At 46.9% G+C, this 252,925-nt stretch overlaps 2 protein-coding genes across 4 annotated transcripts; one reads left to right on the plus strand and one right to left on the minus strand.

Annotated features, from left to right (window-relative positions):
- Positions 1 to 43,852: 43,852 nt before the first annotated feature.
- Positions 43,853 to 142,059, minus strand: LOC133345579 (uncharacterized). Of its 2 annotated transcripts, XM_061556483.1 has the most exons (25): positions 141,992 to 142,059; positions 140,917 to 140,962; positions 131,151 to 131,267; positions 128,248 to 128,394; positions 127,527 to 127,631; positions 119,434 to 119,536; positions 117,482 to 117,532; positions 112,216 to 112,350; positions 105,374 to 105,531; positions 104,018 to 104,106; positions 102,430 to 102,508; positions 98,744 to 98,862; positions 94,509 to 94,634; positions 92,320 to 92,380; positions 90,036 to 90,205; positions 81,824 to 81,942; positions 77,110 to 77,257; positions 74,323 to 74,403; positions 68,167 to 68,259; positions 64,331 to 64,435; positions 62,867 to 63,019; positions 58,466 to 58,591; positions 51,973 to 52,150; positions 48,198 to 48,393; positions 43,853 to 44,060 (listed from the first exon to the last, which is right to left on the minus strand). In XM_061556483.1, the coding sequence occupies exons 3-25, from the start codon at positions 131,218 to 131,220 to the stop codon at positions 44,036 to 44,038; spliced, it is 2,637 nt and encodes an 878-aa protein (XP_061412467.1). In that variant the 5' UTR covers positions 131,221 to 131,267; positions 140,917 to 140,962; positions 141,992 to 142,059; the 3' UTR covers positions 43,853 to 44,035. The 2 variants fall into 2 exon arrangements, with proteins under 2 accessions (XP_061412467.1, XP_061412468.1); XM_061556484.1 differs by lacking the exons at positions 127,527 to 127,631; positions 141,992 to 142,059 and having other exon boundaries at positions 140,917 to 140,964.
- Positions 142,060 to 143,500: 1,441 nt separating this feature from the next.
- Positions 143,501 to 175,409, plus strand: LOC133345580 (rab11 family-interacting protein 1-like). Of its 2 annotated transcripts, XM_061556486.1 has the most exons (7): positions 143,501 to 144,912; positions 156,475 to 156,783; positions 158,013 to 158,200; positions 161,698 to 162,015; positions 164,834 to 165,155; positions 170,298 to 170,442; positions 172,232 to 175,409. In XM_061556486.1, exons 1-7 carry the CDS (start codon positions 144,566 to 144,568, stop codon positions 172,475 to 172,477), a joined length of 1,875 nt encoding a protein of 624 aa, XP_061412470.1. In that variant the 5' UTR covers positions 143,501 to 144,565; the 3' UTR covers positions 172,478 to 175,409. The 2 variants fall into 2 exon arrangements, with proteins under 2 accessions (XP_061412470.1, XP_061412469.1); XM_061556485.1 differs by lacking the exons at positions 170,298 to 170,442; positions 172,232 to 175,409 and adding an exon at positions 165,851 to 167,914.
- The last annotated feature ends 77,516 nt before the right edge of the window (positions 175,410 to 252,925 follow it).

The raw sequence follows: 252,925 nt of genomic DNA on the forward strand, positions 1-252,925 counted from the left end.
TGCATTATGCAGGACTAGCAGCATCAACACGACCATGCCAAGGGCACACCAGTCCTGTCACGTGTGAGTAGAGCAGCACGCCACTAGAGGGCGAACGAGACCAAGTAATGAGCAATGGCGTAGCAGGCGCAAGGCGTTTGCTGTTACTCATCGTTTCGTAGTTCCAGTGCTCTGGAAGTAAACGCATAGACAGGTATTTTGTCAGTCCACTGCTGGATGAGGGCTTCCCGACGCCTTACGGATTTGTGGGGGTTATTTGACAGTACTTCACCACTTTGGACAATGCGGATCTTTGCTGTCGGCAAGAAATGTTTTTTTTTTATGTGAATGACCCATGCTCCCAACCTCAAACTAACATTGTGTGATGTGTATCTCCAGTGCGAGTGTAAGTCTTGAATTAGTGGTGGAAATTCCATATTTCTATGGCAAAGCATACTCTACCCTGAGCAGAACCGGCAATGTCACCATCATGCTTGTGCCAGGCTAGGTGCACTTTGAAGCCTTAAGGAATTTTGAAGTCTTGCTTGGCACAACAACTGACTGCCTTTCGCCAATAATTTGTGGTATTCTCACCACGGCGTTGTGCCAGGCTAGGTGCACTTTGAGACCACGTCACATTCTGAAGGTTCACTGACAGGGTGCCATGGGAGAGGCCCATGTGTTGTGGGATAACTGACTTAATGTATTGACAGATGCTGGCACACACGCCAACAATTACATAACATGGTAATATGAATTAATGTTAATAGTGCCAGTCAATTGAAGCCAGAATAAGTTCAGCAATGTTACAATGCAACCAATTAGAGACTTTAAAACCATTCACAAATAAGCACGTGGTCAATTCGATGGTAAAGGAAGGACAGCATGAGACAACTCACGTGATAATCACGTTATTAAATGTAATCGTGATTTCGGCTTTAAGGAGACTCTAAATGTTTTGAGACAGCAAGATGGTGCTGCACATACAACAAACCCCATTACATGGCTCTGCCTGATAGTTCAACATTGTTCTTGTCATTCCGTTACCGTGGAACAGACCATATATGTACAATATACTACAGCACTGTATGTATATATATGGTTCAACTTCACCAGGGTTTGAGCGGGCGAATCTAAAAAAATTCCAGAACAAAATCTTGAATTCATTGAAAACCCATTAGAAAATTATATCTTGCTGTAAAAGGCCTCTGTATTACAGACAACTATCTATGCATCATAGTGCCCCCACGTAATCATTCCCAGGTCTCCGAAAAATCAATGCCTGATTAAGTGAAATGATCCTGCGGTGAAGTCACGAGTGTGACTCGGGCGAGGGAACGTGCTCAATTAACTGCAAGAGAATTCCAGCATCTTTCTTCTCCACACAGCGAGCTGCCTTGACGTGCGACACGTGCGACACTGACTTCGCGTGGCATTGATCTGCATGGGGAGGCCCCCCATCCAGCAGTGGATTCGTAAAAAGGGCTTACATTGCAGCTCACACCAGGTCACCTCTGTGCAAGGCTGTGTTCATGTTTGGCCGCCACGGTGGCTATATGACACCTCGGCTTGGTGTACAGGAAGTTGTGGGTTCGATCCCAACTCTGACGCCTGCTGTGTGTATTTGGAGTTTGCATGTCTCTCTCCCCGTGGTTGCGTCGATTTTTCTCTGGCTCCTCCGGTTTTTTTCCTCCACATTGAGCATCATGCGTTGACAGTATTTGGCTGCTATGAATGTCCACTTGATAAGCCGATTTTGTTGGGCCATTATTTGTGGCCAGGTCGATTCTGGGAAAGAGCTGTATAGCTCAGCGGACCTTACCTGGTAAAATAAACTGAAACATTTTTTATCCCAGGTAAGGCCCACTGAGCTACATAGCTCTTTTTCCATAACGTGGTGTTCTTCAGGAACGCAACTACCGCTGTTCTTCACCACGCTGGTCAGTGCTGGTTGGAGGAGGGCAGTTGAGGGAGGATTGGTTCGGATATCACTTACCGCTGATACTAGCTGTGGCCGAGGAAACGATTGCATTACTTGCAACATGAATGGAGGACATACGCAGACCATGTGTTCACACCAATGAATTAACAAACATTTTGTAATCCTACTAGTTATCATATTTGCGGGTGATTTGAGAGGGCTCGCTGCCATAGAACGACGGATTACAATCTGCCTGCACGGCATTGCAGGATTGTGCGGTCCTAAATTAAAATCCACATTTATCTTTGAGGCGCTCAGCAATTAAAGATATAAGCAAATCAGTGAAGATATGCTCAGTGTGAGTGCAACCACGTCATGGGGTGAGTGGTCATCCTCTGAAGAGACTGGACTCAGGTTACCAGGTTTATAGCACACTCCTCCCCATCCTCGCTCGTCGTCGCTTGGGTCAATTAAGAATCGGCACCTCTTTTGGATATTTGAAGAGGCGAGGATTATTGCCCTGGTTATGGTGAATGTGTCACAATCTGCCAGATTACCAAATTGTGACAATGGACACGTACGGTGTAAAAGGAAACGGGGATGGACGTTGAACTTCTTTCGCACCGTACATAGTCAACCGTGCTAATCAGCGTTGCGGGGGGGAAGGATAACAAACTAAACACACAAAGCAGTTCTAGAGAAATGAGTCTGTCAATCTAGATGATGATTACAACGTGCACAGCTCCAGCGGCTTCCTAATATCGGAAGGAAGAGTGCGTTCCAGACGGCCGCAGAAGCGCAATCTGAAAGCGCTCGATGGCCCACAGCCAGAAGCCACCGCTGCGAGGACGACCGGGGATGTGCCCGGCGGTGGTCGATTTGGACCGACGAGGGCTTAGCCCCGTCCGATAATTTACACGAGCCCCCCCCCCCCCCCCCCCCGCTGCTCAAACCCGGCCCACGCTGGAGCACCCTCCCCCCCCACTCTACGCCAGACTTCGGCGTGAAGGCGCAAGGCCACCGCCAGCAGAGCGTGTTGCCCGAGACGACCGGTGGAAATCCCGTGCCCTTGGGTGCCTTCAGTCGATGGCGCGCTCTTCGAACGGTGACCTGGCACTCCTGCCTAGAGATTAGACGGCCACCGACTGCGATGTTGCGCCGCTCGCTCTGCTTGCCAGGGGCGCGTTGTGCTGCCTCGCCAGGACACTTTTGAAGGTGATGACAATAGTGGCGAGATGTTAACTACCTCGCCTGGTATACAGGAGGTTGTGGGTTCGATCCCAACCCTGACGCCTGCTGCTGTATATTCAGAGTTTGCGCGTTCTCCCCGTGATCGCGTGGCTGTTTCTCCGGATCCTCTGGTCTCTTCCCTCCACATTTAGAAGCATGCCTTTCGAGTATTTGGCTGCTATGAATTGTTTCAAAACAAATCATGAATTAAAACATTTATCGTTTAAATTCAATAGAATTTTTCCATCAGCCGCTTGGTCAAAACACACATTCAGGGACGTTGAGGGCACGAAGCACGATAGGGAAAGAGAGAGAGCTGGTGATCGCGGGTGGGCTAACAGCATCCCGTATTAATTACCAGTAAACTTCCCCCCCTATTGGCTGCATGAGTGTCATGTAATTAAGTCAATCTCACCTGATCAATGCCATGAGAAGTCCCAAAACAGTTTCTCTGAACGAAGTCATTAAGACAACCTATCAACCCTCCGGCACGCCAGCAAATGTAATATTCACAATGAGCATTGGCGTGCTTTTTTATTTTAATTATACACACAGAACTGCATTCTTGTGATGCCAAATGTATCTTTGTCACCTGATTTGTTTGGCAATGATGCACTATTTGGGGGTGGAACGACTATGCATCGCTTCGCTCAACGCAAGATAAACCCAGTGCCCTGAGTTCGATTTCCCAGACGTGAAGAGGCCTTCATCCAGAAGTGGATGAAACATGGCTGATGATGATGATGATAAGGAAAACGAGAAAATACAATTAGATATATGTGTTGTTGCTTGACTAAGGGTAGTTAAATCGTGTTCAAGTCAGAGTGTGTGTCCGCATCAAACGAGCAATATGGCAATGTTAGTCTCTGTTGGCAGCCCTGAACCAGTATTGAAAGACCTTTGCGATTGTACTACTTATTGATTTATTGACAGATGCTTGTTTGTCATTCCGTTTATAACTCGACAACCAAAATAACTACGAGGATGAGCATTACAATTCACCAAAAAAACATAATCTGAAATTAAATTCCCTTTCCAGATTACCACGGTTGGCTACGTACGGTGCGAAAGAAGTTCAACATCCATGCTAACGTAAGGGGAGCGAGCAAAAATAATGTAATGGGGCGATTGTTTGGCAGTGGTTGCTGCTGTTCGCTAGAGACACATCGAGACGGATGGCAGAATTACAGGATTTTGAAAGTCCTCAATATACTTCCTGTCCGATTTCACGGCGTGCGTCCACAAACACAATTCTCTTTCAACACACGAAGCTCCCACGTGCTCTGTCTGGCGCACCGCACTTCAACTGCACAACAACAACAACTAAACAGCGACACAAAACTTGAACAAAACGCGACTGAAGGCCCTTGAGCTAAAACCACACGTGCATCACGTGCAAGCCATTACAGCCGACCAAAAAAGCCCCCCCACCCCCCGCCCACAATTCTTTTAAAAAACAATTTCGAACCTTAAACAAACAAGCATGAGAGACAACTAAATTTAAAAAGCCGTGTCCGGAATGCCCCACTGTTATTTGCACTCGCGTTAAAGGTTATTTGTTTGAAAAGTGTCTTAAACGCCATGAGATTATTGCTCGCCGCTGTTGCGCCTGTCTGCAGACGACGGATTAAATATAAAAAAGCTGACTTATGCGTCTGCGTGTGTCCTGGAAACAGCTTTAGGTCGATAAATAGGTGCCCCATAGACGCACTTGGCAGCGATGGATAGAGCACTGTGCGTTTTTGCATCTTATTTTAATGTAGCTACATGGTGCAAGTGACACAAGAGAGCAATTGTAGCTGATAGGCAGGAAGCCTTGGATGTCGTAGGTAGGCTTGGGGGGGGAGGGGGGTAGAGTGCCATGGTGGCGAGATGTTAACTACCTCGCCTGGTATACATGAGGTCGTGGGTTCGAACCCGACCACTGACGCCTGTTGCATATTTGGAGTTTGCATGTTCTCCCCGTGGTCACGTGGATATTTCTCCGGGTCCCTCCGTTTTTTTTCAGAAATATGCGTTTAGAGCATTTACCTGCTATGAAACTGGTGAAGCGTACCACGGCCGAACATCGGTGCTGATGTGTAAACTGGAGCAGACCAGCGTGGTGAAGTATGGTCAAACAACACGCATGAGCGACGCAGTAGGGGAAGGCCTTCATCGGTCGTGGATTGGGAAATGGGCTGTGCGTGAGGCATTATTATAATCAATGTGGGCAGGAATGCCGACGAGCAGACAGACTGCGATGTGGAGGTGAATTGGTTGATATACGTGTTGGTGTGCCGAGACATCGCCTCCAGGTATACATTACTTACGACAGGGTTAGAGGCTGACAGCCTAATGAGATGGGTCTATTTTGACGAATTTGGGAAATATAGCATAAATATATATTTAAAAAAAACCTGTTTTCCGCGTTCACTCCCTGATGAAGCTCAAGGCGGTTTGAGTAAAACGTCGCCGTGTGTTGACGTTCACTTCAGCCGTGAAGAGTCTTTATGCCTCCAGTGAGCGGCAGCTTTATTGGTCAGAACTTGATCGATACATTGGTGTGTGTGTGTGTGCATATAAACACATTCCTGCGGAGGGAGCTGGTAGGAACGTTGGGTTGCTCGGTCAATGGGCAGGGTCAACGGCGGCGTGGTGTATTCCGCAAATATGCCCAACTGTGAGGGCAGGCACAAGCCGGCGTGAGTAGGTGAAACGTTGAGTTTTATAAGGGCACCACGGGGTGACCAGCCCCTCCCCACCCAGCCCCACCCCTCCCACTCCCCACCCAGCCCCACCCTCCCCATCCAGCCCCTCCCCACCCTCCCTCCCTTCCCCACCCACCCCCACCCTACCCACCCAGCCCCTCTCCACCCTCCCCTCCCCACCCAGCCCCTCCCTCCCCACCCAGCCCCTCCCTGCACGACGGACGGACACAATAATCCCCTGTGGGCTGGTGTAACCAGGAGGTTCCTATCAGTATAAATATCTCTGTTAACGATATCATCTTGTCGGGTGGTGGCGTAAATCTGTGGCCCAAGAATACCGTGCGGTGAATAGAAACACGCGCTGTGGGCGATGGTAGAGAAACATTCCCTTCACTTCGTCTTGCTCGTGAGATTGGTTGTCCTCTAATGTTGTTGTTGTTGTTGTTATTCTATCTTCAATAATAATGTTGTTGTTGTTATTCTGTCCTCTTTGATCTTCACGAACAGCCTCTAACCTTGTGATTGGAGCTGAACAGAAATACAGAGTGCTTTTGAAAAACGTTAACACTTTTATGGGACTAACGTTTTTAATAGAAAAATAACGGATACTACACTGTAACATGAGCATAAATGTATGTTAATAGCTGAAAAGAGTCTCCACTTGTTCGCCATCCTCGTCAACGCATGCCTGGAATCTTCTCCAGGTGGTCTCCAGAGCCCAAAGGCACATTTCTCGTGTTATTGTTGCAAATTCTCCGAAGTGTTCACATCTTTTTGAAGCACCCTGTATTGGCAGGTGCTTACTTTATGGGCGCCACACTGGCGAGATGTTAACTACCTCACATCGTATACAGGGTCGTGGGTTCGATCCCGACGCTATTTGGACTTTGCATGTTCTCCCCGTGGTCGCTTGGATTTTTCTCCAGTTCCTCCGGGTTTTCCCTCCACATTTAAAATCAACGTGTGTTTAGAGTACGTGGCTGCCGTACATTTTTCCACATGATAAGCCACTTCATTGAGCTCGCATTTGACACCAAGTTGCCTTCTGACAAAAAAGTTAATAGCTCAGTTGGCCTTACCTGGTAAAATAAAAAAAAAACATACTTGAGTTTAGTTTGGGAATGACACCGAGAGACGGAGTGACACGCGGATTAGAAAACAGGCAGAAATTAGAGACGTCGTGAAAAGTAAGTGAAGTCTGACAGGACACGTTGCGAGAAGGGATTATGGCTATGGTTGAGACTAATGATGGAGTGGCAGCCAGACGCGGTAACACTTCTAAGATAGCGTTGACCGTGGAGATGACTTCGATGTCAGCTTGTGTGCAGGCGCTAGAAGGATTATTCCATCACGTGACCGTGATAAAAATGGAGTGGCAGCCTCGGCATGGAACGGATACGAGGTTACGTGTGCTAAAGAGATGGAGCAATTAAATATGTACATGTACAGGTGTTCCGTGGTCTATGACATCGAATGATTGTGACAGGCGGTGGCGACTTGGGGAGGACTTCATCCAGCAGTGGATTGACCATGGCAGAGGATGATGAAAAAAGCAGTGACAATATATTTGTATTAAAAAACTAACATTGAAAAAAGTGCAAATCAACCAATTAGGAATACTTTGAGTTTTGCCACACTTTATCAGTGCTGTAAGATGCCACGGTATACTTATCAACAGTATCATATACAAATTAATAGGTCTTCACCTGTTGGTTCAGGCTCTCACCTGGTCCAGTCTCTCACCTGGTTCAGGCCCTCACCTGGTTCAGGCTCTCATCTGGTTCAGTCTCTCACCTGGTTCAGGCTCTCACCTGTTTCAGGCTCTCACCTGGTTCAGGCCGTCACTTGGTTCAGTCTCTCACCTGGTTCAGGCTCTCACCTGGTTCAGGCTGTTACCTGGTTCAGGCTCTCACCTGGTTCAGGCTCTCACCTGGTTCAGGCTCACATGCTGGCTAACGAGGCACTTCGATCTTTGGCTGGACGCCTCCAAGTTCTTCATCAAATTGTGTTCATCATAATCATCATCCTCATCACTGCATACTTTGTTTTAATGAACCAAAGTGGGGATTCAGAGACTTTGTCCTCTGATAAGAGTCGAGCCAAATTGCTGTGACCCAATTAACGGGTTGTGTTGTCGCCAAAGTGAACTAAACCCCGCCAATGGGCTAATGCGGTGTCGAATGACCCACTTTTCTTTTCTCTCTCTCTCTCTTTCTCTCTCACCTTATTTAACGCTTTAACTTCGACGAGGCGAAAATGGACAAAAGGCGGCTATGGTATATACACGGGGCTTGCGCAAGCCAATTACGACGGTATGAATGCGCGCCGTCGAATTAGGCAGCTATAAATAGACATTCGAGTTTGTGCGGCAGCCAGCCCCATCTTAATCAGTGTGAGACTTTTATTTGTACATGTAAATATATAAAGTGCTCGGTGTAAAAAAAAATAAAAAAAGACGCCTCGCCAACGTCACAACAAACGAACACAGGTGTTTAATTACGCGCACGCCGAAATACACCATCGCCACGTGTTAATTTCCATTTTACACCAGCCCCCACATGGATATACAAACACGTCCTCAACTGCAAAACGCGAAAACAACAGCATCACAAAGTTGGGAAAAGTCACCTTCGGCCGCGAACAGACGATAATAATAGCGACTGAACCCTCCTCCCTCCACGCAAATTTGCCACGAGCTGACGGAGACGATCAGAATCGGAATTGTTAATTTATACCGGAGAAATCCGGTAATCTATTAAGCGTTTTTCTCACATGTCAAGCAGTTAGGAGATACGGTACATTTGGGGGGGGAGGGGGGGGTTGGGTTAGATCGCGTAAATATAAATCTGTCGTTAAACCCGCCACCACCCGACAATTAGTAATGTTTGTCACGTAAACAAAACGTGTGAATTCGTTACTAGCACAGTCGCGAAAGCCTACCTGTTGAGCAGTAAATTTGTATTGTTTTCGAAAACCAGCGATGGTTTTACGGCCCCCTTTTGTTAAAAACGCCGATCCCTCCCAACAATGATTTGCCGTGGTTCATTGACCCGTGATGTACGTCACTTATTGTCAGGCTCACGTTTATATGTATCTCGGGCCCAACGTTGCAAACCTGTATCATTCATATATAAAAAGGGGTTACGCTTCATGGCATAAATACAGGAGGTGTTAAGACGTTCAAACACCAATAAGACACCAATTACAAGGCATAAATGTTGCATTAACTACACGGACTCGTGGTGAAACACGCGAACGAAATATATGCACTGATGCGCTTTGCATTGTTCTGGAAACTGATTGTGCCTAACCCGAGCTTTTCATGATTTGAGCGTTTGCATCGCCCGTCCACTGTTCGCCCTTTGGTGGCCTTTGACCAATTAGTTTCAAATACAATGCACACATATTGCCGTAGCATTTTTTTTCTTGCATATTTGTTATAGTGTGTCACTCATTTCCTGTACATTAGTCAATTTACGCTGGAGTGTAATAATGAATGGATGTTTGAGAGGTAATTATAATCATTATTTAAGCCCTCTGTCAGGCATAACTGGAATTGTTTGGTTACATAATTAGAGGCGCTAAAATGTAAACACTATTAGTGTCAATTTTGAATACATTTATGTACATAAGGTGCTTTCGAAGATGCCAATCTAAAACTTTTAACTATTGTGCATTTATCTCATACCTGTCAACCCACACCTTTTACCCGTATTCTTGTGCAGGGAAATTGAGTTTTCAGGTCCATACGGCGTACGTCCGTTTCAATACGGGCAAAACTTAGTTTTTGTCTATTTGTTTGTGTTTTTCCCTTGTGATGGGACTTTGTAGGATTAACGTTGAGATTTATAAGGGCACGGGGTGACCAATAAGGTCTGAATTTGTCTGTAATAAGGTAGGGCACTGATAAGGGGTTGACAGGTTTGATATATAAGTTAAAAATGTTAGTTTGATTTACACGTGTGAATACAATGCAATGCATTGTGCGGTAAAACATACTAGTTTGAAATACCATTGTTTAAGTGCGGATTGTTTTTTTTTAGATACATTTCACACCTTTGTAATTATCTCACATTATCGTGCCGTGATTAGCACACTTGTGATTCAAGGTGCGTGTTGGCTACACTTGCTAATGGTGACCGCGAGCCGTTCTTGGCACGCATGCGGCGAAAAGTTTTTTTTGTTTAACCAAATGAGCAAAAGTTTACCTGGGGTAAAACAGACTTCTGTTCGAGCGGTGGCGCAGTGATTAGCGCGTTGCGCGATCGTGAGCCCGGCAACCCGGGTTCAATTGAATGCGACGGCGAACATCAGCGGCGAGTGACATCTGAACTTCTCCGATGCAGTCCGCACTGACCAGCGCAGGTGAACGACCCCGATTACTGACCAGCACGCCGCGTACGGGGAGGCCTTCATCCGGCAGTGGATTGACTTTAAACAATTATACGAGGAACGAAACGGGTGGACTTCTCCGCAAATTTGGCTGTCGCCTGATGAAGCTGGTTGTAATTACTGGCGGAACGTCGTACTCGGATTGTAAATGTTGTGGCTTGGCTCTCCAACACACCGGTGTGCTGTACTAGTGAAGAATTGGCACGTTCTGTTTACGTGACAACCCTTACTAGTTGGCTGTGTCGGGTGGTGACGGGTTTAACGACACACTTATATACTTATGCGATCTAACCCAAAAACAAAACCTCTATTATGAATTAAATGTACTTGAAAACAGACTTGGAGGACAATCAACGATGACCTAACCCGAGCCCAATGGTCAAAACAAATGAAATATACAATTGTTCGACATTCGAACCGACCACATAATTTAAGCGGATTGCTTGCAGGTGATGAAACACAGACTTGTGTTGGACGATTTACTTAGACCCATCCAGCGGTAAAATCAACAACCACATAGGCCATCAACTTAACATCAGCATCTACTGTACCCGAGTCCCCCAGTGATCCAACACTCGGCAGTGAGAACCAGGCATGTTTTTTTTTACTTACCCTGCCACGTAGGGTAAATGTTACAGCCCATTTTTTGTTGTTGTAAAATCCACTGCTGGATGAGGGCCTTCCCCCCACACACCCTGCAGTTCGTGCGGCTGATTGGACCCACGCTACCCCACGCTCGACATCGCGAGTTGGTCAAGGCGGGGAGCAAAGATGCGCGGCACATGTGATGGCTGTTGCTGCCCCACCACTCAAGTGACACGTCAGCATCATACGCCGCACGTGCGTTATGCGTGGCGGTTCTCCCCATAAGAGCCACTATCCAGGCTCAACCCCGCTTATCTTCCGAGATCTAACGAGATCGGCAGCATTGTGGGTGAATTGGTCATAGGCCTATGGGCGTGCAATCACTGCCAAGAGGCCTGCTCGATAAGTGGGTTATGTTTTCAGTAAATATCTGTTTATTTTCCATTTCCGTGCACACCTGCATTACTGGCAAAGTGGAACCCTAACCTCCCCGCCTCGTTCCCTCCCTCTCTCCGTCTGTCCAGTCTGTGTCTGTCTGTCTGTCTGTTCCAACTTGTCGCACTTCGCATGAAAGGCTAAACCTACCAAACAAGGAAACCCTATACAAGAGGTCACTGGGCAGGTGAAACGAGGTTGAGCTCTTAAACCTCGCCCAAGGATGGACAAGGTAAGAGAATCCTTCGCAGATTTGCGACCGACACGGAAGTGAGATGAACGAAGATTACGTCGGATTCAGCACCGGGCTGTCAGCACGTACAACAAAACGGCAAGCACAATACACACGCACGCAGAAAAGGCAAAGACCCCCCCCCCCCATCCCCAATTGGCTATAAACACTTTTGGGGCTAGTGCTGTTAGCGAGCACCTATTAAGGGCAACACGTCGCATGGTGAGTCAGCACCACGTCCGGCCACCTTTGTTTCCCCAAGTCCTCGTTTAAGGGACTCATATGAGGCTGAGTCGACGTAGGGGAGACCCAGGGACCAGCTCAGACAATCGCCACTAATTTTAGTTGTGGCGAGGAATCCAAGTCGGGTTTGCTGGAAATGTGTAGAGGAGTGCACTGACCCACTGCGTGACGTGCATGCAATGGTATCATCCGCTCAAATGAACAAAGTATCCCATCAGGAAAATATCCCATCGTTTTACACCGTTTCGCACTCACATAATCGTGTCATCATAACGCTTCTTCTTGGTTCTTTCGGTAAAGTCACGTAGAAGGGAAATAATAAAATAATGAAAGTAAAAGATAATAAAATAATTCTCACGACGTTTCGGCCACAACGCAAGCAGCCGTCCTCAGGTGAAAAACAGGTCTGTCGGAAAGACAGCGTCTACGTGACTTTACCGAAAGAACCAAGAAGAAGAATCCCTGCAGTCACGAAAGCTTTGAATCGAACTCATAACGCTTGTTTACGCAGGGTCCTGCTAGGTTGCCACACAAGGGGGCGATGTTGCCATGTGTAATTCGCATTCGAGAAATTTTCAGGTGCTGTAATTATTCAGCAACATTCTGGCATTACCACCCACAATGTTTATATTTTATTTAGGGATTGGACGACAAGGGGGAAATCCACAAGGAAACCTGCTGGGAGAACATCAAGTTCAAGTTCAAGTTCATTTATTAGGTATAGCCCTGTGAGCCGTTCGGCTTTTGAATCGGGTGCAACCGCAACAAACAAAAAACATGAACAAAAAACATCTTAAAGTGAATATGTAACTGAGTGCAAACAGAAAATCCAAGAAAAGACAGCAAAATATTGCAGAAAAAAACACCGTACACCAACGCTGTGTGCAAAAATCCCAGTGTGATGCAAGTCAAACAACCAACAACAATCACAAACCAACTTAGATTAAGGCCATCAGTCTAACTCTGTACTACAACAAACAAACATGGCTAAACCAATACACTTTTCGAAATCACCAAAAGAAAGCCATGAAACCAATGAAACAGTGAACATAAAATACAAAGTCCACGCAGAAATACGCCCGAGTCGGGAATCCAACCGAGGCTCCTTGTTGGTGTGAGGCATGAGTGTTAGTACCACTGCGCCATGCACCCTGTCTCATTAGCGAATGCGAAAGCTGCGCTGCCTTCAAGGGTTCACACTGCCACGCGCGCGGTATCAAACTGCACGTTTGGTTAATTGTTACGATTCGTGTTGCGCTGGCATGCAAGTATTCCAGGCTTTAGTCAGACCTGCATGAGAAGAGATCTCTGCCCGACAGACCTGGTCTTCACCTGAGGACGGCTGCTTGCGTTGTGGCCGAAACGTCGTGAGAATTATTTTATTATGTTTTATTTTTATTATTTTATTACTTCCCTTCTACGTGACTTTACCGAAAGAACCAAGAAGATGAATCCCTGCAGTCACGAAAGCTTTAAATCGAAAGATGTCCCTTGCTTTACCGACGTGCAAAGGAGTGGGAACTTCAGCAGTGAGAAGCCGCATATGACAAAGAGTTTTGAAAGCGTTACAATAATAATAAAAATGTGACAATAATACTTTTATTATTAATATTCAAAGGGGAATATCGGTCTCATCTCTGTGCCAGCTCGAGAGAAATGAAGTTGCGGCAGTTCACATCTCCGAGTAACACCGCCGTCAACAGACTATCGCTATCGGGACACTATTAGGCCTTCTAGATTTGAAGCTTTCGTGACTGCAAGGATTCATACTCTTAGTTCTTTCGGTAAAGTCACGTAGGTAAAAAATGAAATTAAAATTAATAAAAAAAAATAAAAAAAATCACGACGTTTCGGAGGCAACACAAGTCTCCGTCATCAGGTGGGACCGTCACAGCCAGATTTGCTGCATCAAGTTTTTATTTTGTTTTATTTTTTATTAATTTTAATTTCATTTTTTACTTACGTTACTTTACCGAAATAACTACGAGTATTACTAGGCACGAGTGAAACGACAGGCGAACGACACCCAACCATACCGCTCTGCTTCTTTGTGTCTCTTCCACCTTGTAGACAACTATACTCAGAAACCATACTGGCTCCTGCGTCAGCAGTTCTCCTGCTGTGTTTGTCTCACCCGATGACGGTTGCTTGTGTTGCGATAGAAACGTCGTGATCTATGAATTTTCTATCTACGTGACTTTACCGAAAGAACCAAAGAGTATGGATTCCTGCAGTCACGAAAGCTTCCAATCAAGATGAAACTCAGAATTCTTAGGTTTTATTCGGTAAAGTCACATAGGTAAAAAAAATTAAATTAATAAAAAAAATCACGACGTTTCGGAGGCAACACAAGCTTCCGTCTTCAGGTGGAACCGTCACAGCACGATAGCTGTATCAAGTGAGATAAATTCCAAGAAACAGTATTTGTATAAAAAAATCAGTATTTGTATTTAAAAAAAACCCTAAGAATATGAATCATTGCAGTCACTAAAGCTTCAAATCAAGATGAAACTCAGAACTTAAACTAATTGTTTGTTTTACCAGGTAAGGTCCACCCAGCGATTATCTCTTTTTCAGAAGTGACCTGGCCACAAATGATAGCTCAATGAAGTGGCTTATCACGTGGGAAAATGTATAGCAGCCAAATACTCGAAACGAGTGATGTTGATTCTGAATGTGGAGGGAAAACCCAGAAGACCCTGAGAAAAATCCACGCGACCACGGGGAGAGCATGCAAACTTCAAATATACAGCAGGCGTCAGGGTTGGGTTCGAACCCACGACCTCCTGTACACCAGTCGAGGGAGTTAACATCTTGCCACCGCGGCGCCAAGAAGTTACAGTGGCGTGGCTCTTTACCCACCTCGCGTTCTTCCCAAGAACCACCTCCCTTCACAAACGTGGCAACAGAAACTCAAAAAATGAAATTAATAAAAAATAAAATAATAAAATAAATTTATTATATATATTTTTTACATTAATTTTTATTTTTTATAAATTTTCATTTCATTTTTTACCTACGTGACTTTACCGAAAAAACTAAGAGTATGAATCCTTGCAGTCACGAAAGCTTCAAATCTAGAAAAAACTCTAAAGTTGCCTCTGCATAGTCCTGCCGAATCCACTTCCGACGTTCAAGTTCGGTCAAATCCTCTCGCCAGACGTTATTTAAACCGCTTGTTCGCAGCCAGGATGAGTGATGACACAATATGCTTTGCATCGTGCATGCTGCTCCAGCTCGCATCCCCTGTGTATACGAGGAAAGGCAGAAATGCCCATTGCCTAATTGTATTCAGTTACGCACCATTTGTTTTCCTTCTTGGCAAGAAGTATTTCAAGGAGGCTAAGCCTCTTCCAGCGAGGACTTATTCATGGGAATAAGATGATCTCACAATACCTGAATAGACGATAACTACATGTAAGGGTGTCGCGGTGGCGAAATGTTAACTACCTCGCCTGGTACACAGGAGGTCGTGGGTTCGAACCCGACCCTGACGCCTGTATAATTGGAGTGTTCATGTCTCTCTCTCCCCGTGGTCGTGTGGGTTTTTCCTCCGGGTCCTCCGGTTTTTCCCTCCACATTTAGAATGAACGTGCGATTAGAGAATTTGGCTGCTGTACATTTCCAACACGATGAACCACTTCGTTGAGCTATAATTTGTGGTCAGGTAGCTTCTGAAAAAGAGCCTCATAGCTCAGTGGGCCTTAACTGGTAACAAAAAGAAAAATGGTTAAGTTTAAAATGCATTGCCACGAGTGGTGCAAAAATTACACAACTGACATTAGGCAACCATACTTACGGTAGGCCCAATCTCTGAATAATGAGCGTCCGTCAGACGTGAGCCTGTTCGTCTGTGAATGCCGCTCACAGAAACGAAGTAGCAACCCCAATCTGACCCCGCGGTGTGACCTTGTTTGAAGTGGGCGTGGGGGTGGGGGATAGACAACTCACGGGGGCACAACACAGCAATGGTCAACAAACGTTAAACAAATGTTAACCGCTACATTGAATGAGTAATGACACAATCGGCGTTTGTCTATCGTGTAAGTCTGCCCTAGCTCACGCTCACTCCCTGTGCATATGATGAAAGACAGCGACGCCCGTGGGTTTAATTGCACAAATTTTTGTACCAATGCTATTTGATTTGTCTATAAGTCTATATATATATTTAATGGGGGGGGGGGGGGCCTGAACCTTTGACAGCCAATACCCCACCCCACCCTCGATCAGTGGAAGAATTAGAAAAGCCCTGAAACCATACCCGGAGAACCTTGGCATAGTTCAACGAGGGAAGAGCAGAGGTTAACATTGCTTCCACTCACCTCGCGGAAAAATGGGGTGAAGGGCCCTCTTGGCTCGCTTAAGCCAGGGACTCAGGAAGGTATTAAACCAAAGCAAAGCTTAGAGAAAGGAGGCCTGGAGAAGAAGAAGAGAAAAAAAAGAAGAGAGAAAAACAAAACATAAAAACATGCCGCTCCTTTTTTTTTCTGTTTTTCGCAGGTGCGTGAAACTGTAGAAGCTCTCGCTTTAACTGCCGCTGGGAATTTGTGGAATTTTTTTTATTCTTCTTCTTCCCTCCTTTCCTTTCGAGCAGGACAAAAAAATACAGCTGCGTGTGGGGGGGGGGGGAGGGTGATGAAGACCAGCAAATGAACTTTCCATGCCGAATTACCTAGAGAGTGCTTTAATTTATATTTCCTTCTTAATTCGTACCATCTGATCATAATTGCGTCACATCTGAGATGCGTTAGGCTGGCTATTCAGTTTTGACAGCAGATGCCGTTATTTTTTTAATGATTTTGCACCGCGTCCCACCGAGCGAGCTGAAGAAAATATGAACAGAATAACAACACCGTGACAGCACAGTCGCAGGAAAGATTGCAATGATACAAATGCTGCCACGATATGAGAGCTGGGTGCCAGCTCTAACAACTGGGCAGGGTGCGGATGGTTTCGTGTTGTATTTTGTATGCCTCTGGGTGATTTTTTTACCTTTCTTGTACTTTGCACGACTATCATGGCGTTGCACTGTTTGTTGTTGTAACGTTCTTACCCGCCCCGAGTGAACATCTGTGAAGAAGAGCTTTGTTGCTCATCGGATTCCTCCGGTATAAATGCAAATCGTGATTCTGAACAGTGCCACCGCTGTCATCTATGAAATCAAGTGGTTCCTCTGGACGTTCATAAATCAGTGGCGTGCCCTCTTGTCCTTTTGTTTGGCATGAAGCTCCGTTGCAGATGTGATAGAAGAGAACGCGTTGGTGTGTGTGTGTGTGTGCTGCCGTGCCGCTCTCCCTGGCAGCATTCCTTTGTCTTCGTGACGTCGCTGGGTCTGAACTCTCTCCAGCTAAAGGGGGAGCTGCGGGGATGTTCGCAGGTGCGCTTCGCTTTAGGATTCTTCAGCGTTCGCTGGAAATGCCCCCCCCCCCCGCGCCCCCGAGGCTTAAGGAGAATCAAACGAAGGCATCTTTGACAGCGACGACGAGTGATAAGGCTTCGGCTTGAAGGAACACGACTGATTATTTATAATAATAAAAAAACGAGCCTTAAAAGGGTCTCCCCCCCCCCTACCCCGTGCTCACTCGAACGTCCCTTTGTCCTGCTTGCAAAAGGTGGAGTTTTACAACGGGGGACAGGTGTTAACCCGTAAAAACAAAGTTTTTCACTATAAATCCTTTATATGCGTGGCATCGGTTTTATTTTATTATTAATTTCTGTTTTTCTTGAGTAAGAGTTTCATTTTTATCACATTGGTATTTTTAATTAAATATGAAAAAAAAATTTTCCTAAAAAGTGGAAAATTTTGGAATTTTTTTTCACGAAAACAAATTGTCACGCACAACGAGTCTGTGTGCAAAATGTCAGCTCGATTGGATCACGGGAAGTGGGTTAAAAAACGACCGAAAGATTTGCAAGCAAGTGAACTTAATATAAAGGATTTAAATAAAAAAATGGGTCCTTTTTTTGGGCCAGTATCAAAGTATGGCAATAAAACTTTTGTTGGAGCGTGATGATTGCACGTTCACCACAAGCACCGCCTGTGTGGTTAACGCAGGGAATATTTATTGGCAAAAGGTTTCTCTTTGGTGTTTGAACATCTTAACGCCTGTTTTATTCACCAGCAAGGGCAAAATCTATTCTTATTTTGTCAGGCGTGTTCTTAGATTATCCAGAAAATCGTGTAATAACCCAACGTTCGTTTTGCTTCGTTTAATAGTAATCTTGAACTTGTCTGTGTCACCGTGCGATGCTTTATAACTTGTTTGTTTACGTAACTCGCCACAAACATTAATGCCCCATTGTCAGCGGACGGCACGGGCTAATGCAAGGCGCGCTGCGGAAATTTATTGCCTAATCGGGAGGGCGAATCGGAGATTTAAATTCATCTTCACGGGGGCTGGCGGGGGGGGGGCAGCAGCAAAAGCAAGGCTCGAGGATGGGCGAGGCGAGCCAGGTTTGGGTGTTCTCCATCAAGATTACCATCGGATGGCATTTTTACACCAAGCGTTTTAAACGCTGTTTCTTTTTCTTCTCCTTCCAAGGGTAGAAAATAATTGCTCGGGGGGTGATGAGGGGCGTGGGGCTGGGGGAGGTTAGCGGCAGGACAACGGCGGTTGAATGGGCCTCGTGATTTGAGGTGTCGCTGACCGGGAAGCCCCATCTTGACGCGGCCGTTGTCAAAACTAAAGCCAAATCTGCTCCGCTTCTCTTCCTGCCTTCTCTCGGTCAGTTGCTTCTGCGATTTGGTGGATGGTCGCGGAGAGAGCGGAAAGAGTCGCCTATAGTTTAAATGCTCACAATGGCCATGTTTGCCCCTAGCGACTCGCTCGCTTTGCCGTCTGTACGAGCGGCGCGCTGACAGCACTGAGTAAGAGCCGCCCCCCCCCCCTCCTTTGTAACCATAAACGTCAAGACCATTTTGCAGCTAAGTGCCCAGGAGGGCACACAGGTGTTTGGGTGAGCTGGGGTGCAGGGCGAGGGGGGGAACGGTGAGGCTGAGTGGCCTGTAGGCTTGTTGGGGGTAGATCTGGTTTGTTGCACTGAAGATGGCTGTGATGGTGGTGTCTGCAGGAGGGGGGGGGGGTTGATGGGATTTAACGGAGGGATGGCTTTCTCTTGTGCATATGTGACACGCTTAATGAGGGATGCGTGACTCACCCAAGGCAGCTTATCTTAGCGAAGGTATTCAACCGAACCCAGCTCGCTTCCAGTCATGAATCTTTCCAAGAAATAGATTCCCGCGACTTACACCGTCAAGCTGTGAATTTTTCTTCGTGACATTTATTTGCTGGCCTTTCGGGAGGTGGGGTGGGGGGGGCTGCGGGGGTAGAGATAATGTGTGTAGCAGCTTGACAGATTGATGAAATTAGTTTCAATGTTGCAAAGGGGGTACTCTTTTTTCGTTAAAAGGTCTCGCTGGAGTTGTAGAGAAGCACACGGATGCAGATATGCGGGCGTGTACAGACACACAGATACACAGGCGTGCACACGCGTACACACACACAGGCGTGCACACGCGTACACACACACAGGCGTGCACACGCGTACACACACACAGGCATGCACACGCGTACACACACACAGGCGTGCACACGCGTACACACACACAGGCGTGCACACGCGTACACACACACAGGCGTGCACACGCGTACACACACACAGGCATGCACATGCGGGAGGATGTCGCTTTGTGGGAAAAGCTGCGCTCATTCGGCGGCGATTTCCTCTCTGCGACTGGATGTTTGCTCATTAAGAGTACAACGTTTCCTAATTGTCGGGCTCTACCCCTGTCGACAGCAAAACCTACGAAATGGATTTAGACGGACAACACCGTGGAGGTGATGAAACTGCAGTACGCACCGATGGTTATCATTGTTATTATTCTAAGAGTTATAGTTCCCCCCAACATAAATATATTTCGTGAAAATTATCTCGTTTCAAGGCACCCTCCCTGAATATGATTACAGAAGAAGAAAAAAAAAGTCGTACTTATATCTCACGTTCATATCAACGTTGAAATGTTCATAATGCAGCATTAAAACAATGGGGGGGGGGGGGGGGGGTGGTCACGACACATCTGGACCACCCTTTGTCGTAAACGCGTTGCACTCTGCACCTTCTTGCTGCGTGAGTTCGAGTGAAGAGCGTTATCCGAACCACTCCAATCTGCCCCCTACTTCAAACAAACGCACGCTCACCGACGCGGTGAAGTATAGTCAAACAACCCCCATTTACTGACGCGGCATGGAGGGAGAAGCCTTCATCCGGGCAATAGCTCAACAAAGAGCTGCATGGAATGATTACGAATTGCATATAAAACACATTCAAGGAATTTAAAAGGCTGGAGAACTAACATACGGACTACCCTCATATATTCTACAAAGTCGGTGAGATATGCATTCATATTCTGTCTGATTTGCAGAAGATTGACAATCTAAGTAAAACAATGGGCTTTGAAAGTGATCAAAAAGGCAATTTACAGTTCTGCAGATAAAGCCTTTCGCCTTGAGCCCTTTCGGTCGCATTTACATTTGAAATCCCTCAGTGGCACTTACAGCTCCATAAAATGTCCCTGAAACAACCCAACCCCCTGGTAAGGGTCGGATTGGGTCAATAAAAAAACCCCTCTTAATTAAAGGAGCACGCGGCTGATGATCTGTTTGTGACAATTCCTGCATTTTATGCCGCTGCTTTGGTTGCGCTCCAAATCTCACGATCTCCAAGTTGTTTCTTAATTTTGGAGCTTTCGTGACTACAGGAATTATTCTTTGTTTCTTTCGGTTAAGTCACGTCTAAAGATAAAATAATAAATTAAAATAATAGCATATTACGACGTTTCGATTGCAACACAAGCAATCATCATCAGGCATAAAAGAAATAGCAACAAAAATCTAACTATAAAACTATAGACAGACATACAAGTAGACAGACATCACAACGGCATATAGAGAGAGGACACATATCGGCACAAAGAGAGGGGTATGTGTCCTCTCTCTGTGTGCCGTTGTGATGTCTGTCTACTTGTATGTCTGTCTATAGTTTTATAGTTAGATTTTTGTTGCTATTTCTTTTATGCCTGATGATGATTGCTTGTGTTGCAATCGAAACGTCGTAATATGCTATTATTTTAATTTATTATTTTATCTTTAGACGTGACTTAACCGAAAGAAACAAAGAATAATGATCTCCAAGTTGTTTCATCGCGATTGCAAAAAGGAGCGTGTGTGCACGCGTGTGCGTCCATTCTTATAGCGAGCGGGCACAGGTGGTGTCATTGTTGATAGGCTAATTGATGTTTACATTTCAGATTTATTTTTTACTCGTCAATTAATGTTGATTATAGTTACCAACACAGGTTTTCAATATATAAAAATGCATATATAAATACATTTATATATTTAAGCGATCTAAACCAAAAAAAACCTGTATTATGGATGATATTGCTCGCTAAAGCCTACGTGTTCAATTGATTATAGTTGTTTGCTGTCCACTACGTTTGGGAAGGAATACACTCAATTTTATTCTAGATTTACACTGGAGCAGCGAAGCATGTTTGTATAATGAAAACCACCGCTCTTAAAATAAAAGCACATCCCAGTTGATGTCGCACACCTGCCTTAAAGCCGACATTATTACTAGACCATCACATAGTCTTGACAATGCATTCATCATCTTCTTCAGGCATGAGCTATCCACTGCTGGATTAAGACCTCCGCAGGTCGCCACCTCTCCACGGTCTTGTGATGCGACAATCCATCGAGCTCCTGCGCATGTGTTGACGTTGTTGCTCGAGCCCCCGAGGTTGATGTCCTCTCAGATGTTTTAGTACAAAGTTTGGCCGTACATTTTATGTATATCATATTCTTGGTTCTTTCGGTAAAGTCACGTAGAAGGGAAATAATAAAATAATAAAAATAAAACATTATATAATAAAATGTTTTATTTTTATTATTTCCCTTCTACGTGACTTTATCGAAATAACCAAGAATATGAATCCCTGCAGTCACGAAAGCTTTAAATCGAAAAATGTTACGAATATCGTTTATTGTTCAATTTGAATCACAGTTCCTATGATCACTGTTACATTGTTTTTATAGCTTTATTGTTGGTGATTTCTAAAACGTTTTGGTTTAGCCATGTGTGTTTGTTGTAGTACAGAGTTAGACTGATAACTTTAATCTAAATTGTCTCATGGTTGTTATTGTTTGAGTTCCATCCCGCTGGGATTTTTGCACACAGCGTTGATATACGGTGCTTTTTCTGGAAGATGTTGCTGTTTTTTTCCTGGATTTTTCTGTCTGCGTGTAGTCACTTTAAGATGTTCCTTGTTCGTGTTTTTGTTTGTTGCGGTTGCACCCGATTCAAGAGCCGAATGGCTCACAGGGATGTGCCTAATACATGAAACTGAAACCTTCCTTTTGGCTGCTACGGCATCGTCAGTCTCGACCACTGGCCCAGCGACCTGCCTGAGCTCACTCACTTTTCTTAACGGCGAATATGGTGTCTATAGAATTGGCATATGCTCTCTGATATGTGTGTTTTGTTTCTGTAATTCCAAGCCTGCACCTTTCTATCAACATGCTTCCTGTATTTAAGGAAGTATTTGTTGTTTATTTATTTATTTACCAGGTAAGGTCCACTGAGCTATACAGCTCTTTTTCAGAAGCGACTTGGCCACAAATGATAGCTCAACGAAGTGGCTTATCACGTGGCAATGTATAGCAGCCAAGTCCTCTAACCGCACCTTTCTAGATGTGGAGGGAAGACCCGGATGATTCGGAGAAAAATCCACGCGACCACGAGGAGAACACGCAAACTCCAAATACACAGCAGGCGTCAGGGTCGGGATCGAGCCCACGACCTCCTGTATACGAGGCGAGGTAGTGAACATCTCACCACCGCAACGCCACAGAGGCGATGTATTCTCTATCGCTTCCCATCCCACCAACAAAGCAACTCAGTTTAATTGTAGAATTGATTAATATACATTGTATTGCTGCTAATTGGCCAAACTCCGATAAACATCAACGTTCGCGCTGCACGGCTTGCGGAGTGAACACTAGGAGGTGCTTTGGCTCCACGGCTGACGCGCGGCAGGTCTCGGTGGCATTTCCCACCAGACAGAGTCAGCCGGAGCCCGTCCCCGCCTCGGCCAGGAATGCCCGCTGCCTTGCCGCAATGTGCATCGCGACCACAGACGTGCAACGCAAGAGCTCGCCCGTCCAATGCGACCTCTCGACGCGGCAGCTTAAACGATGGCCAAGTAGAAATCCGAGCCCCCGGCCTCCGTCCACGCAGCAATATGAATGGTGCGTTGTGGGTGAGATCGCGTAAATATATAAATGCGTCGTTAAACCCGCCACCGCTCGACGCAGCCAATCTTGTAAGGTTTGTCACCCAAACAAAACGTGGCAATTCGTACTAGTAGAGCACTCTGTCGGGTGGTGGCGGGTTTAAAGACAGATTCATATTTACGCGATCTAACCCAACAAAACCTCAATTTTCTAGGTTCTTTCTACGTGACTTTACCGAAAGAACCAAGAAGGTGAATCCCTGCAGTCACGAAAGCTTTAAATCGAAATAAAACCTCCATTACGAAGAATATTGGTCGCGAAAGCCGACTGCTTGTTAAACTGGGCACACCACAGTTAGTCGACCGGTAGGTCGTGTGCAATCGGGAGAAGTGTGGTTCACGCACAAGCGTGGAAGAGCAGGCCAAATACCGTTCAGAGGGGTTCTTCAGAGCCCCCTCGAACGGAGACGCGCTTCAAGCAGTGGCGTATAGGAGGAGAGACACTGCAGAGGCTGCATCTTTAAAAAAAGTGTTACCACCACCTTGCGAAACAACGCCATATTTGCCGTCGCGCCTGAGTCGGAGCTACGAGATTGTGCAGAACCCACCATGGTGCCGTTCTAGCCAAAGCGTCCCGGTCAAACAACATCGGCACCGCGCTCAATGTATCGCTTTTCAAAACAGGTCACCTGCCTGTCATGCCGCGTGCGAAGAGGCAGGCGCGCGGGGCCTTCCATTCGCACGGAATCCCACCGCGCGCGCTCTTTTTGTGCGTGGACAGAAGCCGCCGCTCGCAAAATGTTTTCTTTCAAGGTACTGTTTTGTTGTTGTTGTTGCTGCAGCGATTGGATTATTTACGCCGCAGAATTGTTAGCGGTGGCGGGGTCTGGCTTTGGGGAGGCCCGCGCTCAGCAGCGGATTAACCATGGCTGATGAGGATGATCATAATGATGATGCAAATCTATTAGGGGGATGGGGGGCAGTGGTGTAGCAGTGGACTTGCAACGTCAGCTGATCTTGTCGCTCCGGGTACGAATCCCTGGATTGGCTGCCGTTCCGTCCCTTAGTCTCGATCACCGGCCCAATGTCCCTTCTAGCAACGCGCCTTGCTACCCGAGCCCCCCTTGCTTTGACGTTAAAACGACGCCTCGTTTCTTTAGAACCTCTGTGTTTATTTTTGTCGGTTGGCTACGTAGGGTGCAAAATAAGTTTAACATACGCACGCACATCTCTAGTTTGCATTTGTTCTCCCATCTCTGCGTTCCACTTCCTGCCAGTGCAGTTCCCAGCGTGCCCCTCTCACGAGTTTCTTGTTCACCTTCCTCGTTAGCGTCCGTGCTTCTCATCCGTGTGTCACGAGTAAATGTGTAGTCCAGTGCATTAGGGCTTTTTTGTTGTGTGCCAGCCTTTTGGCGTCCTCTGGTCTAGCACCGTTTGAGACGAGGCTCAAAAGGAAGCTGTCTCTGGTGTGGACTAATCAGTGTCAAGGACAAAGCATATATTATCAGTGTGTTTTTTGTTTGCATTCTGACCACAAGCATTGTGGTTAATGCAGACATAATTCATTGTAAAAAGGTTTCAGTTTTGTTGCCAGAACAAAGGGGAAACCCCTATTCGTATAGCTTTATCAATGTTTGTTAAATTTTTCTTGTGATTTTTCTTTTAACGTCAACGCTTCTTTGTTGATGTTTACAAAACAACAAAATTACTGAGCTTTCCGCCACAGCAAGTTCCCAGCTTACACCTCGGATCTCCCTGGCAACAAAGGAGTCGCGTTAATGGGCAGTCTCCCCATTGCACGCACAGTTATTTGAGTATTCATTCAAAGCGCAGGGTGAGAATATCTCGTGTCGTACAACGTCGCCTGCCCGATATGCTGGGCACCGAGATCGAGGCGTTTTCGTGGAAAAGGTCGGATATGAGAACATTTTTTTAATAGAAAATTACAGCTACACCACGCACTGTCGCGGTACCGATCAACAAAACAAAATATAAAGTTGTTAATTGTTTTTTTTACCCTTCTATCTGGCAACAAAACTGACACCCAGATGACGCCAAAAGGCGTTTTGGCGCATCTAGTCCAACCCATGTGAGACTAGGCTCTAAGGAAAGCTGTCTCGGGTGTGTGCAAATCAACTTCAAGGACAGTGCATAAATTATCAGAGTTATGTTTTTGTTTGCATCATGACTGCAGGTATTGTGGTTGTTGCAAACGTGACTCCTTGTAAAAAGGTGTCAGTTTTATTGCCAGATAGAAGGGCTAAAAAAAAACAATTATCATATTTTTACTGGAAAATGAGGTTCCAATGGTGTAAAATATAAAGTTGCTAAATTTCCTTCGACCGCGGGCGAACAATCATCGCCGTGCTCGAGACGCGAGCGCGTTGTACGACGCCAGATTTCGGAAGAGCGCATTGGCCTGCGCGTGAACATTTTTGTTGTTGTTCGGACATGAGAACGCTTGAAGCGGACGGCGGTCATCAACATTCGCGAAACAAACACGTTTGCTGTAACGACTGCGCAACTGCATCGCTCTTCACCCCCCGCACACACAACCCCCCCAACGGCTCACCTTCCTCCCATACGAAAACCCCCCCAAAAAATGTTGCGCGTTAAATAAACGAGCGGACAAGCAGTGCCAGGAATGCACGCTCCATCTGTTTTCGCGCTGCGGTTTCAATGGCACGAAAAATGTCCGTCACCACCTCACTGCAGGCACTCTTCCTCGCTGTCACCTGTGGCTCTGTGCTCCCTAAACTGTTATTAAATGGCTGTTTTATTGCAGCAGCAGCAGAGGGAGAGGCTGGGTGTGGAGCGGAGCCGGGGGGAATCGAGCATGCGAGAGGTTGAGATTTATGCCGAGGCGTTTCGGACAAAAAACTGACAAGGTGATTAATGGCAGATGTCTACTTAAAAAAAAAAGAAGACAAAAATGACCCGGTCTCGAAGAAACTTAAGATCGTTATCGCCCGTCGCAAACACAAAGGCCGGCATTGTTCCATCACCCGACCCCCCCTTCAAACCCCCACCGAGCCCTCTGCTAAAGCAGCCGCGTCGACGGCGGTGCACGAAACCACAGAGCGCATTAATCACTCAGAGCGGGGCCTTAAACCCTGCCCGATGCTTCAGCACCTTTGGAGTCCGCTAATGTGACAGCGCAGACAAATTATTGCAATTACGCCGCTCTTAAGGGCCACGTTCGGGCACGTGGACCCGAAAGTGCCGCGTGACAAGAGGACATGCTCCGTTGAAGGCGTGGTCGTCGAAGAGTTAGGGTCGAGATAGGTGGAGCGAGAGTTAGGAAGCGCGTGGGGGGGGGGGGTAGCGCCATCACTCCCATCATCCCTCATCATCCCACCAGGACCACCACCAGCCCAAATTCCCTGTCTCTAACACCATCACTGACCAGGAACCCGCACCGACGTTGCTCCTGCTGCCCAGCGCCCACCACGAGGAGCACGCGGAGTCGTGACGATGGCAAATGACTTCCGATTAGCACGGTTGACCACGTACGGTGCGAAAGAAGTTCAACACAATACACACAGAGACAAACGGACGCTCGCGCGAGGGGTTCAGCAACTGAGATCTGGTTTCGTGGGATCCTCCCTCTTGTGGAATGTACAGAGATATGTCGTTGTCCACCCGCCCCCACCGCCCTGCCCGCAAACACAGATGCGGTATTTAACTTTGCAATGCGCCTTGCAAAGGCCATGTTATGAGTCCAACTTCTAAGCTCAGACAAGTCCGTACGCCGGCCGCACAACTCAGCGTGCACAAGTACTGAGCTGCTACAAAGTCATATCGGTATGCACGTGTGTACGTGTGTACGTGTGCACGTGTGTACGTGTGCACGTGTGCACGTGTGCACGTGTGTACGTGTGTACGTGTGCACGTGTGTACGTGTGCACGTGTGTACGTGTGTACGTGTGCACGTGTGTACGTGTGCACGTGTGTATGTGTGTACGTGTGCACGTGTGTATGTGTGTACGTGTGCACGTGTGTACGTGTGCACGTGTGCACGTGTGTACGTGTGTACGTGTGTACGTGTGTACGTGTGCACGTGTGCACGTGTGTATGTGTGGACGTGTGCACGTGTGTATGCACGTACGGGTGGTGAACGTCTTTCGCTCCGTGCGTAGCCATCCGTGCTCATTGGAGGTGGACAAATGTGAATAGTTTCTTTCGAATAATGATTTAAATACGCTCCTTGATATTACCCAGGAAAGATTGGTGATTTTTTTCGATTTTAAGCTTTCGTGACTGCAGGGATTCATCTTCTTGGTTCTTTCGGTAAAGTCACGTAGAAGGGAAATAATAAAATAATAAAATAAAACATTAAAATAATTCTCCCGACGTTTCGGCCACAACGCAAGCAGCCGTCCTCAGGTGAAGAACAGGTCTGTCGGAAAGCGTCTGAAGACAGACCTGTTCTTCACCTGAGGACGGCTGCTTGCGTTGTGGCCGAAACGTCGGGAGAATTCTTTTATTATGTTTTATTTTTATTATTTTATTATTTCCCTTCTACGTGACTTTACCGAAAGAACCAAGAAGAAGATTTGTGATGTTCGTGCAAATTCCATTAATGAGTGGAATAAAAAGAAACTGTAAAAAAAACCAGAGAAAGCCCATGCACACGAGGGGATTAACATTCAAAGGTCCACCAACACAATATCAATTCACGAATAGACTGTATACATATAAAATCAGATGGAGAAGAACCCATTGTTTGTCGTTTGACCATACTTCACCATGCTGGTCATTGTGGGTTGCTGGAGGGTAGGGACCAGTGTCAGACGTCACACGCCTCTGATGTCTGCCGAGAATTGAACTCAGGTCCGCCAGCTTCAGAGCACCGAGCGTGAACCACTGCACCCCCCCCCCCCCCTTAACATCATCGCCAGCCATGACCTTAATGAATGAAGGCCTCCCCCAATATGTCCCCATCTCTCAATGGCCTCGCAATTCAACACTCGTTCCAGCGCCTGCACATTCGCCGAATTCACCGCTCCATCTCCACGCTCGCATGCCCTCCTCTCGAGCTCTCGAGTGTTTTTTACCCTCCTTTGGCTGCCACTCCGTTGTTAGTCTCGACCACTGGCCGTCACTCCTTTCTCGCTACGTGTCCTGGCCAAACTCCCGGAGCTTCATGAGCAGTCGACACGATGCCTCCAGCTTGCACATGTTCTCCGATCCGGAGTGTTTCCCCCTTTCGTCTCAACGAATCTCAATGCACTTGGCCGCAGTGTGGTTTTCTAAGTATAAATCACCGGCACTGTGGGTGAAGGCACTAAGTGAGGCTTTATTCTCAGCGGGGGGGGGGGGGGTGTGGAGGAAACCCCCATTCTCATGACAAATTGAGACCCATTGTTCCATGTAGTGTTCCTCGCAGCCACTCCTTTGTAGCTGCTGTTGCGGCAGTGACATGGCAAGACATGTTGTGCTTTGGACTGTTGGAAAAGTGACACGTGACCGTATAGATTTACACGTCAACATTGCTCTAAGGTGAGCTTTTTTTTAAACGGGCATTTATTTAAATTTGACACTTTGCCAAGGAGTATTTACAAAAGTGACACATGGGGAGGGTTTCAGACTAGGGGAGGATGGTGAATCGCCACTTATATGTGTAAATACGTTTTAGCCAACTGTGTATTTTTGCTGGAAACAAAAAAAAATACCAAAGTCAATGCAATGTGGGTCATTTACGTCTCATAGATAAGAAGGTTAACTGTTACGCGGACACGCATGTTCAACAATGAATCACTTCTGTCTTCAATGAATCTCAACGAGGTGATTAGTCTGAATTGCACAGATTGTCTGACTATATTCAAGATGATAGATTCCTACTTGGTTGGGGAAAAAAGGCACACAACATTTTACAACTTCTTCTGTTTCAGCCACACATTCCATTACTCCATGGGGTCAGCTGCTCCGAGTGTCTATCTTCATGTGCTCTGTTGACATTCACTGTGCTCATATCTGCTGGACATCTGTGAAAACTACTGGACATCTTTGAAAAAGAGCCGTATAGTTAATCGGATTCCTCCAGTATAAATACATATTCTGATTCTAATCTCATTTCACTGCATCTTTCAATTTCACCCTCGGTCTCCCTCTACCCTTTCTGCCCTGCACCAGTGGCATCTCTGTGTGAGTCTATGGGTTTCTCTGTGAGTCTATGGGTCGCTGTGTGGGTCTATGGGTTTTTCTGTGAGTCTATGGATCTCTCTGTGAGTCTATAGATCACTGTGTGAGTCTATGGGTTTATTTGTGAGTCTTTGGGTCGCTGTGTGGGTCTATGGGTTTCTCTGTGAGTCTATGGGTCTCTCCGTGAGTCTATAGATCACTGTGTAAGTCTATGGGTTTATCTGTGAGTCTTTGGGTCGCTGTGTGGGTCTATGGGTTTCTCTGTGAGTGTATGGGTCTCTCCGTGAGTCTATAAATCACTGTGTGGGTCTATGGGTTTCTCTCTGAGTCTGTGGATCAGTGTGTGGGTCCATATGTTTTTCTGTGGGTCTCTAATCTCCATTGCCCTTCTCATGCTATCTTCTTCATTGCTTCTCAACATGTGCCCAAACCATCCCAGTCTCGAGAATATCAAAGGCCCCCACAAAGGCACTAGTAGTAATGTCTTCATTCTACCTCTCCGCTCCCTCGGAGGAATTTCAAAACAAACGTGACTCTTTTTTTAAAATCCAGCGTTGTGTATTTCCCACATTTAATAACCATCACATTGTACGCAATGCCTTTGAAATGCTGCAGCAAATGCTCTAATGATATCATACAAAAAAGTAATTATCACACATCTGTCTTTTTTCGCGACTACTAATATGTTTATGAATGCACACTATTAATACACACAATGCCCACGATGACGTTTCACCCCCCCCACCCCCCGAGTGACTGGATTTGATTGGAACGATTCGGGGACACGATTGGTTTGAGCAAAATTATAATCGCTCGTTTTTTAAAAATCCTTTATATTAAGTTCGCTTGCTTGCGTGCTTGCGCGCTTACGACCGTGCAAATCTTTCGGTCGTGTTTTAACCCACTTCCCGTGATCCAATCGAGCTGACATTTTGCACACAGACTCGTTGTGCGTGACAATTTATTTTCGTGAAAAAAAAATTCCAAAATTTTCCACTTTTTAGGGAAAAAATAATTCATATTTAATTTAAAATACCAATGTGATAAAAATGAAACTCTTACTCAAAAAAACAGAAATGAATAATAAAATGAAACCGATGCCATGCATATAAAGGATTTATAGTGAAAAACTTAGTTTTTACGGGTTAATTTTTTACCCTCTCATTCGTATTGTTTCTCTAGCACATCATCTGCGTACGGTGTCACGAATTGATTGTCACGCGCGCGATTTGTGCGTGTATTGCGTGCATCACAGTTGATCGCATTGATGTGATTAATTGTGCTTCGTTGTGCCAATTAATCAACGCGAACTGCTTTTTCACTGAACATATCCAAAACTGGGTAACGAACAGAGAACCCCTCGAAATATCTGTGTACTTGCACACGACCAAACAGCAAACACCTTCCGTCACTTGGTTCAGTTTGAATAAACTCACGCAAATTAGCGAGTAACAAAACCTTAATGCATTGGATGTGACTTCTTTGGATATAATTAAGGAGTTTAAAAGGCCCCAGGGTGGAGCAGTTTATTTGAATTTTTAATTTTTTTTTTACAAAACACGTCAATCTTTCCTGTTTGTAACGAGAAACAGAAAACGGGTCGAGTCTTGACACGGGAAACCTTCGCTCACAGCAGACCACGAGGCATTAGCCTGGCAAGAGGACGTAATTACGTGCCATTACCAAAGGATGGGATTAATGCCTGACCTCTCGTTGATAGCTGAGCGGCGTGGCTCTCTTTTGTTTTGAAAGCACATTGTGGCATCAGTCGTATGAAATATGAAGAGCGATTACAATCTTCTTGGTTCTTTCGGTAAAGTCACGTAGAAGGGAAATAATAAAATAATAAAAATAAAACATAATAAAATAATTCTCACGACGTTTCGGCCACAACGCACGCAGCCGTCCGTTATTATTTCCCTTCTACGTGACTTTACCGAAAGAATCAAGAAGATGAACCCTGCAGTCACGAAAGCTTTAAATAGCAATAACAATCACGGATTCTCACACACTAAAAAAAAACTACGTATTTCTATGAAACGCCAACATGTGCACACATTATTGCACTTTTTCCCCCCTTATTCTTAAACCGTAAAAAGAACGCGTTTATAAGCAGCAGAGCGTTACGCGGGAGTCATAAAACAGTGGCAGAGCTGTCGAGCGTTGCGCAACGTTGCAAGCTGTACAGGGGCCCCACGGAGCTGGAGGGACTGCACATCCTGGGGCTACTCATGCCACCCACACGTCACCACTGGTATATACAAAGACAAAGATCCCCCATATAGCCTTAACGTAATGTAGGGGCAAGTGCTGTTAGCGCGCACCAATGAAGGCCGGAACGCTACACGAGGGGGTGGGTGGCCAGCACCACGCCCGGCCGCCTTTGTCTCCCCAGTGGCGATGTTTACATGCCGCACCAGGTACTCATTTGAGGCTGAGTCGACCTAGGGGAGGCTCAGGACCGGTTCAGATAATCGTCACCGGTGTTGGCCGTGAGCGGGAATCGAACTCGGGTCGCCGGGTTCGTAGTGCAGCGTGCTAACCGCTACACCACCGCTCCCCACACTTGTACACACACACACACACATGTTACATTAGACAACACAAAAGTTAAACAGCTCTTATGTTGTCGCCACACGCATCGAGTGTGTGTGTGTGTGCCCTGTCTGGACTGTCTGACGCGATGCTGAAGCTTAATAATTGAGGTGGGGGGGGGAATAATTTTAAGTTACATTGAAGTCCATAATACAGGTTTTTTGGGGTTAGATCGCGTAAGTATATAATTGTGACGTTAAACCCGCCACCACCTGACACAGCCAATTAGTAATGTGTGTCACGTCAACAGAACGTGCCAATTTGTCACTAGTACCGGTGTGCTCACCGGTGTGTTGAAGAGCCAAGCCACAACATTTACAATCTGAGTAACGACGTTCCACCAGTAAATCAGGCGACAGCCAGATTTGTGGAGAAGTCCTCCCGTTTCGTTCCTTAAATAGAAGAGGGCTAGATGCGATGACATCACTTGTGCGCTCTTCTCGCTCAAAGTGCAATGCCACGGCACCGCCGTGACGTGCCGACACGGACCTATTGTGACGTACGCGAGTGACGTCCCGATGGCACGGCGAGAGCGACGTTGTAATGACGGTGCGTCTGGGTGTAACGCGAGTGTGCCGGGTGGGGTAGACCGCATTCAAACATCTCCTAACTCGTGCCAGAGCGCGTGGAACACACCGCCCAGATGATCGGAGTGAAGAGACGCGAGACTGCCTGAGAGACACCGACGGATTTGAGGTGGCATCGTTCCAGCAGTGGACAGATCTCGGCGCGCGATTATTCGCTTGCAGATGTTGCGTTGCAATACGTTACGATCGATGCACAATTTGTCTCGGATCAGAGTCGGAGCGTCGTGGTTTACGCACCGCAGTATAAACCCGGAGCAGCCGAGTTCGAATCGCGGACACGGCTAACATCGGTGATGACAATTGTCTGGACCGGTCATGGGCAGTCCCGCTTTACCCACGCGCACGCGCTAACTTGGTGAAGTATGGTCAAACAACCCCCGTGACTGACGTAACACGGAGAGGCCCTTATCCAGCAGGTGGATTAACCTCGGCGAGATCACACCGTCTAAATATCGTACACCTTGATTTGAAGCGATGGATTTGGTTGGGATTCGGTATCAGGATGTGTTTCGAATACAATTCTCTTTAATACGTAGGCTTTCGAGACAAATATCACCCATAACAGAGGGTTTTTTGGGGGGGTTAGATCGAGTAAATATATAAATGTGTCGTTAAAACTCGCCAGAGTGTAAATGTTGTGGCTTGGCTCTCCAACACAGCGGTGTGCTGTACTAGTGACGAATTGGCCACGTTCTGTTACGTGACAACCCTTACTAGTTGGCTGTGTCGGGTGGTGGCGGGTTTTAACGACACAGTTGTATATTTACGCGATCTAACCCACAAAAAAACTCTTATGGACCATTCCCTTTGTTTACGCTGCTTCGCGAATGTAGCAAGTAAGGGGATGCAGTGATGAGGTGACACCAACGACAGCGCGTGCACCATAGACGAATCAAGAGGTCAACTCTCACACGCGCGCACGTTATTCCACGCGGGTATCACGAGATGAAGAATCGCTATTGATTTGACGCACTGTTACACCCCCTAGCATGGCCAAGAGCGGTTGTGATTTCGTGGTACGCAGATTTACCGAAGCAAACGTCATGGATTTGGTGGGGGGGGGGGGGTGTGACTTGAAAAGAATGAACACCGATTTGCAGCACTGTGAGACAATCTATGCAGATACCTCCAAATGAAACTCCGCGTCACTACTTTACCTAAACACAGTTCATTGAACCGCAAAAACATTTTAACCGATGATACGCATGGATATGTTTGTAAAAAAAAAACTACATTATTTTAATTCAACCTTCATTCGTGAAGGAAAAAAAAACCCGCAGCCATTAAAATAGATTTGCAAAACAGCATTTACCCAATTATCGTACTGCATCATTACTTGATTACATATAATGCGGTAATACATGGCCCTCCACCGCTGACTGAGTGCAATTGTGGCTAATCGTACATCACTTGCGTGGCGCTTGCATTCAATCCGCGGTGAAACATTTTTTTTCTCTTCGGATTACCAATCGGCGATTGTTGTTATTAGGCTCTCGGGTAATCTCTTCAGACGTATCTCTGTGTCCCGTGGAATGTTTTCAACGACTGTCTTTTAAAATCCTTTATATTAAGTTCGCTTGCTTGCTTGCTTGCGCGCTTACGACCGTGCAAATCTTTCGGTCGTTTTTTAACCCACTTCCCGTGATCCAATCGAGTTGACATTTTTCACACAGACTCGTTGTGCGTGACAATTTATTTTCGTGAAAACATTTTTTCCAAAATTTTCCACTTTTTAGGAAAAAAACATTTTCATATTTAATTTAAAATACCAATGTGATAAAAATGAAACTCTTACTCAAGAAAAACAGAAATGAATAATAAAATAAAACCGATGCCACGCATATAAAGGGTTTATAGTGAAAAACTTTGTTTTTACGGGTTAATTTTATAAATCCTTTATATTAAGTTCACTTGCTTGCTTGCGTGCTTACGACCATGCAAATCTTTCGGTCGTTTTTTAACCCACTTCCCGTGATCCAATCGAGCTGACATTTTGCACACAGACTCGTTGTGCCTGACAATTTATTTTTCTCCAAAATGTTACACTTTTTAGGAAAAAATAAATTATATTTAATTACCAATTGCTTAATGGTGGCAGGCAATCGTCTGACCCATAGGTGGCAGCCATCTCAAGCCAGAGGACGAGAGGACTCTAGCCGCCACGCATATAAAGGATTTATAGTGAAAAACATTGTTTTTACGGGTTAATTTTTTTTAATGGGGAGGTGGGGGGGACGGGGGTTGTTCCCTATGCCGCATGCCTCTGGCTTTGCGCGCGCGCGCCGTGGTGTACACACGCACGCGCGCGCGCGAGTGGACGGTCCCTCGTCGTGAGCACGTGGGCGTCCCCGGCTCTTTTTGGGTGTCGGCTCGTGCAGCGAGCGCCAAGCGCCGCGTGGGTTCGTCGCGAGCCAGCCAGCCGAGAGGCGCGGATGGACTTGAGGTGGCACATCCTTCCTTGGAGTGGACGGATCGTGGCGCGCGATTATTTGTTTAGCGCGTCGCGTTCGTGCGTGCACATGTTGCGTGCAATACGTTATGGTTGACGCATACCTTGTGTCGGAGCGTAGTGGTTTATGCACCGCAGTAGAAACCGGCGGGAGCCGAGTTCGATGCCCGGACACGGCTAACTTCGGTGACGAGAAATATCTGAACCGGGCATGGGCAGTCCCGCTTTTACCGACGCACACGAACTAGCTTGGTGAAGTATGGTCAAACAACCCCCACGACTGACATGACATGAAGAGGACGTTATCCAGCGGTGGATTAACCCTCAGCGAGACTACACCATGTACATCCAGCTCAACTGTCCGCAAGTTATGTATCTGTACTCGGAAAACTCTGTGTGCCCCGTACGTTTAATTCGTACCGTAATTTTGCGCAAACAAGTCCATTTCGCCACGGAAGTCATCATTATAATTCAGCAATGCTCCATCGACTGATGGATGAAGGCCTCCCCAAGATGCCCGCCAGCATTCAATGGTATCGCCAACCACCTCCGTGAACACATGCGCGCACACCCCTTGCGATGGGATGACGCGCGGCTCCGCTCCGGGAGTCCAGTTCATCTCCGTGGGCTCCACGTCCGGCTTTTGTGGCAGCACGCCGACACATTTTATTTGTCATGCACAAATTCATAACAGTCATTTTCACTCGCTTCCAAATTAGCACTATTTTTTTTCCTCTCTTCCCCCACCCACCCACCCACCCACCCCCCCCCCCCTATTAAAAAAACCCTAAGAGATAAGTGGCTTACCAGCTGTGTATATCAGCATGGGACAAGTGCGTGATAGAGGCCAGACAGCATTCTAACCGTTCTTTTGAGGCATGTTTATGGCTGTCAAAATGCGAGGGGCTATGAGGCGTTTCAATGCCAGAAAACTGTGGAGTTTTTTGTTTCTCCCACAGCACAATTTGAGGTGATTAATAAAGAATGGGCCACCAGGGTCCCTAAACTGTAATTAAACACCTTCTTAATTGATCTTAAACATAGCATATTGTTTAAAATGACACGGTTGTAACTTGTAATACATTTTTTACGTGTTTAATTGATAGATTACTGCAGCAGCGAGGATGACATCTCGGCAAATGCCGAGGCTGAAATTAAGTTTCATGCAACGAATGAATAAGTACGTTTAAAACGCTTAAGACATCGCGCCAAAACTGGATAGAGAGAAGAAAAAAGAATCCCTTCATGATTTGAACACAAACACACTCATCGTCAAGTAGCCAGCCGGCTACTGCGCACTGCCACTTGAACACACTCCCCCCACACCCAGCATTGCCTCGCAAGAATAGAAGCGAGGATGACCACTCAAGTGCGTGTGTCGGTGTGCTCGCACAAACGTTGTTGTCATATGGCTCACTTAACAAACGTCAAATCAACCTGAACTCGATCGCGATCATCTCCCCGTGCAGCGGTGGTCAATTCAGGCGACAGGCCAGAGTGACCGCGGTAGGATGTGCCGATTGGGATTGGGCGCACACGCCACCCGACTCGAGCACGATTATTCCTTTATACTGCCACCCACTGCCTCTCTCTCTCTCTCTCGAGAGAGAATTTAGAAATCCGCAGAAGCTCAAAAGTCCACTTTACCCAGGATTCTAATCTTACCGCGCGAGCCCCAACAGATCTGCCGCCCACATCCAAGACTTAAGCTTAACCGTGTTCCATGTTTCTTTTTTTAAATCATAAACTAGGTCATACATGGAGGCATCGCTGGGTGATTTGGTTTGTTTGTTTAGTTGGTTTGCTAGGCACATACACTTAAGTGTTGTAAATATCACGCCTGTTTTCGGGTCGCATTATTGCTCCCCAAGACGTGGGAAGAGACTGCAGGATTATTTACGAATATATTCCAACTCGAATTCCACAACTAAATCACAAAAGATACGTTGGTCCAGTAGAATTTCTGAAGGGAGAAAAAAATAGCAATAACTTAGCTTGTTAGATCTTATTTTTAACAAAACTCTTATTTTAACGTGGCAAGGAAATATTCATTTTAATTGGCTGCAATTATGGACATCGGGTGTTAGTGTTTAAAATGTAATAGACCGTCAGCAGATGTCAAAATATGCCAACAAATACGATTGCATAGATAAACAATGATATATTTTCAATAAGCACTGATCCTATTAAAGTGGGTTTCGGCTAAGGTTCCATATTATAATCATTAGTTTCAACCTCCACCATGGATTTTAATTCTTAGGTTGGGGGGGGGGGGCGGTGTTTTTTTGTAGTTGTTAATTGTTCGTTGAGGCCACGCTTTTGGGACAGATGCCTTCAGACGTGCAGACGTGGTGGGAAACGCGTAGTAATGTGAGAAGTGAGAAACAGATCGAGACGAATGTGGCGACTGATTAGGCAGGCAGGGGGGGTCGACCCAAGTATTTGCCCCACCGCGTTCGATCAGATTGATTGTGAATGGATGCGTCAATTAAACGTCGTGCCCTTTCTTGTTACTGTATTAGTGGGTGCCACATCACAGCGTTTAAAATCAATACGCAATACCGTGGTGGGTCGTGTTGGAGCGGTGTGGCGCAGTGGTTAGCGCTCTGCACTATGAACCCGGCGACCAGAGTTTGATTCACGACCGCGGCTAACATCAGTGGTGAGTGATATTTGAACCGGTCCAGAGCTTCCCACTTCACCAACTCAGACTGACCAGTGTGGTGAAGAATGGTAAAAAAAAAACTAAAAATTAAGGCAATGCAGGGAGGCCTTCATACAGCAGTTTTTTGTTTTGTTTTACAAAAGTCTGTGAATATTTGTAAGACCATAGCACTCTCATAGCAGAGCTTATCGTGAACGAGCACACCTTAACGTGCAGAGGATGGCAGGCCAATTTATGTACTTCCCTTGACATGATGACAGCACAGCATTTTGGAATTAAATGGAATTCCTACATGCTGTATGTAATTGGTTAACAAGACCGCTGCAGCCGTGAGCGCTGTCACCACAATGTCGACGAAAATTATAATCCGTTGCAAATTATGAGCCCATTATTTCATCAAATCCTGAGCCCATGATTTGTTTTTACGCTATCAAATCCAATCGAATTATTTTACACATCATATCCAATGCATTTATCAAACAGATAAATTGACCCAAAGAATATAAAAATTGGCAGTACCTTGCAAATTCTGTCCGATTCTCTCTTTGGAATAGAAAAAAGAAGTAATGGGATTTCACACGGTTTTCAACAAAGGACTCATCTATCATCTGGCAGTGGATGGAGCACAGATGCTGCTGATTGTGATGATGCTGATGACGAAACTCCTGTGGATTTCAGCAAAACTGCCGACCAACAGCATCGCAAAGCAGCCACATTCCGCTTCGCGTCCCCCGCCGTTCATAGCCCCGCGTCTCTCTCTCTCCATCGCTCTCTCTCCATCGCTCTCTCTCCACCGCTCTCTCTCCACCGCTCTCTCTCCATCGCTCTCTCTCCACCGCTCTTCTCTCCACCGCTCTCTCTCCACCGCTCTCTCTCCACCGCTCTCTCTCCACCACTCTCTCTCCACCTCTCTCTCCACCGCTCTCTCTCCACCGGGCTCTCTCTCCACCGCTCTCTCTCCACCCGCTCTCTCTCCACCACTCTCTCTCCACCCCTCTCTCTCTCACCACTCTCTCTCCACCGCTCTCTCTCCACCGCTCTCTCTCCCACCGCTCTCTCTCCACCGCTCTCTCTCCCACCGCTCTCTCTCCACGCTCTCTCTCCCCATCGCTCTCTCTCCCTCCGCTCTCTCTCCCCACCGCTCTCTCCTCCCCACCGCTCTTCTCCCACGTCTCTCTCCCCACCGCTCTCTCTCCCCACCGCTCTCTCTCCCCACCGCTCTCTCTCCCCACCGCTCTCTCTCCCCACCGCTCTCTCTCCCCACCGCTCTCTCTCCCCACCGCTCTCTCTCCCCACCGCTCTCTCTCCCCACCGCTCTCTCTCCCCACCGCTCTCTCTCCCCACCGCTCTCTCTCCCCACCGCTCTCTCTCCCCCACCGCTCTCTCTCCCCACCGCTCTCTCTCCCACCGCTCTCTCTCCCCACCGCTCTCTCCTCCCCACCGCTCTCTCTCCCCACCGCTCTCTCTCCCCACCGCTCTCTCTCCCCACCGCTCTCTCTCCCCACCGCTCTCTCTCCCCACCGCTCTCTCTCCCCACCGCTCTCTCTCCCCACCGCTCTCTCTCCCCACCGCTCTCTCTCCCCACCGCTCTCTCTCCCCACCGCTCTCTCTCCCCACCGCTCTCTCTCCCCACCGCTCTCTCTCCCCACCGCTCTCTCTCCCCACCGCTCTCTCTCCCACCGCTCTCTCTCCCCACCGCTCTCTCTCCCCACCGCTCTCTCTCCCCACCGCTCTCTCTCCCCACCGCTCTCTCTCCCCATCGCTCTATCTCCATCGCTCTATCTCCATCGCCCTCTCCCCATCGCCCTCTCCCCATCGCCCTCTCCTCCCCATCGCCCTCTCCTCCCCACCGCTCTCTCCCTCCACCGCTCTCTCTCCCCACCGCTCTCTCTCCACCGCTCTCTCTCGCGCGCGCGCAATAACATCCTCGTCGTACAACAAGGGATTAGGGAGCGCGCACATGCCGTTCACGGCACGCCGCGCGGATGCTTTCATTATGACAGCAGTAAATCCTCCACACCAAAGCATTGACAAATCAAACTTGAAACAACATCAAAGGATTCTGGCCAGATAAGGCAGCTCTTCCGTGGCAGCGGCCAACAAAGGAATGCATTGATAACGTAGTGAGAAAAATGGATGGAACAGATTAAAGACCGCTCGGTGCACGTTACCAAAAACATGGTATTTGCGGGAAACTGTGGGGAAAATGACAAACGCTGACGGTGCGTGGCGCATGAATCTGGCTCACGTCGAAGGATCAACATCGCATAGCTGATCCGACAACCCAAGGAAGACACCGCCGAATGGTAACAATGAGAATCGCTGTGGTGATTACCATCGGTCGATAATGATCGATTTTATGATTGATTATAATCATAATATACATTGATCATCAATCAAATAAATGTCAGAACGGAAGATTTGTTTGATTTCGCATTCAAGGGTGCTATGGATAATGACTCGTTCGCTCTGATCTGTAGTGTGTATTGTCTGTATTCTATTGTTTTTAAACGATAAAATGCATTGTGTTCGGTTTATCCGAAGTAATTATCTCGAGTGCGGTAACCTTTTTGTTCTGCCGCTTCAGGATGTGCTGCACGGGTGGTGCGGCGCACGTTAAATGACGATGGTGATATGGTTATCGCAAACAACACTCGAGAGTTTCGCTCAAACGATAATGATGACTAATGGGCATTCGCTCCTCCTGCACATGTTTTTGTTAAGTATCGTGCACGATTTAGTGTCGTGTGATTCATTTCGATAATCTATCATCTTTCGTCTTGCTTTGTACCATCTCGTTTGGAACCGTTTTGTTTAATTTCCATTTGCTCCGTTGGCATAAAGGTTAACGTTCGCAAATTATCTGCAGGAAAGTTGAATGAATTGCAAGAAATACATTTTCGCCTTGTACGCATTGATCTCAACGATCGATTTCTAACCGACGAATCGAAGCAATTGAATACTTGCCTCGTGGCTAGCGAGACACACAAAAAAGCAATCAGGTTCCACGCACCAAATCAAGCGCCTGGCGATGGTAAAATCAACGCAAGCGCAACACAGGCGTGTGCGTGCGTGCGTGCCACCATGATTCATACTTAATTTACACTACTTTTAAACAACAAGCGGGTGTTGATGGCATCTGGTGCCTGCAAGAATGGGGGTGGAGAAAGGAGTGGAGAGTGAGCGGACACGGGGAGGAGGGGGAGGAGGAGGAGGAGGGGGAGGGAGGTTCTGTAGTTCTCGCTGGGCGTTAGCACACGCAGCGGAAACACCTTGTACAAGACGAGACACCTCCACCCGTCAGTCAGGATTGCTGGAATTAACGTCCAAATGACATAATTAAAACCATTTTGACAAGAGACGGCTTCGGAACGCCCATTATGCCCCGTTCGGTCTCTGCTCAAATGAAGGGCGAATGTGTGCGTCACGTACATCTTGCTGCCAGCCAGACGGCCGGACTGCTTCCTCAAGAGGGCTTTTTTTTCAAACTGCCGGGTGATTAATACCCATTCCCTTCTGGTTTCAACACATAGCTTTAAGTGGCGATGTGTTTAATTAAAGTGCCAGCACTTTTTTTTCCCTTCTTCTGAACAGCATTTTGTTCTTAATTCCCTTCCTGAAATACGGATGCTTTGAAAAGTGGGGAGCGCGATTCGTAGAGATCTGAAGGTTCGTCGTGCCCTGTGGACACCGTTTTTCATATTCATTGAACTCCGTTTTTTTAAATGGCAAACATAACATAACATAAATTATCCCTGGAAATTAATAACGCTCTATATTGGCCCGCAATTTAAATCCTTAATTTTATCTTTTTTAAACTTTTTCCTCCCAATTTTTTTCCTTCCAATTGTGCTATTGTTGTCGGGTCGCGAGACAAAGTATCCGCGCGGAACTCTCACACTGAGCCGTCTAAGAGAGTGGCCCACGGAAGAATATATTACAGACTTACTTCTGAAATTCCATCAAGTGGCATTTTTTGTTGTATCCACAAGCTAGGGAGCACATGTCCCCACATGCACTGCTGCAGATATGTGTTTGTCATGTGACAGACAAAGCAATATTTTATTAATTCTCAGAGATGTAATTTTGCTCGTGTGAAAAATCTAATTTAATTTGATGGCGATATTTTTTTGAATGTGTGTGTGCAGTCACTTGGTAGCTGGGCTGAGATCATGCATTCACTGCATTGGTGGCTAAAACCTGGATTCCAACCCAGGGCTTTCGTGGTGCCAACTCAATGCCTCTGACCTTTGAAGCACCCAGCCACATTAATGCAAAATAATAATTTTAACATATGTTTACATAATCATTTCCCGAAGAGATTGCAAAATGTCCTGTTTTAATGTTAAATGTTCATGACAATGTTTGACTTTCATGTTTAATTCAGATCTTCTCGCAATATAAAACCGACATAACACACGCACAGAAATAACAGCGCACAATATTATTAGGGAATTCGGTGACTGCCACGGGTTTATTCTAAGACCCGTGGCAGGTTCCACTTGCCACTGATTTTAACCACGGCTGGCAAACTCGGGTGGCTGGGTTTACAACGCAGTGGATAATGTACTTATGCTTAACTTATTTCGCGCGAAGCCAATCGTGCTAAACCACTGTGCGACCGCTCGCCCATGCCAAGGTTAGGGACGAGAGGAATCGATGTAAAAGTCGTCGGTGCTGATTTACCAGGTACAGAAGAGACCCCCCCCCCCTACTCGTCCCCCTTCCCCAACTCCCCTCCCAAGAAAGAGTGAGTGGGAGAGTCGGCACAGGATTAAGACTGGACAAATCGCTCGCACCTGGGGTTCGTTTGTCAGCGAACCCACGAAGGCTTGTAAATGCCTCGTGGTGTTAATCACACGGACAACTCGGCCACAGGGGGCAAACGCTTGCTTCTTAAGCAAGAGAGGCGATTATTTTTGTATATTTGAAAAGACGAGATCAGCAGGTTTTCTCCACGTGTCTTTTTTGTGCGCGTTTATTAAAATGCATCCTTCAAAAGGCTGACAGTTTAATGTCCATAAACGTCCCCGGGCTGACTTGAATGTAAAGGTATCTACTCAGAGCGGTGACAGCCTGTGCCTGCAATCCTCTTCAGTCTTAGACGGCCCTGAAAACAGCAAATTAGACATCTACACACACACACAGCGTGTTTGTTTGGAAACAAAATAAAATTGTGTCCTTTTCATCGATGTTAATTAGTTTTCGTTCGGCAAAAACAACTGTTTGCATGCAGTCATGTAACGTGGCATTGTGATGTCGCCGTGGCCGCTTGTTTTGTGATAATATTCTGCTCGCCAACTGCAGTCATAAATCACGACCACGTTTACTGGCACGAACAAAATGCTACATATTTCGGCAGGGCTTTACAGAAAGAGCAAATAGGCCATTGTCATCCCATCCATTACTGCTTATCCGAATCGCTACTAAGTCAAAGGGGAACAGGGTCACGTTTGTCATCTCCGACCCTATTTTTAGCAAAACATCCTGAGAATGCTATAACGATGACACAGCAATGACACTCATCATACAAAGTACAAATTGGGCAACTCCACCACCACGTGCAAGGAGCGGCCATTAGCGTGGTTGGCACAGGCCCTGGTGCAAGGTATGAAATGGGCAGCCCCCCCTTCCCCCCAAATAAAATACTTTCCCCCTCTATCCATAGTCCCGTGCCTGGACCCCTCCAACCTGTGGACCTCCAGCGCAGTTGCACCGCCTGCACACTCGATGGCTGAGCCACCCGAACGTTAAATAGCTTGACCCGCGCGTACGCGTTTACGGTTACAACTCGGATAAGTTCACGAGGCTGAAGCGAAACGGGAGCACGTGGAGTTTGAGCGGGGTGGGTGGGTGGGTCGGGCTAACGAACTGTGTTCACCAAAAAAACTTTTGGGAGATAATTACAAAAGCGACTGTATACGTGAGCGCATGATTGTGCTCGTGCGTGCGTGTGCGTGCACTCGAGCAAGCTTGCGTGCGCGTGGCTGCAAGGACACACAAACACACAAAGATAAAGACAAAGATCCCCCGTATAGCCTTAACAGACTGTAGGGGCAAGTGCTGTTAGCGAGCACCTATGAAGGCCGGAACGGTACACGAGGGGGTGGGTGGCCAGCATCACGCCCTACCGCCTTTGTCTCCCCAGTGGCGATGTTTACACACCGCACCAGGTACTCATTTAAGGCTGAGTCGACCTAGGGGAGGCCCAGGACCGGTTCAGATAATCGTCACTGGTGTTGGCCGTGAGCGGGAATCGAACCCGAGTCGCCAGGTTCATAGCGCAGCGCGCTAACCGCTACACTACCGCTCCGCACAAACACACACACGCGCTCGCACACACACGGGCGAACAAAACGTCTTCAAATATCTTGAAATCTTTATTAATTAATCAAAATTATGTATTTTCCTCTGCACGGCAAATGTAAACATCCACCTCCCCAGATCCATCACTTGATAAAATGTGTGTTTACAGACAATCTTCCTGGCACGTTACAAGGCGAAAACACGATCGTTGTTTTTATTTGCATCTCCGTAATTTAGTTTTTTGTCTTGAACGTGTGTGTTCGGTGCAGCCATTCGTTCGGTAATCCTCCTACGTCTGGATAGCTTCCCTTTGCCTGATTAGGATTAGGGTGGGGAACCAAGGGAGGGGGTGAGGGGGGTAGGGACAGTGAATAAGAGAGAGATGCAAAAAACACAAAGACATCAATGCAGACATTTTTTATCAAAAATATAAAAGAAAATTGTGCAAATAAGCTTTCTCGCGTAAATAACGAAATATATATTTTTTTGTTTTATTAAATTTAAGCATTGGCAATCACACAATCATAATCAAACCCACTTCGTACGTGCAACGCCTTTTTTTAAATCACTTGCATCAAAAGTTCACACAGACGGCATGGTAAGACGCAGGGTTGGAATTAAACCGATACAAAAAAGAGGAACACGTGGATTAAGAGAATGGACGCAGGAGGGTTAGAGACATCATTTTCACTGTCAAAAAAAAAATACGTGGGCTTTGGCAAGGCGTGACAGGTGGTCGCGAGAGGGGACATGAGCCGGTGATCGAGACTAACGACGGAGTGTCAGCCAAGGGAGGAACAACGAGCCCCAAAGAGGACATCCATCGTGGAGATTGAGCGATGAAACCGGCGAGTGGGCAGGTGCTAAGCGGATTGCGGTGCTGGCTAAACCACCTCTTCGTGTGCCGTACCACCCTTAATAGGTGCTCGCTAACCGTCTGGTGGAGGGGGGGGGGGCATATTTGCCTTTGTTATATCGCTGAACGGTGACAAATGGCAATTGCTTTCAACCAGCAGTGGGTAGATCACGGCTTACGATAACGATGATCATCATGACGCATAAAAAAAAGAATCGAGCTTTTAACCAAGCAACAGGTGTGACCCGGCCTCACTGGGTTTTATTGCTTTGTTAGGCTGGAGATGGGCACTTAGCGAGATTCGCCCTCAGGGCCTCAATAAATCAGGCTAATGGCCCCGTTAATGGCTTGCCCGCACCCAGCACACAGGCGCATACTTGCACGGGAGAAGAAGGGGGGAAAAAAACTTAGAAGAAATGGGGGAGAGAGAAAAAAAAAGCCGCAGAGAAGTGTAATTTTCTTCCTAAAACGTCACCGTACACGATGAGATAATTGGCAGGCCTCATTAAGGTCAGATTATTGCAAGGTAATAATGGTCGAGGTTATGGCTTTGAAGCGCACAATGCAGCCCTCTCCATGTTTCCAACGGGTTTCGATGAATCTGGTCCGTTCCGTTTTGTTTTTTGCAGATGTGGAATGCGAAAGTCTATCTGTAACAGTAGTGCCCCCCCCTCGCCCCCCGGAGCCTGGAGGCTTGAGTTACACAAATGCCATCTGGGAAGTCGGTTATCAAAATTGGTGCGGTAATTACGGTATTTATAATGTCAACGTGATGGCCTGGCTGAGACCTCCCTGGTTAACTTCCAGCAATGCTGACGACTACAAACAGCAACAGGTAAAGCTTATTTATTGTACACGTAACATGCGCAGTCATATTTTGGCAATCCACTGCTGGATGATGCCCCCCTCCCCCAACTTGCTGATAGTAGGGGGGGGGTTTGTTTGACCATACTTCCCCCGCGCTGGTCATTTGCGGGTTTGTGGAGACAGGGAGTGAAGAGACGTGAGAGCATAGAAGTACAGCTGAACGATGGATTTTTTTCTGACACGGCCCAGCACATAGCCCTGCAAGCCCTACGATAACCTTTTCGGGTGCGTCGTGGTCGCACATCAAAGCACTATCCAGGCTCAATATCTGCTTAGCTTCCGAGATCGAATGTGATCGATCGGGTGCATACCAGGTGATTTGGTCATAGGCAGGGCCGGATCAACCCATAGGCTTACGAGCCTTAGGCGCTCGTATTTTATAGACCCTGCTATCGTGACTCCATTCCACAATGAGCGATGGTCGCGTGGCCATCGGAACATTCTTTGTCTTTGAATTACGGTGACAGCATTCATGACGTGTGCCACAGCTAAAGCTAAGAAAAAAATTAAGTAACTGCATTTGTTTTTTTTTCTTCTTGGTTCTTTCTGTAAACTCACGTAGAAGGGAAATAATAAAATATTAAAAATAAAACATAATAAAATAATTCTCACGACGTGTCAAGGCGCTCTTCCCCCCCTCCAACCCAGCTTAAATATACGCTCCAAGCCTGGTGGTGTTCATTCAGACGCTGTCTTTCCGACAGACCTGTTCTTCACCCGAGGACGGCTGCTTGCGTTGTGGCCGAAACGTCGTGAGAATTGTATTTTATTATGTTGTTTTTTTATTATTTTATTATTTCCCTTCTACGTGACTTTACCGAAAGAACCAAGAAGATGAATCCCTGCAGTCACGAAAGCTTTAAATCGAAAAAATGCATTTGTTTTAAGAAAAGAGTGCGGTGAGTGATTTACGTTCCATGAATGTACCTTGAGTCGAATGCATTTGTCAATTTTCCATAGGAAAGTAAATGCATATCTTTGATGACTTCATCATTTTTGATTGCAATATTTACTACAAACATATGCCTTTGCTTCCTATTAGCCTTTGGGCACTCGTAACCTTATGTTCTCTCAGTGGTCACGTGGATTTTTCTCCGGGTCCTCCAGTTTTTCCTTCCACATTTAGAAACGTGCGTTTACCGTATTTGGCTGCTATAAATTTGCACACGATAAGCCACTTCATTGAGCTATCATTTGTGGCCAGGTCACTTCTTAAAAAGAGCTACGTAGCTCAATGGGCTTTACCTGGAAAAAAAAATTCTAGTTTAGTTACATTTTTAATCCGGCCCTGGTCATACGTAAGACTTAATCATTTGATTCAAATTCCTCTCTAATGGAGCTACTTTAATGGATAGCAACAGACGTTACGTGAGCATACTGAACTCTTTGTCACCACGCCTTGCCCTCTTAGCTGCTGCCGAGGCATTTCCCCAAAAAGTTTGGAGGCTCACAAAAGGTGGCTCTGTTGACCGCGGCGCTGGCAACGACGAGGAGCCACTCTCGTGCACATCGGAGCCCCGATTACGAGAGGCTTGAGCAGTATCGCGTTACACGATTGGCCGACGGAGCAGACACAATTGTTTATTAACTCCTCGAGCATTCGCCATTGGTTTTTTTTGTAATCCCCCCCCCAATTATTCGCCATTTATTAAGTGACCAACCTGTCAAATGTTACGCGCTGGCGAAGTGGTGGACTTACGGACGGAATGAAATGCAATTTACCACTTATCCCAACACATTGCATGTAAACCTTGGTGTAAATCCCCAAAGGCAAGCCTGTGATGGCTTTTACGGTTACAAACTGCAACAACAACAGCAACTATATTTACATTGCCAAGGAAGGACGCATCGCAAGATGCAATGATGGCCGATTGGACAAGACTGGTGGCAGACTGGCAAGCCAAAGTATGGAGGTGGACACCACCGTGGAGATGGAGCGGTGAGATCAGTGCAGACGCGAGACGGATGGTCGGGCCGGAATGTGAGTTCCCGGCCACAGCTAATATCGGTGGAAAGTGATATCTGAAGCAGTCCGGCCGGGCCCACCTCCTCCCCCTTGACAAACTCGCATGAACCAGCATAGTAAAGTCTGGCTAAACCCTGATGAAACGGCATCAGGAGCAATGCCGGATTATCCGAGTAGCAAAAGTAGCTACATATGTGGCTACGGGCCCCGCACTTTCAAGGGCCCCGCACTAAATGCTTTCACGCTATCAATTCCGGTTCATTGATTCTGCACTTGCTCAATTACTATAGTACTATACCGCCTTCAACTTTTATGAACGACTGGGTGTTTAAGGTTATCGATTTGTCGTATTATCTGGCTGTATATGAAATGAAAAAAATACAATTACTTTACTATGCAAGTTACAAATTTGTGTTTTAATGTTTTATTTTATTTAGGGCCCCTTTATAACATATGCTACAGGCCCCGCACTAGCTTCATCCGGCACTGATTATGAGGCCTCCATCCAGCAGTGGACTGACAAAAGGGTTGTATTTATTGCATTAATCAGCAGCATAGCAAGGCTGGCGCGGGGTCCCTTGCCCAATTCTATTTTCCCTCCATCTGGCCCCTCCTCTGGCCCATGCCCCCTGCACATGCCCCCCTCCCCCCAGTGCAGTTGCACCGCCTGTACACTTTACGGCTGCGCCACCGACGCGGACAACACAGCTGTGACAGCACCCAGCCAAATGCAACTCGTGAGGTGTCATACGATGCGCTGACCTGGCCAGGTGAAGCCCGATACGCCGAAGGCGAGAATAGGTCATAGGACGACCCCTGTCTTGTTCCAAGGAAAACAGGGTCGCCTTTTCACCTTCCACCGTCCTCTCCGCCTCCACCCCGACACCAGGGTGTTGCTGCTTAAACCTCCCTCTCAGCGTCGGGATTTCTTGCAACAGGGAGAGATACGTCATGATTTCTGGCGAACGCTTGTCAAGGGAACGCCCTTGCCGAGGCCACGGAGCGAGACAGCAAAATAAAGTTCGCGACGGCGGCGCTGTCGAAGGTTCTCGGCGACAAGAATCGTCGGTGAACGAGAGGCCCATTCGCATCGAATCCGTGTCCTCGTAAAATAACAGGCCACCACGGTGGCGAGATGGTAACTACCTCTCCTGGTATACAAGAGGTTGTGGGTTCGATCCCGACTCTGACGCCTGCTGCTGTTTATTTGGAGTTTGCATGTCTCCCTGTGGTAGCAAGGATTTTTCTCCGGGTCTTCCGGTTTTTCCCTCCACATTTAGAATCAACATCACGCGTCCAGAGCAGTGGTTCTTAACCAGGGGTGCACGCGCCCCCTGGGGATGCGAAATGCCCTTTCTGAGAAGAGGTGCGTGCCGGTTGCAGTAAAGGTTAAGAAACATGCGTTTAAGAGTATTTGGCTGCTATACATTTCCACATGATAAGCCACTTCGTTGGCCAGGTCGCTTCTGAAAAAGAGCCATACAGCTCAGTGGGCCTTTCCTGGTAAAATAAAAATAGTTTAGTTTCGGTCGCACATTGTACTTGCAATGTCGACGGTTTAATGTCCCGGCGGAACAGTAGTGAGGTGAAGTGTGGGCATTCCCACCTCTTCCAAGACATCTGGCCAGTCGTGGAAGAGTAGGCCAAATACCCTTTCGAGGGGCTCTCTAAATCTCTCTCTGTAGCGGAGGCCATTCTGCTAGCCAAGTACTTTCAGGGCTGCACCCTTGTCATTTTGAGCCACTTACTGCGCACGCATGTAAATTGCTCAGGAAGATCATTCGGAACAAAATAATGGGCATATTTGGGTTAACCACCCACACGATTACGCTGGGTTTAGGAAAGGTTCATCTACCTTTGGACACACATCAATACTATAAACCGTATTCTGGAAAGGATAGTGAATTAAAATGCGATTACGGCGAGTCTTTGTAGACATTGAAGAGGCGTTTGATGTGGTGGAAAGTCTTCCCTGACCTCACAAAGCAAATTAATAGCCTGAATACAAAATTAAAAAATAATTATTTAAGTAACGACGCAGCACATTGGAAGGGGAGTCGGACCTGCAGATGCTCCGTTGCCAAGTGTTTTTCACAGCGACATCATAACATGATATTATAATATATGATTGGAGAGGGAAAAAAAGTATACAAACATAAAGAAATAAAATGTTAACCATCTCAGGTTTGAGGATGATATAGTCATTATGAAAACAAGCAGGCCACAATCATATATATATAGCTCAGTGGTCCTTACCTGGTAAAATAAAAAAAACAAGTTTAGTTTAGTAAATGCTAAATACTACCTCACTAGCACCAGTATGACGCTGAAAATATACGTGCCCACTAATTTTCTTACCTTTCATTATCATCAAAATAAGAAAACCAGAAAGCTGCTTGCCTCACTAGGCTGACGAGTTCTATTCTCAAAACTTTTCGACAGCTCCTCCCGATGTATACTGATTGTTCTACCGTTTACAAGAAAAAAGTTGACGCTTGGATGTTTTCATCGTCGTATCAATTGTTGTCTAAAATTAGTCTGGACGCGCTGTCTTATTCGCTTCACTGCGTGCTGCAGAACTTGAGTGAAAATACGCGCGCCGTTTAATTTGCCACGATAATGATGCGGTGCGTTTTCATGCCGGAGCCCCCCCTCTCTCTTTTGCTGTTTACTTCTGCCGGGATCGACGCAGCTCTTCACACCTTCTCCGGCAGACGGAGGGTTTTGTCACCACATTCGCACCTCCTCTCAGGCAGCGGCCTAACGATTACATCCGTGCGGATTCTACGGCCCGCTTTTGCAACTGGCGTGCAAAATATGTAAAAGCAATAACAAAAAAAACAATACACCGGCCGAGGCAATAAACCACAAAACAAAGTAGTCACAACAATTCTAGATTTGAAGCTTTCGTGACTGCAAGGATTCATACTCTTAAGTTTTTTCGGTAAAGTCACGTAGGTAAAAATGAAATTAAAGTTAATAAAAATAAAATAATAATTTATTATTTTATTTGTATTAATTTTTATTTCATGTTTTATAAAAATAAAACAATAATTTATTATTTTATTTGTATTAATTTTCATTTTATTTTTTACCTACATGACTTTACCGAAAAAACTAAGAGTATATAGCCACAACAAGCCGCGTTTGCTGTCTAACTTGCGCCGATCGGCGGTCAAAAAACATTCCGGGAAGGAAATTAAAGGTGTATGAAAGCTCGCACTTGTTATTTTTTTTTTCTTCAATACACTCACCGGTTAACATCAACGCGCGCGCGTTCGATTATATCATTACCACTATATTTGGGGCTTCAAAATAAAACAAACGTTACATTGGTGCCGGCCTGTTTATAGACCTCGCGCTAAAACCGTGTTCATTGCTCTGCCGTCAAACTCAACAGCGCCGCTCACGCAGTCCGACCATTCGCGAACTCTGCTGCGGAAAAACCTTTCAGAAACAAAAAGGCAGTTAAGTGTTGGTGGCATATTTATGAATTGTTTAGCAATTGGAATAAAGCTGGTAGAGAAACGTACACCAGCTTGTTTTGCTTTTGAGAAGCTGAATCTGATCACGAATTGTGGCGTAGCAATGTGCTCGAGGGAGAAAGGTTTCAATCAGTGCATATAGCCAACCTATTAAATATGGATCAGAGCACATGGTACAACTCGACATGAGAGAGGGAACAAAGCGTATGAATGTTGAACATCTTTTGCACCGTACATAGCCAACCGTGCTAATAAAAAAAGGCTCGTAGAGATACATACCGTGGGCGCCATGGTGGTGAGATGTTAACTACCTCACCCGGTATACATGAGGTTGCAGGTTTGATCCCAACCCTGACGCCTGTATATTTGGACTTTCCATGTTCTCCCCGTCATTGCGTGGCTTTTTTTCTGGGTCCTCCGGTTTTTCCCTCCACATTTAGAAACATGCGTTTAGAGAATTTGACTGCGATACATTTCCACGTGATAAGCCACTTTGTTGAGCTATCATTTGAAAGAAAACTATATAACTCAGTGGGCCTTACCTGGTAGCATATATATTTTTTATAGTTTAAATACACCGAGAGGCATGAAGAGGAACATGTGGGCTAGTTTGTTGTCCTTCCCCCGCACCTCCGATTAGCACCGTTGGCGTTGTACGGTGTGAAAGAAGTTGAACATACATCCATATATATATCGGAGATGGTAAGTGGGCTTGAGCAAGACACACGACGCGGACACAGGTGTCTCCCGAGCGCCAATGTCTGCACACCCTGACCCAGGCACTTTTCATTTTATCACCCCAGTGGGGATGAAGATGACGGTGACGATGGCGGTGATTACAATGATGGTTTTTATTCATTCCAATGACGGTGGCAATGGTGAAAATGACAGGGAAATAACGACGGTGTTTGTTGTAAAAACGATTCTCATAATGGTGACGATTCGGGTTATTGTAATGATGATGACAGTGACGATGACAACGATAAGAATATCAAGGTTACCGTTCGCGCACGTGTGTGTGTACGCGTGATTATAATCTGCGGCCAGGATACGAGCCACGTTCTGCAGGGGGATGTTCCCGCTGTGCAGCCGGGCAGCCGTCTGCTGCATCAGGTGGCGCCACAGCTCTTCCCCGCCAGCCAATGGGGAGCCCTCCAGGGCACCTGCCAGCTCCGCCACCGTCATGTGACCCACCCCCTTCCCAGCATGCACCGCAAGCCTGGACTCCCACTGGGAGGCGCTCACACACAGACGGGCGACAGGTCGCACAGATTAAATCAACTTACATCGACCCAATTAAAGCAATCATCCGTCCCTTACAGCAGCTCATTAGTGATGACGGCTCCAAACAAATGTCTGCCTTTGTCCTCTTTCTTTAGCCGTATTACGGCTTCATTCAGTCTCAATCCTCTCTTTTCTAGGCGTTCTACCGCTGCATTTATCCACTTAGTTTGGTTTTGTCTCCCCCCTTATACTCTTCTTTCCCTTCCACTCATGTGTGCATCGCCAGGTCAGGGGGTCCTGTCTGGGCTCGTGACGCAGGATGCTGTTTGCACGCGGAAGCATCTGAAGCAACGCACGAGCACAATAAGACGTTTTGGAGGGAAGTGTTCATCTTAAAGCCCAAGAGCGAGCAGGCGTACTGCTCTGCAATGAAGTCAGATTTTAAACAATCATTGTCAAATTAACACAGGCTTTCGAGATCAACATCATCCACAATATAGGTGTTTTGGGTTAGGTCGCGTAAATGTGTCGTTAAACCCGCCACCACCCGACACAGCCAATTAGTAAGGTTTGTCAAGTAAACAACGTGACAATTCGTTACTAGTACAGCACACCGGTAGTGTGTTCGGGAGCAAAACCACAACATTTACAATCTGAGTACGACGTTTCGCCAGGAATAACCACAAGGATCATCATGAGGCGGACAGCCAGATTTGTGGAGAAATCCTATTTCGTTTCTTAAATAGAGGGATATTTGTGATGACGTCACTTGCGAGCCCTTCACATGCGAATGGGGGGGGGGATTAGTGAATGCATATGAATGACAATGGATATACATTGCTGGTTGGGTTATTCATATGGTAATCAGCGTGCATTATGCAATCATATTGTGCTCGCCAATTGCTCAAGTCTGAAGCCACTTTCTGCAATGAGTGAACACAGAATTGTCAAGGGGTTCCTGGATCGTCGATGCTGCAAGTATTTGGGTGCAAAGTCATCATGCACTTGGCAAGGAAGAGGGGAGCAGTGGTTAGCCTTGCTGAGTATCATAAAACGTCAGGAGGGAGAAAATAGAATGATATGTTTATTATATAATATATTCCTACACCTCCGATTCGCACGGTTGGCTACGTACGGTGCGAAAGAAGTTCAACATACGTTAATAATATATTGTTCTAAATATATCATCATGATTTGTATCGACAAATAATTGTATCTTCTGATGAAGCGAGCTACTCAACGCCGTGCTCAACTACAGGCTGTACGACCAGAAAATGCATCGCAGAGTCACGTAGGTAAAAAATGAAAAAAATAATAATACACTAATAGGGTTTTTCCCCTTTTTTCTGGCAACAAAAACTGACACCTTTTGCAAGGAATCATGCTTACATTAACCACAATATTTGCAGTCAAATGCAAACAAAAAACAATACTCTGATAATGTATGCATTGTCTTTGAAACACACCAGAGACAGCTTTCTTTAGAGCCTAGTCTCATATGGTGTTCGACCAGATGACGCCAAAAGGCGCCTTTTGGCGTCATCTGGTCGAACACCATATGAGAAAAAGCCAAAAGGCGCATTTTGGCGTCATCTGGTCGAACACCATATGAGACTAGGCTCTAAAGAAAGCTGTCCCTGGTGTGGACCAATCCGTTTCAAAGACAATGCATAAATTATCAGAGTATTGTTTTTTGTTTGCATTTGACTGCAAGTATTATGGTTAATGTAAGCATGATTCCTTGCAAAAGGTGTCAGTTTTTGTTGCCAGAAAAAAGGGGAAAAACCCTATTAGTATATTTTGATACTGGCAAAGGAGGTCCCATGATGAAATAAAAATAATAGTTACGGCACCGAACAGAAATGAGAAACACTGGCGGGTACAATCCAGCTGTGCGTAAAAGTGACCCGGCGACTCACAGGTGCTGGGATGTTTGTTGGTCGTGCGTACGGCGGGGTATTATATTCCTACACTCGAATTATAAGGTGTGGCGGAGAACGAATGGGAGGGGACGGTGGAATATTTATTTTGTCGCCGCACTTATTAAGCAGGTGAAAAACAAATTTTTAGGTCAAATAAACGTAAACGCGCGGTTTTGGATTTCATCGTTTTGTGGTGTTCATAAGAGAGAAGAGGATACGGAGAAAAGGGGGCGGCTTTGAAATGTAAGAGCCGCTGTACTGATTCTAACAAAACAAACACAAATTGGCCACGATAAATAACAAAGCAATCATACGGTGTTACACAACAATAGCGGCGGCGGAGGAGGGGGTGGCACCCTGCACATTTCAAACCGTATCGTCTTTAAGAGATCGCTTTCAAACCGCTGCCTGTTAACCGCAAAATACTCCGAGTGACGGCCACGCACACTCGACCGCCGTACGATTGCGGACAGCATCCTGACCAACGCCCCCTCGTCCGTGCGGCGTGGACGCGATATGCCATTTGGTGCGATGAATGGTGCAATCCCTGATTCGCTGGTTGAATCAACCCATTATTGCTTCCCGGTTGATACAATGACAACCACTATGTCGGGAAGTCAACAGTGGGCCGCCCTATGGATCCACTTGGCCCCGCCATAGCAATGCGGAATTTCACCACTGGCTCAGGGATGGTAAAAAAAAAAACTCAATGCTCATTTGAGTAATAAAATAATTATAATGCAATATAATTCACGTCAATCAGCTACTGGCTGAAGGCCACCCACACTGTGTCCGTGTCTGCTGTGGGATTCATTTCACCCATACTTCACCACGCTGGTCAGTTCAGGTTGGTGAAGCTGGATGGGGGGGGGGGGGGGGGCAGAGGGGGGTCCTCTACTGTTAGGTATCACTCGACGCTGATGTTATCCCTGGCCGGGAATTCGAATTCAGGTGGAAAGGTTGATTGCATCCATGCGCTAACCACCACGCCGCTGCTCGTGACGTGAGAAATGTCACGACTATTAATATGCAACAAGCGTGGTCATTCGCAGAAAGGAGCTCTGCGTGAAGCAGACAAACGTTTCAACCAAACATGCATCGTGAAGTTATAACAATTACTCTCCACGTTTGCAACTTTTGGATGACAATTCAATAAATGGGACCTCGGTTGCCAGTACCAAAATATGCTAATAAGTTTTTCCACTTTTTTCTGCCAACAAAACAGGTGTTAAGATGTTAAAACACCAAACTGAAACCTTTTACAAGAAAACTGAATGGTCCACACCAGAGACAGCTTTCTTTTAAGCCTCGTCTCGAACAGTGTTAGACCTTTTGGCTGTCTCTGGTGTGGACCAATCAGTTTCAAAGACAATGGATATATTATCAGAGTATGTTTCTAGATTTGAAGCTGATGACGGAGACTTGTGTTGCCTCCGAAACGTCGTAATTTTTATTTTATTTTATTAATTTAAATTTCATTTTTTACCTACGTGACTTTACCGAAAGAACTAAGAGTATATATCACAGTATGTGTTTTTGTTTGCATTCTGACCACAAGCATTGTGGTCAATGCAGACATTATTCCTTGTAAAAAGGTTTCAGTTTGGTGTTTCAACATCTTAACACCAGTTTTGTTGCCAGAAAAAGGGGAAAAACCTATTATCAACTTCAATAAATGTTTTGGAAATTCCCCACCACCACCACCACCGACCACGGTATACAAAACAACGTGCTCGTAATGAGATAAGACAAAGCATGACAATTAGAAATACGTTAGGCCGAAGATTACAACGTCTGCTTCTGTGGAGCTCGATATTTGTTCGTTCAGTCTATTAAATTGTTATCGTCTTGAGTTCTAAACAAACAAAAAAACTTATGCCATTATGTCAAATAATTTACGCGAGCATCCTGGACAAACGCAGCCGGCTCAACGACAGCGGAGTGTCGTTATACATTCTCAGACCAGGAACACATAGACCTTGGTCTTGTTACGTAAACATTTAAGAAAGGTAGCATTTCCAGCTGCTCCCCCTTGTTTTTTTTTCATCCGCCGACCTCCTGTGTGTTTAGTAAAGTGTCACGCGTGATTAATATTAAGCCTTCTGTCTTTACACCGTAACTAACACCCGCGTATTATTTTGTCCCTGGCGCGGTCGTTTATTGTTACGCTGTTTACACAATGTGTCCACAAGGCGCCAACTGATATCAAAAGCCAAGTGTCTTTTCGGCAGAGTCAATATCGAGAATAGTGTAATTACAAACAAAGGTTTGCCTGATTTTTAACACTTCATGACATACATACAAGGTTGTCTGTGGCCCCCGCCTGAACGATGCAAATTGTAAACAGTCATAAGCCATTTAGTTTCGCGCAGTAGACAAAGCTCGAAGCTCTCTCACTGCACGGTCCTTGATCCATTTGCCCAGAAGTGCCTTATGGGTACCCCATGGGGTGGCAAATACGAACTATTATTTTTCTATAACTTATCTTATTTTATCTTATCTAGTTTATCTTATTCTTGGGTCTTTCGGTAAAGTCACGAAGATACGCTTGCGAAACGCTTGTGTTGCGATCGAAACGTCGTAGTTTTCTGTTATTTTTTTTATTAATTTCTTTGAACCTATCTACGTGACTTTACCGAAAGACCCGAGAATATGAATTCCTGCAGTCACGAAAGCTTTAAGTCATGTTTTATCTTCATCACAATTGTCTATGATAGCAAGGCCCCCATAGTAGCTTTATAACAGAGAACGTTTATTAAATTGATCACGTGTTTGATAGAGAATGTTGTTTTTACTTGCTAAATAACGTGATATGAAATGTCCACGGATTATGAAAATAAACAGAAAGTTTAAAACTGACAGCATGAATTCTAGATTTGAAGCTTTCATGACTGCAAGTATTCATATTCTTATGTTTTTTCGGTAAAGTCACGTCGGTAAAAAAATAAAATTAATAAAAGTAAAATAAAAATAAAATAAAAATCACGACGTTTCGGAGGCAACACAAGCTTCCGTCTTCCACCTGAAGACGGAAGCTTGTGTTGCCTCCGAAACGTCCACCTGAAGACGGAAGCTTGTGTTGCCTCCGAAACGTCGTGATTTTTATTTTATTTTTATTTTACTCTTATTAATTTTAATTTTTTTACCTGCGTGACTTTACCGAAAAAAACCTAAGAATATGACAGCATGAAAACGTACTAAATGCCATCCCCAGAGTGGACAGTGCCAAGGGTGGACACTTACCACGGCGGATATTTGCCACCCCAGGTGTCACGAGCGCTGTGCGTAAAGAACCACATCTGCACCCGCGGTCTGCTCACCCATACGAGAGGGTTTCGCATTCATATCTCAATAGATAGAATTTCAAGTTTGGCCGGGAGTGATCTCTGGCTCGGAATTCAACTGAGACGATTGTGAGTGGGAAGCACTGCCGCCAGACCAGCCGTGCTACATTGCAGCGTTGACCTATTTCACCTCCAAATTCATGCTCACACGATGATCCGATGTGAACTTTCTCAACTGCTCGTGCTCGGCTTGACTGCTGAAGGACATTGCACTTTGGTCATCTGCCAATCAACGCAGCACCGTACAAGGTGCACAAACTGTAAGAAGCTGAACAAATTTGCATAATTTGTTTACTAGGTAAAGTACTCTAAATAACAATTACAACGTTCACAGCCCGTTGTCATTCCAATGCTGGATGAAGACCTTCCCAACGCAATATCAGTTATAGGGGTTCTTTGACCATACTTCACTATAGTGTGGTCCTGTAAAGGGGGGACCCTGGACCCATGCGTATGCCACTCGCCACTGATGTTAGCCGTGGCCATAAATCGAACTCGGGTCTCCGAGTTCGTAGTGCATTGCGGTAATCACTGCACCACCGCTGCACCTCCACAGTTGTAAATGACCCTTATGTCATCATCATCATCACCATCGTCATCAGCCATGATCTATCCACTGCTGGATTAAGGCCTTGGGACAGGGGACCCTAATGTATAATTCCCCTATTGAGATTGCCCTGGTGCCTGTTTGATTAGGCAGGAATGGATTCACACAACCAGATTTTTTATGGATTATCACGATTCTATTAAAAACAAATGGATACTTTTTAGTATTTTTTTTTTACATCTCACAGCGACAGTTGTATTCGGTGCATTAGTCGATACGTACACATCGCATATAACGTGCATACCAGTTCGAGGATCTCAGAAATAAACCATTCTCGTGCGGATGATTTCACGTGCGGCACATCTAAACAATTTATCCGCGGGAACCGACGTCCCGGTCGTAGTCGTATCGCCAAAGTCGATATCCGCGCATCGCATCGTGAAACACGATGTCGCAGCCAACCCCCGTGTCTGCAGAGGCGGTGTTGGTTTGGGTTTGCGAGCGCTACCTCCGCGAAGGCCGGATCCGCGTTCCCAATGACGCGCTGCAGCAGGAACTCCAGCACGAGCCGCTCGGTGAAGGAGTTTTCGCTGAACGCGGCAAATCCCATCGCCAGCTCGTCCAAATCCTCCTCCTGCGGGAGGCGGGAATAACGGCGGACGCACGCTCATGGAACGTTCATCCATCCAAACGCGCCCCACTCATTCTTTCATTCATCTCCGCATCGCGAACGTAGTACACTTGCGATGTACGGTCACGCGCGTACCGCTGCGTAACACGTACCCCCCCCCCTCCCCATAGCCAGAGATTCCACATCCTCCTCCAGCTGAGCGAGCATCGGCGCACGCGCTCGTAACGCCGTGTCCCCTCGCGTTCGTTAGAGCACGGCGAACGAAGGCGGCGCTCCACCGGTACTTGTTTGCGAGCGGTTTAAAGCGGCGTTGCAGTCGGCTTCACCGCTCGGGCAATTGTGGCCACGAGTGGCATGGCAACGAGCGTCCGTTGCGCGTGCGTAACTACCTGCTCGAATTGCGCAAAATAGCGCGCCGTCACTTAAACCATTTTGGCAATTTAACTACCAAACGGCCTTGGCCACGTGTTTGACCCGCACCTCTGCTGAGCACGGTTGGCTTAGTACGGCGGGAGAGAAGTTCAACGGTACATGCAAAAAATTTCGATTTAAAGCTTTCGTGACTGCAGGGATTCATCTTCTTGGTTCTTTCGGTAAAGTCCCCGACAAACCTGGTCTTCACCTGAGGACGGCTGCTTGCATTGTGGCCGAAACGTCGTGAGAATTATTTTTATTATTTTATTATTTCCCTTCTACGTGACTTTACCGAAAGAACCAAGAAGGTACATGCATACACATGTCGTTTTATTCTTTTGTGACAGATTTTTGGTTGTCGATTTTTGGATCTTAGGTTGTGGCTAAATATGAACGCTGCCGAGATGCTGGGCTTGCATGCGCGTTTCAGCCACCCATGCTTAACCCGGGTTCTCAGGCGCGGCGGATTGATGATGGTCGTACTAAATTAGTTTGTTCACTTAATCTGGTAAATCCTCAATTCTCAGAATGAACGCGTTTCAGTTTGGCTGCCACGTGGCAAACACCGGCATAGCATCGCACAACCCTTGGCGATTTGATGATTTCTTACAATTCAGGTGTTTTATGTTACATATATTTAAATGGTGGTGAATGTAGCAGCCTCTAGTAGTAGCAGGGGTCAAACGATCTGGTTACGTACAATGTACATAAGTAAAAAGTAATCCATTTGTCCTTTGCACGGTTCAATTCACGCGTCGTAAAGTGCAAAGATCGATTTAATTGATGTTTTTGCCTTCGTAAGTTGTGTGACTCAGTTCACTCTTGCAAATGAGACTTAGCCTGGTCTCTTCGAGTTCTCACCTGATTGAACAAATAAATTGAAGAATCGATGCAACGGCACACCCACATTCATCAGTGTGCGCTTACGCACGTAACAAAAAAAAACACTTAGTTCGCTCTGTTAATTCTCTCTACATTTGAATGACCGATTTACGGACCGACATTCGGGTCTCTAGATTTTAACTCCGCTGTTGAAAACAATGCTCGAGGCTGCGAACGCGCACCTCCTGCGTAAAGCCTCGCTACAGCGATAACGACGCAAATTAATATCGCGATAAAACAGCTGGCCGCAAGCATCATAGAGTGAATAGCAGCTGCATTGCTTCAAATACACCGCGTGAGAAACGCAAAATATAACTATGGCCGAGTGATATTGACAAAATGCGGAACGCCAATTTAGCATTGTATCCTTGTACACACAAAAGCACAGCTGACACGTAGCTGTGCTGGCACAACAAGCTCTACCAAGGAGAGCACACACAGCACAGGGCAGTGTACACACCAGGTGAGGGCGAGTGCGCGACAACGCCTCGGCGAATTTCGATTTAAAGCTTTCGTGACTGCAGGGATTCATCTTCTTGGTTCTTTCGGTAAAGTCACTTAGAAGGGAAATAATAAATTAATTAAAATAAAACATAATATAAATAATTCTCACGGCCACAACGCAAGCAGCCGTCCTCAGGTGAAGAACAGGTCTGTCTTTCCGACAGACCTGTTCTTCACCTGAGGACGGCTGCTTGCGTTGTCTGTCTTTCCGACAAACCTGTTCTTCACCTGTGGACGGCTGCTTGCGTTGTGGCCGAAACGTCGTGAGAATTATTTTATTATGTTTTCTTTTTATTATTTTATTATTTCCCTTCTACGTGACTTTACCGAAAGAACCAAGAAGACGAACGCCTCGGTGGACAAATAATTATCACCCCCGCGATGAAGGGACCCAACCTCTTCGCTCGTTCACTCGTTCATCCCAGCTGGTGAAAAAAATATCGACACGTGACTCGCGAGGGGTTGGTGGCCGTCGGAACGGACCGCCTATGTGCTGGATCGCTGCGATTCAGGGGTTGCCATCCGATGCAAGGCTCCGTTCTACCCTTTAAAAGCACAGTGGCGGATATTAGCGGCCTCCAGCGAGTGCGCGGGTCACGTGAACCCATTCCACACAGCATGTACGAATATTGCGAGCTCAAAGAATCGACATCAATCGATTATTAGACGCATCCTTACACCACCGGAATTACATTTCCTCCGAGTAGTTTGTCTGAGCAGTTAACCTCTCGTAATAAATGTGAATGAGGTGGTACGCTGGGGCAGGAACGTGGTGGCCTCCGTTAGATTCCCAGCCAGAGCAAAGTCAAATATTAGGCGATCACTGGGTTCGGCCCTTCACCAACCCACACCGATTGGTGTGGTGAAGTATTTGTTATCGGTAGAAAAATAACCTCTACCCAAATGACACGCGTGGAGGCTTTCCACCAGCGGTGAATTTACTTGGCACCCTGGTGTCTTTCTCTCGCAGACACGGCCACTCGCCATCGTACGCGGTGAGACTACGAACGGAGTCGGAGCCGACGCCAAGAAGTGTTAAGGGGGGGGGGGAGGAGGAAAAAAAAAGGGAGAAAAAAAACTGGTGCAAATTTTCTAAATCAAATTGGTCTGGCACCAATGAGCAGGTGATGTGAAGACTCCGTGTCAGCTCAGGCTCACCAGCAGTTGGCGTAAACAAGCGCCGCTCCCCGCTCGCGATAATTGAGGAACAGTTTCTGTTTGCCGTGCCTTGGTGTGGCCGCAGGGACCGCGGGCTTCGCAATTTTAACGATGAGATCTGCGTCCGCACAATTAACAGGATGCGGATTCCTATTTCAGGAGACGGAGTCCGCGGATCGCCTCGCGCTGCGCTTTGTTCCGCCGACAAGCGGCGGGCGGGCGACCGACCGAGCGAGCGATTGAGCGTTGTCACGTTCGCTTTGCGATGCTTGTATTGCTTTCTGGGTAATTGCAGGGCTGGTCACGTGACATACGTGACAATTGCACCGTGCTTACGACCGTGGGCACCGGAGTTCAATTCCCAACCATGGCTAACATCGGCGGCATGCAGTCATATCTACACTGAGCAGCGTGGTGAAGTATGGTTTAAAGAACAATACATGATCAACACAGAATGAGACCTTCATCCAGCAGTTGATTTCCAAGGCACTGAACACGTGAGCACACGTGCACATGTACGCAACGCAGTTTGAGATTCAGGGCAATGCGAGACAAGATAATTTTTACATTGTGACCGGAACATACATCAGTTCAGCGTGCAGATGAATTAACTTAAAAAATGTATATATGTCATACATCCAGAAGCCATGTGATGATGTCATACAAAATGATTCACATACAAAGCAATGCATTGCGCCGTAACAATGCTTCCAATAACCGACACACACGTGGCTGCATTGTAAACTTTGTTGGGTTCACGTGTGTGTACGTGTGTGTACGTGTGTGTACAGCCCTCTGTCATTCCTGCTGGAAGAGGGCCTCCTCCATGCCAAGAGGATCGTGGAGTTTATTCGACCAATTGGACGTGGGGACAAAAAAATTGAGGACGACAATTGATTTTGCTTCACTGCTCTCCGTGGCTCGTGACGCAGCGCCGTAGCCGCACGTGCGACGTCATCCTGGTCGCATCTTTAACAAATCATAAAACACCTGCCTTCCATCCCCATGATGCGGACGCTCCAGCTTGTAGAAGCGTGCGTTTTCGAGTATTTGCCTGCTGTACATTTCCACGTGATGAGCCACTTCGTTCAGCTATCATTTGTGGCCAGGAAAAAAAGAGTAAAGCGGTGGGCTTTACCTGGTATGATAAAAAAACAATGTTTATAGTTTAAATAGTAATGGTAACAAAAAAAAAATCCTGTGCAGTGCCTCGAGCTGCTGACTGATGCTCCTTTTTGGCGCTGCCACGCAAATTCCGAACCGTGCCGCACTGCAACCGACGCTCGCGCGGCGTGCGCGGTGTGCGACGCGCGGCCGTACCTGCAGGAAGGGGTAGAGCGCGGACGCGAGCTCGTAGAAATCCACGACGCCGCCCCACGTCACGCAGCCCGCCGCCTCGGCGAGGAGGCTCGCGTAGCGCACGGCGGCTCCGTCCAGAGCGCCGCTCAGCGCCAGCGCGAAAACCCTGCACAGCTGCGACGACGGCCACCGCGGTTTGCCAAGTTCCGACACAACGGCGACGATCGCTTAGGCGTTCCGCCACGGGCATCAGGAACGGCACAACGATGGCACGACTCTCTGCCTGGGACCAGGCTGCGTGGTGGTCGGACGATGGCGGTACAGCAATGGATCATGTTGAATCTATCGGCGCTCTGGAGATTGATCTCCTCGTACGTGCTGCGGGCTTTCTCCGGGGCTCTCCGGTTTCGGCCCACACGCCGAACGCTCGTTTACGCTGTTGGTCAATCACCCTGATGCATGGCCGTCCTCCCGTTAAGCATTGAGGCTCAGTGAGGCTTTCCTGGATAATGAATAAATGGCATTATTATTCTTAGTTCTGCTGTGCATCTCATTTTGTTGTTTAATACCCAGCCACTTGACAGTTACGAACAGGACACAGCAAAACAAACCGGGATTTGTTTCCCACTGCGGGCGATTGAGTGCGCATGCATGCGTGTGCGTGCATGCGTGTGCGTGCATGCATGTGCGTGCATGTGTGTGCGTGCGTTTGGAAGTATTTGCTTGCGTTTTTGCAGCCTGGGGAGGGGTTGTGTAATGGTTAGTGCGCTGCGCTACAAACCCGGTGACCCGAGTTCGATTCCCACTCACGGCCAATACCATTGACGATTATCTGAACCGGTGCTGAGCCTCTCCTAGGTCGACTCAGCTTCAAATGAGGAGACAAAGGCGGCCTGGCGCGGTGCTGGTCACCCACCGCCCTTGTGTGCCGTGCCGGCCTTCATAGGTGCTGCTCGCTAACAGCACTTGCCCCAACAGTCTGTTAAGGCCAATGGGGGCAATCCCTCCAGCAATAAAAAATGATAGAGGAGTTGTTAGTAAGTAAGGACTTGTACTTTGCTTTTCATTCGACGCGTGTGCGGTGATGGCGCAGCCATCGATCGAGGGTCAAATTCGAGCAGCGTTGTGTGATCGGCATCGCGCTCGCTGAAGCTGTTGATGCCTTCAGGGAAGTCGTGTGCTGTATACGCAACTGCGCACAATTCTGTGAGTCACTTACAACCGCTTTGCCGTTACTTATTGCCAATTATGGACTCAGACTATTGTCCTGTCATCTCATAGAGTCCCTGGCACGTAATAATATGCTACTCAGTGGCAGTGGGGGTCACAAAATGCCGATTTATTACTAATAAACCCCAATGATCCGATCGAAATTAGGGATTTCGATCGGATCATTGGGGGGGCACGTGCCACCCCCCCCCCCACTTGCCCCGCCAGTGGTTAAGGCTAGACGGGGGATCTTTGTCTTTGTTGTTGTTGTGGTACCTTGTTGGAGGCGCCGTGCTTCGTAACCGCGCTGAGGAAATGGTGGGCGGCCTCTCCCTCCAGCTCGTCCGTGTAGCGCTCAGCGATGAACTTCCACAGGCAGCCCTGGAGCACCCACACGAGGGGAGAGCACCCGGCGATGATCACGACACGACCACTGCACCCCGAGTGTGCTCGAGCTCGCAAGCTAAGCAGGGTTTTAGCCTGCTTCTTGCTGGGATGGGAGACTGCCTGGGAATGCCAGGTGTATGTGCGGCGCCCGTGAGATGGTAGCAGCAGCAGCGATGGATTAAATCCATCAGCAAAACAATTATTAAAATTGCAAGAGAAAATATTAAACACATTTAATGTCAATTTTACATGGCCGAGAGATGGAAATGCGGCAATAGATTCTGGAATCTTTCAGCAAAGAGCTCTCAGTGTTATCCCCGTTCACGTGTAGTTATTCTTTGGGTAGTCTGGTTTTTGACAAGACGAAGGCAAATAATGATGAATTAAATTGGTCATCCCAATGCAGGACCCTCCGGAAAAATAACTCGGTGAGGATTTTGCTGGTGCACACAAAGATTGTTATTAAAATCATTCTCACAGCATTTCTAGTTTTCTAATTTATTTTTTGAGTGGGAGGAAACCACAGTACTAAGGACAAAACCACATGTTGCCGGTCTCGAGCAATCCCAACATCCATGTGGATAGGTCAACGCTGGTCTCGAGCAATCCCAACATCCATGTGGATAGGTCAACGCTGGTCTCGAGCAATCCCAACATCCATGTGGATAGGTCAACGCTGGTCTCGAGCAATCCCAACATCCATGTGGACAGGTCAACGCTGGTCTCGAGCAATCCCAACATCCATGTGGATAGGTCAACGCTGGTCTCGAGCAATCCCAACATCCATGTGGATAGGTCAACGCTGGTCTCGAGCAATCCCAACATCCATGTGGATAGGTCAACGCCGGTCTCGAGCAATCCCAACATCCATGTGGACAGGTCAACGCCGGTCTCGAGCAATCCCAACATCCATGTGGATAGGTCAACGCTGGTCTCGAGCAATCCCAACATCCATGTGGACAGGTCAACGCTGGTCTCGAGCAATCCCAACATCCATGTGGACAGGTCAACGCTGGTCTCGAGCAATCCCAACATCCATGTGGATAGGTCAACGCTGGTCTCGAGCAATCCCAACATCCATGTGGACAGGTCAACGCTGGTCTCGAGCAATCCCAACCAACGCTGGTCTCGAGCAATCCCAACATCCATGTGGATAGGTCAACGCTGGTCTCGAGCAATCCCAACATCCATGTGGATAGGTCAACGCCGGTCTCGAGCAATCCCAACATCCATGTGGACAGGTCAACGCCGGTCTCGAGCAATCCCAACATCCATGTGGATAGGTCAACGCTGGTCTCGAGCAATCCCAACATCCATGTGGACAGGTCAACGCTGGTCTCGAGCAATCCCAACATCCATGTGGACAGGTCAACGCTGGTCTCGAGCAATCCCAACATCCATGTGGATAGGTCAACGCTGGTCTCGAGCAATCCCAACATCCATGTGGACAGGTCAACGCTGGTCTCGAGCAATCCCAACATCCATGTGGACAGGTCAACGCTGGTCTCGAGCAATCCCAACATCCATGTGGACAGGTCAACGCTGGTCTCGAGCAATCCCAACATCCATGTGGACAGGTCAACGCTGGTCTCGAGCAATCCCAACATCCATGTGGACAGGTCAACGCTGGTCTCGAGCAATCCCAACATCCATGTGGATAGGTCAACGCTGGTCTCGAGCAATCCCAACATCCATGTGGATAGGTCAACGCTGGTCTCGAGCAATCCCAACATCCATGTGGACAGGTCAACGCTGGTCTCGAGCAATCCCAACATCCATGTGGACAGGTCAACGCTGGTCTCGAGCAATCCCAACATCCATGTGGACAGGTCAACGCTGGTCTCGAGCAATCCCAACATCCATGTGGATAGGTCAACGCTGGTCTCGAGCAATCCCAACATCCATGTGGACAGGTCAACGCTGGTCTCGAGCAATCCCAACATCCATGTGGATAGGTCAACGCTGGTCTCGAGCAATCCCAACATCCATGTGGATAGGTCAACGCCGGTCTCGAGCAATCCCAACATCCATGTGGATAGGTCAACGCTGGTCTCGAGCAATCCCAACATCCATGTGGACAGGTCAACGCTGGTCTCGAGCAATCCCAACATCCATGTGGATAGGTCAACGCCGGTCTCGAGCAATCCCAACATCCATGTGGACAGGTCAACGCTGGTCTCGAGCAATCCCAACATCCAGGTGGATAGGTCAACGCTGGTCTCGAGCAATCCCAACATCCATGTGGATAGGTCAACGCTGGTCTCGAGCAATCCCAACATCCATGTGGATAGGTCAACGCTGGTCTCGAGCAATCCCAACATCCATGTGGATAGGTCAACGCTGGTCTCGAGCAATCCCAACATCCATGTGGACAGGTCAACGCCGGTCTCGAGCAATCCCAACATCCATGTGGATAGGTCAACGCTGGTCTCGAGCAATCCCAACATCCATGTGGATAGGTCAACGCCTTTCTGAGCCCATTGCTCAGGCCACGTCAAAGATATGGAAGTTTGTGTCTCGTGCAGATGAGCGGTCAAACAATGATGCCGCTAAAGGCTATAGGCGTGTGGCACTATGCAAGCAGTAGTCTGATTATAAATATGCCTGTGCCACTATGCCCGGATAGTATTAGTGTGAGTATTAAACATGCAAATAAGAATCATGCATCAAGTTTATACAGCAGCTTAGCTGAATGAGACTTCAATGTCAATTTCACAAACACAGTTTTGCTTCCAATTACCAGTTTGTTTGTCACAAATTGCTTGTGATTTTTTTTTGGTTGCCAATAAAGAAAGTGTTGCATTGATTTATCCAGTGTTCTCATTTGCCTTGCTTTCTGGGTAACACACGATCACATGACTTGGCAATAACATATGTGACTCCAACTTCGCACAAAGGCAATTTGAGCTTTAATTAAATTAGTATTCATTAAACAGTTGAATTCTATTAATTAAAATGTATTTAACATCCAGTGCGACATGAACAAACACTGCTTTAACCAGAAATAATGTCGCAAAAACAACAGTTCAATATACAAAACTGCGTCCAAAGTCGCGATGCGTTGCTGCGGGACATGATAGACACTATAACATTCTAAATTTCTACCTTATAAATGAAAATACGATTTATTTCACCAGCCAATTGGCTTCGCGGACGTAATATTATCCAGCAGAATTCGTTTTCGCGAACAAAGTCCGCTCCGACAAAACGGGTGGATATCGAGTCAATGTGTCGGGATGGATAGCTGTGTGTACGGATTATATATTCTTGGGTTTATTCGGTAAAGTCACGCTCAGTCCTTTGTTATGTAGACTAACCGTAGTTTCAGCCGCACCAACCTTACCATAATAATAAAAAAGGGGCCTGTCCTGGCTCCTCCCCCCTCAACCAGTATATATATACGGGGTTGGATCTCTTGGAATCTCTCATTTACTTGATACAGCTGTCGTGGCTGTGACGGTTCCACCTGAAGACGGAAGCTTGTGTTGCCTCCGAAACGTTGTGATTTTAATTTTATTTTAATTTTATGTTACTTTGATAAATTTAAATTAAAAAAAATTTACCTACGTGACTTTACCGAAAAAACCCAAGAATATGAATCCTTGCAGTCACGAAAGCTTCAAATCTAGAATATACACATTATATGTTGAGCGTCTTTCACATCGTACGTAGCCGACCATGCTAATCGGAGGCGCACTTTGCTCTGCAAGGGCCCGGTGACTCACCAGGACAGACGGACTGGGAGCGCCGGCACGGCTCGCGTCGTCATTCCACAGCAACGTGGCCACAAACTGCTCCACCAGAAACAAGCAGCGCTCCTGAGAAAAATAAAAAACAAACAACGATTTAAAGCTTTCGTGACTGCAGGGATTAATCTGCTTGGTTCTTTCGGTAAAGTCACGTAGAAGGAAAATAAGAAAATAAGAAAAATATATCATAATAAAATAATTCTCACGATGTTTCGGCCACAACGCAAGCAGCCGTCCTCTCCACCTGAGGACGGCTGCTTGCGTTGTTTTATTTTTATTATTTTATTATTTTCCTTCGACGTGACTTTACCGAAAGAACCAAGAAGAAAAAAAACGTTCAGAAAACAACGACCAAAGACTCAAGCCACAGGGGTCCGGCAACCCGTCGCTGCGGAGTTGCGTTGCGGCTCTTATAGGACTACCCATTGACATGCTAATTTTTCTCTAACCCAGAGCCGGCCCAGCCACTTAGCGACCCTTGCAATTGCAAAGGGCCCCGTGGCCAGCAGAGGGCCCCCTAGAGTCACTGCTAGCTCGTGGGTGAAAAAAATCATACATCAAAGGGGCCTCCAACCAAATTTTGCTTAGGGCCCCCAAAGGTCTAGGGCCGGTTCTGCTCTAACACCCTCCCTCTCTCCGCCCCCGCCCCCTCTCTCTATTTAAAGCCTCGTCACAGAGACGTTCTCTCTCTGTGTGCCCGATGTGTGTTCTCTCTCTATGTGTCTTTGTGACATCTGTCTGCTTATATGTCTGTCTATAGTTTTCTGGTTAGATTTTTGTTGCTATTTCTTTTATACCTGATGACGATTGCTTGTGTTGCAATCGAAACGTCGTAGTATGCTATTATTTAATTTATTATTTTATCTTCATACGTGACTTTACCGAAAGAACCAAAGAGTAATTCCTGCAGTCACGAAAGCTCCAAATTAAGATCTTTAAGGACTGGCCTCGTGACGTCGTTTATTAAGGACCCCCGCCGTCTCGTGTTCACGTGCATTGCGGCCCTCGAAATATTGTTTACCGAATTCGAAAAAAAATGTGTCTCTGCTTGTTATTTTTGGTTGCCGACCCCTGAAACGGGTCAACACATTATCCTTACGCCAGGATGCAAGCAAAATATATGAAAACGCTCGTATTTAAGCATTCAACAAAAAAAAAATCACAGCCATTTGTCAATCCACTGGTGGATGAAGAAATCCCCCATGCCATGTCAGTCATGGGGGTTTAATTGGCCATACTTCACCATGCTGGTGAGTATAGGTTTGTGAAGGAGGAAACGGCCCAGTACTGGTTCAGACATCACCCGTTCGCCACTGATGTTAGCCGTGGCTGGAATTCGAAAGCAAGTCACTGATTTTGTAGAGCAGTGCGCTCACCACTGTGCCACCACTCCCCGCACCCCACCTGCCACCTCCATTATGCCTTTTACAAAAATTAAAATGTAATCATCCTCCAAGTCATTTGGAACAAAACCAAAATGCACGTGGTGAAGATGATTATTAACAACATCCAAACATTCGTGAACATCAAGGTACTGTATAGTCTTAAAATGTTTTGCCCTAAGGGTATTATTACCTCCACGCATGTGTAAGTCTTAATTTGTGCAATTGCCCACATTATTCATGTGCCGTACTGGGTTATCTGTGGTGATGGAGGGGAGGGGTGGAGCGGATAATTAAAAAAACATTCATAAAGCAAGACATCTACTTGAGGATATAAACACGAATATTTATTCATTCCACGCACCAAGACATCAAGATACGGCCCCCCGCAGCCTTGCAGTGTCCGGCCCATCTACTCACCTACCTACTCACCCCCTCGCTCACCTACTCACACACCCACTTGGTCACATTAGCAGTGTCAGGGCCTTTCTCGCCTACCCACTCACTCACCCAATCAATCAAATCACGTTCGCAGTGTCCGGCCCATCTACTCACCTACCTACTCATCCCCTCGCTCACCTACTCACACACCCACTTGCTCACATTAGCAATGGTCGGGCCTTCTCGCCTACCTAGTCACCCACTCACTCACCCAATCAATCAAATCACGTTCGTAGTGTCCGGCCCATCTATTCACCTACCTGATCATCCCCTCGCTCACCTACTCACACACCCACTTGCTCACATTAGCAGTGGTCGGGCCTTCTCGCCTACCGAGTCACCCACTCACTCACCCAATCAATCAAATCACATTCGTAGTGTCCGGCCCATCTACTCACCTACCTACTCATGCACTCGCTCACCTACTCACACACCCACTTACTCACATTAGCAGTGTCCGGGCCTTCTCGCCTACCTAGTCACCCACTCAATCACCCAATCAATCAAATCACGTTCGTAGTGTCCGGCCCATCTCCTCATCTACCGACTCACTCACCCACGTGGTCACGTTAGTCGTTTCCCGGCCATCTCCTCCTCCCATGTTTTACTCACCCATTCAATCACCCACTGACTCACTCACCCACTCACGAATGTCAGTAGTGTCCGGGCCCTCTCCGTGAAACTCATTGCTGGTCACCGTTCGCGATTTGTCTGCAAGTCCCAACCAGTTCTGCAGTATAGTCAAGTCGAGACAGAACTCTTCAGTAAAGCCTATAATCAAAATGAGAATCTGTATTCATCCTGGAGAAATCCAATGAGCTTTGAAGGCCCCTTTCACAGCTTACGAGCCATAACCATGGCACCTTCGTGACGGAAGCCTTTGCGCTGTAAGAATGACGCTAATACCACACGTATTGATTCATCATGTACTTTTCTTTACCTAAGCATGACGGGGGAGGGAGGTGACGATGTAGAATGTGTAATCTTAAATTGGTTTACTTGCCAATTCGTTTGTGGTCACGTGGACAAATAAGTCACTGTCTGCAACCGGTGTTAATTGACAGCCCGGATAATCCACCCACAGTTGATCGACAGTGACCTGCACTCTATTCCCATGTTTGCCAGTTGTTTGTTGTTGTTGCTCAAATTGGACTAAAGTGCTGATTGTGCAGAAGGAATTTCGGTCGGATGGCAGTAAAGATTTACAGGCGTAGCCCTGCTTTCATAATCAACGTTTTTGGGTTTAAATCGCGTTATTTATAAATGTGTCGTAACCCTCCACCATCCGACACGGCCAATCAGTAAAAAAGTGTCACGTTGACAAAAGACAAATAGTTCACTGCAATTGCCCGATCATGCTGGATGCAATTACCAGCGAAACGTCGTACTCAAATTGTAAATGTTGTGGTTTCACGCTTCAACACACCGGTGGGCTAAAGGAGTGAACTATTTGTCTTTTGTCAACGTGGATTAACGTTGATTATGAATAATATTGGTCGCGAATGCCTACGTGTTAAGTAGCCCTGCTTATTCCTCGACTGTGGCGCCTTCAGTGAGCTTCTAACGACAGGCGGAACGGACACACCTGAGCACGGCATTGCGCTCTGCAACTTCTTACGTGTCACCGAAAACGCCGTGGCCGACATCGTGATCGCTTATTCACATTCCAGCGTGTGCGAAATCAGTCGTGTGACACTTTTAATAAACCGTCATCACGGACAGCTCTTTCTCAATGCCCTGCTGGATGAAGGTATCCAAGCATCGTGTCAGTCACGCGGAATGTTTGACCATACTTCACCATGCTGGTGAGTGCGGGTTGTTGGGGAGGGGGGGTGCCACTAACGTTAGCCACGGCGGAGAATCGAACTCCATTCCCCAGGTTCGTAGCACACGGGATGCTAAGGCACTGCCCCACTGACTTGTGAGCCACTGCTCTGCACGCACAAATGGTTGTAGTGATATTAAAACAAAGCCCGAAGGGGGCGTCACTCCGCGGAGACGGAGCGATGGAATTAACTCGTGTGCAGGAGCCAGATTAACACACGGTGACGGCCGGGCGTGGGAGGGGGGTGAGACGTTAATCCAATGGTGGATAGATCACAACGGAGTTTGGTCATGGTGAGACCTATGACACCGCAGCAAGGATCATGATGACGCTTTATTCCTCCCATCCCCTCCAAACGCAATTCGATGCTCGGGACACATGAAGGCAGCGGGTGACCTTCGCGTTGCACCTGTAATTGTATCAATTACGTGCACACCCTTCTCTGCAAACAACATTTGCCTCGTGTGTGCCCCCTTTTGTGCAGTAAACAGGCAACAACACACGGGCGATGGAGACTGTATGAGCTCTAAATAGAAGCATCCCCAATGGCAAATCAATGGTGCCCCTCATCCACCAGCGCCACCGCAGAATGTATCCTATCAAGTTAATCTTGCCCTCTGCTGCTACAGCTACACGACTGATCCCGAAATGCGAAAGTCGGGAATCAAATTCAGGTCTCGCAAATCATTGCTCCACCCACTCCCCCCGCTGCCGTCATTGGCATTAAATCAGTCCCATTTACACGCACCTTTACATCAGCCGCACCTTAAAAACTCTTGGAACCTCCGAGTTCAACGAGTCTACACAACAAAGGCTCATTCCTAACAGCTTGCTTCAACCGCACCGAACCTCACAATAATAATATCCAGGGCCTACCTTGGCTCCTCCCACCCTCAACCAGTATATATACAAGGACTGTTTTCTTGGAATTTCTCTCACTTGATGCAGCTATCGTGCTGTGACGGTTCCACCTGAAGACGGAAGCTTGTGTTGCCTCCGAAACGTCGTGATTTTTATTTAATTTTTTATTTTACTTTCATTAATTTAAATTTAAAAATTTTACCTACGTGACTTTACCGAAAAAAAACTAATAATATGAATATTAAATCATCGTTTGTTACGCACAACGGCGATTGGATGCGCTGCATCGCGAGCGGCAATAATCACGATAATCAATCGACGCGTCGCTCGCTCGCTCGCCGGCTCGCGCCGAGACTCCAGCTCACGATGATCACCTCTAGACTTTAATTCTATCAAATCAAGTAATGTGCAAATAATATTTTTAAGCGTTAATTGAGTCTCGGAGGCACGTCTATAATGGGTTTTCGGCAAACAAAACTATAAAGTTAATTTCCTCTAATGGAAAGGCCCCCCGCGGTTTCCCAAAGACTGTGGGAGATGAGCTGTCACGCCACAAAGTGACGGCGGTATTTATAAACACAACAGAGCGAAACGTCACCGGCAGACTCGCACATGCAGGAAGCGGGTTAATCAAGAGGGTTTCATGGAGGCGTGTGGTTTCTTTTTTTGTTACTGGCATAATAATAATAATAAACAGCACGTCAACGCATGTGTTCGAGAATATTCGCAGCAGGTTAAATAACACCATCGATCTGTTAGGAAGAACCGAGAAACAAGCCGATGCCACAAACAAAATCTGGTGACTTTTTTTTTTTGGGTCCAAAGTGTGAATCAAGCTCAGCTGGAAACAAACCGCAATAAATGATTCCGCGGAAATTACCGTGTAATGACTGCAACGCGCAACTAAATACGTGCCAATTGAAAAGTACGAAGGCAGTTTTGTCGCTTGCGATGATTACAAAGACGGTCCCACAAACTGACTTCTTTGCGAGCACAATTTCTTAATTATTTTTTTCATCTGCGAGGCAATAAAAATAAAAATGGTCGCGCGACGACATGTCTCGCGGGAGAGTTTGGGCCGAGCGTCTGCGCGCGTTCAGGTGTCTGACCGTGGGGGTTCGTTCGACGCAGCAACACTTCATTCTGTCGCGCGCTACCCCACGGTGAAATTACCTGCTTTGCATTGCTCACACAAACAAACAAACCACAAAGATCCCCCCCCCCCCGGTGTGGCCTTTGAATAGACTGTTGGGGCAATTGCTGTTCGCGAGCACCTGTGAAGGCTGGCACGTCGCACGAGGGGGTGAGTGGCCAACACCACGCCCGGCCGCCTTTGTCTCCCCAGTGGCGATAATTATACACCACACCAGGTACTCATTTGAGGCTGAGTCAACCTCGGCGAAGCCCAGGACTGTCTCAGATAATCATCACTGGTGTTGGTGGCCGTGAGTGGGAATCGAACTCGGGTCGCCAGGTTCGTTGTGCAGCGCACGATCCTGCTGCACTACCGCTCTCCTTACTCGCACAAACACGCACGCACGCACACACACGTGCACGCTGGATACGTAAAAGGAACTGACGTGCTTGAATGACGGTGGAAACAGGACCGATCACGGTACGTACCAAAGTTATGTTTCTTGGAAGCTCGTTAATTTCTTGGTGCCTTTTCTTGAATTCCTTCCAGATACACTCAAACGATTCATCCTGTTTGGGAAAGGAAATGTTAGAATCGTATGAAAACACGAAGGAAAATCTAATTGGGCTAAACCTAAACCGTCATCGCCATATCCTGTGAAGTAGCTAACGGGTTTGCAGGCGGTGCAACTGCACTGATGGCCCATGGGTCGGAGAGGCCCAGGTGTCAGGGCGACACGACCCATGCCAACCACGCTACGCCGCTGGTTCCGTCACCCGGCAACCCTTGGTCCCAAGCGCAAGTTCAGTTGAGGAGGAAACCTATGGGAATTATTATAATACTCCACAGGACAATACACTGATTTTGTTGCACATTTTTCCATTGCCAGCCGACACACATTTAAGTCTTGCACGCATTCTCAAGTGAGCTGTGCCCAGACTCCAGTTCACCCGATTGCGGTGGAGTTTTAAAAAGATCGAGTAAAAGTCACAGCGGGAGGACACCTTCTGCAGTTCGGTATTGGGGAAGGAGAGTGCCGTGGTAGCAACGCAAAATCTAAACGAGCCTCCTTCCCCTCGTACGTATGGCTGTTCTCCCGGGCACTCACTCCAGTTTCCTCGCAGGAGAAATAAAAAATAAAATCCTCAACAACGGTGCTCAGCTTCTTGGTTCTTTTGGTAAAGTCACGTAAAATGGAAATAATAAAATAATAAAATAATAAAAATAAAACATTATAAAATAATTCTCACGACGTTTCGGCCACAACGCAAGCAGCCGTCCTCAGGTGGAGAACAGGTCTGTCGAGGAGACAGAGTCTGAACAGGTCTGTCTATTATTTCCGTTCTACGTGACTTTACCGAAAGAACCAAGAAGATGAATCCCTGCAGTCACGGAAGCTTTAAATCGAAACGGTGCTCAGCTACCACTGGCCGAGGTTTTTTGTGGTTGTGCTGCTGCTGTTGCTGCTGCTGCTGCATCTCTCCGGTGTGTTTTCGGGTCGTACCGCGTGGTATGCGGCATGGTGTCCGACCTTCCTCTCCGTCGGACATCGTGTCGAACAACACGCGGCGGTACAACCCGAGAAACAAAACGGATTTTAATTATTTATGAACATATATACATGAACATTGAACTTCTTACATGGCCAAACAGCTGATTGGAGGTGCGAAATATATCACGGTTGCTTTAACAGAGACTCAAAGTGCAAAGCTGCCAGCAATATAACATTATGAAAGTTATCATAGACGAGACTTCACACAAATACAGTGCCGCATTGGACAAACATCCCTAGCAAGACCATCCAGAAAGAAACATAAATCCAGCCTTCCCGTATAAATGACGGGATAATGAAAACACCGTTATTACAAGACGCTGGCGCGGGTGAAACGTGCGGATTTGCATTTCCGACGAGCGCAAGACTCTGAGCGCAATCGTGCCCCGTGGCACCGCACGGCCTGGGAACGGGCACCACACGGTCAGAACCAACACAGCCGCTGCGCTTGCGCTCCAGTGGGCATCAGAGAGCAGGGGTTAAGCATACCCTTCCCGGGTGGTTAACTACACAGATTTTGGCACAACGGGGGACATGGGGTGGAGGGGGGGGGGAGTGAGCGGCTGGAGGGGCAGCCGTTGCGACCGTAGGACGCAGGGGAGGAGATGGTAAATGAGAGTGCGTGGAGAGAAGAGCGGGCGGCGGGGGGATAGGCAGAGGTCAAGACTCCGTGGGGGTGCGTTATTCTGGCTCCCAGACGCGCTCTTCCGAACGGATCAAAGTGGCTACAACGGGTGAGTGGCCAGGGACACTGTGTGGAAAAACGATGCCGTCCCCGCGGACAGACCCCTTGCCACGCTGCAGACAATTGTCCCGTTCCGCGACCCACCCCCCTCCACCACGCCGCCCCCCACCCATTCCCCCCCCCCTCCGCTACCAACCCTCCCCCCGCCTCTCCTCTCTCGCCTTCAGCCAACGCTCAAGGGATAATGTATGTCGTAATGAGACGACCAGATTACACTGAAAGTATGCGCGTTTTCGTTGTTGTGAATATATTATTATTAATGAAATCTAATTGCCGCTCTGAACTAATGAAATGTTCACGCGAGCTCACGCGCGCGGAGATAAATACCAAAACCTGAGCGAGCCGTCGCGAGTATATTATTTGTGTGCGCGTGCGTGGGTGTGTGCCGTAGCTGACGGCGTGACGATGGCGAGAATTCAATGAAACATTTGGTCCACGAGAGAAGGAGTGCAGGTTGTGATCGCCGTGCTGTGCGACTAACCCAGACCGCAGCCGGGTGGCATCCGATCTGGTCCCGGGCATCGTTTGCCACCCGCCCGGTTGACCCAGCACGCACTGAGCTCGTGCGGTAAAAGCACGGGAACGAAATGAGCGCGTAATTTCAGTTCAAGCGTCATTTGAACCTTATGACGGAACCCAGGGATCCCAAATAAACGGAAGTCAAAATCGTAATGAATTTATTTATTTTTGGCGACTCCGTCCCACCGCGCACATAAACACTGCGACCCACCTGGCATGGATCATTCTGTTGTCGTGTCGTCCCAGCGCAAATAGGACGATTGCCGTAGTCAAAAACAAAACTTTTAAACTTTCATTAGCGTATCGTGTAGAGCTCATCGAAAGGAAAAGATTGCCATATCGCTCGCCTTCAACAGACATAAAATGACGTCGCAACGCAGTTTATGAAAGAGCCGGGGGCTTATGTGACCCCGGGGTCCCGCCATGAGGGTCATGTCTCACCGACCACGTGTTTGCTACCTGGTGGTCTTCCAAGGGGCGGTGCGTGAGGCCAGGTACCGGCGGTCGATCTTCGGAGGGCGCTGCCACATCAGCGGCGGCAAGGCCTGCGCCTTGCCCTGGCAAAGACCGGCCGGTGGGAGACCCGTCTCTCTTGCCGCCACCGCCACTTTTGTCAGAGGAGGAAAACAAGGAGAACAATATAATAAAAATAAAATCTAATTTTTTTTTGTATATAAAAATAAACACGTTATTTGGCTTGCAAGTTTGCCACAACGTCTTGTCTGCACAACAAGTATTTCTGGTGTTGTTGTTCGCACGCATGTTTTGTACATTCCTCGTCCTATCAGATTAACACAACAAAGAACACGCATGTTAACAGGATCATTGAGTGAATCTTTTTTTTATCCTTTATTAAATCCTTTATATTAAGTTCACTTGCTTGCTTGATTGCGCGCTTACGACCGTGCAAATCTTTCGGTCGTTTTTTAACCCACTTCCCGTGATCCAATCGAGCTGACATTTTGCACACAGACTCGTTGTGCGTGACAATTTATTTTCGTGAATATTTTTTTCCAAAATGTTACACTTTTTAGGAAATTTTTTTTTATATTTAATTACCAATTGCTTAATGGTGGCAGGCAATCATCTGACCCATAGGTGGCAGCCATCTCAAGCCAGAGGACGAGAGGACTCTAGCCGCCACGCATATAAAGGATTTATAGTGAAAAACTTTGTTTTTACGGGTTAATTTTGAATTCCACCAAATGTTCCGCTGCATTATTTTTGTTTAATTGACTTGACTGCCGCCACCGCACATCTGCGGGATGCAACACAGGCGCGCGCTAAAACGTAATAAAATGTTTTTTAAGGATGCGTCAATTCTTGCACAACGCTGGCACGGGAATACTTGTGGTTGCCGTGTGCCTCGACAGATTAATGGTGATGTCGCGTGCAGGTGTCGGGAATGCTTGAGACGCGTTGGGGAGGGGAGAGGGGTTTGCCGAGGAGGAAGAAGGGGGGTGGTGGGGGTGGAGTATTTTACGTCGGCAGGAGGCCAAGCCAGAGAGCCAGAGGGTGGTAACTGTCGAAACACCAGAAGGGAAATAGGTGAGACCCATGCACAGGTGCTAAAAGTGGAAAAATCCAGAGCATGCTGGCGCTCAAATGAGCATTAATACATTGGGACATGTCTACAGCCCTGAGCCATCGGTGAAAATGTCACGTTTCTGGCGAGTCGAGCTGTTGCACAACAAACCGTGTATTATTGTATGTATGTTGAACTTCTTTTGCGCCGTACGTGGCCAAACCGTGCTAACCGGAGGTGAGACGACCGACTTATTGGGAGCATGGGCTCAATCAACGGCCCACGCAACCCCACGACCATGAGTTGATCTCGCAACCTTCCGATTGCGAGCCTCTCGCTCTACAGCCGAGCCACCTGGCCGGATTAAAATAAAATTATATACTTATATTATTTATATATCTCACGGCACCTGAACGTGCCTCGGCGCGCGCGCGCGTGTGTGCGTGTGTGCGTCGCGGTGGAAGAACCGCTGGCGGGGGCCTCGGGGAAATTATCCGCTTAATAAGCGGCGGTTTTTTACTCCCGGCGCAGCGGCCCCTAAGAGCAGCGCATGTCACCTACGGCGGAGTCGTCTGCACAAAGACAAAAATCCCCCCGCCCGTATGTAGCCTCAACAGGCTGATGGGGCAAGTGCTGTGAGTAGCGCCAATGAAAGCCGGCACGGCACAAGAGGGGATTGATATTCTTAGGTTTTTTCGGTAAAGTCACGTAGGTAAAAAATAAAAGTAAAATAAAATAAAAAGTGATTTATATTTTATTAATTAAAATTTATAAAAGTAAAAAAAAATCACTTTTTATTTTATTTTAATTTTACTTTTATTAATTTAAAATTTTTAACCTACGTGACTTTACCGAACAAACCTAAGAATATGAATCCTTGCAGTCACGAAAGCTTCAAATCTAGAAGAGGGGATTGGGTGGCCAGGACTAAGCCCGGCCACCTTTATGACTCGCACATTGTTCACACGTCGCACCAGGTGTACTCATTTGAGGCCGAGTCGACTCAGGGGAGGCACAGGACCGGTTCAGATAATCGTTATTGGTGTTGGCTATGAGCGGGAATCGAACTCGGGTTGCCCGATTCACAGCACAACGTGCAAAACCGCAAAACCACCGCTCCCCACGTCTGCACGCACACTCCCGCACGCACGCACGCACGCGCACTGTATGCAGGAAATTCGCTCTTTAGTGCCGGTCACACGAAAAACAAACGTAGCCCTGATGGGACGCTTCCACGAGGGTGTAAAACTTCTGGCCAAGATTTTGGCGCGACGGTTTGCGTGGACGGGTTTAACGGAATCTTTTATCGTAATATTTCGGGGCAGAATTATCGTAATTAATGTATATGCATATATACGCTTTGATGTGTATCTGTGTGTTTGGTGTTGCGTCAGTTGCGTTTGGGCTACGGGGGCACCTCGCGTTAGCCGTTTTCAGTGCACTGCTAGATGAAAGCCTCTGCAAGCCGATGTCACAGTCTGCTACGCAAAATATTTTGTGATGCTGCATTGGTAGTGGTACACAAGTATTGTAAACAAACAATAATCAACACAATCATCCATACCACTATCTTAAAATAAAAAAAATATATATAAAATAGGTGATGTTGCAGGCAATAGCCCTTCTTCATAGCACATAACTAGCCCAGAGAGAGTGAATTAGGTTTGGTACTACACTTAACAACACCATGAGGGCCTGTTGAGATTTACATTTTAAATAAGCTCTCTGATGACCAGATTTTGAATTCGCATATCAAGAAACCTAATACAGTAGTAGCTACTGAGTACCATAAAAACCCTTCAATAATCAAAAAGTATTCTGGAATAAACTAATTTGTAATCAAAGTAAAATGACAAAATGTTGCTGGCACATTGCATTATCATGAAGAGCCATTTCCCTAAACATTGCCTGTTATACAAACTCAACTATTTTTTATTTTATTTGACCAGGTAAGGCCCACTGAGCTACATAGCTCTTTTTCAGTAGCGACCTGCACACAAATGATAGCTCACAGAAGTGGCTTATCGTGTGGCCATTTATCGCAGCCAAATGCTCGAAATAAATTTCCCTTTCAAGGCCACACACGCGATGTTGTTATTTTCGTGGAACGTGTCGAGTGGCTGTGCCTGTGCACCACTGCCAACGTTGCGTCACCCAATAAAATCTTGCCGATGGATCAGCAAACGATTTGCCACCGCCACCGCCACCACCACTATATTAGTAAAAATATATAGTTTATTTTTTATATTTAAAGAAACACGTTATTTAGTTTGCCACAATGTCTTGTCTAGACAACAAGTATGTCTGGTGTTGTTGTTCGCAATTTTGTAAATTCCTCGTCCTACTTGCCATCAGATTAACACAACAAAGAACACGCGTGTTAACAGGATCATTGCGTGAATCGTTTTATTTATGAACTCCACCAAATGTCCCGCTGCATTATTTGTTTTAATTTATTTGACTGCCACCACCGCACATCTGCGGGACGCAACACAGGCGCGCGCTAAAACGTGGGATACCTTTCAGCCCCGCAGGTGCATATATGTGTGTGTGTGTGGGGAGCGGTAGCGTAATGGTTAGCGCACTGCGCTACAAACCTCAGCGACCCGAGTTCGATTCCCGCTCACGGTCAACACCGGTGACAATTACCTGAACCGGTTCTGGACTTCTCCTAGGTCGACTTAGCTTCAAATGAGTACCTGGTGTGGTTTGTAAAAATCGCCACTACGGAGACAAAGGCGGCCGGGCGTGGTTCTGGCAACCCACTCCCTCGTGTGCCGTGCCGGCCTTCGTAGGTGCTCGCTAACAGCACGTGTCCCAACAGTCTATTACGGCTCTACAAGGGGATATTAATGTGAGTGACACACATACGTCTCAACATCACTCAATTACCGGCGCGTAGCCGCCACGCGTTCCATACGTGCGCGTGTGCATACAAAAAGAAAACACACGGACGAGCGCACGTATGAAAACATAATTACCGTTGATGACTTACGAAACACCGCCACTTAATTTTAATACGAGCGCTAAATACTCAACGCCGAAGGGGCACGAACGGCGCAGGCTGGCCCAAAACTGATTTCGAGCATGGAGCAGAGATGATAACAATAATACAAGCCACAGATGAGCTCTTTATCTGTGCCGACGCCACCCCCTCTGCTGCTTTTCAAAGTGGGATGGGGGCGGGTTTTTAAAGGGTGGGATTAGCGGGGGGCCCGGTGAAAGGGCCTAATTAATCCCCCTTCACGCACGCACAAATCGGCCGGCTAGGGGGACGAAAGCGAGCAGTCAACCGGAAGGGCGGTGGGGCGTGTCGTCTGCTCGAGAACGACTGTTGTGACAACAAAGGATGCAAAGCAGATGTCTGGGGGGCGGGGGGGTGCCCATCGGGGCAATCAATGTGCCCTCCTCCTCCATCCCCACCCACCCACCCCGCCGCCGCGCCCGTTCTCTCAGCCGCTCCTCACTCCGCTGGGGCCTTCTCAGCCGTCGCCGCCGTCGCCGTCATAATCATCTCCGGGGATTTGTAATCAGCGGGGAGAGTGTAGAAACGACTCCCAGGCACCCTCCCCCCCGGCCGCCTGCACCCCCCACACCCCACCCAACGCCCCCGCCCATCATCTCCGCCGTAGGACCCCGTCAACTCACGCGGTCGAGCGGGCCGCAGGGATGAGGGCGGAGGGTCGAGCGATCATGATGCAGCGGCAGTTTTCAGGCAGCTGGATGACGCGGTGGTCGGGCATCAGCTTGTGCGGGCAGAAGAGTGTCTGTGGGTAGAAGAGGCGAGCGTGAGGTCGTCAATTGCTTTGTTTGCTCCGAGGGACAACCTCCATTTGAGCCGCAAGCCTCTTTTATTCGGCACGCAGACAGGCTTCGATGTGGGATGTTCAGACAGTTATATGATTGGGCGTTTAAAAAAGAATCGTACAACTAACCCAACCGATAATAGGTACTGCATATTCTCCGATTATTAATAATAATAGTTCAATTTGTAACGCGCGCAAATTTGCAGACGTAGTGGCCGCAACTCAGAGGCGCGGAGCCAAGCTCAGAGTCGCTCGAAAGCATGATTGTAGAGGTGAGTTTTTAAGTCTCTCTTGAAGGAGGCAAATGAGGTGATGCTGCGAATGTGCAGAGGGATATCGTTCCAGACTGTTGGGGCTGCCACCGAGAAGCGGCGCATAGACATGACGTGTTACAGTACATAATTGGGGCTTACACAGAAGGTTCAGATGATGGTGTATTTAGATGTTTTATGTTCAATTGTATTATGGCAAGATTAACATCATCCATTGTTGTACGATCTAGTCTCCGCACCTCACAGTGATGACATCACCTTTACTCGGTTTCAGACCGAAGCAGGAGGACTTCTTCACACTTCTGGCAAATCGCCTTATGAAGGTGGTTGTAATCACCAGCGAAACGTCGTAATCAAATTGTCAATCTTGTGCGTTTACTATCCAACACAACGGTTGTGTCGACGTGACAAACCTTACTAATTGGCTGCGTCGGGTGGTGATGGATTAACGACACATTTATATTTACGCGATCTAACCCAACAAACCTTTTTTTATGGGGAATCTTACAAATTGGTAGAAATATATATTTATTCACACGAGCGTTATTCAAAAATGACTTTGCCTAAGAGACGTGTTACAGTACATAATTGGGGCTTACACAGAAGGTTGAGATGATGGTGTATTTATATGTTTTATGTTCAATTGTATTGTGGCAAGATGTATTATAATAATATCTACTTAAGAACTGTGAAACTTTGTATGTCAATTAAACAATATACGTGTTTGGAGTGTGTACGACCATGCACTGTTTGGTGTATTTATTAGGCAGCACTTAGCAAAAAATTGCAATTATCAACTACAGCTCTGGGTGAAGCCACCTCACCGTGTCGGTGACGAGTTGCTTCACCATACTTCACCACAATGTCCAGTGTGGCCTGGTGATGCTCATTTTGCAATTCATGTGAAAACGAACAAAGACTCAAATTTAGGTTTAAAGCTTTCGTGACTGCAGGGATTCATATTCTTGGTTCTTTCGGTAAAGTGACGTAGAAGGTAAATAATAAAATAATATAAATATAAAACAAAAATTCTCACGACGTTTCAACTGCAACACAAGCAATCATGTGAAATCTACATCAAGAACATTGTCTCGCTGTGGATTTCACACCTGATGATGATTGCTTGTGTTGCAGTTGAAACGTTGTGAGCATTTTCATTGTTTATATTTATATTAAGTTATTATTTACCTTCGACGTGACTTTACCGAAAGAACCAAAAATATGAAGACTGAAATGTTTCACAATCAACTCCAATGCAAATACAGTGTTGGTACTTGCTCAATACTACATTAGCGTTGGCACGAACAAGCCTGCAGTGAAAATTTCACCTCATCCCTGCATCATCAACCGTACGTTATCCTGCCACTCAAAACACAACCTCACGTACGCCTGTTGAACTTCTTTCACGCCATACGTAGCCAACCGTGCTAATCGGAGGTGTGCAGTGGGAAGGACAACAGACTCAAATTTCGATTTAAAGCTTTCGTGACTGCAGGGATTCATCTTCTTGGTTCTTTCGGTAAAGTCACCTAGAAGGGAAGTAATAAAATAATAAAAAGAAAACATAATAAAATTATTCTCACGACGTTTCGGCCACAACGCAAGCAGCCGTCCTCAGGTGAAAACCAGGTCTGTCGAGGCGACAGCGTCTGTCCTGGTTTTCACCTGAGGACGGCTGCTTGCGTTGTGGCCGAAACGTCGTGAGAATAATTTTATTATGTTTTATTTTTATTATTTCATTACTTCCCTTCTACGTGACTTTACCGAAAGAACCAAGAAGACAACAGACTCAACACAAAAATCAGTTAGAAAAAAAATGCGTTTTCAATCGAGATCCAAAAGACGGCCGCACAGGCGCATCTGAAAGTTCGCGATGCATTGACCATCAATGTTCGAAGAATAGCCAAAAGCCGCCGCCGCTGCTGCTGCTGCTGTGACGATGACCGGAGGTTTGCGTGATGGTTTATGCTCCTTGACGAGATCGGCAAGGTATTGTGGTCCATTTGTGGCGAGCGCTTTGTGTGTAATGAGTGCCACCTCATGCTGGAATCTAAAGAATCCAACAAACTTCGTAAAAACACTCGCACCCAGAAAGCGGCGCTTAATACACCCCAACACCATATTAGCGGCGGAGAATGTTTATGCACACACACGCACACGCACGCGCGCGCATGGGAAAGGAATTAAAACGCCGTAATAAAAAGGGGGGGGGGAGGTAAAACGCGCGGACAAAGGCGCTAATCTGATCAGCAGTGGTGGGGAGCGGCGGGCGGCACACAAAGCGTGTAATGGAGTGAGACCGCACGCGGATCAACGCGAGCGCCGGGGAGACAAAGGCAACGCGAGCGGGACACGAAAGCGCGGACAAAACCGGGAGATCAAAAAGCACTTGGCTGTGGCAGGGGGGCGGGGGGGTGGAGGACTCCACTGGCAGGTTCGGCTCGTTCACGTGCGTGCGTGAGAAGCGCAGACAACTGCTCATCATCGCTCGTGCCAATGAGCCACAATGCAATGGGTGAGCACACGTTGCTTTAGGAGCCATGGGCCCAAAGTCAGTGGTTCTCAAACGTTTTGGTAAGGCCCCACCCCACCACCACCCCACCCCTCTCCCAAGATTAAGACGACTTGTTCTTTGGCCACAACACCACAACTGAGGTCGCCGTCTTCCTTCACATATGGATATCAACCGAGCAGCAAGTAGCGCGGCTGGTTTGCGAGGACAGCGAATGTGGGTCAGAATCATGACCATCATTTACACTGGGAGGAATCCGATGAGCCAAGGAGCTCTTTCTCGCAGACGTCGCCACCCGTGGCAGTGAACACGAGTGCGCGAAGCGTCCCGCCGTGGTTTGTTGCGCGACGCGGTCGCAATCGGGTCGGAGCAGACGTGATTATTATCGGCTTAACGCACGACGGCTGGAGTACAAAGCGGCGCCTATCCATAAGCAAACCGATATTCTTATCGCGATTACTTAATGGGCGCGGGAGCATGTGGACACTGCGGTTACGTTTACGAAGGTCACAGCACAGAGACAGAAACGTGTCGACACCTCGAAGTCAACGCCTCGAAGTCAGCGCCGTGGTGGGAAGGCGTCGCTGGGCTTGTTGTGCGTGCACGGTGTTGTGTCGCCGAAACGTGGTGCCGACGTTTCACACCCACATCCGAAATTGCTCCCTCGCCTAATCCATTCCGCAGCACGAGCCAAACCTCTCGCCACATCCGACAAAGGTGACCCGTGGGTTAGGAACCGCTGGTCTGACTGCCCACTCGCCTGGAAAGGCCGCGCTCTTGCCATGTATTGTGTTTCCCATAGGCAAATGTGCGGTGAGGGCCATAGGCAAATGTGCGATGAGGGCCTCCCCACGCTGGCCAGGTCGCAATATGACCGTATTTCACGACGCTGGTGACGACGCTCGATCATACCGTCATTGAAAGATGCATAACAGTGCGATACAACAACGGAATTGTTTCGTTTTAGATCCTCCCCCCCAGGTTTTGTGTCGATCGTGCTTTTTAACATTGTGCTCTTAATGTTGGTGATGGTTGTGGATTACTGAAATCTCGGTAGCTGCAAAGCGACTGATGTTGTGTGTGCGAGCTCCCTGGATGTGGGTATAACTGGGCCTGTGACACTGTTTCCATGTTGAGAATTGGCCTGTTTTACCCCCCCGCCCCCCCCCCCCCCCCATAATTCATGCTGTAGTTTATTTTGATATTTCACGAAATGTTAATGACATTACTGAAATGTTTATTATTGAAAGTAAAAATAAATATGCATTTTACTTGTTCCATTTAAGCAAACAGGCAAAATCTGTTTTGAAGCCATGTGATAAATGGCGTTTTACAGTGAACATTAATTAAGGGGAATATTAATTGACTATTAGCTGTAATTACTATATTTATATAATTATTTCACAAATTACTGAGGTTTTTGAGTAGCAACGCTTACAGTAAAAGGTAATCAATTCAAGCTGTCAATCACGCAAGGAAATAAATAACAATTTTGTAAACAGGAGAAATTACGAGTGCACTGACAAATACGGCACCGTAATTAGGGGTAAATTTGTCCATTAAAATGTGGCGGATTTACGACAAAATCACATCGATAGAATTCACTACAGATCTCCAAACGGCTCCGATCGAAACACGGAATTACTTTTGCACTTCACCAAGGATTGCAGAAATGACAGTTTTTATAAGCCGTTTCACACAATTATCAAATGGGAATTAAATAAACATTGTCGACGAATGTACAGCGGCTTCATCTGGTTTCACACATTTTGTTTAAATGTGAAACCTTCATTTTCAGTTCAACGTGGCGGTAATAACGCTCGCCCAAGCTCTCCGATTCACTGCTTTCCAAGCTCAGCAGTCGACGATACGACGAGAGAATTAATCCCAACAAACCACTGCCTTTCGTAAGGGAAGAGGAATGTAAACGTGTGGCTTTCTTTGTCATGAAATAACGTCCCAGGTTTAATCCGACCGATTTTGTGGTAATCCGTGAGCGAGGTTGAAAATTATATTGCTCATAGCGATGATAATAATAAACAAAACAGATTTAAAATATTTGCTGGCTTTCAGCGTTCTGCCACTTGACGTGTTCAGTCACTCGATTGCAAGTCGAAGTTGCGTTCGGGATGTCGAGCGTGAGCAAATCAACACCGTGGTTACACGGGAAAATAATAACTAATGGTGCAACACCACATGCATTTTATACCAAAAATGTTTTTCAAAGTCAAATAAAAGTCAAAGTGGTTTCCTGCTTACGCGAGCATCAATGTGGCGCTTGTCTCCTCGTTACAGCCCTGAACCAGTATGGGGAACTCCTCATTCATATGGCGGGGGCAAGTCTATCCGTGGGGCAACCGACTGTTGACCACGCCACAAAGTGGTACTTAATTTATCGACCCCAGAGGGATGATGGGCTGATTCAAACCCAGATCTGGATTTGAACTCGCAACCTTTCCAGTTTGCGAGCCGGCTTGCACTACCCGCTGGGCGAAAGTGCGAAAAGTGTTTTGATATCACTGGTCAACACACTTTTTCTGGCATAAGGTATTCCAACGGTCTTAAGGTAAGTTTGGGGTGCTGATTACAAATCTGGCATCAGTTTTTGTCTATCACATCAGGTTTTTGAGATATCAAATTTTCAATAAAAACTGCAGAAGAAAAATATTAAATAAATGTGGATATCTACATAAAATGATATTATAAACACACTATCCTAAAAATACAGCACCATATTTTAACACTAAATCAGTCACTGACTCGCAACAACTTGCAATCATAAGTAACAGAGTTTATTTCGAGTAAAATCAATGAAAATGGGGTATGCCGATAGCATAAAAATGATGTGATAGAGCAAATCTGAGATCAGATTTGGAATCAGCACCCTGAAATTAGTCTAAAACAGCTGCAAAAGTCCAGGCCAGAAAAAAATGTTTTTTTGTTTGTTGACCAGTGTATTAAATCTGTAGGCGTTACGCTTTCCTGCCGACTCAAGTTAACGTCTACTCCGATATTTGTATGACGTGATAAAAAATACAAACGACGACAACAACAACAACGACAACCGTGCGTTGTTAATGAGCGCTGGTTTGCCGATTTGCACTACAGCCGAAATGCGGGGAATATGCGTGCATACGTGAGTGTATCGTGTGAGTGGAATAAACAGTGGCCATGAGTGGCAGTTCCAATGGACAGCATGCCAGACATGTAATGGGAAATAAAACGATACGAGAAACACATCCAACATATCGTGGTATTACGGTAAAAAAACGTGAATAGACACGGACACTAATTATGGAGATGCGTCAGTGATCCCGTTTTTTGCTGTCAAGCGCTCTCAAGCACTTTCGTTCATAAACCGGTGATCATGCTGTGTGCACAATCATCAGGATCGGCAATTAATGCATTGTCCGTTTCAGAGTAGTCGATACGTTTACAGCACACGCGTTGCAGCTGTGCCACTTCTCACTGCGGCAGCTTAATAGTCACAATTTATCATTCTATTCTGTGCTGATGTATCACTGCAGTCCCCCTCCACCCCATTCCTTGTCAACGATGAAGGTCGTTTGACCATACTTCACCATGCCGGTCAATGTGGGTTGGTGAAAAGTTGTGCCCAAGACTGGTTCACCCATCACTCGTGGCTAACATGTATATGTATATGTCTCATGGCTTCGTATCGAACTCAGCACGCTAACCCCTGTTTCACCGACGACAAAGACTGTAAGCGCCAGCAATTACTTCTTGCTGGGCACCTGAAACAGAGGGTTGGGTGACCATCACTCGATCCAGCTGCAAAGCCCTGGGATTTTGATTCCCCAAGTTCTTCCAGCTCAAGATGCACATTCCATGACACAAATCCCATGATGCGCGCATCACCAATTGACCTGTTGCTGGCATCTCTCCTTCTTTAATCCACCGATGGATGAAGGCCTCTGCACGTCGCGTCGGTCATGGGGGTTGGTTCGCCGTATAGAATCAGAATGAGAATATTTATTTATTCATACTGGAGGCATCCGGTGAGCTATAAAGCTGTTTTTTTTCATAAATGTCTAGTAGGGACAGGTCATACAGTTACAACAACAAACAATACAAAACACGATAGGAGTGCAAAGCATAGAAAAGGTAAGCAAATCACACAATAAATTGAAGTAGATTTGGTAGTAGGTTTTTACCCTTTTAAACTGGTACAAAACTGACACCTTTATTCAAGGCATCATGTTTGCAATAACCACAACACAAGTAGTGAAAAAAGCAAACAAAAAGAAGCAACTCTGATAATGATAATAATATGCACTGTCCTTGAAGTTGATTGGTCCACACCCGAGACGGCTTAAGTAAATTTGTTGAATAAATAGTTTTTATTTTACCAGGTAAAGCTTACTGAGCAATACACTTCTTTCTTCAGAAGCGACCTTGCCACAAATGATAGCTCAACGAAGTGGCTTATCATGTGGGAATTTATGGCAACCAAATAATCTAAATAATCTAAATAATCTAAATAATATAATATAACCTCACTATGCTGACCAGTGCATGTTGGTGCAGAGAGGGCCCGAAGATCAGTTCAGACATCACTCGCCACTGATGTAATCCACAACGGGAAATCAAACTCAGCTCGCACACTTGCAGAATGCAGTGACCTAACTACTGATGCCACTGCTCCCCGGTGGTCATGAACCCACTGGAAATAAGAAGTACCTCCTCACACCCAGTCCCCTCCCTCCACTCACACATCACTATGGGACGGACGGAGATACTGACAAAACGTATACACACAATGGGCTGATGGACGAACAAACGTACAGATGGACAGAGTCCACTGACTGATGGACAGAATCAGGGACAGACACTGATGGACTGATGGATGGAGTGTCAGACTGACGAACTGACAGAGTTCATGGACAGATACACTGATGGACTGACCGATCGACCCACATACTGCACGTACTAAATTTTGATTTAAAGCTTTCGTGACTGCAGGGATTCATATTTTTGGTTCTTTCAATAAAGTCACGTTTTTCAAATTTTCTTTCCGTGGATTTCACACCTAATGACGATTGCTTGTGTTGGAGTCGAAACGTCGTGAGAATTTTTATTGTTTTATATTTACATTCTTTTATTATTTCCCTTCTACGTGACTTTACCGAAAGAACCAAGAATATACTGCACGTACTGATTAACAAACGGACGGATGGACTGAGTGCGGAAGCACATTCATGAACTCGCGACTCTCATAACCCAAGGCGTGATCACGAGCGCGCGCGTACCCGTTGAGCACAGGAGCGGCAGTGCGTCGCCTGGGGCAGCTCGCGGAAGGTGAGCCCTCCATCCGGCGACACGAGCACAGTGCCGGCGTATCGACTCAGCGGCCGCTCCTCGGCGCACAGCGGGTCGGCAAACAGCTCCACGGGACTTCCCGTCTCCGCCACGCCAGCGCCTAAGGTCATCACGAGCACGCCGGGGGCGAGCGAGCACGGCTGACATCGTCGGGCTTGGAGCCGCAGGACGCGACTTGCTGACCCGCCCACACTGGACGTATGTGAAGAAGAGATTTGTAGCTCATCGGATTCCTCCTAGTATAAATAAAGATTCTGATCTTTTTTGTTGTTGTTTTCAGGGCCGTACCGCGGTGTTGGGCACGGTGTCTGAAGTTTCGCTGTGCGTGCTGGGAGCTTCTTCAGGAACCGAACAATACGGTTGAATCATTCAGAACTCAAGAAGCTCCCGGAGCGAAACGTCGCGACATCGTGCCGAACAGCACGCGGCACGAGCCGGGAACGCGTCGGAGAGCTATACGCAGCAGTGCAACCGCGAAAACCTACGTCGTAGCCACTAGATGTCACCAGAGATCTTATCGTGAGCTCCGCTTGATGGGAGCCGTGAGTGGGGGGGGGGGGCATCTAGCCAGTGGCGCTTGCGCTGAGATTTTAAAACATTTATCTAATTTCCACAAGCCGCGCTTCGCTCTGCACACCAATAATCGAGCGCTTCCGAGGCTGGGTTGGTGAATCGAGCAAACATAGCCACGTGCAGGACAGCAAGCCGGCCATCGACCTTTCTGTTCTGATTTTGGAGAGTTATCGCTGATTATTTTGGGCACGACTTGTTTTTTCTTTGCGCGAGCAAAACAGCGCATGTTTGTCTGGAAACACATTTGAAAATGTGTGTTAATTTAATAATTTCACTTGAACTCATCCGAGCGTATCATGTTTGTTTTGTTTTTGTGCATAAAGCCCTGGCAGCGAGGCAACCCTAATGGATGCCACGGCAGCAAGATGTTAACTACCTCGCCTCGTATGCAGGGGGTCGAGGGTTCAATCCCGACCCTGACACCTGTATATTTGGAGTTTGCATGTTCTTCCCCTGGTCGCGTGGATTTTTCTCCGGGTCCTCCGGTTTTTCCCTTCACATTTAGAATCAACATTCATTTGGAGTATATGGATGCTATACATTTCTACGTGACAAGATAATTCATTGAGCTATCATTTGTGACAAGGTCGCTTCTGAAAAAGAGCTATGTAGCCCAGTGGTCCTTACCTGAAAAAATAAAAAGTTCAAGCTTAGTTTTAGTTTAATGTCATTTAGGTTACACGCGTCACCCACTGTGCTTATTATCACACTAAACGTGACATCTGGAAATGATCCTTTGTTGAATAAACACCGTCTCATGTTGCTGGCGTGCGGCAGTGTTGCGCACTTATGTCATCCTAGAAGACTCCGATTCGGGAACTGTGTACGATTAGGGGGTGGAATTCACAGATTACTGGTTTATTTGTCTATACATCAAGTATAGTGACATTTAAATTGAAATAATAACATGTTTTCGAAAGTGTGCTTTAACCACAGCCATTATATATTCTCTCTTATTAATTCGTAACTACACGATGCATTTGGCTTTCGCCTACAAATATAACGACTATGCATGTCCGGTTACACTTGTTAAAAGGATGGGCCATCGACTAAATTCTCAAGAGCGTGGGGACATTTTTAACTTTAATAATCCAAGCGAGCAGTCAGTGGGGAGTTCTGCCCTGGGTTTTGAGATTTTATTCAGTGGGAATTTATCCAGGAGGCAGGGGTCAATGCTCCAGGCCTTTATCAAAGAGCCCTGCAGAATCTCCAAGGTCCATATGGTTGAGAGGGCTTAGATTTAACATATCATCCCATAAAGCAGCTAAAGCACGTTAAGCGAATGTTCTGAGTAGGCATTACGATTTAAGTTGATGTTAAAATTAATTTGCTTAATGCCGTATTTGAGATTTATATTTTCTGTTATGTGGTCTTTTTTTTGTACTACAAAAGATTGCGCTGAGAGAATTGTTCGTCAAATGCTGACAGCTGAATGTCACAAAAACTAGCTCCATCGCACACGCTTGTGACAATAACGCCGGCACCAATCACGGTAATGCATCATGATACAACGCTTTAATTATTCATTTTCTTTTTAATTGTAATTATCCTCATTTTCAAAGACCGACCCCCCCCCCCCCCAATAAATCTTATTAAAAGTAATGAGTAACAATTTAAAAAAAATGAAGCCGTGCAACTTACCTGGGTTTAAATTTCCAGCGCTGTCAGTTGCCCTCAGCTTCATAATGTGTTTCTGTCGTTCCTGAAAAGTTATTTAAAAAGCTGTCAATTCTGCGACACTCGAATTCGGGATGAGGCAGTGATTAATTTGTTGCGGTGAAATTAAAATCCATTGCACATGGAAAGGTTGTTATAGCCGCTAATTCGCGAGGCGTGTTTGCCGAAAATGATTTTAGCGCACGCCAAAAAAGTGACTGAGTATGCCACTTTGGACTTTTGTCACATCTTCAGCGGGCCATTTTAAAATAAACATTTGAAAGTGTGATCCTTTTCATTAAGTGAGAATATTCAAATTACGCAAATGGAACGTGTGATCGAACAAAGAGCAGTAACGGCAGAGAGAAAGAGCTGTCCTTGTGATATTAAAAGATTCTTGAGGGTCCCATTAGAGGCGTAAGGATTCAGTGGAAATCTTTACATCTCTAAGAGAGAAAACGACGTTTAAATAAGATAAATCAACGGCTAGGGGCCACGAAAAGCAGGAAACACATTCCACGGTGAACTCATTTTTCCAAAATCAACCTCTCTTACAATTCACATTAAATATCCTGTAAAAAAGTGATTACTAGAACTATTAACAGTGGTGGCGATATGCGGTTAGTATGTGCAATGTAAATTATATTTTAAAGCTTGAACCTTCATGTTAAAGGTCATGTGTTGTATCGAGATTAAAGGCTACAATCCACTTTAACAGTGGGACTACATCTCAATTACACTTACGATCGCTGATCATGTACTTTGTATTTTTTCATGGCAGTGTTATTGAGATATTCTTAGGTTTTTTCGGTAAAGTCACGTAGGTAAAAAAATTAAAATAAAATTAATAAAAGTAAAATAAAAATAAAATATTTTACTTTTATGAATTTACATTTTTTACCTACGTGACTTTACCGAAAAAACTTAAGAATATGAATCTTTGCAGTCACGAAAGCTTCAAATCTAGAATTATTGAGATATGTGTTGCGTTTGTTCAAATCCCCATCGTAGGGGTGGGGGGGGATGGTCGGTCCATTCAATACCTTCATCGTCACTCCAGGGTCGATAAAACGAGTACCACAATGTGGGAAGTCAGCAAGTGGTTGCCCTAAAGAGTGGATCACCCCTGCCACCGGAATGTGGTGTTTCCACCGCTGGCTCGGGGCTGTAATAGCGGGAGACGGGGACCGCCAACGCCAACCCGAGTAGCAAACCATCTTTGACTTTCACTTGACTTTTCCCGTCGGTAAAAAAATCACCCTGAATGCGCCCGATCGTGTGAGCCAAGCCTGGTTATGAATGTACATGTACAGGAGGATGCCTGGGAATGGCCAGGTGGTGGTCTAAACTTGGACTTGGCAGTACCGCAGTGGATTTTTGAAGCTCTGTACGAGTTTGAGTGTTTTGCCCCCCCCCCACCCCACCCTGATGTGGGATTTCTCCGGTTGATCCAGTTTCTTTGCACAAGCCAAACATTCTCAAGACGGAATTGGCCAAGCATCCTCAGGCAGGACTGTCCTGAAAGAGTTTTACATCCCAGTTCGGCTTTCCCAGGTAAATAAAGGCCATTGTTAAACTGCTACAACCATTCGCGTTCTACCAAAACGAGTCCAGGTGTAGCTTACAAGGCTTTTTTTATCCAATCAAAAGCGCAGCTGAACCAACCTCATCCCAACATCCGGATGGCGGCACGCAGTGGCCTAGCTTTCGAGTGTGCAGGCCGGTACAACTGCACGAGGCCTACGGGCCACAGGGGCCAAGGAAGCAGCTCGGCCACAAATAGACGGGAGGAAAAAAAATAAAAACGAAATTATGTTTAATTTTACAAGGTAAGACCCACTGAGCTGTATAGCTCTTTTTCAGAAGCGGCCTCGCCACAAATGATAGCAGCCAAATACTCTAAACGCACGTTTCTAAATGTGGTGCGAAAAACCGGAGGACTCGGAGAAAAATCCACGCGAGCGCGGGGAGAACGTGCAAACTCCAAATATACAGCAGGCGTCAGGGTTGGGATCGAACCCACGACTCCCTGTATACCAGGCGAGGTAGTTCACATCTCGCCACCGTGGACAGGTGGTGGCCCCACCATTTAATTCCCAGCACCGTGATGCACGCCAGCCCACGGCTAAGCCACTGGCGGCGGTGGTCGTGGTGGAGGGCGCGTGGATCATCACCTGCTCCGCGCAATCCTCCAGGAGGCTCAGCTCGTGCTCCAGGCTCTCGCGGTGCCGTCTCAGGAGGCCGCGCTCCAGGCTCAGTTCCGCCGCCGCGCCGCGGAACGCGCCGCGCTTGCGCACGCCCTGCACGCCGCACGCCGCACGCCACACGCACCATGGTTTCACTCGGGCAGTTTCTCCGGGGTTGGTGACCCAGAAAATACTTCGCGTACCACAACACAACCAACACAACCACCACATCCAGGGCATCATTTCTGATGGAATATTTTTCTAGGACCACGGCAATACCCCCCCCCCCCTACTCCCCCTCCACCTACACTACGACCCGCGGGGACGATGGTGCAGAGAAATATTTTCCTGAGCTTAGCCCCGGGACAGCTCCGGACTGAAATTAAGCCCTGCCTCTAGCATTGACCGTGGCTACTAGACAATGTGCCACTTACTCAAGAATTGTTCTGCATCCCCGCACGCCACATCCAGTACACTTCTCGCTACGGCACGTGGATACTCTTAGCCACGTGCCACCTCGTGAACTCCCCACAGTCTACCAGCGACTGAAAATATTCAATGAGAAATTAAGAGCCCTGGCAAGAACGCACGCACGCACGCACGGGCGCACACGGCAGCACCTGCGATGAGCACGGTTTACTAAGCACGACGCCGGAGAAGTTCGACATCCGCGCATTAGCATGAGCGGTGAGGCTCTGCCTCTCTCTCGCCTGCAGCACCATGTGCGCTGGGTGATGGCAGTGAGTCCGGACTCATGCGCCCGTTGGTTCTGTTATGGAAAATTGTGTGGGGTTTTTTTTGGTGGGTGGGTGGTTGGCATTCAATGCTGACCCACCCATACTGGGTAAATGTGACAAAGCGCTTCACAGCTCATTGGATTCCTCCAGTCTACAATAAAGATTCTGATTACGAATGTACAGGGTACATTCAAGTGTTACTACTGCGTCGGTGTTGACGGTTGTGCCGTGCTGCGCTTTCGGGTTGTTCAGCACGACGATTTCCACGAGCATTCATCTCAGGGCAGCTTCCTCAGGACTAATAACTTCTTGCCGCGCGCTATTTGCTTTGCGAGCGATGTGGAACGCTTGCTCAGATGCTGCGAAGGTTTAAATAGCAATTGCAATTTTTTTTTCTTCCATTTCACCGGAAAAGCATTTGTAAGTAGGGCCGTACGTTGGAGCGTTTGACCAGTTCCTCAAACGAGCGTTTGGCATCCGAGAGAAAACTGAGCTGCTGCCCAGAGAAATCCGAATGCACACGAGGGGGTGATGCTCGGAGCTCCGATTCAATACTCCATTGCTCCACTGCCACTTCCTGTCCAATTCGAATGGAAACCGCAAAAAAAAAACTGCAGTTTAGTTTCATTGTCCTTCCCCCGCACTTCCGATTAGCACGGTTGACTACGTACGGTGCGAAACAAGTGCAACATACATACATACAGCGGTATTTACAAATATAGTCATTTACAACCCGCTTTGTCAACCCGCCGCTGGATGGCATCCCGTGTCAGTCGTCGAGGGTTTTTCTTATTAATATTACATCTATTTTATTACAATGGGTGCAATTGTGAATAATAGCCGTATCAGATATTCGTACATCTAATCGGCGTGACCATTGGTTCACTGCAGCTCAAAGACTTGGTCCTACACGGCGTGCGGTGAAGTCAGGAGATGTCCAGGTGCTCAGCATTTGAAGGCCCGAAGACCAGAATCGGTGATCTCGCCGACAATGTGTCCGAGGAGATAGTAGCAGAGTGAAGGGAGCTTCTGTCCAGGGAGCATTGTTTGACCAAACCTCAGCCACGCCGGTCAGTGTGGGTTGACGAAGGGGCAGACACCCAGAACGGGGTCGGACATCACCCGCCGCTGGTGTTTAGCCGCGGTCGGGAATGGGAGCGTGGCGGTCGGATTTGCAGGCGCGGTGCTCAAACCACCGCACCACCATTCCTCCCAGCGTGAGCAGGTTTAACATTTACAATTACCCTTGTGTACAACAAAAGGCAGAGCCGAGCACCGATCGCTAATTTGACAGTAAACATCGTGAAGCAGATTAAAAATTACGTTAATTGTGTTTCTGACACGCGCAATAAATATCGATTATCGAGAATATCACCGCACCACCAATTAAGCCAAATGCATGAGATTATTTTTTCTCCATATAAATGCTAACGGCACTATTACATGAAATATGTTGCACAGTCAATTTAGATAATACATGATTTCCTCCTTTAAAAGTATATTTAAAAGTCCCATTTATTAAAAATCACACTTTGGCAGCGACATAGGCCCAATAATGAACAAAAACCATCTCATTTATTATAAATGAGGTAATTCAATACAAATGTCGAAACACAGTAACGTGTTTGAATGAAGAAAATGAATAAACCTTCCACCGAACAATAAGAATATTATACAGGGTGCTCATACGAAAATATACGTTGTGCTTATAGCCTGTACTCATAGAGGTGAAATAACAGCGACCACTCGGAGCTCATCTCCTCCCCTCGTGCTTCTCCCCCCACTTTTTTCCTTCACGACCCCCCTTTCTAGAATCTTCCCTCGCTGTTGTTTTTCTTCCCCGCAGCCAATCCCCGTCCCTTCACCGCCAACGGTCCCCAAACGTCGCCTCCTGGTTCCGCTCCGTTTCCCCGCTTTTTCCCCCTTGAATATTTTCCTCCAGTCACTCCGAACCCTGCCAATCATCGTGGAGGCCTCTTTCCGCCAACGGGACGCCTTGGCCTACGTTTTGAATAACAGTTTGGCTGCACATCGGCTTGGGGTGAGTGCCTCTTAATTTCGGTCATTACAAAGGCATTGCTCATCATTAGATAATGAGTTTATCATCGCACAGCAGGGTTGAACCCGATGGTTGAATGTTGGATGCGCGTGCGCGGTAAAGCACGTTGCCAAATAAATTAAAATCTTGAGTGACCTTCAACGGTACAATTGAAATCGGAAGCATTTGAGTGACAATCGCACAGCTGGGATGGTGGCCAACACCTGGGACTCGCTCCCTCTCTCTTCCTCTCTCTCAAAGCAGAACGTGACACGCGTCGCCAACGCCCTGGTCGACACGTGGAGGTTGAGAGAGGAATGAGACTCATACGATGAGATATTTCATCACGACTGCCGGTGTGTGTGGGCATGCATAGCTCTATTGATCGAGCTCAAACTGGTGAGGAGCGGTGGTGTAGCGGTTAGCACGCTGCACTCCGGACAAGGTCACCTGGGTTTGATTCCCACTCACGGCCAACACCGGTGACAATTATCTGAACCGTCCTTAGGCCTCCCCTCGGTAGACTCAGTCTCAAATGAGTACCTGCTTGCAGTGTGCAAACATCGCCACTGGGGAGACAAAGGCGGCCGGGCGTGGTGCTGGCCACCCAACCCCTCGTGTGCTGTTCCGGCTTTCATAGGTGCTCGCAAACAGCACTCGCCCCAACAATCTGTTAAGGCTATACAAAGGATCTTCGCATAGCTCTATCGACCAAGCTCAAACTGTTGTTGAATTAGAATTCTTGAATAAACGATAATAACTTCATGGCAGAGAGGGGGGGGGGGAATCCTATGTGGGTCACATACAGTCACGTTATTTAATTTCTCGAGGCTCTGACACGTTGAGGCCTTCCGTTTCGACCGGCTTCACAAAATTGATATTCATACTCTTAGTTTTTTTCGGAAAAGTCACGTAGGTAAAAAAAATGAAATAAAAATTAATAAAAATAAAATAGTAATAATTATTATTTTATTTTTATTAATTTCATTTTTTTACCTACGTGACTTTATCGAAAAAACTAAGAGTATGAATAACTATTATTATTATTTCATTTTTATTAATTTTTATTTCATTTTTTTACCTACGTGACTTTACCAAAAAAACTAAGAGTATGAATCCTTGCAGTCACGAAAGCTTCAAATCTAGAATTGATATTCATCTTCTGCCGCTGCGAGCATCTTAGCTGCACCAATCATACACTTTGACCCAGCGGGGCAATGCTTCTCATCTTAGCACGCTCATTCACATGTAAAAGAGGACCATCGTTATTTGTTGTGACGTTATTGATAACGCTAAGCCGCGTGTTAAAGTGTGGTGGCCCGCCCCAAAGGTATCCGAAAGTCACCACTCTGCCTTTGGTATGTTAAAGGGTCACTTCGGCCCCGCTTTATGAATGCCCTGTATATGGATCATGAGAAGCGTGTGTGTGTCTTTGCTCTATACCCAACCTCATCATCGTCGGGCAACGGAGGAAAAACTTTGGCCAGATTTTCTGGGAGCGCTTCCACGTCTTGAGCTCCCGGCATCAGCCATTGTCGAAGTCGAATGTCCAGGTATTCTTCGTATTCTAGCAGACACACGTCAAACATTCCGCACGGCCTTAAAAAGAGTTTACACCATTGGAACCTCATTTGCCAGTAAAAAATATGATAATTGTTTTTTTACCCTTCTATCTGGCAACAAAACTGACATATTTTTTTACAAGGAGTCATGTTTGCATAGACCACAATACCTGCAGTCATAATGCAAACAAAAAACATAACTCTGATAATGTATGCACTGTCCTTGAAGTTGATTGGTCTACACCCGAGACAGCTTTCCTTAGAGCCTAGTCTCATCTGGTCCAACCCATGTGAGACTAGTCACTAAGGAAAGCTGTCTCAGGTGTGGACCAATCAACTTCAAGGACAGTGCACACATTATCAGAGTTATGTTTTTTGTTTGCATTATGACTGCAGGTATTGTGATCTATGCAAACATGACTCCTTGTAAAAAAGGTGTCAGTTTTGTTGCCAGATAGAAGGGTAAAAAAACAAATTATCTTAAAAAGAGTTGTTGATGTGCTATGCAAACACAAGCCTTCTGGGGAGACAAAAGCATCCGGGTGGCGTGGAGCTGGCCACGCTACCGCCTCGCACGACGTGCCGGCCTAAATTGAGTGCTCACCAAAAGCCCTTGCACCCCCGCGCGACCAGCCTGTGAAAGGCTACACGGGGGGTCGCTGTCTTTGTGCGTACGACAGCCTAACGGCGTGCTAACAAGGGGGCTCGTATTTGGACCTTTCGAAAAGGCTTTGTCTGTCGCACAAAACGCCTCGCGGTGTGAGAGCGTCGCAAGATGTTTTAGGCGTCCGCGGACCAATTCGCTTACCGCTGTGCACGGGGAGGGGTGGTGGAGGGGGTTGCAGCCTCTCCGTGCAAGTTGGGCTGGTGTCCTGCCAGTGAACGGCTCCCGACTGCTTTTATTATTATTACTCAGGACAGCCTCAGCGAGTCTCATAGCTCTTTTTCAGGAGGGTCCTGCCAAGTTTGTCGCGCGATGCGGGCGACGATTGCTAGTATGACCCCCGAATGAGTCAATATGTACGTATACGTATGTTGAACTTCTTTCGCGCCATACATAGCCAACCGTGCTAAGTGGAGGTGGGTTAGGCGACAGATACGATCCGCAAAGTTCGCCTCGCACTTCGTCGCAGATCGAAGAGGGAGTTCTATTGCACCACGATTATGTTACATCTACGCAACCGCTGGCTAAGCACGCTGTGCCGAACCGGCTGCGTGAGTGCCACTGCGCGCTTAAAGGTTCCGTCGTCAGCACAGTCAGCATTTACGTCGCCTCGACGGATACAGAGAAGAAGAAAAAATACGGCTTTTTTTTTTGGTCAAAAATGCTGTGGGTGACCTTTTGCAAGATCCAAAACAATTTTGGAGGCACCCAAACGCCCCGAGAGACCAAGACCAACAGCGACTGTGCACGCTGCTTTATATATACGACGACGGAGATGGTGGGGGGGGGGGGGGCTCGAGACTAAGGGGGGGGGGGGGGCGTTGGTGGGGGTTAAAACACAGGAACCCCGAACCCGGAGGGACACAACTCACTTGAGAATCGCGCAATCTGACAACCTCATTACATGAGAGACCAACACTCCTTGGGGCAAAAAACCCTTTCGGCAAATACCTGGCCGAGTTACAAGCACCGTCGGGCATTACTTGACGAGAAAGTTGAGGGATGGAGGAGATAGGTTACCTGCGAGGTAGCTCAGCAAAAAATATAGAACAATTGGCCGTCGGCATTCACACGCCCCTTGCAGCAAGGCCTCTGATTTAGTGGCGTCCATTGCTCAACGTTAAGAAATCGTCGGTCTTGCAAGGCCGCACGCTAAAGCCAGCCGTCTCAAATAATAATTATTCACGTGGCACACGCGCCAAAAGGTACCCGTCTCGGACGAATTTTGCCAACCTCATCCGCCACGAGCAAATACGTCTCTGCTAATGACATCTAGGCTCCCTTTGAACCCGGTGGAAGATCTGGGCCAAGCCATGAATAACTCTTCAGCCGCTAATCTAAAGCACTTGCAAAGACCTGAGAAGCACGTGTGAGCGCACATCGACGGTCGCGACGACGATGATGAATCGGGCGGTCGCGACGCAGAGAACTGTTTTCGCTTTCCACGCATTCCCAAAAGTATGCGGCTTTCAAACAAAGTAATTGTTGCGCCATTGATCTCGGAGGCAGACCCCCCTTAAAGTGTAAATGTTTCTCATATTAGTACGGGTGATATTAATGGCCTGCCCAATTGTATTTGAGAATAACAACATATTTTGTGGATGAATAATACATTGAACAATTCGGTTTATTTAATTTTACATTCTTCTAGCCGTCTACGATCGACACGTCCATATATCACGTAATTGATTATTTAACCAATACAGATGTCACGCCTTACTTTAAGACAATGCGGCAATTGTTCACTAAGCGTAATTATTGCTCCTGGCTTCGCGTGCCAAAAAACGTGTACACAATAGCAACAAAACATGATGGGAAAGCTCCACAATTCGTGCATAGCGTATTTCTTGTGTGTGTTTCGTTTGTTGTCCTTAACCCGCACCTCCCATGAGCACGGTTCGCTATGTACGGTGCGAAAGAAGTTCAACAACTGGAAATGTGCACAGCATGTGCGCCATGTCTATTATGTGAACCCCAAGACTAATTCAATTATTCAACACGTGTGGCTTGGCTGCACATCTATAATATAATAATAAAAACTAGATGTCCTCTTACGCAGCGGAATAAAGATTCATGAAATGTACGGATGGTATTTGAAGACGCTAGGGGAAAAGGAAAAAACATTAACTTCAATACGTAATTAAAACAATATGAAAATAAACGCAACAGGACTAAAAGTTAGGGTTGTCCAAGGACACTCTGGGTCATTGGATGAGAGGGTGAGGTTCAGCAATGTGCCAGTGCATATGTGGTACACATGTGGTCATCATTCACAAATGTTACCAAGACGTTGTGTTCATCACATTAGCTATTATCTTAGACGCAGCAGCTAATGGACTGGAGTACGCCTCTTACGGTCACGATGCCTGCACTGCGCTGCATCACGTGCGTGTAAGAATCGATTAAGAATTCACAGTTTAATGCAGATGTTGCGCTGGCGCTACGGCTGAGCAAACGGACCGAACAAACCTGTGCAAACAAGACAGAGAAACAAGAAAAGCGATACAAAACGAGACAGATAAAAACAATGCGACAGCAAATTATTGTTGAATTGAACCGCGAGCCCTGAATCATGATGGTCTATCTAATCACTGGAGGAATGAAGTGTTACATGCCTATTCGTCACAATAATCATCATCATCATCATAGCGACACTCTTGAGAACCAAACATCAATGTCCATCTAGCCATCGACTCATTGATTGATCTAATTTCTGGGAGAAGTGGGAAAGTGACAGCTGGATTATCGCATTCTTACATCGTACACACTTTACCTGCTCTCGGTGAACATTCACCAACTGACGCGACAATTGCATTGAAATTTGGGTTTCCATGAATGCCTAAAACACAGCCGCCTCTGCAGGACCAACACGTTCAGACCCACACACAAACGCACGGCTTACACTCACCGTCCATAAGTTGGTGATGAGTTGATAATATTTGATGTTCCAACTGCCGGCTCATCTCAATATCACTCAGCAGATGGTTCTGACGGTCGGGAAAGAGTAGTGCAAAAAAAACAACACCAAACCTGTGATGTATTACTGCTCCGAGTCTTTTGATTCATTGCCTGTTCCAATGTGCAACGGACATCGTTTTGCGCTTTGCATTCACGTTACTTTTATGTAAACGTTTTGATAAAGCTTGAAAGCATAACTGGACGTCTAAGCCATATGTCATTGTAGTAATCTTCACAGAGCAGCATAACCAGCTGCAGAAGCTTACACAATGTGCATTAGACATTTGAGAAGCACCAACGTATTTTGTATGCAGTAACGTGGCAGATTAAGCGTTGAGAGAAAATATTACATGAAGAGCCAGGCATTGACAGAGGAGTTAGAATAGAATAATCGTGCGTGCGTGCATGCATGCGTGCGCGGGCATGTATGTAAAAATGAGTTTGCAAAGCCCCTCTCGGCACAGTGTATAAATCGCACGACGCACATTAAAAATTATACAACTTCCTTCCCTTGCGCAGAACCGGTGTGGTGTAAGAGGATCAACAGCGATGGCAGTGTTGTTGGCCGGCCCCACAATGGGGACCTGTACACAGTCTGCTAAAGCTGTGTAGTTGGGTGTTAGGGCAGTGGCGGTGGGGTGTGGGAGCTGTACAATTGAACCCAGAAAAATGCCCCCCAACCCTAACGCAACCTGCACCATCCCCCCCCCCCACCCCACACGTAAAAAATCCGCCCACATTCAAGGGGTCCCCAGACGATGCGTCGTGCAGTAATCGACTGGCTAAGGTTATGTTGAACTTCTTTCGCACCATACGTAATTCAACCATTCTAATCAGAGGTGCGGGCGAAGGACAAGCCTAGGACACGCCACGCTCGGCACACCACATCTTTAATAGCTCTCCCAATGGCGAGGATCGATTAAGCTCATTAATCGCCTAAAAATATAAATGGGCCGATTTTTTGTTGTCAGTTACTCGGGCCCATTTAAAAACGGGGTTGGTCACTCCCACAAGGCAGGAAACCCCCGGTAAGCCACGCCCAGCGTGATGCAGGCGATGACATCGCCAGACTCCGCCCATCACCTCCCATCCAGCGGCACACGTGGGATCAGAGGTGAAACCGTATTTCCAGCAATTTTCTTGCTATCCGTTTCGTCAAGTAATTCAACCTGTGGTATAATCGGTAGGGTAATTGGTTACTAATATGAATCGGATAACCCGGCTCTAAAAACACTACTACCGATCCGTGCATAAATTTAGTCGACACAAGCTAAGAGGGCAATAAACGCACGCTCCCCCCAATCCCCCAAACCCCCCGCCCGCCATCTCACAAACAGATTTGCTATAATTGCCCGCACTTATACACGGAGCGAGGGTGCAATTGTCAAGTGTGAAGAATTTATATATGTATATCAAAAAAAAACTCCCGTAGGCAATTCACCAGAGCACGGTTGGCTGTGCACGGTTCGACATACACCCACGTGCACACGACTCGGGAGTGGGAGCACGCTGGATGGTGACGGACGAGCTGACTCTACCTTCTTAGACGCCAGCACAGCTTGTCTGCTGCTGGTGGGCTGCTCGCAGCTTGAGCTCCCATTGTTCTCTTCTGCAGGAAATTGAAATGCTGAAACCGACACGATGATTAAAGTCAATTATCTGAATGCTTGCGAGGGTAAACAACGACACTAATTACATTACTTAATAGGCAAACAGCAACGTGGCCAATTTAGCCTGCGTTTATTATCAGTTAATGCCTATTAATTCCACATTGCGTCTTAGGAGGATGGCTCCATTCCAAAGTCATAAACACGGTAAAGCTGACGCTTTTCGAGTACCTCTTACCAGGTGGAGCAATTAATTGGAACAAAAACGTCTTCGGCGATCAGCCAATGAATTATAACCTTCATTTGGACAAACTTGGCATGAGTAATGCTGCTTTCCCTTTGGGGGAGATTCTTCCATGTACGTATGTCGAACTTCTTTTGCGCCGTACGTAGCCAACTGCGCTAGTCGGAGGTGTGGGGGGGAAGGGCAACAAACGAATTGAGATTTAAAAGTGCAGAGCTACAGTGACTTCTGAATATCGTAAGGAAGAGCGTTCCAGACGGCCGCGGAAGCGCATCTGAACGCGCGCGATGCGGTGACCGCCTTTGCTCGAAGGCTAGCCCAAAAGCTGCTGCGTGCTCGTGCGATGGTTTATTTGTGGCATGGGAATGTGGAACTGCCACCACTGGCTCGGCACCATGAGCGCGGCTCATTTGAGCTGGGGAACGCGTTCGCGTGAACTCGGACAACAATCGTGGGACTGTAAAAGTGCGTCGAGGCTGGAAACAAATAAGGACACAATAATTCGGTACTCACAAAATGTGACTTATAGACAGCAAAAGGCGAACATGTGACCGTAGGATTATTCTTCCCAGCGTGCTCTCCCATTGTTACAGATTCTAGGGACACAGTCGCATTTTTAGCCGTCTAGAAATCACTTTTTACATGCATTGTTATTATTTTTATCCGTGTCGAACCTACAATCTTTTTTTCTGACACGCAACGCATGATGGAAGGGCTGCACCTACGGCAGTGACCAGATTGTACAGGAGCCAACTGGACCCGTGGATTGCAGTTTCTTGCATTTGCGATTTACAAAGTCAAGTAGTACAGAAACAAAGCAATGGCACCTATTGCTGTCGAAAATCGCATTCTCCTCTAAATCATCAGACTATCCAACGAAGGCGGACTGACAGACTGATACAGAGCACAGAAGTGTCAGTGCAAACACACGCAAGTGAATTTAAAAGCAACAAGACGCGACCAGGCTGGCCTAGGAAGGCAAACCACGGAAGGTCCTGGGCCGTGTGTGTGTGTGCAGCGCGTCACCGCGGACAGCCCCTGACCGGCTTCCAGCTTGCTGAAGCCCTCCCGGTACTGCAGAAGCGACCGTCTCTCTCCCAGCAGCCTCTGCATCTGCCCGTTGGCCTCACGCAGGAAATCGCGGCACTGCCCAGTGTCGGCCCTGCTCTCCTCCAGCTCCGACTCGAAGCGCTCACGTGAGCTGTACGACAACAGAGAGAGAGAGAGCGAGAGAGAGGGCAAACAAACGGGGAAATGCAAGGCTTCAATTTTTTTTTTTACACCACCAAGGAAAGGAAGGAAGCTGCCCGGAGTCTCTGGAACAAACGCCAGGGCAGTGCGTTTGCCGCACAAACCTCGCGAGCGCTGGAGACACGGCGCCCGTGCAAACACGCTCGCTCGCAGTCCCGCGCAAGCCCGAGATGAACGCACGCGCGCGCACGCACGCACGCACGCACACACAGCGAGCACAGCTGTACGCGCGTGATAATGGGCGTGCAGGTATAGCTTTATCGCGGATTTGCAAACCCGGTCGGCTGATTGAAGTTGCCGGAGCGGCATCCCCTACGAAGGGTGTTAGCCGGATAAGAACCCGGCCCCTGTTCTCTGGCACCGCGAGCGCTGAGCTGCCCCCAATTCTCTTTACTCTTTATAATGGGGGGGGGGGGGGGGGGGGGGGGGAGTTCTGCCGCTTTTCTCTTTGGCACTTTGGCTCTGCCCCGAGAGTTCAAGCCCACGAGTTTTCCTATTCTGTGCTCTTTAATCAGCTGATTAAGCCATAATTAACGGGAAATCCAAGTCTTTTTGGTGTAATGCAGCCACATTTTTTTTTCTAACAATATCCTTTTAAAGAAAGCCACCAAAGGAATATGCCCTCATTAAAATTACCCTGGGCGCACGTGCTTATGTTTGCATGTGTGCGCGCATGCAGCAATTCGAGATCCATTAGAGCAATCGCAGGCAATAATTTGTAAAGGTCATCGGTAAGATAAGTGAGCACGGATGGTCCGCTTAGTTGTTGGGGACGGTCATGCTGTTGCTCTGTATTGTGGTAATTTCAATCGGCCTTCAACTATGCAGGGACAAATACGTTGTGTAATATCTGGTGTCAACGTGCAGAATACACACGTGCAATAAGACAAAGATTCCCCCGTATAGCCTTAACAGACTGTTGGGGCAAATGCTGTTAGCGAGCACCTATGCACATGTTACTGCACTTGTACACACATACACACCCCTCGTCCAGAAGTGCAAATGTCAAAAGGGCTCCACATGTGCACATACACGTGTAGTGTAATAGCCAAGGCTGGTGGCCAGCAACGGCAGCTGTGGTGGATAGACAGGACACACGCTGGTGAGCGCGTGCACGGTGTGTTGGCAGGGCAGAGGAACTGAGGCAAGGGTCATTGAGGACCTCATCTGGAAGCCCCTGGAACCTGCTAGCGGGTTCGAGAAGGGAGGCGCGGCCAGGGCAGAGCCAGGCCGCGCTGGGAGCATAAAAGGAGCCGAGAGCGGGGGCTCAGGGCTGCCGGTTCTGGGATTGGATTCGTCTCGTCGTCGCTGTCGTCTCGTCGCCGTCGTGACTGCCGTCTTCGCTGGATATTGCGCTGCTAGACAGTTGTTGGCCGTCTCCGTCAGCGCCGTCGGCGTTAGACGGCTCAGGTTGTGTACAGGCTAAGCGACTGTAGAGAGTGTGCAGACGAGACCGTGAATGTTCAAATAAAAGAAGGTGTCTCCTACAAACCTCGTCTCCAAAACACTGACAACTACATATGTGCCGTAAACGCACGTGCTCGTGTATGAAGAGTAAACAATCGCAAACGTGATGGGGAGTGATAGGGTAGTGGTTTCCGAACCGCGTTACAAACACAGCGATCCGCTGTCAGAATAATGGTGACAGGGGATATTTGAACCGGTCCTCAGCCTCCCCTAGGTCAACTCAGACTTAAATGAGTATCTCACACAGTGTGTTAACATCAGCACTGGGAAGGCAAAGGCAGCTAGGCGTGGTGTTGGTCACCCACCCGCTCGTGCTCTGTGCCGTCCTTCATAAGTTCTCGCTAAAAACACTTTCCCCAAAAGGCTGTGCAAGGCCATACGGGGAATATTTGTATTTTGCGGTAAACATAATGACCCATTTGTTAATTAGCATGCCTGCACATAGAGTTATCGTCAGATAATAAAGCACCAATCAGTCCCAATGAAGCCCTATTTTGCTCTCGTGTGAGTAATTCTTGGGTTGTTACCAAGTCGACGCGAGCACCTGGTTCGAGAGTAAAAGGTCCAGGTAATTTCTGTCTGGGAATTATTTGTTTTCCATGCACCCAGGATGAACGATAACTTTTCAAAATTTTTGTTTGCTCACTGGGTTTTTAGATATATATCTCAGTAGATGTATGTGTACTGGGGTCCGTGACTCTGCAGACATATACTCATCACAGACTTGGGTTTCGATAACCGTGTCATCCGTCGACCCCGAAACAAACGTTTTTTTTTTAAACAATCAACAAAGGGGAGCGCCTCCCCGTGTGTGCCAGAGCCTTCGTCTAACGGCAGACAATTAACGCAAATTACCACTGGGTAAAAAATCCCGTTAATTTCATCTCTTTGGCGTAATTAACAAAAACAGCCACTGTGCGAAGCAATTATCATAAATAAACAAAAGCTTGGAGCGGTTAGCAAATACAGCGCCCGGCTTGGATGTAATTATCACATTAATGCACTGGGGATTGTTTACATCTTTACTCATCTCCCCCCACCCCCAACACCCAGCCTTAACAACAGCACAACTTCAAAATTGCACACTCCATATCTTTAGCGCGCACAGCGCTTACGGAAAAGCAAATAATACTCTTCACAAACAGATGGGCGCTTTATGATGTTATACATATAATTTTTATATGTTCTTGTTTTTCAGAGACCCGATTCTCACATCATAATTCAATAATTTTGAAAGAGAAAGGCGGGAAGTGGGGGGCAAATCGAGGCGGGCATTGCTTTTACAACAGGGGCCCCAATGAGAGTTTGCTTAATCCATCCGTGCAGAAGGCTCTGAGCACGTGGTCTACACATTACTTTGTCATCTTCGGAACAAAACCTTCAAGTGGCTTCACTTCTGGTCAAGGTTGTAGGGGACATAGTGGGGGCCCTCCCTGGTGACACGCGGAGCACTGAAGAAGCTGTTGCTGTTTTGAACTCGTTGCCAAAACACATTTTTCGTCTCGCACAAACGGGGCACTATGTTCCTCGTGACTCTGAGATAAGCATTTTAAATATATATATAAATATACGCCTATTACAGCAACTAACCGTACCAATGTACCAAAAACACATACAATTGATTTATACAGCATCTAGATGCAGTGGCGTCGCAAGATGCTGTACAGAAACAGTGGGCATGTGTGTCGTATAGAGAGTGACTCTCAAAATGCTTTGACACGTGTCGTGACGGGTACTGCAAGATCTGACTATGTCTGTCCATTGGCTTCCAGTTTCGCATCCATTACACACTGCAAAGTGCTTGCCACAAATGAACCACAATACCTTGTGGATCTCATCAAGGAGCATAAACCATCACGCGAACTCCGGTCATCCTCGCAGTGGCTTGTGGCTGGCCATCGAACAAAGACGGTCACTGCATCGCGCTCTTTCAGATGTGCTTCTGTTTCCGTCTGGAACGCTCTTCCTTCCGATATTAGGAAGCCACTGGACCTATACACATTCAAATCTAGATTGAAAACCCATTTCTTTAGAACTTATTTTTGTGTTTAGTTTGTTATCCTTCGCCCGCACTTCGGATTAGCAAGGTTAGCTCTGTATGGTGCGAAAGTTCAACATACATACATACGTGAGGTTGTCTTTTGAGTGGCAAGATAATGTATAGTTGAAGATACGGCATTAAGGTGAAATATTCACTGCAGGCTCTTCGTGCCAGCGGTAATTGTAATATTGACGAAGTACCTTTATTTGAGTTGATTATGAAACATTCGAGTCTATGTTCGTTTTCACATAAATTGCAAAATACAATCGTCACCAGACCACACTGACCATCGTGGTGAAGTATGGTGAAGCAACCCCCATGACCGACACGGTGTGGTAGGTCTTCCCGTTTCGCACGGTTGGCTACGTACGGTGCGAAAGAGTTCAACGCACGTACACACACGTGCGTGCGTACAGAGGGGGAGAGAAAGATGTGGAGCCTGGGCCTGAACAGGGGCGAGGAATCGAAGCGTGGACTGGTGGTGGGAGGGAGTTCTAGAACGCACGGATAGCAGAGGAGAGTGGAGGATGATTCGGGCTTCGACGCAAGGCCTAGGATTCCCGAGTGGTGATCCATGTCAAGTGAGTTCTAGGCCAAGAATGGTTGAGAGTGAATGAACAAAGCAACTCTTTTCGTGGCGTACGGAAAGTGCCCAGCCATTGAGCGGAGATGTCTGACGGTGTTATTACGCTGCCAAATGATCAAGTGTTCAAGTTAATTTTTTTGAACCAAACTGATAACTCAAGAGGTCGAGGACAGTCTAAATTGTTGTCCAAAGTGAGTGTTAACCGGGGTCCTGAACACAACAAGAGTTCAACTTTTCTCCACACTCAAAAGACGCGGGGCCTAAACATCGTGGCTCACCTCCAAAATAAATCACACATCACCATATCAGATCATTTTTCACAACAAGAACCATGACCAAAGAGGGTGATCCATTTGAATTTAATGCCTCCTTTGTGTTCTCTTAATTACATTTTCATTGAACTGACACGCATCTTTAAATGTTAATTGATGGGAATCGTCAGGAGCGCTATAATCATAATCGCAGCAGATTTGCTGTCGTGTCTGAGACGCCTGCAGTTTCTAAGACAATCAACGGTGATTAGCCACCAAACATCCAGGGGGCCTAAATTATTTACGTCCATTTGTCAGATGGCAGGGGCTCCCTCCTCTGATACGACATCGCCAGACCACGCACAAGCCGAAGGACATCAGATGTCATTGTCGAGTTCAGGTGAACTGTGCTGCCCCGATCCACCGCGCCTGTATATTTTGAGTTTGCATGTCTCTCTCCCCGTGGTCGCGTGGATTTTTCTCCAGATCTTCCGGTTTTTCCCTCCACATTTAGAATCAACGTACGTTTAGAGTATTTGCCTGCAATAGTTTACATTTTGAGTTTGCATGTCTTTCTCCCCTTGGTCGCGTGGATTTTTCTCCAGATCTTCCGGTTTTTCGCTCCACATTTAGAATCAACATGCGTTTAGAGTATTTGCCTGCAATAGTTTCCACGTGATAAGCCACTTTGTTGAACTACCATTTGTAGCCAGGTCGCTTCTGATAAAGAGCTGTAAAATAAAATTGCTCAGTGGGCCTTACCTGGTAAAATAAAAATAGCTTTTAGTATTTATAGCCCAGATCTGGCACGTCTCATGTCTCATCGTACCCTATTTTAATTTATATCGCACCTTCACCAAGGTGCTGAACAAAGAATTAAGCTATTTGTACAGCGGAATAGTGTGATGAGATGAGATGAGTTGATAAGGATGGTTGGACATGGATATGACGATGCGTGAAATAAACGGTGATGAAAGTGGCAATGAGTGGTCAATGATGAGAGAGTGTGATGAATGGGAAGGGAAATTGGGAAGACGGATGGTGTTCGTGATGGGGAAGGGAGGGGGACGAGGAGTTTGGGTAAGCGTGGGAAAATAAGTGAGTTTTAAGGGAAGAATGAAAAATAAAGAGTGAGCTGATTGTTTGACGTGTAGGGGCAGCTTGTTCCAGTGTAAGGGGGCCAGAGGTGAGATAGAGTGGAGCAGTGATGAGGCACAGACAGAGAGACAAGCTGGGATTGCGAACAGAGAGCACGAGCAAGTGGATAGAACGAAACGCGGGAGGTCAGACACTTTGGGGTAAGACCATGGACAGACTTTGAAACTAGGGTTCACCTGATTTAAAGCTTTAGTGACTGCGGGGATTCATATTCATTGGTTCGTTCGGTAAAGTCACGTAGAAGGGAAACAATAAAATAATACAAATATAAATCAATACAATTCTCACGACGTTTCGACTGCAACACAAGCAATCATCATCAGGTGTGAAATCCACAGCAAGAAAATTTGAAAAAAGTGACGGTTTTTTCTTAACGTCAGTACCACGTGACTTTACCGAAAGAACCAAGAATATAGGGTTCACCTGGTCGCCCTATTGAAAAATGGCCTCCGCGGGGCGGAAGTTTAAAAAATTAACCCGTAAAAACTAAGTTTTTCACTATAAATCCTTTATATGCGTGGCATCGGTTTTATTTTTTTATTCATTTCTGTTTTTCTTGAGTAAGAGTTTCATTTTTATAGTGTGTTGACACACATCCAGAATAATTTTCTGTGTTTAGGAAAAAGATATGATTGTGTTAGTGAAAATTTTTTTTTCCTAAAAAGTGGAAAATTTTGAAAAAAAATTTCACGAAAATAAATTGTCACGCACAACGAGTCTGTGTGCAAAATGTCAGCTCGATTGGATCACGGGAAGTGGGTTAAAAAACGACAGAAAGATTTGCACGGTCGTAAGCGCGCAAGCAAGCAAGCAAGTGAACTTAATATAAAGGATTTAAAAATCACACTGCTGTGTACAACAACAGGACGCTGTTCACTCGTGGTCACGTGACGCTGATAGAATGGCAGCTGTGGCTGCACGTTGACGCGAGTGCACAAAAAAGTAAGTAAATTTCACCTTCACGGAATTCCTATGAATGAGTATGTAACATTCTGTATCAGCTAAACATAGAGTTATCGAGAGCAGACAAACGGGAGGAAATACTTTAGTGGTGTCCCTCGTAGTAAATGCCCCTGCTGCACTTGCCTTCGCTGTGTCGCCGTGTGGCGCAAGGCACCAGGTACCACTCACCTCCGCAGGCACTTCTCTCTTTCCGCCAGCTCGCCCTCCAGTTGCGTAATCCTTGCTGTCAAACACTCCTCCTTCTTTGCGAAATCCCCAACCACAAGCTGCAGATTTCTGATTTCATTGCATTTCTCTCCAAGCCTGCAAGAGAGAGATATTAAAGATGTTAACTCCCTCGCCTGGTATGCAGGAGGTTGCGGGTTCGATCCTGACCCTGACGCCTGTATATATGGAGCTTGCATGTCTTTCTCCCCCTGGTTCACGTGTATTTTTCTCCGGGTCCCTCCGGTTTTTTCCTCCACATTTAGAAACATGCGTTTCGAGTATTTTGCTGCGATAAATATGCACACGATGATAAGCCACTTCGTTGAGCTATCATTTGTGGCCAGGTCGCTTCTAAAAAAGAGCTGTAAAATAAAAGTTTAGTTTTAGTAGAAAGAAATCAATAGGTCGCCAGTTCCACCTCCTGTCTTTTCAGTTGCGACAATGGTGCACGTTTCTTAAATCCTGCCTACCACTAGGCTTGCCAAGCCTGACTAAAGCTATTCTGGGAGATAGAACGTATCTTCTTATTCTCTTAAAATATCCTCTTCTTAAAACTCCCGGATTGCTTTCAATAATCAACAGGAGATCGATACTAATTCCGGGAGGGTTGGCAACCCTACCCACCTCCTCTGGCCACCGAGCAGCGTCAATGGGTAACACCCGCGGGCAAGTCACGTGCGGTGCAGCAAAGTGTTGTCTGGCCAGTGTGGTAGTAGGCCAAACTGTCCCCCACTAGCAGAGGTCGCAACTGGGTACCCGATACCCGTACCCTACCCGATACCCGGCTACCCGTACCGTTTGCGACCCTGGTGCGGCCGGGTACGGGTAGGCCGTGAGTCACTGGTGAGTAGCCGTTTGTCACTCATTTCGGGTAGGGTACGGGTAGGGAACGGCTACCCGTACCCGACCGGGTACGGGTACCCATTTGCGACCCTGGTGCGGCCGGGTACGGGTAAGGAATCAAACCCCGTTTGCGACCTCTGCCCACTAGAGAGGGCCTCTACTCGAGATCTCCCTCGAGTGCAAGCACTTGCACCAGCAGGCCTGCGCATTTCCCATGTTTGTTATCACAGCGGCAGATGTTTACGTGATTTCGGAAACTCCTGCGGCTTGAAAATAGTGAAAAGTGAGAGACCACCAAACATCCAGAGACCTAAACTATTGTAATAAAAACAAAAGTCAAACAAGCATTAGGCAGTGCTTATCTCTGTGCAAACAGTCATCACAACAATCACGTGAACATCTTATATTCTGCACGGGTCAGCTCGTCTCTAAGTTAAAGTACTGCAGGCATATGACGTTACCCACGGCAGATTAAACTGTGGGCAGCCTCAGTCACAATTGCTAAAATCATCCTAATAATGCGTATGGAGTGTAATTTCGAAGGTAATTATGTACAGTTTTAGAAACTGGCTTATTTTTGGAAAAAGTGAGGGGTGACCACAGTCGCACACGGGAGAGTTTTTTTTTTAATGGAAAATTAGAAGATTAACAGACCACGTGACGTATAACAGACTCAATGGCCGATTCACAAATACGAACGAGGCTTCGCCACAGCGATACGCTCCGCTACTCTTGATGCAACCATCTGGGTCAACCACCTCAAAGTACAATTATGATTGTTGATCTGTATGTATGTTGAACTTCTTTCGCACCGTACATAGCCAACCGTGTTAATCGGAGGCGCGGTGAAAGGACAACAAATCAAGCACAAAAAGCAGTTCTAAAGAAATTAGTTTTCAATCTAGAAACATCCGTACGAAGAAGAAGACAAAGGCTTGACATATTCTTAGTGTTTTCGGTAAAGTCACGTAGGTAAAAAAAATTAAAATTAATAAAAATAAAATAATAAAAATCACGACGTTTCGGAGGCAACACAAGTCTCCGTCATCAGGTGGGACCGTCACAGCCAGATCAGCTGTATCACTTGATATCACTTGATACAGCAAATCTGGCTGTGACGGTCCCACCTGATGACGGAGACTTGTGTTGCCTCCGAAACGTCATGATTTTTATTCTTTTATTTTTATTAATTTCGTTTTTTTACCTACGTGACTTTACCGAAAAAACTAAGAGTATGAATCCTTGCAGTCATGAAAGCTTCAAATCTAGAAAGGCTTGACAAATGGAACTTAGTGCACCACCAACTGCCGATCCCAGCGTGGATAAAAAAAAAAGTTTATCTGAGTACATCGGACACCGTGGAATTTTACGAGCAAGATCGGCGGACAAATTATTTCCATCCGAATGGTTGGCGCACTGTTGCCAAAGTGAAAATCCACCTCACGATTGCATCAATTGTTTACCCAACATCTTTGAAGTGTCTGAAGTGCAAGTCCCAAAACTTCGGAACTACCCATGCCATTCTATTTGCGCTGTGTTGGACTAGTTTATAAGACCTACACGTTATTGGCTGCGTGACAAGCATACGTTCATCAGGCACACACTGACCGACTGATGCTGCTAATGCATTGTAGGGAATACATTCCTACCATCTACAGTTAAAAGTTCAAATGCAGAAGATACGTTCATTTTATCATCAACATCAGCAGCAGTAGCCATGCTCAATCCATTGCTGGATAGAGGTCTTCCCCAACCATCGGCCATCTCTCACGACCATGTGACATAACAATCCAGAGGACGCATGCATGTGCTCAATGCACCTATACGTTTGAACGCACATTTTTTTTCAACCTAAGCCACGGAAGTTGAGTCGAAAGAACTTGTCCAAAAATCCACCTCGCCCCAGGGAAACGCATCTCTTGACGAACGAAACTTTTCACAAAGGGCCCATTGTGCATCCTATCACGATCGGCCAAACGGACATTCTCCGCCCGTCGTTGACAAAGCCTCGTGCCCGTCTGATACATTGCTCGCACAAGTTTAATTTGCAGGTGTTGTGATCCGAGAAAAGTGGAGATGAGAGCATCGTTGCAATACACTGATGAGCTATATTTATTTATCTTCCATAAGGCCTCAAAACCCCTGGTGTGATTATGACAAAAATTCCCACCCAATAGAGCCCATTATTTCCTCCATCCAATTAAAGCAGCTTAATAGAAGCTCTCTTTCCCATGCCTTCCCAATATTAATTCTTCATTAACATGCATCTATCCCAACAGGGACCTCAATCTATCTGATCTGCACCATTTCCTGGCATCATGGCCGGCCCTGAATAATTTAAACCTGTTTAGAATTTAATAATTGGAGAGAAATCCCGCTGGAGCAAGAGACAAACAGAGGTGTAATGGAGTGTCGAGTCACGGTAATGCTGCAGTAATTGGAACAAGCTGGCTCCTCCTTTAGCCTTCTCCTGGCAGCAGAAGTTCAGGAGAGAATACGTACAAATACAAAGAGGCCCCTTATAGCCTGCGCAAGCCGCTGGGGGCAAGTGCTGTTGGCGAAAACCTACGAAGGCCGGTGCAGGGCACAAGGAGTTGGTGAGGCCAATTCCACGACCCGGCTGACTTCATCTCCCCCTGTGCTGATACGCACACACCGTCACCAGGTACTCATTTAAGACTGAGTCGAGAATATAAACACACACACACACGGGATGCTCTGCTGTAACGGCTAGCAGCACATTGGACATTGCAATGCAGAGGTTTCCGGTTCAATTCCATCTGCCGATGCGGTAGTTCAAACAAAGGTGCAAGTTTCTTAAATCCCCTCTGTCCACCCAGCAGTATAAATGGGTACAGGACATGTGGTGGAAACAAGTGTCGGTATATTTCCACTTCTTCCAACACATCTGGCCGGCGTGGAAGAGTCGGGCAAAATACTGTCCCGTGGAAGCCCTTTCTGCCTGCAATGGCATGAGCGAGGAATTGCAGGGCTGCGCTTTTACCATTCACCTTCACACACACACACACGCTCGCGTCCACAGACGCGCGCGCGCGCGTGTCACTGTTTGGAGGGAAGCGGCTTTGCCACCAGCTGCCGCACCTGCTGAGTTGCAAGCGCTGCCACTCCGCTTGAAGACACGATGTGCGATCGTGGAGGTGCTAAGCAAAGCAAAAAAAATCCGGCACCCCCCCCCCCCACCCCCCCCGTTCACCCACCGACTCCCCGCTTCCACACGCCCCGCTCTCGACGGAAGTGAGTTTCCGCGAGCGTTATCGGAATGCTGACTGCGTGCCCCCCCCATCCCCCCTACCCCTGCCCCCCCCACCACCACCACAGACGGATCTTACGCCACCGGAGTTATTCTTTCTGCAAGATGCCAACGCTCATTAAGAATGTGCGCACGTAGAGCACATGGCAAGAACAACAAAACAAACAAAAAAGCCGTCACCCAAGCACACACCGACGAGTGATGCGTTGAAAAGAGACCGCGAAAAGCAGGAACGGATCTCTTGTCGCTCGCTGCAACGTCCGTCCGGCAGTGTCGCCCCTTCAAGTGGAGCTGCGTCGACCAATTAAAAAAATATGAGGATCTCTCGAAAAACATCTCCCATCTCCCCTAGCCGGAAAGATTTTCATCGTCACGATCATCATGATCAGCCATGGTCAACCCACTGCCAGATGAATGCTCCCCCAAGCTGCCGCTGCCTCTCACCATCCCGCGCTGTAATATTCCACCCAGAACCTGCACATTCACCGATTTCATCGCTCCATCACCCTCGGTCAACGTCCTCTTGGATGCATCCCAGCCCTTGGTCGCCACTCCGTCGTTATTCCTGAGCATTGCCAATTGTCCCTTCTAGCGATGGCAAGCCCACTTATTTTTTCTCCATAGCTTGAATGATGTCATGACCTTTATATGGTCTCCAAACGATTCGTTCCTCTTCCCCTCTCTGTAATTCCAAGCGTGCACCAATCCACGCTTCTGTGAGCAAACATGTCAACGTGCTCACGCTGAGCCAGCTGGCGTGACCGACTGCGTTCAAATTCAACAACCGACAGACTTTCTGTTCCTTCACGGTCCTGAAATGAAGTGTTGTTTAAACCGAATGGCTAAATGCAGTCGACTCTAGATTAATCCGTGAGCAGCTATTAATCGCTGCTCCTCACTCGTTGAGGTCAGAGACTCAGTGCCACGTGAGTGCAATAAGGAAATAAAAAAACGACATTTGTGACAGCCCCTGCATGATAGAGTTATTACCCCGAAATAGTAAGAAAAATATGTAATTTGATGCATAATAGGCCCTCATCCAGCAGTGGATATGGCGGTGCTCAGCTGAGGTGGGGTAAGCGGGAGAGCATGCGATGCGGTGGCAGAACTCACTCGCCCGTGACTCGATCCAGTTGTCCTTGAATCTCTTCTGCCTCGATGTTTCTGGTGAAAAGAATCGGACATCAGCACAGCGCGTTAGCGGCCGCACCGCTGCCGCGCTGCGTTGCGGACGCGCGGCTTCAACTGCGACGTAGCGAACGACTCCATCGCACCATTGGAAACCTCATTTGCCAGTAAAAAAATATGATAATTGGTTTTTTTACCCTTTTATCTGGCAACAAATCTGCGCCTTTTGGCGTCATCTGGTCCAACACCATGTGAGACTAGGCTCTAAGGAAAGCTGTCTCGGGTGTGGACCAATCAACTTCAAGGACAGTGCATACATTATCAGAGTTATGTTTTTTTTTTATCAGAGTTATGTTATGTTTTTTGTTTGCATTATGACTGCAGGTATTGTGGTCTATGCAAACATGACTCCTTGTAAAAAAAAATAAAGTGTCAGTTTTGTTGCCAGATAAAAGGGTAAAGAAACAATTACTGACTCCATCGCAGCTGAACGGAATGGGACGGTCAGGTATCACACTCAACCATCGTCACCGTCGCTACTGCTGAGTTCACCTTGCTTGAAGCACAAGATTAGTGGCGGATACAGCAGTCACATTTGCAAATGTGGTTTGTAACTTTCATCATTACCTGTAGTATCGATTGTTCAATGTTAACGTGTCAATCTTGATTTGCTGTTCCATTGCTGGATTATTTTTTTCCGTCTGAGGACGACCGCTTGTGTTGCGATCAAAACGTCGTGATTTATTATTTTGTAAAAATTTTCTATCTACGTGACTTTACCGAAATACCCAAAGAGTATGTTAATGTGTCATTTTGTTGAGGGACGACTGCTGTCTGGTGTTATCTTGGTGTGGTCTGGGACTGTTGTTGTTGTTTGCTGACTTGCCCAATCTTGCTGAATCTGACTTATTTCTATTTAGTGACCTGCTTACGATTTTCTCTATTTTGCACTCCTATCGTTTTTTGTATCGTTTGTTGTTGTAATTTGCTGACCACGTGCCCGCACCGGACAGCTTTGTTAAAGAGCTTCATAGCTCATCGTATTTCTCCTGCAGTCGAAATAAAGACTCTGATTCTTGCTTTGCACAAGAGCGACTGTGCAAGACATAAGCTTAGGATGAGGCAAACAAGAATGCATCTGTTCATTGATCGAAATCGAGTCCACACTCGCGATTGCACGCATTCAGTCTGAGTGTTGGTGGATAATTTTTTTATTTGCCTACGTTATTCATGACAATAATTGTACATTTGATGAGTCCACGAGAACTTTGCAGATGCATGAACCTACATCGCCACAATGTAATATATGTATAAATATTATACTCAACAGGTGTTCCAATTGTCACGTTCCTACTTATCGTAAAGTAATAGAAATATGTTTTACCCAATTAACCCTCACCGAGTCGAAACACTTTTTAAGGTGGGTCCTGCAATGGCATTTTTGGTAACTTCTACTTGACAGTAATAAGTATTTGGCATGTGGGCAGGAAAAGGGGAATACCCTGAGAAATGTACCACACTCTAAGCCCCACAGACATACTCATAAATAGTTGTGTTGTTGTTGTAACTTTCTGACCCACCCCTACTGCACTTCTGTGATAAAGAGCTTCATGGATCATTGGATTTATCCAGAATAAAGATTCTGATTCTGATTAATCGATTGCTGTCCTGCCATCACCTGGCCACGTCGCAGCTCAAGCCTAAAAACATCTTTTGTATTCCTGGGCAAACCTCACTTCCAAGTAATAACCAAGCTCAGCATTTGCTTAGCTTCTGAGATCCGACAATTTCCACGGTAATTTGATCATAGTTACTGTGTTAATGACGACGGAGTCAACATACTTCTCAAACGTATATTTTTGCTCATGTGCAGATGCTGTCAAGAAAGAAAAGCCGACCGTTATCCGTTTGCGCACGCGGCCACAAGGCAAGCTCACCTGTTAGCGAGCAGTCTGCTGTACAGGATGAAGTAAGGGATCCTTGAGTACGCGCTGCCACTGTCGGAATCATCGCACGTGAACTGTGGGCTGTAGACGTCATCTGCATGGCAACCGGAGACATCGCCACCAATGAGCTGTGTTTGCCGCATGAAACATGATTCCAAAATAGCCTGGAGGACGCTATTGCTGTCAGTGATGCCGAGTGTCCTGGTAGGTTTACAAAGTCATTTTCAATGACCCCAATGTCCTCAATTTTCTCAACATCATCTTGTAGCCTTACTTTTTATTTAGTTATTACCACAGTCACCGAGCACAGGCCCAAAGGCCCAAAACAGCAAGCGAACAGAAATAAACTACACCGTTAAAGTCATCACAGCTAAGTGTTTTCTTGAATTTCGCAAGGTCACAAGGGCTTGAGGTGAGAGACGATGGGAAGGGATGCCTAGGTCAAGCCGTGCGAGGACGGAAGCAAAGAGATAAGCGTGTTGACTTGCAGTGTGGCGAGTGAGTAGGTGGGTGAGTGAGTGAATGTGTGAGTGGGTGGTTGAGTGTGTTGTTGTAAACCTGCTGTGTGGTGGATGAACACAGCATGGATGGGACAAAACGGTCAGCCGAGTCGAGCGAGTCCACGGCATTGCCGGAGAAATCAATGAGTGAAGTTCACAGGAAGAGTAACAAAGGTAACAGCGATAGAAGATTAACAAGGAAGCAAGTGACCGCCACCGATGAGTGAGCGACCGAGTGAATCGACGAGTTCTGGATGATCAATCAACCTTGACTGCTTTAAGTGTACGAAGGAGAAGTGTACGAAGTGTAGCCAAGAAGAAGGGAAATAATAAAATAATAAAAATATAACATAATAAAATACAATTATCACGATGTTTCGGCCACAACGCAAGCAGCCGTCCTCAGGTGAAGAACAGGTTTTTTTGGAAGGAATTCAGACGCTGTCTTTCCGAAAGCCCTGTTCTTCACCTGAGGACGGCTGCTTGCGTTGTGGCCGAAACGTCGTGAGAATTGTATTTTTATTATGTTTGATTTTTATTATTTTATTATTTCCCTTCTACGTGACTTTACCGAAAGAACCAAGAAGATGAATCGCTGCAGTCACGAAAGCTTTAAATCGAAATGTAGCCAAGAAATTTGGAAGAGCACATGGGAAAGTCACTGAAGAAGCATTGCAAAAAATTGGGTGAAACTTTCAAGACAGACGATGAAACTGTGATAGGATTAATACACTGCATCCGAACAACCCTCGCTGCGTTCCAAACGTCTCACACGTGAAACCAATGTGCTCGTGCGACCCAATTGGGTGTGATGGGTACACGCGCAGAATCAAAAAGAAGGGTGGTCAAGTTGAAGTGTCAAGGGCGAAGAACACAAGTGGATTCACTTGCTGCGTTACCCTACATTTAAGGCGTATTTCAAATTAAGAAACAGTTGTGAAGATACGCTCCGTATGTATGTATGTTGAACTTCTCTCGCACCGCAAGTAGCCAACCGTGCTAATCAGAAGTGCGGGGGAAGGACAACAAACTAAAAACCAGGATTGGACTTTACTAAAAGGCCGTAAAATATAAAGCTTGTTATAATTTCGATACCATTTTATTTTATTTAGCTCACGTGGGAGAAGGCAGCGACTTGGCTAAGTAGGCCTTGCTCATTTGTGATGATGATTAAGACTTTTAAAACACGTGAAGTAGCTAATTCTAGATTTGAAGCTCTCGTGACTGCAAGGATTCATACCCTTAGGTTTTTTCGGTAAAGTCACGTAGGTAAAAAATGAAATTAAAATTTATAAAAGTAATAATAGAAATAAAATAATAAATCACGACGTTTCGGAGGCAACACAAGTCTCCGTCATCAGGTGGGACCGTCACAGCTAGATTTACTATTATAACTTTTATGAATTTTATTTTTTTTATTTTTTACCTACGTGACTTTACCGAAAAAACCTAAGAGTACGTGGAATAGCGGCACAGTGGTTTGCACACACTTTGCTCTGAACCTGATGGCCTGCGAACCACAGGCCACAGCTACCTTCAGTGGGGAGCAGTCGCATTACTGGTGTGATGGCAGTTGGTGCCTTGCCCCCCTCCCCCCAAGCTACGAGTTAGGGCCCCCTTGACAACAACCACGAGATATGTTTTGAACAACAGTGTTAAAGAACAACAATGTACCTAAATTTCGATTTAAAGCTTTCGTGACTGCAGGAATTCATCTTCTTGGTTCTTTCGGTAAAGTCACGTAGACTTTACCGAAAGAATATATAATAAAAATAAAACATAATAAAATAATTTAATTGTTTTATTTTTATTATTTTATTATTTCCATTCTACGTGACTTTACCGAAAGAACCAAGAAGAATAATGTACCTAACGATGTGATTAGGCAAGAAGAGCCGTGATATACAGCGAGACAAATCAAATATTGGGTCCCCCCACGTGACCAACTGCCGCACCCCCTGAGCTGATTGTGTCGTTACGACGCCACTGGTGGGGAGTGAGATCTGAATTTCTTCAAGGCCCCCCACCTTCACCAAACCTGCCCTGGTCTGCGCGGTCGAAGATTCCCATGGCTAACAATATGGCATGGGGAGGTGGCCTGTATCCAGCAGTGGAATGGCAAAGGGTCCCAACATTATTGTTTACTTCGTATTTAATATTGTGAAACAACAAATGGTATTCAGTTTAACACGTAGAGTTTTGCGACGAACTATCATCCATAATACAGGTTTTTTGTTTGTGGGGTAGATCGCGTAAATATGAAGCTAGTTGTAATTACTGACGAAACGTCGTACTCAATTCGTTACTAGTGTGCTGCACTATTAACGAATTGGCATGTTCTGTTTACGTGACAAACCTTAATAATTGGCTGTGTCGGGTGGTGGTGAGTTTAACGGCACATTTATATATTTACGCGATATAACCCACAAAAACTGCATTATGGACAATCATATTAGTTTATTCATCACGTCCCACCCACGACGTCACGCACGACTCAACAACACAAACCTTATAGTGATAGGTTTTTAACCTTTAAACTGGTAAAAAAAAACTGACACCTTTATACAAGGCATCATGTTTGCAATGACCACAACACAAGCAGTCAAATTGCAAACAAAAATTGCAATTTGACTGCTTGTGTCGTGGCTATTGCAAACATGATGCCTTATATAAAGGTGTCAGTTTTTCGTACCAGTTTAAAGGGTAAAAACCTATCACTATATTTTGCCACTGGTAAAGGAGGTCTCATAGTGTAAATGCTTACCCCGAGCTCTCAATACTCTGATAGTGCGCTGTTTTTGAGTTGTACGCCTTTTGGCGTCATCTGGTCCAACACCAATGGAGACTAGGCTCTAAGGAAAGCTGTTTCGGGTGTGGACCAATCAACTTCAAGGACAGTGCATATCATTATCATTATCAGAGTTGTTTATTTTTGTTTGCAATTTGACTGCTTGTGTTGTGGTTATTGCAAACATGATGTCTTGTATAAAGGTGTCAGTTTTTTGTACCAGTTTAAAGGGTAAAAACCTATCACTATATTTTGCCACTGGTAAAGGAGGTCTCATAGTGTAAACACAAACCTTACTTGCACATAGAAAAAACCCTTATGAGCATCTCATTTGAGAGAGGATAAAAAAACCCACAATAATTATAAGCACGTGTGGTCGCGCATAATTACCCATAATTAGAACACATAACAGATCGGGCGATGTGTTTATTGCCCAGCTGCTGCCGTTTGCGTGTTTTCTTGTTTTGATGTTTGGTAACACCCATGATGGTGATGTGCCAGGGACCACGAATGTGTGTGAGTGTACCTCATGCTGATTGTTTTAACAAGCACACAGAATCAGGGAGAGAGATGAGAATAGCTTGGCATCTTACGAGATATAATTTATGGATCTTCATATCAAATATACTCCTGGGAGGAGGAGCAGTGGCCCAGTGGTTAGCGCACTGTGCTACAAACCTGATCAACCGAGTTCAATTCCTGCACCCACTGCCTCCCCCACTCCGCCCCACCCCTCCCTCTATCAATTGGCACTAACCAGCATGGTCATATAGTATCAACCTACACGACTGCTACATGCAGAAGTGGATTGATTATTGCTGCTGGTGCTGATGATGACTACTATCTGAATTATAAAAAAAAAAATATTGTTCTGGTCATTGTTATTCTTAGGTTTTTTCGGTAAAGTCACGTAGGTAAAACATCAAAATGAATGAAAATAAAATAAAATAAAACAACTGGTCATTGTTTTTCATACGTAGACAGGAAACAACAGTGGGTTACATGGTTTCTTACAGCAGGCATGTAACCACGCAGCGACTTGTCAATTCAAAAAGATTCTTACACTCACAACACATACCATCAAATCACGCGTTCAAGAATCGAGTATTCGCTATTCATGAACATGAGATGATCGTGTCGCATTCAGGGCATCAAATTAAGCAAATGGAACAGAAATAAAACACGAGAAAATATAAAAACACAAAAGTATTTGGTTCTCGAATCTAACTCCAACCCAGGATTGTCACAGTTATTGATTTGCAAGGAAGCTGAATCGTTACGCATCACAACGGCTCTCTCACCCTCTCTCTGTATTGGGGGTCTCTCTCGATCTCTGCCAGAAAATGTAGCTGCTTAAATCGCCTATTTGTTTCGTCACTTAAATGACTTGTAAAATGTTTTCTTGGTTCTTTATGTAAAGTCACGTAGAATGGAAATAATAAAATAATAAAAATAAAACATAATAAAATAATTCTCACGATGTTTCGGCCACAACGCAAGCAGCCGTCCTCACCTGAGGACGGCTGCTTGCGTTGTTGTTAATTATTTTATTATGCTTTATTTTTATTATTTTATTATTTCCATTCTACGTGACTTTACTGAAAGAACCAAGAAGATGAATCCCTGCAGTCACGAAAGCTTTAAATCGAAATTTGTAAAATGTTTTTATTTTGCAAAGCACGCCCTAGCCATGAACTAAGGTATGAAGAAAGATCGTAAAATACTCTCATGCGAATACAAAATACATGACTGCTCTTTGAATTGAAACAAAAATGTATTGCATTGCTAATTTCATCGTTGCAAGTCTATGGGCATCATAATTATATTTCTGCTTTCGTTCGCGAATGACATGACGAGGACTTTGAGTGGAATGTGGCACGTGTTTGGGGTGCGACGATGCATCAATTAGTATCAATTATATCAATTAGTATTGATTCTTAAATTCACGATGCATGATCATCAACGTCATCACATCCAACCGTGAGTTCATTTGGTATTCGTGCAATTCTTTTTCGTGCAAGTCTACCACAGAGTTGCTGCGTTTCACAGACGTAATCTGCGAAAGTTTCACGGAAGGGAGTAACGCTGCATGTGATGTGCCTCCCCCCCACCCCCACCCCCCTAATTGTGTAATTTGGCAGTATTGCATTTTTTTATTCAGCAAATTTGGACCAACAATACCAGCAAATATTGTCTCCTACTCCCTTTCGAATAACACTGCATATTCAATGTCCACTGTGAAGTAGACGACGCGTATTGTTAGTCGATACCGTACACAGACCCGCAGTAGATACACAACATCTATATTTTACCAGGTAAGGCCCACTGAGCTATACAGCTCTTTTTCAGAAGCAACCGAACCACAAATGACAGCCCAACGAAGTGGCTTATCACGCGGAAATATACAGCAGCCAGATAGCATGCTGCACTACGATCCCGGCCACCCGAGTTCGATTCCCGCTCATGGCCAACACAAGTGACGAACATCAGAGCTGCTCCTGGGACTCCCCTAGGTCGACTCGGGCTTAATTTCGCACCTGGTGCAGCGTGTAAACCATCAGCACTGGGGAGACAGCACACTAATGCCGACCGCACCAGCATTATCGTATGCAGTGGCGGCCTGAAATGGGTGCTCGCTAACAGCCCCCAACAGTCCGTTAAAGGCCACGCAAGGCGAATGGAGAGCAACATTGGGTCGTGCGACTCATGACGTTGCTTTTAATAGGGATTATACTGATGTGCGCCACTGCTAAGGCTGTTAAATGACAACATTGGGAATGAAATGCTTTCACATTTCAAAGATTAGTATGGGAGCTGCAGACAAGAGGTGACAGAGCAGCCATAGGGCAAGCTTACCGCTGCACAAAAGCGGCAGCTTCTCCTGACATTCCATAACGACCACCGCCAATATTTGCTCCATGTCTTTAAGGTGAGGTTCTTGAATTAACCTATATTTTTAAGGTCTGCTGCGGCGACACGTCAAGGAACTTTGTACGGCGGCGAAGAAATAAAAAAACCGCCGCGCCGTTTGCCACCTTCAAAAAAAAGAATGTGCTCTCAATTTTGTCGCCTTGACAGTACAACTTTAAACATCTTAGCGCCTACAATGCAGCACTAATCTGCTTTATATTTTCTACGAGCGGCCTAACGCTAAGTCTATTTTATTTTATATCCAGATTATTCGCGTTTTATTATTAGCGCCGTATGTGCAAGGGGAATATTGGGGGGGGGGGGGGGGGGGGGGAGAGAAATGTGATATCGAAAAGCAAACGGACGAAATTAAAAATCGAGGCCCTCCTTCTCACTTTCAAATGAACCTGACGTGATTATACCCATCGCCTACGGCGTGACCCGAGCGCTTACCGCAGGGTTAAGCTGGGCAAGCAGGTATGACAGGGAGTCGGTCTAATTCCTTATTTATTAACCTTGTACAGAGGGAGCCAACGGGCGGATGGGCAACCGCCGGTTCGGAACGCGCAGCGAGCGCAGGGGGAGATGTGTGAGTGAGGTGACGTGGGGGGGGGGGGGGGGGGGTCCCAGCGTCGGCACGTGCGGAATGACGGACGGACGGGGAGCCGAGGCCAGATCAGGGCGTCCCCCCTTGCCCCTGTCCAACAAATGAGAAGGCGACCCCTATTCCTCGACAGTGTTTGCTCAGTTCCCGGGGCCGCTCCAATCAACTGTGAAAACAGTGCCCCCCCCCGCCCCCCCCCCGAGCTGAGAGATCACTCTGCTTCGTCCGTGCGTGCGGACGCGTGCCCAGCCCGGCTGCCCCCCCCCCCCCCCCCCCGCAGAAAAGTGAGAGGTCTGTGCCGGGATTTGAGAAGCGCTTCTGCGTATTTGCACAATTTTATTACCTCCGGGGAATTGGGAGGGTGGGGGGGGGGTGTCTTCAACTGGGAGCTAAAAAAAAACTTGTCGCCGGTGTGGGACAACTTGTTCTGTGCAATGACAAAAAAAAACTAAATTTTGCGCGGCCCGTTTTTTAGTCGATCCACTGTTCCATTTGGGGCTCCCCACGCCGTCTCTGGGGTCGTAGGGAGTAATTTGACCTCACTTCACCACCTTGGTGAGTGCGGGCTGGTCAAGGCAGGGAGTGTACGCCTGGGGGGAATAGAAGTGCAGCACAACAATTGATTATTATTTGAGTCTTTTGGTAAAGTCACCTAGAAAGGTTCAAATTTATTTTTAAAAAAATACACAAAAAACGACTTTACCGAAAGACCCAAAGAATATGAATTCCTGCAGTCACGAAAGCTTTAAGTGAAGATACAACCATGGATTGTTGCTGGCGCCACGCTCTGCTGCCCACCTCCCTTTGCCTCGCAGCCCCATGGCAACCTATTTGGGCACGGTGATGTCAGCCATTCGCTTTGACCAATTTGGCCAATTTTCTTCTGATATTAGTCCCCTAATAGCAACACGTTTGTTCTGTAAATTTTGTTTATATTGGGTCGAGCTCTATCGAGGGTTATTTAACGAGATGGGTGCATATTCCGGGTGATTTGACCACACACATGACGTGTCACTTAATGCGCATTGTCTCGCTAATTTAGTGAAATAAGCAGCTCCTTCAATACATTATATATTATAAACAGCAAAGTGTATCAGCATGCATGTAATTCAACCCTCCAAAAGAAATGTGCCGGTGTTAGCAGCAGCAACATCGTCAGCAGCAGCTTTCGACTAAGATGTTTAAGGAATCCAGCATTTGGCATGTGCAGCTGTGAACGTGAATGTGGAGAGTTGTTCACTTAGGGCCGCCTAATTCAGTCATTAAAGCCAATTATCCGCACCTGGCGAATTCGCCCCGAAAAATCCCGCGCTCCCCTTTGGCACCGTCTCTTGACTGGCTCTTTCATCCTTTGCCAAGAATGCCGTGAACACTTTGGTGCTCTTTGCTGCCATTTAAAAACAGCAAAAACAACAGTCGTAATGAGTTAGTGCCTTCTTCGATCCACTTCTGCGTTTAGGCCACCGCACGCCGTGTCGATCGATAGGCGCTGTTTGACCATACTTCACCAATCTGGTCAGTGCGGGATCGTGAAGGGACGGGCCACTTAATCGGACGATAATTTGTTATCGCCAGGTCGTTTCTGAAAAAGAGCTACATAGCTCAGTGGGCCTTACCTTGTAAAATAAAATAAAGTGTATTTACAAAATTTCGATTTAAAGATTTCGTAACTGCAGGGATTCATCTTCTTGGTTCTTTCGGTAAAGTCATGTAGAAGGGAAGTAATAAAATAATAAAAATAAAACATAATAAAATAATTCTCACGACGTTTCGGCCACAATGCAAGCAGCCGTCCTCAGGTGAAGACCAGGTCTGTCGGGGAGACAGCGTCTGAATGAAACACCACCAAGCTTGGCAGCGTATATTTAAGCTGGGTTGGAAGGGGGGGAAAGGGCGCCTTGACAAAATAATTTGCATATCAAGAGGAATTTAGCATATTTATGGGAAATGCAGGTATGTGATTAGTACTACTTGTGAAATGCGTAGGAGGTATTTTAGCTTACCGTGCAGCTTGTCTCGTACGAGGCGCAGCACGGGGCCGTAGACTCCTAGCCGGGGCAGCAGCTCCTCCAAGATCTGGAAGGACAGCGCCGTGCGACCCTCGCTCGGCTCCTGCGGCAAGCCGGCCTGCTTCACCAACAGCTGCGTGGCTGAGCGACACAGCCACGGGTGGAGTCACAGTTCACCGTCATTATCATCATTGTCACCATCGTCATCAATATCCTCATCGCTATCATCACGGTCATAATCGTCGTTATTGTAATTGGAATTGTCATTGTCATCATCGTCACCTTTGCAATCATCGTCACCATCAGCACCATCTTTGTCATCACCATCCTCATGGTCATCATCACCATGATTATTATTTTCATATCATCAGCCATCATCAACGCCATTGCCTTCATCATCATCTTCATCCCCATCATTATAACCATCGTGAGTCTCGACAATCGGCCATCATCTATTCCCAGTGACGTGTCCTGCTCAAGGCGACTCACACTTCTGAGCAGTCAATGTCTCTAAACTTGCATACGTTCTCTTATCCACGTGTTCCTCTTCCTGTCTGACAACGTAATTCCAAACATGTTCCGCATGCTAACCTCTAACGATATGCACATTTTCTCCACGTACTCCAACTTACTCTCACGCTCAAAAATAATTGTCAACAAAGAAATTGGCCAAATTGGCCAAATACTTCACTGATTAAAAGAGACTGCTACGCACAAACATTTAATCCCACGGGATGTGAATCCATGCCAATTGGGTATCTTTGGGAAAACAGAAACTAAACGGGACAGATCGGACGAGACGATACAAACGAGACGGTATAAATTTCGACCAAAGCGATTTAATTTCTTGCGTCGAATCATGGAAATTCATTATGTGCTCCACAAAGATGCAGTTGGAAGCATTGCTTCCACAGCCCAATGTGACGTAAAAGCAACGCGTGTCATTGGCAGGCTGGATCGATGTTAAGCCACACCGCAAGTGACAAATCCTCTGTGTTTCCGAGGAGCAGAGCAGGCAGGGCTTGTCAACACTTTTAAAAATAGGCTGATACCTCATTTATCCTGCAGTTTCACAGGCAACTCACATTTTTGTCAAGGAGGATATTTACCAAACCTGTGGTGTGTTTTTTCCTCCAACGAGACGGCGTATACACTTTAAGAACTGTGGAAACAGGATAAGCCTCACCACTTCATTCTAAACTGTATCAAAGGATATGACAGCATCTAATGACTTGCATCTGGATGAAAAATTGTCAATTACAGACCGCACGTAAATATTTCTCCAAGCATAGCCAAGTGGAAACGTTTGCTGAATTATGCTTTGCAGTGCATAATACGGCCTTGAGTTTTTCAACGTGGCTTCATTTCAAAGGAGTCTCCCTTCTGCACCGGTACATCAAGTTCAAGTGTATTTGCTTTAAAAAATAGGCGTGGACATCAAGAGACCAGCATCGTCTCATTTGCAATAGTGACATGGAAAAGGGTACAGGCCACCGTGAGGATTGAACTCGCGAGGCCCCCTGGCTTCACGATGCCGGTGCTCTCTAATCGCTGAGCGACACAGCCAGTGATTTCGTGGCTCCTGGAAGCCATCCGTGGAATTTCCTCCGCTGAGAAGAAATCTCACAGTTGACCCCCATTGCATTTGGTGTAACGCCTTCAGGTGACTTCCTCTTTAAAGCAAAATTTGAACGTCATGTTTTTATGCGGGATGTTACAACACCGCAAGAGTTTCACGAGGAAGACAACTTCCCTTCTACGTGACTTTACCGAAAGAACCAAGAATATAAAAATTTAAAACGACACTTGATGCATTTTATTTCCCTTTTTTCCCCACGACAATTCACGAAATCCCAGACTCATTTTGACGGGGGCCTGCTTGCGCAGTCGTCGTTGCGGAACTACGCGACTAGGTATACGGGAGGGGGACAAGGACGAGAGAAAAGTCGGTTTCACACAAAGCTCATGCCATTTACAACACCCCCCTCAACTGTAAACTAAAAATATAATGACGCAAACCTCTTGACTGGACTTCACACGTGACAGGAAAATTACCAAACGTGAATCCAAGTTAAGAACATGTCACGGGAAGTGGCACGCTCCACTCTAGGTGCTATGAAACTGAAAAACATCAATGGTATTAGAGCAGTGTTTCTTGGCTCCGGTCCTTGCAATGCCCCACCGAGGACCACGTCTTTGTGATTACCGATCTTGACTATTCGGATACAAATTAAGCCGCACTGCATGCACCGGGTGGTGAGCAATCACGGAAAGCTGTACCGTGGGAGGGTGCGAGGACTGGAGACGATCACCACTGTGTTAGAGGGTGCGTTGCTGTATAAAACGTCCAAAACCCTTGGAAAATTGTCACGATTCTGGGTCACGATCCAATTCATTAACAGATGATTTTGTCTGGTTGGTATTATCTCGTTTGTATTCTGTCTTGTACCTTTTCTTTTGCGTGTTCTCTTTCGCTCGTTCTATTGGCCTAAAGGTATGTTGGAGTTTTTATTTGCATAAATGTAAAATCATAATTTCTTAAACATATGATCTTATGCATGTATTATGAGCAAAATAATACATCCATTGAAAAATGGATGCATCATTACACTTCTAGTTGAAGGCACAAGCGGTGTCCTACTGTGCACAGCTTAATTTTCTGCTGTAGTTTTGAGGTTCATTTGTTTTCATGTATTCATTAATTTTGCGTAGCCCTTCCGGCTGACTTCAAATTCTGGCGAATCCAGCTTCGAGAGGTGTTGCTGTACTCTGTCACGCTGGTTAGCGCAGATTCGTGATGGTGGGGGAGCAGAGCAGTGGGAGCACAGATGTACAAAAAACATTGTATGGCTCTCATTAAAATGATGGGTTGTATCGTCGATTATGCATGGAAGCACCTGGTGATCTGGAGTCCAGGATAGACAGGACACTCTGAATATCAGAGCTTGAGCACTCCTCATTCTCCATGGCTCAAGATTCTCACTCGCACCTTCCAAGTGTGCGTTGTTTGTAACCTGCCAGCAACACAGAACAGAAAAAAAATCAGTCGCGATACCTCTAGTAACGTGAACTCGGCACATCAGCTTTCGTAGCTACTCGTAATGAAGATGCTCGTAGTAGTGCATGGCAAAATCTCGAGAGATAGAAATGTTCAACACGTGTCCTAACCGAGAAGACAAACCTGGATTCGTTTTTGTGAAGGCCATTTCTGTACATGTTTGAGTGGATATAAGGCCCTCTTTGTCAATCCACTGCTGGATGAGGACATCGCCACAATGTGCATGTCATTTGGGGTTATTTGACCACACTTCACAAGCCGGAAAGCCTAAATATTATGGCATATACAGTAGAACAATGGATTTTACTGCACTCAGCCTTGCTCTTATCCACACAGACCCCGCAGTCTATAACCCCTAACACACCCACCGTGCATGGTGGTCAAACATCCACGCACTATCCTGCCTCAAACCTGATTGGCTCCCCAAGATTTCATGAGATGTTTGTCATCAGGCATCCTCACGGTTGTATCACTTAGGTAAGGAATCAAACATCGGTTTGAAAAATGGAAATGTATTGTTTAAGGGTTTCCCCCCCCCCCCCTCTCAAAATTCACAAGCTGATTACAAGACAAAGTATCCTTAAATCGAGACATTATTGGAAAATTGTATCTGTTCATGGTGGGCAGAGTGAAACAAACAATGGACAATAATATTTGCGTCCAAATCACAACTCTCCTTTCTAAAACACGCAAATGCACAAACTCCGTTCTGTGTTTCCACATATAAAATAAGTGTACAGTATATATATATTTTTTGTCAGCCTATTGACTCTCCAAATCAATATTATCCAGCACAACTCCGGGCTGGTATAACCTCCTCAGTCTCAAAATCAGGGACATGCTTCTTGAGATAAATGCTACTGACTAATAAATGTTGTTGGCAAAAGACCTCCCTCTAAAAGACGGGGCCCTGTTCAAACCCAATTTTGTGTACGGGCATTTTCTCAAGCATGCGCGCCGTCGCTGCTCGCTAACGCACTGATCGAATGTGCCAAACCCACCCCCACGCCTTTAATTTCGCCCGTCGGGTTAAAGCAACGTCATGCACGAGGAAACCGGGGGGAATGTTTTGAATTACGATAATCATTCGAGTATGCCCGAAGCCCATATCCACTCGGCGTGACATGGAATTTTGTGTATTATTATTTTTTTACTGGTTGGAGAAATGCTCAGATTTTCCGTACGGTAGTAATATTTTCAGAAACCCACGTGGCGTTTACCAGGAAGTCCCCTTCGAAGGAACGCTTGTGTTGTTTTCCACCGCGGTGGGGAGACGGAAGGCGTTTATAACACGCGCATTGGTCTGCATTTGCATCAGAGCCAGAGTTTCTCAGCCAAAACGACGAAAAAAACGGCCAAGTGCGACATGTTTCTACTGCGAAACCCATTAGCATTTGTGCTGTAAAACTCATGAACGTGTACTGCACTATCGCCACGCTCGTGCGCTGGTCCAAATTGGGCTTATTACAATCCATCGTGCGAGGAGGTGATGGAATAGGCATTCATCCAGCGGTGGATTGATCATGGCTGATTGATGATGATGATGACGACAATTGTCACTGCAGTCTAATAAATGCAAAGCACTCAACAAGTTAATACGAAGAGGAATTCAGTGAGATACTCGGAACTTTTATGTAAATTTCAAAAAAAGATGTCATTAATGACACAATTATGTACAAATATTTTAATAACTCACAATAAACAGTTTACAGCCCTCTCTTTCAGTGTACTGCTGGATGAGGGTCTGCCCATGCCAAGTCGACTATAGAGGTTGATTGACAACGCTTCAACACCCCGATCAGTGCGGGCTGGTGAAAGGAAGTTGGGAGGTCAACGACTCGCTTGTCACTGAAGTTAGCTATGGCTGGGTTTTGACCTCTGGTTTCTGGCTTAAGGTGTTGTGTGATTACACTGGTCAACACACTTTTTCTGGCATAAGGTATTCCAACGGGTTTAAGGTAATTTTGGGGTGCTGATTTTAAATCTCGCATTAGTTTTTGTATATCACATCAGGTTTTTGAGATATCAAATTTTGCATTTTCAATAAAAACTGCATAAGAAAAATATTAAATAAATGTGGATATCTACATAAAATGATATTATAAACACACTATCCTAAAAATACAGCACCATATTTTAACACTAAAGCAGTCACTGACTCGCAACAACTTGCAATCATAAGAGACAGAGTTAATTTCGGGTAAAATCAATGAAAACGGGTTATGCCGATAGCATAAAAATGAGGTGTGATAGAGCAAATCTGAGATCAGATTTGGAATCAGCACCCTGAAATTAGTCTAAAACAGCTGCAAAAGTCCAGGCCAGAATTTTTGTTGTTGTTGACCAGTGTTATCAAATGAACGTTTGTATAATGCATTTTTTCCATCAGTGGATATTTATAGAAAACTCCCCGATGAGTTAACACAATAACTGCAGTGAATATTAAATGAATGTTGTTGCTTCAACACACCGGTGGGCTAAAGCAGTGAAATATTTGTCTTTGTCAACGTGACACATTTTTACTGATTGGCCGTGTCGGGTGGTGGAGGGTTACGACACATTTATAAATAAACGCGATCTAAACCCAAAAATCGTTGATTATGAATATTAAATGAGTTGTTATTTTTAAGGATAATACAGAAACACTTAACTGCACCAACACAAACACATATTAACTCGCGTAGCATTTTGACTTTGCCATAAACAAATTTCAGAGAAATCATACAATTAAAATGTAAACGCACCGTGTTGTGGATTCTGAATTTTTTTTTAAGAATCCTGATTTTGTTTATTCACTGCCACGTAATTTTCCGGCTCACAGATTCGTAAGTGGCAATGTGTGTGATGGTAAGTCGGCAGATTACAGGACCCTGCATCGTACGCCACGTTTCCACCACTGAATCCAACAACATAGAGGCACGTAAACTAACGATGATAAAAAAGCGAGATGCAATGAAGAGGAATTGGGCGCAAACGGAAATGTAAAAATAAAAATACGTCATCGTTGTGTTAGCTTTTAAGTAGAAATTTAACTACAGTGCTGGATCGAGATTAGGATGTGCTGTAGGACCAGGGCTTAATTTTTCACTCAATATTTTCCTGGTTGTTGGTAGCATGTGACAAGTAAACACAGCCGCAGCACTATATATACTGGACGTGGTGTGCTGGTTGCGTGAATATCTTCAGGATTTGAGACCTGGACAGACTCAGCTGGAATTAAGCCCTGTATAGAAGACCATTCCATACCCAAGACAGGGGGTAAGATGGATTTATTTTATAGGCGAAACCAGGATTCTCTATAAAAGAACACTGTGACCAGAGTTGACAGGCATTTGATGGTCCCTTAAATATATTGCAGACGAGTTCCTTATGACATTTTTGATTCGAAATATTTAACTCTGCCGATTGTGCTGCTTGTTGCTTTGCATGAGCGTGGGAGGAAATCGCGACGTCTTTGGAAGGCTTTCATCCAGCAGTGGGTCAATCGACGGCTGCAACGTTTCACTCGGTAAATTGTCACAAGTTGATTCGATTTGATTACGGATATCTTTTTTGTTTAAACATTTATTTTGCCCTGTTGTTTGCATCGCTTCTCAATTTTTTATGCCCATTTCTACAATCTCGTTTGCTCTTTGAGCTTAAATTTAACATCAGTGTAACATTCTCACGTGATCTGCACACGCGGTAAATGATCAAGTGTTACACGCACCGTTTATCTTGAGCGTGAGACTCGATTTCAATTGATGAATCGACGCATCATCGCATGCCTATGAACAGCAGTCACAGCCTTAAGGCATGGCAATCGTGCCGTGTATTTAAAACTGACAAAAAAAATGGGAAACCAATCTGATTATGAACACTGGTGTTCTGTGCTCAGTATTTATACGCCCTAAATATGCTTAGGATTCAACACGGTTTTTTTTCCCCTTCCCCTGGCTCTTTGAAGCTTTTCAGCACTGTATTTATCCAGGATTTTGAGAATCCCTGTACCGTAATGTCAGCGGCACTGCGAAGCCAATTGTGAATCCTCCAGCAGCTGCTGAGCTCGTACGTGTGCGTCCACAGCTGGACAGGGCTAGATATGGTGGAGAATAGGAAAACCCCAACCGCATTTGTCAATAACGCTGCCCCTAAAAGGGAAAATATATATATGAGACGGCGACGTTTCGGGCAGTGGGCCTTCTGCATAGCAGTTGATCTCTCTGCTGTGGCCAAAATATCATCCGTTAAATATATATTCCTCGTTTGAGGCATTATTGACGAATGTGTGGAGATCCGTTATACGTGCACTTGTTCACCAATGCAAATTCAGTATAACATGTTTTTTTGTTAGATACGACAAAAAGGTTATCATTGTGGGTGACTGCGTAAAACAAAAACAACCAATAGACGTTAACATCAATTAACTCACTTACAAGGTCCCAAATACAACGGTGCTCTTAAAGTCGGACATCACACATCCCAAGCATCCAGAATGGGCCCAATCTCGTCAGATCTCTGTAAGCTAAGCAGGTTTGAGGCTGGACAATTCTTGCGGATGTGCAACCGCCATGCGTGTGTAGCAGGTGGTATAAGTAACAGTCTTCAGGGCCAAAGTGGGCAGTAGATGGTAGGGCAACAAAACCCACTATTGTACTGCACTTATATGCGCCCATGTCTAGGGTTCCCTGCCCTTCACAAATCTGCGCTGACAAGCATGGTAAAGTACGGTCATAAAACCCCCAAGACTTGCACGGCGTGGGGAGGCCCTCATCCAGCAGTGGATGCACGAAGGGCTGCACACGTACGCATTCACACTAGTCAGACAGCGTGCGCCATCGAATTATGTTTTCTGGCCAAACCTGCCTTGGGAAATTAAAAAAAATCTGAAACGTTTGTACAGCGTGGCTCCATTGCCTGGAGGAAAACCTTCAGCCTTCCTGCTCTTGCGCAAACCGTAACGTATAAGTAACTTTCGCAATACAATGCTACTTGGATTTGTGTGACAGCTTCTATGCGTCACCACATCTCAACACGCCTGACACAAAACAGTGGGCTTGTCTCTTTCATCGCGAGAGAAAATCATTGGTGCCTATGCCAGTCTATAGGTCTCTATGTTTCACCATTATTACGCTTGGTTTTACCCACGACGCCTCGCTGAGTCTCATGACTCTCTTTCTGAGTCTATGGGTCTCTATCCGAGTCTATAAACTGCGATCTCAAAGGAGTCCTTAAGAGACACGTCAAGACAGTCAATATCAATGTGAAAACATGGGAGGAAATGGCAGGCAACTGTAAGCAGTGGCACAACTTCAATCCCATCCAGCAGATTAACAAGTTTTTTCCACGGTGCGGCCGATGCTTCCACTCAAGGGCTGGCCTCTCATCCCACCAGTGGGCAGGCAAATGCTGCTTGCTGTTCTCCGCAGTCAACTATCATTCGCCATGGACAGCCGCAGTTAGCACGGTTGGCTACGTACGGTGCGAAAGAAGTTCAACATACATAAGTGCAATACAATCTGGATTTATGTAGCACCAAAATACAAGCGCATCTCAACAAGCTGCACAGAAGCAGTGGGAATATTCATTTTCTCGAGGCAGCAGATAAAAGGAAAGGTATTGAGCGGGGACTTGAAGAGGGACAGGAAGCCGACAGCATAGATAGCTATGGGATGGAAGTTCTGTACTATGCAGGGAGCAGAGGAGAATGAGCTGTGATAAAAGGGCCCAAGTGACAGTCAGTTTATTTCAACCTTCGAAGCTTTTATTCAATGGCGAACCAGCGAAAACGGCAAGCATGTTACATGTGAAGGGAGAGACACATCCCATAAGGCGACAAATAAGAGGAGTTCCACTATGCAATCACTGCTGGTGGTGTCACAGGCTGAACCAAACCATATCCCATTTCATGAGCATGCATCACGGCTCACTTTACGCAGCCAACAAGGAATGTGCAGCATCAGCAGGTGCAACACACGAAACCAGGGGCATTACTAATTTGGTCACACTGGGTTGCTGCCGTGACTAAAAGCCAGCTATAATTATCTGGGTAAGGGGCAATGCAGAATCTGTTTTAATGTAACTATGTTTGGTATAGAAGAATCATTTGCAGTCCAGACACGATATGGGGTTTCCAGATAAATACTATCCAGTAGCGGGCTGAGCAGTGGTGCAGTGGTTGGCACACTGCACTGTGAACCCAACAACCTGAGTTTGATTCCAAGCCATGGCTAACGTCAGGGGATGAGCGATGTCCGAATCGATCTTGGGTGTCTCTCAACGCTTCAGCAATCTGCACCGACCAGCATGGTACTGTACGTCAATGTCCCCTCTCCCCCCCCCCCCCCCCCCATTATTATGAACACATTTGGGGGCCTTTATCCAGCAGTTGAGTGAAAAAGGATGGTACATATATGGACACACGATCCAGTGGAATTTGTTTAGTACAAGCGAATCTTGAACTGGATTCCACCTCTAAGGTATTATCAGCACAGTCAGGCTTGGTTTACACATACAAATAACCAATCGTTAATCATGAGCCCGGCTTTGCTGACGAGACCAAGAAAGTTGAAACCAGCCCAGAGTTTGGCTTGTTTAAACAAATGTTACTGGATAATAAATATTGCCCTGGAAAGAGATTGACAGAGTTGAATTGATTCCATTACCCATGATCCTCCACTATAGCACAGAATCAATTCTTAAAATACATTTGGTAAAAATACAGCGTAATGTTTTCAAACGCGTGGGTATTTAGCGTGACTAGCACATGCATGCCATATAACTGGTTTACACTCCACTGAGTGCGACACAGTGCTACTCTTCTGTTTACATCCCTGAGCGTAGTGGAAATTCCACATTCCTATGGAGGGGGTGAGGGGTTCTTAGCAGTTAGCGCGCTGCGCTGTGAACCCGGTTACCCAAATTAGATTGCCGCTCACGGCCAACACCAGTGATGATTATTTGAATCGGTCCTGGGCCTCCCCTAAGTCGACTAAGTCTCAAATGAGTACCTGGTGCGGTGTGTAAACATTGTCACTGGGGAGACAAATGCAGCCAGGTGTGGTGTTGGCCACCCACTCCCTCGTGTGAATCACCGGCCTTTATAGGTGCTCGCTAACAGCACTTGCCCCCACAGTCTACGTAGAACAACCAATTATTAACTTCCCCAAAAAATCAGTACTTATTTTATTGTCCCAGTAAGGGCTGATTCGACCTCTCAACCTTCGCATTGCGAGCCACGCACTCTACCAGCAAGTCACTTAGTAGAGATATAACTCCGGTTATCCGTGAACAAAATGACCTGCAACTCCTATTATCTGTGGTGCCTGTAAGGTATATGCACACTCCCTTTGTAAATACCCCAATGCTTCTATTATCCTTCTTTTTTTCCCCCGGATAAATATGAAGTCACATTCGCGCAAATCCTATCGATAATAGGTTCCGCTATATTCATCCCCCACATCACTGCAGACAAGAGAAGTTGTCTTATTATAAATTATATTCATGCGACGATGTACGACTTTGTCTCGTGTGTGTTATATCTTTCTGGATGAGGTAAAACTTGTCCCAAAATAAGTTTTCAATACTTCATCCGTAACAAAGTAATGGTGCTTATTCATGTTTAACACAAAGGAAAGCTGCTTAATTATCACGTCAATAATGCCGTGCCAGTTTGTGACCTCTCCCGCTTCCTGTAATGGAAGTCTTCAAAACCATCCCCATTAATTGTACAAAACTAGTATCAAATTTGTATATTCCCCCCCCAATCTCATATTATGAAGACAGTAAAACATTCTTACTTATTTACCATGAGCCATAATCTATCCACCACTGGATGAAGGCCTCCCAAAGTCATCTCACAAGGCTGTGCGTAATAGATCATTTAAGTTCTATTCCATGTAGCCGATTTCATTGCTCCAATATTATCTTGGGTTTTTTCCGATGGCTGCCACTTCTACGTTGCGTCTCAACTAATGCACCCTGCCAAAGTCAACTTATCTGACATACAAGTTATTTAAAAAATTAAATATCATGTGAGATAACCTAAAAATGTGAAAACACAGTGGTGACTCATGCTATGATATGCAGTCATGGTTGTGATGCCTTCATCCAACAGTGGATTGATCATAGCTGATGATGATGATGAATGGCTAAAGTGTGTGCCATTAAAATAATTTAATAATATTTCATACAATATTATATTTAAAAAATTACGTATTCTAAAAGTCTTTACACTTGAAGATTAATCTAATTCATTCGTATTGTTGGAATGCTAACTGGAATGAATGGACATGTAAACCCTTGTGAAGTCTACTTTCACAAGGGTAGAACAATCTTGTGCCACTGGTATCAATATCCTAAATTCCACAAATCAATCACTTAACTACAATTATACGAATTGTTTACGACACTTTGTCAAGCCACTGCTGGATGAAAGCCTCCCAATGCAATGTTAGTCACGGGTTTTGTTTGAGCATACTGCACCATCCTGGGTAGTTGGTGAAGAAGCAGGGTGCCCAAGACTGGTTACGATATCACTTGCCACTCATGCCATGACTGGTAATTATAAACATGTGTTTAGAATTTAGATGATTTAGCTGTTATACATTTACACGTGATAAGCCGCTTCGTTGAGGAATCGTTTGTGGCCAGGTCGCTTCTGAAAAATAAGCTAATAGCTCAGTGGCCTTTACCTGGTAAAATAAAATAAAATAGCTTTATTCGGATATATTTTGTAGTGATTTTATAACCTTTCCTATACTTTGCACTCCTATCGCGTTTTTTTTTGTATTATTTGATGTTGCAACGTTCTGACCCACCACGATTGGATATCTGTGAAAAAGTTTTCTAGCTCAACGGATTCCTCCAGTATAAATACACATTTCTGCGGAGGGAGCTGGTAGGAACGTTGGGTTGCTCGGTCAATGGCCAGGGTCAACGGCGGCGTGGTGTATTCCGCAAATATGCCCGACTGTGAGGGCGGGCACAAGCCGGCGTGAGTAGGTTAAACGTTGAGTTTTATAAGGGCACCACGGGGTGACCAGCCCCTCCCCACCCAGCTCCGCCCCACCCCTCCCACCCCCCACCCAGCCCCACCCTCCACACCCTCCTCACCCAGCCCCTCCCCACCCTCCCCTCCCCACCCAGTCCCACCCTCCCCACCCAGTCCCTCCCCACCCAGCCCCTCCCCACCCTCCCCTCCCCACCCAGACCCTCCCCACCCAGCCCCTCCCCACCCTCCCCTCCCCACCCAGCCCCACCCTCCCCACCCAGTCCCTCCCCACTCAGCCCCTCACTCCCCACCCAGCCCCTCCCTCCCTCCCCACCCAGCCCCTCCATGCACGACGGATGGACGGACACAATAATCCCCTGTGGGCTGGTGTAACCAGAGGTTCCTACCAGTATAAATATTCTGATTCTGAAACTCAGTGTGCTAATCCGCTGCACCACCACTTCGCGTCCACCACCACCCCCACCCCACCCTCAATCAATTAACCACGAGGGGAATTACAATCATTTAACAGTTTTAAAACAGTTTTCCCTCAAAAATGCAACCAAGGTAACCACAGTACTGCTAGCAGCGTGAACATTTACAAACGAGGTAATGATTCTCTATAGACTCTCACCTGGTTCAATAAAGGACATCAGTCAAGCAACTAATTTCCCACCAACCTGAAAAACAGCAAATTGTGGCTTAGTCAGACATCGCCTTACAAATGAGTTGAACTCCAACGGGGTTCACGCTCACATTTCTAAATAGAAGACGTGCAATCAATCGAGAAATGGACTTCCAGCCCAGCAAAGTGAAAAATGTGATTTGGCCAGAAAACCCCCATTACTCAGCAGTGACTGAATTATGATTATGGACCTATATATATACCACAGCTAAAAATAACGCATTACATCTCCACCTGTAGCGTACAGAGGACTGCAGTCCAAATGTGAACGTCACCAGGTTATTCAAGAAATCATTTAAGTAGGCCACAAAGTTGGGCTCAAGATGAATGACACAAAACAACTAAAAGTCACGCACGATGGTGAAACACATCGGAACACGTCATATATCGAGAGAGGTTCTGTAACTCAATGTGGGTGGATGTCAAACTCATCAAATAAGTGGACAAGAGCAGGTTTAAGATCTTCTGCAAAACACAACTTAATAATAAAAAGGCAACAAACTGTACCAATTAATGTATTGTACCTAATGAATACAGTTTAACTCAGTATACTTTCTGCTACAACGGTACACAATATACCAGCACCATACATAGTACTGTACATACATGACACTTTGTACGATACATACGATGTACAGGAAACACATTATACATATTAGTCTCGGGACATTGACTTATATACCAGACATAGAATATATATACACATCACACCGACTTTAAGTTTACTATCCTGGTTTGTAGCATAGTCTACCTGGACTATATATGACTGTATAAAACACAAACTTACAGCACATAACCTGCACAAAGTGTACTCAGCTTTAAGATACTACACTGACTCTTATCACCTGCACTACACAGTATGCAGCACAATACAATTGTACAGGACTTAAACAATGGCACAACGCGAATTAATTACAATCGACGTATTGCCACGACCGTAATCATTACCACCGCTACAACAACGAAGACAATATAACATTAACAAATACCAAACAAAAAATCAAAACTCGTGTGTAAAGTCAACCTCGGGGTGATGTTGCAATGCATCAACACAAACTGAAGGTCTCCCTGGAGACCCACGTGGTGAGTGGGTGGGTGGGTAGGGGGGAAGGGCTTTAGGGCTCGGGTATTTAAAAGGAGTGGTTGTGGAAAGCGGATGGAGTGGGTTTAGAAGTATGGGGCACGTGAAGCGATGGATGGGAGGAGATCGATTAATTTTGGCAACGGAGATGAGTCGGTGGAATTCTGTCAACCCACGCCACAGCTGGGTTAACCCAGTGCCAGGCTAGGTGCGCTTTGAGGCCACGTGAAATGTGTCGAAAGGCTCGCTGCTAGACGGGAGGTCTCGGGACAGACTCAGCAGGTGCCATGGGGTGGCTGAGATGACTGGTAAGATGCACCAGCTGTACCACCACCAATAACCCCGTCATTCGCCACGAAGTGACGGTCACGTCACCACGGCGCCCGTGCCAGGCTAGGTGCACTTTTAGGCCACCTGAAGTGTCGACGGCTCGTGGACAAGGAGGTCACGGGGCAGACCCAAGGTGCCCATGGGTTGACTGACTGGGATGCCTTGACAGGACTGTACATAATGCAACGTGGCAGCATTTGCTAACTTTAATCGTCATAGGAAAATATGTTTGTGTAGTCGTGTAATACCATTTCAATGAACTATATGACAATTGAAAAAAAACTGTTAATCAGGAAAGATATTTCGTAAGTAGGGGGAGTCCCTGTCTTGCAGTACTTGCAAATCAGTTTGGCAACGGATGGAACCGGGAGTCCGCTCAAGGTCCCTAAGATCTGGGGATGAAGATCTTCTCTGTATCCCCAGGTCGAGGTTTCAGTCTATGGGTGACCGAGATGGCAGAGGGACCTCTAAGTCTGTGGACATTTTTTTTAAATGCCTCTTAAAACCGAATTATACGCTTCGGCTCATTCAACCTTTAGTTAATCTAGAAATGTATTCTTAAAATGTATTTATACTATTATTTTTACGCTGAGTGTGTGCTGCTGCTGTGTCCTGCACATCACTTTGAGATCCTTGATGAAAGCGCTATATAAATGTAATTCTTCTTGGTTCTTTCGGTAAAGTCACGTAGAATGGAAATAATAAAATAATAAAAATAAAACATAATAAAATAATTATCTACGTGACTTTACCGAAAAAACCAAGAAGATGAATCCCTGCAGTCACGAAAGCTTTAAATCGAAATTTAAATGTATATTCTTATAAATAGCAAAGACGTCACCCCATAGCATGAGGGTGTTGAGAGGGGTGGGGTGAGAGCGAGGAGGGCGGGGCTAGAGGTTAGTGGGCGGGGCTAGATGTTAGTGGGCGGGGCTAGAGGTTGGAGGGGGCGTGGCTATATACGCGTCGGTTTGGAAATCGTAAAGCGGATACGTGCCGCCTGCGGGAGTGAAGTCGCCACGCGATTGGCCCAGGCGCGTTTCGCGTCATCGTCGACGGTCGCGTGCGCGCCGCTAGCCAATGGGCGACGCGGCGAGCCCACCCCAAGCGCGCTATGGAATTAAACGTGGGCGCTCTTATGGCAACAAGGAAGCGTAAAGGGAGGCAAGAGAGAGAGAGGACGGAACGCGAACGCCTTTAACAACAAATTGTAGTTGTCTAATTGTACATACTTTAGTGATTCAAGTCGGGTCTTTTCTTTACAAGATTGTTCTCGAAATTATCGACTCTTTTCCCGAAGTGTGTTGGGGTTTTATTTTATTTTATTTTGGCGGCGGGTTCTCGTGTTGAGTGACGGATTAAGTGGCTATTTGGTCACGATTTTTTTTATTTGTGTTTCTTTTTTGTTACGTGGTCTGGTTTATTTTACGTGTTGTGATTAAGAGTTTTGGTTTATTTGTAGGGTTCGGTTAGAGATGTAGAGGGCTTTTCGTTCACACAGTACAGTACAAACATACAACGCACATACGTGACATACAGTACATTTACACGTACAGTGGAAGTGGATATTTGAATAACTGAGCTCACGCTTGTATCCAACACATTAATATACAACTCATTAAGTTGTATACCACACACTTGGCGTGACATACACACAATACATAGCACACGCATACTGTACAGCACACAAGCGTAACACAACACACTTAACACGTAATTATCTACCATTACACGTAGACCAGTTAAAACTCCAGTGCTGTTTGATCAAGTGATTGCTTACCGAGAGAACATTTATCCTTCGTATCTAGTGCTGCAGTATTTAAGTGTAGAACTGTAGTGTAAATTAAAATTCGTATTGTAAACATCGCGAATTGGACCATTACCCAGTATAAGCTGTACGTGTAACTTTAATATACTTGTGAAATATAGTGTACATCAAATACAATAATACAAGTTATACAAAACGTACATTCTTCCCAAAAAATACAACTATACACGTAAATCCTTACTTTAAACTAGACAGGCTATTTTACAAACATTGTTCATAATACATAGTGGCACAAATAGACACCAAACACATTACACGTCTTCAGCCCATAAACTTACCACATCCACACACAAACAACACGCCACGCACGGGCAAGACAACTCATATAGTTTAGCCCCAGGGTGAGACGATCATCCAGCATGGCCCTGTCAGATCAGTCTCAGGTGTGGTTCCCCACACACGTGCAGGTCACCGTGATCCAGTCTCGAGGTCTTAGAATCAAGGGCAAGCAGGGCCTCAATGACGCCTACACCCTCATCCAGCTGGGCAAGGAGAAATACTCCACCTCGGTGGCCGAGAAGACTCTGTGTCCACGCTGGCAGGAAGACTGCACATTCGAGGTGCCTGCGGACGCCTCTTCGGCCAAGAAGAGCACCCTGGTGCTCACGGTGATGCACCGAGCCCTGGTGGGTGGTGACAAGTTCTTGGGCCAAGTCACCCTGCCGCTGCGTGACATCTACCAGGACAGCACACGCAAGAAGACCCAGTGAGTGACTTCGTGTGTAAGGGGTTTTGCACTCTTGCGCCGTTGTTTGCGAACGTGGTGGGTGTGTTGTTGATTGTGTTGCCCTTTCGATGGGCTCACGTGGAGGTGCAGTTCCAACCGCACGCTCCTCTGTCGTGTGAAACTATGTTCTCGTTTTACATTACGCAACGGCTGGGCGTCATTGTGTTCTTGCCATCCAGAAGGATGCCCACGGGGGTAACCCACTACTGTTTAAGTTGTGTTGGTATTTGTTGAACATTGTGTAAGGCTGAGTTGCCCCACTAGGTTAGTTCTCTTGCTGCTGTGAGCATGGATTCAAACGGATTCTGTAGTCTTAACAGCACATCACCCGTAATAAGACTTCACTGGGTGCTTTCCCATGGGGTCATTGTTATCTTTGTATTTGAGTGGGTCATTGTTCAGAGGTCAGGATGTTGCTGCTCTATGGTGTGTCATAATGGATGGCAAAATGTGTTTTTTTACCAGGACAGTGTCCACAAGAAAACCTATTGGGTGTCCTCTCGAAGGGTCAACTATTGTTGGTGGTGTTGCCAGTATATGTGGTGGTGTTTGGGGAGATCTGAGGACAAAATAGCTCAAGGGGGCATCTTGCTTTGCCACTAGGACACATGAGTTTTCACTCTGCTTTTGTTGAACTTTGTCAATCTTACCAGCACAGTGTCTCTAAGAAGACACACTCCAGAGTGTGTTCCCAAAAGGGGCCACTGTTGTAATCGTTGGTGTTTGGTGGATAATATTCCAGAGCTCATCATGCCAGACTGCCACTTGACTGGAAGTCAAACTGGGAGTCAAAATGTATTTTTGATGGGACATTGTCCACATTAATACCACATGAATTCCCTCTCAAAGAGTCGACTAGGCCCTTGTTCTTGTTCATATTGCAATGTTTAGTTTGACGACCTCGGTAGGGGCCAGTGCACACACGGGCAGTGGCATAACTAAGAAAAAAAATGAAATTGGCCATACAAATTTTAACGTAAGAATTATTAACTGCCACGATACAAGCACAATTGTGAAAGATGTCCTTGCAAAAGATGGGTGATGATTCTCATTGGCGTGATTAAACAAGGGCATATTCATTATTTTTTTGGCAGAAGCACATCCCAGTAGGATTTGTCACTGGCTGGCACGAAGGCATCTTGTGCAGCTGCTGTCCCGTTGGCAAATCATACCCACACACAAATCCCCCCCCCCCCCCCTATCGTGCGTGTTAACTATTATAAGAATGTTGGCACAAAGTAAATCATGGTAACTGCTGCCTGTAGACAAATCAGCCTTGACACTCGTCTAATCCCAGATTGTTGCCACTAAGGCAGTCAAATGTAGCTTTTGTCAGCAAAAAATCTTCACGGTCTGAACCCTAACATAACAAGCTAATCTATTAATATTTGTGACAAGTTCTGGAGTACATTTGCACATTATATGATTGAGTCTATAGCTAAATGATGCTCTTGAAATGACTAACTTTAACTCTGTTCCTTAAAGAATTTGTTCGTCACTTTTGAATATCATGACGTGGGGCAAAATTATAAATAAATGTTACAATTAAAACTAGGGTAACAGGTGTAATCTATAAAGTGAAAACAATTTAAATGTAGTTGGTGTGGACATCGAGTATGTATTTTGAACCTCTTTCGCACTGTACGTAGCCAACCGTGGTCATCGGAGGTGCAAATGGTTTGAACTTCAGATGACAAATCGGCAAAATGAACAATGGAAAAGCAGGCAGTGGAGGGAGGAAGAAGAAACGCGCTCGATGGAGGTGGCGAGTGAACGTGAAGAGTGGAATGCAGGGGAATGGAGGAGTCCTTTGACCAAACGTTGGATGTTAATGGCTGAGAAATATTGACACTGATGACATCGGGCATGTACATTGATGTGAGTTATTAATATTTGTGACATGATCTAATGGGAAGGTGGCAGGTGTCAGGACAGTTTTTGTCAGGAGTTTGTAATATTTTCTTTAACGATTGCTATTTGTAAATTTACAGTTGCGGAATGTATGCTTTCATTCGAGAAGAAACATGTTGAAATAAGAGGCAGAAAGGACAGCTGTTAGTGTCTGAATGCGTGAATGTATCCATATTTACACGAGTTGTATTAAAGCAAAGAAATTCCATCCTTTGCCTAATTTCCCTTTCCGTGGATACAACATTAGCAGTGGCATTGGCAGTGGCATTGGGCACGTGTTTAAATTGCATGTGTAATTAGGTAGTGTTTTAAACACACATCGAAGGCGAAAGCTTTAGCCTGCATATCTGATGTATTTTAAATGTTAGGAGTTTCTTTGTAAAGCCCAGGTCTAATTAATGTAAACATCTGCTAACTCTTTCCGTAAAAATTCAAAGCTAATGCTGACGTAAGGCACTATCGTAATACCAAGGGCTAACTGTAATTATAAGGATAATTGCCTTATTTTAGAAGCTATTTTATTGAAAATTCGGCTATTGAAATTGCTAATATTTCATCAAACGACTGCCAGTTCTCTAATGGTCAGAAGACCAACACATCTGCTTTCTTGTCTGTAGGTTACATATTTTGATAAAATCTCAGGCAATGTAGAGTGTAGATCATTGAAAGCAATGTCCAGCGTAAAAAAACTAAACCTGCACTGTGCCGGTTTTAGTTCTGTGCATGTTTGTGTATAGTGTTGCCGGCAATTCATTGCCTTTGCCTTATGACTTGGCAACGTTAACCGATGAGGCATTTTAACTTTGTAATTCATACACCAAGGCATTCGAACGATTGTGCTTTCATAAGAGGCAATGTACACTTATATGGCAGTTACAGCATGTGCTAAAGCACTTCAAAGTGACATATTTTAGATGACTTACACTATGTAATGGATGAGTCTTTTTCTAGTTCAAGTTGTAAGATATTAAACTGGAAAGCATTAAACACTTGTTGTAAATACCTTACTTTAAAGTTGTACTTATTCCTTTCAATTACAGCATCATGTATTATCTGCTTGGGTGCAATTCTAAATTGTAAACATATAATATCTGTCCTTAACAGTGGTCCTTACATGTTGGTTTTTTAACTCAATGTATTTTCAGGATTCTTTCAATGCAGCTAATACGTGAAATATCTTATATATCCACCACAGCTCACAGTGATGACATCACATGCCTTTGTTATTTCTTTTGTAGATTTCAATGTTCAATTGTATTGTGAGAATTCAAAAAAAATTCTCATTCCCACATTTTTTGTATGCCAATGGAGACTATTATCACAAATTAATTAACACATTTATGGGAATAGATTCCAATTATAATTGAATGTCAGGTCGCTCATGCAGAAAATTAATTCTTAAGTTAACATCTCATTTCAAATGATGAACGGGGTGAAATAGGTTAGTCTAAATGTCATCGAGAAATGTTATTTAGGCTGCAAACAATTTACCAAACCAGTCTTTCAAGTTATTCGTCTATAGTGTTGTCGTCATATCACGTCATGGCCTGTTCAAAACACTGCAATCAATGTGGTGCAAATCATTCCCTTCAACAGATGTAATCCTCCCATCTCCTTTCTGCCACCATGACCTGTTAATGACATCCCACATATTTATTTGGCATCTACTTGTCGCTTGAACATCAGTTGATGCCACCATGCCAAGTTATGATCTTTTGTTAGCATTGTAATTAATTGCCTTGTGTGATTAAACCTTTTTTTTATTAATAATGTGAAATAGTAGGAGAGAAAAAAAGTAAGCCAGCCAATTTAATAACCTTCACTAAAAATATAATGAAATCTGAAAAGTTGTTGGTTTACACATGATAGATTACTTTTTTCTTCTATATTCTGGTGGCTTATGAATGCAAAAATGGACTTCTCGGCAATTGGGCACCTGCGGATTTTATTAAAAAATCAAACGTATAGCCATAGAATTATGTGAAAATTACCGTTGGTAATGAGGCATAAAATTGGTGTAAAAGAAGCTGAGGGCCGGATCATGGGAAAATTTGACAGGGGTCACCTAACCCATGAAAACTGTTCTCAAACAAAGAACTTCATTAAGGTCACTTGCTGAGCACACACATCGACCTTCCAATAAGTCCACCCCTGGCATTTGTGGAATGCGGAGGAGGCTCTGCTCGCTTGCCTGAGCTTTAGACCGCATGGAACGCCGTGATAGGGCTATGTCTTGCCTCGTTCGAAAAATGGTCTTTGCGAGGCACTTGCACAGACACTGACCAGTATGCTGTGTTCTTGCTTAAGCACTCACTCCCACCAGCCTACTTAGTAAGGTTTTTTTTTTGCAACTGGCTGCCAGCCTGCTTAATGTGTTTACCAAAAAATCCACTCACACATGCGGTAAAACCTGCTTAACATCGTTCTCATTCATGGAAGCCTATGATTAGTCACATTCTGCACATGACAGGCATTTACAACTGCTCCAATGGCATGTTTTCATGTTAAACATATCTGTGTAAAGATTAGTGATAACCAGCATGCAGTGTTCACTCTTTTTTGACATGTGTAATTTTAGGGTTTGCATAAGGTTAGCCAAACCTATGCAAACACAATAGTGTTGTGTTCTATAATTGTTTTAAATAAACGAAGGATACTGGCACACATGCGTAAATCATCTTCCCATGGCTAACACTGGAGTGAACGGTTCTTGTCTGGCATCCCCTGGCCCCTTCGCCAATCCGTACTGTCTAGCGCGGTAAAGTATGGTCACACAAACCCCTGAGTTGATATAGCATGGGGAGGCCTTCATCCAGCAGTGGACTGCAAAAGGGCTCTACATTATTATTAGCAATTGATTGATATTTGGAATTTGGGCAGTGTCAATAAGAATTGAACCATTGATTATATGAGTGATGTGTGTAAAACTAAACGTCACAAGTCAAACATTGTGACCGAAGTAGCATGGGGAACCCTTCATCCAGCAGTGGATTTGCAAAGGGCCCCTAAACAGTTGTTATAATTAATACTGGAATACGCATAATGACCGCACAACCTTTCAGCTGTTTACAATTTAAGCACGTACGAATTTTTAAAACACACCACACAACCTGCCCTGGATGTTGTAGCAGCTACGCAAAACGAGCAGCTACGCTAAAAAGGTCTTTCTTTGCACGTCTGAACTATCGAATTAAACAATAAAGCCAGCATAGAATATTTATCTGGAAATACTTTGTACGAAGTAAACAAGGTTTCTGTCTCCTCGCTTTTAATTCGTTTGGTTTTCCTTTGATGTGAAGATTGAGACCCAACAAAAGGTGTATTCTTTTTCTTCATTCGAAAACTTTCCAGCAGTCAATATCTCCGTGGCCTCTCTATGCGCTGTAAAGAAGGCCCGTTGTCCAAAACGTCACCAATTATGCACTTTTTATGATAGCGTTATTGATGACCTCAATTTGTTTTTTAATTGTACTTGTACACCAATTCCAACGCAGTATCACCATATAATTTACGCAATCCTGCCGGTTAAGATTTTCTAGCACATTGAAGATTATAGACCCCCAGCAGAAAACGTGCATGTGATTCTGTCCTAAAAATGTGTAAGAATATGCACATTAACATGAGTTCTTCAATCAAAATAATTTCACGTGCTCGTGAAATTTTCATGAAATCATCGACGCTCCACGCAAATTATACATACAATGACATGCTAATGTTATGTTTGCACTCCTATAGTGAACAGAATACAAATGAGACGAACAAACTTAAAAACTATACGAATGGGTCTGTAAAAATGAGACTAAGAAGTATCTACTTGGAATCGATTTGTGATCACGAGTTATGGCAAATCGTCGAATTTGCGAGGAGGCTAGATCAGTGCATGTTTACTGCATAGCCTGCAGCTTTCAACGCAGCACATCAACTGCAGTTGCACAAATAATAAACGCGAACACAGACGCAAAACTCAAGCTGGATGACATTGTCGTGTGTGTATTGACGTTCTTGTGGAATGTTTAGGTTTCCAAGGAGGATTCCACGTTTATGCAAACACTCGCCTGATGAGTTCGTGTGGGTACTGCCGTCCAGCCGTATGCTCTAAAGAGACGCTAAAACTCATTTACAGTCCCGCGTCTCTCGATGTTTCCAGCTGTGACGATTCATTACCGCCCATGATCTTTTATTATGAGAACAAAATACTGGAACCTGATATTTTTACAATTACAAAAAAAAACATACAATCACTACGTAGGTAGAAAAAATAATAGAGCGCGACGTTTCAATCGCAACAACAAGCGACCGTCTTCATGTTGCGATCGAAACGTCGCGATCTATTATGTTTTCTACCTACGTGACTTTACCAAAAGAACCAAAGAGTATGGATTCCTGCAGTCACGAAAGCTTCAAATTAAGACTGTAAAAGTAATAATATCCTAATTATTTGACAGTTAAGATACCAAACTGAGTATTGGTAATTGAAGCGGCGATACTAATGATATCATTACTGCGTAGGCTTTCACGGTTGTGCTGCATAGCTCTCCGATGTGTTTTCGGCTTGTGCCCCGTGTTGTTCCTGACGAAGCTCCCAGCACGTCGAGCGAAACGTCGGACAACATGACGAACAACACGCGGTACAACCGGAAAACACATTGGGGAATGATGTTGTTATTATAACGGTCAAAGTGGTTCCCTGCTAGAACTCCTCTCCTGTTTACAGCCCTCAGCCAGTGATGCCAATTCCACATTCCTATGGCAGTGGGAAATCCTTTCTATTGGACAAGTGCGGTTGACTCTGCACAAAGTGGCGTTTAAGAGGGATGATAGACTCACTCAACCTCTGACCAGGAACTTGAGACCTTCCGATAGCAATTAGTGAACTCTATTGCTGTATCACCTGGTTGGTAATTGCAGTGCTAAAATACAGCATGATACAATTCACTAATACGCTTAATTTTCATTTGTATACGTGCAGCCATATTGACTCTCGACTGTTGCTGTGTAGGTTGTGGAGGCGATTTGAACATACTTTGCCACGCTGGTAATTGCAGGTTGTTGAAAGCAAAAGGGACATAGATGTGTGAGCACAGTATGGCACGACAATATATTTTACCACGCTGCTCAAAACCTAGTCCTGCTGCAGTCTATAAATACATGCTATGCACATCCAAGCACGATTCAAACTCGTGCCTGCTTTACTTCCGAGATCAGATGATCAGGTGCAATCTGTGTGATTTGGTCATCGGCTATGAATAACATTAAATTACAATAAAAACATATATTGACATTCATAATACATAATCAACGTTTTTGGGTTTAGATCGCGTTATTTATAAATGTGTTGTAACCCTCCACCACCCGACACGGCCAATCAGTAAAAAAGTGTCACGTTGACAAAAGACAATTAGTTCACTGCTTTAGCCCACCGGTGTGTTGAAGCGTGAAACCACAACAATTTACAATTTGAGTACGACGTTTCGCTGGTAATTGCATCCAGCATCATCGGACAATTCGCCAGAATGGTGAGGCTCTGCTGTGTCTCCCGTTATTATATAGACACAGCAGAGCCTCACCATTCTGGCGAATTGTCCGATGATGCTGGATGCAATTACCAGCGAAACGTCGTACTCAAATTGTAAATTGTTGTGGTTTCACGCTTCAACACACCGGTGGGCTAAAGCAGTGAACTAATTGTCTTTTGTCAACGTGACACTTTTTTACTGATTGGCCGTGTCGGGTGGTGGAGGGTTACGACATATTTATAAATAACGCGATCTAAACCCAAAAACGTTGATTATGAATAATATTGGTCGCGAAAGCCTACGTGTTAAACATTCATAATACAAATTTTTTATTGTAATTATATCGTTATTAAAATAGTGGTGTTGTATTATCCGATTACGAAGACGGGTCGTAAGGGGTGGTGATATCATGGGGGGGGGGCTTCATCTCACAGTGGGTAGATCAAGGTTGATTTTTATTTTTCTGTTTTATTAATTTTAAGTTTTTTACCTACGTGACTTTACCGAAAAAACCTAAGAATATACATAGTTTTGTTTTCACGGAAATCTAGTTCTCTGAAATGGGTGAAAGTTAAGACTGTACAGCATGGGACTCGGTTGCCTTGTGTGGCGTGCACTTGGTCCCGCAGCTTGTGCTGGCAGTGGAATGTTTTTGAGATTTATTTTTCTCCGCATTCGCCCTGGAAATTCTGTGCTGCAGAAACAGCAATGACACCATTTTCCAAAGAGGCTTACCCGTCAAGCTGTTTCCTTGCTTCGCTGCAGACGGTGGTGGTTGAGGCGGAGGAATTGGTACACGTTACTTAGTCATACTTTTCCACTCCGTTTAGAAGTAACAAATTATTATTCAGGTCATTGCTAATGCAGTTGCTGGAGCTTATCTTTCTATGCAGTTTGTACTTATGGGGTTATGTATTTTATTTCCTACACTGAAATGGTGCAGTTGCTCGTAATAGGTCATTTCAGAATAGATGGAGTTAGATTGTCGATTAGTTATGCTCAGGGAGAGCAATGCAAACTTGAATGCACATACATTTTACTGGTAGGAGCCTCCTGGTTACACCAGCCCACAGGGGATTATTGTGTCCGTCGTGCAAGGAGGGGCTGGGTGGGGAGGGTGGGGCTGGGTTGGGATGGGAGGGTGGGGGGGGGCTGGGTGGGGAGGGAGGGTGGGGCTGGGTGGGGAGGGAGGGTGGGGCTGGGTGGGGAGGGAGGGGCTGGGTGGGAGGGAGGGGCTGGGTGGGGGGCTGGGTGGGGAGGGTGGGGAGGGGCTGGGTGGGGCTGGGTGGGGAGGGGCTGGTCACCCCGTGGTGCCCTTATAAAACTCAACGTGTAACCTACTCACGCCGGCTTGTGCCCGCCCTCAGTCAGGCATATTTGCGGAATACACCACGCCGCCGTTGACCCTGGCCATTGACGGAGCAACCCAACGTTCCTACCAGCTCCCTCCGCAGGAATGTGTTAGGTTGTCCAAAAACACGAGAGTGTAAGTTATGTTTCAGAGTCTCAGAATGTGCTGTAATGAAAGGAATGGAGGAATGTTCCTCGTTATTTGTGTTCTTTCTCCCTTGAAAAAGAGACTGCAATTTCAGTGGTCTCTTTACCGTTTCTAATTAAATGTTTAGAAATCAAGGAATCCTCCATGCGAGTGAAAGAAAGCCCCCCCCCCCCCCACATTGAGATCGGGAGGTGGGAGCAGAAGCGGAGCTCGCTTGACGTGTAGTTTATTTGTAGGACTGCGTGGAAACAATACTTTGCCTATGGATAATGAATAAATGGGAAAGAATTGGAACGTTTGCACAGCGGTTTCATTACACGAGAAATACCACAAGCTGGGAATATTAATGAGTGGGTGCTCATGCTACTACTGCATAACTGTACATTTGGGCACTGGACTGGCATGAAGAGCGAAGCAGGCACCGAGGTGCAATTAACCCGCCCGACAGCGCAACAAAAAAAATCCCATAATGAGGATTGAAAACTTGGCTGAAATGTAGCGCACCCCATCGTGTTTGACGAGAGCATTTGATGCTCATTTCTCCGAAATTCAAGCAGCCGAGCCAACAATGGATAGAACATTCATCGGCGTTGATAATCGGACCAAATGGCACCGAATCGAATGTAAATGTTAGCCTTGCTGCTTACTTAGCACAAGTGTTCTCTTTACGATTGCTGTTCATAATTAGATGAGCGGTGTTGCCTGTGTTGATTGAATGTTTTGTGTGTCCAGTTTATGTCCATATTTCAGCATCGTTTGCGGACCTCGGTGTCCTATTTATAGTTCACGAATGCGTTGCTTAACGTTAGATACGCCTTGCCTCTTCATTCCGGCATTGCTCATTGGATTTATTATACTTTAACAGACAATGTAAGTGGCGGGGAAGGGGGGAGAGGAATCTTTGCGCCTCTAATTTTGTTATGTCGACAGTGTCACATTTAAGGACAAAGGCCGTCAGCCTGTGCTATAATAAGCAATCATTGACAATACGTTATGCCGCAATACATTGTGTTACTCATACACATGAGCACTCGTTATGCGCGTGCTATGTGACATTTTACTTAATCTGGCCTGTTTTAAAAAAAAAAAATATTTGGTCGAACAGGTGTGAGAATATGTACGTATGTGTGTGAATGGGGTTGCAGCAGTGGGGAGCGGAAGTGTAGCATTTCGCGTGCTGTGCTACGAACCTGGCGACCCAAGTTCAATTCCCACTCACGGCCAACACAAGTGACGATTATTTGAATTGGTCGTAGGCCTTCTCTTGGTCAACTCAGCCTCAAATGAGTACCTTGTGTGATGTGTAAACATCACCACTGGGGAGACAAAATCGGCCAGGCGTGGTGCTAGCCACCCACCCCATCGTGTGCTGTGCCGGCCTTCATAGGTGTTCACTAACAGTTTGTTAAGGCTAGAGGGGAGATCTTTGTCTTTATATTTTAGGGCAGCAGTGGTGTAGTGGTTAGCACACTCTATTACAATTCCAAAAACATTGCTTTTATTCCTGGCCACCCATAGCTATTGGAATATAAATTTGGCCTGTCCCTCAACCAAGTCAATTTAGCCTAAAATGTGTACTTCGTGCAATGTATCAACATCAGCACTGGGAAGACAGGCACCACAGGTGGTGTTTGTTGGTTCTACCACCCACTCCATTGTATGTAATGCTGTTTCTGATAGGTGCTCGCTGACAGGACTGGCACCGAAGTAAAGTCACCAATGCACTTAATGTTGCATATTTAATTTAGAGTAAAACAGAATTATTTTTCACTTTAAGAAGTTTTTTTTATGACAACAATATCTATTGGGTAATGGTGTCATGGTCCCAATGCTGCTTGTTTTGTTTGATTGTCAGCTGAATTAGTGTGTGCTGTGCAATACACAACACATTGTCACAATTCACAATCATGGTTCAGTTGAAGTATTGATTCCTCTTTGTCTTGTTTTTGCCATTTTGTTGTATCGTTTCAGAATGTTTTTGTCTTCATAGATTTTTGTTCGTGCCATTTACTGAACATAATATGCATATAATTTGTATATCATTAGAATATATCCAGAATAAGTGGTACACATATGCGATATGATACATTAATTGCCATCATAATAATCGATCCTAATGGATGCATTTTTAATATGTCATAATCCACATTTCTCTTGATTGTGTGTGTCTATAGCAGTCACATTTATATGCGATATTAATCTAGTTGTTAAGAAATGAATCAAGACATCATTACAAACGTATTGAACATACGCGCATATTTGAATTGTTTTGGATTTTTGTGCATGCACCCATACAGCAACAAATCCCCTGATCCGAGTTCCATTCCCAGCCACGGCCAACATTAGTGGACAATGTTTGAACAGTTTTTGGAAGGGGGCGCTCCCTATGTCCACTCATCCTTACAGTAGTACCTGCTGCTGTTTGTAAACATCAGCGCTGGGAAGACAAAGACAGCTGGGCGGATTCTGGCCACACCGCGCCCTCGTTCGCCATGCAAGCCTTTCGCCGGTGCTTGTGACAGCACATGCCACAACAGTCCGTAAAAAAAAAAAAGTCAACACGGGGAAATCGTGATCTCTGTTTTTGTTTTTTGTGCATTCGCCCGTGCCTTCAAGGTGGTACAAGTTGGAGTCGAAGCCCGGCAAGAAGGAGAAGGAGCGCGGCGAGCTCGAGGTCAACATCCAGTACATGCGCAACAACCTGACGGCCAGCATGTTCGACCTGTCGCTCAAGGACAAGAAGCGCACGCCGTTCGGCAAGCTGCGCGACAAGGTGTCCGGCAAGAAGAAGGAAGGCTCCAAGGGCGGCGAGTCCTCCTCGGCCGTCGTGTCATCTTCGGCCGCGATGGACAGCGACGAGGAGGGGCATGCACCTGACGTTGAGCAGAAGAAAAAGAAGACCAAAACCCTGAGCCTGTTTTCCAAGTGGGTCTTCCTGCCTCCTCCCTCTATGTTTTTCAGAAGGCACTTGCCTTGTAAATGGGAACATCTTAATGATTTACGAAACGTAATTAATCCTCTACTAGTTGAAAGCCTCCTCACTCCCTGGTGAGGGTTTGTTTGCGCATACTTGTTTAGTGCACGTTGAAGCAGGGGTCACTCTTGACTGGTTCCGATATCAGTCAATCGCCACCGATGTTCGCTTTCACCGAGAGTTAAGCTCCGGTTATCGGATTCATAGCACGTTGTGAGAACCAGTGTACCCCACCGCTCCACCCCTAGCACACCCTGCTGCTGTTGGTTTACTAATAGGTTCGTGTTTGTCATTCCACTTATAACTCAAACTTAAATAAGTGTGGTGGCCAGTGCAATGAAAACAAGAAAAACTCCTCTTTCTCGATGCAGGGGTTTGACCTGACCTCGAGATTGTGCAAAAACTTGCACCTCTTGACGTGTGGCCACATTTCAATTAATTAAAAAAAAATCATCATACTTCTATTAATTAAATAAAATATCTTTGTATTCTTTATCATCATCATCTTACGGCTATTGCTGTACTTGAACGATGTTAGTCCATCATTTCACTTTTAACCAGAAAATAAAAAATAGTAAAAGGATGAGCTGCCATGTACACGTGACTGCACCAAAGGTGCTGTTGAAGCTCGTAATTCATCATGTACCTCCTCTAAAATCCTGTGGGGGAAATACAAGTTACATAGGGGTTCATTGCCATTATTTTGATGGGAGAGTAGATTTTTGGTACCAATCTTGTATACCTTGGAAATCATAATTGAGCCTTAAGACTCATTTTAATACGTTTTCTGCATTGAGATGTTTTCCTAATGCCCCTCTCGAGTATTTTTTGTGGTTAGAAAAACATCAGTGCCTCGAGAATAACCCATGAATACAAGCAAAGAACACTCAAAGCCTGCGCAATACTCATCCAAAAAAACACTTGAAACAACGTCATTCCTACAGACACCTCACTGCCCTGCAGATGTGTGTTTCACAGACTTAATTGCTACGTTCTCATTAAGATCCACTATCCCTGTCATAGGCATTGATCCCAGCCACCACCCCCGCTTTTAAGTGAGACGAGTGGACGTGCAGGTTGTTAGTAATAGGAATGCGTTTGACGGCGCAGTGGTGTGGAACAGCACGAGTTTTGATGACCATTACCCGGGTGCGCACGTGTGTGTGTACGTGCACGACAGGTCAAGCATGCAGAAGGGCTCTGTGTCCCAGTCGATGCTTACTCTCCCCACGAGCAAGGGGCTCGGCAGCCTGGCCTCCCTCTCTCCGTTTCGCCACCACGGCCGTCGGGAGAGCAGTGGCACTGCGTCCGTCAACTCTGACTCAGATTCTGTCGGAGGCAGCAACCCTAATCTGGCCGACAGCCCCGGTAAGCACGGGTTTCTTGTTTTTCTTTCCTGTTTGGTTTTCTTGCCACGTTTTTAAGGAGTGAGTGTTGCTCTTTTCCTTCTGGATCGCCATGTGCAGCAGCTGCATGTGTTTTATTTTACGAATGCATACCCCTGTTGTGATGTCGCAATAGATAGCGGGTAACAGTCTGTCTCTAATACAGCCCCTTTTCAATCCACTGCTGGATGAAAGTGTCCCAGTGCCTGTTGTTAGGATTATTTGACCATGCTTTTCCGCAATGGTACATGCTGATTGGTCAAGAGTAAGGTACACCCTGGACCAATTCAGGTATCGTGTGCACCACTGATGTTAGCCATGGTGTGGAATCGAACTCAGGTCACCGGGTTTTTAGCCACAGTGGTCTAACCACTGCGCCTCTGCCACTTTCCCTACTGACTACGGTTTATTCTTTAAAAATAGTTCTAGTGTTGCTTTCAGAGCCTGGATGAACTTCACTTTTTGGGCTTTTTGTGTTATTTAAAGCCACCCCATTTGCAAGCAGCTTACTGGATGATGAGAAAATAGGCTTTTTGTGTTCACGAGATAACAATCACCTTTGTGGAATTTTTTTACGTTCAAATTTTCTTTGGTGTTTAGAATAATTGATTAACTAAGCTCATTCTTTGGTTCTTTCGGTAAAGTCACGTATAAAGATAAAATAATAAATTAATTAATATCATACTACGACGGACGTTTCGATTGCAACACAAGCAATCATCAGGTATAAAAGAAATAGCAACAAAAATTTAACCAGAAAACTATAGACAGACATATAAGCAGACAGATATCACAAAGATACACAGAGAGAGAACGCGTATCGGCACAAAGAGAAAGATCGTCTCTGTGACGAGGCCTTAAATATGGAGAGGGGGTGGGGGCGGAGAGAGGGAGGGGGCAGAGAAAAAATTAGCATGTCAATGAGTGGACGACGACGTGGTACAGTACGCAAGCTTGAAAATTAAGATTGAACCACTTCTACGGGGAAGTTTTAAGCTTACCTTTTTTCTCTCTCTCTGATTTTTTGTTTTCTCTCTCTGCCTGTGTCCTCTCTTTGGAATTTTCACACTTAAATTCTAACTTAGCAATCTTTGAAATACGTAATCAACCAGGCTATGCGTTAATTGTGTGTTGACCGACTCTCTGTGTTGCATTACATTACATTTCGATATTTTGCTAGGTTATTTAATTTTAGTGTGTCTTTCTCCTAATTTTCAAGCTTGCGTACCGTACCACGTCGTCGTCCACTCATTGACATGCTAATTTTTTCTCTGCCCCCTCCCTCTCTCCGCCCCCGCCCCCTCTCCATATTTAAGGCCTCGTCACAGAGACGATCTTTCTCTTTGTGCCGATACGTGTTCTCTCTCTGTGTATCTTTGTGATATCTGTCTGCTTATATGTCTGTCTATAGTTTTCTGGTTAGATTTTTGTTGCTATTTCTTTTATACCTGATGATGATTGCTTGTGTTGCAATCGAAACGTCCGTCGTAGTATGCTATTATTTAATTTATTATTTTATCTTTATACGTGACTTTACCGAAAGAACCAAATAATAATTCCTGCAGTCACGAAAACTCCAAAATTAAGATTAACTAAGCTCAATTATTAAACAAAGTTACTTTTTACGTGGGTTAATGTGGAACTTGCTTATGGCTCTAAACGTTTTATTATGAGTCTCAAGTCCCAGCTTCACAATAAATCTTGACCCCTCAATTCATTGTCTTATTTTTTTGCATTAAGAATAAACTCGTACATTGTGAACAATGAACAGCCTTGAAAATGTACCTGAAAGTTCGGCTTGTCTGGACTTTATATAGTTTTATAATTTTAACTTTTTGAACCTTACTCATAAGTTCAGCTGAGGGTGATTTGTGCTCACTGCAACCCAAGTAGAGTGGCGATCCACTCGTTAAAAAAGTTTGTAAAAAATATAAAACAATTTCAGTTTAATTTGTGATGTGTATCTGTTATCAAATTGTTTAAATTTTTAATTATTCTGATGAGAAAATTATCACTTCATTTGCTTCAGTTTTACAGCATAGTGGCCAGATTGAACTTAAAATGGCTTCAAAATTAATCACTATATTTAGGTCATATTTTTATAACATTGCCCACATTGGTAGAACATTATAAAATAATTTATTGTTCATACGAAAAGACAAACGGAGCATTAACTAGCCTAGTTGACGTGTTTTACATTAATTGCTTAATTCATTACAGCCCACATGAAAACATCTACATTAAAAGAGAAATCCAATAACCTCCCTTGTAGCAGCGTGACAGTGTGTAACAGCGATAATTGATAACAAGGAAAATCTTTTACCATTTCATAAATTGTGATACTGAGAACAATCATGATTAAACCAGAATTAAATTACAAACTTTAATCTGAGTTTTTAATATATAATTATTACTATTAAAATATGCCTTGCGATAGATTAAGTTTCCCTAATTAAGAGTGTGGTCTGAATCCTGATTGGTTCAACAGAGAGACTACAAAGTAGAGAAACACTGTTTGACGCATGCATTCATAGCTGAGAAAAATATACCCGTTAAAACTAATTTCAATAGCATTAAAAAAAATATCCCATAAACTTTTTTGAATTGTTGTTCTGAAGTGCTCATTTGGATAAACGTTGTCTTATTGCAAGCTAATCCTGCACAGCGCCTGAGTATTTGTAAATTGTGAAACTTTAAATTTAGCTCACAGTTAATGTGAAAATAAGATTATTACACTGTACTGTCTATGGTGCCCATAGGTTTTTGTATCCACTCAACCTAAGCTTGATCTTCTGGATTAGGCCTTGTCGAGTGCTTATATCCACTACAAACTACCATGGGCATTTTCAGGAATTGAACATACCCACAATCAATTGTCTCATTTGGGTTGCATTAACAGATAACATTTTGAATAAGAAACATGCTCAAAACTAACCTGATCATTAATTTGGTGTTGGAGAACTAAAGATGCTCCTGGTTTGTGCATGGCAAAGCGAGGGCAAGAAATCATGTGCACCAACAGGGACGCACAAACACGTCCACGTCGACACCTACGAGCACCTCGTGCTCTCTTTTAGCCCCGCCCCCCCCCTCCCGATACGTTCCATTCATTGGCTACCACATTCTGATAAGCTCCCCCCCCCCTCTCCTCCCCCTTAACTTGTATTTAAGAGCTTGCATCTTGGAATCCCTGCCTCACTTGATGCAGCAAATCTGGCTGTGACGGTCCCACCTGATGACGGAGACTTGTGTTGCCTCCGAAACGTCGTGATTTTATTATTTTATTTTTATTAATTTTAATTTCATTTTTTACCTACGTGACTTTACCGAAAGAACTAAGAGTATGAATCCTTGCAGTCACGAAAGCTTCAAATCTAGAAAGAAATGCTTAACACGTAATCTAACCCGGACGACCAGACTTGAATAAGTTCTGATGGCCTAGCATTACGAGTGCGTGCGTGTATCCGTGTGGCTCGTAAGATGGGTCCCCAGGCGCTTCCAAGTCTGACGCCGAACCGCACCCCGGGCTAAGCACTTCTCCCCTGGCCTCCACCGAAGTGCAGTCTACTCACCGCCGGCACGTGTCGCTCACGGGCATCGAGGAGGAGGAGGGCAACCGAGAAGGCCTGCCGGGGAAAAGCAAGAAGAGCACCAGCAGCGGCGGCAGTAACCCGTTTGGGAGCGACGACCTGGGGGACGCGAACCCCTTCGCCAACAAGAAGGGGGCAGACGACCCGGCACACAAAAACCCCTTTCAGGAGAAGTCGCCCCCTTCAGGGTCTGCGTCTTCAGCCCCCGGTGATTGTTTAACTTTTGTTGTTGTGTGTGCTTTGTATTACCTGTGAGCAACTCGCATGGAATGCACCCAAACTCGTGCTTGTCCATCCAAGCACTATCCCCCAATGGGACGGGTGACCACGGTTGTCATAGGCTGGCAGGCTATATGATGGGCAGTAGAGCGTAATCGGTTGTTGTGCTATACTTCTATGCTTCCGCATCTATGGAGCTCGCCTTTACCAACATGCACTGACCAGCGTGGTGAATTAATGGTCAAATAATTTCCATGACCCCCATGGCATGGGAAAGCCCTCATTTAGAAGTGGATTGATGTACATATAATATAGGTGTACTCCAGATGATAAATAATTTCATGGAGCTTAGAAGGAAGACATTTGTTAGCCGGCTAGTTAGTCGGAGAGAAAATATTTAAGCTGTTGCGATTTGATTAATTATCACAATACATAGCCACATTGATTAAAGTATTAAAAGAGTCAGTGTAGCGCCTCCAGTGGTTACAGGGGTCAAAAGCATTTGACGTGCAATGTCTACAAATCGAAAATCCATCTTAGAGGTTTTTAGGGTTAGATCGCATAAATATATAAATGTGTCGTTAAACCCGCCACCACCCGACACAGCCAACTAGTAAGGGTTGTCACGTAAACAGAACGTGCCAATTCGTTACTAGTACAGCACACCGGTGTGCTGGAGAGCCAAGCCACGAGATTTACAATCTGAGTACGACGTTTCGCCAATAATTACAACTAGCTTCATCAGGCGACAGCCAGATTTGTGGAGAAGTCCACCTGTTTCGTTCCTTAAATAGAGGGGTAGATGTGATGACAACACTTGCGCGCTCCTCTTCTTGCGCAAAGTGGGGAAGGATTCATGAATCGACGTACATTGTGCGTGCGCATTATACGAGCCCTTTGATCTTGTTCTTCCTGTCCATTGTGTACTAAAATAGCCGATCCAACGGTAATCCCTCTTGAAGTATGGTTGGCCTGTATAGGCATGCATTTAAACATTTTATTTATTGAACCTTATGGCGGGATCCTAGGGTCCCGCAATAAACGGAAGTCAAAATCGTACTTTATTTTTGGCGACTCCGTCCCACCTCGCACATAAACGCCGCGACTCACCTGGCGCGGATCATTCTGTTGTCATGTCGTCCAAGCGCAGCGAGGACGAATGTGCAGAAGAAACAAAACTTAGAAACTTTGATTAGCGCATCGTGTAGAGCTCGTCGAGAGACTTAAAATGACGTCACAACGCAGTTTATGCGAGAGCCGGGTGCTTATGGGACCCTGGTTAAGGTTAATTTGATGATTCGCTTCCAAGCAGCACTAAGTCCGTAGCGATCCGAACAGTCATAATAATTTTTCTATCTCTCAATTTCGATAGCTTCTCGAATTAGTCTTGCCCAGTAGTAACTAGTTTTGCACAGAACTTCAACATTATCAAAATTAATTGAGTGTCCTTCTTGGCACGTATGTTCTGCTACTGCTGGCAGTTGTATTTGGGAGTATTTAATATTTCGTAGGGGTTCTTTGGTCTCATGCTGATCACTGTTCCTGTTTGCCCAATATAGCATTTGCCACAAGTGCAATTAATCCGGTACACACCTTCTGTTGATAGATTCGGTAATACATCTTTTGTGCCATATCTTAATTTCTGTATTTTATTTACCAAGCCTCGGATGTTTTGTTTTTCCAAACATCTGGCTAGTTTATCAGTTACTCTCACAATGTACGGTATTTTAATAGTTTTAATTACTTGGGCAGTTTAAATGCTCGTGTCATTTGATTTGGTTTTGACATTCAATGCCCTGTTGATTTGTGCATCATTGTAACCGTTCAATTGCAGCGCTTCTTTAACATGATTAATTTCACTTCCCAGGCTATCACCATCTGACACTTTCTTAGCCCAATGAATTAGCGTCTTGATGAGATCGGATTTCTGTGCGTGGTCATGGTGTGACTCTGCGTTCAGATAGGCGTTTAAATGCATGCCTATACAGGCCAACGATACTTCATTAGGGATTACCGTTGGTAAGGCTATTTTAGTAGACACAATGGATAGGAAGTACAAGATCAAATGGACTCGCATAATGTGCATGCATAATGTCAGTTGATTCATTAACCCCCCCCCCCCGACTTGGCACACGAAGAGCACACAAGTGTTGTCATCACATCTACCCCTCTATTTAAGGAACGAAACAGGTGGACTTCTCCACAAATCTGGCTGTCGCCTGATGAAGCTAGTTGTAATTACTGACGAAACGTCGTACTCCGATTGTAAATGTTGTGGCTTGGCTCTCCAACACACTGGTGTGCTGTACGAGTAATTAATTGGCATGTTCTGTTTACGTGACAAACCTTACTAGTTGGCTGTCGGGTGGTGGCTGGTTTAACGACACATATATATGTGATATAACCCAAAAAAACCTGTATTATGGATGATATTGGTCGTGAAAACCTGCGTGTTAAATCGTAAATCGTTCATCATTCTTACACTTCAGTGCATTTATTGTCAGCATAACAATCATTTGTAATTGATGCGTCGTTTCTTGCTTGCCAACGAATACACGCAAACTGACTTTCACTATCTCAGGTTTGTAATGGTATATCATGTCAAATTGTTCTTTTGAGCAAAGTTACGTGTATTTTTGCGAGTAGATACATTGGCTAATTAATGTTATAACACAGGCCTACATTTCCGTACACAGTCAGTTTTTAGAACACTCAGAAGTGGTTTGTTCTTGTTGACCGCAATTAAAACAAAGAACAGGAGGGAGGAAAAAAAAAAAAACCCTTTGGGGCATCTGTTTCTCCCGCAGCAAAAAAATCGGAGGAAAAGAAAAGTCACTCTTCAGGGTTCTCCCTGCCGAGCCTCACCAAGTCGTCCAGCAAACCGCCCAAGGTGCCCGAGCAGTCCAAGCACGCGGATGCGGAACAGCCCAAGAAAGAGTCGGGCAAGAAGCTCAAGCTGCCTTTCTTCTCGACGCCAGACAGCAAGGCAGAGTCCGCCCCCGAGAGCTTGCCGGCCGCCACAAAGCACCCGGCAGAGGAAGTGGCGACGCGGGAAAGCCCAAGGCCCAGCGTGGCGGTTAACCCGTTCACCATGGAGGGCAATGACACGGAAACTGTGACGAAGCCAGGGTGAGTGCTGTCCCTGCGCCGTTGAAAGCTGTCCGGGGGGGCCCCACCACTACACCACCACCACCACCCCCCCCCAGTTCCTCCATCTACCTCCCGAATTTTGTTGGTTTTACTGCTGCCATTTTTCAGGTCAACAACAAGCCGCTTTAAAATTAAGGATACGTTTTTCGGCGTGTTTTGATTTCGATGTAAAATGAGTTTATTCACACTCTGCAAAGTGTAAATTGGACTAAATCCGCCGTGCATGTCCTAAGGCGATTTTTGCCATGTGTCGCTCGCCGTTTTGGGCCGTCTGTCATCTTGACTGCGGCGGCGTTTATAATTTAAAATAATTACGCGCACCTTCGTGTAGCTCTGCATTTGATGAGCAACTGCTCATGTTTCGTCATCCGTCTTGTGCAGCGTGACTTCTTCTCCCCTGGAAGCTTACGTCTTGAAGAAACAAGTTTTGCTTTCCCAGAAGTCTGCCATTTGGACTTGAATACAATATAATACACTTTAAGGCAATTAGGAGATTACTTTTCTGATCATCTACACTGCATTTTACACAGCATGTAGAACACAAAATGCATTTCCATTAAATTTAATTGCTTTGCAGTTCTAATTCGTGACGTGTAAGTTCAAGCGTACATTGCAGGATTGTTGCGGCACAATCCGGTTAGTCTAAGGCAGCGTCTCGTTTGTTCTCCCTGCAGACGGAACACGTCTCCTCAGGCTGAAATCAACCCAGTTCCCTCCCTCAGTGCCTCCTTTCCTACTTTCAGCTCCTCCTTATCATCTCCTCCTGCTGTCTTTGATAAGCTGCACCCTGCTCGCACCTCGCAAGCATCTGACAATGTAGGTCTAGATATGACGTATGACGGGGAACAATCTCCTGGCAGTCTTGAACATTCGGGGGAAAGGGCAGAACCGACTTTCAAACGCATTGATAGGTCAGCTTCTTCTCAACTGGTAAAGGCCCTCATGGGTTCTCGACGCGGTCAAGCAGATCAGTCGCCGCCATCCATTGTTGACGAAGAAGCTACTTCAATTCAAAGCATTGAGGTTGCGAAAGTTGAAGAGAAACATGTGGGACGGAAAGATCCTCCAAGGGACCCTTTTGTTGAGCCTGTGGCAGCTGAAGAAAAGTCTGGCAAGAGCTCACGTGTCGTGAAGGAAACTCCTCTGGTGGACTTGGAAGCTGAACAAGATGTGGAACCACCAAAACCAGTAGCAAGGAAACCACGAGCAAAGGAGCCGAAAAGCCACAGCACTCCGGACACAGTGGTTCCTCCTCCAGTTCCATCACGGAGGATCAAACCAGAGGACAAAACGGAAGTGATTCTGCCCCAGACATTCGAGGTGGTCAATCCAGCAGAAGCTGACCTTGGGCAACTTGTTAAACCTCCCTCTGATCGTGTGTTGAGAGGTGTTTTGCCTCTGCCAGAGAAGACTGCATTTGACGTTGAGCCCAAGAAGAGTGTAGACCTAAATGCAGATGCAGCATTTAAAACATTCAGCGAGTCTATTGATGATGATTTTAAAATGCCTTCTGTTCCAGATGAATCACCCTTCCATATAGGAAAGAGCAGTGTCGGGTTCCCAGCTGTCGACGATCCCAGTGGTTTTGTAGACAAAGAAAATGATTACGTAAAAACTAGTCCTGTGGAATTATTTTCGAAGAAGTCACCTCCTAGCAGTAATGCCAGCCCAACTCCTGCCAAAACAGAAGAGCCTTTTTCTTTCGAAAGCATATCTGCATCAGTGAAGTCTACAGGGCATATGTTTGTAGCAGATGATGATGATGATGACGATAATGATGTAAAAACTATTCCTGTGGAGTTATTTTCAAAGTCATCACCTCCTAGCAGTAATACCAGCCCAACTCCTACAAAGACAGCAGAGCATTTTTCTTTGGGAAGCAAGTCTGCATCAATAAAGTCTGCAGACCACATGTCTTTAACCAAAACCTTAGGCTTTGGTGCTTTTCAGGAGTCAGAAAGTCGATATGTAAAGGAACTGAGCGATGATGATGATGATGATGATGAAAACAATTGTGATGACATTAAGATGTCAGAGCCTCAAGCAGAAACTGTAACTCTAAGCACAGAATCAATTTCATGTATTGAGGATGTATCTTATAAGCCTAAGTTTGATCGAGAGAGTAATAACCTGGTGGTGGAGCCCACCAAAACCAAGAGTCAGGATCGAAGTGAACCTGTAAAATATACAATTGAGGCATTGGATTCAAAAGTCAAAACACGTGGACACTTGGACAAAAGTGAAAAATCTCCTGTTAACAAGGTGGAAAATGAGTCCAGTGACTTGAGCGAAGGTTTTCAGCTGGAAAGTGTGAAGGATAGCCAACCCATAATTGAACAGAGTGTCACAAATGTGCCAGAGATCGCACAAAAGTCCTCTTCCACATCTGTGAAGCCATCAGTCAAAGATAGTCAAATTTTGGGTTCAAAAGAAACCAGCAACATAGCCAATTGGCAGACTGAACCGACAACAGATTCAATTGAACTGTCTAGTCATAAAGTAAGAAATGCCAAAACCTTTGGCACAAAGTAAGACATCTGCAGCTAAGATGGTGCTTAAATTGAAACCAGAGGAGTGCGATGATTTAAAAGAAGGTCTGGATCCTTGGAGTGCCGAGCCAAGTCCACCATTCAGTGAGAAGAGCTTTACCAAAACACTGCCATCATCCTCTGTTGAAGTGATGTCATCTGTTCAGTCAAAAAATCGCCCAAAAGAAGACCCTTCGCTCTCTCCTTTTGAAAGACCTGAAAATGATGTACAGCAGAAGAAGGCTTCCACTAAATCCCACCGTGAAGAAGCTGAACCCAAGCCCTAAGACCCTCCGCAATGTTGTTGAGGAAAGTAATAAACCCTCTGTGGAATCACGGCCTCCCATCGCTGAGGACAAGAGCCCAGCACAGTCACTGCCTACGCAGAAGGTAGAGGCCCTTGTCTGGAGCCCCACTCCCGAAGGAGGTAAAACAAAAGGCTTTCCACAGGCATCAGCCCGTGTGCCGCTGACGGATTCCAAACCCACGCAACCACTAGTTGCATCTTGCCCTCCAGTACCAAAGCAGAGCCCCGCAGATCCTGAAGCCAAGACCAAGAAAACGCTCAAGGTTCTGGTTCTTGATGAAGACGACATGGACGACGTAATTACAGCAACCTTTGGGGAAAAAACGGAGCCAGCTCCATCACCTGCTGGCCTTTTTTCTGCCAAGGATAATATGTGGGGCGGCACCAAAGACCAATTCGGCACAAGCAACAAGTTACCTACAGCAGCCTCCAGCTCACCTTTGTCCAATACTGCCGCTTGCTTTAACGTCTCAACCTCCGGGTCCTCGGCTGACATTTTTCCTGCTTTGGACCACAAGTCTGCTCCTAAATCTGGTGCTGCTCCTGTAGCTTCTGAACCCCACTGTGAGTCCGAGGGTGAGGCCCAAGCAGCCAGCGTAGCACGAGTCCACCTGGCAGACATCAACAGTCGGAACAGGTGAGACATATGGGTCTCCTAGGGACAAATCAGGTCATGTTACTAACAAGCAGGGCTTGGGTGCGCCTCTAAGCTGCTTGCTTTGCACGCCAGTGCTTCTGTGGTCATTGTATTTGTGAGCCCTTGGGGCTCAAGGCATTAATCAAGCATTTAATCAGCCAACTGCCTCGGTGTCGGCCGTCTATATGTAAATATAATTCAGAAACAGTTTACAAAACAAGAGCATGTTTACCAAACTCGTACGAGGCTACGCTGTCATTTTATGCACTCGGGAGTGCCAAAATAGTAATTATCATAACACTTAACCAGGTTATGTGGATTAATAACATTTTTAGGCAACAAGGCATTGTGCACCAGGTGGCAGACGCTGTATTAGTACACAATGACGTGCCGCATCAAAGAGCAATTGGAAACGGCACGTGGCAAACTCGTGTAAACTCACCCGGCAATCTCCCCACCCTCGGGTGCAATTCGGGGACAGCCCTTTCAGAAAATAGTTAAAGCAGTAATTGAAGAAGCCAGTCGAACACTGTTCGGCTATTACCAAACTCAAGTCCCCTTGTGTCTCCAATCCACATGGCACGTGGCAATGAATGGAGGGGGACTTATTGTCTGTGGAATTGCAAATGACGAGCTCCCGGGTGTGGTGAGCAGGCACGTGCTCCCGCTGTTTTGACACTTACTCTTGGTGTTTTACAATAGCCGCAGCTGATAGGGGGGGGGGGGGCAGGCTTTTCGCTGGCCGGCTGTGGTGTGAAGTTGACACTGCACAAATCTCTACATCGCTCCGCCTGTCATCGCCATCCTCCGCACACTCTTTCTCTCTGCTCCCTTGTTTTCATCTCTTGATTACTTCTTGGGTTTTACTAACATTCTTTCCCCCTGTCCAGAATATTGCTGTTTGTAGTTATTCGTTATTCCAACTGTTTTTCTTTACTTGTTTTGGGGGATTTTTTTGGGAAATCAAATGTGAAAGTAATCTTGGAGTGATATGAATATTTCTTTATTCATGTAACGATTTTCTCCGTGCGATTCGATGAATTGTCAATTATTTTGTCGTTGGGATGTTGGCTACCAACAACAAGGCAACTCCTATGACTAATTGGGAATGGGACGCAAGCGTAGGATTGATCACCCTGTCGCTGGCCGCCTTTGGGGAGGGTGTATAGTATGAAAGGCCGAAACACCCTAGGACCCAAAGGTTCACTACTGACGATGCGCTCCCCAAATTTCACCAGGCTCACTGTTCATGAACTCTTGGAAGTGCTTGCACAAAGGATAATAACATCTCATCCTGTGTTCTTTGGAATCTTTGTGATTACATTCAACTATCAGTTATTTATTTGATTTATCTCTTGTACATTATTGTTTACGAAGTTATATTTGCTCTTTTAGCCTCAGGGTAACAATCGCATGCCATTGGCATGTAATATGCCTGAATGATAACATCGATTCTCACAACGTGATTCTCACACACACACGATTCGATGCATGTATTGTGATAATTTACTCAATGATTAATTGACGCATCATTACATGCCTGATCCTTTTTCGCTGGCTGCATTAAAGCATGATCGCTTGGATTGTGTGCCCTGTGTTCGTTTCTCTTTAACGTTTTGTTGATTTCACCCACCCCGCTGCAAAACCAGCACACCACACCCCATCAAGCCCATGCGAATCAGGGCAGTGGAACTTCCCTCCAACTCCAGCCCTGTTGCAGCCCCGAGGGAGACAAGAAATCAAGGCAAGCGGCCGGCACCGGCGGTGCCCGGCGGCTTACGGATGAACGACAAGGTGAGGGCGGCCAAGCACGGTGGTGGCGTTCGGGCTGTGAACTCCTGATGGACAAGGGACCGTGTGTTCCAGGGGCAGGGTAACATACGGCGGTAGGGCCTGCGACTTAAATGCTTTACGGCCCATGGCCTACGACATGGAAACGGTCCACAAACTATCCAACCTGCAAACATCGTAGCCACACTCGTTGAGCAACAAGAGTGACTGAGGTCCGTGTTAATGCATGGCCCATCAAAGGTTTTTGAAAGTCCTATTTGGCCTTCGGCAATGAAAAGGTTTTCCGCCTCTAATGGGCAGACTGGGCAGTGGCCCAACAAGGCAGTCCTGCGTGTGGACTTCATCAATGTGGCATTTAATAGTTATTATTTGCAACTAAATTTCAACTGTAAAAAAGCCCCACATTTTACTAAAGTACATGATAAGTCTTAGTTTTTCTTTGTGTTGGCTATATTTACTTGCAAAGGGTTTTGTTCATATCTACAGTTGTGTTAGTTTAATAAGTCACTTTGAAAATCGTTCTTTTTACACCTTTGCGTGCAGTGTGCAAAGTAGGGGGCCCGCATTGCAATTCACCGGTCAGAACAGTTGTGAGAAAATTGCAATAATTCAAGTTATTATTCTCATAATGAGATGGTCCTTCTCTAGCTTTGCCTGCAGCTATTCTTTGATGGCCAAATTGTACAAATATATATCTCACATGAGTGCCAGGAACGAGATAAATTGGTCGAATCGTTCAGAGGCATTTAGGCACATGCAGCAGTAGGTGAGAAGAGACAATGATACGTTTGGTGAGGGAGGCAAATGCCCCGTGGAATGTTCGTTTTAGCGAGGCATGGCTGGATTTTCTGTCCACGGCCCGATAAGCTGACAGACTTTGAGCCAACTGTGATGAGCTGCAAGTCCAATGCTGCTGTAATAAAAGCATGGGATTTAGTTACAATTTAAACATAATAGTAAACTATGCTAAACCGTTAATATGAGCGTTTTTTAACCTCGGGCTGTCTTTTAGCACGGGCGTCACGTGGCTTAAAATATTTTAAGTGGCAGCAAAAAGGCTGATATTTTTGGCTTTGGCATTTGGATCATTTAATTGCGTGTTTCAATGGCGATTCTTGTTGTGCCTTTGCTTTAAAGCTGACAATTTGTGCATCGTCTCTAATAAATAAATAAACACTTTTGAAGCATTTCATAAAACGGTGTTTACGCACACTACGTTGTTCGAATTAAAGTAACACATTAATGCTGCCTTTTGACAAACAAGCAATAATTACAAAGAGTGTTGATGCATGTTTTGTTTAGAAATTACTCCATCAGCACCTGACAATTTGTAAGCTAATTTGCCAGGACTACAGTTATAAAAAAAAGGAAAATGGTCATATCAAGCAGACTGGTGATCATGGGGGAAACAACACCATTTACACACTGCTTATTGTCATTAGATACACACTGTTGTTTCATGGCATTTTCTTTCGCTGTTATTATGCAGTTTATAAAACTGACATTTGCAGCTGTCCGCTAAACACTTTTCATTTTTTCTGTTTTGAACTGCCTCTGGTGTAGCTGAGCCATAACTCTAAACTGATGGATTTTCATTGACCATTTCATTCCCGACCATAAAAGCGATTCGTCTTGGACATCGATCAATGCAATTCGTCGTGCTCCGTCTTATCAACAAAACTTGTTTTTTTACCCCCCCCCCTACTCCATCCACCTTACCCATTTCTCCCCTCCCCTATCTTCTCTCTCCCACGGACGGCCGTGGCTTAAAATAAAAAAAAAACGCATAAAGGACTTGGCGACGGAGATGCGCGAGAGCCAGGGAGGCCAGGACGAAGGGCCCTACGCGCACCTGACGCGTGCCGAGCTCGTGCAGCTGCTGACACGGCAGCAGGCGGAGCTGGTGGACCGAGAGCAGCGCATCCACGCCATGGAGGACTACATCGACAACCTGCTGGTGCGCGTCATCGAGGAAACCCCCGCCATCCTGCGGCAGCCAGAGCGCGGCGCGGGCCGCAAGGCCGGTCGGGTGTGGTGACCTTGCAGAGGTTCACCTCTGACGCCATCCCATCCCACACGTGTCACCCTTCTTTATTTGTCCCACGTGAAAGAGACACGTGACGTCGGTCGACTACGTTGGCAGTGGTGTTACGAGCCCAGGCTGGTAAAAACCTCACCACCGTCACCATCAATGCTGTCTTTTTAACAAACAAGCAATAATTGTGTGTATCCAGAGCAGAGAGCCATTGCCCCAAAACGCTAGCTTACTGCACTGTAATTCTGTTGTAAGCAGTGCTAATGATGATGGTGGTGAGTTTTTTTTTTTTTGTTCAGCCTCGGCTTAGAAATTGACAAATTCTCGGGCGAGCACCATCGAGGGCACGCTGAGCTCAACGGAGAAACTCCTCTTGGCATGATGCTCTCCCATTGCAATGTCGTAAAATTAGTAGTTCAAGAAGGAGCGTGGTTAAGTAGCAGGGGGGGGGGGGGGGGGCGCCCCAAACCAATCCCTAATCCCCCTGCGAGCTGTGCAGGTGGTGCTGAGACGTACAGTGGAGACGGCGATAGGGTTGAGCGCTGCAGGTGCTGAGCTGAGCGGCTGTCCCTTGAAAGCCACCAGCCTCCTGCCCCTTCTCTTCCGCCACTCTTCAAACAGCTCCTGTTTTTCTCTCTTTCGTACCTTCCTTCCCTTTACCTCGGCTCCGCCGCGCCTTGGAAACCCCCTCTCTCTGTGAGATAATCTTCTGTGCCTGCCCCTGTGGTGACCACACGGCCGCTCCCGACTCTCTAATCGGCTGTGGGAGGATGCAGCCGCGAAGTTTCGCTGTGAAGCGTGCTGTGCGGAGCAGCGCGCCGCGTTGGCAATTATAAACGGTGCCTTCACAGCGCATGTCGCGAGACACTGGGTGGGGGCGGTGGTAGTTTTTAAAACGCTGGCGCGACCACTGACAATGAATGCTCACTGGGGAAATTGGTGCGCGGGGTGTGCGGCATTCTTCCAAGATTCAAATACTGTATCCTGCTTCCTTGCACGTTTTGATTAAAACAATAATTTGTGGGTTTAAATCTCACAAAGATTAACGTATAAAAACTCGTTCTTTCAGCATTTAGTCTTAAAATTTGGCGTATCTGATGAAATGTAAGGGGTTTTTTTTTTCCTCTATCCCAAAAATACAAATTGTGTAACCGTCGTGTAACAATGATGATGACAAAGGGTGCACAGTGGTCTTCGTGCAGATGCAATTAATTTTTATCCTGGAATGTTATATACCAAAGGGCTCTCTTGATAATTATGCACTGTTAGTACAACGTCCAATATGCTGTTCTCTTGAGTTCACCGAATGCTGATGGTGATTTGTTTTTGTTCAACTACTGTTTTGAGCGCCGCCTTGGTTCTGTTGCGCTACGGATTAACTGTTAGCACCCCATGCAATTTGTAAAGCATATGCTGAGATTTCCTCCAGTGCGTCTGATTGCGGTTGCTCTCCAACAACGGGGGATCACGTTGGAATGTTTTGCCTCATTACTAAGTAAAGTGGCCTCCTGCACAAAAGCCTTGAAGAATGAAGTGCAAGATTTGTCGCACTAAAAATTATACACTGGCTTCACCTTACATTACTGATATTTAAATGAATTCCATGAATAAAAAGAAATAACAACAGACTTCTGTTACATGTATACGGTATATTACAGTGTAGGCTGACGATATGTCTGTAATTGGTGGCGTGGTTGCAATTGTGCTGTTTGTGACATGTCAGAAAGACACTGGAGTGCTGGACTGGCATATGGGGCCAGTAGAAATCTCATAAAACACTAATAATAATTAGAAATAGTTTTGTGTGTTCACTTTGTCTCACTACCTTACGGGTTTTGTACTTTCAGTGTTCGGTTTTGTCTCACACTTGTAAGAGCAAAATGAACTTTGTTTGGCTGGTACAGAGAAAAAAGGTATGCGTCTACTGAGATTACATCTCGACTATTGCCATCAGGTTCCTCATACAGCGTTGGCTTTTTTGGCAAAAAAAACATCGTGTCCCAACCCACGTGGCATGTGCATGTTCATGCTGCATAATGTCAGAGATTCTCTGTGTACGTGAGTCCGTGTTTGCTTACTTGAGGGATTTTTTTTTCAAAACCGTACAGGATATTGGTTTGTATTTGTGGTTAAACCGGTGAAAATTATTATCCGTGGAAGCAAACTCGGTGCACCCTTCAGCAAAGTCATTTGAAAAACAAGCTGATTTTTGGCATGCAGACGGATGGCATTTTTTTCATCGATTGCCATTTAAATGTTTCGTACGGATGACATTTCAAATAAAGCCTTCACGTGATATACATGACTATAATGAGATTAATTACAAATCAAAGGAAGTGTGAGGCAAAATAAATCCTGACTTAATATTGTACAAACACTGGTTTTGTTTCTTGCTTGTTCATTAAACCAAAAATGAAATTCAATTTGAGTTCAACCAATGTAGTCATTTGAGAGATTTCTATTGGCTCCCAATAATTTCCTTTGTTAAGTTCAAATGTTGCTTTCGAGCGTGGAGAACATTCCGTTGGTTTCTGAAGTAATTTCTGTATATTCTTATGTTCCTAAAATGCTTATAATTGTCGTTAGCACAAGTATCGTTTGCTTAGGAAATATATCCTTTCACAGAAATTATATAAATATTTAAAATTCGGTGGACGTGTAGGCGTAGTTTCTGCAAGTACACAATATTAATGTACAACTCTATTTAAAAGTTGACTGTAGTCTTCCCTCTAATTGATGACTCACGCCAAATGACCTACAATAACATGAAACGATTAAATAATTACTTGTATATTGAGTGCCTTCATATCGGACGTATGGCGTTTGTAACACAACCTATGCATGGACAAATATCGATTGGATCTTAGTCACAATATGGTGAAGGAGGTATGTTGGAAAGTGGTTTATTATTAATAAAGTATTTTATTCTGTAAAATGGCTGTTACGGGTCCTCGATTGTTGCGGATTTGCACTGAGAGACAAATAGGAACATGTGGAGGTTATACATATTGTTAATAAAGTGTGCTTTGTCTGACACATCACTAGATGGAAAGAGTGTCAAGAATAGCGACAGGGAGTGGCAGCAAAGGGAGGGAACTCGCCCGAGAGGACGTCCACTATGAGATGGAACCATGAAATCGGTTCGCGTGCAGGTGCTAGGTGGATTGTTGTGACGCGGAATCACGAGGGGTGGTTTTCGCACAACAAAACATTCCTGCTGCGGAGGGAGCTGGTAGGAACGTTGGGTTGCTCGCTCAATGGCCAGGGTCAACGGCGGCGTGGTGTATTCCGCAAATATGGCCGACTGTGAGGGCGGGCACAAGCCGGCGTGAGTAGGTTAAACGTTGAGTTTTATAAGGGCACCACGGGGTGACCAGCCCCTCCCTACCCAGCCCCTCCCCACCCAGCCCCACCCCTCCCATTTTTGGATGCACGACGGACGGACGGACACAATAATCCCCTATGGGCTGGTGGAACCAGGTGGTTCCTACCAGTAAATCCAACGGCTGCAGTGCTGTAGCTTGTGCCATTGATAGCTGTAGCTGAATTGCCTGGAATACCCCCAATCTCATCCCTTCTCAAAAGCTAAAGAGAGCTGTGTCTGGATAGTGCTTGGATGGGTGACCGAGCTTATGAAACGCAGATGTAATATACTAATACTATTTTTATTTTACCAAGTAAGGCCCATTGAGTTATATACGTCTCTTTCAGAAGCGGCCTGACCACATGACAGCTCAACGAAGTGGCTTATGTGGACATTTATAGCAGACAAATATTGTCCTCTCCAAGCGCATGTTTCTAAATGTGAAGGGACAAACCGGAGGACCCGTTGTAAAACCTACGTGACCACGGGGAGAACATTAAAACTCAGAAATGTACAGGCGTCGGGGTCGGGATCGGGATCGAACCCACGACCTCCTGCATACCAGGCGAGGTAGTCAACATCTCCCTGCTTGGGCGCCCCGTGTTTGCTGCGAGGCTATGCTGTCATCAGCGCAGGGCAGCAATATCCAAGGCCCTGTGGCTCTGTCCATCTGTCTACGCTACCAATTTTCAGCAGTGCACAGTGACTATGGAGTGGCGATGTTCTGGTCATAAGAGACCCACGGAGACAAGCGCGGCATGAGCATGCGGTGGGTTGATTAAAGGGTTGTGTAGATGCAGCCTATTAGAAATGTACGTTTCATACGTGACTGCTTCGTTCAACACTGGAGTTTTATTATATTGGAGGAAACGGAGCAAATAGACTATTGTGAGCAGCCAACGTGTCTCCATGTTCAACCAATAGGGAGTGGTGTAAATGACACATTTCCATGACATGTGCCCGTCCGATTGCGACAACGTAACAACACCGTCCATAATCAACGTTTTTGGGTTTAGATCGCGTTATTTATAAATGTGTCGTAACCCTCCACCACCCGACACGGCCAATCAGTAAAAAAGTGTCACGTTGACAAAAGACAATTAGTTCAACGTGACACTTTTTTACTGATTGGCCGTGTCGGGTGGTGGAGGGTTACGACACATAAATAACGCGATCTAAACCCAAAAACGTTGATTATGAATAATATTGGTCGCGAAAGCCTACGTGTTAAACTAACAACACCGTGTTTGACTCGGTGTATTCATATTTACAGCCCTTAATACACCGATGGATGTCGGCCTCCCTACACCCATGTAGGTTGTGAGGTTTGCTCGGCCATACTTCACCACGCTGGTCAGTGCGTTTTGATAAAGAGGCGAGAGGGGAGAGGGGGTGGCTGGAACTGGATGGGATATAACTCGCCAGTTTTGTTAGTCGTGACCGAGACCTCGCAACTCGGCTCACCACAGTTCATCGTGCAAGCGTGCTAACCACTGCACCCACCGCTCCATATATATGTGTGTATATTTGACTCGGTGACTTTTGTAATATCATCCGTCGCTTTCACTCCGCCAATAGCCGAAAGCAAGGACGCGCGTGCGCATCACACAACCAGAACAATTGCGTCTGTGTATATTTAAACATCTTATTAAGCCTCGGCGAAGTTCATTAAAACACTAGATAGTGTTTCAGAGGCCGTTTAAATGTAATAGTATATGTGTTTGCACCGGAGGCGATGTTGTGGCGTCTTCCTCTGTCCTACGCACTCCCCCCCCCCCTCATTCGTATCATATGTGCCCTGTATACATAACCTGTGCGTAAACGCGTCTCCCCTATAATACACGGGGCCAGAGGACAGTGGATAGATACGCCACCCCATTAAGACTCAAACGATACGGGGGGGGGCTCCCTGCCATTGTCAATAACGGAGAAATCTCAGCTCTGAATGGCTTCTGATGTCCCGAGTTAACCAATACCCCCCCTCCCCAACTCCTCTCTCTTGTGTCGAGGTGTCAGCGCGTGTAGACGTCGGTCTGGCTCGATTCTCACTTCACCTCGGTTCGCTCTGACCAGGACGAGAGCACAACAGCGAGCGGAGCCACGTGACTCCGCTCACGATCACGCGCCAGCTGTGATGGTAGCGTCAGGGCCACAACCACCACCACCACCCCCACCACCACCACCCAACACCACCACCACCACCCCCACCACCACCCCCACCACTACCACCCCCACCACCACTACCCCTACCAACACCACCCACCACCCCTACCAACACCACCCACCACCACCACCCCCACCACCACCACCCCCACCACCACCACCACCCCCACCGCACCACCACCCCCACCACCCCGACCACCACCACCCCCACCACCACCACCACCACCCCACCACCACCACCCCCACCCACCACCACCCCACCCCCACCACCACCACCACCACCACCCCCACCCCCACCACCACCCCCACCACCACCACCACAACCACCCCCACCACCACAACCACCACCACCCCCACCCCACCACCACCACCACCCCCACCCCCACCACCCCCACCACCACCACCCCCACCACCCCCACCACCACCACCCCTACTCCCCCCACCACCACCACCACCACCACCCCCATCACCCCCACCCCACCACCACCCCCACCACCACCACCCCCACCCCACCACCACCCCCACCACCACCACAACCACCACCACCACCCCCACCACCACCCCCGCTGCTGCGATGGAAATTTCTGCCGCTCTTATTAAAGGGAACCAGGTGTCACTTCGTGTGTCCAAATACGAGGGGGGGGGACGCATTCAGACCACCTGTCAGAGGCCCCTGGGGCTTTTAAACGGCACACGTGTGTACATATATATTTACATCATGCATTATATATACAGTACTAAAAACGCGGGCTGTGTGTGTTTGTGTGCTCGCTGACAGCACTTGCCCCAACAGTCTTGTCGAAGGCTATACGGAGGATCTTTGTCTCTTTACGTATATATATTCGCGGGGAGCTGTCGTGTAGCGGTTAGCGCGCTGCGTTACGAACGCGGCCACCCGAGTTCGATTCAGGCTCACAGCCAACACCGGTGACGATTATATGAACCGGTCCTATGCATCCTTCCCTGGATCGACTTAGCCCCCAATGAGTACCTGGTGCGGTGTGTCAACATAGCCACAGGAGAGACAAAGGCGGTTGGGTGTGGTACTGGCCACCCACCCCCTCGTGTACCGTGCCTGACTGCATAGGTGCTCGCTAACAGCACTCTTTCCCCAAAGGTATGTTAAGGTTATACGGGGGATCTTTGTATAGTGTGGTTTGTTGTCCTTCCCCGCACCTCCGATTAGCACGGTTGGCTACGTACGGTGCGAAAGAAGTTCAAATATACATACATAGCCTTATTCTGGTCTGCACAGACCGCTTTGCAAGCTTTCACGTTTTTAAATCCTTTATATTAAGTTCGCTTGCGTGCTTGCGTGCTTGCTTGCTTGCTTACGACCGTGCAAATCTTTCGGTCGTTTTTTAACCCACTTCCCGTGATCCAATCGAGCTGACATTTTGCACACAGACTCGTTGTGCGTGACAATTAATTTTCGTGAAAATAAATTTCCAAATTTTTACACTGTTTAGGGAAAATTTGTTAAATATTTAATTACCAATTGCTTAATGCTGGCAGACAATAATCTGACCCATAGGTGGCAGCCATCTCAAGCCAGAGGACGAGAGGACTCTAGCCGCCACGCATATAAAGGATTTAGAGTGAAAAACTTTGTTTTTATGGGTTATACTTATTATGTTTTCCCCGTGGTCGCGTGGATTTTTCTCCAGGTCCTCTCGTGTTCCCCTCCACATTTAGACTCAGCATGCGTTTCGAGTGTCTGGCTGCTATGAATGTCCACATGCGAAGCCAATTCGTTGAGCTATCATTTGCCGGCCAGGTCGCATCTGACAGAGAGCCAATAGAGCTCAGCGGGCCTTGACTGTTCAAATAAAAATAGTTTAGCTTAGTTTTAGTTTTGGCGATACTGCCTTGTATTGAATCCATCTGTGCGGATTTTTCAGATGTCGACCAGAGCTTGTCTGGAGTTGTCGACACGTGCTCGTGAGATGGCCAAAGATGCTGTGTGTTATCTGTGTGTCATCTCCTCGTACGTGTGTTTACGTGGGGGGTTTTGTTCCAGCAAATGTCAGTTTCCTCTCAGATCGAGCCATACACTCATTCGTGGAATTGGCCGAACAACCCAATCAATGGATAAAAAAAAACATCATTACATGATTTTTTTTATTGTATTGTCATTTGCCCATTCCTTCGCGAGTGTGTTTGAGTTGGGAAAACAATCACGGTGCACGCGGCAAAACCACGCTTTTACACGGGGGAGGTTCTCAGAAGTCCGTGCAGGTACAGGGCAACACCCTTCTTAGGACGTTGCCTTCTACAAGCCATCGTAATGCTGCAGTGTTTGTGTCTCACGCAAAGCTCTGTTACCACCCGCCTTCGGTCTTGGTGGGATTTCTCTAGGAACTCCCCCCCCCCCCACCTTCCCACCAACGTGGTATTCTCATTGTTGATAACGGTTCACTTTGGTGAATTTTCTCGTGAAAGCAACTTTAACAGCGCCTTATGACAGAAGAAGACGAGGAGGAAGAGGAGGAAGAGGAGGAGGATGAAGAAGAATGCACGTAGAGTTTGGAATTATTTAAGGAAACAAGTCCCAGAATACACCATTGGAACCTCATTTGCCAGTAAAAAGTATAATTGTTTTTTACCCTTTTATCTGGCAACAAAACTGACACCTTTTTTACAAGGAGTCATGTTTGCATAGACCACAATACCTGCAGTCATAATGCAAACAAAAAACATAACTCTGATCATGTATGCGCTGTCCTTGAAGTTGATTGGTCCACACCCGAGACAGCTTTCCTTAGAGCCTAGTCTCACATGGTGTTGGACCAGATGACGCCAATCAACTTCAAGGACAGTGCATACATTATCAGAGTTATGTTTTTTGTTTGCATTATGACTGCAGGTATTGTGGTCTATGCAAACATGCCTCCTTGTAAAAAAAGGTGTCAGTTTTGTTGCCAGATAAAAGGGTAAAAAAACAATTATCAAGCCACAGAAGATCTACACCGTGGAGATGGAGCAATGGATCTCAGTTCGTGTGCAGGCGCAAGGCAGATTGTTGCATCGCAAGGTGGTGACGGTTGGCAATCCTTCATCAACCAGTAGATTGATCAAATCTGATAATAATGGTTAAAAAAATTCATCAATGGCTGTTGTTCACCACATATAAAAGCTCTATTGCAAATAAATCACAGTGCCATTTTGACTGGCTCTAACCCCCCCCCCCCACCCCTGGAAGCTTACCCTGTGCATATAAATAAACGGCATTGTCATCATTGATGTTATTAATTCGAATTGTTGAAATTCTTTCTTTTGTATCTTTTTTATTCAAACATTGGACGTTGTCAGAGCAGGTGAAACGAACCTCAAAACACACCGTGCGGTTGCCAATGTTGGCCGACACCGATGAAAAAAGGCCCTCCTGAGTGGGAGTCTTGAGACTCAACGAGGTTAACGCTGTGTCAATAAATGGCATTATTGTTATTTGCATAGGAAGCCTTGCCGATTGCTAATAAATGACAGCAGACACATGCCGGCAATAGGCAGGTGTTGGATTGCAATGTGGGTTATATATGGCATTAAACCGCACGCCTTCTATTGTACATTACTTACCATGTTAAAACGCGTTTAATTATTGATGGCGCATTCAACCCAAGAAAATTGTATTTGTCTATAACCGAGAAGCCGTGTATATATTTGCACGCTAATTCAGGTCATTAAAATACATTGCGATTATCTTTTTTTTTCTTTTATTTAAACTTTGCTTACAAAAAGGCATATTCATAATTCGCTCTCACGTGAAGAAAGCTTTGAATTCTAAATGTTGTTTGTCTTTATAACTAAACGTCATTTTAATGTGCGCGCGCGCGCGTGTGTGTATATATAGTTTGAAAGCTATTAAAACAAAATCCCAGGAAAGGCGTACTGCATTTCAAGATTTTTCCAATGTAGGCCGCACGTGCAGCGTTTGGCCAATCCGTTTAGAACGACGGTTTTTTAAGCGTGTAGGATGGCAGCAGTTGGGGTGGAGTGGTGGGGCAGCGCTTAGCACACTACACTTTAAACCTGGCGACCTGAGTTACATCAAATCCAACGACCAGCGTGGTGAAGCAAGATCAAACAATCACCCCCCCCCCCTCCATGATTTATACGACGTGAAAAGCCCTCCATCCAGCAGTGAATTCACAACGGGATGACATCGTATACTTTTAATTGCTGTCTTGGAGTGGAGGGATAGTGGGGTATGAACCTTGCAATGGCAGTTCAATTCTCGGCCACAGCCAACGACAGTACTGACGGATATCTAAACCAATTCTGGGGCCCCTTTCACCAACCAGCGCTGACCAGCGTGGTCAAGTATGGTCAAACAAATCCACTTGCCCGGACACAGCTGGCAAATATTTGTTTGGCGAACCTGGCTCTGCTGATGAGGCCCAGAAGGTCAAAAACCAGTCGAGAGTTTGTTTGCTTAAGCAAATGCTGCTGTTTAACATACGTCTATAGAAGGTCAAATAGGCTGTTATACCCCCTCCCCTCCCCAAAAAAAAAAAAATCTATTTTAATGCAGATATGAAACGGGTTTTAATTTATTCGATATATAACATAACCCACACATAATGGGGGATGCCTTCATCCAGCAGTGGATTGGCAAATGTATTTGTATGATTATTATCATTGTTATTCATTTTTTCTTTTTAAGGACACTCATATGCATACGAGCGGCAAGTTACTTTTGATGTGTTTGCTATATATTAAAATTGGCTTTCTTAGTTTGGCAATTATGAATATGAATGTTTTGAATAATAATGATATTGTTTTATTATACAGTGGGCTCTGATGGCTACGCAAGTCTGTTACACAGCACTGCGAAGGCAACGTTTGGTGGATCGCACAAATATCTTTCGATTTAAAGCTTTCGTGACTGCAGGGATTCATCTTCTTGGTTCTTTCGGTAAAGTCACGTAGAATGGAAATAATAAAATAATAAAAATTAACATAATAAAATACAATTCTCACGACGTTTCGGCCACAACGCAAGCAGCCATCCTCAGGTGAAGAACAGGTCTGTCGGGAATTATTTAATTATGTTTTATTTTTATTATTTTATTATTTCCATTCTACGTGACTTTACCGAAAGAACCAAGAACACGCACAAATATCGTGAAACTCCCTTGCCATGGGCATCAGGGAGCTGCCGTGCCCTGGCTTGCCACAGTAGAAAGCGGCACAGCAAAGTGTGGACTCCACGTGTTCCATCTCTATGGGACAGAGCAGCGGTCTTCACTCATTTTCAGAGAGGGGGGGAGGTGGACACTTTCGCCGATAAGACATCATCAGTGTGAGGCCCGCCACACCGCCTACAAGGGCTGTTGTCACGTGATGTGTATTGTCGGGGGCCGTACATCAGGGGCCGCATTAAAGGCCACCATGGTCCGGCGGTGGCTCGCGGGCCTTGCTGCGATGAAGAACACTGGGCCAGAGTGTTGGTTCCCTGAAACGCGTGGGTCGTCTCTGGATACTCCGGTGTCTTCCCACATGTCAACTCCAATTAATTTGCCGATAACACCTGAATATAAAGAGGTTCGATATCCTAGCCACGGATATCAGTAGCAAGTAGCATCTGATTCCTTAACCCGACTGGCCCTCCTCTTCGCGGTCGACTCAGCCTTAAATTAGTCTCCAAAGCAGTGCGTTTAAAACCACAGTGGTTGGGAGATAAACGCGACTGGGGAGGTGTGGCGTTTTGTCATCCCCAACACACACGTGCACAGTGCCGCTTTCATAATTGGTAGCCAACGGTGCTGTTTCCCAGCAGTCCGTATGGATCAATGGGGGGGTTATGGTCTCGATGTGTATGGGTAGGTGTTGGGAGAGTGGTGGTGTTAGTAAGTTCAGAATAATAATAAATATCTCTATTTATCCTGGAGGAATTCGATGAGCTGTGAAAGCCCCTTTTCACAGATGTCCAGTAGGTGCGGATCATCAAGTTACAAGAACAAACAAAACGATCGGAGTGAAAAATAAAGCAAGGGTAAGCAAGTCAATAAATATTAATATATACAACCAAAAACCATTAGACTCTATAAGTACAAAATTGCATATGAAGTCCTGCAGATTTTTCAACACTAAATGCAGGCCAGGGCAAGGCACCGAAACAAGTTCTGTTTCTATGATCCCAGCAACCTGGGCTTGATTGAAGTTCATGCTTTAAAATTGTTCAATAAACCTCAAAGAATCCTGGTCAAGAACAGCAGTGGGTAGGGTGTGATATGTAAGCATTTAACAGGCGTTCGCAAACAGCACGTGACCTTAGCCCAGGGGTCGGGAACCTTTTTGACTGGGAGAGCCATAAAAGCCAAATATTTCTAAATATATTTCATTGACAGCCATATAGTATTTTTAACGTATAATAAATTAAATATGTCTTACTTTTAATGCGACTTCTGGTCACGGAATCCGTGACCCGAGAAATGTTATCTTCAAAACTAATTTCTGTTTACTTTAAAATGACACAGTATTATTAAGCAATATCACAAGTATTTTAAAATCAGTTCCAAACTGATTTTATTATTCTTTTTTTATTATTATTATTTTCAACTCAAAATTGTCTGGGAGCCATATGCCGTCACCGGAAGAGCCATATATGGCTCGCGAGCCACAGGTTCCCGACCGCTGCCTTAGCCTCTATCAAGTCAATGAAATGCACGGTTGACATTATTTAATTGTGCGCCAACTGTTTCTGAGTTGTCTATTCCAAGTGTGTACGGTCGGTATCATAATTTAAAATTACGATATTCAACAAAAACTTACAGCCCTTTTTCAATTCACTGCTGTATGATGATAGCCCATCGTTCGGGGGAGTTGGTTCACCATACTTCACCACGATGGTCAGTGGAGGTCCAGGACCGGTTCAGATGTATCGCTCGCCACTGATGTGAGCCGTGACCGGTAATCGAACTCATGTTTTTGTAGCCGTGTTCACATCGCAGTCCGCTAACCCACCGCGCCACCCCGTCAATGATAATAATGATTGTTAAATACCTCCCAACGATACCAACTTCTCTGGAGAAAATTTTAATGCAGATAACTCGAGGGGCCAATTATAAACTGCGTCCTTTGTCTACTATGTGCGCGCGTGTGTGTGTACACGTGCGCGCAATGCATCGTTTTTATATTTTCTTTAAACCCCCAAAAAAAGTGTCTCTCTCTCTCTCTCTGTCTGCCAGCCACACTCGACCAAACTTAAATTCGTCACGCTCTCGGAGCCCAAAGTAATGATTATACATTAAACCTCTAATTATGCCGTAATGAGATTGGCGTAATGGGTCCGCTAAGATGTTAGCGAGGCGCGCGCTTATCGGCCTCTCTCACGCCCGCTATTATCGCATTAAGGACTGCCTAATGTGCCGTGTTGAGAGCCTTATCTGCGGCCAGCCTCTGACGCCTCCCAGCGCTGTCGGTGCCGTTTTTTGGTAAGGTCTGATACGAGACGCGGCCTCTGTATTTCTCCGCTCCCTGCTAATAAAGCGTTTTAATGTGAGGACGGGAGAGCCACTCGCCGCTAAAGGGGCTGATTTGACACGCTCCGTGGCGGTGCGCCTCAGAGAGGGTCTTTTCAACAGCGACTAAGCGCTAAGGAGATCGCAGCCAGCTATAAGCCCTCGCCGGCATCATCATCATCATGCACACCCCCCCCCAACTCCAGCCACCACCACTCACCAACAACTACAACAACCCAGCAGCAGCAGCAGCAACTTCCATTGGACGCCTCCCTCCCCGTCATCCCCATCTCTCCTCTCCTTCACTCGTCTCCCCGCGTCAAAACATGAAATGAAAAATGTCCTTTGTTCATAATCTTAAAACAGCTCACTCGCCACTGGTCACGCGGGGGCTTAAGTATGTATTCCATGTGTGTGTGTGTACCACGTGTGTGTGTATGTGTGTATCACGTGTGTGTGTACCACATGTGTGCGTGTGTGTGTGTAGCACGTGTGTGCGTGTGTGTGTGTACCACGTGCGTGTGCGTGTGTGTATCACGTGTGTGTGTACCACGTGCGTGTGTGTATGTGTGTATCACGTGTGTATGTGTGTATCACGTGTGTGTGTGTGTACCACGTGCGTGTGTGTATGTGTGTATCACGTGTGTATGTGTGTGTACCACGTGTGTGCGTGTGTGTGTGTATCACGTGTGCGTGTGTGTATCACGTGCGTGTGTATGTACCGCGTGTGTGTACCACGTGCGTGTGTATGTGTGTACCACGTGTGTGTATGTGTGTTTACCACGTGTGTACCGTGTGTGTGTACCACGTGTGTGCGTGTGTGTGTATGTGTGTACCGTGTGTGTGTACCACGTGTGTGCGTGTGTGTGTGTACCACGTGTGCGTGTGTGTATCACGTGTGTGTGTGTACCACGTGCGTGTGTATGTACCGTGTGTGTGTACCACGTGTGTGTATGTGTGTATACCACGTGTGTGCGTGTGTATGTGTGTACCACGTGCGTGTGTGTGTACCACGTGTGTGTGTGTGTACCACGTGTGTATGTGTGATGGCTTTTGTTTATATAGAAAATACGAATTAACTGCGGGTTTTGGCATTCTATTAAATAATTAATGCCCCCACCTCTCTCTCTGTTTTAGGATCTTGTGTTTGGTGTGGTTCGAATGTGTCACAGTGTGTGCTGTGTGTCTGCGTGGTAGGCAAGCGTTATTGTGCGGGCTGCAAATACATGGATGGCCCAATATAATGTTGAGCGCAAGTGCTGTTCGCGAGCACCAATTTGTTACGGTTAGGGGCCGTCCATAAATGACGTCACTCGATTTTATACGATTTTTGACCCACCCCACCCCTTCGTCACACGGCGTCACAATAAGTCAGACCCCCCCTCAAATATGACGTCACAAAGCTCTGCCCCCCCCCCCCCCCAAATAAAACATGCTTCAAATCGCTTTAAACTATTGTTATTGTAGTGCGTATTTAATGTGGCGCTGCACTCTGATGTTTTAGGAGAAACATTTATTAAAAAGTCCCTTCAATTACGTAGAACGTACGTGTTGTCTATATTTATTTAAAGTTGCGAATTTTGATGTGACGTCACATTTCTCAACCCCCCCCCCCCTCGTCACACATCGTCACAAATGTCTGACCCCCCCCCCCCCTAGGTGCGTGACGTAATTTATGGACGGCCCCTAAGCACAGAAGACGACGTGACTCGTTTTCGCCCGAGCCAAGCCGGGAGGAAACGGGACCATGCAGATAACGATACCAACCATGACTCGATATTGTTCATAGTCTCGAACCGAACCCGTTCACACTTCGATACGCACACGCACATATGTGTTATGGCCAGTCACTTAAGATAATATAGCACGACCCGGTGCATGAGTAAGAATTGTATACAACTCTTTACCGATCCACCGCTGGATGACGGCATCCCAACGCTGCGTTGACGACGGGAGTTGTTTGAGCATACTTCACCACGCTGATCAGGGGCAGGGGACCACCACCACTTCTGATATCACTTTCCACGGATAATATCCGTGGCCAGGAGTCGAACTCGGCTAGCTGGGTTGGTTCATATCGCAACAGCGCTAACCACCGCGCGCATCTATAACAAGGCTGTAGCCATGGAGTCAACATTGGGGGGGACAAAATCTTCGAGGGGGTCTGCCCCCCCTCCAGAAAAAAAATCTATATTTGAAAACTAATTTCCTGCCATATCTTGCTAAAATATAAAAAATCACTAACACATAGAATGGACTTTTTTTTTACAATAATGTCTAAGTGTATTGTATTACATTGCTCTGTTTTCTTTTTTACCTTTTCTTGTTTCATTGTATGTAATAGCAGAGATTAGGGATTAATAAAGTACAACCATAACCACAATCATATACACAGAAATCTATTTTATAGCAATATATTGGGGAGGGGACATTTTGAGTATATTTGGATAATTATAATTACGGCCCTGATCTATAACGCGTGTTTTATTTAAGGTGGTCGCCCATCCAGGCAATGTCCAGGCTCAAGGCCTGCTTAGCTTCGGCGATGCAACGAGCTTGTTTAATGTCTTCGCCTTACAACGTGCGTGGAAGTCCCCCCCACCCACCCACCCATGGACTTCGTACAGCGATTCAAACGCGCAACATTACCGCAGTCCATCAGCATGCAAAATAAATGCGGCGGACATCACCACGTGACCGCGTGCAAGGTGTAGTGGCTGTACAAACTACACAGCGTGTATGATAATGCCACTCTGCAGGCTCAGTGCTTCTGACGGGGACCATTGAGAGAGGAGAGTTGGGGCATCAACGCATTATTCGGCGCCTTATCTCGCCCGGCAGATTGCTCTTGAGACATATGAAAGGCGTTTTTTTCCCTCCCTCCCTCCCTTCCTCTCTCTCGTGCCGAGATTAGTGCTCCAGATAAGCGCGCGCTTTTATTCAAACATATTAAATATATAGTCTTCCATTTTAAAGTAATGCCTTGGTAATGCTATATTTACGCACACACACACAGTATCTACTTTGTGAGTTTGCGCATAATGTAGCCCGTGGCTTTTCTCCGTGCGCCTCTCGTCGGCGTATTAAACCGCCACTCGGGGCCCCCCCCCCACGCCATAAAGAGGCGTGCTTAGTAAGTAAGCACTTGCATAGGCAGCAGGCGCATTGCGTGCAAACCACAAAATGCGGCTTGCGTAATCTATAGGAACCATTATAAGCTAGGGGGCATGCTAATGGGGTGTGGGGGGCGAAGCGGGGAGGGTGGCGGTGGGACGAGGTAGGGGCTCGACAGAAGCGAACGTCACGGCGGGTTACGTCTAAACGCATTACAATATTATCAGACGCGACGCAAGGGCCACTCGCTCTCGAGCACGTGCGGAGTTTTTCCCCGGCTTGCAAGCGAGGCGCGCCCTCGCCGTCGTCACGCGGAGTGCGTGGGTGAGCCACTGCGTACTGCCTCGCCGGCATTGTCCCGGGATCGCGCGCGACACGCTGCCGAGAGGAGACATGCACCATCGAACTTGTGCCCGGAGAGCGCTCACGGCTCAGCTCAGCTCCGCGCAGATGGATTAAATAATCCATTGGTTGCTGCTGTACCGCTGCATCGTTGCTCGTGAAAGAGTGAACAAATAAACGCGGTTTGATAATTTGTTTTTTTACCCTTCCATCTGGCAACCAAACTGACACCTTTTTTTACAAGGAGTCATGTTTGCATAGATCACAATACCTGCAGTCATAATGCAAAAAAAAACATAACTCTGATAATGTGCACTGTCCTTGAAGTTGTCAGTTTTGTTGCCAGATGGAAGGGTAAAAAAACTATTATATTTTTTACTGGCAAATGAGGTTCCAATGGTGTAAACGCGTTTTTTTTATTGTTAATGGCCATATGTGTGTATGATGCACGATGCCTAATAGAGGGAGCTAAACGGATGCGGCAGGGGTGAGAGATGGGTGAGTGTGAAGACAAGCGAGCTAGCTGCACGCGTTCCACGTTGAATTGCGACGCGTGGTCCTGTACTAATATCAGCAGCACGTGACATCAGCTGCTACCACAACGCGTTTGCTTTCCAGGAATGAAATAGACTCGGACCCGAGTTAATTTCAGGGGAAGTAAAATAAAAGTACCGTGTGCGTGTGTGTGTGTAGCGGTAGTGTAGCGGTCAGCGCGCTGCACTATGAACCTGGCGACCCGGGTTCGATTCCCGCTCACGGCAAACACCAGTGACGATTATCTGAACCGGTCCTGGGCGACTCAGCCTCAATTGAGTACCTGGTGCGGTGTGTAAATATCGCCACTAGGGAGACAAAGGCGGTCGGGCGTGGTGCTGGCTACCCACCCCCTCGTGTACCGTTCCGGCCTTCATAGGTGCTCGCTAACAGCACTTGCCCCTACAGTCTGTTAAGGCTATACGGGAGATCTTTGATCTTTGTATATATATACACGGGTCAGAATGAGCTAAATAAAAGAACCAGAAAATTTACAAATATGATGAAACATGGTTGGAACCGTTGGACCAACGTTGTGGCCCAACGTTGGCCCGACGTTCCATGCTTGGTTAATCTTGACCAAGTATAATTGTTGTATTCCCTCCTAAAATGTATGGGTGCAAAACACGAAGGGCAAATCGCCTGATGAAGCTGGTTGTAATCACCAGCGAAACGTCGTATTCAAATTGTCAATTTTGTGGGTTTACTATCCAACACACCGGTGTGCCGAAGTAGTCACTAATTGGCACGTTTAATTTCCATGACATCCCTTGATAATTGGCTGTGTCGGGTGGTGGCGGGGTTAACGACTCATTTATTTTTCCACGATCTAAACAAACAAAAACATGTATTAAAGGCATAGAAAGGTGTGCCCCGAGTGTAGATGAAGAGGCTATAGCAGGGAGTTTAGAAGTAGTTCTGTGTCATCTGCGGTTTCACCCAACTTGAATCATGAACACTCACTAAATTTAATGAAAACATTTCAAAATAAAAGCCCAATGCAGGACCCTCCTGAGCAGCAGCCCTACGACTCATTGTGGTTCTCCTGCAAATTAAAACAAAACGCGATGCCAATTTTGGTGGTGATGTTGTCGAAGGCCCATTCAGCTGAAAGTTGGCAAATATATTTCGTTGAGTCAATGTGTACAACCAGAACATAAAAAAATATATTTTCAAATGTGGGCTGCCCGCCGGCTTAAAAAATGTAGATAAAAAAACAACTCCTTTCATTTCTTTTTATCGTCGACCTATGAAAGTTTTTGGCTGCAGGTCTTAAAGTGAGCTGAATCCAAATACAATCTCAGACTTTCGTAGAACTCACATTTTCAGGAAATTCTTGAAGAGTGCACCGCTAATGCTGGTGGAGAGAGCCTGCTTTCAAGGTGCTCGCTGCAGCAGCAGCTGCAATAGCCATGATCGATCCACAGCTGGATGAATGCCTCCCAAAGTCATTACAATTGCTCACAATCCTGCAATGCAACAAATCTACCTCGCACCTCCACATCGCTCGAGCTGATTCCATCGCTCCATCTCCCCGGCGCCCGTTCTCTTGGACGCGAATGAAAACCACGGAATCACTCGTTCGCTGGCGAGGTGGAAGTTGTGGTGGCGAGAAGTGGCGAGGTGGTTGGGTGGGAGCGAGAAGGTGGTGTTTGTGGGTGGGTGAGAGGAGGGGAGAATCTTCTTGCTTCTTTCGGTAAAGTCACGTAGAAGGGAAGTAATAAAATAATAAAAAAAAAACATAATAAAATAATTCTCACGACGTTTCGGCCACAACGCAAGAAACCGTCCTCAGGTGAAGACCAGATCTGTCGGGGAAACAGCGCTGCTTGCGTTGTGGCCGAAACGTCGTGAGAATTATTTTATTATGTTTTATTTGAATTAATTTATTACTTTCCTTCTACGTGACTTTACCGAAAGAACCAAGAAGATGAATCCCTGCAGTCACGAAAGCTTGAAATCGATAAAGGAGGGGAGAAGTTAAACTAACAACTATAACTAGTTTTTATTCTATCAGGTAAGGCCCACTTAGATATGTAGCTCTTTTGTCGGAAGCGACCCGGCCACAAATGATAGCCCAACTAAGTGGCTTATCACGTGGAAATGTACAGCAGACAAACACTCTCAACGAGTGATGTTGATTCTAAATGCGGAGGGAAAAACCCGGAGGACCTGGAGAAAACTCCATGCGACCGCTTGGAGCGAGAACTCACAAACTCCAAATATACGGGCATTGTCAGGGTCGGGATTCGAACCAACGATCCTCCTGTATACCAGGCGAGGTAGTTCACATCTCCTAGCCACCGTGGCGCAAGTAGGTAAGCGGACGTGTGGGTGACTGGTGGTCGCGAAAAGCGAGCAGGTGGATGTTGCGGATGGAAGGGAGGAGGTGGTGGGTAGTGTGTGCTGCTGGTGGTGCTGGTGGTGCTGGTGCTGGTGGTGCTGGTGCTAGTGGTGCTGGTGGTGCTGGTGCTGGTGGTGCTGGTGCTGGTGGTGCTGGTGGTGGTGGTGCTGGTGGTGCTGCTGCTGGTGCTGCTGGTGCTGCTGGTGGTGGTGGTGGTGCTGGTGGTGGTGCTGGTGGTGCTGGTGGTGGTGGTGGTGCTGGTGGTGGTGCTGGTGGTGCTGGTGGTGGTGCTGGTGGTGCTGGTGCTGGTGGTGGTGCTGTTGCTGGTGCTGCTGGTGGTGGTGCTGTTGCTGGTGGTGGTGCTGGTGGTGGTGCTGGTGGTGGTGCTGCTGGTGGTACTGGTGGTGGTGCTGGTGTGGTGCTGGTGGTGCTGGTGGTGCTGCTGGTGCTGGTGGTGCTGGTGGTGGTGCTGGTGGTGGTGGTGGTGCTGGTGGTGGTGGTGGTGCTGCTGGTGGTGCTGGTGTGGTGGTGCTGGTGGTGGTGCTGGTGGTGCTAGTGGTGGTGGTGCTGGTGGTGCTGCTGGTGCTGGTGGTGCTGGTGGTGTGCTGGTGGTGGTGGTGGTGCTGGTGGTGGTGGTGGTGCTGCTGGTGGTGCTGGTGGTGGTGGTGGTGAACAGGCTTGGCTGTTGGGGCCGTGCAAGGCCTTTAATCCATCGCGAAATGAACTCATAGCGCAAAGCTGCCCAGGGCCTCTGGGTTCCCAATCAGCGCGCCACAGCTTGCGCGCAGCAATTCGGTAAACAGCGTTAATCTGAGCAGACTATCTGAAATAGAGGATTAAAAGGGCTTCGAGTTTTTTTTTCCCACTCGCGAATCTGCGCTACTGAGACTTGGAACCGTGCGTGCGCGACTTAAATTCATGTAATGTTTTCTCACGGAATTAGTATTGTTAATTATATTCATATTTAGTTTGTCCGCGACGCTCATTAATTCGTAATTTTTCTAGTAATTAACGGCAATCACGCGCGATTATAATATTAAATACGAGCCAGCAAGAGCGGAGCGCATTTTTTTTTGGGGGGGGGGGGGGGGGGGGTTACGAGCATGTGTCATAGTGCTGCGTGTCAAGAATACAAAGACAATGACCAAGATCTCCCGTATAGCCTCGACGGACTTTTGGGTCAAGTGCTGTTGGCGAGTAGCACCTATGAAGACCGACACGGCACACGAGAGGGTGGGAGGCCGCACCGTGCTCGGCCGCCTTTGTCTCCCCAGTGCTGGTGTTTATACACCCGTACCGGGTACTCATTCGAGGCTGAGTCGACCTAGGGGAGACCCAGAACTGGTTTAGATAATTGTCACTGGCGTTGGCCGTGAGTGGGAATCGAACTCTGATCACGGGGTTTCGTAGCGCAGTGCGCTAACCAATACGCTGCCGCTCCCCTGTCAATCTTTGTGTGTCAGAATAACACGGACACAGACACATTCACATATGCACGTGCACATACTGCAGCATTGTGGCGGTGCAACGGAACGCATCCAGGAGTATCGTCCACCGAGGAGATGGAACGATGAAATCAGCTCGTGTGCAGGTCGCTGGGTGGAGTATTACTGCGCAGGACCGTGAGAGGTGGCGGCCACTGGAGGGAACCTTCATCGAGCAGTGGATCGACCGTTGCCCATGACGATGTAGATGCTAGACAGAGTATGGCATTCGTGTGTATATGTATGTGCGTGTTTGTGTGGGGAGCGGTAGTGTAGCGGTTAGCACGCTGCGCTATGAACCCGGCGACACGGGTTCGATTCCCGCTCACGGCCAACACCAGTGACGATTATCTGAACTGGTCCCGGGCCTCCCCTAGGTCGACTCAGCCTCAAATAAGTACCTGGTGCAGTGTGTAAACATTGCCACTAGGGAGACAAAGGCGGTCGGGCGTGGTGCTGGCCACCCACCCCCTCGTGTACCGTTCTGGCCTTCATAGGTGTTCGCTAACAGCACTTGCCCCTACAGTCTGTTAAGGCTATACGGGGGATCTTTGTCTTTGTCTTTGTTTGTGTGTGCACGGTGGGGAGCGGTAGTGTAGTGGTTAGCGTGCTGCGCTTCGAACCCGGCCACCCGAGATCAATTCCCGCTTGTGACAATTACCAGTGGTGAATCTTTGAACCGGTCCATGGGCATCCCCCCCCCACCCCCCTAGGTCGACTCATCCTTAATGGAGTACCCGGTGCGGTATATAAAACATCGTCGCTGGGGAGACAAAGGTGGCCGTCCGTGGTGTTATGGCCGTCGACCCACCCATAGCACTCGTGTGCCGTTCCGGGCCTCCATAGGTGCCCGATATGAGCACACGAGGGATCTTTGTGTTCGTGATGTGCACGCATCACGATGACTCTCGTCTCGCACCCGTCAATTCCTCAAAGTGGATAATGGTTCAGAGCGTGACAGCTTCAAGCCTCTCTCTCTCGCTCATCTCCGTGCCAGGCGATGAGATGAGAGATAAAGCCACGAGTGTAAATGGATCGAGAAGACTTCTGACTCCCAGCCCTTCCGAGTGTCTCGGTCTAAGTTACCCCAAGGTGCTCCGATTACTCCGGACGCACGCGGGGACATCGTTTGCTCGACTGAGAACGGCATCCGACTCGACTGGCTCAACAATCATGATAAGATTTATCTCCGGTCGGGTTTTGTCTTCTTCTTCTTATTCTTCTTCGCATCGCACTGAAAATGCAACGGCACGGAGTCTGACGTTCCGCTCCGCGTGTTGTGAGCCTCTTCAGGGACTGGATTCGAGGAGAGCTATGTTTCCTCCCGGGATTATAATATAGCGTTGCCATGTATTTATGGAGAAAGCGAGCCGGTACTTTCGGTTTCTGAAGAAGCTCCCCAGCACGTGGAGCGAAACGTCAGACATCGGGCTGAACGACACGCGGATACCACGCGAGAACACGCCGAGAATTCTACTACAGCACCACCACTACCATCACCACCAGCACCAACACTAGCACCACTAACAGCACACCACTACCAGCACCACCACTACCAGCACCACCACTACCATCACACCAGCACCACCACTACCATCACACCAGCACCACCACTACCAGCACCAACACTACCATCACACCAGCACCACCACTACCAGCACCACCACTACCATCACACCAGCACCACCACTACCAGCACCAACACTACCATCACACCTGCACCACCACCACTAACACTACCAGCACCACCACTACCATCACACCAGCACCACCACTACCAGCACCAACACTACCATCACACCTGCACCACCACCACTAACACTACCAGCACCACCACTACCATCACCATCACCAAAGCACTACCATCACACCAGCACAACCACTACCAGCACCAACACTACCAGCACCAACACTAGCACCACTACCACCACCATCACACCAGCACCATCACCAAAGCACCACCCAGGGCCACTACCATCACAACAGCACCACCAGGATCATCATTGCCAACACCACCGGCACCACAAATCAACAACACAACAGCAACACGAGCACCACCACCACCACCACGACCAACCATCTTTTCCACCGAAAAAAACCTCTCTCCGATGGAGGGTCCCTCTCCCCGTCTCTTCGTCTCTCTCTCTCTGCCTCTGCCCCCCCCCCTCCAACCACCCCCCCCGTTATCGGGCCCGCATGGGCGCGTCCACAATTACACGCTCCCTGCACACCCTCGACGCACATGTAATGGCGTTCGAGAAAAAACTCAATTTTCTGGCGAGCCCTTTATCTGGGCGCAACAGCTGCGGAGTGTTTTTTGGAAGCCGGGGACCCTGCACCCGGGCAGGCTGAGCTAGACCCGGGGAGCCAGAGAGGGGCATCAGGAGGAGGGGGGGCACGGGGGAGGAAGGGGTCTCGAAGGGGAGAGTTGAGTGGGGGTGGAGAGGGGTTATGTCGAGAGAAGAGGGGGTTTAAGTAGACCCGGGTTTAGCCAGTTTCATGCGTGTGTGTGTGTGTATTTTTTGTTGTTTTGTTGTTGTTATCAAACCACCCATAGGGTATGAGTGGAGATGGACCTAGTCCATTTAATAATAAAAAAAAGACTAAATCCCAGTGGTCTCAAACACTTTCGGGTTGGCGCCTGCTCAGATTGAGTGCCCGCCTCCACCTCCCCGTTTCACGTAAAGCGCAAAGCGCTTTGCATTGCAAGACGTATAATGAGTTTGACCGGGTCGGTGTTTACGCAGTAAATGGGGTAAAAGGGGGTGGGGGGGGTGACGGCGTTCAGTCTGCTTCGCGAGCCTCCCCGCTATTTTATTTCTCGAGACCACCACGTGGAGGGAAGATCGGTTCCTCCTATTGTGGTCAAGTGCGTCTCTCCCTCCCTCCCTCTCTCTCCCGCGCGGCCGTGTCCCACCCCCCGCCTCCCTCCCGCTGCGAGGCGATGTCAGTCGCCCGCTTCGCTCGATGTCTGACAAGGCGGGAGCGATGAACCGCTAGGTGACTGATGCGAAATTTTAACGGCGGCCCTCTGGAAGGTGCTGGAACGCCGACACATTCGCCGCACGTCGACGGACGTGTCTGCGCGCCCCGCGCAGACACGTGACGTGCACTGCTGGATGAGGATCTCCCAATCCGGTGCGGGTTGTAAGGGAGGGGGGGGGGGTCATCCGAAAGTGCTTCACCAATGAGGCTCGCGTGCGGGACACGAAGGAGACGTGGGAGCGTAGACACGTGCTTTGCAGCTCATCGGATTTCGCCAGGATAAATAAAGATTCTGATTTCGCTGCGTTGCCCCTTTGCTGCACAGCATGCAAACCCCACAGCCTATAACACCGGCCATGAATTGTGGTTACGCATTCCCGTGCGCTGTCCAGGGTCACCCCTGCTTAGTTTATGAAATCGGATATCGGGAGGACAGCAGGGTGATTTCATCACAGGCGGATTTATGTTTCTAAGTAGATACATCTCCAAAGATCCATTTGAAATGTTTTGCCATGTAAAAAAAAACATTGTGCAGAGGTGAGTTGTATTTACTCATACGGTGTCGTCAGAGTAAAGTCCTACGTTGGTTTAAGTACCGTACGGAAAATAAGAATAGTTTTTACCCTTTCTGGCAATAAAACAGGTGTTAATGTTCAAACACAAAATGCTCTGATATTATATGGCATTGCCTTTGAAACTGATTGGCCTACACCAGAGACAGCCTTCGTTGTGACCTCGTCTCACTACCAGTGTCAGACCAGAGAACGCCAAAGGGCGAACAATACAAGGACAATGCACGTGCGAGAGTATTCATAGCTCGAGGTGAGCAGCTACATCATGGGACCTTTCGATTTAAAGCTTTCGTGACTGCAGGGATTCATCTTCTTGGTTCTTTCGGTAAAGTCACGTAGAAGGGAAATAATAAAATAATAAAAATAAAACAATAAAATAATTCTCACGACGTTTCGGCCACAACGCAAGCAGCTGTCCTCAGATGAAGACCAGGTCTGTCGGGAAGACATTCAGACGCTGTCTTCCCGACAGGCCTGTTCTACACCTGAGGACGGCTGCTTGCGTTGTGGCCGAAACGTCGTGAGAATTATTTTATTATGTTTTATTTTTATTATTTTATTACTGCCCTTCTACGTGACTTTACCGAAAGAACCAAGAAGATCATGGGACCTCTTTTGCCAGTATCAAAGTATATGAAAAATAAGAAACATGTTTGACTCTTTCTGGCAATAAGTGCCGCGTGAAACAAGTGTAAATGAACGATGGCCATCATCGGTAAACCAAGCAATCCCAAGTACACCGAGTAGGTGAAGCCTGCTCACCGAACTGCTGCTTGTGCTCGTTCTATTGTTCTTACCCGCACCTCCTATTAGCACGGTTGGCTGCGTACGGTGCGAAAGAAGTTCAACGTACATAATTCTGCTTACGATGATCCATATTTTCCCCTGCTGTGAAGAAAGGCCGCGTCGCCTGTTAGATATATTTAAAAACTTTTGGGGCCACACTGAATAATAGTGTTGCGTTTTTTAAAAATAATTTTTAAAAATGTGTGCTAATGCGCTTTTAATGCAGTGTTACAACATTTACGTATGCCAGTGCGTGTAGGGTTTCTACACGAGGTAAGTTATTATTACAAAATGCAGATAATTATCTGATCGTAGATATAAATCACTTTCGTAGCATTTTTGACTGCGTTCAAACCTAGCGCATAACGCATGACTATTAAATGAAGACGTATCGTTACACGCGTGCTGTCTGCTCGTCGTTACGCGGCAATGTGTGCGATATCAATTGCGGCGAAACACCCTAATTCGCAAAGCTGAATCCTCTAAATTGATATATCCCAATTATATTATCATACGAACAATCACATTGACGCGCTGCCTCTCTACCGTGTGTGTCTGTGTGTCTGCGTGTGTTTCATTCTGTTGTGGGCGTGGTAGTTTAACAGCGCACCGCGCTATGAACGCGCCAGGGACACCCGAGTTCGATTCCTGCTCACGGCCACCAACACCAGTAACGATTGTCTGAACCGGTCCTGGGCCTCCCCTAGATCGACTCAGACTTAAATGAGTATCCGGTGCGATGTGTAAATATCGGCACTAGAGAGACAAATATGCCACCCTCGTGTGTGCCGTGCAGGCCTTGATAGGCGTTCGTTAACGTCACTTGTCCCAGAGGCCTATCAAGCCTATACGGGGGAACTTTGTTTTTGTGTGTTGAATTCCATCCAATATATTCCATCCATCAGTGGCCTGTATAACATGACATTTTAATTTGTTCCTTCATTTAATTTCAAATAGTGCCACTTAAGCTCAGAGTTTTCAATACAAAATAGGAGAAATTACTCCACTTGTGCAGACACAAATATTAATCTTCTCATCCACTGCATACAAAAAAATAACATAACATACATAGTATTTATGCACGCTACATTTTTCCGAAATGTATGGATTGCAAACAAACACATCACTTGGAATTGAACAGCAGAGGAATGCACTACGAAATCAATTCATTGCAGGAAATGAGACGGATGGTGGGTTCAAGGTTTCAAGTTTATTTTGATTAACCAGGTGGTTGAGAACCCAAGGGGACCAGGAATAGAGCCTCATTGGCAAGAGTGGCCTGGGCTACCAACATGACAGAAGAAAAACAAAGCACAGCAATGAATAAAATATAAATCCGTTCTTCAAGAGCAGTAGCAGCACTGGACCATCGGAGATCACAAAATACGTCCTCGTCTTGAGTGCAATTATTATTGAAAACGAGGAATACACTTTTATTTTCATTTCATCGACGAATCAAAATCATTTTTATCAGATAAACAATTCGAATTATGCTCAAATAACCCCCGACGCCCCGCAGTGGATTGACAGGGGAGAGGGGAGCCGTACACATAACCGGCGAACGAAGAATAACGGAAACGAATTTAGTTAATGTAACATCTACAACCCATAGGACTTTGGAGCATCACGTATATCATATACACGACGTTATGGGGAGTATGGTCAGGTTACCGTGATTGACAGTTGAACGATTCATGGGTTCACAAAGTCCCGCAGGTGCGAGCATGTGATGTGTACGCGCTCTATACTCTTCGTGTCGGGTTTTGCGGCTCACTATATGTATTCATTGCTATCATTCTATATATATTATCATTTTATATATATATTAAACGTGAAGCAAATGAGCCCGGCGTACGCAGAGGTGTTGATCGCGTCTGCGTGTGTACCGCGTGGTCTACTCGTGCGGGAGAGCGGTGGTTAGCACACTGCGCTACGAACCCGCAGATGCGAGTTTGATTCCCGCTCACGGGGCAATATCAGCGGCGGATATTTGAACTTGTCCCGGGCCTCCACTAGGTCTACTGAGCGTTGAACGACGAGCACCCTGTACTGTTTTTAAAGCATTCAACACTGGGGAGACAAAGCCAGTCGGGCGTTGTGCTGGCCACCCATCCCTTCGTGTGCCGTGCCGGCTTTCATAAGTTCTCAATAATAACAGCACTTGCCCTAACAGTCCTCGTAGGCTACACGGGGGATATTTGTATTTGTGTACGCATGTGTGTGTGTATATATATAGTTCCCACGAAACGCTATGCTGCCAGGTTTCCCGTTAGCGGATGTTTCGCTGCCTTTTAACGCAGTGGATAACACAGTGGATGCACGGCGCATTAAGCGCGCTAGGGGACCTGAAAGGCACGGCTCTTCCATTCAAGGACATCCAGAACATGCCTTGGACGTCTTGGGTAGTGGAGACCCCAGGACACGGGGTGGTGGTGGTGGGTGGGTGTGAATTAGGGTTCACAGCGGCAGCTGGGTGTGTGTGTGTGCTGGGTCCTCCATGCACGGTGTGTGTGCTGGGTATGTGTGTTGGGTGTGTGTGCGTGTGTGCGCCATGCACGGTGTGTGTGTTGGGTGTGTGTGTGTGTGCGCCATGCACGGTGTGTGTGTTGGGTGTGTGTGTGTGTGCTCCATGCACGGTGTGTGTGTTGGGTGTGTGTGTGTGTGTGTGCTCCATGCACGGTATGTGTGTGTTGGGTGTGTGTGTGTTGGGTGTGTGTGTGTGTGTGTATTGGGTGTGTGTGTGTGTGTGCTCCATGCACGGTGTGTGTTGGGTGTGTGTGTGTTGGGTGTGTGTGTGTGTGTATTGGGTGTGTGTGTGGGCTTCATGCACGGTGTGTGTGTTGGGTGTGTGTGTGGTGTTGGCCAACCCACCCGTGTGCCGTGCTATCCTCCATCAGTTCTCGCTTAGAGCACTTGTCCCAACAGCCTGCTAAGGCTATATGGGGGGCCTTTGTACTGCGTGCTCCATGTGGGGAGCAGTCAGCGCGCTCCGCTCCGAACCCGGCGACTCGAGCGAGATTCCCGCTCACGACCAACCAAGAGTGACGATCATCTGAACCGGTCATAGGCCTCGCCTAGGTCAACTCAGTCTCAAGTGAGCACCAGGGGAAACAAAGGCGGCCGGGCGTGGTGTTGCCCACCCACCCCTTTGTGTGCCGCTCCGGCCTGAGTAGGTGCTCGCTAACAGCACTTGCCCCAGCAGTCTGATAAGGCTATACGGGAGATCTTTGCCATCGTGTGTGTATGTGTCGGTGACTCCATGATGAGTTAGCGCGTTGAAACTGGAAACGCAGCATAGCGGCGTCGACAAATGCGCCCTTCCATCGCTCGAAGCGTGTGGCTATTTTACTTGCAGCAATGGATGAACATCGTTTGCCGGCCGTTCTGCGAAAGCGTTAGGGGCTAATGTGGCCTGCGAGCCGGAAGAAATTCATTTGAGGGCCGTTTGAAATGAAGTCACGGGCTATAGTAGTCAGCCCGTCGTGTCATTCCCCCACCCCATCCTACAAGACCTGGTCATGGTCTTTACGTAATTGCGTGATAGAAGCCGCTGCGAGTCCAATACCAGGCGCGTAATATGGGACGGCGTGGAATGCACTGACATCTCCATTACTTGTAGCGCGAGCGTGTTACGCAAAGGTTATCTGGATCGAATGAGTCGCCCGATATGCAGCAGCAGCGGGTGTGGGACACGCGTTTGTGTGTGTATGTATATTCATTTTGCTTCCTCCGCGCAATTGAATGAGGTTACAAGGACCATTGCGTTGATATGAAAAGTGCTTGCGTGGCCTCTATTGGGTTGCAGAAATGAGAAGAGGGTGATGTTTGCCTGGCCTGCGTAAAAAAAAAAAACTTTTGGAGAGATTCTGGTTTGCAGGTCTGAAGTGGCGCAAAGAGAATCACAGCTGGCGAAATTTAATTTGTTTTAACTCCGTAAATTTGAATGTCACACGTGGTAATGGGCTAACAGTGTCCTAAATGCGTTCAACAGTTCCTATCACCAATTGCGGAGCTATCAGACTGTAAGCGCTATGCGTGCTTGATACATACAGTGTAGTTTTAAACGTATTTAAGACAATGCAAACTCACTTTTTATATATTCTTCACATGGACCGAGATCCCACGTGAACAAAATTACGATTTATTTTTTTAAAGACCGCTATCTGCAAATTCTGGCTATCGTCCGATGAAGCTGATCGTTGTAGCCGCTCGTGAAACGGCGTTACTCAAATTGTGAATCTTGTGGGTTTACTCTCCAACACACGGGTGTGCTGAACTAGTAACTAATTGGCACATTCTGTTTACGTGACGCACTTCATTAATTGGCTGTGTCGGGTGGCGGTGGGTGAACGACGCATTTATATTTAGGCGATCTAACTGAAAAAAAACCTCTATTCTGGAAAATGATGATGGTTAACTTCAAAGGGCTACATTTTTTTGTCAATGTCCAGAAATAAAAAAAAAATTGTCCACGTCAAATTAAAACTCTTCAATTTGCAAGTTTTTTTTCTCTCTCAAGGTCCCAATGTGTTAAGTGTGATCTCCAATTACAAGTCCTTTCCATGCACTGCCCTGTCTCTGCTCTGAAGAATGGCCATTGGCCCGACATATATCATCCTGCTATATACGCGGAGTTGAATATCTCGCCGAATATTTTTTTTCTGGAATTGACACGTAACTCGCAGCCGCCGCAGATATCGGTATCCTGGGCGTGGTGGGCCGGGTGTGGAAATATTTTCCGGCTGATTGACCCGGCTGAAATTAAGCGCTGGTTATTAAGTCAGTGGTTGTGATACATTTTGGGTGATATTTATATTTATTTAAATAATGTGGTTTATTATATGTTAACTCGCATTAACTGTGTGTGTCTTTGAATAGCATAGCAAATGTGTGTATCATGTGAATATAATGGCTAATGTGAATATTTGAGCAAATTTGTAAATAATGTGCGTGTGTATCATAGCAAATATGTATATGCTGTACCAACATTATGCGAATACAATGACAAGTGTGAATATAATTGCAAACATGAATATAACAGCAAATGTTGTACAGTAGATAAAGGGAAATGTGAATATAAGAGCAAATGTGAATGCAAGATACAGCCCCCCTCGTGGCAGAGAGGGGCAGACGGTGAGCAACAGAGGATTGATACAGCTATCGTGCTGTGACGGTTCCACCTGAAGACGGAAGCTTGTGTTGCCTCCGAAACGTCGTGATTTTTATTTTATTTTTATTTTACTTTTATTAATTTTAATTTAAAATTTTTACCTACGTGACTTTACCGAAAAAACCCAATAATACAACAGAGGATTGAGGATGGTGTCGATCACGAGACTGGCATAAACGAAGAGATCCGGGGAAGGAGGTGAGTGTGCCCGTGCCCGTCTCAGACAAGAAGGTGTGAGCAAGTCGACTAGGATGAGTGGCACGCGTCGCGCCGACAAGAGAGAGAGAGACATCTTTGGATACCAAAAGGGCGACGGACCCCAACATCTTCAGGGGCTGGTCAACGTGCTCGCCTGCTATGCCAAGCTCGCCACGCACAGGGCGAGGAAGGTGGCCCTGGAGGGGAAACGTCCGGCCAGCAGCGTGGGCATCTTCCGCGCTCTGGTCGGAGCCCCCAGGGTGTGTGGGGCTGGAGTTCCGCCATGCGCGGCTGACCCACGCCGTGCCGGCCTTCAAGGAGCAGTGGGCGATGGAAGAGGCCGTGTGCTCGGTGGCAGATGACGGGGAGCTCTGCATGCTGATATGAGCTACCCGTCGGAGAGAGAGCGAGAGAGAGAGAGCGAGAGAGTGAGCGAGAGAGTGAGCGAGAGAGTGAGCGAGAGAGTGAGCGAGAGAGTGAGCGAGAGAGTGAGCGAGAGAGTGACCGAGAGAGTGAGCGAGAGGTGGGGGTTTACATAAAGCAAAGTTTTAAAAAAAAGAGAGAGAGACAGAGAGGAAACCGCCAAATCGGACGAAGAAAAGCAACGAATGTGGAAGGGCGCAGAGCGAGAGGCCTCGAGAGGAAGTTCGCGGTGGTTCCACGTGGTGGACCGTGAGGATTGGGGGTTCTGTTGAGTAGAAGCGGAGGTGGGCAACAAGAAGGATGAGTGGAGAGATAGGAGTAGGAACGGGAGGCACCCCCACGTGAGTTCATTTTGCCGAGAACGTTTCCAAGAATGAGAAGAACAAATCACATGTTGGCTGAACGAACTCCCCACGTGGGTTGCGCTCGCGTGTTTGGGGTCCTGTCTGAATGCGTTGGATGGACGAATAAACGATTGCAGCGTTGTGTATGTACGTATCTCGCATTTATTTCGCATCGTACGTAGCCATCCGTGCTAATTATCCACAACACGGGCACACATCTGAATCAAGAGCCGAATGGCTCACAGGGCTATACCTAATAAATAAACTGAACTGAAATAAATAAATATTCCGCTATCTGCAAACGCAGCGGCGTGAATCTAGACCATATTTTTCACGTGTGCTTACGATCGTAAGATAAAATAACGGTAATAACACTGCGAATAAACACGTACGGCCATCAATCAATGCAATGCTGGATAAAGGCACGCGACGTCGGTCACGAGAGTTGTTCGACCATACGTCACCACATTGGTCACAGCAGATCATCATTATTATTAAAAGGGACGCAACGACCAACAGCGGGTTTAGACGTCGCTCGCCGCTGACCTTGAGCCACGGGGGCCTGGAATCAAAGTCCTGTGGCCAGCTTCGCAGCGCAGTGCAGCCGGTTAGAGACGAGCTATTTCCGCAACACGACCACGCTGCAGGTGCCGGGAAGAGTCGTTCGCGCACGCTGTTTCCGCATGAGCACGCGTGGGTGCCCGTTGATGCCACCGTACTCCTCGGTGAGCTGAGATATTGGGGGGCTAGTGGGGTAGGGTGTGGAGGCGGCGGGTGGGGGGGGGCTCACCATGTAGCCAGCACCACCGTCTGTTCCATCCCAATCCCACCACATCTGCAAAAGTGAGAATTGGCGATCTCGTTGTTTTGCCGACAACGGCTAATTGGCCTGCTGGGGGGGGGGGGGGGGGGTGTGCATCGCGGTTCGCAAAAATCACCCAGTGGGTGGGCGATTGCCATGCGCATCTGTCCAACGGGAGGCTGTGTTGCATAGCCATTCGTCGTCATCATCATCACTATAATTATCACCAGCAGCAGCAGCAGATTCACCGCTGGTTGAAGGCCTCCCCAAAGCCACTGTTATCCCGCAGCATTCCGTCGAGCCACTCACACGCGGAGAGTTGATCTCATCGTTGGCGTCTGCGCGATGGTCATCATCCGGGGTGTGATTCTCCTCCTTGAACTGCCGTTCCGTCATTAGTCTCGGCCAAATCACGACAATTGCACGCGCTCAAAACGGAGAGCTGGCATCAAAAGCAAACCCAAAACCCAACAAATTGGTCCGACAGCTAATTGACTGCAGTGCAACCTCCATATATATATATGTGTGTTTGTTCAACTTCTTTAACACCGTACGTAGCCAACCGTGGTAATCGGAGGTGCGTGGGAAGGACACCAAACTAAACACAAAAAGCAGCTGTGAAGGAATTAGTTTTTATTCCAGATTGGCTTCCTAATGTCAGAAAGAAGTGGGTTCCAGGCGGCCGCAGAAGCGCGCGATGCTGTGAGCGCTTTTGTCTCCAGACTCTGTGAGGCTTTCCTGGGGGAAAAAAGTGGAATTGTTAATAAGGCTTTACAGGGGACCAGCTCAAGCGAAGTGAATGTTACATGCGGGGAAATGTTACATTGGAGAATAATGGGGATGTTTTTGTTATCTTTTTTTTTTAAGTGGATGCAAGATGCAGAAAAGTTCACAAAAGAAAGAGTATTATAATGAGGTTTAATCGCAATGGTAATGTAAATAAATAAATAAACTTTATCTGTCCTCACAGTGAATTCCTGAGAAACTGAGCACGGGGTGGAACCCATCCCGTCTTTACAGCCGTACAAGCCAGTGGTGGAAACGCCACAGTATGGCGGGGAAAGTATTTATTATCTTATCTTAAAGGGTTTATATTGCGCCTTAACCAGGGCGTTTTGCAAAGAATCAACAATGGCACAACATGCGAGTGGTAATGGTGGAGATGAGTTGAATTAAATTGATGGGGAGGAAGCAACGGTGGGCGAATCTGTGATGTGTGAATTGGGTGAAGGCGAAATTGATGACAGTCAATTACGATGGATCGATTAAATGAATGGAAGATGAATGATAGCCGTATCATGGGAATATGAAGAGGAAACAGTAACGGTGGTGTGGTTATGAGGTGGGGTGGGGGGGGGGGGTTAAGGGGTCGAGGGGTGATCTCGAGAACGATAAGTGAGTTTTGAATGAGGAGCGGAAACTTATGAACGAGGGTGACCGCTTAAAGGTGGAGGATAAATTTTGACTTTCGTGACTGCAGGGATTCATATTCTTTGATTCTTTCGGTAAAAATCACATGGATAGAAAATAAAATGAAAATTAAATTAAAATTAAAAGCAAAAAACCCATGATGTGGGTTGCGATCTGAACGTCAGGGGTTTTTTGCTTTTAATTTTAGTTTTTATCTACGTCATATTACCGAAAGAACCAAAGCATATGAGGATAAGTTTGTTCCAGCGAAGGGAGGCAGGAAGAGAAAACGAGCGAAGGCGTGCCTTGAGCGCAATGGGAAGGAACCCCGCTAATAGTGACTTCTCAACAAAGTGGTGCTCGATTTCACAACTCCGGAGGAGCAAAGGTCGAGCACCGACCAGCATTGAAACTCTGCGACGCTCTGGTGGTGAGTTCCGCAACTCTGACGCCTGCGTGCTTACTCGGCCGCTCTCCCCGTCGGCCAAAATTAAAATGACGCCGGCGTTTGCAGTAAAAGTCAAACTCACGATGTTTCACCATCGTGCGTTTACCGACACAAGGCGAAAATCTGGATGGGTTTCGACCTCTCTGAGACTCATCGGCAAAGGCGCAGCATTATTAAACAGCTGTTTCTGCCTTCATACTCTTAGGTTTTTTCGGTAAAGTCACGTTGGTAAAATAAAATTAATAAAAGTAAAATAAAAATCACGACGTTTCGGAGGCAACACAAGCTTCGATTGCTGTATCAAATAAAGAGCTGTTTCTGGGTTGCCTGAGGCTATGGGCAAGGACACTCCATGGACACTAGAGGGACCACGTGATATTCAGTGCCACGTAATTATCTTTCACAGTGAATGGTCGCGTGTCTGCTCATCAGTGTAGAGTATCACCTGCTGAGACGTACGGATCAGAAACGTGGACGCTGAGAATGGATCAAAATAAATTCTTGAAAATCGCCTGAAGAAGCTGGTTGTAATCGCCAGCGAAACGTCATCCTCTTAGTTGTAAATGTTGTGGGTGCACTCTTCAGCACACTGGTGCGCTGATGTAGTAACGAATTGTCACTTTTTGTTTACTCGACAAAACCTCACTATGTATGGACCGTGTGCGTTCGTCACAAACACTGTGGGAGGAATACGCGAGCAGGCTGGTAGTTGTCTATAGGAATGTTGCCACCAAGTGGCTAAACAATCGGCACTGCTGCTCGCCCACGTGTCGCCTTTGTGGGGCAGAGTGCTGTTCGGGCCGCCAAGGGGTTGGGGTGACCAGCACACACACCCGGCCGCCTTTGTCTCTCCCGAGTGGCGATGTCTTACACACCGCGCCAGGTACTCGTTTGAGGCTGAGTCGACCTAGGGGAGGTCCGCGATCGGGATCATACGACCGTCACCGGTGTTGGTCGTGAACGGGAATCGAACTCGGGTGACTCGAGTTCGTAGGGCAGCGCGCTCACCGCTACACTACCGCCCCCCCCCCCCCCACATCTACTCTGCATACACAGAGACAAAGATCCCCCGTATCGCCTTAACATACTGTTGGGGCAAGTGCTGTTAGCGAGCACCTATGAAGACCGGCACGGCACACGAGAGGGTGGGTGGCCAACACCACGCCCGGCTGCCTTTGTCTCCCCAATGGCGATGTATACACACCGAACCAGGTACTCATTTGAGGCAGAGTCGACCTAGGGGAGACCCAGGACCGGTTCAGATAATCGTCGCTGGTGTTGCCGTAAGCGAGAATCGATCCCGGGTCGCCGGGTTTGTAGCGAAGCGCGCTAACCGCTACACCACCGCTCCCACTATATACAGAGACATGAATCAAGTGCACCTATGAATCCACTCACTCGCACACAAACACCCGTTGTTTAAACCGCGTGAGAGCCCAATCAGAGGAGACCTGGGCCCCATAAGTCGTGAGAGCAAACATTGTAAACGGACGGTCCAAAACAACATTGAACCGAAATGACCCACTCCACAACAATGCAGTGCAACGTTTAACACGAGAGAATGCACAATTGCTACTTAGGTGGATTCTAGCGGCGGTCTGCAGCTCTGTGACTTACATTGTGGAACGCGTGGCTAGCACAGTGAGTCCGCATTGCGTTCGATTCGCGGCCACGGCTAACATCAGTGGCGAGCGATATCTGAACCGGTCCCGTGCACCCCCCATACCCCCCCCTCCCCACCAAACTGACAAATATGGTGAAGTATGATTAAACACAATGGCCTGACATGGCGTTGGGAGGTCGTCATCCAGCAGTGGCTTGACAACGGTTTAGAGCAATTACAGAACACTGCATTCAAAATGGCCCAAAGCGATTAATCCGATTTCCATTTAAAACTGACCGCAGAAGGATCGAACAGCTGTTAAACGTAAGGGAGGTGCACTACGATTCCAATACTATTCCATGACAAATGTGAAGCGTGGCACGAGATCCTGCAAATAAATAAATGAAACCCCTACGCCAGAATGTTTATGCGGTAAAAAATGTGTCAGCAAATTAACCCAACACCGCTGATAGCGAGTCTCTTTGTCAAAGCCATCGACGTTATCAGTGTTGGTACAGGACTCTTCAGGCGCAAGACTCTTAAACCGCATCGATTGACAATTCCCCCAGGACGCGCCTCTGCTTAATTACGACAGCTATTGTTGCACGCACGTACGTACGCATGTGCAAGTGTCTTGTGCATGTATAAAGACACACATGCAATACATGCGTACGCACATAGGCACGCTACTACAGCTGCGCGCACGTGTACAACTGAGACACGTGTGTTTTTGTTGATGTATACGCGCACATTAGTACATAGCTGGCATGCACACAGTATACTGCGCATGTCCATACACACATCTACACAAAGGTGCGTACATACACACGGGCATACCGAGTGTCATCGTGCACGCGAACACGTGTATGTACGTGTGCATGTTGAACTTCTTTCGCACCGTACGTAGCCGACCGCGATTCTGTCTGGTGAAGCAAAGGCAACGCGTTTGGAAATTTCGCCGAGCTGCGCTTGATCTCGGAGTACTCAGAAGAATTTCGATTTAAAGCATTCGTGACTGCAGGGATTCATCTTCTTGGTTCTTTCGGTAAAGTCACGTGGAATTGAAATAATAAAATAATTAAAATAAAACATAATAAAATAATTCTCAACGACGTTTCGGCCACAACGCAAGCAGCCGTCCTCAGGTGGAGAACAGGTTCTGGCAGAAAAACAGTGTCTGAATGACACACCCCAGGCTTGGAGCGTCTATTTAAGCTGGGATGGAGGGGGGAAGAGCGCCTTGACAAATAATTTGCATATCAAGAGGAATTTAGCATATTTATGGGAAATGCAGATATGCGATTAGTACTACTTGTGAAATGCGTAGGGGGTTTGGCGGGGGGTTTTAAGTCATATTATGCCCGTAATAGACGCTCCATGCCTGGGGTGTGTCATTCAGACTCTAATTGTTGTTATTATTATTGTGTCTGCCACACGCAATTGGCATGCAATCCCGCCTCTGAATGAAACAGAAATATGTATATTCTATAACAACCTTCAGTCTGTATAGTCCTGTGGCTTGTGGTGGGGGGGGGGGGTTGTGGGAGAGAGGGCCGCGTGTGTAAAAGGAGTGCCGCTGTCTCATGCCACCTTTGATATCGTGAAGAGTTACGCTGCGAATGAGCTTTACGAGCTAAGAATATCGCTGCTGCCCTGCCAATTGAACCAGCGTGTCCTGTTGTATGTCCGTCATTCTCGTCCTGTTTCCTCCCGTCCCCGTCTGGCGCATAAGCTACAGCTGTTCTATTATTCTCTTGTTTTGTATTTATGTAGTATTATTGTTGTTGTACAATCGTACACTCGCAGCCCTTTCACCTCCCTCCACCTCGTGCTGAACGAGAGGATCTCCAAGACGCGCGGGTCCGTGTGGGACGCAGCAGCGGAGTCATCTGACCATACTCTTAGGTTTTTTCGGTAAAGTCACGTAGGTAAAAAAAAATTAATAAAAGTAAAATAAAAATAAAATATGAATAACGACGTTTCGGAGGCAACACAAGCTTCCGTATTCAGGTGGAACCCTCACAGCACGATAGCTGTATCAAGTGAGAGAAATTCCAAGAAACAGTATTTGTATATATACTGGTTGAGGGTGGGAGGAGCCAAGGTAGGCCCCGGATATTATTTTTGTGAGGTTCGGTGCGGCTGAAGCACGCTGTTAGGAATGAGCCTTTGTTGTGTAAACTAGGTGCGAAAAAACCTAAGAATATGAATCCTTGCAGTCACGAAAGCTTCAAATCTAGAATCATCTGACCATACTTCACCGCGCGGTTTCGTGCCCGGTTCGTGAACTCGGCGAGCGGCGACGTTGGAGCATAGAAGTAGAGTACAACAATGGATTTCGCTGCACCGCCCTCTGATGATGACGACGATGACAATGCTCGTTCCCGCAGCAAACTAAACCACGCCGTGGTATGTAGAGCGGTCGCCCATCCAAGCACGATGCAGGCTCCACCTCGCGTAGCTTCTCACACCTGCCGGGGTCGGACGCACTCCGTGTGATTTGGCTTTCGGCCCATGTACACGCATTTCATGTGAACGCATTGTACGTGCGGTGGGGTGGAGCGGTGGTGCAGTGCTTAGCGCACGCGCGCATCATGATCCCGGCAACCCGATTTCGATTCCTTGGCCACGACTAACATCAGCGGAGAGTGATTGCTCAACCCCGTTAAGGGGGTCACCCACTTCGCCAGCCCGCACTGATCAGCGGCGGTGTAGTTATCGCCCATCCAAGCACAGTCCAGGCTCAACCTTTTGCTTAGCTTCTGAGATCTGACGAGGTCGCGATGATTGCATTATTTCTCGCAAGTCCGTACACGCGACCGTCCATCTCTCCCTCCGTCCCTCCCTCCAGCCAGCCAGCCAGCAACAAAAAACACTTTCCTAACACTGCATGATTATTCATTCACATGCCAAGGCAAAGGTGCAGGCCTGCAATTGCGGTATCACGACTCTCAAGAGACAAAGGCGGCCGGGCGTGGTCCCTGGCTACTCGACGCATCGCGTGCCTTGCCGACCTTAACAGGTGCTCGCTAACAGAGCTTGCCCTTCCCCAACGTCTGTTCGAGGTGACACGGAGAATCTTTGTCAAATACTCAGCGGAGCATTCGCTGGCGATCATCCCGCCTCCTCATCTCTCCTTTATCTCGCGCTCATTGCTTATTAGATTCCTATAACGACACGGGAACAGCGAGAGCCCGGGTTGAGGAGGAGGAGGAGGAGGGAGGCTGTGGGAGAGGGCTTTGGGAAAACATCAACGATAAATGCTCAAGATAAATGATCAGAAGTTGTTACGAGCCGAGCTCCTCGTGGATCTGGCGTGCGTGGGAGAGTTCTAAAAACACGACTTGGGACGCCGAGAAATACAATCGTTGGATTAATGAGCGGTTTAGCCGCGTCAGTTTCGCATCTGTGTTGTTTTAACACTCGCGCCCTCGGAGGGCAACTTTCATGCCCCCTTTGGTGGCGATTATCGGAGAAATTAAGAGTCGTACAGGGTAAATTAAAAAAACAACCGGAATGCTTTATGCTATTTTTTTTTGTATTATAAAGACAAAGATTCCCCGTTTAGCCTTGAGCAGCCTGCTGGTGCCAAGTGCTCTTCGCGAGCACGTACTTTTCGCAGGCTTGGTATGGTGCTGAATGTGGCATGTCGAGCACACGACCGCGGCGGTGAAGAGATTGGCGCGTTGAACTCTGAACCTGAGCGCTGATTCAGATGAATCGTTCTTCACTGTTGTCGTGAGAATTTGTTTTATTATTATCATTATTTACCAATCATCGGCACGTGCAGCGTCTGAATACTTGAGTGCATTTACACAAAGGTAAATTGCTCAATATGTGATCATGTGCCGTGGGGTGTCTCGTAGTTTGAATCAGCGCTCCCTACACACTACGTTCGATGCGTTTATCAATCATTGGGCGTGTAAATCATGCAACGGTTTAAAATATATACTGAATATGTAAAAAATTAACCCGTTTTTTCACTATAAATCCTTTATATGCGTGGCGGCTAGAGTCCTCTCGTCCTCTGGCTTGAGATGGTTGCCACCAATGGGTCAGATGATTGTCTGCCAGTATTAAGCAATTGGTAATTAAATATTTAATTTGTTTTCCCTAAACAGTGTAAAATTTTTGAAAAAAAATTTCACGAACATTAATTGTCTCGCACAACGAGTCTGTGTGCAAAATGTCAGCTCGATTGGATCACGGGAAGTGGGTTAAAAAAACGACCGAAAGATTTGCACGGTCGTAAGCAAGCAAGCAAGCAAGTGAACTTAATATAAAGGATTTAAAATGACTAATTCGAGGGTGGAATGGTGGCGTAGTGGTTAGCGCACTGCACTATGAACCCGGCCAACTGAGTTTGATCACCAGCCTCGGCTCCCCACAATTCCACGTCACCAATCCGCACTGAGAACCAGAGTGGTGAAGTATGGCAATAAGAACAACACCAACGACCCGTAACTGATACGGGCATAGGAGGCCTGCAACCAGCAATGGTTTGACAACGGGCTCTAAATGATCCTGAATAATAGTTTATTCATTCATTAAATGGACACATTATGAGCGTAATGAACAAAATGAATTAATGGCTGCAGGGACAGCGTTAACAATTAAAGAGAGCAGATTAATTGTATCAGGCCGCAAGGTGCAAAGTGCAGTCTACAACTTCCGTTCACCCTGCCTCTCCAGCCTCTATTTGTATGTGCTCTGAAAAAGCACTATTGCCCGAAACGTCGCCTATTATATATACACTCATTTAAAGCCACAGTCTGTTGGCGAATGCGTCGAGTGTTGTTGTTGTTGTTGTTTGTAATTGCGCTTGTGCACCACAGCCAACGCAGTATCACGAAGTCACGTGTGTGTAGCAGAGGGTGAGCACAGGGTGACGAGCATGCATTTATGTATACTTTAGCATAAACTTATTTACTTTAGCATAAATACATGTAAATTTTGATTCATATGTTGTTTTTGTCTGACTTTATGTGTACGAAAAGACACAAATTCGCCCGTTTTCTCATTGAAAATAGGTAAATTTCTAAATATCACTGTCCTGGTTACAAAAGCAAAGTTTGTGGGGAATAATAGCCATTTTCTCTACTCTTTGGGCATAAGCAATTACGAAATAACACTTACTACTCAGTAACAAAAATAGTGTTACATAGTGTAATGATTCCGCGAAGCAGAAAGTGAGATACGCGTGTATTGGATAAACCATGCACATTAAGGACGTCGTTGACCCTTAATAAAGTAAGTGGGGGTTTTGGAGCGGAACCCATTATGGTGAGAAGGGATTAGAGCGCATGACAGAGACTGCTGACGGAATAGCAGCTCATGGAAGGAAGACGCCCGAGAGAGAAAGAGAGAGAAACTGCAACCAGCTTGGAGATGGAGTGATGAAATCAGTTCATTGCGTGGGGGCGAGATGAGTTGTGGTATCGCATGACCGTGCGTGCTGGTGGGAACGTGGGGGGAGGAGGCCTTTATCCAGCAGTGGATAAGGTCGTGGCTGCTGATGATGAGCGCGGTGCAAAGTGGCACAATCAACGACCGCTATCAACAACACGAATGCTGTACTGATTATCGATTTATCCGACGCATTATAATCAAGGTAGCGTTCTGCTCGTTGAGAAAACTGTTTAGGCGTGGAATACCACGTGAGGCGGAGAGGAGTCAAGGATTGAATGAAACTAAGGGACGGGGAAAGGAAGGGATGCCGAGACGAAAGTCCCCAAAACGGACAAAGAGAAAGACGAGGAGCAACAGGAAGAAAAGGAGGAACGTCGGTGCAGAAAGGCCAGGAGGAGGAGGAGGAGGGGGTGGGGGAATGACCGGGCCGAGATGTCGTAGATGAGAGAATGGCGATGATGGTGAGAGGGGAGGAAAGAGAGGAAGAGAGAAGGAAGGAGCCGGCGGTAGTGAGCCGGACGGAGGAGCAGCGTCTGTTTCCAAAGGGGGCGGAGACAGAGGAGAGATTCCGAATTGGGGTTCCCACACAGAAGTCACGTGATTTGAACTGATTTAGATAGATGAATACGTCCTTGATTAGCAACATTAAATAATGCAACGGTTTTTTTTCATCAGTAATACGCAATGATATTTTAGTATTGTATATGCCTCCAATAAAATGATAAGATACTTCATGATTATCCTCCCGCTTTTAAGATGATCATAATGTCAATCCGCTGCTGAATGAAAGAATCTCGGCACCTTTTAGTTAAGGGGCTTGTTTGATTTTGACTTAAAACTTTCGTGACTGCAGGAATTCATAATCTTTGGTTCTGTCGGTAAAGTCACGTAGATAGAAAGAGAATAAAAAATTAAGTGAATAAAAAAAATGCTGATTGATAAAGGGGGGGGGGGGGCGGGGAGGACGTCTTGAACCGGTTCAGATACAGCCACTAATATCGGTTCACTGTGTCTGGCAATCGACCTCAGGTGGGTGCTGAGTGCTAAAAAGCTGCGTCGCAATCCTTACCCGTGATGTAGCACGCACGCGGTGCGGCGATTCTAGTGGCCCGTGCCTGAACGCATCACGACTTTCAGATTCGCGATATCCAATGAACCTGCGTGCGCTGCATTGGCAAACATCGCGATGAAAAATGATGTCGAGAATTGCGCAGCGGACGGCATGATTTGTTGTTACATTGATTGATAAATTAATAGCTTAACGCGTAATGAAATACCGCTCTCGCTCCTTTGATCGCCACCATCAAAGGAGGGTTCGCGTTCTTGATGCGCGTAATCACATTGGGGCGCTGTCATTTCTCAGGCGGGCTCGCTGGCCACCAATCATAGCCGCCAGTTGCCCGGGTGAGGGTGGAATTCCCTCCCCACAATCCCAACCTCTCCCCGCGGCCCTGCGTCGAGTCCAACTCTGAACGGACACGACCCCCGCGGAAGGGGCTTGTGGTAGTCTAGGTGGTGATGGTGGTTGTGTTAGTGGGTGGTGATGGTGGTTGTGGTAGTGGGTGGTGATGGTGGTTGTGTGAGTGGGTGGTGATGGTGGTTGTGTTAGTGGGTGGTGATGGTGGTTGTGTGAGTGGGTGGTGATGGTGGTTGTGTTAGTGGGTGGTTGTGTTAGTGGGTGGTTGTGTTAGTGGGTGGTTGTGATAGTGAGTGGTGATGGTGGTTGTGTGAGTGGGTGGTTGTGTAGGGGGAGCGGTGATGGTGGTTGTGTGAGTGGGCGGTGATGGTGGTTGTGTTAGTGGGTAGTTGTGTTAGTGGGTGGTTGTGTTAGTGAGTGGTTGTGTTAGTGGGTGGTTGTGATAGTGGGTGGTTGTGTGAGTGGGTGGTTGTGGGAGTGGGTGGTTGTGTGAGTGGGTGGTTGTGTGAGTGGGTGGTTGTGCTAGTGGGTGGTTGTGCTAGTGGGTGGTTGTGTGAGTGGGTGGTTGTGTGAGTGGGTGGTTGTGTAGGGGGAGCGGTGATGGTGGTTGTGTGAGTGGGTGGTGATGGTGGTTGTGTGAGTGGTTGGTTGTGTGAGTGGGTGATTGTGTAGGGGGAGCGGTGATGGTGGTTGTGTTAGTGGGTGGTGATGGTGGTTGTGTGAGTGGGTGGTTGTGTTAGTGGGTGGTTGTGTTAGTGGGTGGTGATGGTGGTTGTGTTAGTGGGTGGTTGTGTGAGTGGGTGGTTGTGTAGGGGGAGCGGTGATGGTGGTTGTGTTAGTGGGTGGTGATGGTGGTTGTGTGAGTGGGTGGTGATGGTGGTTGTGTGATGGTGGTTGTGTGATGGTGGTTGTGTTAGTGGGTGGCGATTGTGGTTGTGTGAGTGGGTGGTGATGGTGGTTGTGTTAGTGGGTGGTGATGGTGGTTGTGTGAGTGGTTGTTGATGGTGGTTGTGTTAGTGGGTGGTGATTGTGGTTGTGTTAGTGGGTGGTGATTGTGGTTGTGTTAGTGGGTGTTGATGGTGGTTGTGTGATGGTGGTTGTGTTAGTGGGTGGTGATGGTGGTTGTGTGAGTGGGTGGTGATGGTGGTTGTGTTAGTGGGTGGTGATGGTGGTTGTGTGAGTGGTTGTTGATGGTGGTTGTGTTAGTGGGTGGTGATTGTGGTTGTGTTAGTGGGTGGTGATGGTGGTTGTGTGAGTGGGTGGTGATGGTGGTTGTGTTAGTGGGTGGTGATTGTGGTTGTGTTAGTGGGTGGTGATGGTGGTTGTGTGAGTGGGTGGTGATTGTGGTTGTGTAGGGGGAGCGGTGAGTGCAGCGGCTCGGGCACTGCACTACGAACCCGGCAACGACCCAAGTTCAATTCCCACTCAACGACCACGAACGACGGTCCTGGGCCTCCCCTAGATCGACTCAGTCTCAAATTAGTGTATATTGTGCGATGTCTAAACATCGCCTCTCGAGAAGACAAAGGCGTCCGGGCGTGGTGCTGGCCACTCACTAGCAGCTCTTGCCCCCGAAGTTTGCGAAGGCTACGCGGGGAATCTTTGTCTTGTGTGGTCGTGGCTGGTGATGGTGGTGGTGCAAGTGGTGGCAGTGATTTTGGTGACATTAGAGGCGGTAGTGGTGGTGATCGTGTTGTTTCCATCTCTGAGATACACAAGAAAGTGGGACACGGCATGGCAAGATGTCACAAGAGCCGACGAGGTGGATTACTACGCAACTCACAACACCGGGGTGACTTTTTTCGATTTAAAGTTTTCGTGACTGCAGGGATTTATCTTCTTGGTTCTTTCGGTAAAGTCACGTAGAAGGAAAATAATAAAATCTGAGTCATTCAGACTCTGTCTCTCGATAGACCTGTTCTCCACCTGAAGACGGCTGCTTGCGTTGTGGCCGAAACGTCGTGAGAATAATTTTTTATGTTTTATTTTTATTATTTTATTATTTTCCTTCCATGTGACTTTACCGAAAGAACCAAGAAGACCGGGGTGACTCTTCACGCCGCGGAACGACTTACAGGGGGTTTCTTCTTCTTTTTACGGCAAAAAAGGAGAAAGATCCTCATGGGGGAAATCTAAGGGCAGATCGTAACCCTAGTGGGCAATGGTGGTTGCGGCTGTGATGCGGTCGTGGTTGTGTCGGTGGTATTGGCTAGGGAGGAGACGGAGGGGGGTAGAGGTGGGTGGGGGGGAGCTATCAGAGGGCTCCGTGCGAGGGAGAAAGTTTTCCCATAAACCTGCGTGACCTCAGTGTGCAGGAAAGCAGGAAGGCGGGCGGCAGTTGCCTGCCTCGCACGAGTGAGGGATGCGCCACTCGTGAACGATCAAAGCCCGTGTCGTGATCCTACAGCGAACCTGCTCTGCCTTACAGCCACTGCCACCCCAGCCACCCCCCACCCACCCCTTCTTGCACTCAGCCAAAGGCAAAGATCCCCCGTATAGCCTTTAAGATACGTGTGGGGCAAGTGCCGTGGGCGAGGGTCTGTGTGGTCAGAACCACGCCCGGCCGTCTTCGTCTCCCCACGTGGCGATGGTTGAAGGGCGAGCCAGGCGCTCGCTAACGCGAAATTGAAGAGGTGATCACGGTATGCGCATGAGTACGTTGCAGAGCCGCTTCCCGATGTGCAACGTCGCATTCTGTCGTCCGCAGAGGAAATTTATGGACACTGCCAAGTGGTGATCATCTTATCATCACGCGTTCAAGCAATTGAGAGAATTTTCTTGGGGGGGGGGAGGGGGGTTGCCGGGTTCCCAATTCGTGTTGTTAATAATTTATTTAATATACGAACACACGCAGACAAAGATCACCCTCATAGCCTTAGCAGACTGTTGGGGCAAGTGCTGTTAGCGAGCACCTATGATGACCGACCCGGCACACGAAGGGGTGGGTGGCAAGTACCACGCCCGGCCGCCTTTGTCTCCCTGCCGGATATGTTTACGCATCGCACCAGGTACTCAGTCGACGCTGAGTCTACCTAGGGGATGGCCAAGACACACTCGCGCCAGCTCCCCCAACGCCTTCCCCGCCTGGAGTACTCTCGGGTTACCCGCTCGCTCGCGCCTCTCAGACGGAGCCGCACAGATTTTTAAAAGCCAAGCAGGAGAGAGAACCTGCCAGGCGGTACAATTTATTGTCGGAGTCTCGAGGAACGTCGCAATCTCCCACCCCCCTCCCCCCCCCTTCTCGACATATCTTAGAGCCAAATGCATCGGAGCCGTGAATACGCGCACCTATTGGCACGCCACCCGGGGCAAGGTATGTGCCGAGTGTAAGAGAAGTGGCTTCCGTGTGTCGTGCTCGATGTCGGCATGGACACGGCGCTTCACGTCAACAGAGAACGCGTTCCATGCACAATGTGGGTGGGTCGGTGGCGCGATGGGCAGTGCGCTACACCAGTGCCCGATTGTCCTAGTAGCAAAAGTAGCTACATGTGTAGTAGCTACATGTGTAGAAGTAGCTACATGTGTAGTAGCTACATGTGTTGTAGTAGCTACATGTGTAGTAGCTGCATGTGTAGTAGCTACATGTGTAGTAGCTACACGTGTAGTAGCTGCATGTGTATTAGCCGCACGTGTAGTAGCTACACGTGTAGTAGCTACACGTGTAGTAGCTACACGTGTAGTAGCTACATGTGTAGTAGCTACATGTGTAGTAGCTACATGTGTAGTAGCTACACGTGTAGTAGTAGCTGCACGTATAGTAGCTGCACGTGTAGTAGCTGCACGTGTAGTAGCTGCACGTGCAGTATCTGCACGTGCAGTAGCTGCACGTGTAGTAGTAGCTACATGTGTAGTAGCTGCATGTGTAGTAGCTGCATGTGCAGTAGCTGCATGTGTTTTAGCTGCACGTGTAGTAGCTACACGTGTAGTAGCTACACGTGTTAGTAGCTACACGTGTAGTAGCTACACGTGTAGTAGTAGCTACATGTGTAGTAGCTACATGTGTAGTAGCTACATGTATAGTAGCTACATGTGTAGTAGCTACTACATGTGTGTAGTAGCTACGGGCCCCGCACTTTCACGCGCCCAGCGCTAAATGCTTTCAAGCTATCAATTCTGGTTCACTGATTCTGCACTTGCTCTATTACTATAGTACTAGACCGCCTTAAACTTTTATGAACGACTGGGTGTTTAAGGTTAGCGATTTGTCGTATTATCTGGCTGTATAGCAAGTGAACAAATACAATAACTTTACTTCTTGATTTGAAGCTTTCGTGACTGCAAGGATTCATACTCTTAGGTTTTTTCGGTAAAGTCACGTAGGTAAAACATTAAATAAAAAATTACTAAAAGTAATAATAGAAATAAAATAATAAATCAAGCTGTGACGGTCCCACCTGATGACGGAGACTTGTGTTGCCTCCGAAACGTCGTGATTTATTATTTTATTTTATTTCTATTATTACTTTTAGTAATTTTGAATTTTATTTTTTACCTACGCGACTTTACCGAAAAAACCTAATTACTTTACTATGCAATTAAAAAATTGGTGTTTTCACATTTTAGTGTTTTATTTTTTATATTTAGGGCCCCTTTATAACATCATGCTACAGGGCCCTGCACTCGCTTCATCCGGCACTGCGCTACGCGCGAGTTTCATTCCCCGGCCTCAGCGAACTAACATCAGCAGCGAGTGATATAATCCGAACCTCTGCTCCCGACCGCTGCCCGCGCTCATTCGTAATCCCCCCGCTCCTCCGATTAGCACGGTTGGCTAGGTACGGCGCGAAAGAAGTCCAACATGCATAATGTACGTTCACCAACCTGCATTGACCATCGTGGCGAAGTATGGTCAGACGCACTCCCCAATTGCAACGATTTTTGGAGGCTTTCATCGAGCAGTGGATCGACAAAGGAGTGTCGATCGCTTACCATAAAGTCTACATCTTTCTACGCACCTTTGATTCGTATGTGCGTGTAGAGTTACGTGCCACGTCTGGAGAGAACCCCAACGATCCGAGTGCAAGTCCCGCTCACGGCCAACATCAGTGACGAATATCTTCACCTGTCCTGGGCATCCCTTAGATAGACTCAGCCTTAAACGAGTACCTGTTGCGGTGTGTAAACATCAACACTGGGGAAACAAAGGCGGCCGGGCGCGGTGCTGGTCACCCACTCCCGAACGTGCCGTGTTGCCCTTCATAGGGGCTCGCTCGCAGCACTTGTCCCAATAGTCTGTCAAGGCTATGGGGTGGGGGGGTCATCTTTGTCTTGTGTATGCCGCGTGTATTGTCATTTTGACAATGTTTGCGGTGAAGACAGACGGAGGTGTCGCCATCGATGCGAACGCGTTCTTCACTGCTCTTGAGCTTGAAGTGAACAGCAGACGTGAACCATATGTAAAAGCTCTGGGAGTAAATAACATTAGCGGCCTGAATGCATGTTTTTTTTAAAGCGGGTGCGGGTTAGCGAGAGAGAGAAGGGGGGAGTGAGTGTGTGGTCCGTGTACACACGCCAATTCAGAATCTCTGAAAACGCTTCCTAAATCCCACGTCTCGTATGCACGGTCACACACGCGAACTCGTGTGCACCCACACAATCAAAATCCCACACCCCCACCCCCCCACCACCCCTCTCTTCAAATTCAATTCATCCCAAGTTCAGCCAACACCACCGCCACCCAACCGACCGACAGACCGTCCCGGTCTCATTCTCTTGTTTGCGTATAGAATGGCCAAACCGCACGAAGACACACTCTTAACGCCTTTGCACCATCCGATGATGGTGATGATGAAGAAGATGACGGTGATGATGGTCGATGGTTGACAATAAACGACGAAGTGGAAACAGCCAAGGAACGCGTCTGAGACGACGCCCAACCACCGGGGAGATGGAGCGATGAAATAAGCTCGTGCGCATGTGCTGGGTAGATTATCACCGGTTTTTTTCCGATTATAAGACGCTCGTTTTGTTCCACGTATTTGAAAAGCAATCGTTTCGACGATTCGCGTGAGAATGCGGGTTTCGATCTGCGTGAAATGCATTGACAACGGGCACCAGTTTGTGGTGCGTTTTACTTTCCGGGAGCGTCTTATAATCCGGGGAATTTACGATGCATTACGAGGTCGTGAGAGAATGGTGACGGCTTGTGGGGGGGAGGGTGGGGGTAGCGCTTTCATCCAGCAGTGGATTCATCATGACTGATGATGTTGATGAATGTCCTTAGGTTTTTTCGGTATAGTCACGTAGGTGAAAATAAAAATTAATCAAAGTAAAATAAATATTAAATAAAAACCACGACGTTTCGGAGGCAACACAAGCTTCCGTCTTCAGGTGGAACCGTCACAGCACGATAGCTGTATCACTTGATATCACTTGATACAGCTATCGTGCTGTGACGGTTCCACTTGAAGACGGAAGCTTGTGTTGCCTCCGAAACGTCGTGATTTTTGTTTTATATTTATTTTACTTTCATTAATTTAAATTTTTCACCTACGTGACTTTACCGAAAAAACCTAAGAATATGAAGCCTTGCAGTCACGAAAGCTTCAAATCTCGAATTGATGAATGTCCTTGCATTTGCACGTGGCCCTAGTTAAGAACGGCCCCTCGCATTCCAAACGCAATTGTGCAGCAGCCCACGTGCCGTCGTCAGACTGCCGCGATAGAGCGACACTGCGACACTGCGATGTTGCGATGTACCGGTGCGATTTCAGGCACCGCGATGATCGTATCGTTCGTTTTGCAACATATCTTTAAATATATATTACGCTCGATTTTGTTGCGCGTTTCACTTTCTGGCAAAATGTTTGCGGAATAGCTCAGTTCACGATAATAATGTTGATAATAATAACATTTACAAAGACAAAATTCTGCTTTGACAAAGATTTTCCGAATGAATTGAAGGCGTGGCGATTGATCCATCATGACGCCTTCACTTCCTGAGAGCACGCGCGTTGCCAGCGTACGCGATTGGAAAGTTGCAATCGATGATTGTAAAGACTTCCGGTGGGATTGTGTTGAGTGGCCTGCGGAAGAGGAGCTTTTGAAGCAAAATGTATTCGTCCTCAAAGTCACCGCATAGTGCACCAAAGCATAGTTTAAGTTTATTTTACTTACGCTTTGGTTCTTTCGGTAAAGTCACGTCGGCAGAAAAATAAAATAAAAAAATATCACGATTTTTCGATCGCAACACAAGCGATCGTCATCAGGCGAAACAGAACCCAGCAGTAGAGCTGCTGAACAACATCGCGAGAGCGCTGCTACAACAAGGGGTTATATTTGGTTTTATTTTACTTGTGACGCGGATGATGACGTGCAGCCAGTTACCCGGCTATTTCACACGGGAGATCCGTGGTGGTGCGTGAGCAAAGCAGGAACAACAAAGCGACGACAACGTAAAAATACAAAACATCACATTTGCAGAGTCGTGCACGACTAAAGGAAACAAGACGATACAATTTCGATTTAAAGCTTTCGTGACTGCAGGGATTCATCTTCTTGGTGCTTTCACGTAGAAGGAAAGTAATAAAATAACCAGGTCTGTCGACAGTCTGTCGACAGACCTGGTTTTCACCTGAGGACGGCTGCTTGCGTTGTGGCCGAAACGTCGTGAGAATTGTTTTATTATGTTTCATTTTTATTATTTTATTACTTCCCTTCTACGTGACTTTACCGAAAGAACCAAGAAGACGATACAATTTAAAAAAAAAAATTCGCGAAATCCAATTGCGATGGTTACTAAAAACTGATATCGCGATAATCGTCATATCGTACATTTTTTTTAATATCGTATCGTGGACAACGATATCGTTTGTAAGAAACAAAAACGTTCGTGTCGCGACGTGGGCAGCGGCGGGTCCGTGCGCGCCGCGAGGGGCAGCAGCAGCAGCCGCCGCACACGGAGCCGCCGTTATCCAACGGATTCAGGACGTGTGCTGTAATGCTGTCACATTAAAATGACAGGGTACATTAGCCCGCTGAGACACTGAATGAGGTGGCCTTCCGAATAGGAGAGAGAGAGAGAGAGAAAAAAAAGTCACAGAGAAAGAGAGCGAGTCAGACAGACAGACAAGAAGGAGAGAGAGAGAGAGCGGATAGAGTGAGAGAGAGAGAGGAGAAAAAAGCCAAACTATAATAGGCTTATTTATTGGACAGGGGTCTCCCTCTCTTTCTCTACCCGATATCCTGACTTTATTAATAGGGAGAGTGGCGGCTGACTGTTGGGACGGGATAGGCGCAGGGAGGAGGAGAGGGAAGAGGTAAAAGACTGACTTTGTGCTCGCTGGTAAAGATGATCCTGACTGCTGTCTGATGTGACAGAGTCGAAGCCCTCTCTCTCCCTGTCCGGCCAGCTGCCGCTCTGCGTATCTGTGCGTGACGGTGCTGGCTTATTATAATGCGGCCCTGCCACCAGACACACGCTCTCTCCCCCCCCCCCTTCACTGCGCTTGTGATTTGTTATTTGGGAAACTTCCGTTAGATATTCCGTTACCGCTCTCTTAGATGTGGCGGTGGGGGTTGGGCGGGCAGGGTTGGTCTTAATGGGCGATGTTTTTTTTTATGTTGCCGTGCCTCCATATTTATCCGAAGGGAAGGTGTCTGATTGCAAGCGGCCTTGTCACTGATGGCTTCTTGTAAGTGAGCAAAAGAGGGGGCAAATGATGGAAAACTGCGTGTGCCCACGGCCGTATCTCTCTGAATGCGCCCATGCGTGTCGGACCTTGGGAAGCTCAGCGGATTCAAGCTTGGTTTGCACTTGTGTGACCCACTTGCAGGGCTGACCGGGTGTTATAGGAATGGGCTTGCGAGAGGTGTGGCCAGGTGATGGAAGTGCTGAGTGTCGCCGGTTTCGTAAGCGTGGTCGGGTTTTTTTTGAGCGAGTGTTCCGGTTTCTCCCACGTGCAGTCAAAACAAACAACAACAAAACAACTCATTTATTGGAATTGGCCAAACATCCCCGTGCAGGACCCTCATTTAAAATAATGTTGAGACTCTTCGAGGCACCCACGACTAAACCGGGTTTTCAAGTGGAGTGAGATTTAGGCCCTGTCATCAATGATGGTAGTGGCTGTACATATGATTTGGTTCATGTAAAGCACAGAGTTATGGAACGCGAAATAAAATTTGAGAATTATTAGAATTATTAAAAACCCAATCATTTCAAACTCGCTTGTAGCGCTTTCCAGCCGAGGTTCAACAACGCGATACCAACATGAATCGAACTGCGGTTTAAGGCGCTGTTGCTGGAAGGGACTTGCCCTTTAAAAAAAATAGAAGCCCGACAAATTGATCAAAGAGTTTGCCGAAAACTCGGAGACACAACCCAGAGCAATAAAGCTACTCATTAAAAATACGCAAACGCATTGTTGCCTTGACAGCAAACTGGTCAGTTCAGCCTCCAAACTGATCATTAAATTGTGCCCGAAGATAACGGCGCGTTGAGATAAGGCGGCGTCAACAAAGCGTGCGCATTGTTCGTCCCCACTTGTTTCAGTTGCAACGAACGGAGCTGCTTCGCTCAGTGGGCCTTACCCCGAAAACAAACCGACTTCATTTGACTCAACTCTGGCGGATTCCAACTGCGGCATATTTCGATGTTTTAGGCTTTGATGGACGCGTTTCAATTCAAACACCCTTCGCCGCCGGCGTATGTATGGATGGAGACCTTTGAAGTGACTTCAGAAGTAGTCCTGTGACTTCTGGACTCAACGCTGCTGTTTACGTGCCCGACGTGGTGCACTGCTCACTGCAATGTTTATTTATTTCTTAGCATGTTGTCCGTGTTTTATTTGATTTTATTCCACGTCCGCTGATAGCACAAGCGGAATCAAATCTGGAGAATATAAAGCGTGACAAATAACTGAACCTGATGATCACCGGTCACACCTGATGATGATGATGGGGACGGTTAATGATTGTATGATGACGGTTCTATGCAGTAGTATTCAGTGTTGTTATCAGTGGGGAGAGGTGGAGCAGTGGTTCGCGCACTGCGCTACGAACCCGGCGACCCGAGTTCGATTTCCGCTCACAGCCAATATCAGTGACGAATATCCAAACCGGTTCTGGGCCTCCCCTCGGCGAACTATGACCCTGGTGTGGCATGCAAACATCAGTATTGGGGAAAAGACAAAGGCGGCCGGCCGTGTATCGTGCCAACCCTAATAGTGTTCGCTTCACAGTACTTGCACTTGCCCCAACAGCCGTTAAAGGCTATACGGGGAGACCTTCCGAGGAATGTGTGGGAATGTCTTTGTCTCGTGTTAGGCCACCGACAGGACAATTTGAATCCCATTAGGAGAGGATAAAACATTCAAACTAAATATTGCACCACTTTGGAATAAATATCTGGCAATTGCCAACATTTTAGCTCAACGTGAAGCCACTTAATTGAGCAATTTCCTACATTACTTGGGCAAAAAAAAAGAAAAAGAGGGATTTTGTTTAAAACCTACGACTCAACGGACACATTACTCATAAAGAAAACATTGCGTCGATTGTTGGCAGAGGAGGCGCGCCTCTTGGCCGTTCACGTCGCCTCGAGCCTCACGAGTTTAAACGGGTCCTCTGGCAACGGCCATGCGCTTCGCCCGGCGTGCACCTACACGGAATCTGTCAATTGACTTCACAAAGTGCGCCCACTTTGAGGCTACGGAGGCAGTCGTGGATGAAGGGTCCGGCCCCTTTGTGTTGGCCGCCTTGATCTGGAATATGAGCCCCGAGTGTGAGCATCTTCTTACTTTACATATGAATGGAAGTGTGTGTCCTTGCTGCCACGTGGATGGGGGTGATTGGCAGACAAGCAGAAGATGGACTGTGTCTGTGCGTCTGTGTGTGTCTGTGTGTGTCTGTGTGTGTCTGTGTGTGTCTGTGGGGTGTGGGAAGCGACAGCGTAGGGGTTAGGGCGCTGCCCTACGAACCCGGTTTCACCCGAGTTCGATTCCTGCCCACGGCCAACACCAGTGACGATTATTATCTGAACCGGTCCTAGGTCTTCTCCGCACGGTCGACTCAGCCTCAACTGAGTACCTGGTGTGGTGTGTAAATGTCGCTACTAGTTCGTGGTGCTGGCCACCCCCTCCCCCCCCCCCTCGTGTGCCGTGCCGGCCTTCATAGGTGCTCGCTAACAGCACTTGCCCCAACAGTCTGTTAAGAATGTACGGGGGGATCTTTGTTTGTGTATCGTATCAATGTGCGTGTGCAAAGAAATGCCACCCTGGCTACAACAGGCGCTGCTGTGTCTCTGTAAAGTGTAACTGGTTTGTGAGGTTTATTTGTTGAAGGCAAGGGAGAGCATCGACGAAGGAGCATAGTACAGCACAACCGTTTGGGTGTTGCTGCATTGCTCTCTGCTCGTCACGTGGCCTCACAGCAGCCTCGAGCGCTTCCCAGACTCAGATCTGCTTGGATGCCGAGGTCCGTCGAGATTGGGGGCATTCTTGGGTGATTTATTTCATAAACCACACACACACACAAAACTACTTGAGTGAACTGTAAAGACTTAACGTAATCCCACGATTGAGGCAATATTATGACGGGGATGTCTAATTTAATGACTTACACGCAAGGGCGAAAATTATTGGCGATGTTTTGTGAGGTGGGACTCGAACCCTCAGAGTAAACATTGGTCGTGGCACATTTGATACACCCTTGCGGATCACGATGACGTACAAAAAAAGTACATAATTGCCATTAACAAAGCACCTCACTCCGCATCTCCCCCACCCCCTTTTCCCGTGCCCTGCCCAGGTAATCCGGCATTGTCGGACTTAAGCACAGGAGCTAATCCCCGGCAGGTCACCTTCATTGCCTTGTCAAAAATGCAGACCTGCTTAATGGGCACGATACACGCAAGGAGTGAATAATTTTCAAGAGCGACACACACAAAACAAGGACTCGGAGACCCAAGCAAAGGAATAAATAGCCACGTGCTCTGGCCTCGCTGCATCCCAGCGTGAAGATGCAGAGCCCGCTTAGAAGCGCGTCACTTTCGTCGTTGTTTTATGTTGGCTAAGCCGCGTTGTCAAGTGCACAGGCTCTTTCCCCCCCCCCCCCCCTTTGTTCCATTCTGTTAAGCGGTATAATTATGAGCACGTGAGCGCCCATTGAGACTATGTCATCACCACCACCGTCATTATCATCCACGTTTAATCCACTGCTGGATGATGGGCTCCCCAATCCGCCGCCACTCCTTGCTATCCCCGCGATACAACAATCCACCTACGAACTGTTTTCATAGCTCCATCTCCTCGACAGACGTGTGCGGGTGACCGGTGGTGCAGCGGTTAGCACGCTGCGCTACGAATCCGGAGACTCGAGTTCAATTCCCGCTCACGGAAAACACCGGTGACGATTATTTGAACAAGATCCTGGGCCCTCCCCTAGGTCGACTCCGCGTAAAATGGGTACCTGGTGCAGTGTGTACACATCGCCACGAGAGAGACAAAAGCGGTCGGGCGTGATGTTGGCCACCCACCCCATCGTGTACCGTTACGGCCTTCATAGGTGCACTTTCCCCAACAGTCAGTTAAGGCTATACGGGATAACGTTTGCATTACTTTGTTTTTTGCCGTGGATTGAAAATGGTTGAGGAGCACTGCAATGCTTCATGACACACACACACACGGCCATTGCAGGGCATCAACTTTCACTTTTCCATTACTTTTTTTCTTTTGTATAGACTCTTGTCCAGTTTAAAAAAAAAGTATTTTACGCACAACTCAAACACACTTCTGTGTGCGAGGTACACACATCGCAGAACTGTGCGGATAACCTCCTGTAAATGTCATGCTGCTCTTCACATTTCCCTTTCTTCGAGAAACTTAATCGCACGACGCTGACTGTCCCCCCCCCCCCCTCCTCATGACGGGCCCACAGTTCCTTGCCAACCCCTCCAACTTGCGCAGAAGTTTGCCAAAGTTTGCCGCAAACGGTCGTCATAGCAGCAGCCTGTCCGGGTTTACCTTGCACTGAGTTTCGTGGCACCATTTAAAGGCCGTCGTCAATTCGGTGGTTGGGGTTTACTCAGCAACCACGTGCCGCTATTCGCGTGAAGACGGGCGGAGCCCAAGGCCAGCTCAGACTATTGCTCCGTAGCGACGCTCAGCCGCGGCCTCGAATCAATCGCATCGACAGGGCGGTGCGCTGAGCACTGCGCCACCGCTCCACCTCCCCGCATGTTGTACACTCCACGTCGCCGGCACGGCCCGCCGCGTTCAGCCGCGGTGACACCTCGACGGGCGCGCGAGAATGAGGAGGCGCTCTAACCTGCTTGCCCCGTTGACTCGACGCTCGGGCGTGGTGTCCTTGAGCTGCACGACGCCGATTTAATTCCATCATTACCATCCCTCTTGACTCTCGGACCTGACACAACAACAGGCAGCGAGGAGTGACCGTGCGCGCGCGCGCGATTGAATTGTGACATTTGAAGGAGTGTTCAAATCCCCCCCCCCCCACCCCCTTCCTCTTAAGCATAGGTCAACGGACAATTTTGTAAGATTTTTTTTCGTTTAATCCCGAGTCTTTTTCTCTTGTATGTGCCCCCACCTCCCCCACCCGCTCCGTAAAAAAGTGACATTTATTCTCAATTTCAACACTGTCTATTTAAAACACATCTCTTTCAGGCTGAAAGAGTATCCGTGCGGGGCCTTGCACCGTCTTGCCTTGCTCTCTCACCCCCCGTGTCAGAGTAATTCCGACGGCTGTTTGCACACCGCCTCGCTACGGAACGGCAGAGTCGAAGGCTCTTGAGGCTTAATAGAAAAACCCCGCAGGTTGTGAAGAGAGAGAGAGAGACGGGGGGAAAAAAGACTCTTTCAATAAACAAAATCTCCGTAATGGCTTGTTCTTCCTCCCCGCTTTCATCTCAATCACGTCGCGAGCGAGAGGGGTAAGCGGCGGTTTGCGAGACCTCGCCTCGAGATTTGAAATCGCTCCGTGAGACCATCGCTCCGACCTGGCCCCCATTTAATGGAGCGGACCTCCCCTCCATACACCGCGTGGGCTGTTGAAGACGACGATTTTCAATTTATCTATCGTTTTTTTTTCATGCACCAATCTTCCCCGGCGTTAATAATTCAGGTGTTCACCCCGCCCCCACCCACCCACCAGCCCCCCACCCCCCGGCGTAACCCCCCCTCCCCCCCCCGCGCGGCCCCTCACCCCCCAGTTCCCCCATGACGGTGTGGATGTAATGTGGGTTGTAGGGGTGCACGTTGCGCAAACAGCGACGGGAAATGGAGTGGGATTGGTCTTGGCGCAGGGAGCCAAGCTCACGGAACGCCGCCGGCGTCGTGGATATTAATAAATAAATAAATGCACGACCGCTGTCTTGGGCGAAAATAAATAAATATATATTCTTAGGTTTTTTCGGTAAAGTCACGTAGGTAAAACATTAAAATTTATAAAAGTAAAATAAAATAAAAATCACGACGTTTCGGAGGCAACACAAGCTTCCGTCTTCAGGTGGAACCGTCACAGCCACGACAGCTGTATCAAGTAAATGAGAGATTGCAAGAGCTACCACTCCGTATATATAATGGTTGGAGAGGGGGGAAGGGCCAAGTATGGCACACTTTTATATACGGAGTGGTAGCTCCTGCAATCTCTCATTTACTTGATACAGCTGTCGTGGCTGTGACGAAACGTCGTGATTTTTATTTTATTTTACTTTTATTAATTTTAATGTTTGATCTACGTGACTTTACCGAAAAAACCTAAGAATATGAATCCTTGCAGTCACGAAAGCTTCAAATCTAGAAATAAATAAATGTGAATGCGCGGTTGAAGAATGCTGTCTTCGTGGACTTTTTGGCGAGAGCTTTGAACACGACGAGTTCGTCAGCTGCCGCTGCCCGTGTCGCTCTCGTTGTTCGGGACTTTGAGCTGGTTCGTGCGCAAACCGCTTTGGGGCAGTCCATAAATGACGTCACGCGATTTTGGACGATTTTTGACCCCCCCCTACCCCCTCGTCACACGGCGTCACAAAAAGTCAGACCCCCCCCCCTCAAATATGACGTCACAAAGCTCTGCTGCCCCCCCCCCTTCCCATAACCATATTTCCATTTAGGAAAATAAAACATACTTCAAATCGCTTTAAACTATTGTCATTGTAGTGCGTATGTAATGTGGCGCTGCACTCTGATGTTGTAGGAGTGTTGTTATAACAATTAGTGTTGTTATTTCAATGCTATATTTATTTAAAGTTGCTCATTTTGATGTGACGTCACATTTCTCAACCCCCCCCCCCCTCGTCACACATCGTCACAAAAATCTGACCCCCCCCGCCCCCCTAGGTGCGTGACGTCATTTATGGACGGCCCCTATGGCGCCAGTGAATCTAAAGGATCTCCTCGGCCGTGCGACTCGTGGGTAGCCGTCTGGCGCGCACTCTCCTTCTGTACGGCCGATGTCTTTGGACAGGAACCGTTGTCAATTGTTTGTACAGAGAGGCGTTCTGAGCCAGATGATCGCAGCAGGAGTGAGCCGAGTGGCGAATCGTCGCTGCCGCGATGATGCCTCCACCTTCGTGTTCGTGAAACGGGCATCGAGTCGTCGTGATGTCCCACGGTCTGTCTCTGTGTGACCACAGTCGTCATCCCTTGACCAGAATCGCAGAGCCTTCAAAAAATGTGTTTCGACAACTCCCGTTCGCTCTGGATCGTTGGTGGTGTTCATGTCGCAGCACATAAATACTTGACACCGTAAAAAAACTACTTTGTCTTAGCCTGCATTTGTTCACATCTACCTCAGGTCTTCCTTGCCACGCGATCTGAACATCAACCGTCGTCGGATATTATCTCGCGATTCCACGATCCGGTATCTTAACCTCCTGCCCGTGAGCGGACACCGTCGCTCCATCTCCGCGGCAGTCGTAACCCGCGCGGTGAGCCACGCACGCGGACTATGAAAGAGAATTTCGCGAAGCGATTGTTCGGCGCCGCGCCCCAACACTTCACCCGTTTAGCTGCCCCCCCCCCCAACCCCCCCCCCCCAAATCCCCCCCAACCCCCTCCTCCTCCTCCCAATGCGACGAACGCAGGAACGTTGCCCTTACATCGCTTTCTCGATTCTCACAGCTGTGTTTATGGTAACCACTCCTGGTTGACGGCAAGGTCTTGTAACCCGACCGCAGCTTTGAACTATACGAGAGCTCTCTCTCTCTTCCAAACTCGGCCCATTAAAGCAGCCAAGAAACAAAAAAAAGACGAGAAATTAGCCCGTGACATCCGGCTGTTAAAGGCGAGAGATGCGCGCAGGTGCGATCTACCTGGGCACCGACAATAAACGCATTCCGTTGCTCCACATCCGGCACTCAGCCCGTCGGCACGTCGAGTCGGACTCCACGGACGCTCGGAGTGGTTTGAAAGAGGTGTCAGTGATGTCACACGTGTTGGACCGCCTCCAGTGTACACACACACATATATACATGATATACTACACAGTGCACTGGGCATGCGTTATATACGTACGACATCATTAGTGCGTGTTTACAGGACGACGCAATGCATTCGTGTACATTTAATATGCATTCGCTGTACATCATGGTATTCTAGTGCATTTCATATATAGAACGTGTATTGGATAACTACCTAAACACATTGAATGAGTACCTGGTGTGGTGTATAAACATCGCCACTCGGGAGACAAAGGCGGCCGGGCGTGGTGCTGGCCACCCACCGCTTCGTGTGCCGTGTCGGCCTTCGTAGGTGCTCGCTAACAGCACTTGTCCCCACAGTCTGGCAAAGGCTATACGGGGGATCTTTGTCGTTTTTTTGAGTGTGTGCAATCATTGGCGACGGGGCTGAGACAATCAACCCACCGGGACTGAAACCCTCATCAACTCACCCACTCCCGCGTGAGCGATCGGCCTAAATCAACTGCGGCTGAAACAGAGATTCAATTCCCGGATCTCAGCGGTGTCGACTCAGTGTCTCTGACCCCCTGGACTCACCCGGACACCTCAGGGCATCCGCCTTCTGAAGGGGACATTTAATCAATAGGCTTCATCCTGCATGGCCAGACGGGCGGAGAGGCAGACACAAAGACAAAGATGCCCCGTACAGCCTTAACAGACTGTCGGGGCAAGTGCTGTTAGCGAGCACCTATGAAGGCCGGCACGGCACACGAGGGGGTGGGTGGCCGGCACCACGCCCGGCGATGTTTACACGCCGCACCAGGTACTTATTTAAGGCTGAGTCGACCTAGCGGAGGCCCAGAACCGGTTGAGATCATCTTCACTGGTGGTCGACCCGGTTTGGGAGCGCAGTGCGCTAACCACTACACTTCCCGCTCACGACGACGCAGACGCACGCACGCGCGCGCGCACCTTTTACCTCTCAGCCTTGTCTCAACAACAAACGAAAATAATAATTAAAAAGACAAGTCGGTGCGTCATACAACAATTTAGAGTCCTCGTAGCAAGTTTTCCGCGTACTTATTTTTGGAATATGTCACTTTGCTCAGATGGTGCTTCATGATGATAATAACGCGCAGCCTCCAGCGAGGAACATCTAAAGATCGGGCCACCTGAGGCTATGCTCTGCAGCTTTGAACTCCTAAATGATTTATTTGACTTTAAGCTCGCCCCCCCCCCCACCGCTAGACTTCATTTACTGCAGCCGCAGCAAAACATCGCGGATGAAAGTTGGGCAGGTCCAGTTGCTTCGACCCTGACGCCTGCTGCGTATGCGGAGTTTGCGGTGTCTCTCTCCCTCCCCGTGGTGGCGTGGATTTTTGTTTTTTTATCTCCGAGTCCTCCTGTTTTTCCCTTCACATTTAGAATCAACGCGCGTTTAGAGTAATTTGGCTGCTATAGATTTCAACGCGATAAGCCACTTCGTAGGGCTATCATTTGTGGGCAGGTCGCTTCTGAAAATAATGCAAATATCTCAGTGGGCTTTACCTGCAAAAAAAATGTGTAGTTTAGTTTGACTCGTATGTTTTGTGTGATTTGTTTACCTTTCGTATAATTCGCACTCCGATCGTGTTCTTGTTTGTCGTGGTAACGTTCTGACCCCACCACTACTGGCCGTCTGTGAACAAAGAGCTTTATAGCTCATCGGATTTCTCCAGCATCAATACATATTCTGATTCTAAAACGTATATAAATATAATCATCGGCAAATGTTTTGGGGAGGGCCAATGGCCATTATTCATAGTGACTCTCTGCTATAGATAAAGTTATTAGAACTTGGAAACATAGCAGATGGACAACTATGAAAAATGGCCGATGCCCAGTAACGTTGCCGATTGTTGTATATCGTTTTCCTTTGAGGACCGCGGTTTTGCTGGCGAATAGCGGCGAATTGTAATTGTTATTTGTGCCCGGGCACCAACCCAGTATCGCACGAAAAACAACCCGCATTCAATTTCGATTCAAAGCTTTCGTGACTGCAGGGATTCATCTTCTTGGTTCTTTCTGTAAAGTCACGTAGAATGGAAATGATAAAATAATAAAAATGAAACAATAAAATAATTCTCACGACGTTTCGGCCACAACGCAAGCAGCCGTCCTCAGGTGAAGAACAGGTCTGTCAGAAAGACAGCGTCTGAATGAACACTACCAGGCTTGGCAGCGTATATTTCAGCTGGGTTGGAGGGGGAAGAGCACCTTGACAAATGAATTTGCATATCAAGAGGAATTTAGCATATTTATGGGAAATGCAGGTATGTGATTAGTACTATTACATCCGGAGCAGACAGAGATCACAGACGCGCACGTGCACTGCCAAGTCATACCTCACGAATGCTGCCGAGTGTACTCCGTGCAAAATACGTCGAGTTGTGTGGCCAGAGAGAATAAAATCGTTGTCCGAGGGTTCACATCGCCCGCATTCTTACATTTCACAAAACCGCCGCTCCTGTTGCTGCTGCTGCTGCGACATTTATTGTGAAAATTCCGTCACAGTTCATATGATTACTGCTGTTTCATTGGTTTCATAGCTTCGTTTTGGTGATTTCGAAAAGTGTATTGGTTTGGCCATGTTTGTGTTGTTGTAGTACAGAGTTAGACTGATGGCCTTAATCTAAGTTGTCTTGTGGTTGTTGTTGGTTGTTTGACTTGCATCCCACTGGGATTTTTGCACACAGCGTTGGTGTACGGTTTTTTTTCTGCAATATTTAGCTGTCTTTTCTTAGATTTTCTGTTTGCACTCAGTCACATATTCACTTTAAGATGTTTTTTTGTTCATGTTTCTGTTTTTTTTTTGTTGCGGTTGCACCCGAATCAAAAGCCGAATGGCTCACAGGGCTATACCTAATAAATGAACTTGAACTTGAACTCTCATTATCCTTCCATCTAATCTCGCTAAAGCTTGCAAATCAATTTCAATTGCTTCGTCAATAAGTGTCTTCGTCTCCGTGCCGCCTCTACGCATTATAAGCCGGCGTCGTAATCCAAAATAACATCGTCTGCTGTTCACCTTTTACTTTTTGGTAGGATATTATGAAAATTATTTCATAATTTCGTGTCCGCTTAAGCGACAAAGTCGGCCAGTGGCGCTTTAACCATCATCTCTAATGGGCTGCGAGGCAATGACCGAAAGTGAGAAGGTCGAACACCTTCCCCCTCCCGTGTTGTTGTTGTTTTGATTTTTCTCACGGAGGGTGCATGCGACGATATCGCGCGCGTACGGACGAGACACGATTGCGGCAAACACGCGCCAAGTCGCAGTAGCTTAGTAGCCGCCGTCGTCGCTAAGCCATCGATGGGGGCTGCCGTTTCGCGAAACTTCCTCCAGCGTGTCACGCTCCATCCACCCCCCTTCGCAAGGCCTCCTCTGGATAGGCACCGTTCGCATCGTTGAAGCGAGTGAGCGTGCCCAGCCTACCGCATGCCCAACCTAAGCGGCTTCTGTTCGGTTGGATAGAGGGGGTTAAACGAGCACGGACTAGAGAAGAGACGGGCTGATGTGGTACAGAAGGATGTGGAGCTGGGTGGGTTGCCGATGACTGATACCAGCGGTGTCAAGATCGGCCTCGGTGGGCAGAGGAGCGCCGCTCACAACAACGAGCGGGGCGACATGCGGATAAAACGCAGACAGTTGACACAGCGGGGAGCACGGGTGGTGCATCTGCCGGTCGTTTCAGCCAGTCAACCCATGGCACCTGCTGGGTCTGTCCCGTGGACCTCCTAGCGGAGAGCCTTCGACGCTTCACGTAGCCTCAAGGTGCACCTGGCCTGGCACAAGCGCTGTGGTGAGGTCTCAGCCACACTTAGTGGCGAACAGCGTTTGTTGTTATTGGTGTATTGTGTGTGCGTGGTGTATTGTGTGTGTGTGTGTGGTGTATTGAGTGCGTGGTGTATTGTGTGTGTGGTGTATTGTGGGAAGAGGAAAGCAAAGCAATGTTTGCACTGCACTTCTAACCAAGAAAGTTGAGTTGAATTACCAACCACAGACAACAATTTGCACCTGTAATGGCCCTCATCTAGGTCAACTCAACCTTAAATGAGTACCCCTCCGCCAATCAACATCACCGGTCCACACCCACCTGCCCCGCTTGGTCCTTCACGCCCTCTCCAGTCCCCGTGGTCTCTCTTTGCGCCGTTGCCTCAACGTTGCGCCGACGTTCCCTCCAGGGACACATTTAAAAAAAAAATGTTTATCCTGCACTGTCTCCATGCCACCCACCCAGGCAACCCAACGGGGGTTTACACGCAAGCCCCGACGCATCTCGTCCCCTTTTGTGCGCTCGCGCGCCCTTCGCCGGTCGCGCTCGTGTGTGTGCGCTTAAGCGTACACAAACTTTGAGCGAAAATATGCAAATTAAAATTTCATGACAGAAGAAGAAGAAGAAGAAGGAGGAGGAGGAATAATAATAATAAAAAAGTTTCACCCCCACGCGAAATTGAATTTGCACAGACGTCTCATCCGTCTCGTTCGCCAAACCGTGCCGAGTCGCGGCGTTTTGTTAAAAGTTCAACAACACATTCTTCTATTGCGAATTACATTTGTTCATATAGATATATATGCGAACAAAGAAAAACAACAAGAACCCAGTGTGGTTTCAGGAGACAGCCGGGGGAATGTGTTTTGTTGGCGAGCGCCTATTCAGGAGGCAAGCTCCTAACGCCAACACAATGCCCTTAGTTGCGTTTGTTTCTCGAACCTTCAGGTTCACTCCGCATACAGTACTGATTTTAGGGCGGAGTCAACCTAGACGTAGGCCATGCAAGGGTCACATACTAAATGTCCACTGGTGTTGCTCAATGGCAAGAATAGGGTCTATACCAAAAGTCCATCAGTCACCCTGCTACAACGGCCCAATATCTGTGTAGTGTATATGAATATGTACACGACACCGATTCTATACAGCATGTAGGATATGAGCAGAGCCGTTCCACCAATCACATCCTCATCTTCCCACATAGGGGGCGTCCATAAATGACGTCACGCGATTTTGGACGATTTTTTACCCCCCCGCCATCGTCACACGGCGTCACAAAAAGTCAGACCCCCCTCTCAAATATGACGTCACAGAGCTCTGCCCCCCCAAAAAATAAAACATGCTTCAAATCGCTTTAAACTATTGCCATTGTAGTGCGTATTTAATGTGCCGCTGCACTCTCATGTTGTAGGAGAAAACATTTATTAAAAAGTCTATTTAATTAAGTAGAACGTGTTGTCTATATTTATTTAAAGTTGTGCATTTTGATGTGACGTCACATTTCTCAAACCCCCCTCGTCACACATCGTCACAAATGTCTGACCCCCCCCCCCCAGGTGCGTGACGTCATTTATGAACGGCCCCCTACATCATTGAGGGCGTTCTTTCCACCATATATTCTTGGTTTCCAAGTTATTTACTCCATCTTTCTGTGATATTACAAAGCATCCCTCCTCCGCACGGACCCGCACCTGCTGCTGTATGCAAATGAGATGTGATAAGTCGTCATTAGTATCTTTGGGTGTCGGATCGCCCGCGTAAAATTGCCAAACGTGTGCCAAGGGGCACCCTTCGCCACCGGCAGAAGTCGACCGTGCACCACGAGATCGGTCATGGAAATCGTATGCGTGAAATGTAGAGATACTCTCAGGTTTTTTCGGTAAAGTCACGTAGGTAAAAAAATAAAATTAAAAATTTATAAAAGTAATAATAGAAATAAAATAATAAATCACGACGTTTCGGAGGCAACACAAGTCTCCGTCATCAGGTGGGACCGTCACAGCTAGAATTACTGCATCTGTGACGGTCCCACCTGATGACGGAGACTTGTGTTGCCTCCGAAACGTCGTGATTTATTATTTTATTATTTCCATTATTACTTTTATTAACTTTTAATTTTATTTTTTACCTACGTGACTTCCCCGAAAAAACCCAAGAGTATGAATCCTGGCAGTCACGAAAGCTTCAAATCTAAAATGTAGAGATGTGTCGAGATGCGGTGCGTTCATCGGTGGTCGGACCTCTTTGTAGTATCTCAAGCAGAAGCAGCAGGATAAGTGAGCGTGGACCGGGCATGCACCGGAGCGACACGGCTTCGTCACCTGTGTGCCACTGACAGCAGCGGCTGAGATAGAGAGATCAACGCAACAGCAGCCGCAGCAGCAGGGCGCTGAGCCACGCTCGGCTCGGCTGACTCACTCGCTCACTCAACCGAAGGGCAGGTCATCGGCAAATGTCATCAGCTCGGCGAGAGAGAAAGAGGGAGCGAGAGAGCGAGAGAGAAACGCGGATAAGCGCAGCGAGCGAGCTGCTGGCTGCTGCTGCTGCTGCAGGGTTCTCGTTTGGCGGCGGTGAGGACCACGCCGGACGGACTGAGCGGTGTAAACATCCTCAGCAGCGCTGCGTGTCAGCCGCAACGTCGCGGTACGCTCTGTCGCCTTGTTCTGTCCTCGCGATAACGCCACGGCTGTGTGCAAACAACAATGACAACAACAACAAAAACCACGTGCGCGAACAGCGCTCAGTCGTCTTCTTGGTTCTTTCGGTAAAGTCACGTAGAAGGGAAATAATGAAATAAAAAAATAAAACATAATAAAATAATTCTCACGACGTTTCGGCCACAACGCAAGCAACCGTCCTCAGGTGAAGAACAGGTCTGTCGGGAAGACAGCCGTCCTCAGGTCAAGAACAGCTAACCGCTGCGCCACCGCTCCCCTATACAAAGTCACACAGACACACATAATCACATGCCAACAAAACAATGAACATCTCTTGCAAACGAACAACAACAGTACTTATGTTAAATAACTCACTCAACTCGATAGATTAATGATCAAGTAACTTCTTCATTTCCTCTTCAAATCTACAACAGAATGTCTTGGTGGGTACAAGAGCCGTCTGGTATGATCCTCATTGTCGTTAAAAACCAACACCTCCCTCGCAATAGCACCCTCTACAAACCGCTCCAGCAAACAAACACCCTACCTGGCGTCTCAGCCCTGGGTTTGGGGTGGTCCCTCCTTCTCCTCTGCTTCTCCCTCTGCTTCTCGTACGGACCGACACGGTTCAGCCGCATGCTGATTTTATCTCTGGCAAGAAAACAAATGAGTCGTATCTATCTGTTTTAAGTAACTCGACTAGCGCGATAAACTATAATCGTCAGGTCTGTTCTCATATTCCCTCTGCACAATCGAAAGATAATAAAAAACCTCCCACGTTCTAGATCTAAGTAACCCTCTCTCTTCGTTGTAAAAAAAATATATTGCGTTTGCTGGAAAAAAATATTGCGTTTTCTCTGTATTGCTTGTCGCAACACGCTATTGCGTGCATCGCAAAAACGAGTAATACATTTAATTATTATCATTATTATTAATTTATCCACATCACGTATTCTATAAGAGATGTTATCCATAACCAAGGTCAAGAGGTCAATATTCTTTTGATGCCACCACAAAATATATTTCTGCCAGATCGCGTTATTGCTGTTATTGTTGCTGTTGTTGCTGTTGTTTCAAATTCGACACTCGACCTTCAAGGACCGCTCCTACAATGCCATCTTCACCATCGCCACCATCGCGACCAGCAGTGCCATTCTTCTGGCGTGAGCTCTTCCCCGTGGTCCCAGACCTCTGGGTGACACTCCAATGCCCGTCTCGGTGACCTGGCCTCCTCCTCCTCCTCCACCTCCTTCACCACGCACACGTGCCCCACCCATCCCAATCGTGTTCAGGTTGTTGTCCAATTTGCATTGTTAGCTCCGTGCGGTGCAAAATACGTTCAACACATTTTTCGATTTAAAGCTTTCGTGACTGCAGGAATTCGTCTTCTTGGTTCTTTCGGTAAAGTCACGTAGAATGGAAATAAATAAAAAACATAATAAAATAATTCTCACGACGCTGTCTCCCCGATAGACCTGGTCTTCATCTGAGGACGGCTGCTTGCGTTGTGGCCGAAACGTCGTGAGAATTATTTTATAATGTTTTATTTTATTATTATTTACATTTACATTCTACGTGACTTTACCGAAAGAACCAAGAAGAAGTTCAACACATACGTACAACCCCCTGGCCCTGGTTGCAACAACAACCCACGCTCCATTCACAACTTCCAAGTGAACTACCTAATACTTGCTTGACACCACAAGCAGTGCCGGATTATCCTAGCAGCACAAGTAGCTACACTGCACCGCACTTTCAAGGGCACCGCGCTAAATGCTTTCAAGCAATCAGTTCCGGTTCAGTGATTCTGCACTTGCTCTATTACTATAGTACTATACCGCCTTCAACTTTTATGACCGACTGGGTGTTTAAGGTTAGCGATTTGTCGTATTATCTGGCTGTATAGCAAATAAAAAATACAATTACTTTACTATGCAAGTTATAAATTTGTGTTTTAATATTTATGCGTTTTTTTATTTAGGGCCCCTTTATAACATATGCTACAGTTCCCGCACTAGCTTCATCCGGCACTGACCACAAGCACCCTATGCTGTATGCATGAATGACCGAAATACATTTAACACGGCTACCCACATCTAAAACCACCTGTTAATGCACCCAATCTCGCCAGATGTCAAAGTAAACCAAATCGACGCAGGTTTGAGCCGGATTAGTACCGGGATGGGAAACTTTCTGGGGCCACCACTTCTTGCCATGTGAAATTGAGAACTTCTCAGACGCTGACCGCGCAATCCGTCAACACACGAAGCAGAGGCCTCAGCAATGACACAACGACAAATAGCGCCGTGTACTGCCGTGCATAAACAGACGTGAATAACGACGGGTATACACGCATTCTGTACACACTCTCCCCGAAAATTATACATGTATAGAGTCTCAAATATAAGTCGCGATTGGCACCCAAAGGGAAGGAACGCGTCGCTGGAGGACGCCCAACGAGGAGACGGAGCGGTGGAATCAGCACGTGTGCAGCGGGTGCTTGTGGTGATTAACAACGTCGCAGGCTAAGGAAGAGATGGAGGCCACGTGGGGAGGCCTTCGTCCGGCGGTGGATTGAACAAAGCAGAAGCAAGATGACGAGTGCGATAATCACATACAATTAACAACTAGACCTGAACATAACGTTGACTGCACACATAACCAGGTAATGGGTACTTCGAAGGCTCGAGTCAAGGTACAAACAAAGCAAACAGAACGGCTCCACGATACCGGCGGCCTGCAATTGAACAGGTCCCTTTAACGCTTATCCAGGAGAGAGAGAGAAACAGAGAGAGAGGCACGCGTCTGTTTTTGTTCTCCCCTTCGTTGTTTTTTTTGTATTCCCGCAAAAGGAGCAGTCAATCTCCCCTTCACGCCAGCCCCTAATGTGACGCCGAGCGCTTGTAAATAATATAATGGCGAGCTAATGACATAGGACCCCTCCTCTCCACCTTATACCATCCCTCTGCAGCCCCCCCCCCTCCTCCACGTTCTACTGCCCCCCCCCCCTGCTCCCCCGCCCCCCAAACCAACTCGCCTGCCCGTGGCTCCTGTGGCCGCACGTCATCAATAACTCATGCGCGGAGCGCGCACGCGGCAGACGTGAATTATTGAAAGGGTGCGCGTGTCAGCGCCGCACACGAGAAACTACGCCCGCCCTTACCCACCCACCATCGCCGCCATCGTCACCAACATCAGCACCATCAGCACCACGAGCTATCATCATCACCACCGCCATCATCGTCACCAGCGTCATCATCACTACCACCACCAAAACCACCATACTTCTTGGATGTTCGCGTCCTATGGTTGCCTTTTTCTGTGCCTGCCTGTCTTCGCGTTTCTCTGTCTCTTCATGGGTTTGTAATTATTTCTGTCTGTCTCTTGTCTACGTGCCTCTCTCTGTTCGTGTCTCTGTATCTCTGTGTCTCTGTGTGTTTCTCTATCTGTGGCTGCATCTCTGTGGCTCCATGTCTGTCTGCTTGTTTACATTCTCTTGCTGTCTCTCTTTTGGTCTCTCTATCCCCGTGCCTCTCTCTGTCTCTTCGTGTCTCTGTATCTCTGTGTGTCTCTCTCTCTCTTTCCACGTCCTTTTTCTGTCGCTATGATCCTTCTACCCGAGTTTAGTACGGGACCCAGGGTAGTATTGATAAAGTTCCGGTGGCTCGGTGTGCATGAGTGGTGTCTGGTTGGTGGTTCTGTGTGGGTCGTTGTCGCTGGTTTGCTGAATGGACGAGTGGTCGAAATGGATTGCTGGTAGGGGTGGTTGTCGCAGCATAGTCCGGCCCGCGGGCCGTGTAAGGCCCTGTAAAATCATTTGGTGTGGCCCTGCCAAGCCAACCGCAGGCGGGACTCGAAATTCAATAAATCTAGGAGCAAACCTGGAAAAGCAGTTGCGAGTAGCAACATCATCAATACCAGCTAACATCATCACACGCCTCGCCAAAGAGAAGCAGTTCCAGCCATCACATTAGGGGCGAGTTAATTAAATGTTTGACCAAATATAACAGGCACATTTTTAAGTTGATCATTTTGTATGGCCCGCGAATGATGTTATAAATATCCAAATGGCCCTTGGCAGAAGAAAGGTTCCCCACCACTGAGCTCGGCAGTTTGGGTTGCATGGGTGCTTGAGTGGCTCGGTTCTTCTATTCACTGAGCGGTTGTGACCGACCTCATGAACGTTTGGGGTAACTACACGGATTTGTGGTTGGGTTGCCCAGGTGGTTGAGGTTTTTTTATTTTCTGGATGATGAGTGCGGCTGAGTAGCTGCGCGATTGTTGGCCGGGCGCTTGGGATGGCTGAGTGGCTGGGTGGTTCTTGTGGCAGAGTGGCTGTGTGGTCGGGGTAGGAGCTGATGGGTCGGTTTGGCTGGATGGTGGATGCGAGTGGGTAACCGGGTGTATATTGGCTGGGTGGCTGGGGTAGGAGCTGGGTGGTTGGGGCGGCTAAATGTCTGGGTGGTTAGAGTGGGAGATGGATGGTTAGCTTGGCTAGATGGTGGATGCGAGTGGGTAACCGGGTGTATATTGGCTGGGTGGCTGGGGTAGGAGCTGGGTGGTTTGGGCGGCTAAATGGCTGGGTGGTTGGAGTGGGAGATGAATGGTTAGCTTGGCTAGTTGGTGGGTGTAACTGGGTAGACGGGTGTATATTGGCTGTGGTAGGAGCTGGGTGGTTAGGGTGGTTTGGGTGGTTGGTTTAGATCGGTGGTCGTGGTGGTAGCTGGGTAGCTGGGTGGGGTTAGGGTTTCCTGCGATGATGAACGAGCTCTCACGCACGCGCTCGGGTTTCGCCGATGTCGGGGTGTCGCGCGCACGGGTCGAGCGCGCGGGGGACATCCATTATTAACCACCATCCCCCCCACCATCTCCATCCTCTTAACCTCCATGCACCTCCCCTATCACCACCCTCTAGACCCCGGCCCTACCACGAACCTCGCCACCACCGCCGCCGCAGCCGTCCCCATTCACCCCTCCTCCACCACACGTGACGACTTCATCTTGCGATATCAATGGCATGAGCAATGCGCTTCAATTAATCCACTCAACACGACACTCACTGTGATCAGACGCATTGTGGTTGCAGGGGCAGGCTGGGGGGGGGGGGGGGGGGCTCCTCAGCAGACGGATCTGTGTAAGCTTATTTCACATTATATAACTCACGCTGTGGCTCGTTTCGATTCAAAACTCCCCCCCCCCCCCCAACATCACCAGCATCATCATCATCGTCAATCAACCTCGGTTAATCCACTGCTGGATGAAGGCCTTCCGGCCGCTACCTCCTCCGAACCTGCGATGTTACTGATCCACCCAGCGCCTGCACGCGAACTGATTCCATCGCTCCGTCTCATTGGGCGACGTCCTCCCGGGCGCGTTCCATTCCTTCGCTGCCGCTCCGTTACTATTATTCACCGGTGGCCACCATCATCATCATCCCTTCTGGCCTGCCCAAGCCCACATGGATTTCCCTTAACAATCAGGATGATACCAATCAGGATGATAGCAATCAGGATGATAGCAATCAGGATGACACCAATCAGGATTATACCGATCAGGATGACACCAATCAGGATGATACCAATCAGGATGACACCAATCAGGATGACACCAATCAGGATGACACCAATCAGGATGATACCGATCAGGATGACACCAATGAGGATGATACCAATCAGGATGCTACGTTCTCCAATCCGCGTGCTCCTCTTTCTTTCTCTCAATGCCATTCCCTGCGTGCCTCTCTCGGTGCCCAATTTTAAGATTCGCGAATCGATCGTTTATCATCGCCCGGCTCTTCTGAGTTACCCCTCGTTTGTGCTCTTTGTCAGAATCAGATTCTTTTTTGCTGGAGGAATCCGATGAGCTATAAAGCTATTTTGTCACAGACGTCCAGCAGTCTCGACGAATACAAACACAGAGACTCGTGTCCTTCCCATACCCGTGCACGCTGTCGGGGCAAGGGCTACTCGTGGGCACTCATGAAGCCCAGCACGGCATTACTACGTCTCCCCCAGTAACAATGAGACATCACCCATCCAGATACTCATTAAAGGCTGAGTCGACCTAAGAGAGGCTTTGGACCGGATCAGATATTCGCCACTGATGGCGGCTGTGGCTGAACATCGTAGTGGCGCAATGAGCGAACCACTGCGCCACCGCCCACTCTTCATAGACAAAGACAAAGATGCCCCGTATAGCCCTGAACAGACAGCTCGGACAAGTGCTGTTAGCGAGCACCAATGGCTCGAACGGCATACGAGTGGTGGGTGGCCAGCACCACGCTCGGCCGCCTTTGTCTCGCCAGTGGGAATGTTGACACATCGCACCAGGTACTCGCTCGGGGCTGAGTCGACTTAGGAGAGCCCCGTTTGCAGCGCTTCATTTCATACGGACCAGTCCGGAACTATGAGGACCACGCCGCGTCGATCTCGCTTCGTTTCATTCTCATGATACTGCGATGATGTGCGCCGTGGCGTAAATATGACAGGACGCACTTTGCACTCTCGTGGTAGTGCCTTACGCCGATGATGATCCCTTCTGCGACCCTCACGCGTGTCCACCCTCGCCGCGCTCACAAACCACGCAGCAGCAGCTGGATGTCAAACTCAAGGACACATCCATCCGTCCGCACATAGCTGCTGCTCGATTCATATCGACACGACAGACGCGAGGAGGAGGAGGAGGAGAGGCGTAATAATTCCGAGTGGGAAATGAAGCCGTGCGTGGCTTTGTAGCGGCGGTGGGGGGAGGGGGGGGTCTGTGGAGTTGACTGTGATTAATAATTCAAGGGAGAAGGGGACACCTCTTTAAATGCCTAATGCACCGCCACACGAAGCTGACACCTCGCAGGACAATAGAGAAAATGAGCGTGTCTCTTTGTCCACGTAAGGCCTCTTTGCCACTGAACCCGCCGATGATTTTGACGATCGCGCGAGCGAGAGGTTGTGCGCACTGATGAAACACCACGCTGGCGCTGCGTTCAGACGACGCGTGCGTTTCGAGAGCGGACGTTCCTTTGAGCTCGCGTAAAAAAAGAAAAAAGTGCGGCACAATTTCGTCGACTGTTCAACGCCAGCCCGAGTGCACGTGGTTCGTTGCTTCATTTCGTCCTTAGTTTTTGTGTCTAAGTAGCACTCAGAGGAAATTGTAACCCCAGTCAATGATAATAATGATGCTTAACAATGAATAACATCCTATTTGCCAGTCCACTGCTGGTTATTAAAGCCCTGCCATGCATGCCCTGTTGGTTATCGATGTTGTTCGGCCGTACTTCACCACGCTGGTCAGTGCGGGTTGTTGCGGGTGGGGAATAAATAGGGCCCGGTTTGGATGTCCACTCGCCACTGATGTTCGATATGGCCTGGAATCGAACTCGGGGATTGGGGTCTCTTGCGGGTCGTAGAACGCGCCACCCCTCAGCCTTACCCGCACGGCTTGTCCCGGCGGCATTGAACATCGACGCGAAATTCGTGAACCTTTCGCTCAGCGTTTTGGGGGGGCCTACGGCTCGCGGCTTTCTTTAAAACGGCGTTTTTGTGGTTAGTTTGTTCGTCCTTGCCCCGCACCTCCGATTGGTACGGTTGCCTGCGTACGGTGCGAACGTACTTCAACGTACACACAGTAATTTTGCTGTGACGGTTACACCTGAAGACGGAAGCTTGTGTTGCCTCCGAAACGTCGTGATTTAATTTATTTAAATTTTTTACCTACGTGACTTTACCGAAAAAAAAACAAAGAGTATGAAAAAACCAAAGAGTATATACACATTCATTGCATAAGGTCCGTGGCCGCGCGAGGCCCACCGCTTCCACTCGAGCCGAGAACAATATTCGTATCGGTCACTGCAAGCAGCTGAGCAGCACTAATCGGGTACTAGAGAGGAACAAAAAATAGTTGACCCGGACAAACAAAAAAAAAACACTCCGATGTGTTTCTAATTGTTTCGCGCCCGTCGCTTCTGTTACCGCAAGTGCCCTCTGAAATTATTAAAAAAAAATTGTTTACCAGGTAAGGCCCACCACATGACCTATGTAGCTCTTTTTCAGAAGCAACCTGGTCAAGTGACAGCTCAACGAAGTGGCGCATCGCGTGGAAATGTAGAGCAGCAAAGCGCTCGAAACGCGTGATGTTGATTCTAAACGTGGAGTGAAAAGCCGGATGACCCGGAGAAAAATCCACGCGACCGCGGGCAGAGAGACTCGCACACTCCACATTTGCAGCAGGCAAGCGCCAGGGTTAGGATCGAACCCACGAACCTCCTGCATACCAGGCGAGGTAGTTAACATCTCGCCACCGTGGCGCCCACCTACTCTGTCGACACGCACGTGTTGTGTTAATACGTGGCCTTGCTTGGTATTTATTCATTTTATCCTCCGAAAAAAAGACTAAATACATTCGGAAAGGTGCAGCTGTGCAATGTCTTGCTCACGTTACTGCTGGCAGCAGGAGATCCACTCGAGAAGGGAGCTCTATACGGTCCTTGTAGAGGGTACTTGGCCTACTCTTTCACTCTGGCCACTGCGGTGTACACATATATACTTGGCCACTTGTTTCAACTGCTGGCACAGGGGATATATAATATAACGGGCGACCTCTGAATTGCCAACCATTGAGTCCAATGGGCCACAATTTTGGCAACATTCCGAATGGACGGATAGATAGATAGAGAGAAACACGAAGACAAATATCTCCGTTATCGTCTTAACAGACTGTTGGGGCAAGTTCTGTGAGCGAGCGAGCAACCTATGAAAGCCGGCACGGCACACGAGCGTGTGGGTTCGCCGAGAACCACACCCGGTCGCCTTTGTCTCCCTCGTGGCAATGCTTACACATGTGTGGCTGAGTCGCCCTAGGGGAGGCCCCGGCACCGGCTCAAATAATCGTCGACTCGTATCAACGGCCTTGAGCGGGAATGGAACTCGAGTCGCCGGGTTCATAGCGCAGCGCGCTCGCCGCTGCGCGCTATCCCGTGCACACACACACACAGAGGCGCGGGCACCCATCACTCGACCCAACCCCATCGTCCTCCTCCTGCGTTTTAATTTGCTAATGACGGGGAACCAGGCAGAGGCAGCGCGCCGGGGCGTACGGTCGCTTCTAATCCTTCGGCGGAATGTATTATTCATGGGGGCGGGTGGGCTAATGGGCCGCTGAAAGTATGGTAATTACTCATTAAGGCTCCAAATGATCGCGTCTCTTTTTTTTTTCTTCCCCGTGTAAGTGCAACTGCCCCCCCCCCCCCCCAGCCCGCTTGCGGTGTCGTCTCATTACCGCGATCATCCCCGGGAACGGAGCGAGTCGTGTCGGCGTCACGAGGGCCAGGGCCCCCGCGTGCCCCGTGCGCGGGCACGCGGGTTGCGTTACCGCTCGCGGTGGGGGCGAGTCTGGGTGGCGGGGAGGGGGTGGGCAGGCAGGCAGGTAGGCAGGTAAGGGATGTGTGTGTGGAGAGGTAGCGTTGTCTGTGTGGGTAGGTGTGCGGAGCGGTAGTGCAACGGTTAGCGCGCTGAGCTAGGAACCTGGCGACCCGGGTTCGATTCCCGCTCACGGCCAACACCAGTGACGATTATCTGAACCGGTCCTGGGCCTCCCCCTAGGTCGACTCAGCCTCAAATGAGTACCTGGTGCGGTGTGTAAACATCGCCACTAGGGAGACAAAGGCGGTCGGGCGTGGTGCTGGCCACCCACCCCCTCGTGTACCGTTCCGGCCTTCATAGGTGCTCGCTAACCGCACTTGCCCCTACAGTCTGTTAAGGCTATACGGGGGATCTTTGTCTTTGTCTTGTGTGTGTCGTGGGGAGTGGTAGTGCAACGGTTAGCGCACTGCGCTACGAACCTGGCGACCCGAGTTCGATTCCCGCTCACGGCAAACACCAGTGACGAGTATCTGAATCGGTCCTGGGCCTCCCCTATGTCGACTCAGCCTGAAATGAGTACCTGGTGCGGTGTGTAAACATCGCCACTAGGGAGACAAAGGCGGTCGGGCGTGGTGCTGGCCACCCACCCCCTCGTGTACCGTTCCGGCCTTCATAGGTGCTCGCTAACAGCACTTGCCCCTATAGTCTGTTAAGGCTATATGGGGGATCTTTGTCTTTGTCTTGTGTGTGTCGTGGGGAGCGTAGTGCAACGGTTAGCGCGCTGAGCTAGGAACCTTGCGACCCGAGTTCGATTCCCGCTCACGGCCACCAGTGACGATTATCTGAACCGGTCCTGGGCCTCCTCCTAGGTCGACTCAGCCTCAAATGAGTACCTGGTGCGGTGTATAAACATCGCCTCTCAGGAGACAAAGGCGGCCGGGAGTGGTGTTGGCTACCCACCCCCATCATGTGCCCTGCCAGACTTCATCGGTGCTCGCTAACAGCACGTTGTCCATGTGTGAGCGGGATATGCTTATGTGCGAGTGTTGGTGGAGGAGTGATGCAATGGTTAGCGCACTGCGCTACGATCCCGGCAACCCAAGTTCGATTCCCGCTTCCGGTTAACACCTGTGACGATTACCTGAACCGCTTCTGTGCTTCCCCTAGGTCGATTCAGCATCAAGCGAGTGCCTTTTGAAATGTGTAAAACGTCTCCGCTTGGGAGACATTGTCGGCCAGGAGTGGAGCTGGCCATCCACCCATCACATGTGAATCGCTAACGGCACTCGTCCCAAACGTCTGTCGAGGCTATACGGTGTGTCTTTATCTTTGTGTCTGAGACCCGCGTTGTTTTGTGGTGGGTGGAGGGGGCGGGTGGCTCTTGCCTGGTCGATGCGCATATAAAGAGATCGGTCTTTGCCTGGCTGTCATTCCTGCAGGAGTCGAGCAAGACTCCGTCTCTCCGTCGTGGATCTTCTGAATGAATGCTGGACTTGCTGCTGATGCTGCTGTTGTTGTTATTGTCAACCTGCAACTTCCAACTGGTCACCAAAGTCCTCTCCCTCCATTCTCTTCTAGTTTCTTCCCCCAGTTGACCCTTTCCCCACGAGTGACCTCCGAACTCTTCTGCTGTTGTCTTCTGCTACTTTTTTTTCCGCACTGCTTTTTCAGATTCCCGGCGACCTGAGTTCAAATCCCGGGGCCAAATGGGATGCGTAAACATAGTGGCGGCTGCAAGCGTCGTCTGAAGCTATGCTGGGTATCGGTGTAGATCGACTCGGCGTTAAACACGAGCAGCTTACTAGGCTGTGGAAGCATCAGCACTGGGGAAACAAAGGCGGTCCAGGGCGTTGCTGGCCACATCATTCTTGTTGTGCGACGAAACAGCATCTCGCTAACATTTCGATTTAAAGCTTTAGTGACTGCAGGGATTCGTATTATTGGTTCTTTCGGTAAAGTCACGTAGAAGGGAAATAAAAAAATACAAAAATAAACAATATTTTTTATTTTTCGATTTAAAGCTTTCGTGACTGCAGGGATTCATCTTCTTGGTAATTTTGGTAAAGTCACGTAGAAGGGAAATAATAAAATAATAAAAATAAAACATCATAAAATCTTATATTATTTAATTATGTTTTTTTTTATTATGATAACAAAATATTATGTTATTTTATGTTTTATTTTTATTATTTTATTATTTTTCTTCTACGTGACTTTACCGAAAGAACCAATAACATATATCTCGATAGCAGTCTGTTTCCAACCAGACTACATGGATTACACGGAGATATTTGCGTCTCTGTTTTTGTCTATAACTGCGCTAACGCTGAGTAATTAAATACTAAGGAGTTAGCACAGTGTGTTTACCCGTGAATGGTTCTGAATATTATGAGAGTTTAAACAATGCAGCGATCTCTAATTAATGTTTTAAGAATATAATTTAACGTGTTTTATGTATCTAAAACTTTTGTCTAATTGTATACAAACAACGAGGCAATTAAATGCAACAATTACACCAATTGTGTCAGTTCGCAAGTGCAGGCGTTTCACCGTCAGTCGAACGTTAAGGCTAAACGCATTCAATTATATTATAGCACGCCGTTTTTAATTAGGTAACACATTGACTACTGTTGCATTTGTTTAATTTCATTTTGTTTGGCGATGGGAAGAAAATCGACACCTTTGTTGGTTTATGAATTGCAGCATTGTGATTGCATAACATCTTGCAATGCAATGTGTGTACACATGCAGCGCTAAACGGGACCAGTGTACGGTTGTGGTGGTGGGTTCATACTGTATATGGGTGCCACGGTGGCGAGATGTTATTTTATTATGTTTTATTTTTATTATTTTATTATTTCCCTTCTACGTCACTTTACCGAAAGAATCAAGAAGAGGAGGACTTGGGTTCGATCCCGATCCCGACCCTGACGATGCCTGCTGCTGCTGTATATTTGGAGTTTGTGTGTCTCACTCCCCGTGGTCGCGTGGATTTTTCTCCGGGTCCTTCGGCTCTTTTTTCCAACACATTCAGAATCAACATCACGCGTTAAGAGCATTTGGCTGCTATACATTACCACGTGATTATCCGCTTCGTTGAGATATAATTTGTGGCCAGGTCGATTCTGAAAAACAGCTATATGGCTCAGTGGGCCTTACCTGGTAAAATAAAAATAGTTTACTAGTTTATATATTGTATAGACATACTAAAAGCCATACGTTAAACGGGCCAAACACCGCTGATGAGACTCGAACGAGTCGAAACCGATGCAAGTTTTCCCAGCTTAAGCATTGTAAATGCTGTTGGAAAGTTGACACCGAAGTCTCTTTATTTAATTGGCTGATGGAGCTACGTATCATGCATTTTGCAATGACGATACTTCATTATCATCACTATCAGTCAAGATCTATCCTCCCTACAGCCGCGTCCATCTCCCACGGTCCGGCTGCACGCGAGGCGGCTTAATCGCTCCATCTCCGCGTTTGTACGCCCTCTCGGGCGAGTTGGTCTTATTTATAGGCTATAATTATTCATTTATGTTCATATCTTCTGTCAACCAAAAGCTGCGCATTTAACAGTCGTTCACGTTAGCTCGTCATTACGAAGCGATGTTAAATTATACTCTTTGGTACTTTGGGGTAAAGTCACGTAGATATAAAATAATTAAATATTATTTAAACATTTATTAATTATTATTCATATTTTCATTATTATTAATTATTATTAAAAATTTCTACCCACGTGACTTTACCGAAAGAACCAAAGAGCATGGATTCCTGCAGTCACGAAACCTTCAAATCAAGATCGATGTTATAGTGTTCATATCCAAGTGGGGGGGGGGGGGGGGTAGAAGGTGGACAGGGGGGACGGTGGCTTAGTGGTTCGGACACTGTGTCATGAACTCATCGACATAAGTTGGATTCTCGGCCAGGGCTAACATCAGTGGCAAGTGATAGCCGAACCGGTTCAGGGGCCAAACCTATCCAACCAACTCTCACGATGAAGCCCTCCCTATGCCGTTTTGGTGAAAGAGATTGTTTGACCATACGCCGGTCAATGCAAGTTGGCGAAGGAGTGGTGGCCGCGACTGGTTTAGATATCACTCGTCACTGATGTCATACCGTGGCCCACAATCTAACTCTGGTCACCGGGTTCGCTAACCACTGCGACACCGCTCCTCGCGATTTAAGTATAGTAATAATAGTGCCACGTGTTAATCCTGCAGGAAAGCCTCGCTGAGGTCTTAACCCTGCTTCATGAGTCGTCCTACATCGGAATGTTTGGGCAACCCCAAACTCATGGGCGTTTGGGATTAATAGCTTGAATATAGCACCAATAACATCATTACCACTTTCCTTAATACATTCTCACCTGAGATTCAGGTATGCATGCGCTCATTACCGCTCTCCTCAATTCACAATCTGCTATGTATATCACCCTAACCCTCTCTATATTTGAGTACCTGGTGCGGTGTATAAACATCGACACTGGCGAGACAAAGGCGGCCGGGCGTGGTGTTGGCCACTCAACCGACTCGTGTCACTAACAGCACTTGTCTCCCACAGTCTGCACGTCTTATACGTGGGGAGCTTTGTCTGTTGTGTGTGTGTTGTGTTGTCTTTGGGACGACGGTGGCGTTGTGGTTGAGCGCCGCACTGCGCCACCAACCCCCGAGGCACGTGGGTCAGATTGCCGGCGACGGCTCACGTCGGCGGACGGTTGACGTCTGGCCCTTCCCCTAGGTAGGCTCAGCCTTAAATTGAGTACCTCGTGCGGTGTGTAAACAAACGGATATGCACCACACCACGCATCTTCAGTGCCGTGCAATCGTTAATACGTTCTCGCTGACAGAACTTATCCCAGGAGTAAAAAAAAAAGGCTATTCGGGGGAGATATTTGTCTTTGTATGAAGAAGCAGCGGTTCATTCAGTGGATCGCGCACCTGCTCGATTCCAGACCACCTCCGATTGGCACGGTTGACTACGTACGGTGCGAAAGAAGTTCAACATACGTGAACATATTAACTCATGATGAGCCTCGCCGTGCAGATGGACTCAGCGCCTTGGCGCCGGAGATGGAAGACAAAGACGGCCCGGCGTGGAAGCGACCACGCCACTCTGCCCCTGTGATGCCGTCTGTTTTAATCGGTGCTCGCTGACAGCACATGCCTTGGGTTATAGGTCTAACGACCTATAACCCAAGGCTAATCATACGAGGATGATCGCCGAGTTTTGACGTGTGATTCAAGTATGATGAATGTGTTCGCCCTGTACCCGACAGAACTAAATGGGCCTATAATTCCACGGAGGTGGCAAAATTTCGTGTTTAGCTTCGGGCGCCATGTGGAGATGGCGCCGACGATGACAACGCTATTACGTTTAGACAACATCGGTTCGACCCTTGTCTGGCAATAAAAACAGGTGTGATGATGTTTAAACACCAACTAGAAAAACTCTTTGCGATGAATCACGTCTGCATCAACCGCACGTACTCGCGGTGAACATGCAAACAAAAAAACATGCTCTGATAATAATATTTGGCATTGCCTTTGAAACTGATTGCTCTACACCAGAAACAGCCTTCTTTCGGGCCCAGTCACACCAGGGTCAGACCATAGAAAGCCAAAAGGGGTTCTCTGTTCGCCTTTTGGCGTTCTCTGGTCTGACCCTGGTGAGACTAGGCCCTAAAGAAGGCTGACTCGGGCGTAGAACAATCAGTTTAAAAACAATGCCCTATATTTTCAGAGCATGTTTTTTTGTTTGTATGTTCACCACAAGTACGTGTGGTTAATGCAGACTTGATCACTTGCAAAATGTTTATATTTTGTGTTTGAACATCTTAACACCTATAATACAGGTTGTTTGGGTTAGATCGCGTAAATATATAAATGTGTCTTTAA

Source organism: Lethenteron reissneri, chromosome 22 (genome assembly GCF_015708825.2).
Source record: "Lethenteron reissneri isolate LAM-NWPU_2019-01 chromosome 22, ASM1570882v1, whole genome shotgun sequence".
Classification (NCBI taxonomy): domain Eukaryota; kingdom Metazoa; phylum Chordata; class Hyperoartia; order Petromyzontiformes; family Petromyzontidae; genus Lethenteron; species Lethenteron reissneri.

What these genes read in the sequence shown, in the direction of transcription:
- LOC133345579 (XM_061556483.1), bottom strand. Translation starts at nt 131,220, where the DNA reads ATGGAGAATGAGGAGTGCTCAAGCTCTGATATTCAGAGTGTCCTGTCT. An exon ending in CGTTGCCCGACGATGATGAG is followed by an intron (nt 94,635 to 98,743) that starts GTTGGGTATAGA and finishes TGCGGCGTGCAG; the next exon opens with GGCGTGCGCAAGCGCGGCGC. An exon ending in GCCCCTTGGAAGACCACCAG is followed by an intron (nt 74,404 to 77,109) that starts GTAGCAAACACG and finishes TTTCCCAAACAG; the next exon opens with GATGAATCGTTTGAGTGTAT.
- LOC133345580 (XM_061556485.1), top strand. Translation starts at nt 144,566, where the DNA reads ATGGCCCTGTCAGATCAGTCTCAGGTGTGGTTCCCCACACACGTGCAG. An exon ending in AGCACACGCAAGAAGACCCA is followed by an intron (nt 144,913 to 156,474) that starts GTGAGTGACTTC and finishes CGTGCCTTCAAG; the next exon opens with GTGGTACAAGTTGGAGTCGA. An exon ending in ACCCTGAGCCTGTTTTCCAA is followed by an intron (nt 156,784 to 158,012) that starts GTGGGTCTTCCT and finishes CGTGCACGACAG; the next exon opens with GTCAAGCATGCAGAAGGGCT.